The following is a 288,358-nucleotide window of genomic DNA, read 5'->3' as shown; positions in this document are numbered from 1 at the left end:
CACCCCTAAAGTGTCGCTGCCAGTGACCACGGTTTTGCACCCTTTCTCCCGGTTAACAGCTGACAGGAGAGCAGAGGCAGTATGCCAGATGAAGTTTCTCCTGCCAGGTCCCAGGTCTGGAAGGCACCTTCACCACCCCCACCCCAACGAGCAAGGGGAGGGAAGAATCTGGCAGCACCCGGGGTACTTCTTCACCGCTGGCAGGGATGCTGGGCACCCCATCCCCTGCACCATCTAAATAGAATCTGGCAGCTCTGTTGCATCTCTCGGCTGGTCTTTGCAGGGAAAACTTTGCACAGTAAAGAAAAACTTCATGAGAAATTTTTCTTTACTGTGCAAGATGTTTCCCTGCACAGAGCAGCCAAGAGAGAGAAGTGGTGGAGCTGCCAGACTCGAATAAGATGTGCGCCCCACCCCATCTTGTGCCCCACCTGTCACCCCCATGGCAGTTCCCTGGGCCGCTTCAGGAATCAGGTTCCAACCGAGGTAGCAAAGACATTAGTCAGATGAATACTGAAGGATGCTGCTGGGAAAGAGGCAGAAAGGTTTTTTTCCTGATTTCCTCCCCCAAAATTAAGGTGTGTCTTATACTCCGGTGCATCTTATACTCCAAAAAATATGGTATGTCTTCAGAAGTTGTAGATGTCAGCTTTGGCTGCCATTTGGGGAGACAACTGGGCCAGTTACCAAGACTTGTACTTAACAGATAGAGATTTCCCTCCTCCAATCTCATTCCTCCACAAGCAGTCCAGCTGAGAACTCTACAAAGCTCTTTATGGTTGACTGTTGGGAGGTTTCCACTGAGAACATTTCAGAATTGATAGCTGACTGTGAACAATCCATGATTGATTGCCAGGTGATTTTCACTCTGGGTCACAAGGTGAGGGGAGTGCACGCAGGGGTGGGGGTGGGGTTTAGCCTAATTACAAAGTAACTATAAAAGGTGGTAGAAGGCACTGGGTGTCAGTTCTGACAATTTATTCATTGCCTTAGTGCTTTGTTGGTCAGTTTGTGCCGGAGGAAGAAGATAAACTGCATTTTCAAACCATTTCCGTGTTTGGCTGTTTTCATTAACCCTTCGGAACCTGACAGTTTTGTTAGAGCTCCCACCAGAGCTTACACCAGAGCTCCCACTATGGCTGAAGGTACAATGCTTGGGTTGGAGGCTGTGGACCTGAAGGAGTCTGCTGTGGCAACTAATACAACTGTGCTGGAGGCTGTGTCAGGACCAGCAGGAGAGACATCAGATGTAAGGTCTAAGGACCACTTGGTGGCATAGAAGCCTACAGTAGAACCTCTAGAGCAGTGTTTTTCAATCACTGTGCCGCGGCACACTAGTGTGCCGTGACATAGTGTAAGGTGTGCCGTGGGAAAAACACCCGCCTATAGTCAATATAGGCACAGAGTTAAATTTTTTTAACATTTTCTAATGGTGGTGTGCCTCGTGATTTTTTTCATGAAAAAAGTGTGCCTTTGCAAAAAAAAGGCTGAAAAACACTGCTCTAGAGGCCAATGCAGGGCAGACCCATGCAGGAATGACAGGAAATTGGTGTCTGGGATCATCAGCGGCTCAGGACCACAGAGGCTTTCCACCCCATGCTCCCCCTTCTGAAACCCATTTCACCCACTGACATGAAAGGCACAGCTTAGACAACTATTGGAGTTACTCCACCGTGGTGGGCAGCCACGCCCTAGAGATGCTGCAGGAAATGTTTGGGGCAGTGGGCTTCTGAGATAATGGATGTGGCAGTGATTAGTGAGATATTGCAGCAGGATCCCTGGAACATGGACCCCGACAGGCAGGGGGATCGTTGGACAATCCAGGACAACCAGTCCAAAATGGTATGGTGCCCAAGGGGCTGCAAGAGTAGATCAGCAGCCCAGACTAGGGGTACCCCAAGCTACCCGGGACACCTGTGGGAGACGAGCGGCATGAGAGAACTATGCACCCCACCTTTTTCTTACCCATAGGGTTTCTCCAGCTGGTTATGGGCCCGGAGTGATGGGATACTGGGGCCCACTGGCAATACAGGCTACTTTTGATAGTAGCCCAGAAAGAGTGGTCCTCTTCTTATGCCAGGTGTTACATCACATAGATTGTTATGGCCATATGTATATGTCGCAGTGGGACATGGTGATGGCCATGACAGCAGTGATGGACAGAGAGGCTGCCAACTGGGTGGCTGATTTGTATGGGAATCATCACTCAGGGACATTGGTCTGTTCCTGATGGCACTGCAGGAAAGATTCGAAGATACCACCAGGATCCAATAGGAGGAAGCAGAATTGCTGGCTGTAAGACAACGAGGAAAGCCAGTAGCCGAATATATCAGAGAGTTCTGGTGTCTGGCCAGCAAAGTGAGGATGTGGCCAGAGAGATGGGTGGCGCATTACCTCAAGGCTGGTCTTGACTGAACACTACACCAGACCTGCATCTACACAGGGTTGCCAAGGAATTGGCTATAGAGTTCCATGAGGATAAGCCAGGAAGGGAGTGGGGTACACGAGGACAAAGACTGCCACAGATACATCCTATCAGAGTTGCCTCGAAAACCCCACAACCCATAACAGTCTCCATGGTGAAACCTACTTCTCCTGGACTGCTTGTGAAGAGAAATCTCTATCTGGTAAGCACAAGTCTTGACAGCTGGACTAACAAAGGCCAAAGGGGATACCTCTCCAAGTAACTATAAAAAGTGGTGGGGAGCACTGGGTGTCAGCTCTGACAATTTATTCATTGCCTTAGTGCTTTGTTGGTTAATTTGTGCTGGAGGAAGAAGAAAAACTGCATTTTCAAACTATTTCCGTGTTTGGCTGGTTTCATTAACCTTTTGGAACCTGACAGTAGGATCTTTATCACTGGAAGCTGTCGAGAAGAGACTAGACTACCATCGGTCAGAAATGGTGTAGGGCATGGTTATCAAACTCAATTTCATTGAGGGGCATATCAGGGCTGTGGCTGACTTTGGGGGGTGAGGGGGGAGATGAGGTAACCAACTGGGTGGGCATGGCCAGCTTGATGCTACTCACTGGGTGTGTGATTTGATGGGCATGGCCAGCTGAGTGTGTGTGGTCAGCTTGATGCCACTCTCAAAACCTTCTTTCCAATCAGCCTCCATGTTTCCAGTGTTTTTTTCCTGACTTGGAACTGAACCAGATGGATATTTCTTCCAACAATACAACAATTCACTTAACAACTGTGGCAAGAAAGGTTGTAAAATGGGGCCAAACACACTTAACAAATGTGTCACTTAACAACAGAAATTTTGGGCTCAATTGTGGTCATACGTTGAGGACTACCTGTAATGGAATTTTAGTATATGTCATAAATGCAAACTAATATAATTTTGGATACAAGTAAATCAGTAACAGGAAAAATACTTAGCCTGATAACCATATCCATATCCATATTTAACCTGTCTCCTATCTTTTCATTCCTAGCTCCCAAGGAAAAAAAAAGGCTTTAAATTTTGTAAAGATTTTAGATCCTTTTGACTCTTTCCACAGGCGCCTCCACAGGAATCTGTTACTATAACTACCATTTTCTATACATTCCTATTCCATTTGAATTAACAAAAATATAAATTGGGATCTGAAATGTTCAGTTTATTAAGTGTACTCTACTTCATGTTGCATATGTTATAACAACATTAACATTAATTTAAATATAAGCAATCTTAGGGTAATGGATTGAAAGTCAGACAGCCTCCCCTTTAAAAAATCACAGGAGAATAAACAATGTACTTGTCACATAGTACATGTCAATTTGTGGATCCACTCTTTATTTGTATTCCTCATACCTGTGCATAGTTCAAATTAAATATTTTGCTATGTTCTCTGCCCTATGGGGATAAATGCAGGTTCCCCCCCCCGTAAACACTTTTCCTGTATATACACCTGTAATTTACTCTAATCTTCTTTTCAATACTAAACTAAATACTTATTGGTGACTATATGTAGTTTATATTTTCAAAAAGCCAGTGATGTATTTCAAATATTTAAGGCAAAAAGCGTAAGCTTGGGCCAAAAAGCCACCCAAACCTGGCTGTTTCGACAGGCCTGGGGTTGCTGATTTTTAACCCAGGTCCAACCCAACCCCCCCCCGTTAACCCAAATGTATGTTGTGTGTGTGTTTTTTTAACTGTGTATGTTTCTTTCCCCTATGTGTTATTTTATTTTATTTCGTATTTGTAAGCCGCCTGGAGTCCTCCGGGATTGGGCAGCATATAAGCTCATTAAATTGCGAAATTGCGAATTGGGGGCTTCTTTAAAAGTGGGTAATAATCAGCCGAAATCCACTATCTGGAAGGAACTTTAGTGGCCAAAGGGTTCACTAAACAATGGGCAACACATCACAATTCTCATACCTTTACCCTTACTATCTTCACTTGCACACCACAACACACTCTGCCTGCTATTACTAATACAGATGGAAGGCAGTAAACAGAAATGAAGTTTTGCTTGTAGTAGATCATAAAGCAGATATTTAATACATCAGTAAAATCTGCACAGCCCTAAATTTTCCCCAGATAAGAAACAAAAGAAGCAGGGGTGTGGAGAGAAAAAAGACACAGACACAAAATCACAATATCCAAAGTTCTCCGAGTTTTAATCCCATCAACTCACCAGTATTATTTCAGGAAAAGAAAATCCTCTCCTGAAAGATCTGGTCTCAAAACCAAGGGCACACCGTGAAGACCAATGTTTTTGGTCATTCTCGGAAGGCCAGGCTGCCTACCTCGCAAGCATGTTGTGAGGAAAAAACGAACTATTTCCCTGACTCTGATAAGGCGGACTCCCACGAGTGACAAAAATAATGAGGAAACGAGAGGGGGTGCTTCTCGCTCTACCGTATTTGTAAACTTTATTGTGAATTAAGTTCTCCTCTGACCGGCAAAAAGTGTACCGAGGATCCTTGGAGGCAAACGCATTCGCTCACACGCCCAGCACCGACATTCACCGAAGCTGCCGCTGCCCGCCTTGCTGGTAGCGCTTGGGGTCAGGGAAGAGGGGGCCGAACCTCTCGCACTCAGCGCCTTCCCGCCGCCCGCGAAGTTCGAAGCGAAACGACGAGTCACGCAAGCGAAGCGAAGGGGGCGGCGGTCCTTAAGGAGCTGCAACAACAATCCCTGCTGCTATAGCAACACAAAACATTCCGCCGCTCGCTGGCTGTTGGTCTGGCGGTCCCGGGAGCGCGCGAAGAGAAAAATGAGGAGATTAGAGAGAGGCGGCCCCAATTGCCTCCCTTCAGCCAATCAGAAGGCGGGCCGACGCCGGTGATTGCTGGCTGCTTTGGCAAAGAAGCGGCGGTGGGAGCTTTTCATCCCTGCGAGGTGAGGCACGGTTGCCCTTCCTGCCCTCAGATCAGGGCCGTTGAGTCGCCCTTCCCTTGGCTCCTTGGCGTAACCCTCATTTTCCAGCCTTTTGCTGTCCGCTGAAAGATGTTTAGCCTTGGGAGGCAAGGGAGGCATGGCTCTCAGGATCGCTGCGAAACTACACGGGACCCTTCTTGCCTTTGCGGCAAGAGAGACTGGCGGGATGCGGACCTGTGTTTGCGTGTGTAAAATAATAATAATAATGTGTTAATGTACACGTTACCCTCTCCTTTCCAGATATTATTTGCAGTTGGAAGATGTATCCATTCCCAAGCTTTCCAAGTACTGTTTTAAGTTCAATTGCAATGTTTAAAAGTAGACAATTAAAAGTGAAAATAATTAATGCAGAACTATAGTAATGTAATATCAGAAAATGACAAAGCAATAACTAAAATGGAACAATTCATGTTTAGTATATGGAGGATGAGAAACAAAGTAAATTGAATCATTTTAATCAAATAAGGATTTAAATCTTGGAACTGTTACAAATCTTACAATGATAGAAGTACAAATAATGGATTTAAATAAATTATTTCCAAAGTTATCTAAGATAACTTTTAAATGCCTCTTTAAAAGGTGGAATATACCGATCTTTGGACCAGCAAGAGTACTATACCACTCATTTTCCATCTTTTGGTTATGGTTAAGTCTTTCATCTTTATTTTTCGTCCCATTCTAGAATATTTTACTTAAATTTGATTGTAGTTTTAAAAATACCACTAAAGCGATGAAAATGAATTGCTTTGCTGTAGAGGTGGAACTAATGCTAACAGCCTTTTGAACAAATTACTTCTTAATTCATGTGTCATTCTAAGATTTTTAAAAGCCAGCTTGACTGGGCTATGGTATTGATGGGAGCAGGAGGCTCATGTTTTTAGAAACAGGAGTGCCTTTGATTAATGTGTCTATACTCCAGAGCGTCTTATACACTGAAAAATATGGTACACAGAAATTTACTAAAAACTTTAATAATCTGAAAACTCATTATAATGTTGGAAGCACAACCTTGAATATTCAATTAGTCATTAATAAGATCATGCTAAGAATATTAGAATGTTGTATGTTGTTACATAGAAATGTACAAAGTTGCTAGACATGCTTTCTAAATGCTTTATTTCTTAAATTATGCTAGCCAATGAGAACACATTCCAAATCCAATATGTTTGAACTTTATATAAAGTGACCCCCCATTTCACACCTTGTACCTGTCTTTGTAGGAGACCTGTCTTTTTTTAAGATTTATATCAAAGATTTATATCAAAGCAGAGGGCAGAATAGTCTTCAAAAACTAAAAGAAAGACCAAATGATCATTATCTTACTGAACCACAGTTCACAATATATGGACAGCTCACAATATATGGACAGCCCATAAGAGCTGAGGTGGCGCAGTGGTTAGGGTGCAGTACTGCAGGCCACTTCAGCTGACTGTTATCTGCAGTTCAGCGGTTCTAATCTCACTGGCTCAAGGTTGACTCAGCCTTCCATCCTTCTGAGGTGGGTGAAATGAGGACCCAGACTGTGGGGGCAATATGCTGACTCTGTAAACCGCTTAGAGAGGGCTGAAAGCCCTATGAAGCAGTATATAAGTCTAACTGCTATTGCTATTGCTATATACAAAATACAAAAGAATTATAAGAAGACAAAGAAAATTTACATCCCAGTGAATACCAATCCAATAAAAAATGTAGCAGAGGCTGTAATGCAGTGCCTATAATCCATTGCATTCCCATACATACAACCCAAAGTATGGATCCTATACCTAATTACATCTTTCTCATAATAAAAGGGAGGTAAACAGTTACTGAGGCATGGCAGTTTGCTGCACACGGCTTCTACCTTTATATGACCTCTATCTCTACATCTCACTCTCTTCTATTTTGTTAGACAAGGTATCATAAGAGGGGTTAATGAAAGGGTCATAATCAGGAGAGGAACATCCTTGCAGTTTCTTATACAGGGAATTTACCTGACCCTGAGGCAGTGTGGGAGGGGTTTCAGGGCAAAAAGCTGTGATGCATATATTGCAAAAGGAAAGAAGACACTGAACAAAACAGCACCCACCAATCAATAGAGCACAAATAATGACTAAATAATGTAGGACATTTCCCAATAAGCCTGTGGGCAACCAAGCCCAAAGGCTTTCCCACCAAGATCCTAAAGTATCAATTTTCAAATCAGAGGCCAAATTGTGTAAAATATTGAGCTGGTGCTGGATGGTGAGTGATTCATCTGAAAGGTTGAAACAACACATTCCTTCGAAACTTTCACAATCCAAGTGCTGGTGCAGAAGCAAATAATCAATAGCAGTGCAATTTTGTAAAATAGTCTTTCACAAAGCTTGCAACTCGTGGTTAATTGCTGAAATAACTGAAGAAGTAGTATTAATTGTTTTTGCCAAATTGCACGCAACAGCATTAATGTTAAGATGAGCGCAAGCAGCAAGTTCTGGCATACCCATTATAGATATAGCCAACGCTACATATTCCGCTTTATTAAGTAAAGTTGTCTCAGAGTCACAAGTGACTCCACGTCGAGGGTGGTTTGAGTGAATTTGCTGTTTGGAAAGCAAAATAGGAATCAACCGGCTGAGACAACACTGTGCTTTACTAATATTAGCAGGAATGTAATTAAAAGTTTCTTGACCACATGTAAAAAAAACCCATCCTTACAGGAGGCAAACATGGACAAAATTAAAGGAAGCCTTAAAAGCTGTACAGTTTAAAACAGGTGAACTAATATGAAAACAGTGGGTTTTTTACTTGAAGATGTACAATTAACTATTTTTGTGCATGTTATATTCTCAGGGACTACTACTACTGGGGTGTGCAAAGCAATTGTGTCAGGGGGTGGATCATAGGCAATCAACCCCAACTAGATATAGTCCCATGGTCAAAGTTTTCATTTAATAGAAATCTAGTCAAGACAGTGAAGTTTTGAATTACTGAAGACCGGGTACAAACAGCATGTAGAAAGCAAATTTTCCATGTCATACAATTCAGGTAAGCAAAAGACATCATTTTGTGTGATGTTAGCTAGCTGCACTCATACGTTTTGCTTCATTCGCTGCTCAAGTGAGTGTTTGGGTGAGATGACAGCTGCTGTCATAGAGGGCAGAAATTAACAAACATAAACAAATTATGGCTAAGGAATTGGCAGTTAAAACCACAAAAATGGCAGTGCATAAGTTCTCGAGGATTTACTCCACTTGTTGCTGCTGCAGCACTGCCTGCACTTTGATTATCAGGTTTTTCACATCTCCCCATGCCACTGGGCCGATGAGATCATATTGGCCACTGCGTCGTCTGTAGAGTCACTTTGGCCAATTCTGGAACTGGATTCAGGGACTGGTGCCACAACATCCTTAGCTGGATGGACGGTAATGTGCTGGAATCCACAAGGATCCTGTAGGAGCAAACGCAGCAGCATATCCTCGTTCCCAAGTAATCGGAGGGACTGGCCCTAGCCATGTTTTGTCTGGTAATGCCCGATAATATACTGGGGGGGAGGGGAGGCAAGCTTGTTTTCTGTTGAAAGTGTCTGTGATCAATGGTTGAATTTTGAATGGAGACATTCAATTGATTAAAGGTAAATAATACTTTTTTAACCTGTTGTGTTACCCATGACAAATTGGGTACCCGAGAGCCCTCCTTTTTTATTTGTTTGTGAAGACAGTCCTTAAAGGACCAATTAGCACATTCCACGATGGCTTGACCTATGGAATTGTAGGGTAGCCCATGAGTAAGAACAATATTCCAGGCTGTACAAAATTGCAAGAAGGCCAATGAAGAATAGGCCGGGCAGTTATCAGTTTTTAAAGAGGAGGGTTTGCCCAAGGCAGTAATGGTTGAAAAAGATGAGAAATAACATGATTAGCTGTTTCCCCTCATTGAGGTGTGGCCCAAAGTGCTCCTGAATAGGTATCAGTAGATAAATGAATATATTTCTAGGGAGCCCAGAGGACACTTTTTAATCAAAGCCTCTGGCAGCACCTCTCTGCTGGAATAGTAAAGAAGGGCAGTGGGAAAAAGGGACTGGCTTCACCAAACCTCACACGGCCCATCCCAGGGGTCAAGTCCTCCATGGCTCATGCTTGCTCCTCAGCTAGCCCAGATTTCCAAAAAGTTGCTAAGAAGAAAAAGAAGTAGTAGCAAAGAGCCCCAAGGAGAGCTCGCCAGGGTGGCCAGCTTTCCAAGAGAGAGAAAAGAGATACAGAGACAGAGAGACAGAGAGATATACACACACACACAGAGTGAGATACAGGCATACACACACACACATAGACATTATAAATATGTACACACATAGACAGACAAACAGACAGAGAAAGAGGGGGGAGGGGGAGTGAAGGAGAGGGAGAGAGAGAGAGAGAGAGACAAGGAGATAGAGTGGGGAGAGAGGGGGAGACAGAGAAAGAGACAGAGAGGGGGGAAGAGAGAGACATAGACACAGAGAGAGCGATGCAGAGAGAGAGATATATACAGAGTTGGTGGGAGAGAGAAATACACAAAGTGAAGGAGAGAGATTTCAAAAGTTTTTTGTGGTTCCCGGTGTTTTCGTTCTCTACCCTAATGACCGGCTGGGTAGGCATGGCTAGGGGATCATGTGACTGGGTGAGAGTGAGTGATATCAAATTGGCCACGCCCATCCAGGTTTTATGGCTCCCGGTGTTTTCTATGGTAAATTGGTCCAAATAGCTCTTTGAATGTTTAAGGTTTCAGACCCCTGGGCTAGCCAGTAGAATTAACATGAGAATAAACTCACTGCCGATTAGCACTGGTGAGATTACTCAAACATCTGCAAGAAAAAACCAAGCTCAGAAAGCACCAAGGACTGCACAATTCAACTTTAAGCTACTAATATTCTCTTCTATCGAATATCTATATCTACATGGCCACTAGGAGATGAGAATTAGAATTAGAAATTAAAAAATTAAATTGGGTCAATATTAATTGGAAATTTAAATTTTATAAAGCATTTATTTTAAAAGTGACCCAGCTCCCTTAAATATTGCTAAACATATTCTTGCTTATGTTACATGTTATAAATATGTATATTGTGTAAGTGTTTTAATGAAGGTGCTTGTTAAAATTGACATCTAAATGAAATATATTTGTATTTGATAAAAGTAATTCTGCTAAAGAAATTTTGTGACCCCTTCTACATATATAATTGTATGTTTGTCAGTAACCATCAAATTCCCTTAAGCTTACATTATTTTTACTTTGCAAGGAAACAAACTATTTATAACGTTGCTCCACAGGATTTCCTGCCACTTGAGAGAAGGAAGCAAGAGAATAAAATTATAACAATCTTTTTAGTGTAGTATTTGTTGATTCAACAATTCATTTACAAGAACTTGTTTAAAAATAATGCAAATTGGATAAAAATATTAGTGTACCATTGTAAAAATTAGAGATGGACTACATAACAGCTAGACCATTTTTTATATACTTTATGATTCTATTAAATATTTATACATGTTGCATTAACTGAAATCTTAGTACAAGCTCCAGAAAGAATCCTACATTAGAATAAATGAATTTCCAAGCAAGTTAACTCTATTCGTATACTACTGTAGAAAAGAAAGTATTTCAAAATTTAAATAATAGGCAACTCATGCTTGACATATTTTAATGTAGAACTTTGTTTTAATAATGCACATAATTGACTTTTTTTATCCTAGCTATGGATAAAAAACATGCTATGTCTAGTTTATTATGTATTAATACTGCAATTCATGTTTAATTTTCTTTTAAATCCTAATTTATATTATTCCAGGGTCAAGTATTAATCAAATCAAACTATGGATGGAAACAAAAAAACTTCAACAGGTGTTTATTCAATACAAGATTCTAATGAAGCAAGCTGTAGCAGTGTCAGCCTAGATACTGACACACAAGTATTAGAGAGGTATGCTTTATTTCCAATTTATTTTAAAACTGATGTGCTGTTAAATAGATGCGATGAAATATTCTCTCCTGTCGCAAATATGCTAAATAACTCCATAAAGAGAAAGTTCAGTGAAATTATATTTTCATCACACTTTAGTAAATAATGATTCTGAGAAGACAGAAACATACATCTGAGGAACTGTAACAGAAGAGGGGCTCAATCTATTCTCTAAAACAACTGAGTAATGGATGGAAATCTATCAAGGAGAAATCCAACCTTGAACTAAGAAGAAAATTCCTGACAGAACAATTAAGCAGCAGAATGGCTTCTCTCCAAAACTTATGGGACTCCATTACTAGAGTTTTTAAACAAGAAATAGGACAGCCATCTGTCCAGAAGCATATAAGTAGAGGGTTGGGTAGGGGGTTGGACTGGAAGACCTTCAAAGTACCTTCCAACTCCATTATTATGTATTCAATTTTCTAAATCAATTTTGAAATGAATATTGCAGTACCTGCTTTGTTCAATTTGATGAGCTGAAACGGGCTCATTCAAGAATCTACATCAATATAATTCAGTAGGTGTGTATAGATGCCGGTTGTTTTAAACAAATTAAATGGAACATCTTATATAAAGACATTCATGTTAGGAATACTTTTCTATGAAAAATGTGCAAAAGGGATTGGAAGGTCTCTTAAAATTTTGGATGAAACTTGAACCTCTGAAGAGTGATACCAATCAGTACCTTGAGAATATAGTTTTCAATGAGCTAGTGTACAGACTACCTTTGCCTAAAGCTTCATCTCTGACACCCAATAAAAAAAGAATTCAATCCAGAAACACTTCTTAAGAAATAATAAATAGTATGGTTTTGACTTACGTCTTAGTAATATGTGTTAAACCAACCATTTATATGTAACAAATATAAGTTAAAATGGAAAATGATTACATGATTATCTGTTAATTTCTGAGGACTTTAAATCCATACTGTACCTATGAAGTCCTTGCGGATTTTACTCCACTAGTCGTTGCTGAATATAGGAGGCAGTGCTCATTTCCATTTCAAGGCCATTGAGCCAATGCTGTCCGAAGACATTTACATGGTTATGTAGCCAGCATGATGTTATGGAGCACTGTTGTCTTCCCACTGAACTGAGTCAAGATTTATTTACTCACATTATAGTTGGAGCTGGAACAAGGATGAGAGCTCACCACATCGTGTGGCACTCAGGTCTCGAACCTGAGCTGCCACCTTTCCAGCCAATATGCCCAATATCTTAACTGCTGAGCCACCATGCCATCCTATTTATGGCTAGATCACATTTCTAGGATTTTAAGATTTTAATCATGAATATCTCTGTCTTGTTTATATTTAGTGTCAGTGCATTATTCATCATTCAGTGTTATGGTACGTAGATAGCCATTAAGGAAGCATGGCAATTTTATGATGAATGGTACCAGAAATATAGATTTCAATATTGTTAACATATTAATTGAATCCTAATGCAAAGTTTATAGATACACTCCTCCAGCAAATCCATGAAGATCAGACTTCCTTGAAGTGGTCAGTATTAACCTCTAAGATTCGATGCACCTATCCGTTATTATTATTCATTGCACTATTAAAGTCATATTTATTAAACTATTTGCATACAGTGTTTGGGGAAGATGACCAATCTGAAACTTCATGAAGGTTGATGTGACAATGAGTTTGAGGACTCCTGATGTAGATATTTAAGGTTGGAATGTAGTTTGCAGGCAACTCAATTTGAGAGATTGGCTAAGAATCAGAACTTACTCTACAGTATTTCAGATAATCTAAAATGCACTGTTGCTTATGGTACTGAAAGTTACTAAGATATCTAGTGATTCTACATGATATCTAGTTATTGTAGAGAAACATTAGTAATAATATTCTCTAAAATTATTTGTGATGGATTTATAGTTAACCTAGTTAACCTATAGTCTGTAGGCATGGCTATTTGAAAGATTGGCTAAGAATCCAAACCTATTCTACAGTATTTTAGATAATCCAAAAATGTACTGTTGCTTATGGTACTGAAAGTTACTAAGATATCTAATGATTCTACATGATATCTAGTTATTGTAGAGAAACATTAGTAATAAAATCCTCTAAAACAATTTGTAATGGATTTATTTAATCTGTTTTAAATGGAAGAATCTGAATTTCTTATGTATATTTTGGAAGAGTAATTTCTTTAAATCTTAAATCTTCATTGTATAGGAAAGCCCTAAATTTTTATCAGATATTACAAAAAAGAAAAGAAGTAAATATTTCATTTAAATAATATATTGCTAAGGAGGTAAGAAAATTGTTAGAGGAAAAATTCAATTTGAAGAATAAAATAATTGGGTAATTTAATCATATATATTCTGATTTCACTGTACAATAGAAGTCAGGCATGTGCAGGAATCAACCTTAAACATCTAACAATATAGACTTTCAACAAGAGGTATCTGTATATATTCATTTAGTGACATGTTATTTGATGTAATACTGGCTTTGTTACAGCTCCCACGTATAAAAGCAGTATTTTTGACAGATAGAGACTAAAGACAAGCAATAACTAACTGATCATAACACAGGTTGCAAAAAAAAAAATATTCAAGAGCTGTTTTGGTTATTTCACATAATCTTTATGTTTTTTGGTGTGCTGAATCCGAAAATGACCTCCATTTTGTCACACTTATAAAATTAAAGTTTTATTACAATATTTTCATGAAAATTCTTTTTTGAACTAAAATGAGTTCACCTACACTAAACTCTATTCTTCTTCCTTGTAAGGCTCCTCTTGGTGCATTTACGCTTGTGAGTAGCATCTGGAATGTCTCTCTGAAGCATCCAACAGTAGTCTGCCATCATTGTAATGCTCCATTTTCCCTGTTATCTCCTTTCCATCTCTTTAATGTCTTGGTGGAATCGGTCACCTTGTTCCTCACTCACAGCTCCCAAATTTTCAGGAAAGCAGTCAAGGTGGGACTGGAGGAAATGCACTTTCAAACTCATCAGGAACCTAAAGCTTGAAATGCTTTCAGCATTATTCGGATGATCTTTTTGTAGTGAGGATCTTTGTTATTGCCTAAAAAATTCTGTATGACTTCTTTAAATGCAATCCACCCTTTTTTGAGGATCCGTCATAGTATTGACAAACTCTTGATCAACTATAAGCCTTCTAATGTCTGGTCCGACTAACACACCTTCCTTCAATTTTGCCTCCAACAGGCATGGAAACTTGGTGACCAAGTATTTGAAACATTCTCCATCTCTTGGAAGTGATTTTACGAATTGCTTCATCAATCCCAATTTTATGTGGAGAGGTGGTAGAAGAACTTTATGGGAAAGTACCAAAGTTTCTCTGAGGACATTTTTTTCACCGACTGTTAGCACCCTCGGCTGCCAACTCTTCTTGGTCCAGTGATTTTGTCAGTCACAACTGTCCCATAGACACAGAAAGCAAGGGTATTTGGTATACCCAGCTTGTTGCCCGAGTAGCATGCACAAGACCTTCAAATCCCCATACACTTGGCAACCATGGTCTTCATATTTAAGTTTACGAAGAACCAATTCCAAGGTCTCGTAGGTTTCCTTCAAGTGTATGGAATGACTTACAGGTATGGAAGGGTAAAAACCATTGTGGAGTAAAACTGCTTTGAGACTTCTTTTTGAAGAATCTATAAAAAGACCCCATTGCTCTGAAACATATTGGATTTTAAATTGACCCATCAGACCTTCGACATTGATGCAATAAACCAACTTGTCTTCCTGGGAGAAGTAAGGAAGGAACTCCTTTTCACGATGTCTGAACCATGAAGATGACACTCCTGGCAACAATAAATTCCTGCTTTTCAGCCTTGATCCGAGTAACTCAGCAGCATCTTTGGAAAGATTTAAGTCTCTTACCAAATCATTCATCTCCTCCTGAGAAAACAATTTTGGTCTTGTATCATCTTCAAAGTCAGAACTTGATTCGTCATCTGGTTCAGGTATGACTTCACCTTCATCAGAGCTAGGTATTTCTTCTAAGGTAGCAGGGGGCTTGGGTATTGGTATATCTGTGCCATGGGGGACGAATTGCTGAGTGAAGATTGGGGTATGAAATGGAATGCTTTCATTTGGAATTAAACCCTTTCACATCGCATGAACAAAAGTAACAATCATCACTATGGTTGTTTTGCTCTTGCCATACCATAGGAATCCCATAATGGAAAGATTTTTTCTTACCATTGAACCAGTTTTGGAGGTCCTCAACACACCATTTGCACACTTTATGAGTCGCCCAAACTTTATCCTGATCTCCAATTTTTAGTCCAAAGTATGCAAAGTATACTTTTTTCATAAAGTCTGTAATATTCTGCTGTTGCTTCAACACTGTATATTCACCACAGATGAAACCGAAACTGTCTGACGAATTAATACACTTTCGCGGAGCCATAACATAGTGGTTGAAGAATGACAAGCTAACATGAATTGCGATGAAAAAGTGTGAACAGCCTAGAACCAAGAACCTGATGATGATTCATGCACAAGTGTGGCATGCAGGAGAGGGCAGTTCTGTTTCTGTACGCAAGACGTCACAGTGCTGGCCACGCCCCCAGCACTGCCCGGAGATGCTGCTATCTGCCCTGTGTCTCCCACTGGATTCTTCAAGAAAGATTAACCCCTTCTACCATTAGAAGCACAGACTTAAAACTTGCTTAGCTTATGTATATATTGCTGACCATCAGATTTACAGTGCTATATTTTTTTTTACCTAACTCGGACAAACTCTTTAAGGTTTTTTTGGCCTTTTATATCTTAGATGCACTTATGTGAATTAATTAATAGTAATTTGGACTTTAAATTTTAAAAAATGATAAATTTGAAGACAATTTTGCATGTTGTGGCAAATCATGACGTATAGGAGTTTTTTCAATATTTTATTTGTTTTCAGCACACCAAAATACTTGGAAATTAGATGAAAATAATCAAACAGCTTTTTAGTCGCAGACCTGTGATAATCTTTATGCAATCTTAGATGCTTCATGAGTTATTGTATGTTGTTAGCCCCCAAGTGCTAAATTAAGTAAAAAAAATTCAATCTGATTAATCTGAAAAAACTTATGCTTTTATATTCTTTTGCATTATAAAATTTTCTTCATTCCATAGTTTACGTCAAGGGCAAAAATTATCTTGCAGCTGTACAGATAGCCACCCTCTCTTCAGTCATAATCGAAAAAATGCACAATTTCCATCCCCAGCCAAAAGTAAGTTCTTATAATTTGGATCCAGCCTTTTTTTTAATTAAGATTGGATTCACTGAAACTAATGGAACTAATTTTTGGAAATTGATGAATCTACTACATTAGATTTGTGAACCCAAACAAAAGTTGAATTAACTTTGACAAAAATATTTTACTTATCAATAAAAAAGACACAAAAAAATAACAAAATTACTAAGCCAATTTAATTAATATCTGAATTTATGCCACAATTTGAAATATTCTGTAGGAAAGGTCAAGAATTACAGTACTTTTTTGTTTGCCTTCCAAAAAACTGGGCTGAGTTAACATGCTCCAGGTCTCATTCATAAGTAATATCACTTAATAAAAACTAGGAAGTACATTTCTCTGTCACAGCATTGACATATATTGGGATAATGGGAATGGCAAATCCTTTGATTGTTTTCTGTTAGTTATTTTTCTTCTGGCATTTGAATGATGTTAGTATTGTTGTTGTTTTATATGAGTACTATATTGGCCTTTACAGGGCAGAATAAAAACACATGTAATGCTTATGAAAGATACATCTAACTTCTAGAATCAGCAGTGACAGCATGTGGCGTATGATTAAGATATAGGCTACATGACTTTCACAGAGTGTTTTCATATAGCAAGTTCTGTTCAAAAAAATTATTGTGTTGAATCACTGGCAGGAAACTGCTTTTGACTGCTTCTAGATTGCCTTATTTTTTGAATTCTGCAAACAATCTAATAAAAAAACACTGCTGAGTTTTAACATATGTTAACTAAGTAGTTTGTTATGCAGTTAAAGCCATGTATGTATGTATGTATGTATGTATGTACGTACGTACGTACGTACGTACATACATATTTATTTATTTATTAGTATGCCACCAGTCTTGCCCAAAGTGACTCTAGGTGGTTCATAGGCATTGAATCAATGCAGAGTAAAAAAAACAACAATAAATAAAGGTATTTAATTGAAAGATTCAATTAAAATAAAACTAAGGATGGAGATAGAGGGAGCAAAGTGTTTATTAGGACCCCACGTTCATTGATATAACTACGTCTTCAAGGCCTTTTGGAAGATCAAAAGGGTAGGATTGGATCTGATCTCGAGGCAAGATGTTCCAAAGAGTGGGAGCCATGGCAGTTAAGACTCTTCTTCAGCTGAAATTTCTTGGCTCACAAGATCTTTAGCATGCCCCTTCTGCTGAGAGATGTGGGATGGTAATCCAATCAGTTTGAGCAATTTCTCAAATATGCTAGACCTATGCATGAAGGTTTTAAAGATGATAACCAATATGTTGAATTGTACCTGGAAACAAATGGCAGCCAGTTCAGCTGGGTTCTGCACCAAATGAACCTCTGGATTCTTTTCAAGGATGGCTCAATGTAAAATGAATTGCAGTAGTCCACGTGTAAGATGACAGGGACTTGAGTGATTGAGTGCAGATTGCACACCAGATCTCTCTGGGGTAGCACAATTTCATCCAGAACTAAAGAACTTAGACAAGCTGAATATGTGTTCTAATGTCCTTGAGCTAGTTATATGGTGCCTTAGTTATTGTATTACAATTATTTTTAATTATATTTATTTGGTTTATAGGAATTTTATCATAATGCTTTTCCATTGTGTATTGCTTGTAAGCTGTCCAGAGCTTTAAGCTGGGCATCCAAAATTTATTCCAAACAAAAAAATAAAATTATTTTTCCTTCAAAACTTGCCAGTTATTGTGATCTAGCAAAGAAGCTTCATATACTAAAAATATCTGACTAAATTCAAGAAAAAAAATAACCACGTGGAACTTTCATGGATTTTGAGGGTGTTGTGATCATATATTGTATTATTTGATTGTATCCTTCTATATATTTTTCCAGGAAGTATGTTCAGACTCATCTATAATTTGATAGTTCTAAGCCTAATAACTCCATTCTGCTTAGTGAAAAAACTCTTCTGCTTTATATCAAGGTAAACTGGATCAAGAATCTTTTTGGAGAATAAATTATGACTATCCAGTAGTTCTAATTTTTAAATTTGCATTTATTAGCAATCTTACGCTATTTTTCAAGTCATGTTTTCATCTCTACTATTGGAAATCTCCAAATCACATCAGGAGTAATTTCAGAACTAATTTGCATTTTTTTAAAATATTAATAAAAACTATCTAGAATAAATCTGAATATAATTTAAGGATATTGATTTGTATTCCATGCTATTTGATTCTTGGAAGGAAATAGTTTCTTAAAATGTCGGAAACATATAGTATCATTTTCTAAGCAAATAAGACTAAACAGTTAACATTATCACTATAGGTGACTAGTCACCATTTTTTTCTCACTTAAGGATGAATGGATGAGAATCACCTGTTAGTAAAGAAAGGTCTTTTCTTTGAATAGGAATTGTGATTTGCTTTTTTATATTAGAGGAAAGTTTCCATTAATGCTCACCATTATCCTTGTTCTTTCAAGCATGCCAAATCTCATGCTGGAATGCTACCCTAGTACATAGCAATAGCAGTTAGACTTATATACCGCTTCATAGGGCTCTCAGCCCTCTCTAAGCGGTTTACAGAGTCAGCATATCGCCCCCAACAACAATCCATTTCTAACCCAGCTGACCCACTGAACAATTTGTGAATCATGGATATTCAAAGAAAATGATTGCTGAGGCAAGAGGTTATTGTTATTGTTGATGTTATTGTTGTTGTCATCGTCATCATCATTATCATTATTATGTCCTGCACTAAGCACATTGGGCTACAAGTGTATGTCACAGTTTTCAGTCCGCAGCTACAGTTTCCGCATTCTTCCATTTAAGGTTGATGTTCTTCAGATCTTCCTGAAATACATATGTACAAGAAAGTAAGGAAGTACATATATATAAAGAAAGCATTGGGCCACTGCCGCTCACTTAAAAAAAATAGCTGTAAACATCTGTGTGGAATCCAAGGGAAAAGGATGATGGAGAGTCAGCTTTGCTTTTAGCACACCAATTTACTTTTTATGCTGCTTTAAATTATACTTTTGAATGTAAAAAATGAAGTAGGAAGATGATAGTTACAACCAAAAAGATACCATATTAGACACCCTAGTGTTAGTAATATTTTTATAGTCAATTGGATCATTTAAAATACCAGTATAGTTACATAGTTGCCCACTACAAAGAAAAGGCAATAAGCCTGATTACTCAGTATTTATTACTTCGTACAAGAACTTTGCTCTTGAACAGACCTTTGGGAGTTGAAATTCAGTTGCTACAATTGGGAAATAGTCCTGTAAAGAATTCAGGATTCCTTTTTTTAAATTAGCAAATAGCGCAAAGATCTTGTATTAGTGGCATACATCTTCATGAATACACAGAGCCAGATTTTCAAAATAAAGCTATCAGGTGCAGGTCAGAAAAAATCTAGGTAACTACTTGAAAACAGCAAATATATTTTTATACCCAGATATAGTAATCCTTATTATAAAAGTATTAAGTTTATTTCTGATTGAAACATTCAGCTAAAGTAAATTTTAACTTTGGAACAAAAACTAGAACTTGTTGGCATTGGGCAACTGCAAGTTAGCAGAGATTATTTCCAAATGTACTATGAGTCCCTTTACCAAGATTTATTCAGAGGATGGAGATGAGTTATAAAATTTCAGTAAATTTAAATTTTCTCATTTAAAATGAATATAAGACCACATACAATAGAATGGGAACTTTTGATTTTCTTTCTGATAGTTTTTCTGTGATGCAGAAAGGCAGAGAACAGATCTTTTCACAGATATCAGTTATCATTGCAGTCACCTGTTTATGTACAGGTAGTCCCTGACTTAAAACAATTTGTTTAGTGACCATTCAAAGTTACAATGACACTGAAAAAAATGACTTATGATCAAATTTCATACAACTATTGCAGCATCTCCCTGGTCATGTGATCAAAATCTGGATGCTTGAAAACTGGCTCATATTTATATTGGTTGCAGTGTCCTGTGGTCCTGTGATCACCTTTTGCGAGCTTCTGACAAACAAAGTCAATAGGTAAACAAGATTCACTGAACCACTGTGTTACTACTAACTTAAAACTGCAGTGATTCATTAACAACTATGGCAAAAACGATTGTAAAATGGGGCAAAATTTACTTAACAAATGTCTCATTTAGCAATGGAAATTTTGGAGTCAGTTTTGGTTGTAAGCTGAGGACTACCTGTAATAGTCTCCTGAATCTTTTTATTCTGGAAAGTCTATCCTACAAAACCAATTAAGTAAACAGAAGATTAAGATAGAATATCACAATGGGATTTTAAGGACATGGAACCAAATAATTGTGAGATTAATTCTTGATTTTTCTTGTTTTCTGTTGCTTTTAGCGGGAGCCATATTCAGAAAATTGTTGTTTGGGTGACCCTAATCCACTTGCTGTTTGGTAAGCTTATAATTATGTTATCTTGTATTTAGATTTATACTGTACTATATATATATATTATATCATATTATGTTATAACATTATTCTAACATCATATTATCACAATATAAAACACAAATAACAACAAGAAAATAGGGAAATAGGTGAAGCTAGGCAAAATCACATCAGATAACTGTACAATTAGCACAGGAGCCCCTCTGTGTGCTCTCTCCACTTCTCTATATATACCAACGACTGCATCTCAAAAAATCCCTCTGTTAAAAGGATCTTTAATTTACATCTGAAGTTTACAGATGATACAACAGTGATTGGTCTCATTCGAGACAACAATGAATCTGCATACAGATGGGAGGTTGAACAACTAGCCTCGTTGTGCAACTAGAACAATCTTGAACTAAATACACTCTTAACTATCTACATTGTTCAGGGTAGTAGGATAAAAATAATGAAATATAGGTTCAACTTTATATTTTTACATACTTAATATACACTATTCATTTCTACAATAACAAATTTATCTGATTAGTAAATCCCAAAATCAGATATATATTTTTTGCTTCAAGCAAAAAGTCTAGACGCAGTTTCCAAATAGAAACAAAACTGGACATATTTTTTCTTTAATTAAAGCTAACTCCATCAGTTTTTGTATCCATTCTTCCATTGTTGGGATTGTTGTTTCTTTTCATTGTTTCTGTATAAAGAATTCTCCTGCAGTCAGCATATAACAAAGTTTCACATTTGTTTGCAAATTCTTTGTATAATAGTCAATCAATCATGCTAAAGAGCTGGAAGTTAAACAAGGTTAAAAATATTGATCAAACAAACTTTTGAAGAATTAAATACTTTACCTATTTTAGATTTCTGCTGAAATAGGTATATGTGATATAAAAGTTAATTTTAACTTTGCAGAGGAAAGGTGAAATCAACTTTTTTAAATAGAAAGTTTAAAAAACATTTTTAACAGGTGCTACTTACCTGGGACTGCTTGATGGAAACTGGCTGTCTGGAGATGAGTGGAAAGACTGCTCTATTTGTGATTTCATCCAGGTGATTTCCTATCATTGATTTAATTATTCAGCAATCTCTGTTACCAGCAGATCCAAAATGTGTACAGTATTGTATGCATTATAGTTATCTATAACAGGAATTAATTGTAATTCTTACAGTGTATTTTTCTTATGCGTAAGATTGACTCCTAGCAGCTACCTGAAGATTTTGCAGATTCTTAGACAGTAATTCCTAAAAGTGGTTTGATATTGCTGTGTTCCTGGAGATGAGAGAGGGTGACTGATCCAGAGTCACCTTATTGGCTTTCATACCTAAGGCAGGACTAGAACTCAGATTTTCTTGCTTCTAGTCCAGTACCTTCACTATCAGATTGGATCACATGTGGTGGGCTTCAGCAGCTGATTTTTTTTCAGCCCTCAGAGACCTACCAATCATGTTATAACTCTGCGTACTAGAAATGCTAAAAATCACTATCGTTTCCCATTATTTTTCAGAAGGCAAACATAACAACTATTAAGATAGCCTTGATGAAAATAAACCAGGGAGACTCTACCCACATCCTAGTAAGAAAGGAGAAAATTGCTTGTATCATATGTGCCTGCACATTGTGTCATTGCTCAAACAACAAAGCCACCATTCCAAAATTGGCCATTCCTGACTTAGAGGCATTAGGCTGCATTACTTAATATTATGGTATTCAAACTTACTACTGCTACTTTTCTGATTCTGTATCTATTTAAAGGCTAGGACGTTAATGCCAGGAAAATTTTTATCAGACTTTTTTTTTAACTAGATGAGTATTAATGGGAACAAGTAGTCATATCAACCCTATTTAAAATATGAATTTTTCCCCTAGATCAATTAACATTTGGGAATTTCTTTACAGCAACTTTGAAAACATTCAGTGTGCTGGGAGAATGTTATATGTGGTCTACATTGGCATGAACCATAATTTTGGGTTGTAAAAATGTTCGAACACTTGATTAAAATTTTGAGTATCAGAAAAAAAATTCTTAGCTGATCCTGAATGTCTATAAAGATTCTCAATCATCCAGGTCATGGTTGTCCCAAATGTGCTTTTTCAAGAGACAACGGGACTTTCTGGTTTTTCTTTGAAGATGTTTCATTTCTCATTCAAGCTGAAGAAGTTTCTTGGATGAGAAGAGAAACATCTTCAAAGAAAAACCAGAAAGTCCAATTGCCTCTTGAAAAAGCACCTTTGAGATTAGCTGATCCTGGTTATTAGGAAGATCAACTCCCAAGTACTTGAAAGGATTGCTTCTAGGTCTATATGCGGAACTTGAAAGCCATAAAGTGTCCCACAAAAAGGCAATAGTGAAGCAGTTTTATGCTGTGGCCAACGTTTGATAAGGAGCTGAACTCAGCTTGAAAACTTCATCTCTTGGTAAAGGACTGAATGTATTTATTTTCACCAATTAGCACTTATGCTCTCCCACATAATTAAAATGTTAATATTATATACAAGTTGGTCCACCTTTGTCCATAATAAACTTAAACAATTATGTAGCGATAGTTGTTCCCAATTCTATTTAAATAGGATTTTGATGTAACAAGGAGTATAAGAAGCTCATCTCAATTACACTTCCTACCTGCAGTTTAAAATAAACAATATGCATATTTTAATTTGGATGTATTTTTTTCCTTGATATATAGAGTGGAACCAAAGACCTGAGATCCTTAAAGTAAGAAAACATCAAAATTATTTTATGCTTATAGTTTGCAAGTATCTTTACTTCTGCTTATGGAAGAAAAAACACTTTTACACACAAACCAAGAATGACAGTTGGTTATATTAGCCCCCTACCAATGCAGTGATTCTTAGAAAATAATTGTAACAATGGTTAAGTCATTGCTCTGGTTAAATAATTCCCCCTCCCTTTCTGCCTAATTCTTCATAACAATGCCATTGTGGTACTGCTTAATGGATGGCTTCAGTGTATCATTGGCTTGTTTCCACTGGCTGAAGTTACCTGCTCTAACCTGCCTGTTTAACTATATAACAGCTGAGTGTTTCTGGGGCTACAGTTGGATAGAAAAACAGCATTAAAAACTTGTTTGTTCCTCTGTAAATGGATTCCAAGTTATTCAATGAATAGTGTTAAATTAATATTATGTTAAGGCAAGGACAAAGATTAGTCATTCCTCATAATACAATCATATCATGCAATATACAGATGAAATATATTTTCTAAATTTTCAGAATTGTTATTATTATATTTCATAGTTTCTAAAATGAAATGATTATAGACATAGTAAAGAATATGAAGAATGGTACTATGTATAATTTCCCTTTATTTTTTTTCCTAGGAAAGCTAATTACATTTTACAATCAAAGGCACTTCAAATCCAATTTCTGAAGGAGCAGAAGCAAAACCTGCAAATACAACTTCAAGATCTAAAATTGACTATGAACAATATTGCTTATAACACAGTTGGTCAAATATTAGAAGGATATGCAAGCAAAGGCATTACAAGATGGGTAAGAGATCTCATAAGATTTTATTGATAGAAATCATATTTGTGCCAAACCAATATAACCAAATTCACCAAATCAAATCCTGGCACGCTAGTAAACTTTTTTCATGTCCTTTTACTTAGTCTTGAGTTTGAGCATACTTAACTGGCAACAGCACAATGAAGTCAGGTAGACTGAAGGCATGATGCATGGACTTTCCTATTCTTATTTGTGTGTAATTTTTTATTACCTGTGCCACTTGTGGAGTAGCAATCCATGTCATAAGTGATGTATGTGATGCAACATTTGTGGAAAGTTGCAATTAATGTTTGGGTTTATTTTTTAAAATCATTTCTGGCACCTTTTCTAAATTTTCCCAAAGTTATAGATGTAGTAATGGATGACTTTTAATTTTATCTTTTATCCATTACAGAATATTGAAAAGATTCTTAAAAAATTAGAACAAAAGTTGGATGAAGATATTGTTCAGATGCCAGATTATGCACTCCAATCTACAGGTATTTGCAACAGCTATTCTCTAAACTACATATCTAGAATTTGGAAATCTCTACTATTCATATATAATACAGCTTTATTTAGTATAAACTATAATATGTATTTCAGTTATTAAATTAAAAGAAATGTCCAAGTATTTCATGTAATCATTGTACTACTTCTTTTAATAATGCAGTTTGTTAGAATGAATATCAACTACAATATCTGAAAAGTTTTCAAAGGCATTTTTGCACATATTTTAATATGCAAGTTCTAAGATGTTTACTATGAAATTGTACAAGTGCTTATAAGTTGCAAATTGGTAGCAAGATTTCCAGCTTTCTTACTAAATGCTTATCAGAAAATATTTACATCCAGCTACTGTCTTTTTAGACTTACTCCTAAAAGAATGAGCTCTAGGAATATCCTGGAGCTTAAGACATGATAGACAAAAAGGAATTGTAGCCCATTAAATATTTGTTTTTTCTATTTTAGACAGCCATAGCATTTCACTCAGAATAAATTCAAAAGGTAGATGTATTTTAGATGCAGCTAATAATTTTATGTCATCTTGTTGCACTTAAAATGTATGGTGGCTAGTTGCATATATTTATCTCTACAATGATAAATTAAGCAACAATAATATCAAAATCACCCTAATATGGCTTTTAATGATCTGGATAAATATAAATATGCATTGCAAATGGTTTATTCCCCAGGGTACATTTTCTGTTATTCTTCATTGATGATAGCAGATGCAGTTCAATTATAGACATACTGTAAAGAAAAAAAGGGAGAATCTCCCATCCCCAATATTATGTATTGAAGGAGTTTGCTAATTGTTTGTTGTACATAAACTGTAACAGAGTTTATATTTTCTGGAGTCTCTTTGATGTCAAATGGCATTAGTCTTGTATGCCTGATTTTTTTTCATATAATATTCTTTAAAATAGATAAATGATGAGATATTAAATTGTAATGCAATGTTTCTAGGTGCCAGTATTGTTCAGGCCAGAACCACTAGAAGCTACCACTATCCTGATGGAAACTATTCCTGGATGTCATTCATTATATTCCCTTTTGTGAAATCACCAGATGTAATTCTTCAGGTATAAATAATCATAAAGTAATGGGAGGCAGTGTTAGGCTTCAGGCTTCAGTGACTGTTAGATGGAGAATAGATTCTTTGAGATTTTACTGGCAACTATGGCTAGAATCTTCAGAGGCAAAGTGATACACTATGCAAACCAAAGGCAACTGCTTGGGCTTCAGTCTTTATAGCCACATGTCTTGAATTCAGATTGGCTTTTAGTCAAGCTGCTTTCTGATTGGTTCTTTGTGCCACATTCTGCCTGCCAACTTTGGGATTCAAATTCTTGATTCTTGGTTTATGCTTGGTTCTAGTTTATTTATTTAGCATATGACATGGATTCTAGTTGATTACAGTAGTTTGAACAGCTGAGTCTTGATGATATTCTTAGAAGTTTCTGATTTGCCTGAACATTTATTAAAACTTTCTTTCTTCAGTAGAAGTATTTCAAAGTGTTCCAAGTGACATTCAAAAAATATATAACACCTCATGTAATAAATGTCATTTATTAAACAGAATCTCAAACCAAAGAAATGAAAATGAATAATTAAATCTTTTGTAATTGACTGAGTTACAACATGTAAACAGTAGAAAGCTTAAATTATTCAGAATTTTCTCTGTGTTCTCTTTAAGCCCAATTACCATCTTGGAAACTGCTGGTCTTTTCCTGGAAGTCAAGGTGAAACTGTTATCAGATTAGCTAAGGAAATTATTCCAAAAGCTGTTACAATACAACATATATCTAAGAAAATCTCCCCCACAGATGAGATCTCTAGTGCTCCCAAAGATTTTGCTATTTATGTAAGCATCATGTTCTAATTTATCTACTAAATTTAAGTAAAAATTAACTTGCAACTTGCATTCTTATGATTGTTGTTGTTTAGGTCTGAGAGATTGCTATCTAGATCAGATTGGGATCAACTATCAAGAAGATGATTGTATTTGATCATTTCATTAAATATTTTTTATATCTGAACATGCTTTTATATGTATCCCAATATATTTGATATCCCAATATCCCAATTTTATATCCCAATATGGCACACATATTTTTTACACTTTATTATGTTATTAAACTAATGAACAAACCAACAAACATTAAGTCTTATATTCCGAGATCTTGACAAGCATAGACACAATAATAGAATCATAGAGCTGGGAAATTCCAGGTTCGATCTCCCTCTAATGAGTTTCCACCATTGCTTTTCATCCTGCCCTAAGGTACTATGGAATATCAATTGATCCCCTCTTGCTGAAGTATAATTCTTTGAAAGCTTGTGTTCCTTTATCCTGTTTAACATTATATGAAATCACTCAGGAAATAATTTATAACGTTGGCATGTAGTGCACGTAGCATATTAATAACTTGGTTCGACTGCTTCCTGCCACCTAATTTTAATAAAGAAAGAGATTTCCTAAGCATCACACAAAGTTAATTATGGACTAGATGAAGGAAAACAAATTAAAATCAAATTTAATTCTATGGATTTAACTATCCACTCTAAACTGCTTTAATTCATTAATTAGAGTGAATCTTATAGTACTTTCTGACGTAAAATTGACAAAACAAATTGAAGGAGCTATCACTTTATATTGTTTGATTACAGTCAAATATCAAGCTATCTATTCTAAGAAAGCTAATATGTAAATGGCACAAAATACAATGAAAAAGTCCAATGGTCACTGAAGAGATACTTTGTATGTGTGCACATGTCTTTGCATGGATAGAAACGTAAATGCATATACTGTACTCCAGTGCATTTTGCAAATTGGTCTTTCAAAGGCACTGTATAATTGCTCAGCCTATATTGACATTTTTCGGGATAAAAGAACTATATCTGTTGCTGAAATATGTGAACCAATAATTATATTTTTGCTTCATATTTCTGAGTAGTGTTGATGATAACTGTACAGTTAAATAATTGATTCTTTAATTAGGATATCACTGGGTCATTAATAAATAGCTAGTAAACCATGAACTGTCTCATATTAGTGCCTTAAAAATTCTTGTCCACAATTTAACTACTTACTTATGTAAGATTTGATTCCAAAACAGATAAAATCTTTGTCTTTCTTCTATTATGGAATGCTCTATGATGTCATGATTGTTGGTAATAAATCCTTTCTTTCCAAAAGGGGCTAAAAGCAGAAGAAGAGGAACAAGGAACTTTCTTGGGTCAGTTTACATATGCCATGGATGGATTCTTAATTCAAACATTCCAGTTGAAAGTATGTAGAAGTTGTTGGGAAATTTCCACACAATTTTAATAAACATTGCTGTTGACCAGGGGAACAGTTATAGTAATCCATACAGTTAGCATAACTATATATCATCATGATTTTCCATAAGATAAAAAAGAAAAAGGCTAGGATCTCTGGATAGGTTAATTTCTTTTTACATTAAATCCCAATCTAGTGCTAAATGAATGAACAGTAAGATGCCTATGTGAAATGCCAGGTTTTTGCATTTCCCTCTCTTTTGCCTGGGCAGAATAAGGGATTATTAGAATTTTACTTTGGCAGATTCTTATTTATTGGCAGATGAGAACCACCATTGCCACATATCATCTGTTATGGACCCACATTGTTTATCCATTGGCTTCTGAGTTTAAAATGCTGGTTTTTACTCATAAACGCCTTTATAACTTGGTTTTTAGCTTCAGGATCATCCTTCTCATGGAATCAACTCATTTAGTACATGCCTTCATTAGTACCTCCATAGTTTAAAAAAAAAACTGCATTTGGAGTGATTGGGGGCAACGATTTGCAGACACATTATTTTGTTGCAGTCCCTGGATTACAGAACAGTTGTATCCTAAAGTCAGAACAGTAGCCACACTCACGGTCTTTTGGAAATCAATCTAAACAAAGATTTTCTAGAGAAAATTCAAGAGACGAGTGCACATTCTCTACATTTATTATTATTGTTTTGGTTCTAATGTCTTATTTTACTAATCATAAAAAAGGTAATCGCACATGATTGACTCAATCTTTGCAACCTTTTTTGCAGCAGTCGTTAAGCAAACATGGTTATTAAGCACCGTGGTTAGGTCAACCCATTGTTTGCTACAGGTGTTTTTTTGCCAGAAACTAGATGTAAACGGCAGTTTTATGTAAAAATGTAAATTGATGGCAGGAACCTGAAACAGCTATAAATGCAGAGCAGTTTCTCAGTTCCCAAAATGCTGCCATGTGACTATGGGGTGTCAGCTTCAGAACTCCAGGACTGCGCCATAAGTACCTTTTGGGGGTCCATTTTAATTTCGAATGATTGCAAAGTGACCAGTTTTAAGTTGAGGGCTACATACATAGGAGTGTATATAGATTACAAAGATATAGAAATAATTCTAATATATACATACTGTTTTAATTCAGACCATGAACTCTTAATGTAAAATTAGAATCTGTAAAATAAATAACTTAAGAAAAATCTTGGCTTTTATGTGCTGTGTGTATTTTGCTTATTCTAGTGATTTTTTAAATAGTTTATTAAATCAGCTGCATTAAACCAATATTTTAAAATAAAGTCATGATTGATATTCCTTCCAATTATACGGAAGAAGAATGAGAAGGAGAGTGCTTGAGGCAAGTTGTGAATATAGAACTATCCCTATTGTATAAACGTGCTATTTTTATGTTAGTGTTCTGTGCACACTAGACATATTGCAAGAAAAATATATTACCTGTAATTACCTTTAATCACAATAATTAAGCAATGGCAGAATTAAAAAAATCTCTCTCTTTTTCAGAATGAATCTTTTGAATTGATGAGATATATAAAGCTGAAAGTAATAAACAACTGGGGCCATCCTAAGTATACTTGCATATATCGGCTTAGAGTGCATGGAAATCCAAGTGCATCTAAGAATTCTGTAGATGATCATGCTAATAAAGGATGAAGTGATAGCAGCCCAATGATTATTGTAATTTTGCCAAGCTTCTCATTCTAAACTAAAATGAAGAAATGCATTCTAGGAAGCTGATCTATTCTTTTTAGTACATTATAGTATAGCATACACTGTATAGCATATTATGTATAGTATTTTGTAATAGTATTTCTGTTTCTATTTCTATTATGAAATATAGGTAGTCCTCAACTTACAACCACAATTGAGCCTAAATTTTCCATTGCTAAGCAAGATATTTGTTAAATGAATTTTGCCTCATTTTACAACCTTTCTTGCTACAGCTGTTAAGTAAGCTACTGCAGTTAAAGTAGTAACACGATTGTTAAGTGCATGTGGCTTCCCCATTGACTTTGCTTGTCAGAAGCTCGCAAAAGGTAATCACATGACCCCAACTCACTGCAGCCATCATAAATATGAGCTGTTGCAAAGTGCCCAAATTTTGATCATGTGACCATAGGGATGCTGCAATGATCGTGTGAAAAATTGTCATGTCATTTTTTTCAGTGCCGTTGTAAGTTCAAATAGTCACTACATGAATAGTTGTAAATCTAGAACTATTTGTAGCATAGATTAATAAACAGAATTTTAAATTATTTGTGACTATTGATTGCTTCAGGGAGAAAAATACATGAAAAAATTACCACATAGGAAGACAATAAATTATATTTCTCTGTGGCCACAGACGTTTATTTTATTTTTGAGAAAAGCAACATAGCTAAAGTTGGCAGTGATCTCCATGGCTGCCCATGTAATTATATACAGTCACAGCTCATACACATGTATTGAACAAAGGTTTTGTAATGAGGAAAGAATGTACTCTTGCTGCATGCCAGCTTCCTCATAAATATCATGATATCCTGGCCTATCAGAGATTTGGGATTGAATAGGAGGTTTGTGAAGCACAGCTGCAGATGAAGATATGATTTTTAAAATCTGGCAAATAAACCCCCTTCTTCTTTCTTGCAATTTGGTTATCAGAAGACTTAAAGCACTTAAGTTTTATGACCATCAGGAAACATGAGTAGCAGCCCAATGCTAAAAAGTCATAATACAATCTTCTGCCAGTTACTATTAAAAGGCAGAATATTAAAAGGCATTTCAGAAAGACCTGCATTAAAAAAGTGGAACAAAGTTCTATGATTTAATTATATCTCATATTAAAATAGCTCAGATAGAATGTTTGATTATTATGAAGTGATCTGATCTGAAAACACCCAGGTTTTTTTTCCTTAGCGATCATTGTTCAATGATCAAATTTACAAGGGTGTTGAACAAAAAGACTTATGACCGGCATCCATACTTAGGATTATTGCAGCACCCATGCAGTCATGTGATTGCAATTAGTTCCTTGGTAACCCATTTGCACTTATGACAATTTGTAAGCACCCTGAGATCATGTGATCAGCATTTGCAATCTTCCCTGATGGCTTCCCAGAAAGCCAACAGGGAAGCTGGTAGGGAAAGTCAGAAGCTACTTCCACTAGGCTGGTTCCCAGGGGCTGGCTGTAAAAGGTCTCTCGTGAAATCTAAGTTTGGATTTTGGATGTGGGAAGCCCTCCCACTCAAAGTATGAAATATTTTGGAAATATTTAAAAGGCAGAATATTATATTTCCCTAAAGGAGAAATGGAGAAGCATGTTTTTAGGGGCAGAAAGCATCCCCCAGCCATTTTTAATAGCTCGCAACAGATGCCAGCACTTAAGGAAATAAAGAGCTTATTGAAAGAGGAAGTCAACTATCTAGATGGCTTCATTCATAAACAAAGCAAATACTGCAGACAGAAATCCGTTCAAGACAGGATATTTCAAAACTCCTTGCAGCAAAGTTTGACAGCTAACAAAGGCAGAAGGGTAGGATTAGTACAGTAGCTCCTCACCTAAGATCCAGCACAGGACAAAAGCCATTAGCCACAATAGGAATTGCCCAACACCCTTTCAGAACACAAGTCCCTTCATTTCATAACCCCCACCCCACCTCCCCAGCAGCATTTCAGGGCCTGAATAAAAATTCGGGCACTCATCTAATTAACTGTTCAGCTGACCCAGAACTGCACAGTCTTTCTGTATGGTTCTGTTCATCATTAAACTTTCTTTCCAATCAGCCTCTATTTTATTTTATTCCCAGTTGGACCCATCCAAATGGACTTTCCTTCCAACATGAGCATTCTCAAAAACAAAAATGCTGCTTGCCAGAGAGAATATTCTCTGTGTTGGGGTGGAGTCTTTTTGACAAGCAGCACTTTTATTCAGTGTTTCAAATTTTTTACTGGTTTATCAAAATACAAAGGAAAATGAAAATAATGAGAAATTAGAGGAGGAAAAAGGGAAGAGAGACTATAGGGCAAAGGGAGAAAAAGATTTTAAAAAGTGTTTACTTTCTATTCTTTTGCACAGTAGCAGATAACAACATAACAATCTCAACTTTTTACTTTTACACAGTAATATACACTAGCCATTTGTATTACAAGAAATCTAGCTAATCAGCAAAACCAAAATCAAAGTTTCATTTTTTTTCTACCTCAAGTACAAAATCCAGAAGTGGTTTCCAAGTGGAAACAACATTAAAATGTTATTTGCTTTGAAGCAATCAATTTAACCATCTCTGCTTTTTTCCTTTATAAACACAAAACTACACTAGAGTTTTCTTTAGTTACATATATCAAACTGGTAAAAAATTATCTTGGCACCAATAAACACATTAAATTTAAGCCACTCCCTTCAGCTTATTCTCAAAAATTAAAATCTTTTTCTTCTCTAAAATGCGTATCAATCAATTATAAAAGTCTTTTTTTCTTAAGGGATTTTCAACCTTTTTATCCATGAATAAAAAGTATCAAACTTGAGAGGAGGACTGGGCCAAAGAAAAGAAAGTCAGATGTTTTGATTTATTTAAACCATCAGTTCTTAAAACACATTATGTGCTGGAGTCATTGAAAGGCTGGAGAATTTAAATGTTCATTTCATCTTAGTCTTTCTGTTGTACAGGATTGTAGTAATTCTGTAGATCACCCTATCCCTTCATGAAATTGTAAAGGAAAAGACTAAAATAATATTAAGTGCTTTGAACACTTAAAAGGGGGGGGGAGGTCATAAAAAAGATGTAACAAAAGTCCAGAATACTTTTTAAAGATATAGAGTGGAACATTTTCAGGGTAAATAAGGGTATGTTTTAATGCTATGTTAACTATGACCACAGTAGCTGGACAGAGGCAAAGCCAATTTTGATTATTTGCTGTTATCTAGAATATGTGCTTGGTTTTGCACTCCAGATGTAGTAGATGGACTTCAACTTCTCCAGGCTGGTTTAAGGACAGGCTGCGAGAATGGTTCATGCACACTCACAACTGAAATTGCTTGCTATGAGTTTTGTCTGTCTATCCGTCCATCTATCCATCATTGTTCGCTCTCTCTCTCCCTCTTTGTGTTCTGCCTTTATTATTTTTATTTATTTTTTGTCAAACATGTAAAAGATAACAAGTATTGGTATGAACATAAATTTTTGTAGGTAACTGAAGTGTTGAGGATTCATAAGACTTCTTCCTTGTTTTGTATTTTCCCCACAACAACCCCGTGAATGGGTTGGGCTGAGACACAGCCCAAAATCACGCAGCTGGCTTTCATGCCTAAGGTGGGACTAGAATTGAACACCTCCTGGTGATTGGCCCAAAGTCATCCAGCTGGCTTTTGTGCCTAAGGAAGGACTAGAGCTCATCATCTCCAGCTTTCTACTCTGCTGCCTTAACAGCAGACCAAATTGAGTATTTTTGGTGTTGTGACTTAATTTGGTAGGCCCTGAATCTGCCAAGCAGCCCTGTTCTCTCTGGTCTTGTGTGGATGAATGTAGCAGAGCCAACCTAGGTGACGCCTCCTTCCATGCAGGGTTGTGGAGCTGAATTTTGATCACCAGGATGCTGTGATGATTGTGTGAAAATTGTATAGACTTTATTGTCATTGTACATCATTTATGAGATGGATGGATGGAGTCACAAAGTAATTGTAGGCATAAGCTTAAAAGGACTCCAGAGGATGGTAGAGGACAGGCCTGGAGGAACGTTGTCCATGGGATCACGATGGGTCGGAGACAACTTCGCAACTAACAACAACATCATGTATATAATGAAAATGGCTATAAGTCCTTTATTAAAAGCATTGTAATTTTGAATGGTCACTAAACAAATGGTTGTAAGTGGAGGATTATCTATATAGCTTTTTTCTTGTCACACAACATGAGGGTAGCCACATTGCTTTCCTAACTTGACTAATGCAACCAACCTGGGCTTCCATGTCTTGTTCTTCCTACAGCTGCAGAGCCAAGCTCCCACAGTATTGGGACCCTGACCCACATAGTCTGACCTTCCCAAGGCCAGTCAGAGGTTTCTGCCTTCAAATCCTCTAAAATCCATTGGCAGTAATGGGTGGTGGGTCTGCTTGAGGTACTTAAAGAGGACAACCTATTCTCCAAAGCACCAGAGGGCAGGACAAGAGGGAAACAATGGGTGGAAACTAATCAAAGAAAGCAGTCTGGAATTAAGGAGAAACTTCGTAAAAGTTAGGACAATTAACCACTGGAACACTTTGCTTCAGATGTTGTAGGAGCTTCATCACTGGAGATTTTTAAGAAAACGCTAGACAAGTCACTTATCTGAAATAGCATTGGCTCTCCTGCTCGAGCAGGGGTTTGGACTAGAAGATCACCAAGGTCCCTTCCAACTTTATTATGATTAGGTTACGCTCTCTTCGAGCCCCTCCCCTCCCCAGTTGTTGCTGCTGTTCACCAGTCGGAAGGGCAAAAACTTTCCTGAAAACTCCTAAACCGGGAGACTGCAATAATCTTTTTTTTTCCTTTTAAAGTGTGTAACATTTCCGGACAGCTAGTAAACAAAATAAAGGAAAGTGAAACAAAATGGGGGGAGGGATTGCATCGTTGGCAGCGACCGTTTGTTCGGTTTCCAGGTTTCACCATAGATCGGGGTCCCCAAACTTGGCAACTTTAAGACTTGTGGACTTCAACTTGAAGTCCACAAGTCTTAAAAGTTGCCAAGTTTGAAGACTCTGCAGTAGATCGAAGAAAATGATAAGAAGAGTTCGTAGGATCAGAAATTGGCCTTTTGACGCTGCAACATTCCCTATTCCCACTTAATTGGGCTGGCCGTGAGAGAGACTACGAAACCGATTCCACGGGTCCAAATGGGGGAAGGAAGAAAGGAAGGAAGGAAGAAAAACCTATCGCGGGACAAGAACTCTGTGGTTATGTTTTTGCATAAACTCCCCGTGACCTGCCCCTAAGACTTTTAAGACAGGAACCGGAAGTGCCCTTTCCTCCCTTTTTTCTCTATGGTTGATTGGTAGAAGGCGAGGGGGAGCTTGGAAGCTGAAGCCGTTGCTGTCATGCGTTTTCGAGCGAAGATTGTAGACGTGGGATGTCTCAATCATTTCAGTCGTGAGTAGAGCATATGAAAATGGCTGCTGCTCAGCTGGAAAGAAAAAAAAGCATTGGAAAGAACGTACTCGGCTTTGCCTCCCCCCCGTGGTTTCTTTTGACCGACTGTCTGCCCGGTTTGCAGTTTTTAAAGAGCGGTGCTTCTTTCCTATCAAAATAGCGGGCTTCCCCTGAGAGTATAAAGGTCTTCAAGGAAAATACCAAGTCTTCTGCTGGGAATGGAAATAGAAACGTGGCTATTGATTAAATGAAATAAAAGTGTTTCATTTATTTGGCAGTCCATCTGTTTGTTCCATGCTACCGAGGAGGCTAAATGGGATGATAGATCCGTAGCTGTCAATTGAATTGGATTAAATCAGGCAGATACATATTATTTCCAGTGATTTGCTTCCCAGGGCGTGCTAAGATCGAATCAAAGAAGCCATATGAATACTCAAACAATGTGTGTAGTACAGGAAGAATTTCATGTTTTCATTCTGCAATTAGATAAAAAAATTACAGGGAAAATAAAAAGGGAGGAATTTACAGGGATACTTCAAAAGTTGCAGCCTATCTGTAATGAGTCTCTTAGTACTATGTTATCTCAAAGACTCTCCTTTTATTCCTCCATGTTTAGCAAACATTGAGTGAGATATTTAAAAATGCTTGTTAATTATGTCAATAAAACCAGTTATAAAAATTCAGTTACACTTGCACACAGGTAAATAGCTGAAAAACTATTACAGTGATTATAAATTTGGCAAAGCTTCTTTGTTAATCTTACAGAAGTGATAAGTTAATATTTTAATGATGAGATATTACTGGAGTCCAGTAATTTTTAATGCAACTTTCAAACTAATCCTTAATTATGCCTTTTTGGTAATGGTTTCACTTCTATTTTTGTTCCTATAATAGATGTTCTACTATTCAGAGATATTAAGAGAGTATGTTGTAAAATGTACTATCTTGACAGGTGTGATAAGCACAATTGCCAAATTAGCTAAAACCTGTATCCTGCGGCTTACTTTGGATAAACTTTACTTCATCCTCAGTGACAAAGTGGCAAATGGTGGTGTTAGCATGTGGTGTGAACTTAACCAGGTAAGAGTCCAGGGGTGAAAAATAGTAAAAACAGCAGACTGTGAAGTGCATTTGATTTAAATTAGAACTTTGTAACAAGCAAAGAGATGTTGTTTCATTGTGAATACTTGCTCCTAACAAAGAAGTATGCTTGTTGTAAAGGAAACAGTATTGTACACAATAATAAGCAGTTCCTCCTACATTCCTATAAAATGTCAAAAATAATTAGAAATAAATGAACAGAAAGACAGAAGACAAGCAAAAATGCAAGTTGAATTTGAGATAAAGATTCATGAGAACTGAATGATATCCAAGAAGAGTGAGAAAATCATTATCATAATTTAAGAAGGGCTATAGAAGAATAGTGTTTAGATAGCTTAGCATCTGTCTTAGCACAGAATCATCCAAATTAATAAGCAGAGGTGAATTGACTCATATTTGATATTGCTGTTTCTGTTGCAAGCTTCTCATTATGAGTGTACGGTCTGCACCCTTAAAGACTCAAAGAGCCATTTGGATCCATATCCCACAGAAAAGAAAGCACTGGGAGCCACAAAACCTGGGTGAGTGTGGCCAACTCAATATCACTACCATTCAGTCACATGACCCCTCCAGCCATGCCTACCCAATTCTGTGGAAAATCTCTCTCCCTCTCTTCTTCTCATTTCTGTTTTTCTCTCTTTCCCCCCTCTCTCCCCTCCCCCCTCTCTTTTTTCTTTCTTTCTCTTCCCTTCTCTTATTTGTTTCTCTCTCTTTTCCCTCCCTCCCTCTCATTTTCTCCCTCCAGCTTTCTCTCATTTCTCTCTCCCCCTTTTATCTCTCTCTCTCATTTGTTTCTCTCTCTTTTTCCTCTTTCTCATTCTCCCTCCATCATTTTGACCAACACCCGGTGTAGGTAAAGCAGAGAGGGGAAGATTACTGGAATTGCCTTGGCTATCAAAAGTGATTTCTGATGTATTTCCTACTACCAAATAATAAAAGTGTTGGGTGCACATAAAACAAAAACCAGCATGATTACACAAAGAACTTTTTGATAAACTGAAAGACAAAAACACTAAGTGGAAAAAAATGGAAAGAGACATAACTAAGGCAGAATACCAGCTTATAGGCCAAATCTGCAAAGATGAAATCAAGAAAGCTAAGGCTCAAAATGAAGTAAGCCTTGCAACAAATTACAAAAAAATACAATTTCTTTCAACATATTAAAAAAAAAATCAAGAAAAAAGTCAAGGAAACAATTGGTCCAATAATGAGAGAAGACAGCAAAGAAGTAATGGGCAGTGGAGAGAATCCATAGCTACTTAATTCATTCTTTGCATTTATCTTCATTCAGAAAGATAATACAGCCCAGCCTATCAAAAATATAGACTGCCCATACAAATTAAAAAAAGAAAATGTTAAGAAAACATCTGTCTGATCTAGATGAGTTCAAATTAATGGGACCTGAAGGATTACATCCCAGAGTTCTAAAGGAGTAGCAGATGTGATCTTAGAATCATTGAACCATACTTTTCAAAGATTCTGGAGAACCAGAGACTACCAGAGGACTGGAAAAGAGCTGATATGGATCTTACCTTCAAAAAGGAAAAAATAGACCCAGGAAACCAGAGGCCAATCATTCTGACATCAATATTTGCGAAGACATGCACTGTGACTAGAAGCAAGCAAAGTTTTAACCAGAAGCCAAAATGGGTTTGCGAAAAATGTCATGCTAAACAAAGGTTATTTCATTATTTGACAAATGACTAAATAGATGGACCAGTGAAATGAAGTGAACATAAGAATACTGGGATTTCAGTAAGGCATTTGACAAAATAGACCAGAACCTACTTCTCGGTAAGACAAAAAAAATGTGGGATATATAATATCATCATCTGATGGATTTATAACTGACTGACAAATCACACTACTCATGTAATCCTTAATGGAACTACAACTACATGGAGGGAAGTAAACATTGGGGTACCCCAAGTTCCATTTTAGCTCCAGTACTTTTCAACATCTTCATAAACTATTTGAATGAGAAATAGAAGGGGAACTTATCAAATCTGTAGAAGACACTAAACTGGCAGAAATAGCAAACACCCCAGAAGGTATGTTCAAGATCCAGATAAAACTTGACAGACTTTAACAAAAAAGCCAACACAATCCTAGATTGCATTAATGGAGGGATAGAATCAAGACCATATGAAGTATTAGTACTGATTTATAAAGTCTTAGTAAGATCACACTTAGAATACTGCACCCAGTTTTGATCACCATATTATAAAAAAGATGTAGAGACTCTGGGAAAAGTGCAGAGAGAGCAACAAAGATGATTAGGTGGATGGAAGCTGAAACGTGAAAACGGTTGCAGGGATTGGATATATTTAGTCTAGAGAAAATGACTAGGAGTGATATAGCAGTATTCTAATATTTGAAGGGCTGTCAGAAAGAAGAGGAGGTCAACCTGTTTTTCTAAGTACCAGAAGGCAAAACAAGAAACGGAGAGGAGCAAGCTAGAACTAAGGAGAAATTTCCTGGTAGAACAATTAATCAGTGACACGGCTTGCCTTCAAAAGTTGTGGTGCTCCTTCACTGGAGACTTTTAAGAAGAGATCATCATTTGTCTGGAATGGTATAGTCTCTTTTCTTTTAGTAACTTAACTAGAACAGTATGTCAAACTGGCGGCCTGCAGGCCAGATTCCTCACACCCATTCCAGCTCTGCGAAGGGGAAAAACGTCACAAAACGTCATGTGATGGCAATGTGACACAGTGAGTTTGACACCCGTGAACAGGAAGTTCTAGGTCTCTAAAGTCTATTCTAACTCTTACTCTTATTTGGAGATTATGTAACAAAGTACATGTGATTATGTAATGAATTCTGAATGTAGCAGTATATCATGCAAGCAATGATAGCATAATGTAGGTTTAATTTAAAGCAGCTTTCTTCTCCCACTCTTAATTGTCTCCAAATTGTAGCATTTGTTTCTTATCACTACAGATTAGTAGCATATCAGCAGAAAACTCAGAGGGAAGCTGATGATCAGTGACTTGTATTTTATACATCTCTGACCTAGAGATTTATTTAATTTATGCATCTGGCAGCAAAGTAGAGTTGAATATTTTAGTTATTTAATATATGGCATGGGGTTGAATAAAATACAGAGATTAGAATTCTTTGTTGTTCAAACTGAAGGTTTTATTTGGAAAAAAAAAGCTGTTAAACTATAGAAAGTATTATAGTCAGGATCTATAATATTTTGTTGTGAGACTATGTATGTTGGAAGATTCTAACAAATGAAAGTTAATAATTTTTCCATGTGTATTGTTTAGTTAACTGTTATATGCTGTGTGTTGTTATTATCTGGTCTATTTGTAGACATGTGTGAATTAATGCTTTTGACCATACTTGTTCGATAGTTCATACAAGTAAAGTTGCAGGATTACATTCATGACTATAACAGCTACCTTACTTATACTTACTTAATTTTGAGAGCAAAAGGAAAACTAAATACTTTTAAATGAAGCCCAATATTAATAGCACTAGTCTTATCAGCATCTCTGCTTTCTAAATTTGTTCTAGATGAACTTCTTTGATGAATTCCAGATGGAGGGTGTCTCTGCAGAAAATAATGAAATTTATTTAGAACTGGCACCTGAAAACCTTTCCAGGGCTTTTAAAAGTGCTCAGAATGCCAAGACAGTGAAAATCAAATTGACTAATAAACAGTGTCCTTGCCTTACAGTAGCCATGGAGCTGGTGAGTAGAGAATTATTCTAAATCTAGTGTTAGTCTTTCTATCAAAGGAGAATTACAATGTATTCAAGTGCTTGGTCAATAATAAAAGGTACAGTTGTGTAAATGCTCATGACACAATAACTTCTTTCAGCATAACTTTTACTCAGAGGGATCTTCATATTGTTGAACATTCTGATATGGTTATCCCTGATATTGTGACCTTTTAGCTCTATCTAGTATGAAAGTGGAAGGAAAATAATAGCTTTCAGTTCAGCTAAATTATGGTACTGAATACTTGGTTACCTCTGCATGAGGTTTAGTTTGTGGGTTTTACAGTTCACACAAACCATGTAAAAATGACAACATAGACTCAAAGGAAATCTGTTGCTAGTTATTTCTGTGTGATTTAATTTCTTAAACAACAGAGATATGCATGTTAGGATTCAGGCTATGAAGTGAATAGTGAGTTTAAAACACATTTTGTACTGTAAGCAAGATTGTCATTTAAGTTTCCAGGTAGCAGTAATTTCAAATTTGATAGCCAGGACTTTGAAAGTTGATTTGTTTGGCCTAGGCAAACATTCAGAAGGAAATGCTTAAGGGTGACCATGTTTCTTTGTAATTATCCACACATGGTTGGAGAAGAGATAACTTTATGGTACCAATATTCACAGGCTTGAAATCATAGTGTTACTTGCAGCTATGAAGGACTTGCTTTCTGGTATAAAATGGATGTTGCAGTGAAATGTGGTAATTCTTTAAATAGCCAAAATTGGTCAGATAAAGTTTGGTTATATGACCAAATTGGTCACATAAAGTTTCTTTCTTCCAGCCTTCCTTGTCAACCAGTAGCCGCATTGTGACTCATGACATTCCTGTAGGAGTTATCCCCAGAAAACTGTGGAATGACTTCAAAGAACCCATTGTGCCCAACTTCGATGTAAGTAACTTGATTTTCAGAAAATTGAAACTAGATTTTAAAGTTTTATTTTGTTTCTTCTAAAATTTCTTGTTGTGTTTAAGCTTTATTGCAGCAAATTTCTTATGTTTCTAATATTTAAAACAAATATCTTTTTTGTTCTTAGCATTTATGTTGTATAATTTGATACCAGTGAACATTTTTATCTGTGCTCTTTCCAATATTTTTTATGATTTTCACATTGATTTTTATGCATTAGGATGCATCAGATTATAGAGGTACTTTCAAATGTAAGATTGTATTCAGTCCAAGGTTTAATTCCACAAAACATTATAGATGACACTGAAAAGTAGCTTGAAATCATAAACCAAATTATAGTCAAGATCATGACAAAAGGACAAAACAAAAAAATCTCAGACATGGAAGAACTATATTTTTTACATTCAAGATTCCCTACCACAATCCAATTCTCAAACATGGGCTATAGAAACCCTTGCATTACTCAGTTGATGTTCATTAAGCCTCATCTCACTGAGTTACTAGTCTTAATATAGCTAATACTTATTAAGCCAGAACTAGAACATTCTCGAGTGGTCTTTATTGCCAAGGTGCTTAGCCTGATTCTTTTCTTCATATGTTCTAGGTGGTTCCTTGGACTATTGAGACAGGTCTTGATTCTGGCTTAAGTCCTAATCCAGGCTCAACTTAATTGATGCAGATAGCTAAGTAGAATCCTTCTCTGAGGAGTTGGCCCAAACTCAGGGCATGGTGCAATATAAATACTTACTTTGACCCAGAGCAACTTACTGCAAGAGGACTTTTTAAATTTGGTTGGCCTGTCCTTCCCTATATCTAGAATTCTCATTTGAAGAATGATATTTAGTTTAGTTTAGTTTTTGTTATCATTATATATCATACAACAAAATTAAATGTCATCTTCAGTGTACATTATAACTATAAAAATAAAACACAAAAACACATCTTTCACATTCTATATAATTGAAATTAAAAATCCGATATTGCATTAATATTGCACTATAACATAGAATTCAATATAGTTATTGCCCTGGGACATAAGCGGTTTTTCAGCTTATTTGTCCTTGTTTTTATTATCCTGTACCGTCTGCCAGATGGTAATAGTTAAAAAAAAGGGTGCCCAGGATGAGATGGATCTTTAAGAATATTTTGAACTTTCTTAAGGCAATGGGAGCTATAAAGCTCTTCCAAAGAGGGGAAAGGGCAACCAATGATCCTCTGAGCAATGATGTTAACCCTCTGGAGCACCGTTCTGTAGGCCACTGTGCAATTGGCAAACTATAGATAGGTGCAGTAAGTTAAAATATTCTCTATAGTGCAGCGGTAGAAGATCACCAGCCGTTTTTCATTCAGTTGTTGTTTCCTGAGAAGTCTCAGGTAGTATAATCTCTGCTGGGCACTTTTGACTAGTGCTGCAATGTGAGTGCCCCAGGTCAGGTCCTCTTTTATGATAACACCTAGAAACTGGCCACTGGCTCCACTCGTCTCCATTGATAAGCAAGGGCTGGATGTCTGATCTATTCCTTCATTAGTCAACTATAAGCTCCTTGGTCTTATTGGTGTTAAGGACCAAGTTATTGTCTTCACACCACAAAAGCAACCGGTCCACTTCATCTTGATAGGCAGACTCATTCCAGCCTCCCCGGAGATAGGTCCCACCACTGTTGTATCATCTGCAAATTTAGTAATAGTATTTCTAGTAGGAAGGAAAGAGATATATTTATCAGCATGACCTGGTTCATAGCTTAGGGGTTTTTTTTTAGCTAAATTTGAGTGAGTTCATCCAAAATCATATAATTCAATCGTGCTGAACTGTAGAATATCATTTGGTTCTAAATTAGCTTAATTCTCCATGGGATAATATATCATCTTGGAAGGTGTGTCACTGCTAAGATATTCCTAGGTCATCTAGAGTGCTACTGATTTTATTTTGTAGGTCAGTATTTATTTACCTGTGTTGAAGACCATGAAATGTGTTGTGGAGAGAATGAAAAATCTCAGCAATTCTGTTGTAAGTTACAATACGTTTAATTGTGAAGATGTATTTGGGAAGAGAGTTAAATATAATTGAGTTGCATTTCTACTTAATTATTGCAGAATTTTGGGACATATTATTTTAAAATGTTCTTTATATAATCAGAATAAATAGCTTTCTCAAAATGAATTACAGATAAAGCAAATTCATTCTATGTTAGAGCATGATGGGAATAGTAAGATATTATTATTATTTTTGTTTTCTTTCCTTTAAGTTATGACACAGGCTGATTTGGCACATAATACATATTAGGATTTTGTTTCCGAGCTTGTTCAGTCTTGCAAATGAGCAAAGACATCAAGTCTTGTTTGTCTGATAGTAATCTGATATGCAAACTTATATATTTGATATTGAATGCTTGCCAAGATATTACAGCTTTACAGCATTTATAATTCATTTTGAGGAAAAGGACTTCAGTGTTTTGTAGACACAAATATATCACATTCTAGCAACATCTTTAAACAAGTTGTATCTTTATCATGCTGCAGAGGGAAGCCCTACAGTTCTGGGAAAAGCTGTTACCTTAAAAGATTATACATTAGTGCCTTTTGCATACTGTGCAGCACCTTTGAATTTTAAGTGCTGCATAACATCAACGTGCAAATATATATAGAGATTCACCAGTTATGAACTGTGAAGAAAGGACAGTGAGATTTGCTATTTTTCACAAATTTTGTAACTCATATCACACCCCTGTGATAATTGCCTTATTAGATAAGATAATAGTGGTCCAAATGATTTCTGGAGAGTCAGATTTCGTATTATATTTTGACTAGCAACCAAATTGTGAAATGCTAAGAAGATGTTTTGAGTATTCCCCTTCAAAGATTGGGTGATATAATCAGTATGGTAAATTATAAAAACATTTATTGGAAGGCTCATTAGACAGTTTATTCTCACCTTTATTCTCAGTTCTTTATCTACTTTTCCAGGCAATTTGGCATCCTCTCAAAAAAACCACTTTTCAACCATGCATCATTTTTATTTTTTTAAAAACGCTATGAAGCCTGTATTGTGGAAATAAAATAAAACTAGTGACTGTTGTTTTTTTTCACCCAGTTCCACAATTTTTGGTAAATTATTCTTAATTACAAATAACAAAAAAATAAAAATGTTAATGAAAAGAATATAAATTAATTTCAAATGGTCAAAAAACCTGGGAGACATATAGAAGGATGCCAAACTATTCATAAACTTGCCTGGATAGAGGCTATAGTATAAAGTAGAATAAGGAATACAGATTATTTTAAGAGTGCATGGATTTACCATTCTTACAAGTATTCCATATACTCCTTTTTCTTTTGCATATTTATCAGACTGCCCAGACTTATATAGTCTTTTAGTTAGTAGGGAGTGAGTATAATCATGGTGCAAAAGACATCACTTGTTTTAAAATTAAACAGCATGACAATAATCTAGGCTATTAGGTTAGGAGGGGGTTCATTTAATTAGCAACCCTAGTTTTTTGTGATTATTCAGAGTACCAAACCTCATTCTTTGAAATTCAACTTCTCTATTTTTAGAACTACAGTATATGCTGATGGTAACTCCACAAATATCAAGTGTTCAGTTCACGTTTCTATGCAGTTTTTATGTTGTACAGTTGTGTTCATAAACATATGGATTGAAATTGGAAAATGTTATTAATGGATCTCAAAACTGATTTGTTTCTATGCAGGTAATAGAAGCAAATCTAAATGGAGAGATGGAATTGAAAATAGAAACTGAACTAGTGTGCATTACAACTCACTTTAGAGACCTTGGAAATCCTCCCTGGGGTAAGCATTTTACTTCTTTTGTTTTTCAGACCAGGATTGATTTCACATATCTTTACAGATGAAATAGTACAATGAGGCTAGAAGTATTTTACTGGGAATTAAGTCTCATTGAAAAGAGAGTGCTTTACATCTACATATAGTACTATGTTACATTGCTTTGAATCCTCACTTCCTATTTCTTCGTCTTTGGTTGCCCCAGCTTCATTCCAACCATAATGGCTGTTCCTCTTCTCTGTTAGTCGGGAGGGTGTCTCTGATCAAGCGAAAGAGCCACCGCTCTTCTGCAATCAATAAGGGGTCCCTCCTTTATCACCCCTCCAGGGTGACTTTAGCTCCTTAGGGCTTCCTAACTGAGAAGTATCGGCCGGGATTTGCAGAGCCCCGCTATCCAGCGACCATCCTACTGAGACGCCAAACCAGGAGTCCCTATTATAATGTTTTAAATGCTATGGAATTTAAAGCTAAGCTTGCAAGTATGGGTGTAGATAACAAAATACTTTCTGTTTTGAATTTTAGTATCTTGGGATGAGTCTCAAAACTCTACTCATGAAAGAGATCCTATGAATATGGCTGAGGCACGCATTGATATTAAGAGACTTCTCCAGTTCCTTGCAGGGCAGCAGGTTAACCCCACAAAAGCACTGTGTAGTAAGTGTTCCTTTTTCACTAATCTTTAATCAGTTTAATCATCTAGGCACATACAATCATATAAAATATTTGAAAGAAATTGTCATTCTTTTCTGTAAAATGAAAGTATCTAGTTGTTAATTTATTCAGGCTGAACCAATGGTGTTCAATGGAGGGTCAGAACTGCCATTCCATACAGTTTTGGATTATTGTTCTTAGATTATTATCTAATATTTATAGATTGCATTTAATCCTACCTTTACAGTAAATAATTAATGATTCCTTGACTATTTCTGCATGATTTATATTTTTTGCGTTCTTTGATTTAGAAATCTTGTTTTGTTATAGCAAGTACCAACTGAAATTCTGAGTTTCCTGTTCACTACTGAGACTGAAATTATTCTGATCAAGTGCCAAGGAAGATTTTATAATCTTCCAGTCAAGTAGTCCTCAACTTACAGTGGTCCTTTAACAATCATTTGAACTTGTGATGGTCATGGAATTGGTGCTTCATGGCTGATAAAGCATCCTTGGCCATTGTAAATAGTTGTACCTCGGGCCGGTCAAGTTTATGACCAGTTGTGGTGTTCCATGGTCATATAACTGCAATTTATTATTATTTTTGCTATCTTTTGGTTAAAAATGCCATTAAAATGAATGGGTTTGATTAACAACTACCATGCCCTTCTTTGCAACAACCACAGAAAAAGGTCTAGGACAACTCACCATATCCAACTCTCTCTGTCCAAGTTGTCCAAATTGCTATGGGACAACTTGTCACGTCCATCCCGCTGTGGGACAGCTCACCATGGGACAAGCCTTTCACTAATTTTGAAGAAATGGTGAAGTAGAGTAATTAAAGAAAGTATGCAAAAGGAGGGACAAAATGAAATGTAAATGACAAAAATTAAAATATTTTTAAATTATGTTAAATAATTTAGTTTAATTGTGTTGTGCTGAGCTGGCCTGTGGTGAGTTCTGGTGAGATAACAATGGCGAGTTGTCCCATTCCAGTAGAAAGGCCAGGAAAATACTTCCAACAACATGCTTGCCTTGACTTATGACTGTAATGACTTATGAGCAGATTCCTGGTTCCTATTACAGTCGTAAGTTGAGGATGTATGCAGTCTTTATTGAATAGGAAGCACTTGACAAATTTCCATGCTTCACATTGGCTTTTGTTATTCTTTAAAATATGGATTTATGTCTTGCAGATATTGTAAGTAAGAGAATTGTTCATTTCATCTTACTCCATGAGGACGTCTCTCTTCAATATTTCATTCCAGCCCTTGCATGAATTGAAAAGTCATTCCGGCTCATATCTTCAAGTTGTTGATATAGGTTAAAAAGAATGAAGGGAAAGATGCTCTCTGTCTATTAAAAATCCATCTTGTAACCAATTTACTATATCTCTCTTTCTGAGTATATGGAATATTTTAAAAAATCGTGCAGAGAATGTGGGAAGAGAATAAGCACAGAATTAAAGAAATAACACTTAAACAATTTGTTTTTACCTGTTTAGGAATGATGAACTTTTCAAAATCTCATTTTAAGTTACGAAAAAACAGGTGATTTATGAAACTACTGTCAAATAGCTATCTCTGGGAATTTGTGACTTTTAGCAGAAAGGGTGTTTCATACCCAATTTAAGAAAAAAATATTTTGGGAAAAATAATGAACTTTTGTCTAATAGATTCAATTAAGCATTGACCTAGACAGTTGGATACTGTTGGGGTTTAAGGTTTTGATGATGGTATCATACAAATGAAGCAAATAACGTCATTCATATTTTTTGCCAAACAGCAAATGTATTATGTGGAATAAATATCTGTTCCAATGTATGCAAAAGATATAAATTGCAGCAAAAATTTTATACACTGCAATCAAGTCCATTATATCAAACTTTGATTTTAAGCTTATAAACGAAATAAACACATGTAAATTTATAAACACATATCAAATAAACATAGGTAAATAATCATTTAAGATAAATCCATATGGATAGTCATTCATATTTATGCATTAAGCTTAAACATTACAAAGTGAAGCAAATAGGGAATGAAATAAACTTTACAATTGGAACTAACAGAAATTCTTGAAATTGGATTTGACAGTTGATTCCTAATTATTGTAGATGGCAGTATTGGGCAGCAGCCTTATATTGCAGCAGATAAAAACAGTTGCATGCTGTGGGAGAAAGAAGTGAAAGACAGCTAAAGTTTCAAGCAAAGCTAAGTAAAATTTAAAAAGCAAATGATGAGAAGGCAAGAAAAGGACAATGAAAGAATTGGTGCTGCACAACAGTCAGACAAAAGCAATGGCCCAGCATGATGTTTCACAAAGGGGGGAAAGGAGGAAGAAAAATGAAGTTAAAACAAAGTTAAGTAAAAGTTAAAAGAGGAAAAGGAAAAGAAACAACAGGAGGAAGAAAAGAAGATGGGGAAAAGGTAGCAGGGGTATACAACTGGTGTTGGGCTCAATCGATGCAAGTGGCATTGCAATCAATATGTACAATTGGCAGTGGTGTTGGACAATATTACTGACAGCAATTATGGGCACAACTGACATATGCAGCTAGTAGCATTGGCAATGGGTGTAAATGGTGACGTGTGCAGCAGGGAGTAATGGTGCAAAATGACATGTACAACTGACATCAGAGGTGGTAGCAGCTGCAATGAGGTGCTTAGTATGGAAAAGAAAGGAAACGCAAAGTTAAAGATGCAAAGGAAGAAGAAAGGTGGAGAGAGTAGAAGAGAGAAGGAATGGCATCAGGACTACAACAGGATATGCAGCACTATTCAACACTAGCTACAAGAGGGAATTCAACATTAGCCTCAAGAGTGAACAGAGGGTTAACTTTTAAGTATTATTTCAACATTAGCCTGTAGAAGAAGCAAAAAACCAGTTTCCAAAAGAAGGAAAGGACCCAAAGATTGTTTAAAAACCGTGCATAAAGCTGTTCTTTTTAAAAAAATAAAATTTTAATTTCTTAAAAGTGTTCTAGTTTTTGAAATTTTAGAATTTTTAAAATCTTTAAAAGAAAAAAAGGGTCCAAAGACTAAAATAATTATACCAGTTTGGTATCTTAAAATAAAAACTAACTAAAATATTCCAAAGGTGCTTTTTCAAGAGGCAACAGGACTTTCTGGTTTTCTTTGAAGATGTTTCGCTTCTCATCTGAGGAGTTTCTTCAGCTTCTTGGATGAATCTTCTTCAGTTTCAGAGCTGAAGAAGCTTCTTGGATGAGAAGCAAAAGGTCTTTAAAGAAAAACCAGAAAGTCCAGTTTCCTCTTGAAAAGGTATCTTTGGGTCAGCCATGACCTGGGTGACAGAATCTCCATAGATTTACTAAAACTTATTTTATTAAAACATATATTTTTTAAAAAAATTAAAATAAATTCCTAAAGTTAAGATTTTTAAATTTTTAAAACAAAGCAGGGACTTATAGATGACTATATGTTCTTCCCCATTCACTCACACACACACACAAAGTATAAAGTGTGGTTTTAGAAAGTTTATTAATGTTCGCAGCAATTCCTTTCACCCAGTCTCAGAACTGTCCCTAATAAATCTAGCCACAAGCAAGCCAAGGTTAGTCCACAAAGCAATGGTTAACAGTCTAAAACAATAGAAAGTTGCTCCAATACGTTCAGTCCACCAAACAGACTTAACTCCACCAAGTCAAACTGAAATACACCCACAAGAACTGACTTAGCAAGAGAAGGTCAAAATCTCCAAGGCACAAAGTCAAGCTGGAAGTACAAGGAACATGCTATAAACCAAACATTCCCAGTAACGCCTGCCTCTGCCATGATAAATAGCTTTGCGGTTCACTCCATCAAGATGGGCGGGGCCTTCTCCCAAGTAATCTAATCTCTGCTGCTCCTAATTCTCTCTGCCCTGCATGCTCTCGGATCTACCTCCTACTCTTTACTGACTGCCCCTGCAAGCTGTCCCCAACTGAAACTTTCTATAGATCTCTTTCAGCTGGCCATTCAGAGTCATTAATTAACCCAGTTCTGATATGCTAGGAATGAACTCATCCTCCTTCAAGCTGGCCTTTGAAGAATAAGCAGAGGAGTTACCCAAGGGAGACATTATATTATATTATACAAAATTAGACAATAGAAATACTGTTAAAAATCAGGACCCTGACTTACTAGGAGCAATTGAGAATTTCCTTTTTTTAATGTACCCCTTTACAACAAATGCAAACTGATATTCTTTTTCCTTTTCCTTTTTTCCTATTTTTGCTTTTCTCTGTGGATTACTTTAACTTGAAGGTGAATTGCGAAATTACAAAATATTACAAAATATATTTTGAAAGTGATCTGATTTGCCTTTAATGTGTTACATTTAAAGTTTGTTTCAATAAGAGGGAGGCCACAAGAGGCCACAAGAGGGAGCAAGCACTAACTTTTAAACATTTCAATACTAACCACAAGAGGGAGCAAAAACCAAGTTTTAAAACCAAAGGATACAGTATTGAACAATTGTTAAAAATAAATAAATGCCTGCATTTACATCAATATTTTTTTTAAAAAATAAGGGACCTGCATTGGAACTACTGAGAGCATTTGCAAGAAAAATAACAGAGAAGAGGGTCAATTTATTCTCCAAAGCGAGAGGATGCACTCTACCAGTCTTCTGCATGTACTGTATGCCTACCTAAGTGGCTGTTACAATCCTTACTCTGTATGTTGTAGATGACTTCTGTTATTCATGGATTCTTGGTATTTTCATTTACTTAAGATGCTTTGGAGGATTTTGGTTTATTTGTGTGCTGCAGTTGTAATAGTCTTTGATAGTTTCTAAGATATAATAAACCTCTTTTTTAGAGGAATTTGTCGTCTCTTTTTCCTTCTCAACACTGTACAGATCACCCTCAGTAATGCTCCCAAAATTTAGGACTCAGGCTCAATTACTGGGAATGATTTTTCCTCCTGGCTGAAGATGTGGCAGAAAATAGGATGTTTTCAAGGAAACCTAAACATATGGCAAACCTATAAAACGTAAGACTTACTTCTAAAACTTTGACAAAATAAATCTTATTCTGTCTTTGAAATGGAAAAGAATTGGCAGGAACAAACAAGGTGTAGCATTTATTCCCTTTTATGTATCAAGTACTTCAGTCCTCTATTATTCCATTCCTTAAGTCATTTGTCCTCTGACAGATGAAGTTATTTGATGGTTCTGCTAGCCTAAGGTGACCAGACGTCCCGCTTTTGGCGGGACACCCCCGCTTTTTAATGCATTTTCCCGCGTCCCGCACGCTTTTTTAAAAAGCACGCTTTTTTTGGCGCTGGCAGCTCCCGCCCATCAGCTGCTAGCTTGCTGGGCTGGCTCATCGTTCTGTTCTATCTGCTACCTACAAATTTAAGCCAGCCCAGCCTGCCGCTCACTGATTTAATTGGCCAGGACTCCAGCCAATCACTGATTGGCTGGACTCCTTAGCCTGAGGACGCCTGCGCAAGTCTCCATTTTCCTTTCGTCTTTTGGGGTTGCAGCTGCGCTTGTTGGTGAGTAATCTAATCTAATTCTAATCAGAGAATTTTCCGCTCGCCGCGGCAGGAGGGGAGGGTGGGGGCAGCGGCAGCCGCCCGCAGAGAACCTCCTCTCGCTTCCGGGGCTCCCGCCGCCCGGCGCTCTCGTTCGTGCAGAGAATTATTAGCCTCGGCTGCTGAAGGGATCGGGCCGCCACTTTAACTTTCTCCTCCTCCTCCTCCCGCCCTCAGCAAGAAAACGGCAGCCCGCCCGGGAAATGGACACTTTGGCAGCGCTTGCACAGCGCTGTGCAAGCCCTGTCAAAACGCACATTTCCCTCCTCGGCTGCTGAAGGGATCGGGCCGCCACTTTAACTTTCTCCTCCTCCTCCTCCCCTTCCGCCCTCAGCAAGTGAAACGGCAGCCCGCCCGGGAAATGGACACTTTGGCAGCGCTTGCACAGCGCTGTGCAAGCCCTGTCAAAACGCACGTTTCCCTCCTCGGCTGCTGAAGGGATCGGGTCGCCACTTTAACTTTCTCCTCCTCCTCCTCCCGCCCTCAGCAAGAAAACGGCAGCCCGCCCGGGAAATGGACACTTTGGCAGCGCTTGCACAGCGCTGTGCAAGCCCTGTCAAAATGCACGTTTCCCTCCTCGGCTGCTGAAGGGATCGGGTCGCCACTTTAACTTTCTCCTCCTCCTCCTCCCGCCCTCAGCAAGTGAAACGGCAGCCCGCCTGGGAAATGGACACTTTGGCAGCGCTTGCACAGCGCTGTGCAAGCCCTGTCAAAACGCACGTTTCCCTCCTCGGCTGCTGAAGGGATCGGGTCGCCACTTTAACTTTCTCCTCCTCCTCCTCCCGCCCTCAGCAAGTGAAACGGCAGCCCGCCTGGGAAATGGACACTTTGGCAGCGCTTGCACAGCGCTGTGCAAGCCCTGTCAAAACGCACATTTCCCTCCTCGGCTGCTGAAGGGATCGGGCCGCCACTTTAACTTTCTCCTCCTCCTCCTCCCCTTCCGCCCTCAGCAAGTGAAACGGCAGCCCGCCCGGGAAATGGACACTTTGGCAGCGCTTGCACAGCGCTGTGCAAGCCCTGTCAAAACGCACGTTTCCCTCCTCGGCTGCTGAAGGGATCGGGTCGCCACTTTAACTTTCTCCTCCTCCTCCTCCCGCCCTCAGGAAGAAAACGGCAGCCCGCCCGGGAAATGGACACTTTGGCAGCGCTTGCACAGCGCTGTGCAAGCCCTGTCAAAATGCACGTTTCCCTCCTCGGCTGCTGAAGGGATCGGGTCGCCACTTTAACTTTCTCCTCCTCCTCCTCCCGCCCTCAGCAAGTGAAACGGCAGCCCGCCTGGGAAATGGACACTTTGGCAGCGCTTGCACAGCGCTGTGCAAGCCCTGTCAAAACGCACGTTTCCCTCCTCGGCTGCTGAAGGGATCGGGTCGCCACTTTAACTTTCTCCTCCTCCTCCTCCCGCCCTCAGCAAGAAAACGGCAGCCCGCCCGGGAAATGGACACTTTGGCAGCGCTTGCACAGCGCTGTGCAAGCCCTGTCAAAATGCACGTTTCCCTCCTCGGCTGCTGAAGGGATCGGGTCGCCACTTTAACTTTCTCCTCCTCCTCCTCCCGCCCTCAGCAAGTGAAACGGCAGCCGGCCCGGGAAATGGACACTTTGGCAGCGCTTGCACAGCGCTGTGCAAGCCCTGTCAAAATGCACGTTTCCCTCCTCAGCTGCTGAAGGGATCGGGCCACCACTTTAACTTTCTCCTCCTCCTCCTCCTGCCCTCAGCAAGTGAAACGGCAGCCCGCCTGGGAAATGGACACTTTGGCAGCGCTTGCACAGCGCTGTGCAAGCCCTGTCAAAACGCACGTTTCCCTCCTCGGCTGCTGAAGGGATCGGGTCGCCACTTTAACTTTCTCCTCCTCCTCCTCCCGCCCTCAGCAAGAAAACGGCAGCCGGGCTTTTGCCACGCCCCCGCGCCGCCGCTTTTTCTTCTTCCCCGGCCTTCCCAGTTAGCTTGCTTGAAGCTCCGAGGAGGCGGGAGGAGGGTCGCAGGAGTGGAAGTGGGGGGAGGTCTCCCCGGCCGGGAACAGCTGAGAGGCTGCCGGCCCCTTTCGCAGGAAAGTTAACTTTTCTTGGCGAAATCCTGCCCCCCCCCCGCGTGGTTGAGTGGTCGGCTGTCCTCTTCCCGTAAGCCGCCCGGAGTTACCTGTGTGTGAGGTGGGCTGCCCTATGCATTTGCGTGTGTGCGCTGGAGAGAGAGTGAAAAAGAGAGGGAGAAATAATTATATTAATTAGATAGATCAGTCTTTCTCCACCTTCGAGACTTGAAAGTGTGTGGACTTCAACTCCCAGAAAGGGAGTTGGGAGAAAGGGAGAAAGGAGGAGAGAATGAAAGGATGATGGAAAGAAGAAAGAGGTAAGGAGAGGAGGATGGAAAGGAGAGAAAGAGGGGGAGAGAGGGTAGAAAGGGGAAGAGGAAGAGCAGGAGTAGGAGAAAGGTAAGGGAAGAAGGAAGGGAAAGGAGAGCAGGAAGCAAGAAAGTAGAGAAGGGAGGAAGGGAGAAAAGAAAGGGAAAATAAGGTGGTGTTATAACAGGAGGAAGGGATGGTAAACAAAGCAACCCAAACTGTATATTATAACCTATTAAATGAAATAATAAATGTATAAGAATGATAAATGTTAAAACACTTGTAACCAAATGACATGCTATATGTGATGATGGGTTTTTTTCTTTTTGTTTTGTTTTTATTGTTGTGGGTATGTGTCGTCTATGTAACAAAAAAAAATAAAAAAAGTTGATAGGCAAGAGGAAGGAGGAAGGAAGGAAAAAAGAAAAAGAGGGAGAGAGGAAAGAAGAAAAGATGGAACTAGAAAGCAAAGAAGGGAGGGAGGGAGGAAAGGGGAAGACAGGGAAAGAGTAGAAAGACAGAGAAGGTGAAGGTAGATAGGCAGAAGGAAGGAAGAAAGAAGAAATAGGAAAGGAGGGAAGAAGGAAGGAACAGAAGCGAAGAAATGGAAAGAGCAGAAAGACAGAGAAGGTAGATAGGCAAAAGAAATGAAGCTGGAAGAATGGAAGGAGGAAGGAAGAGAAAAAAAGAGGAAGGGAGTGAGTGAGGAAAGAAGAGAGGATGGAAGGAGAAAGGAAGGAAGAGAGGGAAAGAGCAGAAGACAGATAAGGTGAAGGTAGATAAGCAAGAGGAATGAAGGAAGAAGTGAGGAGTCTCGAGGAGGGGGAAAACATTTAGTGACCAAAGTTACAATGGCATTGAAAAAAGTGACTGATGACCATTTTTCACACTTAGCGACCGTTGCAACATCCTCATGGTCACGTGATCAAAATTTTGTTTGGCAACAGATTCGTATTTATCCTGGTTTCAGTGTCCTGGGGTGACCTTTTGACAAAAAAAATTTTTTTTAATCAAGCCCCCCCCCCCCCCCCCCCCGGTCAAGGGCGTCCCTCTTTTCCAATCTGAAAATCTGGTCACCTTATGCTAGCCTTGATGGTTTTGGTTCAGGAATCTGGACTAGAACTTTATTTCAGATGTCTGTACTAAACTAAACCCAAGTCTATTATATTATTTTTTTAGTATATTTTATGAATTCAGTCAACTGTAATTTCATTTTCAAATGAGACTAGATTCTAGTCTCCAAATCAGGGATGTTTGGTTCCAGTGAAGTTAGTGAGGCTTTGTGTTCTGTTCTCCTTATACTCAAATTTTGCACTTCTGCCACTACTTCTTGAGTATTACAAATCCAGTCATATTAATAAATGCAATTGATTTTAATGGATGTAAAGTTACTGCAAAAACTGACTTAAAGTTAGTCCCTAAATAGTGATTAGAAAAGAAAGTCACATGCAAGAAAATAGGTTTAAGCTTGTGAGCTACACTGTAGTTTCAAAAAGAAAGTAATCCAGTATGTGCTAATAATAGTCTATCTTCCATTATTGTAACATGTTAAAGATAGCAAAATAATTAACATATATTGAGAAGTTAATTTCCCTTGGAAGCATTAAATAAATCACAATTTCTCACAACAAAAACCTAATTTTATCCATTTTTCTTAATAGTTACTGTCAAAATCGTCCAGCAATTTACAAATATTTATTTACAATTTACAAAGGTTTAATTTTGCTGGGATCATTTACAATATATGTAGGTATAACGTATGCCATATTTTCCTTGGTAAATAGAGTTTATCAACTTTGCTATATGGATGATTCGTTATCATTTTTCTGGTCTTCCTTTTCTTAGTTTTACAAAATCATCTTGTCAGTTAGGAGTGAATCTTTTGTTCCCCTGCTGTTTCTTTTCTGCTTCTCTTGGTTCTGGAAGAGAAGCTCTTTTGGAGAATGAATTCACTTCAGTTTGAATAATGGAGCCTATTATCTAAGATTGGTGGTTTCCATTCTTCTATAAAAAAGAAAAAAACAAAGCATTTATTTTTCATATGGCAATCTGAACTGTAGCTTCTGGATGTGTGTTTAGGTTTTCATTTAGCTCAATCTATAGTTTTAGTTCTATCTGCAGTTTTTTATGCTACCTATCAAGGTATTTGGGGGGGACTCTTGTGCTAAGATGAAATACAGTAGATACATTTCTACTTGCAGCAACACTTGCAGAAAATGGTACTTTAGTCAGTCAAAGGTCCTCCCCCCCAAGTCTTATCCAAGGACTTGTCTGAGATGGCATGGAGGGATGTTATCTTTTTTTTAAAACACACAGGGGTATCTGGGGACTGGATAAACTTATGACCTTGGGAGCTAGTATATTAGCTATTAAAGATTTAATCTTTTCATCATAATAGACTGGTAGGAAAAATTTGAAAGAAAGCTAGATATGCTCTCATCCTGAATAGCATCAAAGAAATGGTAGACTGCTTAAAGGACAGGAACATTCACTTCCAAATTGGGGTAACTGAGAGCCATTTGACAGCACATAGAGCAATCTGCCCAGCTTGGCAGTGAAGAAGCTGACCTAAGGAAACCAGGATTGCTCTCCTGGTATTTCAACATCCAACGTTAAGTCTGTTCATGCAAATTCGGAGAGAGATCTGTTGTATTTCCAATGAACAGTTTAATTTGGTAGAGGATACTTTGCTGGCTTCCAAGGAATCTTTAACATTTATAGGTTGCCCTCTATGGGCTTTATCAGAATACAGAGAATTATTCTTAGAGAGCAGGGGCTTTTTGACAAGTTCTTTAGCTATTTCTTTCATTCTTTGTTCCTTATTAGTACACTTGCCAGAGTGGAAGATTTGACTATGTCTGTTACAGAGGCTTTTGTGGGAGTAGAGGGTACTTGCTTTTCAAGATATCAACTATATCTCTTTTCAACGTTTCCAATTCGGGTTTTGTGGCTATAAAGTACTCAAATATTGAGATAACAGTTTGTGCCATGAGGCGGCATAAACTCAGTTGAATTTTCCCATAGATAACCTCTCCATGTTCTTCTCTTCTTTGGGCTTCATTTCAATTTCATGGAACAGGTACCTGGTTGGTTACTTGTAGTTGTGACTGACTATCATTTTGCTCTTGTCCTAGAATTGAGGAAAGGTCTAATAGTTGTTGTTTTGTCAACTCTGTTTGGAGGTCCCGTTCTTCAAATTTGGGGAGATAATTTGTTTTACTTACAGTTCCCTTTCCGAAGGGCTCCTGAATTCTTGACTGTTTTGCAGAGTTCAAAGGAGGGAGATGTCCAGGCTAATACCATAGGATTTCTTTCCCCCACAACTATCAGTTCCAAGAAAAATCTGTTTCTGTATATTTGTCTTCAGTATCATCTCATCCAAACAAAATTAGTTAAGTAAAAATAAGTCCAGTAAAAGTACTAAAAGGGTGATTATACAATAAACTAATAAAACTGAGTAGTTCTGCTGCAAATGTGTGTTGCTGGGAAGACAGCTCAGGGCTCCTCCATATAGAAGAGTTTGAGAGATTTAAGCTGACCTATACTTTTGTATTTTCTATATTATGGAGCATTTCCAACTTTTCTGTCTTCCAAATGTGTTGACTGCACAAATTAAAAGCAAGCTCTGTGAACAATAACAACAACAATAGCTTATTTTTCCTAACACAGAGATGTTTAGTACTCATATTTTAGTGATTTCTGATCCCATCCTCTCAAATTTCCACCAAATTTTTAAAATTATTAAATACCAAGCTCTTGGTCCTTTCTTGATAGTGACAAATTTCCAAACTGCTGATGCTGCTATGCTTGTGCCCTCTTACAGAGTCCTATCATCCAAGTGCCATTATATGATTACAGAAAGCTAGAAGTGAGGTGAAATGACTAACTGTATCAATTGCTAGGAAGATGTGCCCTTTGTGATTGAACCCAACACATTCTACAGTACATTCATTGCTGAGAAATAGATCTTCTCCATTTCCAAATATAAGAACTATTTTCCTGGTCAAAGCCCATTGATAAAATCAGCTGATCCACAAAAGTTTCAGGTATTTAAGTATTGTAGATATAAACTGGCCTACCAGAGTTCATCATGTTGTTAGATACATACAGTAGCATACAGTATATCTTTGATGGATAATTACTTCAATATTATCACAGCTGTCTTATTAACTTTTATTACGTGATTTTAGATAAATTGTTGGACTAGCTCTACCAGATCAAAGGAACTCAGCTCTTGTTCTTCTTGAAAAACATCTATCTACTCACTTACACATACACACACACACACCATCTAGAGAAAGGAAATTGCTTGCAATTTGGCATTAAAAAAAAGAAAAGTGGAAAAAAGCCAAAACATGATGATGACAAGCCCCTTGTGTGATTGTTGGATCTCAGTGTAGAAGGTATTGTTTCTTTAGCGCCCCTTTTATAAAACAACTTTGGGGGGGAAATGACAAAGGTATTTTCCTGACAGCTACAGTCCTGCTGCCAGAGTCTGGCAGACCACATCCAGCCACCAGAAATGTTGAAATAACAAGTTAATAACTTGGCCTTTAAGTCTGTATGAAAGGACAAACAAAACAGCAGGCTCTGGTATGCCCAATTTCCCCAGGTCATTGGTCATATCACAGGGTGTTATAGTTACTAAAATGAAATTTGATTGGCTCTGTGAAAGAAAATTGCAGCCTCAACCCATCTCCCTTTGGCTTGGTTTCATGATTAGTATTGTCTTTGGTTTATTTCTCCCAAAGCAGCTGTCTATCTTAATGTAGGAGTTTCAATAGACTTTCACAATAATTGACAGTAATTACTCTCATGATTAATTCTCAAGTGCCCATGTCTGTTTTTCAATTTAAAAAGATAGAGGCAACATTTTTCTCTATATAATTATGGGATGCCTTAATAGTTTTGTCAACTATGGAATAGCATTTTTTATTCAGAAAAGGCAGGTGTAAGAGAAGTTACAGATGTTCTCAGATTCTGCAGAGATAAAAATCTGTACAGAATATTTTTAATTGTAGTTTTCTTGTTCATTTTACGTTCATGGTTTCTTTGCCCTACTTTCTAAACAAATGATCAGTAATAAGAATCCTTCTCTTCATTAAAATAAACATACCTAATTCTCTTAGTTGTTCATTGTATAGTTTAGCTTTCAGGCCCCTTATCATCTTTGCTGCTTTTTTTCTATTCTTTTTCTAGTGTCTAGAGTATTGTGGTGACTGGATGCAATATTCCAAGTGTGGTCTCATCAGTGCAATACAAAGCACTACTATCACTTCACGTAATCTTGAAAATATCCCTCAATTGATGCAAGGAGTACATTAGCTTTTTTGGTAACTGTGGCACAGTGCTGGCTCATGGTGGTTAATGGTGGTTTACTAAGACATCTGGATCCATCTTACACTTGCTGCTATTGAGCCATGGATTACCTATTCTATACCTGTGCATTTGATTTTTGTTGCTGAAGTGTAAGGGAAGGGAGGGAGAGACAGACAGACAGACACACACAGAGAGACAGAGAGAGACAGAAAGAGAAATAGGAAGGAAGGAAGAAAGAAAGAAAGAAAGAAAGAAGGAAAAGAAAGAAAGAAAAAAGAAAGAGAAATTTTGTTGCTAAGCAAGAGCATCGTTAAATAAATTTCACCATATTTTCCAAGTTGGCCATGCCCACCCAATCATGACCGCTGATGCACTCCCAGAAAACAGGCCACACCTACAGAATAGGTTCTAAAAAAATTTGAAACCCACCACTGCAGTTCGGCCAAATCAGCCTAAACCCGTAGGAACCAACCACTGAATTGATCCTTAAAAGATCAAAAGCAATCTTTTTTTATTACCAAAGTTCTTGACACATTTCTTTAACAATTGCAAATTATATATTGAAAAAATACAATTAGTTATTAAAATGCGATAATATTTTTTGGCTTCAATTTGATTCTTTAAAAAACACTCTATTGTATTAATTTGGAAGCACATCCTTTTTAAAATACGGATTTAAAATAAATGTATTACTGAAACCAGTTCCATTTTTCTGACTGTAGCAAATATTCTGTAGCAATCAATTTAATGAGACAGACATGTTGGCACATCTTCGGAAACCCGAATCTGAAGGCTTCCTGGGTTTCTACCCGGTTGAAAGTTCATGAACTTGTCCCCACACCCACAAGTCCATCAGATGGCCCAATCTTCCTCTGCCACACTGGCATTTCCACCCATTTAGTTCCGGTCAGATGCAGAGGTGCAGAGACAAAGAATGACCTTAATTTTTAAAAAGGATTTTTTTATTTTGAAAACAAACACATTCTACTCCTACCCCTCCCAATTCCCCACTAATTAAACAGCATAGTAAAGAAAGAGAGAGAGTATGTGGCAGGCCAAAGATCCTAAAATGAATATGACTGCAGGCCTGACATCCAAGAAATGTGGTTCCTATTTTTCTACTTGCATTTTTACATGCTTTCGAACTGCTAGTTTGGCAGAAGCTGGAACAAGTAACAGAAGTTCACTCCATTATGTGGCACTAGGGATTTAAATTGCTGATCTGCTCACCTTTCTTGCCACAGAGAAGAGGGAGTCAAACTATTCTCCAAGGCACGTGAGGGTAAAACAAGAAGCAATGGGTGGAAACGAATCAAGGAGAGAAGTTGTGAATGTTCCAACACTGGAAGTTTTTAAAAAGATGTTGGATAACCATTTGTCTGAAATGGTATAGGGTTTCCTTCCTAAGCAGGGGGTTGGACTAGAAGATCTCCAAGGTGCCTTCCAACTCTGTTATTCTATTCTAACATATACTGTTTTAAAGAAGCACAGAGGGAACAATCCTCCAGGCTTCAATTATGTTGCACTGTAAAGGGCTTCTGGTCCATTTAAGTGATCACTCTTCCTTTTCAGTTTGTCAGCTTTTAATACTTTGGTTTTATTAAATGAAGTTAGCATTCAGAAGGTGCCTTCACTATGTCCATCTGCCCTCTCCCCATCAAAATTGTGCTCTCCAGGAAATAATTTGATGGGCCTGGGAGGCTACTAGCATTTCCCATTAGAAAGCAGTAAGCCTTTTCTCAAAATTTGATCTATACAATGTAGATTGTTTTCGGCTTTGTATGATTTGATTGAGACTCTTCATCAATTGCAGATTGTAAGCAATTGTTTCTTTCATCACACCAAAGCCAAAGCAAATAATCCACATTGATGAACCATAATACATAAAACTTTTGCTTACCACCAGAGCCCCTGAGAAGGATTAATTACTGATCACTATTAATTCTAAAATGTTTATTGGAAAGTCCTGCATTCAGAAGGCATACATCTTTAGTAGAGGTCTATTGGACTCTTTCCATAATGCCTAAGAGGGGAAACCAGGAGCGGGATGCAACCACTTAATGAAATAATTCTTCTTGTAGAAAGCAAAAAATTACAAACATTTTGTATGATATCTTTTTTACAGTTTTAAGTCTATAGAATTTTGAAAGGAGGTTTTGATAAATTTCCTTATTTGCATCTGAAGAACTCTAATAGCTTAAAGATTCTCAAAATGTAGGAAAACTTAGTAGATGGAAAGTACCTAAATTCAGAAAATAAAGGTGAGGAACTTCTGTGAGGTAGAAAAAAACACATTCAGCCTCTTCTCTTGTTTTTATAGAATTTTGTAGTCACATGAACTAGAAGACCTTTTAGAGAAAGGAAGTTGTTTCATGAATCATGAATATATAATAATTACCTAGAGGGAAATTAAACATAAGTTCTTCAATATGAGATTTTGTTATAGAACAATAGGTGAACAATATAGACCAGTGACTCAGGGGTGAAATCAACCTACCTTTGCTACCGGGTCGCAAATGTGAGCCCACATGCCACCTCTACGCATGCGCAGGACCTTCTGCACATGCGCAGAGTGACAAAAATGGGATGTGATGACGCCCGGGAGGGTGGATGGAGCCCCCTGCCGCCACCACTGTGGCAAGAACTGTGGCAAGAAAGGTGGTATAATGGGTTTAGTGACCAAAGTTACAATGGCATTGCAAAAAGTGACTGATGACCATTTTTCACACTTAGCGACTGTTGCAGCATCCTCATGGTCACGTGATCAAAATTTTGATGTTTGGCAACAGATTCGTATTTATGATGGTTTCAGTGTCCTGGGGTCATGTAATCGCCTTTTGTGACCTTTTGACAAAATATAAAAATTTTAATCAAACCCCTCCCCCCGTCAATGGTGTCCCTCTTTACCAATCTGAACACCTGGTCACCTTAGATACACAGCCTTTATGTGCACTTATCTGGCACATTGTTTTGGCTTCATTTTATTGGATGTGAAAGCTCATGATCTTTATAAAAAATAAACCAAGAGAAATACGAAGAACATTGTGTTTTATTGTCACTATATTAGCATTCTTGAAAATAATTTGGCAAAGTTTCTTATATTTCTCAAACAAATTCCAACGACAATGCTAAATTAATCTGGGTCAATCTGTTCTTTTCCAGTGTCTAGACACCACCTGAAAGTTTAAAACAAAAAGTAATATAAAAACCTCTGTCAGAGCCAGCTAACTATTTCTTGATGTTGCATCAAAAATTCTCTTTTAGTTTCTTAATGGTTATAGGCATTAATCAAGACAGTGGCATTTTGCAAGTTCATAACAGCAGGCCATCTGAATAGAAAGCTATACAAAGGCATTAATAATTTTCAGCAGAGTTCATTTTTTTATTTCTAATTTTGAAAGCAACTGGACATATTTCACATTGCCTACAGTTTGGGTAGTGAATATGCTCAGATTCATCTCCATTGTGCAACAAATTGCCTCCTCACAGCCCTTTCCCATGGCCCAATCTGCCATTTTGTCCCTATTCTAATTTTTCCAGTTCTCTGGGTACTTCCTAACACTATTAGAAGATATAAAGCAGTGATTCCATCTTTCCCGCTTTATTTTTCCTTCTTTTGCTTTTTTCAGGGTTTGAATATGACAGACAATGACATCTGTTTCCTGCTAAATTCTATGAATGTGGCTGATTGATTGTGGTTTTTTTGTGGAAGAACCCCCTGCTTATTGCTGTTTTTCAGGTCATAGATTACTTTTATTTATTCCCTGTAATTATTCAGATCTGAAGGGAATGTCTTCTTGATAGCATAGCATTGGTCAGGAATCCATTTTGATGAAGCTGAGTGCTCTGGATACATGGAATTCCCCCCAATTAGAGCTGTCACTAAATATTAACAAATTTCAGTGCTAGTTTGACACTCATTTGTGCACTCAGCCTTTAAATTGTATCTGAATTGTTATTTCCCATTGTTTTTGTTTTCTTATTTTTTCCAGTGTCATGGATTATGATTATAAGGAGTTATGAGTATATAATTTCACAGTACTAATACTATTTTATAACCCCATTTGAGATTAAAATAGGTAATGAAAAGTGGAGAATAAGTTACAAATAATAAATAAGTAAATAAACAGCCCCTAATGTGATCAAGCTCTCTAGGACTCTTTTTCCCTTTCTTAACCCATTAAACAACATTGTCTAATCTCTAATGTAAACCCTCTTGAAGTTTGTAACAAGACTAAGGTGACCAGATTTTCAGATTGGTAAAGAGGGACACCATTGACCGGGGGCGGGGGTGGGCTTGATTAAAAATTTTATATTTTGTCAAAAGGTAACACAAGGTGATTACATGACCCCAGGACACTGAAACCATCATAAATACGAATCTGTTGCCAAACATCAAAATTTTGATCATGTAACCATGAGGATGCTGCAACAGTCGCTAAGTGTGAAAAATGGTCGCTAAGTGTGAAAAATTGTCACTTTTTTCAATGCCATTGTAACTTTGGTCACTAAATGAACTGTTTGAAAGCTAAAGCTAGCTTGCATTATAATGCCTTATGCTAGCTTACATTTTCAAGAGAGAGAAGCTAAACTCCTCATCAGAATTGAAATAGAAATGAGTAGAGTAGAGTAGAGTAGAGTAGAATAGAAGAGTTTATTAGCCAAGTGTGATTGGATACACAAGGAATTTGTCTTTAGTGGATATGCTCTCAGTGTACATAAAGAAAAATAAAATAGAATACATTCATCAAGAATCATAAGCTACAACACTTAGTGATAGTCTCTCTCTCTCTCTCTCTCTCTCTCTCTCTCTCACACACACACACACACACACACACACACACACCTCCTCTGGATTCACTGGGATGTGTATAAAATCCCCCCTCCTGTGCACACACTCCTTCAGCCTCTTTCTCTCTCTCTCTCTCTCCCCTCCTCTGGATTCACTGGGATGTGTATAAAATCCCCCCTCCTGTGCACACACTCCTTCAGCCTCTCTCTCTCTCTCTCCCCTCTGGATTCACTGGGATGTGTACAAAATCCACCCCCCTGTGCACACACTCCTTTAGCCTCCCCCCCTCTCTCTCCCCTCCTCTGGATTCACTGGGATGTGTATAAAATCCCCCCTCCTGTGCACACACTCCTTCAGCCTCTTTCTCTCTCTCTCTCTCTCTCTTTCTCTCTCTCCCCTCTGGATTCACTGGGAGGTGTATAAAATCCCCCCTCCTGTGCACACACTCCTTCAGTCTCTTTCTCCCCTCTTTTTGGATTTGCTCCGAAGTTTTTAAAATTACCTCTTCTGTATAGAGACCAGGTTATCAGCCACGTGAGACATATGCTGTGTTTCTATGGCACAGTAATCCCCTCCCCAAACAACATGCAATGCCAATTTAGAAGCCCTGAGCAGCCGAGGCAAAGCAGCAGTCCAGGGAGGAGGGGGAGGGGCTGAGCTTGGACAGTCTCGGAGGCAGCCCGCCAGCTCTGAGAGAGAGAGAAAGAAAGCGAGAAAGAGAGAGGGGGGAGGGAGGGGCTGCTCAAAGCAACAGAAGAAGAAAAAATCCATGAGGGAAGCCCGCGGTCTCCACATGGAGTAAAGTCTTCTCCTCCCTCAGCCATTGGCAACAGCTCCCAAGGACACGCAGGTGGGAATGCGTTCGGCTCGAAGAAGAATATACACCAGTTGCTAGGAGAGTCTCAAGGCGGCTGGAGGCTTTTTCGTAACTTAAAAAAAATCAGGACTTTTTAAAAAAAAAATCCAGGACATGGGACAAATTGTTCAAAAGAAGGACTGTCCCGCTGAAAGCAGGACGTCTGGTCACCTTAAACCAGACCACAAATGATTTAGTCAAATGCTTCCCAAACTTGACAAGATGTGGCATTCCAAATATTTCAAAACCTACCACAACCAGTCAACTTTAGCAACAGTGATAATATATAGGACTATATATTATATATTTGAAACTCGGAAAAATAAATGGGAAAAAACTACTGCTATTAGGTAAGAAAAGTGTAGTCTAAAACTTAAAAAAAAAAATATTGGTCCTCAACATTTGTTCCAGCTTATGATTGGAATACACTATTTAGAATGATACAACAGACCTAATGAAGAGGAAAAAGAGTTGCATTGTATGTAAAGAATTACTATACCTGTGTACAAATATGACATTGTTATATCTGTGTTCTACAGGATACCCAACTATGCTGTGGAAATAGAATGACTTTTTGAAACCAGTTAGCTGAGCTGTAGGTGAAACTTTGGTACAGATATTCCTCATCTGAAAATTGTAATTGAAAATCGGAATGACAGTTATAATGCATCATCATGTGACTGACTTGATTTTATGATTTTTTGCAGCAGTTGTTAAATAAAAGCCATGGTTGTTAGGATAACCTGTTGTCCCCATGGTGTTTTTTGCCAGAAACCAGAAGTACATGAAAAATGCTGAAAATTGTGGTCACATAACTTATGGAATGTTGCAATCCACAGTGGGCCAGTTACTAAGCGCCAAAATGTGATCATGTCAATGAGAGGGGAAGAACCAGAAACTTGGCCATCAGAATTTTGAATTCAGATTATAAGTACCCTTTCTTTGGTTGTTTGTTTGTAACTTTGAATGAAATTCCATCAGCTGAAAAATAAACATGGAATCATGTGGAAAATCAAAGATTCCTGACTTGCCTAACTGACAAATTTATCATTCAAAAGGTGGAGATAAGGACCAGAGGGTCAGCTAAATTGGACTTAATTAATCCTAATAATGAAATGGTTGAGGAAGTGGAACTTTGTGATAGGGTGTCAAGCCCACACTTCAACATCTTCAAAAATGATTTAGATGAGGAGATAGATGGAGAACTCATGAAATCTGCAGACAACATCAAGCTGTGGGGAATAGTTAACATGTTAGAAAATAAATTTATAATATAGAAGGATCTTGGCAAACTTGAAAACTGGACGCTATCCAACAAAATGCAATTCAGTGGTGAGAAAAGTAAGCAAAAAACCCCAAATGCACAGGTGTAGAATAGGTGGTACTTGAATCAATAGCAATAACTGTGAAAGGGATCTTGATATTCTAGTGCAGGGCTCAGCAAACTGCGGCTCTGGAGCCGCATTTGGCTCTTTCCTCCCTCTGCTGCAAGTCCATCACTGGTTGGTGCCACAATTTTGAGAGGAGCTTCCGTTGGGGGGAGGAAGAGATGCCCGGTGCGCCAGGGGAAGACTCTATGGCAAGGGGAGGGTTTTCCAGTTGTCTCCACAATTGATAGGGCTTTCGGTTATGACAGGTAGAGGAAAAAGGACGCCGTGCTAGGAGGAGACTCTATGGTGGGGGAACTGAACTTCCAGTCAGCTCCAGAATTGAACAGGGGGCTTCTGGTTAGGACCTTTGTGGCTCCTGGTGTTTTCTTTTCTGTGAGAAATGGGTCCAAATGGCTCTTTGAGTGTTTAAGTTTGCCGACCCCTGTTCTAGTGCAGCAATCCCCAATTTTTCTGGCTCTGTGGACTGGCAGCAGTGGCTGCAGGCAGCAGAGAGGATGGCAGAAGGGAGGGGATGGTTTCGCATGCACAACCTCATCCTGCAATGTGCAAATGGAACTTTGCATGTTTACCCACTGCTTTGCCACCTGGTTCCCAACAGGTTGCAGACTGTTAACGGTCCACATACTGGGGTTTGGGGATCTCTGTTCCAGTGGACAATCACTTGAATATGAGCCAACATGTGCTGCAACTAGCCAATAGTATTGCAGTGACCAGAATTACTTAGCATCCACAGAAGGATAATATCAAGATCATTTGAAGTGTTAGTATTTCTTAATACTGGTAGTATTAAGTGTGGTGGTAAGACCACACTTAGAATACTGCATCCAATTCTGATCAATATCAAATATATGATGAGACCCTAGCAAAAGTGTAAAAAAGAGCAACAAAGTTGATTAGGGACTGGAAGCTAAACTATATAATGAACATTGTGGAAAGTACCGTGTTTTCCCGAAAATACGACAGGGTCTTATTTTCTTTTGCCCCACGAAATATGGCCTTGGGCTTATTATCAGGGAGGCCGTATTGTTTTGGGGTTGCTGGGCGGCTGCTCCCTTGTGAGCAGGCTCCCGAAGAGCCGGGTACATCCTCACGGGCAAAGCAGCCATGAGGTAATTATGCTCACGAGCAGCCGCCCGGCAAATCCTCTCTCCAACCAGGCAGAGTGCCATTCACTGACCTAGGGGGTATCACTAAGGCACCAAGCCACATGGCGCTCTGCCCATCCCCCCCAGCTCCTGCCGCTTGGCACATTCGAGATACCCCTAGGTAAGTGAATGGAGCTCTGCCCGGCTGGAGAGGAGGGTTGCACGAGGGCCTGTTCCACCCCTAACCTTATGCTCACGAGCAGCCGCCCGGCAAATCCTCTCTCCAACCAGGCAGAGTGCCATTCACTGACCTAGGGGGTATCACTAAGGCACCAAGCCACATGGCGCTCTGCCCATCCCCCCCAGCTCCTGCCGCTTGGCACATTCGAGATACCCCTAGGTAAGTGAATGGAGCTCTGCCCGGCTGGAGAGGAGGGTTGCACGAGGGCCTGTTCCACCCCTAACCTCACCAAGCCCTTGCACAGCTCTCCCAGGGCACTGCTGCCGCTCGCCGCCACCACGCTCTGAGCATAACTTCCAAACTCCAAAAATTGGCTGCCGAGTCTTCCAGCATCAGCTGCTCTAGGAGTGCTCTTTATGGTGGGCTGGCTGCTGGAAGTCTCTGTCTGGAACAGACATCATAGAGGGCACTCCTCTATGCCAGAGATGAAGGACACCCCTCCATCCTGGTCCTCCTTGACCTCTCAGCGGCTTTCGATACCGTCGACCATGGTATCCTTCTGCGACGACTGCGGGAGGTGGGAGTGGGAGGCACCGTGTTACGGTGGTTCTCCTCCTACCTCTCGGACAGGTCGCAGTCGGTGTTAGTGGGGGGGCAGAGATCATCCCCTAGGCCCCTAAATTATGGGGTGCCTCAGGGGTCGGTCTTATCCCCCCTACTATTCAACATCTACATGAAACCGCTGGGAGAGATCATCCGCAGGCACGGGATCAGATACCATCAATATGCGGACGATACTCAATTGTATCTGTCCGCCCCGTGCCAACTCAATGAAGCGGTGGATGTGGTGAGCCGGGGTCTTGAGGCCGTTATGGACTGGATGAGGGTCAACAAGCTTGTGCTCAACCCGGAAAAGACCGAGTGGCTGTTGTGTTTTCCTCCCAAAGATTTGACTAATATACCATCACTCAGGCTGGGGGGTCAAATTCTATACCCCTCAGAGAGGGTTCGCAACTTGGGAGTCCTCCTGGACCCGCAGCTGTCATTTGACCACCACCTAACGGCTGTGACCAGGGGGGCATTCGCCCAGGTTCGCCTGGTGCGCCAGTTGCGACCCTTCCTGAATCGGGAGGCTCTCACAACAGTCACTCGGGCCCTAGTGATCTCTAGGCTGGAATACTGCAATGTGCTCTACATGGGGCTGCCCTTGAAGAGCATCCGGCGACTTCAGCTAGTGCAGAACGCAGCCGCGCGAGTGATTGCGGGTGCTCCTCGATTCACCCGCATAACACCTATCCTCCGCGAGCTGCGCTGGCTACCTGTCGATCTCCGGATGCGCTTCAAGGTGCTACTAATCACCCATAAAGCCCTTCATGGCAGTGGATCTGGATACTTGAGAGACCGCCTTCTGCCAATTACATCCCTGCGACCAATAAGATCTCATAGGTTAGGACTCCTCCGTATTCCATCGGCCAGCCAGTGTCGGCTGGCAACTACGAGGAGGAGGGCCTTTTCAGCAGTAGCCCCGGCCCTTTGGAACGAGCTCCCTGTAGAGATCCGCACCCTCTCCACCGTCCAAGCCTTCCGCACAGCCTTGAAGAACTGGCTCGCCCGTCAGGCCTGGGGATAAGGATAGTCCCCTCCCGAATGATGAATGTATGTTGTTTACCATTTTAGTATTTGTCTCTATTTTGTTGTCTGTATCCTCCCCCCTCCCTAGTTTATGTGAGCCGCCCTGAGTCCCCTCAGGGAAAAGGGCGGCCTACAAATTCCAATAAACTAAATAAACTAAACTAAATAAACTAAAAACTCCTAGAGCGGCCAATGCTGGAAGACTCAGCCCCGTGTTTTGGAGTTTGGAAGTTATGCTCAGAGTGTGTTGGGGGCGGGCGGCGGCGGCCAATAGCGGTGCCCTGGTAGAGCTGCACAAGGGCTTGGTGAGGCTGAAGGCAGAACAGGCACTCACACAACCCCCCTCTCCAGCCGGGCAGAGCTCCATGCACTGAGCTAGAGAGTATCCCAAATGTGCCAAATCGCAGGAGCTGGGGGGGCGGGCACAGCACCTTTAACTCTGTTGTTCTGTTATTCTTTTCATTGAAAGGAGTATTGCTACATATGTGCAAAAGCTTTTCACTATTGGCGTAAAAACAATGTCATTCAAACCTTTGTAAATTTTGAAGTCAAATATAGGATGGTTCATACTTTCCTAGGTAATTTTGAAAGTCAGGAGAGTTGCTCAAATGACTTAATGTCTGAAGGAAAATTAGAAAGAGGAAGAGTAACTGAAATATGCCATAGATACCATCGTTACGTAGTATACATATTGAAAGAGAGTGGAAGGGAGGGAGGGAGGGAGGGAATATATGATGGTTCTCTTTTTAAAATAGCAACAATAATACTACTATTTGTGAATAATCCAAAAGAATCCCCCTGCTTCCCAAATATATATATATATATGTGTGTGTGTGTGTGTGTGTGTGTGTGTAATAAAACTACTGTTTACAATCCCAGTATAAATTTTTGATAGAAAATTTCAACCAGAAACACTCTTCTGTATCCTTGGAAGTAAGAAAGTTTATTATGTTGGTGGCAGATGAACTTTTTCCTGATTGCTTTCCCGCCATATCGTTTCTGCTTTGAAAGCCAAAAGCTGATGTCAGGCTAAGTACACATGGGAGTTCGTTCAATGAAAACATCCTGCTCTTTCAGTTCCACTTGACACTGCACTTTGCAAAGCCCTTCGGGAGGTATAAAGTAAACATAGTAGGATTGGGGGTTGGTATTTTCCCCCCTCTCCTTTTAAAAGAAAAAAGGAAGGGAGGGAGATAAACACCCTCTTCTATGGAGCAGCCCTTCAAGTATTGGAAGATACATGTCTTCCCAAAATATATAGTTCCTTTAACCATTTTTCATAGGATTTAGTATCCAGTCTGTTGCTCTTCTCCATACTGCTTTAGGGCCTCAGCATCTTTTTTGTAGAGTAAATCAGAGCTGGATACAATATTCCAAATGTGCCTCAACAATGAAGCATAGAGTGGTACTATCACTTCCTAGATTGATGCAACCTAGGACTATGTTGGCTCTTTTGGCAACTGCAAGAAACTACTCACTCATACTTAAATGGTGGTCTACCAGCACACCTAGATCCCTCATAATGTAGCTACTACTGACAAGCCAGGTACTGCCTATTTTGTACCTGTGCAACTGATCTTGCTGCCTAAGTGTAGGACCTTGATTTTTCTCACCATTGAACTGCATCTTGTTGCATAGGGTCCAATGTTCAAGTCTGTCAAGATCCTTCTAAATCTTGAGCAGTGGTGGGATTCAACCAGTTCGCACCACTTCAGGAGAACCTGAACCTGTTAACTTTCTGAGCAGTTTGGTGAACTGGTTTTTGGACGAAATCATTACCACCAGATGGATTTGTAACTGGCTGACCAATCACACTCATGTAGTCCTCAATGGAACTGCATTCCCATGGAGGAAAGTATGCAGTGGGGTACACCAAGGCTCTGTTTTAGGCCCAGTACTCTTCAATATCTTCATAAATAATCTAGATGAAGGAACAGAAGGGGAACTCATCAAATTTATAGGTGACAATAAGCAGACAGGAATAACCAACATCCCAGAAGATAGGCTCAAGATCTCAACAAACCTGAACACTGTGTCCTATCTAACAAAATGAAATTCAAGTAGAGAAGGCAAGGTTTTATACTAAGGCAAAAAAACCAAATGTACTGAAAACCATGCTTAAGAAAATTTGGTCAGAAAACAGCAGGATTTAGATCCATTTACAATGGGCTAGAAATTGGAAGAGAATGATATAATCAAGAAAGGATATGTGGACTATATTGGAATTGACCAGGAAGAAAATGCTGATCCTACCGTTCTATCTTATAGATAGTATGAACAAACTCAGAGTTAAACTGACAGAAGTTATGTCATACTGAACAAAATCTACTAATTGTGTTATAGTAGTCAAAGGAATATATACTCTTAATTAAACTTAAATTATTGCCTCCATGTATTCTTTCAGGAGTTGGGATATTTTTTTTACTTCCTGGTGTATGGACATATTTGATTCAAAAATCATGTCTAAATGTGCAAACAGGCATCCATTGTCTTGGTTTTCCTTTTCTCCTTATATTGTCTGCTTTCTTCAAAGACAGGAAGATTTAGGAACAAACTCTCTTGGGTCACTTGTTTGTGCAACAAAATAGTGGAAATTACTAAAATTAGGAGTATTTTACTGTCCTTAATGACACCTGTTTGCCTCTTTCCTCAAGCATTTCATTGACACTCTGAGGAGCTATTACCAGATATACATATATGGGCTGACTTATTATATTTAATTGTTTGCATTGCATTCAATGTGTGACAGTTTTACTTTAAATTACTTTGAGTTTGAGTTAAAATAGTACATACTATAAGTAAAATATGAGGAATCCTTTAAACTGAACTGAATCCCTGGGAGGTCCATGAAAATGTCATATAATTTCCTTCCTTCCTCCCTCCCTCCCTCCCTCCCTCCTTCTAACTGTAACTTACACCTCAATATTATATATACATATTATGCATATGCTGCAAATAAGTAAAGGTACTTAGAAGAAAGAAATAACTCAAAAAAGGGGTCAAACAGCATAGTTAGAAATGTCTTCAGTTAGATAATAGCATGGAGAGGATGAATTCGTTCAAACATATTGAAGTCTTTTCTTTTTAATTATTGAAAGTCTGGACTCTTCAGCATAATGCAACCATACTAGAAACATATCCATGACACATTTATCTGTTTATCTGACACAGATTATCTGTTACCAAAAAGCCTACATAAGGACTGAACAATAACAAAATCTATTTGATATGTACCGTAAGTAAAGTTTCAAATTTTTATAGTTCATCAAAAAAATTCAGATGATTCTATTCCAAAAATATCTGGTTTACAATTTCAGACACTGTTTTCTCTCAGCAAATGGTTTCTAATGGAAAAATAAAACTTTAGTCTTAGTTCTCAAGTTGCTCTATGTACTCTAGCATCCAAATAAATAAAATAGGGTTTTATACTCTATGAATGTCTGCATGTGTCTGTGTAAACTTTGTGCAGGGAAATATCTTTGCTGAATGGTTTGCCCAGCTATGTGCTGGAAACACATCTTGACATCTGAAATGCCCTGAGAAGTTTCCTGGGTCATGGAAACAACCAATCCCTAAACAGGGAGGATTAAGAGGCTGGGGAGGGGGGCATTGACACCACTTTGTTAGCTGGCACTAAGTGAAACATTACTAATACCACACAGAATGGATTTGGATGTTTTTCTGAAAAGGTGACTATTTTCTTCATTCTGTCAAAAACTAAGCTGTGTTGCCTGAACTGGGGGATGAATACTCTTTTTCCCCAACAAAATGCGAGGTGTGAATTTTCATTGCTGTAAGAAGACCAACAATAAAAAGCAACTGGAGTGTTCACTGCTTCTGCAAAGCTTTAAGCAGGTACAGTACTTTATAGTTTATCTAGATAGAAATGATTATAACTAAGCTAGTATACTTTTCTTTTTTAAAGCAATCTTGATACGCAGCATTTATTTCTTCCAATATCCCAGTTGGATGGCTATGCATGCTTGAGAGCACGCAAGCAATTTCTCTCCTAATTTTGCAAGAATATAAAATAATCCCATTAATGTTTCAGATCTTGCATGATTTGGAAGAAAAAAAAATGGTGCCTACCTAGGCTAAATAAAAATTTTAATTCATTTTTGTCTCTTTTCAGCTAGCAGTTATAGTTTGTGAAGAGCAGGAAAGGAAGGAATCCATTTGAAAGGGAACTTAAGTGCTGTCTTTCATAATCAGTGAAAAATTAGTACTATCACTAGGCTGGAATAACATTGGGCAAAGTAGGACTTGTTTTCTTAGTTAATTATATTTATAGAACTCAACATGATAAGTGTCTTGGTTGCTGCACCAGATTCTAGCATTCCTCTATTCATTTTGCATAGAAGAATTGAAATGAAATTGCAGACAAACTTGGGTTTATATAATTTTAGTTGCAGGAATATTAACATTAACCTCTTCTAGTTAATGCCAGCTATAGCAGTTTCAAAAGCAATGAATGAAAGAACTATATTGTGAATAAAAGCAAAGTACATTAATATTTCTGAAAAAGAAACAGGTTTTGTATATGTAAATAGCGTTCTCTTGTGAATGAATATATTCAGTATATATATGCTAGATATATTGGCTTCAATCTGCAGGCTTTGAATATGTGGAGGGATTGTAAAATTATATACCGGTAATAAATATTACTTGAAACAATTTTAGATTCAGTAAAAATGTATTCAATGTTAATTGTCAAGAAAAATAATATTTTATGTGAGTTATTATTGGTGTGTGTCTGTTTGTGTGTGTATGTATGTATGTGTGTGTGTGTGTGTATATATATATGTGTGTGTGTGTGTGTGTGTGTGTTTGTGTATAGTGTCAGGCTAGACTTTGTCTGCTTTGTTGCTCTCCTTGGGCTCTTGATTGTGTGCCTTCCTGCCAGCTTACCTTCAGGTCTCAGTGTTGTGGATGGTCTTTTCTTATTTTTTTTATTCCTCAAAATTCCTAAGTATCAGTATCTTTTCATCTTCTTATTTTTTATTCCTCAAAATTATAGTCAAATTCTGCAGGCTTTGATAGATCTCTAAAAAATGTTACTACTACCCACCTAAAAACCCACTCTTCTTCAGAAATTTTTTTGTGAATCAGTCTTGCTTTATGTCTCTGAGTTAACATGATTTATCATGTTATCTATCTGCAATATGTCACCCCTTCTTTTTTTCTAATGTGACTATGTAATATGTGAAAGATATAGGTGGTCAAAATCAATATTTTGATCCAAAAAACAAATCAATTTTATTAAATAACTTAAAACAGATGGTAAACACATTTGTTATTATAACTGACTGTGAATGCTTGTCTTGTCTAGAACTAATAATATTCATAATCCTGTCTTTCTGACAGTTTCTCCAGGCTATGAAGCTTTTTTCCTTCCAAATCCCTCTGTCCTTGGTTTCTTCTTTCCTCCTGAGAGCAAATGAACTGCATGGCTATCTTCAATTAACAGTCCTATTATATCTAGATACCCTACATCAAATTAAATTTTGGAATCTTGTTTCTCTTCCAGCTTTCTAAGTTTCTGCCTCCTTTAAACAACCCAAAGTATAAACTCATGCTGGTCACTAAAACTCAAACCTCTAACCAATGGAAAGCTAATCAGAAAGCAACATTGTCTGCTTATATTTGAGAAGGTGCATGTAGATACTCTGCGGGGGAGGTGATTCCGAGGGCTTAAAAGCAGCCCCCTGCATATCTTCCTCATGAATTTGAAGGCATCTTACAAGAAGTCTCCAAGTAGTGAGAACTTCTGGCGGAGCTCGAGGTTCCTCATGGAAATAAATACCCAATTGGAGCCATAAGGAGACTTTAAGAGAGCCCTTTTCAGGGTAAATGGGACAATTCTTATAGATGTAAGCCAATAGAGAGAGGAAATGTTTTTTCGGGGGAAGGGGAAGCGGGTGACCTGCCGCTTGAGAGATTGCAACAGACAATTTGACAATATCCCGAAGCTCCTGCAAGTGTGCAGTCTGAGCCTTCGAGAAGCCCGAGCCCATACTCACGATTTAGGAGGGTGCTCCATTCGCTGACGGCCGGCCCTGGTTGCGAGACTTTGCCCAGTCGGGGGTGAGTGAAAGGCTGTCGACACAGGAAATCACGTCGGGGTCACCAAATGTAATGTTCCCATGGTTCGTCCATGAGGCCAATATGGAGAAAAGACAGGACACGACCTTTCTCGGGATGGAGCGACCCAGATTGGGGATCTGAGAGCCCCTTTTATTGAGATAGGACAAAGACAGGAGGAGCAATAGCATGTGGTTGAAAACAGCCTGTAAAAGTACAATTTCTAATCTACTGCTCAGAGAAGTTCTGTCTATATATGGTCAAATCCTGGACGTCATTGGTAGGGCACATCTCAGAATGTTATGTTATGCACTATCAGGATGTTATGGTGTTTTAGGAGTTTGTTTTCTCCTGTGTGGTTCAGCGTAGCTCTGCATGCCCTGGTATGAACTGGGCCATGGGTGACACACACCTACACAAGGAACTATATTACAACATCTCCTACTTTTTTATTTTCTTTTTGTCAGAAAGGCTTTTCCTCTTCATCTGACAGGGTTGTCAACAGTACTTTTTGTTGCTGCGTATCAAGGCTTGTTAAAGCCATGTTGATACTCTTTTTCTGCACCATGCCCTCCACTGTGGACTGGATTATACTTCGGATGACAGGGATAAAACAGGGTAGTAGTAGGAGACCTAAGAAGATGCTGCCTGCCATAAAGGTGGCTTGCTTCCAGTTCTGGAAGATGCCCTCCAAGAACCCCGCATCATCCATAACCCCTGTCCACATTTGTACGGGCACGTGTACTAATTTTGTCAAGTCAGCAGTGAGATCAGCTACCACTTTGCCAGTTTCATCAATCTGCAGGCAGCAATTTGTCAGGTTAAACTTTCCACATACCCCTCCTTCTTTTGCAAGTAGATAATCCAAAGCTAAGCGATTTTGATAAACTGCAGTGCGCAGCTTATCCTGTGCAGTGGCAATGGCGTTAAGCGCCCTATCAATACGATTATCCGCCAACTCTAGCACAGCTTGCAGCCTAATTATTCTATTAAGCATATAAATTGGGGTTTGGTAACCCCACGACCCATCTTCTGCCCATATTGTGTGGGGGTGAAGAAAGTATTCAGGGGAGTTTGGCATGTTACACATGCAAAGATATTTATGGTCGTGTTTGTAGGTTTCTCGCCAGGCGTGGGAGCCACAAGAGCGGAAGGCTATTTTGTCCATGGCCAGACAGACATCAATGTCAACAGTCTATTGTTCTGCTTTTGAGCGAATGGTGTGGTTAAGGTATGCAAGGTAGACTGCCCCTGCGTTCCCAGCAACAATGCCGAGACCGGCTCATATGGTGATGTTGTATTTGGCGAGTATTTCTGGGCTGTGGCATGTCACTGCATTGCCCTGTTTACAGACACTGTATTCAGTCTTGTTAAGAATGCACTTAGGGAGATCCTGAGTACATCCCTCGGGAGGGATATTAGAGTAGATCAGCGTGCTGATGGTTGCCGACCCTTTGGATACTCTAATGATGCATTGGCTACAATTGAAGTTGCTTGTAGGGGGGGTGTTTCTGCGGGACACACGGTGTGGAGTGGAGACGTCGGCGGTACGGTGACTTAACAGGAGCAGGAGGATGAAGACAGCAAACACGAGGATCAGAATGATGCCAAATTTAGGGGGTGAGGCTGTTGGTTTTTTGCAGCACCGGATCCAGCGGGATGGCAGGTGGTATGGAAGGAGGAAGGAAGGAGAAGAGAAGAGAGATTTAAAGAGCAGAAAGACAGAAGATAGGTAGCAAGAGGAAGGAAGGAGAAAGAATGGAAAGGGAGGAAGGCTAGAAGGAAGAAAGAGGGAGGGAGGGAAGGAAGGAAGTTAGGTGAAAGGAGGAAGGAAGGAAGGGGTACTTCCACTTGTAGGCCTGGGACTGAATGCAGGAGGAGTCTCTCCATAGGATCAGCTGCTCCTCTGATCATGGTCTATGAAAATGTTACTGCCCGCCTGATGCAAATTTAGACAGATGGTGCTTTGGGCTGCCCCTCAAATCCCCCCTTTACTCCTCCCCATGTAGAATTCAGTCTCCTGAGTTTTGCCGTTGAGGGGCATCCAAATTAAGGTGACCAGATGTCCTGCTTTTGGTGGGACAGTCCTGCTTTTGAATAATTTGTCCCGCGTCCCACGTCGTTTTAAAAAATTCCAGATTTTTTAAAAATTTTTAATCAAGAACTCCCACCTACAGTCAATGGTGTCCCTCTTTACCAATGTTAAAATCTGGTCACCTTCCTTATGATCATTTTTCACACTTACAACTGTTGCAGCATGCCCATGGTCACACAATCAGAATCTGGACCAGTGGTGGGTTGCAGGTGGTACGCCCCAGTACAGGCGTACCAGAGTCTGCCTGGAGCACCGGGTACCATTCCAGTATGGTGCTCCAGAGGGCCCACCCGCCTGGCTGAGCTCCTTACCTTTCCTTTAAAGCCTTTGGCGCTTCCACTCACACGCATGGTGCATACAGCGCCTGCGCAACTCTCTGCCGAGCAGCTGGAGCGTCACAGAGGCTTGCAGAGGAGTCACTGAAAGGTACAACGCATGCGCGCACCATGGACATTTATGTGGAGGATGCTGGGCCTTGTTGCAACCGTAACCCACCACTGATCTGGACATTTGGCAACTGGAATGTATTTATGATGGTTACTGGGTTCCGTGACCCGACAAATGCATGCCGACAAAACCGCCGCGACAAAACGGCGACGTTGAAAGCGTGCCCATTAAAGTGTGCCAACAAAACCGCGCCCACAAAAGCGTGATTAGGGTTTTTAGATTAGGATTAGGGTTAGGTTTAGGGTTAGGGTAAGGATTAGGGTAAGGGTTAGGGTTGTTAACGTTGTTACCGTTGTTTTCGATGGCACGCTTTTGTCAGCGCGCATTTGTTGATGCGCTTTAGTAGGCGCGCTTTCAACATCGGTGTTTTGTCGTGGTGGTTTTGTCAGCGTGCATTTGTCAGGCGCCCATTTGTCGATGAACCACTGGGTTCATATGATCACCTTTTGCGATCTTCATATAAAGTTAATGGGGAAGTCAGATACACTTAACAACTGTATTACTAACTTAACAACTGCAGTGATTCACTTAACAACTGTGGCAAGCAAGATCCTAAAATGGGGCAAAACTAATTTAACAGCTGTCTCACTTATCAACAGAAATTTTGGGTTCAGTTGTGGTCTGTATATGATTTCTACATAATTTTTCAACTTTATTTTTAGAAATAGCTCTATTTTCATTCTGGATATCTTCCAAGATGCTTAAGATGGTACATATAATTAAACGTGTTAAATTAGCACAATAAGGTGACTGTCACCAATGAATTTTTATTTTTTTATTTTTAATAATTTTTTATTCATTTCTTATTAAAATATTGGACACAGTGCAACCTCCTGGCATTATCTCCGCCCTACACACTAAAATATGAAACAAATAACATACAAGTAACTTTCTCTTCATACATTACTAATTATATATTATTATTCTACCTATTATACTTATTTATATTTACATATATTACATCACATTCCGTGTTCACAAATCCTAATTATTTCTTGTTCCAACTCCCACCTCTCATTTCCAATCATTGGTAAAATCTATTCCCTATATCATGATGTTTTGATTCTCCTTTGTTTTTTTAATTCTAGTATCCATTTTGTCTATTTCTGCACAAACAAAATATTTTCTTTATTATCTCCCTTTCTAGAGGCATATTTCCATTTTTCCACTGTTGAGCGTATACCATTCTCGCTGCCGTTATGATGTGTAGTATTAAATATACTGACCCTTTAGTATAGTTTTCTGTTATGATTCCTAATAAAAATAAATTCTAATTTAAATTCTTTGTCCAATCATTTCTTCTAACCACATCTATATCTGTCGCAAAAATTCTTTTGCTTTTCTGCACGTCTATCACATGTGGTAGTACGTGCCTGGTACTTGATTACATTTCCAGCACTTCGGGGATTCATTACTAAACATTTTGGCCAGTCTTGCTGGCGGAAGATGTCACCTATAAAACACTTTATATAAATTCTCTTTGTATGATGTGGACAGTGTTAATTTTCTATTTCTTTCCCACAATTTTTGCCATATTTTGCAATTCTATATTATACCCAATAATTACCTGGCAGGGGAGATACCTTGATCATGAATTTTTATTACATGTATGTAAGAGATGGAAATCTGCTGCTGTTTCTGATAATTTTATTCTTAAAATAATCCTGTAATTTAGTTATGGAGCTTGAATGGCTGTAGCTTGAAACCCATTCTGTGTCTTTTAAGATGAATTAGGGGTTTGAACTGAGATATCTCTGCTTAAAGTGCCGGTTTGGATAGTGGCTTTATTTATTTAATTTTAAAAAATTATATGATCGCTCAATATCCTAATGGCATTATGACTAAGGCATCAGGCTGGAAAGAAGGAGACTGTGAATTCTAGTCCTACCTTGGACACAAAATCATCTGAATGACCTCAAGCCAGTCAATCAATGCCAAGAAAGAGGCAATGGCAAGGCAATTCTGAAAAACCTTGCCAAGAAAACTGCAGAAACTGTTCCAAGAATTGAACATGGTAGACAGGAAGGGAAAAAAATGCCTGTGCCTTAGGTTTACACTTGTTTTGTTTTGTTTTAACTTTTACAAGAGTGGTGATTCTAGTTTTAAATTTCACATGTGGGGAAGGTAGTATAAAGCCTGGCTTGGCAGGTATGAAAAACATGACTTCTACATAGTGTTCCAGTGTTCCAGGAACATGGCTAGAAAGCTGTGCTGCTCCTAAGTAATATAAATTATGTATGTCACCTTCTATGGAGGAATCTGACACATTTCTGGTGCCTACTATGTCTGAATTTATGTTATAGAATCATAGAGCTGGAAGGAACCTTGAAGGTCTTCTAATCCAACCCCACCCACCCACCTAGGCAGGAATCCTTATTTCACCCCAGACAAATGATTATCCAATCTTTCCTTGAAAGTTGTTGGTGATGGAGCATCGACAACTCTGGGAGACAACCTGTTCTATTGATTAATTGTTCTCACTGTCAGGAAATTTCTGTTGATACAGGCTAGAACTGCACTGACCTTTTAACAGTTGCAGGTATTACTTATTCTGTATCTGTGCATAATTTTTCCTGCCTGAATCCAGGACCTCACTTTTCTCACTAGTCACTACCATATTGTTGTTTAAGGTTCAATGTTCAAATCTGTCAAGATCCTTCTGAATTTTGAGTTTATTTACCAAAATGTTTGTAATTCTCGCCATCATGGTATCATCTGCACATATGATGAGTTCCTTTTCAGACCTCACATTGAGGTCATTTATGAAGATGGCGAAGAGCACTGGTCTGAAAAAGATATACGTACCTTTAAGGAGCAGAAAAGCTTTCTACTTGAACAGGAACTCGTATCACAACTCAATGTTGTGTAACATCAAAGTTTTCTTGGAATATCTTGCACTGAACATTTCATTGCAGGCTGGCAAACTAGGAAGCATTGACTATCCAAGTATAATTGATTCAGGGCAGTGGGTTACCACAGTTTTAGCCAGAGATTTTGTATTACTAAAACTGTATCTTTTGTTTCAAAACTGTGATTTCAGGAACAGAAGATAGAGCTTTCATGTATATTCATATATACTTATTTTATTTATTCAGCTTTATACCACAGAAATCGTGGTCACTCCATCACTGGAAGTTTTAAAAAAGAGACTAGACAGTCATTTATTTGAAATGGTATAGGACCTTGATGGCAAACCTATAGCACATGTGCAATAGGGGGCATGAGAATTCCTCTCTGTGGGCATGCAAGCAGTCACTCCAGCTCAGATGTACTGTGCATGCATGTGTACCTCCCACTGGCCAGCTGATTTTTGGGTGTCTGCCGTGCATGCACGGGGGGGGGGGGGGAAAGGGTGCATGCATGGTGCATGTGGGAGATGCATGCACATGTGGGGGGGACAGGGTCTCGTTCCCACATGCACAGGAAGTGGGGGAGAGCACGGGGTGCACCCCCCACATTCCGTTTTTGGTTCCAGGCTTCAGGAAGGCCTGCTAGGCCCAAAACAGGGCCTGAGGAGGTGCAGCACATGCATGCATGAGGGAGGTTCGAGGGGAGCACATGTGCATGCACAGGGACAGGGCACATGAGGGGTGTTGCACACTCATTGCATTATGGGTGTGAGCATGTAATGACAAAAAGGTTAGCCATCACTGGTATAGGATCTCCTGCTTGAGCAGGGGGCTAGACTAGAAGACCTCCAAGATCCCTTCCAGCTCTATTCTATTCTAGATGGCTCAAATTATTTTCAATCAATAGTGTTGTATCATTTGCATATCTCAAATTACTTAGGATTCCTCCTCCAAACTTCACTCCCAAGTCTGGCACTTTCAGATCTAATGTCTACAAGATCACTTCAGCATACAAATTGAACACAAATGGTGATAAAATACATCCTTGTCTAACTCACTTAATGAAACAAACAAACAAACAAATAAATCTGACTCTTGGCTGCCCTTTAGTGACTACTGTATTTTCCAGAGTATAAGATAAGGTGACCAGACGTCCTGCTTTTGGTGGGACAGGAACGATTTTTCATCGTTTTTCCCGCGTCCCGCCCGCTTCTCAAAAAACCCCGCTTTATTTCGGCACTCGCTGGCTCCCCCGCCCATCATCAGCTGCCGCTAGCTCGCTCGTTCCGTTCCCCAATCTATTCTATCTACACTTTCATATCTAAGCCAGCCCAGCCTGCCGCTCACTGATTGGCCTGGACTCCAGCCAATCAGTGAGCTGGCTGGGATGGAAAACTTTAAGCACGCACGAGGGTGCTTAAAATTTTCCATCCCAGCCAGCTCACTGATTGGCTGGAGTCTGCTTAAGCACGCCGCGCGAGTCGTGACTCTCACGAGTCTCTATTTCATTTCGCCTTCGCTGTTTGTTTTTGCTGCACTGCCCTGGTGAGTAACTCCGGTGCCGGTGGGAATCGGGAGGCTTTGCGCTTCGGATGGGCGGCGGCGGCCTTTAGCAAGGGAAGGGAAGGCCTTCCCTTGCGAGCTACTCATGAGAGGAACTGGGGGGGAACCAGGCAACCTGAGAGAGGGGAAGAAGATCGTCCCTCCCCGCAACTCCCCGGATTTTGGAAGCCGGGTGTGTGTGGAAGGCGGGGTTTTTGAGGAAAGTGCTTGGCCGTCCCTGTTAGCCGCAGCCCCAGACAGAGGAGCGAAGCCCGAGCTTTCATTGCAGTTCCCGCCAGTCGCAGCAGGGAAGCCGGCATCGGTGACTCCGAGGTGCGCTAACTGAAATGCAGTCTTCCTTCAGTCTCTGCTTGCAGCCTCTGAGATGATCGTTGGCGGGTGGGGGAAGCGAGGGCGCAGCTGAGCCGGGGAGGCATAGATGAGAAGTGAGGGCTAAAATGCAAAGCGTGCCGAAGAGAGCAAGCGAAGGATCCCCAAAGCGAAGGACGGGCGGGAAGCGCTTGACCAGCATGTGAGAAGGCAGGCTGGAAGTGGCCGCGGAAGGGAAAAGAGGCGGCCATGTGTATCGGTTCTCCTTGCGGTAGATAAAGGAGGTTCGTAGCAAGGGTCCGCTGGCAGGTAGGCTTGGGCGGGGCGAAGGCCTCAGTCGGGGGAGCGAGAATGGGCGGGGAGGAAATGAAGCCGAGCCCGGGGAAAGCAGCGAGACTAGCCGTGAGGAAGCCACAGTGCCTGCCCTCCAGCTCAATGGATACCTGGCCGGTAAACTCATGGTACGGGTGAGGGTTGGCCGGCTGGGGGTGGGGGTGGCTGCTGCCGAGGCCTCCAGCCTTGCAATCCTGGGCAGGGAAGGCGAAGGTTAGCTCCGGAGCTGCGGAAGACCGTTGCACCGGGAGGCCTCCGCCCCGGGGATCCCCCGCTCCACACATTCGAATTAGCCCCAAACCCAAAGGAGCCTGGGCGCAGAGGTGCAGGCCAGGGAAGACGGGGTTTTGGGGGCTCGGAGGAGGAAGGGGTGATCTCCCCCTCCATTCGTCTGTCCTGCTGCAGAGCTCCTCCCGGGGGAGGGGGAGGCGGCGAGTGCGCTGATCCTCGTTTGCAAGGGAAGCGCCGCCGCGCACCAGAAGCCTCCTGATTCCCACTGCCGGAGTTACTCACTCACGTGAAGCTGCCCGCCCTTCCCTTTTTCTTTAAACAAGCTTCAGTTTCCGAGGGGGGGGAAAAGCTTTATGTGCCAGGATTATTGAGTTCCTCATCAATTGAGATCCGCCCACGATCAGGGGCAACTGAGGCACTTGCAAAGGTGTCACATCGCCACCACCCATGTTCACGAGGCACCAGGCATCGCAGGGCACAGAGGAACTCAGCAGACAGACGGGAGACCGGGGGGTGGGGTGGGGGAGGAAGAGATCCCGTCCAGGGTAGGCTCTCCGCTTTTCCCTCTTTTTACCCTGGATGGGATCTCTTCCTTCCCCCCTCCCCTGGTCTCCCATCTGTCTGCTGGGTTCCTCTGCACCCCCAACTGGCAATGATCAATTCCAGACCCTCTAACGGGTAAATAGACCTGAGGCCATAAGTGGAATTGGGGTCCATGGGGTCCGTGCAGGGAGGAGAAGAGAGATTCCTCCAGCACGAACTCCACTGACTAAAGTGCTTTCACGTGCAGGGAGGAATCTCCTGTCCTCCCAGCTCCCTTTCGCCCGCAGCAGAGATCAGGCGGGCCAGAGGAAGCACTTTATTCAGTGGATGCATGCAGGGAGGAGGGGATATATTCGTTCCTGCGCATAGCCCACTGATTAAAATACTTGCTTTTGCTCGCCCGAGCTCTGATGCTGGCAAAAGAAAAGTCCTTTCCTTCACCTGAATCCCGCCCGAGCTCTGATACAGGCACCATGGGGTCCGTGCAGGGAGGAGAAGAGAGATTCCTCCCAGCACACACTCCACTGACTAAAGCGCTTTCACGTGCAGGAAGAATAAACTGACAGTTGGTCGGAGGGAAGGTGGGGGTGGGGGTGGCAGCTGAGTGTCCAAGGAAGCCAACCCAGACGGGCATCGCAGGGCGCAGAGGAATCCAGCAGACAGACGGGAGACCGGGGGGGTGGGTGGGGGAGGAAGAGATCCCGTCCAGGGTAGGCTCTCCGCTTTTCCCTCGTTTTACCCTGGACGGGATCTCTTCCTTCCCCCCTCCCCAAGTCTCCCGTCTGTCTGCTGGCTTCCTCTGAGCCCTGCAATGCCCGGCGCCTCGTGAACATGGGTAGCGGCGATGTGACGCCTTTGCATCCATATTGAGGTTGGCATGTTTCCGGTGGTGCTCTGGGAGGAGGGGGAATGATGGAGGGGAGGATGGCGGCGCGGCGGCCAGTGCCTAGAGCGGAGCCAAAAGAGGTCCGTGACGGTGGCTCAGAGCCAAACAGGAAGAAAAGGCGCTGCAGGCCTGGGGAGTGGGGGAGCGGGAGGAGCGCTGGTGGTTTGTTTTTGGGGTGGGGGGCGTGACGGGGAAGGGGGTGACTGCGCGGAGAGGCTCAGAGGTGGACCGTGCAAGCTCCCTTTCCCAGCGCACGCCCCTCTCAGCACCGTCCCCACCGACTGCCAGGCGTATCCACCTCTGAGCCTCTCCGTTTTGTTCCGAGAACGGGCTGCTCGGTGAGAGGAAAGGGAGCTCCCTGGGAAGCGAGAGCAGCGAAGAGGTGATGCAGTCGCAGAATTCCCCGACACTCGCTTTTTTTTAACGCAGCCTACCTCGTAGGGTTGTTGTTACGGGGCTAGACTAGGAAAGGCAGCCTCTCTCCCGTTTTTGAGAAAAAGTAAGGATGTCCGTCTGGTAGAACAACCACCTGTGCAATTTGGTGGCGATCCGCGAACGTTCAAGCCATGTAATGCGTGGGAAGGCATAGAATAAAGTTAGCATACTTGAAATGAAATAGGCTTTGGTTATGTTTAGGTTGCATTAGCTAAAATGTGCCAATAACATTCTTGTTGGTAAGAATTGTTGTCATGTTAGAAGAATGACTAAGGCTGACAGCCTAATCTACTCTGTGTTAAATAAATAAAATGGATGGAAGGAAATGAAAGAATACAGAAAAGGTTGGTGAGGCATTTAGTGGCCTATGGATGAGAATGGTGGCTGTTTAGTAAGAAAATCTGTTTGGAATGTGCATATATATTCATATGTGGCCATAGCAAAATAATAAATAGAAATAAAAAAGCATGAGTGATTTTTACTGTTTTTGATGAAAGTGAGAGGATTAGTGAAGGCTTGGTGCAGCAAGGATCCCACTATCTTACTATTTTATTTTTCTTTATGTACACTGAGAGCATATTCACCAAAGACAAATTCCTTGTGTGTCCAATCAGACTTGGCTAATAAACTATTCTATTCTATTTTACTCTACTCTATTCATTTCTATTTCAATTCTAACAAGGAGTTTAGCTTCTCTCTCTTGAAAATGTAAGCTGGCATAAGGCATTATAATGCAAGTCTCAAACAGTTCATTTAGTGACCAAAGTTACAATGGCATTGAAAAAAGTGTCTGATCACCATTTTCACACTTAGCGACCATTTTCACACTTAGCGACCGTTGCAGCATCCTCATGGTCACGTGATCAAAATTTTGATGTTTGGCAACAGATTCGTATTTATGATGGTTTCAGTGTCCTGGGGTCATGTTTGACAAAATATAAAATTTTTAATCAAGTGCCCCCCCTGCCCCCCGTCAATGGTGTCCCTCTTTACCAATATGAAAATCTGGTCACCTTAGTATAAGACGCTCCAAAGCATAAGACACACCTAGCTTTTGGGGAAGAAAACAAGGGGAAAAAATCTGCCTCTGCCTTCCAGCAATTTGCCTCCTTGCAACAAACAGCAAACAGTACAGAAAATATACACTGTTTGTAGTGTATTTCTGTGCATGTGTGCCTCACACATAGAAATAGTAAAGAATTGGAGAATTGTACATTATGGCAATATATTAATGCCAGAAAGTTTTCTTAAATGTAGTCACACTAACTCCTCCCAATTATTTTAAATTATTTAAAAAAGATGACTAAGTCAGGGTCTACTTAAACAACAGGACACTGTCACATTTCAGGCTATACTTGTACAGAAGTTGTTAAAATTGATTTGTTTTAGTGTTTGTAAAACTCACTGTAACCAACCATAATTATTTATATGTAGTTTTATCTTCTTTTATATGTTTTAATTTCTATCTTCTTTTAAGAAGAATTTTGATCATTGATCATAATAAAGGGCTGGCTAAGTGATATAGTTGTCCTATATTTATCAGAAAGGCTCCTATTGTTCTTTTTTCCCCCTTTTCTATCTGTATAAGGATATTAATGCAGGTTTTTTTATTTCAAAGTATTTTGTCAATAATGCTGAAATATCTGAGTAACACACTGATTCCCCATGTCCCTTCCTCTCAACGGCAAATATAAAATAAGATTGGAGTAAGAATTACAAAAGTGTTTAAATGTAGAGCTGAAAGATTACCCCACTGAAAAGGTTCTCATTATGCTTGAAAAGAAATCTCTGACAAACTCTTTTATGTCAGTATAAACCCTGAGGGATGAATGCCTGACTCCATCCAGTCCAGTCTGGTATAAATTATCTGTTTTGCTGAAAGAGAAGTTAAAACCATTTAGCTTCTGACAAGTACTTGCACCATTGATTGTGGCTAGATCAGTAAAGCTTCCAAAGGAAAGAAAGTCCTAGGACATGGTGTCAGCCAGAAATCTTGTATGGCTCTGTTTTCAGAGTATGTTGGAAGATCTATTTTACTTCTGAGCTTAGTTTTTCCACAATCTCCACTTTAGAATGTATCTTGTCAATTGCTGAGTTGCAAAACTGGCAGCAGACCTTAAAGTTGTCAGATTAAAAAAAAATTGTGCCCTAGCTGGACTCGGTGTTAAAGTCAGAGCAGAAAATGTTTATCAGACACATAGTAAGGAGGTGGTAAGTCAGAATGCTTTCAGACCACATAAGAAATAGAGCTAAAATAAAGTCAGCTCAGTTAGGAATGATGTTGTTTAGAAGTAGGGTTTTGGTGAGTTGCTTTTGATATTTTGATTTGTTTTCATTTTGTATTAGAACTGAGCAGAGGCTGATCGAATTGTTCTGAGGGTTGGACACAATGATCAGTCCAGTTAGCTTTGATTTTTAATCCTAATTTAATACAGGAAAAATAAGCTCCTAAATTTCTAACTTTTTATTAGAATAGAGATGAAATTTGGAGGGGAATGGAATATTGTTGCTTAACAATTACAAGTGAAACTGCCCAAACTGTGGCTATTTTTTTGACAGTCACATCAGAGGTAGCCTTCAGCTAGTTTGGACTAGTTTGGGCAAACTGGTTATTAAAATTCTGCCCAGTTCAGCAAACCAGCTAATCCCCCCACTGGCTGGCCCCATTTTGGAATCCAAAATGGCCCCAAAATGACCAGAAAACGGCCTGAAAACAAGACTGAAAATGGCCAAAAAATGGTCTGAAAAACAATATAAATTCCCATATCCCATATATAATGTTGAACAAATATAATGCCTTTGGGTTGATTTAAAGCCAAGATATGAAACAAGGAAAACAAGAAAACTTCATCAAAAACTTGAATTGCCATAATGTTGTCTTCCTAAAGCCCCCTGCTTCCTTCTTTGCTCTAATTACAATTTCTGTACTCATAAACTTTACGTCAAGTTTTAGAACCAATTCTGAGAAAATAAGCTTGAAAGAAGGTCAAAAATCCTTCCACCCACTTGGACTTTTTCCTCATATCAGTACATCTCTTTGCAAAACAGGATGTGCTATAAAACCCACATCTGTCTCTAGCACATTTAGTCGGACAACAAGCAGACTCTTTGGAAAGAAATCAAGGAAAGGAGGGAGGAAACCCAAGAGACTCCCTTCAAAAGTAATCGGGTATGGTAGGGAAGGAATCTTAAGTATTAGTGTAAAAGTCATTTTTCCCCCAGTGATAACAGTTCTAGGATAAATCAGATCAATAATAATGTCTGTCTATATGTCTCTCCTGTTCAGCTTTTCCTCATCTGGATATTCCAGAATATAAAGACAGAACAGGACAGAGGAGGCATTTTCTGTTGCAGCATCTGCTCTATGGAACATCATTTCTTCCAAGATTCAGACAGCCTTAAATATCTGTCTCTTTTCCCTAAACATTGGGCCAGACAGTGGAATAAGCCAAAATAGGATGTGATACATATGTACTGCAATAGAGCTGATCCTGTGCATATGGTATATAAAGGTTAATTTTGACTCATGGAAAATTGATATGTAGTGTTAAGTCCTTGTAGTTACGACAGCGGGGCATCAGTCAGGGAAAGAAGCAACCCTATTGGTTCTGACGCGGCAGCCGCACAATGGGAGATTTGCGAGCAACTGATTGGTTATTCCTCTGACAGTTTGGATATAAAAAACTGTCAGAGGTATTGAAGTTTATTCTGGTTACTGGTTGTGTTAAATAAAGTTGATTACTGTCTCCTGTCTCCTCAGTGGCTCAGAATAAAATAAGTAGAGTGTCTCATGGCCATGGATGGATGAGGCATTGTAAAAAGAGGTTTTCCACCTCTTCTTTTTAAAATGTCACATTCCACAAATGTTTTTTGGAAGATCCACAAGAGAATGTTAATCACATTTTCTTTTTGCATGTAAAACAGAACTATTCAAAACTCTGTTTCCCCAAAAATAAGACCTCCCCATTTAATAAGCCCAATTGAGCTTTTGAGCGCATGTACTAAAATAGGCCCTCCCCAAAAACAAACCCTTTACAAAAAGATTGCAACACAGCAGCAGCCATGAAGTGATCATGTTTGCCACCTCCTGCACCTCTAAAATAATAAGACCTCCCTGAAAATGTGCTTATTTTGGGAGTCAAAAGAAAATAAAACTATGACTTATTTTCAGGGAAACATAGTATTAAAGGTAAATTTTTGCTTCATTTTCCCAATATGATCCATTGCTTTTAATATTTTCTCAGCTGCTTTTTTGTTACTATTTGCCATAGGCAGAGTAATCTTCACCAATTAGATGTTTTTCAGTATTGTTGGACTACAAATTCTATATCTTCATATTAGTGAGCATACTAACTGTCAGGTTGTGGAACTGTAGTCTGGCATATATTAAAGGCACGAAATTGGGAGGCCTAATTTGCTTTTTTACCTATCTGAATGTATATTCAGTCAAAGAAAAATATGAGTTTATTTTTTGTTATTGCTTTGCTAGAATTTAAATGGAGTTTATCTATCTGGAACAATGCCTATGTCTGCTAAGAGCTCTTGAACTTAAGTTTATTTTCCCACTTAGAAATTATTAGAATTAGCAGTTCTGCACCTGAATGTAGCATATGATTTTTTGATCTATTCTGAAGAAGATCAATGATCAGGATTTCAGCTTACATCCAAAATATTAGAGTCTGCTGCTCATCCTAGCCCCATCTGTTTGCAGAAGTAATGGATTCTCATATATCTTACTGGTACAAACCATGCTTCTTTTGCACATCTGTAAAACAGTTGAATGCAATAGGATGCTTGCTGTATTTAACTGTTTAACTGTTTATTTAATTTATAGGCCACCCAATCCCGGAGGACTCCGTAACTGAATATGTAATCACAGCCAGAAAATGATATTTGGATTGGTGGTTGATTTCCCGAGGCATATGATCCTGGGGGACTTCAATCTACCTTCCATTGGTGAGACATCCGAGTCAGCTCGGGAGTTCATGGCTTCCATGATGGCTATGGAGCTAACTCAGTTAATTCAAGACCCCACCCATAACAGGGGACACAAGCTCGACCAGATTTTTGTCTCTGGGCAGTGGATGAATGATCTAGATTTAGGGGATATTTCTATCCAACCCTGGTCATGGTCTGATCATTTCCTCATCAGGCTAAACTTCCATACTGCTACCTCTCGCCGCAGGGAGGCGGAACTGACTAGATAGTTCTGCCCCAGGTGCCTGATGGACCCTGAAAGGTTCCTCATGGAGCTTGGGACTTTTCCTGAATCCCTTGCTCACAGCTCGAACGAAGTCCTAGTGGAAGCCTGGGATAGGATGGCCACTGGGGCCTTGGATCATGTTGTCCCTTTGTGGCCTCTGACCCAGTGTCGATCCCGAGTAGCTCCCTGGTTTACCGAGGAGCTCTGGGAGATGAAACGCTGGGAAAGAAGCCTAGAGAGTGGTTGGAGGGCCAGCCGGTCCGAATCCGATCGAACACTAGTAAGAATTCATATTAAATCCTACTTAGTGGCGATAAAAGCAGCAAAGCGGCAACATTTTCCTGCTCATCGTGTCCGCAGATAACTGCCCAGCTGTCCTGTTTAGGGTGACCCACTCCTTACTTAACCAAGGAACTGGGAATGACCCCTTGCAGGATAGGACTGAAGAATTTGTTCAGTATCTGCAGGATAAAATTGCTCCAATTCGGACAGGCTTGGACTCTGACTGGGTAGAGTCGGCAAGTCGACGAAGATGAATCTTGTAGAAACTATCTGGGGTGAGTTTGACCCTGTGACCCTTGAGGGCATGGACAGGATTATGGGGAGACTCAATGCTGCCACTTGTGTGCTGGACCTGTGCCCCTCTTGGTTAGTTTCGGCTTCCTGGGAGGTGACACGAGGGTGGCCCCAGGCGATTACCAACGCTTCATTGAGAGAGGGGTTCTTTCCCACCACCTTGAAGGAGGCGGTGGTGAGGCCCCTCCTTAAGAAGCCTTCCCTGGACTCAGCTTCTTGAGCCAACTATCGTCTGGTCTCCAACCTTTGCTCCCAACCCCCTCGTCCTATTAGACATCTCGGCTGCTTTCGATACCATCGATCATAGTATCCTACTGCAATGACTCGGGGGGTTGGGAGTGGGAGGCACCGTTTTGCAGTGGTTCTCCTCCTACCTGTCAGATCAGTCACATATCGTGTTGACTGGCGGACAGGGACCAACCCCAAGGTGTGTCACTTGTGGGGTGGCCCAGGGGTCAGTTCTCTCACCCCTCCTGTTCAACATATATATGAAACCGCTGGGTGAGAACATCCGTGGTTTTGGGGTACGGTATCATCAATATGCTGATGATACCCAACTTTTCATCTTTACCCCAAACCACCCAAACGATGCTCTCGATATGATATCCCGATGCCTGGATGCTGTGTGGATCTGGATGGGGAGGAACAGGCTCAAGCTCAATCCCTCCAAGACTGAGTGGCTGTGGTTTCCATCATCCTGATTTGTGCATCTTGTTCCATCTTTGATGATAGGGGGAGAAACTTTACACCCTTCAGAGAGGGCCTGCAATCTGGGAGTCTTCCTGGATATGCGGCTTAGTTTAGAAGAACACCTGATGGCCGTGACCAGGGGGGGCTTTTACCAGGTTCACCTGATACATCAGTTGCACCCCTTTCTGGATCGGGATGCTATGTGCACAGTCACTCATGCCATCGTCCTTTCTTGCCTGGACTACTGCAATGCTCTCTGCATGGGGCTGCCCTTGAACAGCACCCAGAGGCTTCAGCTGGTCCAGAATGTGGCCGCGCAGGTTATCATGGGGTACCTAGGTGCTCCCATGTTATACCCCTTTTAGGCGGCTTGCACTGGTTGCTGGTTGTCTTCCGGGTGCGATTCATGGTACTAATTATGATCTTTAAAGCGCTCCATGGCTTAGGCCCAGGGTACCTGCGAGACCATCTACTGCCACCAGTAGCCTCCCAGCGTCCAGTGCAATCCCAGAGTTGGACTCCTCAGGGTGCTGTCGGCCAGACAGTGTTGGCTAGCGACCCTCAGGGGAAGAGCCTTCTCTGTGGGAGCGCCTTCACTCTGGAATGAGCTGCCCCCGGAGCTTCGCATAATCCCCGACCTCCGGTCCTTCTGACGCGCCCTAAAAAGTTGGCTTTTCCAGCAAACCAGCCTGGCCTGAATAGAATAAAATATAGGATTAATTTGGTTGTTAATTTTAATTTAATTTTTAAAATGTTATTGTAAATGTCAATTGGATTTTTTTGGATATGTTATTTAATGTCCCTTTTAATTTTTGTAATATGTGTTTTCTTTTATGTTGTACGCCACCCTGAGTCCTTGGGAGAAGGGTGGCATATAAATCCAATAAACCTACGTATATAAACCTACATATATATTTGAAGAATGAAGTTAAAACTCCATAATCATCAGTCTGATAAGGTAACAACAAAAAAATCTGTATAGGACTTCTTCAAAATTCCTGGAGGAGATGAAATATAGATTTATGCTGGATGGAATCCTCATTAATAAAAAGAGGTATTTGAATGATGAATAATTAAGGAAGCCAGAAAACTGTGCAATAATATGCCATGCAGGAAAAAAAACTGTGGTTTTGATTGAACGCCAGTTTCAATCAATCAATCAATCAATCAATCAATCAAATTAGAATAGAGTTTGGAGGTTTTCTAGTTCAACCCCCTATTCAAGTAGAAAAACCTATACCATTTCATACAGGTGGCTTAAAAATATCTGACTCATGTTTTCAGTGATATTAAATTAGGACTATAAGTCCATCTCACAGTTACTGTGTTCAAGCCAAGTTTCACTTAATATGTACTTGTACCTTTATTTATTTTTTTGTCTACGCATTAAACCTTGCTTTTCTCTATGTTAAATTTCATGTTGTTGGATAGGGTCCATTGTTCAAGTCTGTCAAGATCTTTTTGGATCCTGAGCAAGGGATCTTGTCTTATGGGATTTGGGCTATTCCTGAAGTAGGTTGTCTGCTGATATTCTATCTTAGTTTTGTGTCCCTCTTCCCATTTTTTTTGTACTTGCCTTTTTGTATTTCAGTTTATCACAGAGAGCTTTGTGCAACTATGCTGGTTTCTTCTTGGATTTCTTGTTTTTCTTATTCAGATACTTAGTAGTTTCTTCAAATGAATAAAAAGTTGGGTTTTTTATGCTTCAAAAATAGCAAAGTTACTGAAAAACTGTAATGTAGAGGAGCTGTCTTCCTTATTCTTAACAACATTACTCTTGGAATGTTTATATGAAAACACATTGTTTGTAGTGGGTGAAACTTCTTTCCAAATAAGAACTGCAGCTCTGAATTTGGCCAATTGCCCAGGGAATTTATTTTGGGATTAATTTAGGAGCTCACATCTTTACCATCATGGTCGCTGGCATGCCCAATGACAGTTCCTTAATGCCAGATAAATAACTTGTCATAACATGTTTACACTCTATGACTGTAGACATCCACCATACAATCATTTTATGAATTGGCAAACCTCAGCCTCACCTATTTTGCACTTTAAACATGATAAATATGCCCACCAGTCTAAAAGATAAGAGATCATAATTCCAACTGTGTACAATAAGAGTGAATAAATAAATGACAGCTCAACTACTATTGTGTGGATGAAAACTAAGAATAGAATTTTTTTTTCTTACCAGAATAAAGGTAAGAAATTCATCCATTGCTGGCAGTAGTAAAGTAAACTTTACAAAGTACACTGAAGTGTAATGTAATAGGTCTGGTTTTGGTTTAGAATATAACATCAACAATTGTGGTTTGCATATGGTTTAATGTGATATATTTATTCAGGTTTACCTAACAAGCCATACTTAAACAAATGAATTATCAGTACTTTTGGCTAAATAGACATTATATAAGCTATCTGTAACATTTGAGGCAATATGCTTCTAGATGCCAATGCTGGAAAACACAAGCAAGAATCAATGTCCCATTTTAGGGCATCTGGCTCATCACTGAAGGAAACAATTATATTGTGCTAGATGTAGTGATCCAGCAGTGGTTGCCTTATTTTATATGTAGCTTTGTTGGGATATAAACATGTGTTCTAGATTTTAATCTCATAATTTTGTCTTCATGCCTAACCTTATTTAAATCCTTCCAGGTAGTTCCTAATCAATTTCAGCAAGCTGTCTGAAGTACAGTACAAAGCAAACAAAATGTAAATGAAAAGCAGAAGCTATTAATTGAAAATCACATCAGCTCATTTCCTCTGTTCCTTTGTTTTGTTTATTCGCAAAATTATCGTTATAAGAGGGAAACATGCTGTTGGGAGGTAACAGCTGGAGAAACAGCTTTGTGGTGAACAAAACTTGCTTGGGGTTTTAATGTAAATCTGTTGGTAACTGCTCTTGTCAAGAAGCACAGGGTAAAAACATGATTGACTGAGAGAGAGAAACCAGCTGTTCTAATTGAACTGGGCACTTAGGAAATGGAGCATGGTATGATTTCCATTTGGAACTTTGTCCTGATATTCTGGAGCAAAAAGAGAAAGTGAAGCTAAGATGTGTGTCACTGGTTTGTGGCCCAGTGGTTTGTTGAGAACCTACATGGTAGGTTTGAATGAGTTTATCATTCCAATAGATTGAATGAACCCCAACAATGTGTCTTTTAACAACAAGACACATTGATATAAACCAATTGGCCTAGTGATGATAGTACTTAAAAAGGTGAGGGGAACCTTCTGGGGTACCACTATTTATACCACATTTGGAATACATCTGAGTTGTTGTTTTTCTTTGTATCTATATTGTAATCATTGTACTACAATTGGAAATGGCTATAGCTCTTTTAATCTAGAGGTTGCAAAGAATGTCAGACAAATAGTTTTTACTTTGTCTGATCTCCCTCTTTGCCTTCTCCCATCCCATTCCTGTATGTGTCTTAGTAATACAGAAGAGAGCAGTAAATGTCTGTTCAAGTCTTTCCACATGATGGTGACTAGGATGGCCAAATTATAAACTTCTATTCAGATCTCTCTATTTCTTCCTCGCCTTCCCTCTCCCTGCGTGTGTGAGAGAAAGAGAAAAAGAGAATTTAGGGGTGGGGGGGTTGGAACTATTGAAAGATCAACCTTAGAAATATATACACAACGATATTGGAAGCTTGCTGAATAATAAACTGCTGTAACTTTTTAGTGACAAGAAATTTGGGGGAAAGAAGACAGAAAATATTATATTTGTTCTGATTTCAGATTGAAATAAAATATGCAATTGAGGAATCCTTCCTATAAATATCAACCCATATCAGTAAATGGTATGAGTTGGTGAAATAATGCTAGTTAATATTTGCATTTCAAAGGAAAATGTTTTTCCCTTTTATAAGGAATAGAGTCAGAAGAACCATTCTGTTGGAAATGAATAACAGGGAACACATCAAATTGCATTTTGTTAACAAATCAAAACTGATGCCTGGAAGGGTTCAAAGTATTGGTATCTTGGATGTTTTAACATTTTTCTAATATCTTTTGTTAGAGCATATAATACTTATTTAAAAATAACATCTATTGAGTATGATGAGTTGTGGGAACACTGCCATTGAGTCATAAATCGGCAACCACATTTTAATCTGCAATGCACACACATCCTCAATATGAACAAGGCATTGTCTGATCAATTGAGAATGTGTGATACTCCCATATTCACTTTGCCCAGCCAACTGTCACCGATTTCTGAAAGTTATGCGGGGTTGGCTGTAGAAATTACTTGAAAGGAATCCCAGGGGTGAAGACTAGATAAGGAAATATTCATAACAAAATTAAAGAAGAAAGCATTAGCAACCCACTACCATCTCTCTTGTTGCCAGGCAAATTATATGGATGTAATCACTAGAAGTAGAAAATGACTTGAGGGCAAATTAATCAAAAAGGTATGAGGAATCTCTAGGAATTTAACTCAATTTGAACAAATCTTGACTATTCTGCTAGCAGTTCATTTGTGAATAGTAACGCCAATTAATATCAGAATACATTTTATATTCCTCTGCTCCATCATCATGGCCCATAGTAGAAATGCTTCCTTGGCAGATTCATATGACTAGGTGGGGTGGGTGAGCTCTGTAGAATTCCATCGGTTGAGGAATGGAAAAGCATTTCTACAATAAGAATTGGTGGCAACATAGAGCTACAATGCATGGCCAAAATAAAATCCCCCTTGCACATTTTTCAGAGAACAATTGTTCTCTGCAAGTTCCTTCATGTTGCTATGCTCCTGGGCAGGAGCAGCAGAGTAGCCTCTGGTCTCAACCCCTCCCTTCTTTTCAGCTGTCACAAGAGTCTAGAGAGGAAGAATTGGGAGAATTGTTGGCTGGGGTCCTCTTATCTCTATTGCAGTGATTCCCAAACTTGGCAACTTTAAGACTTGTGGACTTTAATTCTGCTGGCTGGAGAATTCTGGGAGTTGAAGTCCACAAGTCTTAAAGTTGCCAAGTTTGGGAACCACTGCTCTATTGGTATATCCCATGAATCACCCGTCCAAGGAGTTCAGCTGTCCTTCTGCTGGAAAGTTAACAGTTGCCTTTACCTCGGCCTTTCTTTGCAGAAACGAGATCCAACAGCTTTTCAAAGATACAGGACGAGCAGCATAGTTTCTCCGTTTTCTTTGAGAGCTCAGAAGAAAAAGGCGAACCAGCAGGCAGGAAACTAGGGGGTAGAACGCAGAAGCCAGCTGTTGCCTCGGTTCTATGAAGGGGAGCGGGGATATGAATGCCGAGGAAAGACAGAGGGAGCCACCTGCTTGCTGGATTTCCAGGCAGCGAAGGAATTTGTTCTTTGACCTGGGAGGGATGGGGGGGGGGGCGAGAGAATGAGAGAGAGAAGGAATGAGAGAGAGAGCTTTGGCAGAACTTCTGCTTTTCACTCCATTGTTGAGCCAGCTTCTTGTGTTGGAGCATCTTGAAGACAGCAAAGGCCCAAGAAGGCTTCCTTTCTTGCGTGGGCTTTGTTTCTGAAGCTTTTTCAGCCACTTTCGCGTGGGGCGCCTTTTGCTTTGCTGGCCGGTCCGGCGAATCAGCCAACGAGCGCGCTCCACTGGGGAGCTGAGGCTGAAAGGTAAAATCTCTAGTGTTTTTGCTCTCTCCCGCATATTTCGTTTTGCACAAGCAGTAGGCGAGAAGCTGGTAGTTGGATAAATGAGCTTCTGCGCACGGCTGATTCGCAATCCTGCTTTTGTTAGCGAAGTTAGTGTTCGGTTTAATCTTGTTTTGTAATTTTTGTCGTTGCTGCTTCTGATAGCAGTAGCTATAAGAAAAGAATTTTTCTATAGTTAATTTGTTTTTTTACAAATAACTTATTTCCTTTTTAAGAAAGTCATTATTCCATATACTGTTCTTGTGCTGTTCACTTTGTCATTCCTGAATTAGTCATTAAATAAGTTGATTGAGAAGTTGTGTTGCACATACAAGATGTATAAAATCTTTTGACACAATCCAGGTGGAATTAAACATACTTAAGTGCCATCCATTTTAACAGCTGGCATTTCAGTACCTTATGTGTTCTCTCTTAAATTTCTTGAGAGTAAAAATATTTATTTGGGCAGAATTATATTCCTAGTCTCTTTCTCTCTGTATGTATGAATAAATAAATAAATTTATTGGCCTCCCATCTTGCTACAGGGTAACTGAACAGTTCTCTTGCTGCCAGAAACAAGCAATCACATTGACTAGCATGCAGTGTGAATTTAGTTCTTGTAGTTAGTGTATGGTTCAGAAAGTTAAGTGAATCTAGAAATTGGTTTAATAAAGCAAACATAGGGATGTTGTGTAAATCCAACTGTTGTGTGGCCCCCACTTTTTTTAATGCAACTCTTAATTCCAGTACCATTTTGTAGTTGAAGAAAGATTTAATTTGCAGATCTCAATCCTTGTAGATCTAGTTGCTCCAAGCAGAAAATATTAAGGAAGTATGGGATATTGCTCCTTGTTCAATGGAGAGTTAATTTCGGGTGGGACGGGACGACTCCTAAAGAGTTAATATTTAGATTTTGATACTATTCCTACTCTTACTCCACAGGATTGTCTGAAAGATCAGTTTTTAATGTAATGTAAATTAACAGTGCTGGATATATTTCTGGATGTTAAAAAGGCTTATTTTCAACCTGGCAGCTCCACGTCAGTTTCTATTTTGTCCTAGAACCAAAACTGAATGAGCCTTCTCTAATGCTTTCAGGTTATACTTGATAGACACTAAATAGAATCAAGAGGATCTCTGTCTGCCAGGAACCACTGATAGCATAAACTGATGTAGTATGATGTCTCTTGGAAAACTTTTGGTCTGCTCCAAAAAAGGCAGAAAGAAAAGAGGGAAGATGAATGGCTTAGTTCTGATGAAATGTGAGAGGAATGGAGTCCTTGGCTCAGATAATTCATCTGATTAATTCTGCATTCGATGCAGTTTGTTTTCTTCTATTATAATGGTTAAGGCATCTGGCTGGAACCCAGCTGACACTTCATTCTATTCCCAGTTGGACATAAAGCCAGCTGGATAAGTTTAGGCCTATCACTTTCTCTCAACTCTAGGAAGGAAGCAGTGCCAGACTACTTCTGAAAAATCTTGTCCAAAAAACTGCAGGAACTTGTCTAGGCAGTCCCTGAAATTCGACCCCATTGAACAAAATGTTGGGTCTAGTTTATGGTAGAAGTATCCTTACTATTTTATAGCATTAACAAGGCCTGGGGACATGGGAACAATATTCTAAGCAGTGCTTTCTATTAACAGAATAGATTGTGTGATACAATCAGGGTAGACCTAGTTTTCAGATAGACACTTTATATTAAGACAGATTAGTGCTTCGACTTTGATGGCTTCCAGATGCATCAGGCTATGATGCAAGTTATGCCCAGTCACCATGGCAAAGATCTTTATTGACTGGTGACGACTAGCCTGACCCTACTTTAAAATTGGAATTATGGTTCAGTTCAACTATTTATTTACTTACATTGTAATAAATAAAACTCAGAGTTAAAAGTTGATCTTTTAATAGCTGTGTTAAGTTCTCCATTTGTAATACAATGTTGATTTTCTTTATCTTTGAAATAAGGGCTGTGTCAACACCTTCCTCCAACAAAGGCAGCATTTGCATAACTTGATTATAGTACAGGACTAGCTACATCTTACAACAACCTTTATCTAAATGCAAACTGTTGCTAGGTAAAACAACAGATTAAATAATGACGTTGTTCAACATAGTTGGAGTATTTATCTGTAAAATGTATTAGTCATCTATGCCAGTGTACCAGATATAAAAGACCATGGTTAAAATTAAAATTTGACTCTTAAAGTGCACCTAGTCAGTTTTCATATAGAAACACACAAATACACTCACACATTTTAGTTTCAGAAAATGCACTTACGTAGTACCTCACTGGATTATTATACAATATTCTGGTGTTAATGATTTCCAGACTCCTGAAAATTATATAACTTAGTGACCTTTCACCCCCAGTGCCACATTCTGTTTCACACAAGAGCTGTAATTTTGTATTAGAAACCAAGGCTGTTGTTCAGAAATGATTTAATAAGCAGGCCATATAAATTCATACAAACATTACTTCAGCAGAAAATAATTCTTGTTAGATAATAAATGAACATCTTATTTCACTAATATAGTTAGCAATTTACTTATGCTTAACTGGGTTTCACAGGCCCAAACATGGACACTGTCCTCATAGAGGGGCCAAAGTCATTTTACAATATGCCTAATTTTGGTTGAACAAGTTCTGTGAATCTAGCCATTAAGATTTAGGAATCATGGTTCATGGTTTATTATAAGTGCATTTATTGTCTTAAATCATGATTTCCTTAAATATGTTTTACTAGGTAAACCACAGTTGTAGGTAGAGCTATGCAAAATGCTTTACAAGTAAAGAGTGGTTGTTTCATTTTACAGCAAACAAATTAAATTCTAAAACTTACATAATATAACGTCTGATGTTTTCTTTTCATGTCAAAGTCATTATTTTTAGGATCTTTCATGGTATGATCAGAAATTGCAAGTTCTCTCATAATTGTCCCAATTTCTTCTTTTAATCACAATTATCACATCTGGATAACATTTAAAAATACAAGAATTATGTATAAACAAGTCTTCAGTTAAAAGATGTAAAAAACTCACACCACCTACAGGTTTTCACCATCTTTCATAGGCAGTTTTCAGTTTCATATTTTATGATGCCCCAAAGAGTTGTAATGGAAAGATAATCCCCCCTTTGGTTAAATCTTGTTGCTCCTGAATTCTGATGACCATTGTAAAGTTCAGTATGCCTTGACAAATTTATTCACAAACTATATTTACATGAGAGGATTGTTCTCTTGAAGCGTCAGGTTATACTTTGGGTAGGTTTATTAACTTGGTGAAAATTTAGCTTTTGACAACAAAGAGGATCAAGCAGGCCTCCCGGCCCGTGGGCCGGATGCGTCATGTGCTGGCCACACCCATGTCCATTTTAGCAAAGGGGAAAAAAGTCCCAATACCTTATGTGCACCACTGTGACAACGTGAGTTTGACACCCCTGGAATAAAGGATCTGGAGACTATATTTTATGATGAATGGGTGAGGCAGATAGATATGCCTATCTTATCAAAGAGAGAAGGATTAGGGCAACAGAAGAGGCAACAGACAGCAATGTCTCCACCAACCACCTGGATGACAAGCCCGAAGGCTAAGGAAATGAGAAATGTCCCCCCTCCACCAAGCTCATGTGGTGGGGGGAATCACCCAAGCACTGAACAAGGCTCAATTATTTCCATGCGCAGGTACGTTAACAAAATTTGATGCTATACTGATATTTCCCAGTGGCCAGGAAGCAGACTACCTTGTTTTGATAGATTGTTTGGAAACTGTGGTGAGTTTCGGTGGACACGGTGGCTAACATACTGAGCTTTTTGATTGAAAAGCTGGCAATTTGGCAGTTCGAATCCCTAATACAGTGTAACGGGGTGATCTCCTGTTACTTATCCCAGCTTCTGCCAACCTAGCTGTTTGAAAGCATATAAAAATGCAAGTAGAAAAATAGAAACCACCTTTGGTGGGAAGGTAACAGTGAACAGCCGCATGGTCACGGAGATGTCTTTGGACAGCACTGGCTCTTTGGCTTAGAAATGGAGATGAGCACCGCCCCCTAGAGTTGGGAATGACTAGCACATAGGTGCGTGGGGAACCTTTATCTTTATTTTTACTTTATGGAAATTGCTGACTCCATAAGTCTAGGCACAGTCCAGAAATTTAAGATCCTCACTGTTCCTCTGAAGTCTCCATTGCCAGGGATAACTATTGTTGTCCAAATTTTAAAAGCAGGTTCCATCACACAATAGTGCCTCTGCAATTGACAATAAATTGATATTCCTAAACAGTAACTCATTTTGAGGCTGACCATATTGATCTTCCATTGGTGATGGGAATTGCTTAGTTACAAAATGCTCACACTATTAATCTTGTCAATCAGATCTCCAGCATGTTGTTTACAGCTTGCTTGCTCTCGGCTGCCATGGAAATGGGAAGGAGTTTTTTGGCAATTGGGATGGGAAGGGAAAGAGAGAGGGTGTGAAGCATTCCCATGAGAATTGGAAGGGAGGTTTGCATCCATAAACTGATTCCTAGGTCTCAGCTGAAGAGCTTTCCCATAACATCATATTGGATGCTGATTGGTTTTTCTGGGGTGGACTCTTGGAGGAAGGGTTTTGGGTGACTTACAATGTGTAACTTTTGCACTGAATTTTCTCTGATCTTGCTTTGCTTTTGCTTCTATCAGTTTATTCTTAGTAAAAGTACCTCTTCTCTAAATCAATGGAGTCAGGGGTTTTCTTTCTTAGGATTGAACAGACATTAGGTAAGAATTGCTTTGTCAGCCAAGACCCTACAGTAGATTATGGAGACCGTAATCTACTGTAGGGGCTGAGCACTCAATGTCAACCCATGGAAGCAACCAAGAAGAGTCCTCAGCCCCAGGAGGAACCCCCCCAACCATGCACACTAGAGATGAATTACTGGAAGATCTGGAGCTTGATGAGCAGCTGGTCTGAGACAGTCACTGGGCATAGAATGATGGGAAGATCATGAGGAGCATCTGCCGGGGGTCACTTTTACCAGGGGCCATCAAGGATCCCGCAGAGTGGAGGTGTGTAATAGAGATTTTGGTGAGATACCCCACACAACTCTGACCACAAGGATCTCATGCATTGTATCTGCTGCAAGAGGCAATTGAAAATTGGAGAGCCAGAGAAACACTTGCCCAGATGTCCATGCAGCATTCCAGCAGAGAGACCATCCAGAAGTGGGTGGAAGTGGGTACCTTTGCAATGGATGGCTTGTCTTCACAATGACAATGCTCAACTGGAAAATTGCTACCAGTTTATGGCAGCCCTCCACTGGTGGTTTGAGGATCCTCTAGCAGAGCGCAAAGCCAGAGCCTGGATGAAGACTATCACCCAGGGGCTGCAGTCAGTGGCAGAATTCACCCAGGACTTCTGTGAGCTAGCATGTCGACTGGCCACATGGTCTGAGGAGATCCTGGTTGAATGTCCCATAGATGAGCTTAACAATGAAATCTATCACACCTGCATCTTGTGGGGGACCCTTGAGACCTCCAGTGCTGGTACGTGCTGGCAGATGAAGTGGAATAAACCTGGCCAAGATTGACACAGGGGCAGCCGTGGCTGGAGCAAGTCTTTACCCTCTGTTCAAAAAGAATTCCTGAGAGCGACCTGGTTATTTACCTATGTTATGTTTTATACTTTATTTTACTAAATGTATAGTCAAAATGAGCTTGGAATAGCTTAATCTCTGTGGTAATTGTCAGAATGAACATTCGGTCGTCTTTGCTATTCAGGAGCCTATACTCAGTGAAGCTTCAATTTCAAAATATCAGAGATTTCATCAATTAATAATTGATAATTAGATTTTGTGTTAATCAGAGGTGGTATAGCAGGTTCTGACCAGTTCTGGAGAATGGTAGGGAGAATTTTGAGTAGTTCAGAGAACTGGCAAATACCTCCTCTGACTGGTACCGCCCCCATATATTCTCTGCCTCTCCAGTCCCAGCTGATTGGGAGGAAATGGGGATTTTGTGGTAACCTTCTGGAGTGGGAAGAGAATGGAGATTTTACAGTATCCTTCTCCTGCCACACCCACAAAGTCACACCCACCAAACTATGTGATGCCCACCAAGGCACGCCCACAGAACAGTAGTAAAAATGTTGAATCCCACCACTGGTGTCAATCACATTATTCAAGAGGGGAAAAGGAAGAGGTGGAAGAATAATTCCATAAAAATGTTTGAAAAGATATTTGGTTTGGTTTTGCAAGTACAAGGCACAGAATAGCTTGTAAAACTGATTCCCATTTGGATGCATGATGCTAATAGCCAGCATATTGTATATGCTGCAATCTAAGAAAAAGGGAGAAGAAATTGTCCAATGTTTCTCTTGCTATCCTAAAAATATTATTGCATATCCTAATATTTTCACAGATTAATTATGAATCTGTCAAATAAATTATGTCACATTGGTTTCTATTTTAAGCAATTAAGGAACACAAGCAATTTATTTCTTAGTAAATATAGTTAGACTAGAATTTGAAATTAAAATAGTAGTTGGTGACATTAAAACTGCTTCTTAATTGGGAATTATTCCTATTCTGCCATTATTTCTTTGGTAAGATTAGTTTCTTTCAATCTATTTGATTTGATAGTGAATATTCTCATATGGAATAGTATAAAATAAGGTTGATATTTGATATATTAATAATCTATCACTATTGTTGTATGAGAGCTTATATACTAGACATAAATACCATCTTTGTTGGAGTATAAGATGCACTTTTTCCCCAACTAAAGGAGCATGGAAATGTTGGTGCGTCTTATACATTGAATACAGCCATTTTTGGCCTCCCAAAGCCCTACTTCTGCATCCCATTTTTGCAAAAAAAAACGGGCTGTTTTTTGCAAAAATGGAGGCATTTTTCCCTTCCTCCATCCCCCAGGAGCACTGTGCAGGTTCCACAGAACTGGGGGAAGGGACAAATGCCCCCGTTTTTGCGAAAAAATGGGTGAAAAATAGGCTATTTTCTTTGCAAAAACGGAGGTGTTTTTCCTTCCTCCAGGTCCCAGAAGCACTCTGCAGGCTTCAGCAGGGCTGGTGAAGGGGAAAATGCTTTAACATTGAAGTTTATGGAAAACCCACACACAGAGATCAATATTTACATTTTGATTCCCACCACCCACTGGAATACAAAATAGGAGCCATCAGAACCCTACACTACTGAGCTGAAGTTCTGCCTACCAACAAAGATGGGAAATAAAAAAGTTGTCTATTGAAAAAAAGCACCTTTGGGATAACCAAGATGGATGACTGAGAATCGCCATATGATCACAGGTCTTAATGATTACCATCCAATTGCATTTATGTCCATCATTATAAAATGTTTTGAGAGATTGATAAAGGACATTATTGTTTCCAGTCTCCCTCCAATGTTTGACTTCAGTTTGCTTACCGTCCAAATTGCTCTACAGAAGATGCTGTTTCTTCTGTTCTCTGTCTGAGCTTGGTGCACTGAGAGGAAAGAAATACTCATGTGTGAATGCTGTTTGTCAACTTCAGTTCGGCATTTAATACAATCATTCCTCAGCATGTAGTAGACAACTGGGCCTTTTAGGCTTTAATACTCCTTTATGCAACTGGATTCTTGATTTCCTTATTGATAGGCCCCAGTACGTGTGTGTTGGGACTAATGTTTCTAGCACCATTTTCTTGAGCACAGGTTCTCCTCAAGGCTATGTCCTAAGTTCACTGTTGTTTACCCTATTGACCCATGACTATTGTGCAAAGTTTGCCACCAACCTTATTGTGAAGTGTGCAAGTGATACAAGAATAGTGGGCCTTATTCAGGGTGGTAAGAGGGTGCTTATTGCAAGGAGCTAGAGGATTTGGTGGTGTAATAAAAACAGCCTCATCTTAAACGTAGGAAAAACTAAAGAGATCATTGTTCATTTCAGAAATGGCAGGCACAGCCACACATCACTGTGTATTAATGATTCACCTGTGGAGGTGGTTAGCCGCATTATGTTTCTGGGTATGCAGTTAATGAGTAGGCTAGCTTGGTTTCTAAACAATGAGATACTGGTAAAGTGGGCACAGCAGTGGCTGCATTTTCTGTGTCACATAAGAAAAGTACATCTTTCTTCCTCTGTCCTTACTACTTTCTATAGAAAGATGATTGAGGCCATCCTGTCATATTACATTATTGCATGGTTTGGAAGCATTACTGCTTTGGACAGGAACGCGATCCTGAGAGTGGTGAGGATGGCAGAAAAGATTATTGGTAGTTCACCTCCTTCCATCTATCCAGTATTGTCTGAGATGCTACATATCCTCTTTATCACATGTTCTCCTTGTTACCTTTAGGCTTCATGTTATCTGAAGCAGAACATCTAGATTCAGTCACAGTTTTGTTCCATATAGTATTAACCTTGTAAATTATCAAGTAGCCTCTTTCTACTATGTATTCAAAATGGACAATGATACACACACACACACACACACACACACACACACACACACGCACACACATATGTGTGCACAGTGTTTTCCCCAAAAATAAAATGGGGTCATATTATTTTTTTGCTCTACAGGATGTATTAGGTCTTATTTTGGGGGAGATATGGCACTAATCTTGCTGTTGATTTTAACGGGTTTATTTTTGGGTTAGGACTTATATTATGAGCTTTGAATAATCATGCTAGGGCTTATTTTCTGGTTGGGTTAGGGTATGTGTGTGTGTTGTGTGTATGTATGTATGTAACATACAGTATGTACTGTATGTGTATATATGTGTGTTATATATGTGTATGGGTAGATACATCCTTTTTTTTTAGAACAGGCAACAGAATTTCATTTGCAATGTGTGCCAGTGTGCTCACAGTAAAAAAAAAAAGACAATAAATATTGTCTTGTCTCATCTTGTCTTATCTTACTATCTTCCCAGCTGGATAGATTTAATTTGAGAGGAAAAGTTGTGAATTGCACATAACATTAAAAATAAAAATGTGCAGGAAATACAATAATCCTTGAGTTACAACCAGTGGTGGAAGAGGTATACTTAGCAACAAAGAGATATACTTAACTGATTCACTTAACAACCGCAGTGATTCACTTAACCATGGTAAAAAGTAATAAAATTAGGCACAACTCACTTAACTGACTTGCTTAACAATGGTAATTTTGATTCTAATTGTGATTGTAGGTTACAGACTAACTGCATTGTTATGCAGAATGAAAGTATGCTTAATAGATTGTTATAATGTATCTGGTAAATATGTATGTCTGATTTGGCTCTAGTTTACTCTTTATTCATTTTTAGATAACTTCTAGAACAGAAACTGACATAGCAATGTATTTTGCAAGGTAACATAGTGGTCAAACAGCAAAACCTCTTCCTAGAGAGCTCCAAACTTTATGGCCTATCTTCTTTATAATAATAATAGTGATTAAATTATTAATCTACAAACCATAAGTATTAGGAGTACTCAGAATTAGGATTCAAGGAATTGTAGCTAGCTCTGGGCATAGTTCTAAATGATAGTGGACCTTTCTACAATTTTTGACCTACTTTTGAAATTTTAATATGCCATTTAGATTGTTGGAGAAAAAGCAAAACAAGGCAACGAGGCAATCTGCCAATTCTTGGCAGACCTAATGTAACTCTTTATCTAGTATCTGAGCAGCATAAAAGGCACTATCAAAATAATTAAATGTGAGCTGTTAGTTATTTGCATTTTTAAGCTTGAGTGTAATATTTTTAAAAAGGTACTCTGTGGCACAAATAATTGCCACGACATTTTTTTGTGATAAAAATATGAAAAAAATGTAATCTGTTCATAAATCTTTTTGAAAAAAACTAACCTGTCGCTTTGCATATTTGTCTAAAAAGAGTAGCAAACTTAAAAAGATAGATATAGAATCTTAGGGAATATATGTTTGTCTTCTTCTCTCTTGTATTGATGTGGTGTGGTATGTTTTTGATATACGAGTTCTGCTTCAAGGGAAAAATGCACATCAAGGAAAAAACATCCCTGAAGGGCAATTAATTTTAAGGTTACTCAGATAAGGCACTTTGATTCCATCCATCTGCAAGTTTGCTTGTTTTAACCTGTTAATATATGGATAGCCAATTTCCCTTTCCCTTTTATGTTTGGAAAATAACTCGTAGCCCACAACATGTCTCTGTAATTGGGCAAGATTGTTCATTCTTGCCTGCAGGAAGGCATTTCTCTGTCTGCTAAATTGAGGTTCCAAAGGGGAGAAAAAACTGATATATCATCTTCTTTGTGGGCAAGGGAGGTGACTGATGACACACCAGATCTTTTTGGTCAGAAATTTCATTAAGCAATGCATGTGGAGTTGCAAAGTATAGAACAGAAATGTTCCTGTTTCATAATTTACTGTTTTAGCTGGCTAGGCAAATGCAGATTTCAATTATGAATTGTACATGATTTTCCTACAGCATTTATTAGATTTTATTTTCAAAACAAAAGCTTTACTTGAAATTAAATGTGTGTTTCTAGAATCGTGGAATTTTAAAGTTAAAAAGGACCAGCATTGCTAGTTAATTCTCGCATCCAAATTAATGCATTCTAAAGAATTGATATTTATTTTCTGCTTCAATGTATGCTCATAGAGGGGATCATCACCTCTCAGGCTAATTAGTTTCACTACTGAATTATAAAGAAGGATTTTTCCCCTCCTAACATTCAATTAGAATTGGCACTTCTGTAATTTAAATTCATTATCTCATGTCTTGTATTCTGCAATAAGAATAGGTCTTGGCATTCCGCATGTGACATCCTTTCAGGTATTTGAACAGTGCGATTATATTGCCCTTTGGTCATTTTTCTATACCAAAACAAATATTGGGTATAGTCAGTAAACGCAAAATATCATATGACTGATATAGATTATATAGCCGAGTGAAATTTAATAAATTTAATTCTATCTCAGAATAGAATGAGATTATGATTATAATGTTTATAATGGGTTATTTTTATTAAGTTTTTGGCTATGCATTAAGATAGAGGTTCCAAACAGATGTCCCATCCCATTTAAAAATTTTTATTTTTAATCTTGGTAACTAACTCTTTAACTGAAATATGCAATGCATGTACTGAAAATAACCTCATTCAACTTGGTATGATTCTGGCATGCTGCATGTTATATCTGAAGGGCAACATGGCAGAGCCAAAGTCTATTGATAAGCTTACTTGTTAGCAAACTATAGAGGCTACTGCAATTGGAGTGCTATCTTATCTTTAGGTTTTGAATGATTTTTCCCCTTGTGTTCTTTTTCCTTGTGTGTTTTGATAATACACGAAATGTATCACCAACTTGAGAAAGAAAAAAGCATCTTAACACTATTAGGTTCTATTTTATGTTTTTAAAGCAAATTAAGATGTTTTGCATTTTAGCTTTTAGGATACAAAAAAAAATTGTAAGCATGCTATTCTCATTTATTTTCAGAATCCCCCATGAATGACAGGATGAAAGAAAGTGATTGGTCCAAGAACATTTGGTGTATTCTGTATCTGTATATAAATCTTTTGCCCAATTTAAGGCTAATATCAATGATAACATGACATTGATATCTAACTTTTATGGGTACAAAATTAATTTAGAAGTACAGATAGTTCTTATGGAGCCTGCCCATTGCAATCAAAAGTTGTCATGGTAATAAATTGGCTTACCCATGTGACTGCCCCTATTTCACTTTTTTTTGCAACATCATTAAATGAATGTGACTGTTGTACAACAACCACCTCAGTAGTTTAGTGACCCAAGATTTCTTGAGATAGGGTTTGTTATTCAATTGCCTGTATGTATGTATGTGTGTGTGTATGTATGTGTATATATATATATATATGTATGTATGTATGTATGTATGTATGTATGTATGTATGTATGTATGCATGCATGCATGCATGCATGCAAGTGTTTTTGGTGTGGTCAGACCTGCCGTCTTTCTATAAATCTTGTTGGGGGTACATGGAGTGCTGGCTTTGTTGCTGTAAGTGGGTTGATTGGTTGTGTAGTTGCATCCTGATTGGTAGATGGAGTTGATGTTTGTAGATTGGTCGGCTGTTTCATATCATCCTGAGTGGCTGAGGTGCTGGCTGTGTGTCCATTGTTCTTTTGTGTTGTAACAGCTGGGTGATGGGTGGGGTTCGTTTGTTGACTAGGGCTGGTTTCCAGATATCTGGTAGGTGGGAGGTATCGCCACGTTTATTCATGTTGTGGGGGTGTTTCTCTATTTCGATGGCTTCCATATACACAATTATTCTCTTGTTGAAGTGTTCTGTTTTGGAGATTAATTTGGTTCCTTCAAAATCAATTTCATGTCCTGTTGCTTTAAGGTGTTGGAAAAGGGAGGAAGTTTTTTCTTTTTTTCTGACTGCATTCTTGTGTTATGCAATGTGTGCATTTATTCTCCTATTAGTTTGTCCAATGTATGTGGCAGGGCAGATTTTGCATGGTATTTTGTAGACTCCTTGGTTTTTTAGCTGGATCTTGTATTTGGGTTTTTTTAAGATGTTGGCAATTTTTTGGTCAGTGCTGAAGGCTGTCTTGATATTGTGCTTGTGGAGAATTTTGCTGATTTTATCTGTAGTGCCTTTGATGTAAGGGAGGAGGGTGATGCTGTTGTCCTGTTCTGTGTCTCGGTTCTTGGGGGGGGGAGTCTCCCTTTGGATTAGGTTGGTAATTGTTTTTCTTTGAAATCTGTTGGAGATTAATACGTTTATGAGAGTGTGTAATTCAGTTTTCAAATGGTCTTTGTCAGCTAGGCGTTTGGTTCTGGAGATGAGGGTCTTGGCTACAGAGTTGATCTGTGCAGGGTGGTGATGGGATTGTGTGTTTAAGTAGCGGTTGGTGTGTGTTTTTTTCCAGTAGATGGTGTGTCCTAGGGAGCCATTGGGTTTTTTGTAGATTAGGACGTCCATAAAGGGAAGTTGGTTGTTTGCTTCTATTTCCATAGTGAATTGTATTTTGGGTTGTAGGCTGTTGAGATGTGTGAGGAAGTAGTCCAGTTTTTGTGGCCAAATCACGAAAGTGTCATCAACATATCTAAGCCAGAGTTTGGGTTTGTGTTCAGATTTATCTAAGGTGTTAGTTTCAAAATGTTTCATGTATAAGTTTGCGATGACGGGTGAGAGGGGTGATCCCATGGGTGCTCCTTCTATCTGTTTGTATCTTTGTCCATTATGGATGCAGTATGTGTTGGTTAGGCAGTGGTTGGTCAGGTCCAGGAAGTGTTTAGGGGGGTTGTGTTTGTTCGGAAAGCTGTCAAGTCTTCTTTTATAGGCACTTGGGTAAAGAAGGATATGACATCGAAGCTCACGAGTAGGTCACTGGGTTGTAGGTTTTGTTTCTTTATTGTTTCTATGAAGTGGAGTGAGTTTTGTACATGTGAGATAATGGATTCTGTGTAGGGTTGAAGTTGTTTGGCGAAGAATTTAGCAAGATTCTGTAGAGGTGAGCCTATGGAGCTGACAATGGGTCTGAGTGGTGTTCCTTCTTTGTGTATATGTATGTATGTATGTATGTATGTATGTATGTATGTATGCATGCATGTAGGTCGGTCGGTCTTTGGTTATTCGTCTTTTCTCCCGCGTAAAATTGGAAGTGTCTTGGCGATGTTTCGACGAAGTCTCATTCGTCATCTTCAGGCTTCTTGCTTCCAGGAGCAATTAAGCAAGAAGCCTTGTTGTTCCTTGCATATTCCTGGAAGCAAGAAGCCTGAAGATGATGAATGAGACTTCGTTGAAACGTCGCCAAGACACTTCCAATTTTATGCGGGAGAAAACCCAAATAACCAAAGACCTACATACTAACACCCGCGAAAACCTCAGAATACACACACACACACACACACACACACACACACACACACAGGTGTGTGTGTGCGCGCGTGCGTGCGTATGTTTTTTATTTTTAGACAAAAAAACATAAAACATACAGACATAAACACACAAATAAAAATCCTTCTCCAATTACTTACAGTGTGTTGATTGGTTACAAAACATTTGTGTTTTCTCACAGTCTTCACTTGCAATTTACATAAAAACTCATATCATCATTCTAATATATATGTATACAATTGTTATGGTTATTAGACATTCATTTGACTATAGCTATTATTACATCCTTTTTATATAAATTATTCTAAATTTAAGATAAATTTATATTATGGCATTTGCATCATCTTGAATTCATCCAATAGTATTATATCTTTATATTCTATTCTATATAGAATTATTTATCTTTTATAACAAAGCTTTTAAGCATCCTCTCCATAGTCCTCACTTAGAATTTATATAAAATTTCATATTATCAATCTAGTGTGTGTATTTGTGTGTGTGTGTGTATGCATATGTGTGTGTGTGTGTGTGTGTGTGTGTGTGTGTATGTATGTATGTATGTATGTATGTATATAAAGTCGCAACCCCTGGTATGCCCAAATATGGGAGGAAGTTCACTGCTTCCATTCTTTGTCCATCGGCTCATCATAAGAAACCATCCAGACAGAAACCCAATATTTTTACTCTTGCCTTTGTTATTTTATTTATTTATTTTATTTATTTATCAGCACAAATACAACACACACACACACACACACACACACACACACACACACATGCATTATTATCCTTATTAATCATGTATTTAGCTATAACTATTATTACTTTATTTTATAAATTTAACTAAGTTTAACTTAATTTTTATTCTAATATTTCATTTCTTCATCCTGTATCCTTCCTGCCATTTGTGGTATTTCTATTCTAATTGTTTTCTTGATAAGTGTTATGTGGACTTTTCTTGGCACCTTGTTGTTCCTTGCATATCTTGTATAGACTCGAAACCCTCCATATGTCCTTCCATCCGCTTGCCTTTGGTTATCACTGGTGCTTCTGCCAAAATTTCTCTCATTATTTCTGCCAAATTTTCTCCCTTTTCTTCTTTCATGTTTTGGGGTTGAGATAGAGTTCCAGTTCATTAATCTCTCCTTTCAAGATTCCACTTCTGTCATTTCCAACCACGCTCAATTTATTGTCAATATCAACAATTTTCGTATCACTTTTTTCATATTTTTCAATTTTTTGAACTCTATCTTCAAATTTCATCATCGTTTGATAAATATTCTTAACTCTTCCCTCTATTTTTTGTTTTTTCTTCTATGTTCTCCATCCTCTTTTCAATGTTTTTGTACTTATTTGTACTTTTTGAATTTCAATCATAATCATTTGCAATGTTAATTCTTTTTCTTCTTCATGTTGCCCATTCTTCCAGGTTATACTGCCACTAAGACATTGAAAGCTTTTCCGTTAAGTTTCAAACAAGTTCACTATGATCTTTCAAGTCAAGATTTTCTCTTCACTCCATTCCAGCAATTGATAGTACTCCAGAAGAGCACCTGCACAAACAATCTGTACTCTTCCCACTATCTCTTTCAATAAACAAAATCAAGAGCCTTGAAGTATTAGATATGAGTCGAATGTTCAAAGGAAATAAAAAAATGATGTTTCCAAGCTTCCAGCCTCTAGATGGCAGTGTTACTTCTTTTTCCTCTGCCTCTATCCATCTCTTTAAATTCTGAATTTAAGAAAGAAAAAAAGTGCTTAAAAGCAAACAATCTAGCTGAGCATTGTAAAAAGAAAAGGAAGAAAATCATAATCCACAAATATGAAAAAGAGAAAAAATAGAAGAATGGGGGAAAAAGAAACCAGTCCAATTTAAAAATTAAGAGGCATTTGTAAAAATTCCATCCATAAAAAAAGCAAAATTAAAAAAAGATAACACACCAAGTTTAATTCAGGCTTATTTCGCTGTTTGCTCTCTTCTGTGTTCAGTTTTAATTTACTCTAAATCTTTTTGGGTGTTCTGTTCTCTAATAGTAAAAATTTGTCCCACCATTTCAACACACTCCCTCTCCTGCTTTTCTTCCATTCAGGGGCTGTCCCAACCTTCTGCAGCTTCAATCTGCTCCTCTTTCGCTGGAAAAAAGAGCTTCTCCTGGATCAATCAGGGACTTTACGATGTCTCTGAGATCAGCAGGACGTGTCCTTCTCTATCACAGTCTCTACGGGACAGTTTAGGTCCAAAAGGACCATCCAGCAGCAGAGATATCGACAGCAATCCTGGAGCTCCAAGATTGCATGTTGTGTCATAGCAACGTCAGCCCCGCCCTTCTGCCACTATATATTTTATTAGTGTATTTGCATGGAAGATTATTGTGGATTATAAAATCTCCAGAGGCCCTTCCAGTTAAATAAATTATTAACATAATTGATGTGTCTATAAAAGCAATTGGGGGGAGTGGCGGATTTAGGCTCTACATACACCAATCAGTGCAGTATTATGCAAGAATTCCAAGTGGCCCTTTGTTTGGCCTGGAACAAAAATACTTGTAGGGAAGGACTTTTACTTCCATGATGACAATGATCCTTGTCATCGAGCTAAGTCCATCCAGTAATGGATGAAGAAGCATGGTGTTCGAGTCCTGGAATGGCCAGCTCAAAATCCGGATTTGAACCCAATTGAAAACTTGTGGGCCAAGATTGGTTACAAAATAAGCAAGAAGCATCCGAATATGAAGCAGGAGCTGATTGAATCCATTATTGCAGCCTGGCATCATATTGTCACCAAAGAGCATGTGCAAAGGCTTATACAGTCTATGCCAAAGCAATGCCACCTGGTGATAAGCAATAAGGGCTGGCCAATTTCATATAAGTAACCATGTTTGGTTACCTAAACGTTCCTTTTCAGGGCCACAAACAATAAAAATGTTAATAAAAAAGTAACTTTATAACTAATCCTTGCATTTATGATATTTACAGGTCTGCAAACAAGAGAAAGCTGAAGTAAGCAGCTGCTTTGCTTAATGACCAGATTGTCAGTCCCAGTCTTAGACACAGAATGAGAACTACCCATACAGCACAAAATCTGAAGTGTCAATCTCCTATTGCCAACTGGGTAAAAAATGAATAATGGCAAGGGTTAAAGTTAGAGAGAGTTAGATAGGAGAGAAAATTGGAAGGGGGGAAGGCAATTATTTTCCTTCTTTCTTGCAGTTTTCTCAAAAGAATGTTACTTGTTATCAATAATTATTAAAGCCTAAAATAATTATTCATTACAAGGAAAAATGAGCAATAGGGACTTCCAATAAAATTTGCAGGATATAACGGGATAGGTGCTTCCTTTTAAGAAGCTATCATCACACTCCTGATTATTTTTCCACTTCTTCTGAATATACTATGCTTACTGAATGAACTCAGTCATTGAAATAATGCATGTATTCTTCATTTCTTATTTATATCTTGTAAAGACAATTTTTTGATATTTCTATAAACTTCAAGTCTTTCCTTCCATTCTGCTATTTTCTTTTATGTGAGTGAAATGTTATTGTTATTTACTGTTAAAAGCAGTTTTTTATTTATAAATATTTCTGTAGGTGATACGCTTCGATACAGTTTAAGGTACTATTTTGTATGTGTTACAATTGTTTTAATATTTGCTTCACCAGCTTTTCTAGTGTAAATATATCCTTATTAACTTCTTCTAAAACTCTTGCTTTACTTCCTTCCTTCCAGACAGAAGACTTAGCTTCAGACTCTAGTGTATTCAAGAGTAAACACTTTAAGAAAACCAAATCTTGTAGTACCTGCAATCAAATAAGGAATTCCAATGGTATTTCATGCAGAGGTAAGCCTTAGTGTCTTGCATTTATATTGTTTTTTTTAATTCTTATTTATTAATTAAATTTGTTTGTTTCCCATCTCACTGCAAGATAAACTGTGGGTGGCTAACAGCATCAAAATAAAGCATCAAAATAAACATGCTATAAAAATACAGGCTATAACTCAAAAATGGAGAGGAAGAGAGTAGAATGTAGTGTGGGGGGGAGGAAGAGGGAGCTGCTATTATTCAATCAACCACCTCCTCAGTTGTGGGTTTCAAAATTTTTTGGAACCTACTCTGTGGGTGTGGCCTCCTTTGTGGGAGTGGCTTGCTGGCCATGTGACCAGGTGGGAGTGGCTTGCTGGCTATGTGACCGGGTGGGAGTGGCTTGCCGGCATTGTGACCAAGTGGGGGTGGCTTGCCAGCATGTGACCTGGTGAGAATGCCTTGGCAGTCATGTGACTGGATGGGAGTGACCAAGATGATGTCACTGAATTCTTTGCCCCAATGGATGATCTACAAAAAGAAGATATAAAAAAGGAAATTTATTATTTTGTGCACTTACTACTTAAATAAGATTAAAATAAGGACACAAAACAATAAAAGAGCTACTTACAGAAGGTAAGTAGCTTACTACTTACTACTTGTATTTCAAAGGGAATAAATACATTATTTAATTTTACACATGTTAACAGCTGTTGGAATTGTGTTTTCACAACAGTGGAAAAAACAAAGATATGAAAATGAATAAATATTAGAATGTGCAGGAATGAATAAATTGACAATTAAAATCAAGAAGGCTTCGAATACTTTTTCACGTGGGATTTGTTTTATCAATTGTTAACTAACAGAAACAGCAATTAAAAATCTAAAAGTATGAAAGAAAACACAAATTATGTAAGGAAAGGTCACTAAAATGTATAAGAAAATATTATTAGTACTTGATCATTATTAATGTGTAAATAACTGTGGGACATTACACACCCACACACACAAGCTATGACAGTGCCAGGAAAACACCAAAAAATAACAATTTCCCCCCAAAAGACTGCAGATGAAACCAGTTTTTTTCCCCTAACCCTGAGAACAGGAAAGACAAAGCCATTGGAATAAAAACCATCAAGGCATTGTGGGAAATTATAAAAGACAGTGCCAGGAAGCTCACAGAACCAGCAACCACCTCACAATTACGTAAACAATGAACCAGGTATCACACAGAAGCACACAAAATCTGGCAAAGTTGCCTTGCACCAACTTGGCCTGCCCATAGAAAAGCAGCCACCTTGAGACACATATGCACCAACCTGTACACTTAAAAGCAACATATTGCATCACAAATAAAACATTTGCAAAAAGGAATAACATTTCTTGTAATAAACATTCTATAAACAATAAATAAATAAAAATTCCCTAAAAATTATTAAAAACCACCACGTTCAGAGAACACCAAAAACCCCACATTCTTCTCCCTCCTTATCTTTTTCCTTTTTGTCCTATCTTTCTCCTCCTCCCCCCCCCAACCCCACTCCCTTGTAGCACTGATGATATTACCTATTTTGGTAATGAAATGTCTGTAAGAAAACCACCAAGCTCAGAAAGCAGCAAGGATCCCACTATTGCCCACCTTCTCTTTCTCCCTCTCTTTCTCCTTTTTCTCCTTTTGCCTCCTTCCCCCCCAACCCCACTCCTTTCTAGGACTGATGATGTTACCTAGTTAGGGTCGTGCCAGGGAACCGTCTGCCCACGTGCCAGGGCGCCCCGGGCGCCGGCTCCTCTGATCGCAGCCCATTCCCCCTCCCAAGAAGACCGTTTTCTTTTTAAAAACGCCTCTGCAGACAATCTTGAAAACCAAGGTTGCTTTAGGAGGGGGCAGACATGCAGCATTCCCCCACCCCATCCCTGGGTGCCTGCAGCCTTGGAGCTTGCAGCAACTTGCACAGTAAAGGCAATTAAGAACTTCTCTTGCTTGTGAGAAGATTTTCTTTACTGTGCAAAGGCTTGCTTTAAGGCTGCAGGCTCTGAGGCTGCAGGCACCCAGGGAGGGGGGCAGGGGGAAATGCTGCCCATCTGTCCCCTTCCAAAGCAACCTCGCAGGTTTTCAAGATCACCCGGAGAGGCGTTTTTTAAAAAGAAAATCCTGAAAAGCCACAAGATCTGGAGAGACGGGCAACCAATCTTTTTTTTTTTGGGTGGAGGAATCCCCAGAACCAGGTTGCCCAGCCAGCACCATGAAGAGGTCCGTGCTGGCTCCAGGGGTTGCAAAGCACGTCAGGAGGGGCATAAGTTCCCGAACCCAGCAGGGAGCCTAAGCAAAGGAGGGGGCGGTGAGCTGGGCGGAGGAAGGGGGAAACTACTGCTACTGCTGGAGCTGCATTGCCCCACTGAGTTCAGGGACTTCTGCCCCTCGTTTTCGCTTTGCAGCTGCCGGAGCTTTGCATAGATCTCTTTGGGCAACCTGGCCAGGGGGGATTCCTTCTAGCACCCCAAAGAGGTCTGTGCAGGGCTCCGGTGGCTGTAAAGTGCATCACAAGGAGCAGAAGTCCCTGAACCCTTGCCCACCGAGTGGTGGCTGGGTGGGTGCCGGGTGAGACCCGCTCCCCGGCCCCATGGTGCCTGCCACTCACCTTGAAGGCAACATTGTGGAACTCGCCACTGTTGCTCCTGAGGGAGGGCTGGCTGGGTAGCGCCCCATTGACTGCCCTCTCCTGGGCTGTGCCCATGCCCCTGCCTGGCCCGGCCGCCAAGGAGGAGGCAGCTGCAGCGTGTTGCTGGGTGGCGGGCAGGGTGTTGCTGGTCAAGTCCGAGGAGGTCCTTTGCTGGTGGCCAAGCCACGCTGCATAAGCTCCCGCCCCCGCGCCCATGCTTTTTGGCAGCCTGGAATCTTGGGCAAATCCGGTGACCTTGCAAACGCCTTGCAAGGTCTATGAACTTGTCAAAGACACTGGCTGCACCACGTAAGCTCCTGCCCCGCCCTCTGCCCATGTTTTTAGGCGGCCTGGCATCTTGGGCAAGTCCGGGGACCTTGCAAAGGCCTTACAAGGTCCCCAAACTTGTTAAAGATGCTGGCCACACCGCTAAGCCCTCGCCCCCGCCCTGCCTCTGCGCCCGTGCTTTCTGGTGGCCATGCGGCCCTATGCTATAAGTGAGTCCGGGATCCTTGCAAGGCCACAAAGCCCCGTGCTTAGTTGCAACTTACTTACCTCCTTGGAGTCGGCAGGCAGCAATAGAGAGCCAAGCAGGAAAAAAGGTAAGTGGGTTTAGATAGGGTTCTTAGAGGTGGGTGGGGCGATTGGTGAGTCAGCCAATCAGTGTGCGGTAGGTGGGGCTAGGATAGTGCGGACGGGCAGAGGGAGCGAGCAATGGAGTGGCTTCCAGACGGGTGGGGCGAGCGAGTGAGTGACAGGGCTGGGGCAGGCGTTCCGGAACTTACTTCCGGGTCCGGTGACAAACTGGTTTGTGAGAACCGGTGCGGACCAGCAGCAACCCACCACTGCACCTCCTATGTGGTACTCACCCATCGGGGACCCAAACCAATTGGCAAATCCAGGTCTTCAGGTTCATGAGGAAGATGAGGATGGGAGACAATCTCATCTCAAGGGGCAAGATTTTGTAAAGGGTCAAAGCCATAACAGAAAAGACTGTTCCCTTGGATTTCATTTTTTTGGGGGGGACTGACGATAACTGCAGCATGCTTCCTCTGCTGGCACAAGTGGGGTTGGCCTGTTCCATAGGGGTAAGACAGTTCCTCAAGTAATCTGGACCCATGACATGCAGATAATAATAAACATCTTGAATTGCACTTGGGAACAAACCAGATGCCAGTGTAGCTCGCAGAACAGTGGTGTAATTTGGGGCAATCTAGGACCCCCAAAATTGTGTGTGTTGCTGCATTCTGCACAGTTTGAAGCTTCCAAATACTCTTCAAGGGTAGCACTTTCATACTCCACTTCCTGCCCACAATGGGTTCCAATAGATCTTTCCCCATTCCCACTGGGTCCTCCCAGGCCTTAGGCCTGATTCCCATCACACCAGGCCAAAGACCTTTCTCCTCATTTATCTTTTGATCAGTACCCTCACAAACTTCATAGGGCCTCTTCTTAAGCACCCCCCCCCCAACCAGCCTAGCATTGGAGAATTGCAAATCTTTAATCAATAAATCTATAGGTTGGAATTTAGGTGTTGGGATAGCCCTCTTTAGGATCCTTGAGGAATAGCTGTCACCTGAATGTTGGAGGATTCTGTTGTCTCTTCTTTTGATTAAAATTATGTTCAGTCACAGTAGAATTAGCAGCAGATAATTATAATATAATGCACCCACTGTACAAACTCTTCTGCTATAATGCAGAATTATAATGCAGATTTTTTTGCTTAATTTTTGAAGTTTTGTAAAATTGGATAAAAATAATATACATTTAAAGTCTTATATTTGCTAACACATTGTGGCATGTTGCTGAAACATTCATTTATGACTTTTAATTTCCGGTTAGTGTTCATAAAATACCGTGCAACCATCCTATTATTTTAATAATATGCCATCATTTTCAAATGTGAGGGCAATCAAAGCTTGGGAAAAGTCATGCATTAATATGTGATAGAGAGATCAAGTATAGAATTCTTAACTGTGATAACTAAATCAAACTTCAGTGTATATAGCCCCCTTTATATTATGAAATTAGCCAATTAAGAAAGTCTTCTGTTGGAGAGAAATTTATATATGTATTATTTACATGTATTATTTGAATATGGTCTGCGAAAAATCTCCCAGTAACTCCACATTTTTTTCCTTTAGTGCTCAGGAACATCATCTTCTAAATAAGAATTGCAATGAATATACTTTTAAACGGTTTGCTTAAATTCAGTTTCCTGAGTGTTGCAAAAGCAATTTCAGTTTTAGATCAAGTCACATGATTACATCACTCATGGTCACTTGAGAGTCAGTAAGAATTTATGATTCATTATGATCTGCAGGTACTTCATTGGTTTTTACTACTTCCTTGGAAATAAATCACAATTTAATTACTCTGACTACTTTCTGATATATGTGAATGCCTAATTTTTCTGAAAGTTATTTAAGGTATTAACCGCATATAGAAAAATGTACATAGAGAAATTTTGAAAGGAACTATTTATATAATTATAAGAGAAAGGGAAAAATATGGATTCCATTGGTTTCTCCTAATTCAAAAAAATGGCTGAACATCTACAGTATTCAGTGAAAGAGAATTTTTGAAATTGAATGTACAAGAATAATCTGAGGATACTTTCTGTATGTGTAGTCTTGGAGTAATTCCATTTTTTCTTTTTTTTTAGTTTACAAATATTTCTGTTACAGGAAATGTGAACCAAAGGTAAGGTTTTGTTTTTCTACATTGTTAACAGTGTTAATTCAGATTCAGAAATGTACATCCCCAAAGGTTTTATGTTTCTTTTAGCATATCAATATTTTGAGACTTAACATGAAATCATATTACAAGTTATCTGGGACAATGAATGGAATTAAAGGTAGTAAATTAATACGTACATGCCAGAAGTGGGTTCCTATTGGTTTGCACTGGTTTGGGTGAACCTGTAGTGGAAATTGGGCCTGGGTCTCCGAACAGATAGGGACGGCAGGTTAGCCATGCCCCCAAACCAGTCCTGGGCGGCTTGCCTGCCTAAGCTGCCTTCCCAGTTCCCATGTGGTGCCTGCCCTGAGCTGCCTCCTCTGCCCCCCTCCCCAGAGCTTGCTCCACCCCACCATCCCATACCTTCCCTCACCCATTCCAGGAGTCCCTCTGTGTCCCATTTTCATTTCAGGTGGCTTCAGGGAAGTCTGCTAGGCCCAAAATGGGGTGTGAGGGGCTGCAACGGAACTCCTGCACCCTGTTTTGGCTCCTAGGGTGCTTCAGGGAGGCTTGCTAGGTCCAAAATGGGGTATGGGGATGTTGATGCCCCCCATGCTCCGTTTTGGCTCCCAGGGACTTCAGGGAGGCCTGCTAGGCCCAAAACAGGGCACAGGGAGGTGCCTAGCAAGCCACCCTGCAGCCCTCTGGGAGCAAAAATGGGCTACGGGGAGGCCTTCAAGAGTGAGAAAGAAAGAAAGAAATCCTCATTGTTTGGGGATCTCCAAGTGCACTAAGCTTGAGTTGATGGTTTATTGAAAGTACTGCTATCTATCTTTGCTCAGGCTAAGCTAATCAATAATGAGGTTCTAAAAATGCCAGATGATCAATGGGCATGTTCTCTGTTTCAAAATGTCAGGCTTTTCTTCATCCTATCAAAGACCTTTCTTCACAGGAAGGGAGAAAGGGAGGGAGGGAAGGGAGAAAGAAAGAAAAGGAAGAAAAAGAGAAAGAAAGAATGAGAGAAAGAAAGAGAAATAAAAAAGAAGGGAGAATGAAAGAGGGAGGGAGGGAAGGGAGAAAGGAAGGAATGAAAGAAGGCAAAGGGAAGGAAATATGGATGGATGGATAGAGGGAGGGAGGGAGAGAAAAAGTTGTGTTTGTGTGTTTGTGTGTGTGTTTGAGAGGAGGGAGGTAGAGAGGGAGGAAGGAGGGGAAGGGAGAAGAAAAAGAATGAAGGAAACTTATAAACAAATGCTGTCGTTTTACATCGGAACTAAGCATGCCTGGCTGTGGAATTCTGGGAGTTGAAGTCCACAAGTCTAAAAGAATTGCTGCCTCATCAGCCATAAACCTCACCACATGTCACTGTGTATGTATGTATGTATGTATGTATGTATGTATGTATGTATGTATGTATGTATGTATGTATCTCAGATGAAAACCCTGCTTTCTGCATATCAACTGTCAAGTATGTAACATAACAGTAACAATTGTTACAGAGAGCATAGACTTGTAAAAGAGAAAGCTTTGTTCACTTTCAAACAAGAGACACAATTCCAAAGCAGGAATTTTATTCCAGGTTCATGATTCATTTTTCTATACTACAAATTTGATGCTGTATATATCTGCAAAAATGGAAGAATTGTATAGATTTCCAGTCTTTACCTATTATCTCATGGTGTGCATGAATATATTTTGTTTATAACCCTGAGTCTTTTGACAGTACAGTTTTTATTTATAGCAGAATAACGCCATCTTGTGGTCTGCACAGAACCTTGGATTTTCTTTTAAGTTGAAGAGTTGAAGAAGTCTTCCATAATTTCCTGCATCGCTGATAGATTGCATATTATAAAATCTTCAGTTTGATGGCAGTGAAACATTTCTCATTCAGAAAAAGCTGAGCAATGTCACTTCCTCCATGTAAAGAAATACAAGTATATATAGTACATTTTTTGAGAAATGCATGAACTTTTCTTTTTGGCATTATTATAGGAAAGATGTTTTAAAATACTGTTCGAGAAATGTACTTGTTCATATGAAACTTCATGTGAAACTGGAGACACTGAAACAATCTAACGTGTTATTTTATTGTGCCATCTATGAGATATTCATGTTTATATTCTGCCCCTTTTACATCAGTACTTGATCTGACAATACTTACATAACCTTTTTTTCAGGTTTGTAAATTTTACCTTTGTAAATTTTTTATTACTGAGATTTTAGAAAAATACAGTGCAGCAGCCATGAAAGTTGGACATTAATTAGTGTAAGATCTCCCGAAGTTGTAGCATACATTTTTAAACCAGCTATTACAATTGCTTGTACTGTATTATTCTATCTTCATTTAATGGTTGTTTTTAACTATTTTCAGTTATAGTTTCTGTCTGTGGCTTTTAACTATAATAAACATTCATTCTTATTTTTTCTTATAATTCCCTAAAAGGAATATTCAGGTGAAAAATCTTGGTTTTCTATAGCTTCAAACTTTAGGGGAAATTGGCATCCCTCAACTTATTTTAATTTCCCTCCCTTGAAGAGCTAAGAAAGAATGAAAAATGAAAAACAAGGGCCCAGGCTGACATGTGAACTTTCTGTAGAGCAAAAGTACATGCAGAAATATTGCAGATTTTACTTGCAATTAATAGAGTGATTCAGAAAGATGCTGAAATCAGTTTCTCCTGAGACTGGACATTGAAAGTTCCCTGCTATTTTTCTTTCTTTCTTTACTGATAGGGATAGAGATAGGGGTATATTAGGCACTATTATCATGTTGCCGATATATTTGAAATTGAGAAGACATTTTATTTTGATGAACTCTAGGTAAATTTGCTTATCAAAAGAATAATATTATGCTATTATTTATTTAAAATAAATTACATATAGCTGTTATACTTGAAGGTGTTTTAAAGAATAAACTTACTTTTTCTGAGTTTGGTTGAAAATTAATTTTGCTTGGTGTATTTTTTATTAAGGCTGAAATACTTTTTGTGATTTAATTAAATAAACATTACAATGTGAGTATTTAATCAAATATAGTGACAAGAAGGATAGATTGCAATTTTACAAGCCAATAACATTATTTAAAGAGTATCATAATAAAAAGGCTATTTTCATGAAATAGTTTCCATTAAATCAATTATGATGGTTCTACAAACAGTTTGTTACTGAAATGGCTTTCAGTCCATTGAAGCTGATCAATTCGGTTAGTCTGAAATAAGATTTCTGAACTATTTTAAAAAGCTACTAAATGCAGTTTCAATTGCTGTCAGACATTAACAATAAAATACTTGACTTGTTCAGAGCAATAGAAATTATATTTAAAAATTATGCAAAAAATTACATAGGATTTCTTGTGACAGAAAAATTGTTCATACTTTGCTTATTTTTATTTCCAGGGTTCCAGCAGGTTTTTAAGAAATTCATTTCTCTGTTGTGACAAAATATCTGAGTAAGTCTTTTCTGAATACTTTTCTCTTATTTATAATTCCAGAGAGAGAAAGTTAAAGTACATATTTGACAACACTTGAACATTTGTTAATGAACATTATATCTAAGCTAGCGTTCTATAATTCTAAAGCAAGAATTAAAATTTCCTATACTAAGTATAGGAATATCTGCTGTGATATGTCTTCTAAGAGCTGACAAAACTGTTTGGCAGCTATTGAACTCTGGATATAAGGGGCAGAGGATTAAATCTATTTAAAATAAATGTAATTCATGATCACTTCACATACAGATTGAATTAAAAAGCTAGTAAAACACATTTCCCTTGCTGATTCTGAACCATTCTGTGTCACCATAAAGTGTTTTCACGGTTGCCTTCTGATCAATGTAAGGTGATCTGGTAAATCTGCTCATGTGGATTGGGACACAAAGATCATGCAAAGCTGCTCAAAGTCCACTGTGTTGTTTTCTACACAGTCAGAAGCATTTCTGTAATCAGTAAAGCAACTATGAAGATCCTTTTGATATTCACATGCTTTTTTCCATAATCCATCTAATACCGGCAATGTGATTTCAAGTGCAGCGCACCTTTCTAAAGCCTGCTTGTACATCAAATAACTTGATGATAAAAGTCTGTAGTCTCTGTTTAATTATTTTTAATAGAATCTTGTTTCTATGAGAAATGAATGCAATTGTATGATAGTTGAAACAGTCTCTGGCATTGCCTTTCTTTAATAATGGGATAAAAACAGATCTGTGCCAGTCCTGAGGCCATTGACATGTTTTCCATATCTCTTGACATTGGGCAGTGATGATGTTAACTGACACTGGTTTTAGTACAGTGATGGCGAACCTTTTTTGTCTTGCGTGCCATAAGCGGGAGAGCGCAGGGGGGTTGTGTGCGGGCATGCCACACCCATAATGCAATGCGCAACACCCCCAGCATGCATGCATGTATGACAGGCGTTCCCCCCATTTTTGGGATTCTTTTTTCGCCCTTCCCAGGCTCCAGAGGCTTTATAGGAATCTGGGGAGGGTGAAAACAGTCTCTCTCACCCCAGAGGCCCTCCAGAGGCTTCAGGAGCTTCCCTGAAATCTCCGGAGCACAAAAAACAAGGCAAACTGGAAGTTCAGGAACGGATTTCTGGTTTGCTCATAGGCCCGGTTTAAGCCCTCCCGAGCCTTCAGGGGCCCAGCTCTATGAGCAAACCGGAAGTGACTTCGGTTTGCTTGTAGGGCCAGTTTTTTGCGCTCCAGAGGCTTCAGGGAAGCTCCTGAAGTCTCCAGAGGATGTCCTGGGGGGGTTGTTTTCACCCTCTCCAAGGCTCCTATAAAGCCTCTGGAGCCTGGGGAGGGCAAAAAATAGTTTAAAAAAAGGCTGAACTCAGTCGGCCAGCGGGCGCATGCACATTGGCCAGCTGACAGGGCAACGCCTCACGTGCCCTGACAAATGGCTCTACATGCCACCTGTGGCACACGTGCCATAGGTTCGCCATCCCGGTTTTAGTAATTCCGCAGGTATTCCATCAAAACTTGGGATTTTCAGGTTTGACAATTCCCCATGGCCCATTCTACAATTTCTTTCAAGATGTTTGGTTCTTTATTGATTGGGCTGTCATTGTTGTCATCTTGATAATAAGTCAAATGGCTATAGAATCCTTCTGTATATTCTTTCTATATGTTCTTGATTTTCTGCTGGTCATTTAATACACTCCCAATGCAGTCCTTAAGAGTTCCTTACCATGCTGAAAAGCTGGATTGCATCATTTTCACCATGACAAACATGACCTTAATATGTCCCGTCCTATTAGCTTCTTCCAGATATTGTCACTGCTCCTCCTACTGCCTATTTTTGTATTTTTCATGGCTTCACATTGGAAAATTGTATTCAGCTTTAAACTTCATCCTTACTATCTTTATCTTTGGCTACTTTCGCTGATCAGCTATTTTAATCAGATAGCCACTTGTTTGTTTTCTTTTTTTTGGGCATGACACATACTTTCAAGCAATTTTCATGATGTTACCTTGGCTCTTTTACCACTGTTCATTTGGGTCTTTTACTTCTAAATTCTGTGGCTAAAACCTATTCTTAACTTCTATATACATAGGTAAGATGTTGTTTACATTGAATTGGGGGGGATATTACCTTTTTTTTCTTTGCACAATTTGAGTTCAGTTTAGCCACTAATACCTGATGGTCTGAGCTATACTCAGCACCAGGAAATTGCATCTTAACAGATGCAACTGAATCTTTCTAGCATTGTTGGCATGAAATGAAATCTATCTGATTTTGATGTCCATTTGGTCCTGTCCATGTATATAAATGTTGCTTGTATTGTATAAACCAGTGGTTCCCAAACTTGGCAACTTTAAGACTTGTGGACTTCAACTCCCAGAATTCTCCAGCTAGCTCTTCTGGCTGGAAAACTCTGGGAGTTGAAGTCCACAAGTCTTAAAGTTGCCAAGTTTGGGAACCACTGGTATAAACTATCTGTTTCTTATGCTGAGATGATTTTCCTGGCAAAATTGCAGTAGGCGATCACCAGCTTTATTCCATTCACCTAGCCCAAACTTGCCTACTATTCTTGCAACTTTTCCTTGGCCTACCTTTGGATTGGAATTGCCGATAATATATAAAATATCATTTTTGGGTATTTGCTTAATAGCACATTTAAACTCGCTGTAAAAAATTCAAATTCATTTGTGTCTACAGTTGGGGTGTTGATTTGTAATATGGTGATGTTGAGGGCTTGTCTCAAATTGGATAGATATTATGTCATCATTGTATGCTCCAAATGCCCAGTTAAGAATTGAGACAGGCATATCTCAAATTCAGGTAAGAGCCTGGAACATGATGATCTTTCAGTGGCTTAAAATGCATTTCTTTCCAGAGGGACTGTCTTCAGTAGTGTTGACTGACAATTTCCTCTCCCACTGGAAACAGGCAATTGATCACAAGCTGGGCTCTTATGGGCTCTCACTGGTATTCTTAATGTTCCTAGGCTTTGATCAAGCAAAGCAAATAGTAATCAATAGAATGAAGGACATGGAGTTCCAAGAAGAAGTAAATAGGTTGCCTCTCCACAATAGGGACAGATTCAAATAGGGTGTGTGGGAATCGGCAACATATCTAAATGACTTGATCTTCCCAAAACAAAGAATAGCTTTCTTCAGAGCCAGATTTAACATTCTTCCTTCAGCACTCCTCCTGGGCAGGTATAAGAGAACACCTATAGCAGAACACGTTTGTATATGTGGTAAAGGAGAAGGAGAAGATAATTCACATGTTCTATTACACTGCGAGCTATACAGAGCTTGTAGGTCTGCACATATTCTCCCCTTATTAGAGAGATTGCCAGGGAGGGCAGACAATTTTTATCTAGGCTTTCTCTTCCAAGTATGCAGTGGCAAAGTTCTGTGCTGCTGCAATGTCCATAAAAAAAATTGGCTACAGAAGTATAGTCATCTGGTACCATATCTCTAACAATCTTTGGACCATTGTATTTACTCCTATACTTAACAGAGTTGCACCCAGGTAAACCAGGGAGTGACCCGAACAATCTGAGAACATGTATATTATTTTCCATTTTTAACATCAATATCTTTTAATTATATCTTAATGTAATTATTTTTAACATAGTGTAAAAACTAATGTGTATTGCTGGTCTTTGACCGTAATAAAGATTTATTTAGTGTATGCTCTGTGATTCTCAACACAATTATCCATCTGTTTGCTTATTCAGAATGCAACTTCATTTCCGATGATATAATTTCCAGAAAAATAAACCATAAAAGTGACTGATTTGAATTCACTACTGCTGTCCAGTATATCTCACTAATGCCAAGGATGCCTATGTTAGCTTTAATCATTTGTCTTTTTAGAATTTTGAGTTTCCCAAGGGACATGCCTCTTATCATTCCATGTTCCAATTTGATATAAGCACAGGTGATCTCTTTCTTCATGGGCACCGTCAGTTGTTGGGTTACCAAAGTCTTTCTTCCAACAACATCATAAGATCCCTAACTACTAAAAGCTAGTCCTTCTCTTCTCCAGTATCTTGCAGGCTACTATCCAACCTGGAAGGTCTACAGTTGGTATCCACATCTGAATCATATTGAGCTATTGCCATAATATAATAATAATAAAGTAGAATATTTTTTATTGGCCAAGTGTGATTGGACATAGAAGGAATTTGTCTCTGGTGCATAAGCTCTCCAGGTACATACAAACAACAAAGTGCTAATAAGATACAAATTGTAGAAGATAATAAGAAAGCTGATAAGGATAATAGTAATACAGACCTACTACATGGGCAAATTTCCTTAGACATAAGATATGGGAATTAGGTGTTCAACAGAATAATAGTATGAGGGTGAAAAACTGTCTTTGTCCTGATGGGAGGAGTTGCAATAGTTTTTGTCCAGGATGTGAGGGTGTCTGCAGATATTTTCTCAGCCCTCTTTATGACTCATGCGGTATATAGGTCCTTAATGGATGGCAGGCTGGTTGCAGTTGTTTTTTTGGCAGTTCTATTATCCTTTGAAATCTGTACTTGTCCTGCTTGGTTACTGTACAGTTCACCATTTCATTCCTTAACCCTCCTCATTTATCCAGACTTGGGACTGGCAAATGTTTGATGAATCAACCATTTGACTGGGTTAATTTTATTATTATGAATTATTACTGTTTAAAGATTATCAAAAATAGAGATGCAAGTTGTAAGATATAGAGTAACCCAAAATACATTATAAAAAGAAGCCTTCCATAACCCACTCTCTCTCTCTCTTCCTTTCATCCCTGGAATAGCCAATACCCTAGAAGAAAGGCTCAAGATCCACATGGATATTGACAGATTTGAACACTAGGCCTTATCTAACAAAATAAAAATAAAGGTAGAGAAATTAAGGTTTTACAGTTAGATAAGAAAAACAGGACAATCAGTTAAATATGAAAAAAAGACGTTGAGACCCTAGAAAGAGTTCAGAAAAGAACAACAAAAATGATTAGAGGGTTAGAGGCTAAAACATGTGAAGAATGGTTGCAGGAATAGGGTATGTCTAGTCTAATGAAAGGAAAGACTAGAGGTGACATGATAGCAGTGTTCCAATATTTGAGGGGTTTCCGTAAAGAAGAGGGAGGGTCAATCTATTCTCCAAAGCACCAGAAGACACAATGGATGGAAAATAACAAAGGAGAAATGCAACCTAGAACTAAAGAAAAATTAACAATTAACCAGTGGAATGGCTTGCTTACAGAGGTTGTGAGTGCTCCATCACTAGAGGCTTTTAAGAAGAGACTTGAGTACCACTTGTTTGAAGTGGTATAGGGTGTCCTGTTTGAACAGGGGTTGGACTAGAAGACATCCAAATGCCCTTCCAACTCTGTTATTCTGTTATTCCCCCACTACCAGTAAGAACTACTTAAATATTTATTAAAATGCTTTTGTTTAAAGTATTTGTGTCAACATTGTTTATTCATATTTAAGTCATTTTTTCAGTTCTTTTAAAAATATTTTATTTTTCTCCCTTAAAAGCCATATTCTAAGTGTCTTAGTTTACTTTCTATGCAATATTGTATGACCACTTGCAAATGTTTAAAGTGGCCTTGTTCTATCTTGTTCAACACAGAAGTACAGATTTTGACCTTATTATGGCGGAAAGTTATGAACTGGACCTGACTTACATTACTGAAAGAATCATTGCAGTATCGTTCCCAGGAAACTGCTCAGAGGAAATTTACCTAAACAACTTCCAAGATGTAATTGGCATGCTTAAATCCAGACATGGTGGCAACTACATGGTAAGAGGAGATGCAATCTCTATGATGTTGTTTGTCATCTAAACATTTGATTAAAAGATATATCTGTTGTTATCATAGTGGCAGCATTTATTTATAATAAGAAACCAAGAATAATTATACAGGTTATTTTTTATACACATTGTGAATGCAAAGCAGTTTATTAAGCTTGTTCTTTTGTTTGAGTAGATAAAAAGGCATAATCTACTATACCTTCAAAATTTGTATTTATAATTTGTTGCTTCAAATGAGAGATTAGCTGCTGTTTTATAATCCCAGGTTATCTAAATAAAGTAGATAAATAAAGTTTATATGTGTACAAAAGGACTTTAGTGAAAAAATGGACTATATGTAGTACTGAAAATAAGGTTTCTGTATATGTATTAATATTAAGTTTTCTGTGTATAAGAAAAATATATTAATGAGACATGATATTGAACACCTCCAAATTCAAAAACACTTGGAAATAAATTTCATTGATATCAAACCTGAAACCTATTTTGTTGAGCATCCAGTTTGTAATAGTCATTAGCTACGTGCTTATAGGAAGCCCAACTTTTCCCCAGCAAAAATAGCAGATGATCTAAGTTTTAGGAGTCATGACAATAGCCATTAATAGAGATACCTACCTCCATAGCCCTTGATTACTTTGATTTGAGATAAGAAATACAAAGATAAAAATGAAAATTATTACATGGAACAAAAGTGATGCTTGTGGAATGAATAATACTTTATATCAGCCTTAAAATAAAATCATAATTAACTCAAATGAAAATGAAAGTAGATTAAAATGTATTTGCTTCTTGCCATGAAATTAGTGGCCTTAAAGAATGCTTATGTGGAGCATGGTCATGCCTACATTTTTTTGGTAAAAAGAAATCTTGACAGTCAACTCTGAATTATTCCTCTTTATTTTGTCAAAATCAGAAGAAAATAACTTTGAAATAATGCAAATATTCAAGTAATATTATTACTCTTCTGTTATGACACTGGTGTCAAACCCAATCATGTCATGGGATGTCACGTGACATATCACGGTGTTTTTTGCCTTTGCGGAGCCTAAGTGGGCTTGACCTGTGTGTGGTGTATCTGGCTCGCAGGCCGCAGTTTGATACCCCTGTGTTTTGACATTTTTAGGGCCTTTAAAGAACTATCACATCTGCATAACTTCAGTATCAAATATATTAAATGCAGTGTTTAAATTATTAATGTTCATGCTAAAAATATTTTCCTCTGCAACAGGTGCTGAACCTCTCTGAAAGAAGATATGACTTTGCTAAGCTTGACCCAAAGGTATTAACATGTTCTTGTATTAAAGTGCACAGTTTCTGTTTTATTTATTTATTTATTTTTACATTGTAGGCAAATTTTTCGTTGATGTCTGGCTAGACTGTCTCCAACAAAATTGCCAACGGGGAGACTGTTAGCAAGTTTTCACAGACTGATTTTTAAGCAAAAATATCTGTTAAAATAATTTCTTCATAGCTGATTAGATTAGTGAATTATTATCAGGGGTGGGTTCCTGCCAGTTCTAACCTCTTCTATAGATGAGGTTCCACAAATCTACAGTTCCGTTTAGAACCGGTTCCAGCTCACTCCCCCCGCCCGTCCACACATCATCAAGATGAAGAGCGAGAGGAGGAGTTGAAGTCCACAAGTCTTAAAGCTATCAGGTTTGAACACCCCTGGGGTTTTTTTCTCAAGGTTAGGGGTGCAAGGGTCTTGTAACTTGACAGCTTTAAGACTTGCGTGCTTCAAATGCCAGAGTTTCTGAGCCAACATTTTGGTTGCTAAGCAAGAGCGTTGTTAAATGAGTTTCAGCACATTTTACAAGTTGGCCACACCCACCCAGTCACATGGCTGGCAAGCCACTACCACCTGGTCACATGGTTGGCAAGCCACTCCCACAAAGCAGTCCACACCTACAGAAGATGTTCTAAAAAAAATTGAAACCCACCACTGTTTATTATGTAAAGAAGTTATACGGTCCAACTACTGATTCCACAATGATTTTGAAATATGTATATGAAATGAACCACACCATTTTTGCTGGGAATCTGAATTATCTCTCAGATTACATTTTTTTCTCAATATTCAAAAACTGTTCTTATTTGTATTAATACAAATTAATTAATTTGTATTTAATTAATTAATTACCAAGATAGAGTTGCTGAATAGTTTAGAAAAATGCTGAATTGCTGAATAGTTTAGAAAAATGTTCCTGAAAATCTCATCTGGTAATCAGATGATTAGTGTATATAGCAAGGCTTCTATTTGTATTGTTTCTATGGTTTTCTTATGGAATTTTGAATAACTTTTAAAAAGTGATTCTAATGAATACTTGAAGCACAGCATTTATAAATTTTGTTTGTAGGGAACAAATAAGGTACGAAAGAAAGTTATGAAATTAAAAATATAAAAAATGTATTTATTCTATTTATTAATTGTGTACATTGATTAAAAAGTTTGCCTTTATACATTTCTAACACTTTTTAATTATTCCAGATTATGGAAGTGGGATGGCCTGACCTCCATGCTCCATCCCTTAATAAGATATGCAACATCTGCAAGGCTATGGAATCCTGGTTGAACAGTCACTCTCAACACGTTGTGGTGATCCATTGCCGAGTAAATTGCAGTTAGAAATCTTTTAGTTAACTTACTGAGTTATAATATAATAACTATGTCTCTTGTGAACTTTGATCCATATGTTATGGAATACATATAAAATTTCCAGATGCATTAATTGTCTGAAGAAATACATAGGTATACTTGTGGAAGCTTTTACCTTTTTTTAGTAGGCTGAGAAACTATAAAAATGTTATAGGGCAGTGTCAGGTATAAATAGTATTGTTGCAGGTGTGAGAAGCCCATAAACTGGAATATTTGCCACAAATACAAATCTATTCCTTTGACTATAATTTCTTTTTCTCATTTTATATTTTTGACATGCAAAATATCTTTCCTTCCTTCCTTCCTTCCTTCCTTCCTTCCTTCCTTCCTTCCTTCCTTCCTTCCTTCCTTCCTTCCTTCCTTCCTTCCTCCCTCCCTCCCTCCCTCCCTCCCTCCCTCCCTCCCTCCCTCCCTCCTTCAACTTTCGCTGCCTTTATATCAATCTGCCAATGTACATTCCTTCCTTCTGTCCTCCTCGATATGTTTTATCCCACTCTAAGAATTCTCTCTCTAGATCACTTCCTCCTGTCCCCCCAAACCCTTTCCATCTTATGATTCTATAAACCCTTCAATGCTTCCCATACCTTTCCCAAATTGTTTCTGTATTTTCTCCATCTGCCACACTTATTGAATAAAAGATTCCCCTTCTTCTTTTCACTCTTTCCCCCAGTAGTTTTTTTGGTGGGTAACTAACTTAGGATAGGTATCATATATTTTATGATTTTTGCAGATACATACAAAATATCCCCATGTCTGAGGATTCCATATAAGAATGAAGCTGGCCCAATTATATCTCCTGGTGATCACTGTAACCTCAATCACAAAGTGATTCTAAGTGGCTTATACAATGAGATGAAAACATTAGTAAAAATAATACAGCAAATTCACACACACACACACACCATCAGGAAAAGTAACTAACACAACAGTAACTATCAGGGACCTGTATGATAAGTATGCTATACTTATCATACAGGCCCTATTGAAATAGCTAGGAACTTAAGGTTTTATAGAAGCCCCAATGAATGAGTATAATACATAAAAAGTGAATAGAATAGAATAGAATAGAATAGAATAGAATAGAATAGAATAACAGAGTTGGAAGGAACCTTGGAGGTCTTCTAGTACAACCCCTGCCTAGGCAGGAAACTCTACACCACTTCAGACAAATGGTTATCCAACATTTTCTTAAAAACTTCCAGTGTTGGAGCATTCACAACTTCTGGAGGCAAGTTGTTCCACTAATTAATTGTTCTGTCAGGAAATTTCTCCTTAGTTCTAAGTTGCTTCATTCCTTGTTTAGTTTCCACTAATCAATAAATAAATAAATAAATAAATAAATAATGTAAATCAATACATCATTCTTATTTTTAAAACAAGTTGGAGAAGACACATTAGGAGCGGGGAATTCCAGAGCACAGGAGTGACAACTAAGAACTTCTCCCGTTTAGTAATATTTGGGCTGTCATTCATCACAATTGCATATTAATAGCCATTATTGGCAAATAATAGATCCCAAGATACAATGTATGAAGACATTAATTCCTTTAAGAGGAAGGGCTCTGCATATATAAGAATTCATGTGTAATTTTATTAATGAATTACATTGATATGTGATATGTAATACCAAGCACTATGAATTTAACTTGAAAGTTGGGAGTCAAATAGTTTGGAAATGAGAGGTATTATGCAGTCTATTTTGTAACCTTTATCCAAAATACCAGAAGATTAAAGTCATGAACACTGGATTCTAGCTCTGCTGCTTCTATTGATTTTTAAAAAAAAACCCTAATATAATGCAAAATAGGTTTTATTAATAATCAGACAGTAGCTTTTAAATGTTATAATTTCCTTTATTCCCTATACAAATAGCAGCAATGCTATTTTACTGATTTATAATCAGCCATAAATTAGCTATCATATTCTTCTCTGAGTAATTTTGAAACAAGTTAAGACTAGTAGAATTGCTGTTAGTAATTTGTACTGAATGCATGCAGTATGCTTAGTAAGATTTCACAACATTGTGAAAGTAGTCATTAAATGCAATCTTGGCTATAAATCATAAGTATCACAAGAAATGTTATGTGTTTATTATGTGCTGGGAAACATACATTTTTCAAAAGCTTTCAGAGCACACTCCAGGAAATTGCAGAGATGCCTAGACTTGTCTTAGAATAGCTAATAGAATATTGTTAACATTATATTTAGATTTTTTTCTGTAATTTATAGTTTTGTTATGATCCTAAAATGTCATATAAAATGAAAACAGTGCCTGCAGTTATTAAAAATAGAATAAAAATAAAATATATCCAGTTTAAGAACATAGAAAATATTTATGTTTTATGTTGTACAGGGTGGAAAAGGAAGAATAGGGGTAGTGATCTCATCATACATGCACTTCACAAATGTATCTGCAAGGTAGGATAACAAAACATTTAATGATTATTTGGCTATTTCCTAACTGTTTTCTACCAGAATATTAAAAAACCCTAAAGATAATTAGTTGAAGGATTCTAGTTTTTACCTATCTATAGGGTAACAATGAATAAAATCCAGAGCTAGTCTATGAGACAAATGAGACTTTCATATCGTCTTCCTGAATACCTTTCTTTCAATACCACTCTGAAAATATTATATATATATATATATAGGTGAGCAAAAAAAACATTGGGAGAAGGATATCCTCTGATTTCCTGGCAGCTTCCCCACTGAGTTTCCTTGTACAAAACTGTTAGGGCGCATCAGAAATATTCCTTCCTTCTTCCCTTCACTCCTAGTCATTCTTTCATTTCCTCTCTCCCATTCCTGCTGGCTTCTCCATTTATGTTGCTTGTGGGAAGCTTGAAAAATGGTGAAGCCAGTCAATAGAAAGTTGCAAATCGAAGACCAGCATGAAGATAAATGGCTGCTGCTAGGTGTGGGAGGGAAGGAGTAGTTTATGGAAGTGTGTGGTTCAAAAATAGTACATAGGTGTGTGAGGAGCTGTGGAGGTTGGAAGGTATGCCGGGTATGCACCAAAGATGTTGCATGGATTAGGGAGTGCATAGATAGAGTATAGGTCTGGGAAGGATCCTAGGTCTGGGAAGGATCCTAGGTCTGTCTGCAGATCCTAGGTCTGCAGTTGAGTATGGTTTATGGGGAGGGAAGCAGCAAGAATAAAAAAGGGAGGGGCAGCAAGAATCTATGGTGTGGGTCTGTGGTGCTGTACAGGTAAGTAGGGAACTTGGGAACAGCAAAGAATGTGAGAGCATAGCATGGATCAGGAAGGATGTTTGTGGAGTGCCATAAGGAGTCAATTAAAGCCTTCAAGGAGAAGTGCGGGTTGCATAGAGTGCACAAGAGGTGCTGCACAGATTATGCAGGAGGTGGCAAAGGGTGGGTACATAGCAGTGTGCAAGAAGTGCTGGGTAAGTCAGAGAAGGCTCATGGGAGGGAGTTGCAGGTCAAAACAAGTATGTGCGGGATCCTTCCTCACAGTCCCTTCTTTTTTTTTCTTATCCTGTCCTGTCTCTTCCCAGTTAGTTGCTGCTTCTGGATGGATAAAGGAATAAGGGATTGTAAAACCGAATGGCCATGACCAATTCACTGCAGCCAACTCGCCATAGTCAACTGACTGTGGACAACTCACCATAGGACAATTCAGCAAATACAAAAGTTAATTTAATTTAAATGGAATTGTGATGCGGGTCAGCCATTCTCAGATGCTATCTTAACAGCTCTGAGGTCCTTGGTTAGGACTTGAACTGTTATGTTTTTATCACTACCAGACTATGAATCAAATGGAAGATTAAATTTTATATAACAACAACAACAACAATATATGTAATACCATCAAACATTCAAACATTCACATCTCCCTATGCAGCCGCACGAGCGATTGTGGGTGCACCTCGGTACACCCACGTTACACCTATCCTCCGCGAGCTGTACTGGCTTCCCATTGGTCTCCAGACACGCTTCAAGGTGCTAGTCGTTACTTTTAAAGCCCTACATGGTATCGGACCTGGTTACCTGAGAGACCGTCTCCTGCCAGTAACCTCCCAAAGACCTATTAGATCCCACAGACTAGGCCTCCTCCGGATTCCATCTGCCGGCCAATGTTGGCTGGCGACTCCCCAGGGGAGGGCCTTCTCTGTGGCTGCTCCGGCCCCATGGAACGATCTCCCTGTTGAGATCCGGACCCTTACTACCCTTCCGGCCTTCCGCAAAGCAACTAAGACCTGGCTGTTCCGGCAGGCCTGGGGCTGTTGAATTATCCAGCCCCATCCGATGTTATGACTGTTGCTGAATTTTTAATTGTTGTTTTTATTTTTGTACCCCCTTCCCTTCTTATTGTTAGCCGCCCTGAGTCTCCCGGGAGTAGGGCGGCATACAAGCTAAATAAACCTAACCTAACCTAACCTATCCCAGATGCTTGGCAAGACTCAATAGGTGAACAAAAATGCCAAACCCAGGCTGAACATCTGGTTGACTACAATGATCAATAATAGTAATAATACCCAGTAAAGCATTACCTTGATGTGGTTGTAGTGCTTGTTTGCTCAGAAGAAGGTGAGAGCTATGTCAGGTTCGACCATACTGGACTGTTCTCATCATAGAAGTCAGATGAAGATATCTCTCCCATAAAAAATATGACATCAAGAAAAAGATTAGCGGTGAATACATCAAGAGAGTGAAGACGATTTTAAAGTCCAAACTCAATTGAGAAAGGCAATCAACATCTGGGCAAATCCAGTCATTAAATATACAGCTGGAATAGTGGACTGAATTCAAGCAAACTAAAATCAATGGATAGGAAGACAAAAAAAAAATAATGACAATGAATCATGCCCTTCATTCTTGCAGCAACATTGACAGACTTTAACTACCAAGGCAAATAGGTAGACTTGGAATGCTGCAAATACATATAATGGTTGAAGAAGAAAAAAAGAACTTTTGAAGAATATTTGAAGGACAATGAAGAGATGCACTGAAGTTAGTATGCTAGAAGGCTTATTGACTACTAGAGAGACCAAACTGGCTTACAAGAAAGACCAAATGAAGAAGAAAATAGAGGCATGCGAAGAGAAAGCATTACATGGCCAGTACATTAAAAAAAACTAGCAGGGAAGGCAGATAATAACAAGACCTGTCAGTGACTAGGAGCAGGAACGTTGAAGACGGAAGGACTAAATCTGGCTGCATAAGACCAAGCCTTAAGGCAAATGCATACAAAGCCAGAATTGAAAAGACAGCAACAGACAGTATGTGCTGCCTATGCAAAGAAGCCGAAGAAACAGTGGACCACCTGGTAAATTGCTGCAAGATTGCAGAGACTGACTACAAGCAATGGCATGATAAAGTAGCAACAATGGTGCATTGGAAGATCTGGAAAAAAAAAACCATTTGCCTGCAAGCAAGACCTGGTGGGACCATAAAATAGAACCAGTAAGAATAGAAGTAAGTATAGAACAAAATGAAGAAGTTAAATTGTTCTGGACTTTAGAATCCAAACAGACAGGCATCTGATACATAACACCACAGACTTAACAATTGTTAATAAGAAAGACAAAAGTCTGGATAACAGATGTAGCAGTGCCTGCAGAATATGAGAGAAAGAATTGGAAAAGATAACAAAATACAAAATCCTACAAATAGAAATAGAACAACTGTGGCAAAGCAAGCAAGGATAGTACCTAACTTAGGTGTCTTGGGTGTGATCCCAAAACAACTGGATCTACTTGAATACCATTGGCATTGACAAATTTGCCAACAATCAATTGCAAAAGGTGGATTTACTCTGAACAGCTTTATCCTGCGATCATATCTGTAACACCATCAAACATCCAGAACTGCTGTCCCAGGTCCTTGGTAAGGATTCGATAAGTGGACAAAAATGCTGAACCCAATCTGGCTGACTGTATGATGATAAATAATAATAATATAAAGAAAGTCAATCCAGAAATACAAGAGTTACATTAATTTTAAAGAAACTGAATAATAAAAGTAGCTGAATGAAACAACAAATACAGCATTGAGTTGTCCCATAGCAAGTTATCCTGTGACAAGTTGGCCACAATAAGTTGTTTGTGGGAAGTTGGCTGTAGTTAGTTATAAGATTGGTTGGGAATTTGTCATAGAATTTTGCAAATGAAGATCATGTGACCACAGCAGCAGTATAACAATGCAGCAGCAGATAGTAATGAAGCAGCCAGAACTTCCCCAAATTTAATTACCTCAAAAGTCCTGGGTCCCAGATTTTGGACACATTCTGAAAGATTCGCCCAATTGAGGTACCTTGCTTCAAAAATTGTTGCCCTATTATATACCATTTTGCCCAGCTAAAAGTCATGACAGTGAGATAATTCATTTTATAGGTTAGGATAAGTTTCACAATTATGGAAGGCAAAGATACAGAACACTAATCAAATTTGGTTTAGCCAGTGCCTTGCATTCATATCTCTTACTGTTCAAAGGGGGAATTGCTAAGCTAATTCCCAATTAAACAGTTGTTGGCAACGACTCTGTCATCTGAACACAGAAATTATAATTCAGTTGTTAAATAAATATGATTTATTTAATAAATATGATTCTTCGATTTTCAAAAATTCCAGCTAATGAAACTAGGAAGGATTTATATCAAATACATTCTGTATTTGCAAGGCTAATACATACATATTAAATATATATTAAATAACATGGGCATAGGTCTATGTTTGGTGTGTCCCAGGAGACATGCCTGATAATGTGACTAGGCTTGGGACACATGGAATCTGAAATCTATTTAGATGGGAGCATTATTGAAGGGCCATTTAATTTTTTTCCAATGATGGGCTGTATTTCTATTTTTTAGGATTTTTAAAAAAATATTTTTTATTTTGTTCAAAAACCTAAAATACAAATTCCAGAAAAATCCAGACAAAATTTACAAACAAAAAAGTAAACACAAATAGAAAAAATAGTTTTTTAAAATGTGTATAAAAAACAACAAAAGACAAAAACAGATATGCATATATTATCCTCTCCCCCCCCCCCCGGGTTCATTACTGATGAATATATTACAATGTTAGGTTTTTTTCCCTTGCAAAACAGGACCACAGTTTTATACTTTTTCATCTATTCTCAACCAACTTTGCCTGTCCTCCATCTGCTAAAGTAGTTAGCAGGTAACTCAACAGCAAACTTCAAATAATGGGGTTTTCCCATAGCAAGTTATTGTATTTAACTCGCTGCCGCTACTACTGGTTAGTCTGATCTGGGCCGAACCAGGAGCAACCCAGCTCTGATCTAATTTTAAGTCTGGCTTGGCTGCAGTGGTTTGCATTAAGTTGATTTAAAACCCTGATAATTTTATCAAGCTTTTTACCAAAGTTTAAAATTTGAACTTGTAGATTAAAAAGCATTTTTGAAGGCTTCCCACAAGGCTTCTTCAAGTTGGTGCATTTTCTGTATTTTTGATACACTCCAAAGCAGAGGTGGGTTGCTACCAGTTTGCATCAGTTCGGGCAAACCAGTGGTGGAAATTGTGACTGGGTCGCTGAACTGGTAGAGACGGCAGGCTCACCACACCCCCGAACTGGTTCCCTGGGCCCCGTGGCATATTTTTTTTGACATTTTTAATGTTCTTCGCATGGACAGACCTATTTACAGGCAACTACGTGCGTGCATGTGCAGAAGCGTTGCACGTGCACCGAGCTGGCAGTAACGCCGGTAGAAACCAACCTTTGCTCCAAAGTCTCCTGTTCAGAGCTGAACTTACAAAACTAAAAAATAATAATTCCCTCTCCAAAGAGAGAGAAATTAAAGATATTGTAACAAAATGGCTACAGAGAACATTGAAATAAAATTTCTCACAATGAAGGAATAGAAAAAAAAGAAAAATAAAAAAATATCATTTTTTAAAAAAAAAAATCCAGATGAAAGGTTTTTAGAGTTAAACCATGTAGTGAAAATCCAATATAGGGTGGATCCATACTGAAAGTGAAAGTAGATCATAGCTGGGGGGAAAAACAGTGAAGAAACAAAAGAAAGTTGAAAGTTAAAATTCAGCAAGAGGTTAAAATAAATCAGCCTTCAACCAGTCAACTAAGTTTTAAAAATAAGAATCAAATTAAAACAAATAGCTTTAAAACATGCAATTAAAAGCCAAGCATACTTAAAGAAACCAAATAACTGAGAGGAAAGATGAACATCAGACTCTCCAACCCCTCCTATCAGAAATTGCATCCTTCAGGATTCCACTTCCCAGGATTGTCCCTGGTCATCTAAAAGTCATCTTGGGTCATTCCTAGCTGCTCCCATTTGATTTAGGAAGTCAGCTGCCAAAGAACTGCCTTGGCAGCAAAATCAACTGTTTGTTGATAAGAGAAGCAAATCCCTCTGTCACTCAGAACTCCAACTTGAAGGATGATCTTGGAAAAAGATCAGTCTGTTTTTTTAGACAATTTATTATTATGGTCTTTTATATTTATATTTACTTTTTATACTTTTGCTTTTTATCTATTTTGATCTATTGTGCATTGTCCTTAGTAGAATAGTTGGATAGATGGTTAGATAGCTATATAACTAGGTAGCTAGAACAATTGATTGATCGATCGATAGATGATGGACGGACGGATGAACGGACAGATAAATTTTATTTGCTGGTGGTGTTTTATTCCACTGTTGATCAAAATATATTTTATTTAATTATTTTTAATAAATGGGATACAGACAATCCTGAATTTTCTGGCCATGTTAATGGAGCTCTGACATCAATGAAAATGTGCCTGTTACAGTCATATTTAGACTTTTAGGAGACTTAATTTCATTCTCTTTTAGTGATTTTGACACTGGTTTTGTTTTTTTTTATTTGCAAATATTACAAGTGAAAATAGGTTTATGCCTTATGCTTCGAATGCTAGACCTAGAATGGTATAAATTATGTAGGATGTTAGAAATGATTTGAATGATAAGACCAGATGCAGAGCATAAGGCAATGAATATATTTAAAGCTTGCTTATGAAGATGTCTAATTGGATTCATGCTCACCTAGTTTTAATGGTAGCAACTGCAATTAATTCACTGACCTATAATTTTTGTTTTCCCACCAGAATCTCTCAGAAATTGTTTTTCTTGTTTTGTTGTTGTTTTGGGTAACATATACAGTGACAAGAATTAAAGCTGAAATTGTTAATGATTCAGGATTTGGAGGGGAAAATGCTTAAATATTTTTCTTTCACTCTTCCATTCCTCTTTATTTAAAATATAAGAGAGATTTATTTAGAGTTAGTATTTGGCAAACCAATGAAGACTGGGCAGTATTTCTTTACTATTTTTAATGTTGTTGAACAAAGGTCAAGTGGAGACTGTTTTTCAAAGTATAATGTTCTTGGATTCAGATCTCACTGGAATCAAAGAAATTTCAGGTATAAATGCTGTAATTGGAGTAAAATCAATAATTTTAAATACTTTTCAAACATCATATGGATGTTTGAATATGGATATCTTTAGTTTCAAAGATATTATTTTGAGAACAATAATTATATACCAGATTGTAGAAAACTACAAATTGCTTCCATATAAAAACTAATTTATTCAGAAGGAATGGGAAAAGAAGCATTAATGTTTTAATTAGCATATACATTAGTTCTTCTTTCAGCTGAGAATTTTCTCAGAACTACTATAATTAGTTTTCATTATATCTGAGGGTAAATGCATTTGCCAAATAGAACACAACATACTGCAATGCTTTGGCATGATTTACTTTATAGCAACCTTTGTTTCCAAGATTGCTCCCCTGAAGGATTTACATTTTTTTCTCTTTCTTTCACAATAGTGCAGATCAAGCCCTGGACAGATTTGCAATGAAGAAATTCTTTGATGATAATGTTTCTGCTTTAATGCAACCATCCCAGAAAAGGTATTTCAGTTTCTCTTTTAGAAACATCTTTTCTCTCAGAAACATCTTCCTGTTTCAGTAAATACCATTCTTAGCTCCCCCTGTCCATAGGGGGACCTTTCTTAAATTTACCCCTTCTTTCAGCCCTTTTCTCTTCTTGTGAAGTGTATATATCTTGTTTCAGGTGTCAGTCATGTTTCAAATAGGATATTACAGCAACTAATCCAAAATTAGGGAGGTTGTAAGAGAAATAAAAACTTTTTATGCTTGCTAATTTTTTAAAAAAAAAGGAAGGAAAGGAGGTGAGAAGGAATCAGTGATGGATGACTCTGTCCACAACTCACAATAATTTTTGCATTTTGGCTATCCCAGTTGTAGCCTTTTGAACCTATGATGACCTATGTATTGATCAGGTATTGATGAGCAGAGCAGGAGGCTTATAAGAATCAGAGAAAGATATAGTGTCCAAATAAACTGAAAAAGTTATTCCAAATGGTAAAAATGATAGTAAAAAAACATTTTAAGATATCTATGATGTTGTATCAGTATGATCTGCCTGGATCATTACCACTACTGTAAGTAACAGCTCCTGAAAGTGCATCAACATATAGCTTTGGAGATGAGAATGTCAGCCCCTCCTGCTATTCTTCTACCAAGAGTGAAAATGTTTCACCTTTCTCTAGAGTCCTATAGAGCATGTCCTATATGATCAGGTGGTTGAGCTAGCTTGTATAATGTTATGTTTTGTGTCGTTTGATCAAAAGTTCCCTAGAGGAATTTCAGATTTCAGAAATAGCAGAAAAATTGAGTGTTGTTGCATTCTAGTGGATAGGTCCTAATAATATTCATGAATAGAGAAAAGAGACAAAGACCTAAAATTAAAGATGGCGGAGGGAAAGTACAAATATTGCACAGCAACCACTTACTTTCTGAAATCAAGCTTCAGTACCATTAATAAATAAGTGAGGAATACTCCTCAATGAAGTTGGGTCTTTATGTCTAGTTCTTGTGGGTTGGATGGTTCTAGGACAACTTGCCGCAGCCATCTCATTATAACCAACTTGCTGTGGGAATCTTGTCATGGCAACCTGGCATGGCCATGTTACCATGGTGGTCTTGCTGTGGCCATCTCACCACAAGATAACTTGCTGCAGGACAATCCATGCAGGACAGGGGTGGGATACGACTGGTACGCCCTGGTATGGGCATACTGGTGCCTGCTGGGAGCACCAGGTACCATTCTGGTATGGTGCTTCAGAAGGCCCACCCGCCTACCCTCCCTCCTTACCTGTATTTGAGCTGATGGGGGCTTCCGGGCACGGAGCATAAAGCGCCTGCGCGATGCTCTGCTGAGCAGCTGGAGCGTTGCAGGCGTTAAATATGCCTGCGTGCGCTGCGCACGTGCTGCACACGTGTATGTGGTGGGCCTCCGCCCCCATTGCACCATACTGGTTGCACCGGGATCCAGAGCCCAACATTGATGCAGGATAATGTAATACAATAAATGTTATCTTCCATGTTATCTGTTTCTTGTACCTTATCTTCATTTTTTCCAATGGAAATAATGTAGAAGAAACAGTGGTGGATAACAATTACTATACTGAGCTATCCCTCATAGAAGTGTCCTGTGGTCTAATGACTGTGGTAAGACGGCCGTGGCAAGATAGCTGTGGTGAAGTAACTGCAGTGAGTTATCCCATTCTTGGGTTGGGTAGTTTCTGCACAAAATAATTAACATAGATACATATTTTAATTTATTTTGCATAACTTTCTTTTTCAGTCAATATATTTCTGTAAAATAGTCATTCCAAGATTTATACTTGGGGTATTGGGATAATATTTATTTTGAGATGCTGTTCATGCTAACAATATTAGACCTAATATAAAAATCCCAATTTGTTTATTGTATTTTTTCTTCAAAAAAAAAAAAGATGAATTCATGTGACATACAAGCATTGATTATAAATTTCATCTGATCATGCCAGGTGATTCTTTTCTGTTATCCTCTATCTAAATGTGAAGCAAGAAATATAGACCACACAGAAACTGTTATGGTGGATTTTAAGAGAAAGGTGCCTTGGAACAGGTGGAAATTGGTAGTACAGATTCAGATAAATTGACATTTGAGACCAGAATGGAAGAGAAATGTGATTGGATAATTATTATTTGTAGTTTAATATCATATTGCTTGATAGGAAAAGTAGAGGGGGATGGTGAAATACTGTAGTTGATAGTATTATTTGGTAGCCATAGTTACTATCCCTTTTTCATAAGGCATTCAATAAGAATTTGTTTAAAGAGTGGAAGCCTTAGTAGTGATTGAAAAAACAATGTTGGAAAAAAAACCAGATCTGGCAATGCATCTGTTTGTCTTTCACTACATAAAAACTTTCCCAAGGAGCCACTATTTTTTCCCTGGAGACCTACACTGCTGCTATTGACATGAAAAAAGAAACATACATCCCCTTGAAACCTTACACTGTAATAAATATTTATCCTGAAAAGCTTTTCTCACTCAGATCTGTTTCTACAAATAAATGCATTATTTGGAAAGTTTGGTGTGCTTGTAAACATTATCCAGAAAAGCATAGATGAGTAACAGCGTGGGAGCAAAAGGAATAATGTTTTTTCAATATGGACTCTGAGATTTACAGCATTCTGATTTTTAATATAGTTTTTCTTTTAACAAATACTATTCACAAGAACTGAAATCTTTGACTAGTCAATAGAAGAGAATATTTGTAATTCAATGTTGAACTGGGATTTTTTTGCAGACATTTCATTACCAATCTAGGTAACATCATCAGCGCAGGAATGGAATGGGATTTGCTCTTATTTTCATATAGTAGTAGTAGTGCCCTGCCAGTGTTGGTGGCAATGTTCTTGGTGGTTCTTTGATTAGGCTGTTATTTACTGTTTGCTTGTTTATCTGCACTGATAATAGTTTAATTGTTTTCTTCTTTTTTTCATTGCTTAATTTTTGACTGTTGGTCTAGTCTTAATCTTTGTGTTAATCTCCGCTCATATGGGTGTTAATTGCTGATGAGGAAGTGTTTTACATCTTTTTGTTTCCTTTGGGGTTCTTTTGAGTGGTAAGTGCTGTTTTTCTCTATGTGCCTGTTGATTACCAAATTATCTGAATGCCAGATCTCCAAGAATTCTCTTACATGTTTTGAACTTGGCTTGATCCAGAAGCATATAGTTCCCCAGTTGAAAATATGATTGGGTCTGTCTATATTTTATGAAACTAAGGAGTTTTCATCATGTTCTTCTGACTGCTAATTGGTGCTCAATGTTTCTTCTGCATGCTACTATATATTTCCCCTACTCATTCAATATAACTCTTGTCCTTTTTAGATATGTACAGTTTTTGAGCGATCTTCTCTCTGGATTGGTAAAAATGAATACAAACCCTCTATTCTTGCATTATGTTATTCTGCATGGAATCCCAAACTTTGGTATTAGTGGAGGTAAGGCTTTCTTTAAAAAATTACTTATTTTGACGTCAGTCTTCTTCATTTCTCATCATTATCTGTTACCAAAGGCAAAATCTCCCTGTGTCTCCTTGCTTATCTTGCTGTGTGAAATCACTGTTAACTGTTATGTTGGTTGTATAACTTGGCTGCAATTATTGCATCCTCACAATTTTTAATGCATCTAATGAGGAGAATAAATATTCCCTAATGAAAAGGAATTTTAAAGGTTGGCTTTCTAAAATAGCTGGGAAACCTCCAGAATATTGTTATCAGGGGATTGATTCTATGTAATTATATCCTGTTAAATTATACACAGTTTTTGCAAGTATTATTCTTTTCATTGATGTGCAAAGCTAATTTTGATAGTCTTTAACTTATGACCAGTCATTTAACCACCCTTTACAATCACTATGGCCTTGAAATGGGTGCTTTATGGCCCATGAAACATGTCTAGTTATTGTAAAATGTCATGGATTCCCCTCCCCCCCCATTCACATGACTGCATTTTGGCACTCGGCAACAGGTTCACATGTGTTACTTATAGTACATGTTCCTTTAAAAAGTCTAGATATTTGTAATTTTTCCCCTTTTAGGTTGTCAATCATTTCTGAAGTTGTATGAGGGCATGCTGCCAGTTTATACATCAGAAGTATAGTAAGTAGACATAAACAGTTTTGACGTGTGCCTTTTCTATGCACTATGTTATGTAAATCACAAAGTGATGTTTAGCAAAATGTATAACAAAACATGGTTTAGATCTAAACTTCATTTTTTCCTATGGAAAGAATGATGTTCATGATTGATTATACAGTCTCAACAGGATTGCATTTTTATTATGTAATATTGGATTTGGAGCAGTTGAAGTCTTTTTCTTTTGAAAATATTTCAAATATGTTATTTACATGATTCTCCTTTTTTTCAGTAGCACAGGGCTAGAGAATCAAAGCAGAATCTGCATTGCAATTGAACCAGCCCAGCTGTTGAAAGGAGATATAATGGTAAGTGTTCCATTAACTTTGTTTTGGATAATGGATAGAATTCTAGAGTCATTTAAAGACTACATCGCTAAATGTTTAAGTTAATGTTAGGCAGGCCATATACAATATACTATTCTTAGCAGATTTAATATTTTGAAGATGACCTCAAGCAAAAAATTTGTAAGAAAGGACTGATTCCAAAATCAACTTTTTTTTTAATCTAGTTAGTTGGTGAAATAGTTGTATGATTAATTAATGTATTACATTTATATCCCATTGCAATTGGAAAAATAAGTCAGCAATTTACAAGAAGAAATGCAACATTTCCACAATAGCTTAAAGCATCTTAAATAGCAATATCACTAAAAGGTGTTCTATCAAATAACCCCTTTTGTATGTCATTCTGAATGCAATCAGGGAACTAGCAAGTCTGATTCATATTGGCAAATTCTTCCAAAGGAAGCAGCATCTTCTACTCCCGTGATGGCGAACCTATGGCACACAGAGCTCTCTCTGTGGGCACACCAGCTGTCATGCCAGCCCAGTTCCCCCGTGCATGCGTGCATGCCTCCAGCCGGCCAACTGCTCTTTGTGTCTCTGCTGCACATAAGAGGGAAGCGAGGCCCATACGGGGTTGCATGTACACGTGTGGGGGGTGGGGTGTATGCATGGGGCGCTTGCATTGCATTTTTGGGGCTTCGCGTGGCACCCCCGTGCCCCATTTTGGCTTCCAGGTTGGTGCAGAGGCTTTCTAGGCCCATCTTGTCAAAAGAATTAATGAAAATAGTTCAGGTCAAACACAACATACCACTTTCTGAGAGAACTAGCTTCACTTATTTCCTGCTATAACTTCATTGTACATAATAGGATAACTTGGATAATATAGGGACCATAAGAACTATCAGAAATGTTTTAAAGTATTCAGAATAGTAAATAATTTTATTTTACAAGTATAGACATTTTGAATTTGTAGGGTAACTGTATAAAAGAGGAAAAAAATATAGTTTATCTGAATCTCTCACTTGTTTTCTTCTTATTGAATCCCAAAACAATGTAATATCCCCATTTTCTGGTAGAATGAATAAAGTAATTAAAAATGAATATTGAAATAACTCCTGGGAATTTTGTTTAATTAATATTTTACTGTATTAAGTGAAAATGATATATAATTCTGAAAATTTCAAATTTTGAATTCTAATTTATATGGGTCTTATTTCATATCTGGGTGGGTAGCATTGCTCCAATTACTCCATCCTTCCCTTGATTTTGCTAACAAATATCACCAGGAGGCAGTTTGGTGAGCCATCAGATAAGCTATATGGCTAGTCCTTCTTGCATCTTGGTTTCCCAAGTCTCACTCCATCTTCTATTGTCTTTGCTATGCATCTGTTAGTGGAATGAAATACTGCTGCTTATGTATATTTTATGTAATTGCCCAGACACTTTGAAGTTGCAGGAATGCATAGTTGTATGAATGTTTGTTTATCTATTTATCTATTTATTTCAGCTCAAGTGTTGCCATAAAGAGTACCAGCACGGCATTCAGAGTACCATTTTCCGACTGCAGTTTCACACTGGTGCTGTTCAAGGATATGGTCTAATATTTAACAAAGAAGAGTTGGATGATGCAAATATAGGCAAGTCACCATCTTAGAAAGAGAAATTATAAAGCAGAAATTTTCTGCATCTTTGCTATCTAGAATTTGGAGATGGTTATCTCTAAGTTGGCACTTTCAAACAAGAACTTTATAATATCCTATATGACCCATGACCATTAGAATATTCTTTCAGAGATATTTCCTTATTTAAACAGAGAATTTTTTTTTACAGTGGATGCGCAAAAATGCAGTGGGAACGGGAGCAATAGCAATAGCACAAACTTATATACTGCTTCACAGTGCTTTACAGCCCTCTCTAAGTGGTTTACAGAGTCAGCATATTACCCCTAACGATCTGAGTCCTCATTTTATCAACCTTGGAAGGTGGAACCTTGGAAGGCTGAGTCAACTTTGAGCTGGTGAGACTCAAACTGCCAAACTGCTGGGAGATGGCAGTCAGCAAAATTACCTACAATACTGCATTCTAACCACTGTGCCATCACCACTGTGTTGCCACCATGGCAATAGCAATAGCAATAGCAGTTAGACTTATATACCGCTTCATAGGGCTTTCAGCCCTCTCTAAGCGGTTTACAGAGTCAGCATATTGCCCCCACAGTCTGGATCCTCATTTTACCCACCTCGGAAGGATGGAAGGCTGAGTCAACCCTGAGCCGGTGAGATTTGAACCGCCGAACTGCAGATAACAGTCAGCTGAAGTGGCTGCAGTACAGCACTCTAACCACTGCGCCACCTTGGCTCTTCTAACTTCCTGCTGGCTTCCCCACTGACTTGTGAGAAACTGGCAGGGAGTGTCAGAAATCATAATCAGATGACCAGGGCTGACTACAGTTATTGTGCACAACTTTGTGAATACAACTGGTTTGAAGATCTTAACATTTCAATTACACCTGAGTAACAGTCCCCATTTTGAATGCTTTCTTTAAATTAGCAGATTTTAGGTACCTTGATTCAAAATATTTTGTGTTTTAATGCACCATTTTGGTTAATTGAAGATAATGGCAGGCAAATAGCAGGAGATTTGTAGCAGAATATAAATGCAATATGTATGATCAGAAAGTAGTATGATATACACAGAGTTGAATAAAATTTAGAAAGAAAAATCTAAGAATTTATAAAAGTTATATATGAAATGTCTATTATAGTTGAAAATAGTTGTTTTAACTGACCATACTAGAACCATTAGTTATTCATCCCAGAGGGAGAAAGAGACTACCTTTGTTTTTAAATAGAATGAATGTCATAGGATGAACCATAATTGTCCATTATGTTTTATTATGTTTTTTTGTTCCTTCCTGCAGTTGGCATGTTTTGCAAGCACATTTTTGTACTAAACAAAAATGGTACTAGATGAAGAATTGAATATATTCTTTATGAACAACTTATATCATTATCATATCATTGCTATTTTTTTTTTGGGGGGGGAGGGAATTTATTCTGCTCAGGCCCATCTGAAATGAACACAAGAGTGTAAACACATAGCAATGCTATTATGTATTTTTCATTTATTTCTTTATGGCTTGCAGAAGACCAGTTCAAGATGGATTCAATGTAAAGAATTTAAAGTTGTGCTGTACAAAATGTAAACAATACTAAACTAAATTTAATACCAGGCAGCTTTATTATACAGCTTGGAATTTATTTGGTTTAAGATCATTATAATGTCTTGTTCTAACCATGGTGATGCAGTTGATATAATGCAGTATTGCAGGCTACTTCTGCTGCCTGCTGGCTGCCTGCAATTTGGTAGTTCAAATCTCACCAGGCTCAAAGTTGACTCAGCCTTCCCTCCTTCTGAGGTAGGTAAAATGAGAACCCAGATTGTTGGGGGCAATATGCTGACTCTGTAAACTGCTTAGGGAGGGCTGTATAGCACTGTGAAGCAGTATATAAGTCCTGTCGCTATTGTTATTAAGCCAGCTTCTTATGTTCTATTTCTTGTTCAGGCAATAATTCCTGAAAACAATTATTTCCTTTTAAAAGGAATTTTAAAAAAAGGAAATATTGCAGATAAAATAGAGATCCAAATATTGCCAAATTAAATATATTATATAATTTAGTTTTGACTTAAGCTCTTTTCAGTGAAAATGTCATGGATTTTTTAAGTCAGAATGTAGAATTGGGATTTTATTTCATGTCTGATATTCTATTCTGTTCTGCAACTCTGTTTTGTATGTACTTCATAAGATCCCTAATCTTTCAGAACTATTTTCTGCTGTGGTTATTTTATAGATGATCATTTTCCTGAAAATGGAAGAGTTGAATTGGTGTTTTCGAGTTCCCCAGAAAAAAATCCAGGTGAGTAAAATATGATCTAAAATTTACTTCAGCTGCTCTCAATGTCTTAGTCAAAGGAGGGTCATAGAACTACAATTATAAGCTAAGATCAGATTTACTTGCGTCTACATTTTATTTTCCAAGTATAATTTCTTACATTCTGCAAGTTTATCCTATTTCCAGAATTCTGTTCATGCCAGAGATAACATTGGATTCCTGAGCTTTAAAAATATGATATTGCAATCTTGTTCAAACATAAAATTCTAAGGAAACTTTTTAGCCTGGTGAGAGTCCAATGGAAATAGTATAGGAGATGTGAACATTATTTTCTCTGCAAATCACTGTGGAGAAGAGGGGAGAGTTGCTATAACACCATTATTTTCTGTATTATATCTGCTCAGAAACATGCTTGATACTTTTCTTATTCTTGTTGAAAAAGGCAACCTATACCTATATCCAATGAGTTAAAGCGTATTATCTCTCTGTCTACTTTATCTGCTCCTGTTGAGAATTGCTGGTTAAGTCTTATCTGGAAAGATTCTGCATTGAGATAAAACATGGAAAGCCTATTTCTCTATTTTGGGAAAAATAATAGAAGCTGTAGTATAAGTTAAATCACTTTGGATTGGTATGATCTACATATTTTCATGCAACTCATGTTACTTTTCCATATGCAAAGATACAGAATTGTGAATAAATTCAAATTTGGATTGAGCAATTCTATTTCAACTTTTTTATTATACTTTGCATATGTTCACTTCCAGAGATGTGGTATAGCAGTTGGACAGGAAGAAAAGAAGCAAAAGCCCAGGGGTTAATATTCAAAGTAATTTTAGTCTGTTTCCTTGTTAAAATGTAGAATTTGTACAGTGAGAAGTTTAGTTACTATTAAAAATAATCAATTTCTAAGATGCATTCTATGCAGTTTTTCAGTAGCTGATTTGCCATTTTTGATCTGATTTTAGTGTGCAGAAATCAATACTAAGAGGTATATACTGTAACACTTTATGTTAAACAATAAATATGTTTACCGAATATATTTATTCTTTTTTCTAAAATTGTTTCCCTGTAGAAAATTAAGAATGAAGAATTAAAATATATATTTTTTTTGAAGAAGCTCTTTCACGTATAGAAGGCTTGATTTGGGAAATAACTAGAGCATCTGTTGCAGAGGTGGGTTTCTGCGGGTTTGCCCGAGATTGGGCAAATCGGTAGTAGTGGTGATGGGAGGCTCCACCCACCCGCCTGGATGCTTCTGCGCATGTGCAGAAACATCGCATGTGCGCATGAGTGAACCGGTAGTAAAATAAATTGAAACCCACCACTGATCTGTTGGAAGCCACACACACACACACACACACACACACACACACACACACACACACACACCACACACCCTTTTCTCATTCTGTAGAATCATTTTTTCTTATATAAAGACTCATGATGAGCATTAATGTCCTCAGTGAATCAATATTGTTACAATATTTCAGGATATGAATATCTATAAAATGTCCATGGAATAATAATAGACTATAACAGCTCAGATTCTTTCGTTTGCTGGGATTCTTATGCATGTTTCAATCCTGATTGTAAAGGTTAGTGTCCTGAAAGGGGAAAATCATTTTAAATGAAGTGTGACAGTCATTAGTATTAAGAACAGATAGAATCCAACTTAAAAGCAGTTAAAGTCCTGTTTCCCAGTACTAATTGCAGGTTACATGATAAATTCTACTAAAACATTTTTCTCTTTTCAGTAAACGTTTTGAAATTGGTGCATAATTTTAGAGAAGTAGGGAGAGGCTAAAATTATTTGGGGAGCTTTCCTCTGCTTTGTTTTTTTAAATATTTGAATAGTACGAATGAATCAAATATTTAATTATTTCATTGTAGTTAAACAAACAATTTTGCTTGTAGTTTAACATATTTTGTCAATTAGCTAGCTAGCATGCCTTTGCACTAAAGCAGTGTTACCCATATCTGTGAACATCTTCAAGCACTTTAGCTCAACTGTACTGTCCCCAGTAGCATTCCACATGACTGCTATTTTGATTTTATGAAGTGTTTTACTACAATATTTAAGTCTTCCTTAAGAAGGTAAAACTTTTGACAGATTTGGTCAAGATAGAGAAATTAGCATTAGATAGTAAGTATCATGGCTGGATGAATAAAATATAATGACAAATGTCTAATTTATCTCTTAATTTTTATAAGGGCATAGCCTTCTATGTGGAGTTGTTCTTGGGACTTATTTAGAAGCTTTAAACAATGCTGAATGCAATGACTGGGTTGCTTACCACATACATATTATTGCAAGGGAACTGCACTAGTTGCTGGCCTGTTAGAAAGCCAACATAAACTGCTGATGTGCAGAATTCTAAAGTATGCGGAGTTTTAAAGTGACATAAAACTCTGGGAAAGATTCTGCTTCTTCAGTTGTGATTTTCAGGATATAACTTGATGATTACATAGAAACATATTGTTTCTGCAGCATTCCAGGCCCTTGCACTTTAGAGAACTGTTAAACACCCATACAAACACACACTAATTGTTTTTAATTAAAGCAAGCATTGTTACATTCACTCTATCAATATCTATCTTGTACCTAGATTATTTTTATTCAGAAATATTACCGTATTTTTCTGAGTATAAGATGCACCGGAGTATAAGACACACCAAGATTTTGAAAAGGCAAAATAAAATAAAAAGTTTTCTGCAGACCTCCAAAAAATGGCACTTTTTTGCGAAAATGGGCCCATTTTTGTCAAAAAAAAGGCATGCATAGTCTTTAGGAGACTTGTAGAGTGCTCCTGGGGGCTGGGGGTGATGAGCAAAAAATGGCCGTTTTTTTTGTCAAAAAGGGCATGCATCGCATTTAGGAGGCTTATAGAGTGCTCCTGGGGGCTGGGGGGAGGGCAAAAGCGAGCAAAAAATGGCCTGTTTTTTGCTCATTTCTGCTCTCCCCCCAGGAGCACTCTATAAGCCTCCTAAAGGCTATGCATGGCTTCCCCTTTTGGTGAAGAGGGCGGGGTTTTGGGAGGCCAAAAATGCTGTATTCATTGTATAAGACACACTCAGATTTTTACTCTCTTTTTTGAGGGAAAAAGGTACTCAGAAAAACACGGTATTTTACAAGACATTGCATAGTATTTGAAAGAGGTAATTCGCTTGTTAGCTTGACTGAAGTATCCTTCACAAAATGTTAAAGAAGCCAATCCTTTGAAAAGCTTGTGTTTCAAAGTATGTTTGTGGATATTTGCACATACATGTGAAAACATTGACATGATATACCTGTCAACATACATAGATATATGCATGTGCAGACAGCAGGAGACATCCTTTGAAGCGAACCATCCAGGCTTTTCTGTTGCACATACTCCAGAGTTTTGAAGAAGGGTGTTTTGCTCCTGGAAGCACATTTTATAATTTACTTATTGTTCATGTTTTGTACAGCCTTATTATTATTGGTTAATCTTCAATTTGATTCAGTCTAGGATTGGTAAAAATTTAGGATTGCATACAATATTATCTGATGCAACTTTAATTGCGAATAGAGCTTTGAATATTTTCCATTGTGGCTCTTTAGTGCACTCCAAAATTTCTCCCAGGAGTGAGATGGTTAGATAGATATTGAACTCTGGAATAAGAATACATAATATATACTACTGTAATTTGGTGGTGTTTGAAAATGACAACCATGCAAAATTGGGAAAATCTTTACATTTGTCAGAAGCACGTCATTATCTAGCTCACATGTCATATGAGTAATCTTTGCCTGACTGAGGAGTAATCTTTGCTGGCTTGAGATTTTGTTGTATTATTTCCCCCACCCCCCTGCATTTTCTTTCATTTTTTTAAAATTGAATTACCAGTATGTACAATGAGAAGCTAAATTGCTGAAAAGGAGAAGTGAGTAATTCAGGCAAGCTGCTCCATAAATACATCAAAGCAGACTTTTTTAAAAGAAGGAAAGTTGAAACCTTCCAAGTTCCTTTTATCTGTATCATTGTGCATTGTTGTAGGTTAAAAGTAAGCCTAAATTATTGTATTGTAACATTGTTTGTTTATCATCACTGCAAAATAATTATGTATATGTTTCCATTTAAAAAGAGGCCCACTTTAGCATAAGCAATGGAAAAATTATATGGTTAACATTGGTGAGGTTTGAAAACACCCTGCACAGCTAGAAATTGTGGCCATGCATACTGATAACCAAGTCTTTCAAATTCCCTAAGCTTACTTGGGCATTTTAGAATACCATATAATCAACTTCTGGCCGTCAGGAATTTACACAGAACAAACTTCTTTTTGGCCATTTTTCATCACTACTTTTCTTCTTTATTTTGAACTAAAGGACATAGCTGTTGAATTTTTTTATAATACTATCATGAAGAAAAAAAATCAAAGGTGGTTATTTCAACTTCATTTCACTTGAATAAATATTTTTAAAACCATGCATATTTTCCATATGCATGGTTTTGGTAAATCTTGTTTTGAAGCATTGGCTATTTATGTTACTAAAGAAATGTGTGGTTTTAAATATTTATTTAGCTAAAATAAATAGTGTAGAAATTTAGGCAGTGTACAGTTTCTGGTCTATGTTTGGTTCTGTACATTTTGATAGGTCTTGTATGAATTTGATGTTCATGACATTAGGAATTAATTTCTAATACTAGATTTAAGTGTGGATTACATTATTAATTTGTCCGAAAATGTTAATATTTCTATATTTTAAAATAGAAATTTGTATTTAAAAACTTCACATCTGGAACATGAAGTTATTTTTTCTACTGTTAAATAGTATCAATTGTTTGCATATTTGAAGTTTTTATAAGTTGCTCATTCTAAATTATTTTAATATGATATTGTATCTGTCAATATCCATGTTAAATATTAAGTACTAAAATGAAGTACTATTGGATACAAGTAGTCTTAATGTCAACATTCAGCTTGAGTATCCAAATAAAAGTCCAGGATCATTTTCTGACCTGAAAAACTTACTGGTTTATTGAATACATAATATGGGAAGGCTGAAGTAAAACTAACTCTGAGTTTCTCAGACTCCAGTACCTAGTATTAATCAATGGTTTCCCCAGCCCAACCCTGCACTTTAGGTTTCCATGTAGATCAAATAAACAAGTTCCCATATCTTGTCCCACTTGCACACCTGCTAAACTGTCCTTAAAAGTTTCCAGTTTCTCACGAACTTCAGTGGAGCTCTAGAAGTTTTGTTTTATCTAGTTAGCCCTCTCGTAACGTATATATACCTCTATCTATCTATCTATCTATCTATCTATCTATCTATCTATCTATCTATCTATCTATCTATCTATCTATCTATCATCCATCCATCCATTCATCCATTCATCCTCCTGGTATGTATTGGGGACTAAAATTAAATAGTTAAAATATTGAGTCTACCTGACTTGCTCAGGAAATAATTTCCTTGGAGATTTTAAAGCTTCTAAGTTCTTACGATACATCCACATTTCAAATGAGATTTTATTGCCCTCTAAAAATTGCTTCCACATTAGGAGAGCCCATTAGACAGCAATAGCTTCCTTTTCCTACTTTCTCTAAATATCTGAAAGTTTCTGAGAAGTTATGCACATGGTTGTAAATCATCATCCTCATTTTTTTGTAGCCATTCTGTCCCCACTGCGACACGACTAGCATCCATTTGAATTACAAATGGCTTCTCTGGATTTGGTTTTTTTAACAATGGTTCTGTGGTAAAAAGCCTTTTTAGCTTTTTCAAAGGCTGCTTTTTCAAAGACACTTGACATTCCAGTGTCCAACCTAAGGGCTGGCTGGGCTTTGGCTTAGTGCCTTTTCCCATTTTTAATAAATCTGTTATGGACAAAGCAATCTGAACAAAATTGTGGATAAATTGTCGGTAAAAAAATTGCAAATTCCAGAAAACTTTGAAATTGCCTTTTCACTGCTCTTGAACCTGCTTATTTGCCTTTTACATGGTTTCATGACTCCCAAGTTTGAACTGATTCTTATGATTATTGTTTCTTCTGATTATGCCTACATTCTTCAAATGAATAATCTTGACAATTAGTTCAGTTTCCAAAACCAAAAATAATGCTTTCCACATCTTGTAATCAGTTTTGGAAACATTGTCATTTATATTTTTAGCAATATATTAAGAACTGTGAGACTCTGAGTCAAATCCGATGCCCTGGGGAATGGAACATTCATTATCTGCTTATTTCCCTATTCTGCATTCAAAAGTGAGAAAGGAATAATAAAGTCAGTGACGACTGTCTGAATACTTCTGATGCTAATATCCTGCAGAAAATGTTTTATATAAGGACACTTGTTTTTTAAAAATTCAACTTTGAATTCTGGATTTTATGATTCAGGCTTTAAAGTTATTGTTGTAACTTATATCAATCATCTTTATGGTGATCACAGGTATTCGCAGGTATTCAATTTGTCTGATCCATGTGGAAATATTAAGTCACATCTGAATTTTTGAAAAGCATTTTGACTTATAGTGGAATTTCAAGATCCTCACAGACAGCCCTTTTTTCTGATTCAAAATTCAAAGTCAAAAGAAATGTTCTTAGTTATAACCAGGAGGTATAATATTATGTATTTAAAAGAGATTATATTGTATGATTACAAGAATAATGGTTATAATCAGGGTGTATAATACTATGTATATTTAAAAAGGACTTGATACAGTCAGTATACTGTTGTTGCAAAACTGGAAATGTGATGCATAATAAAGGAAAATATATAATTAAAATATTTATAAAAAAGAAACTTTCTTATGCCAAAACTATCTTATTTGCAATAGTTTATATATACTTTATTATCTAAGAATATTTTCAAATTATTTATTTATAGAATTTAGAGGGAAATTTGTAGACTGCGGTGAGATTTGGGACAATTACAGCTAGAAAATATGTTTTGCTTTAGAGTTTGATGAGGCAACTTTACATAACTGAAGTTTATTCATTCTAAAGTTGTAAGGAAAAATCATATTTTTGGGAAATAATATGAAGTAAGTAGTAAAGGGTCTTTAATACAGTAGCTGATACCAAATAAATATCTGTAGCCTGTCCACAAATAGAACATAAACTAGAATGTGGACTGAATAAAAATTTGGTCATAGAATAATAGAATCGGAAGGGACCTTGGAAGTCTTCTAGTCCAGCCCCCTGCTGAAGCAGGATCCCTTATACCATTTCAGACAAATAGCCTTCTAGTCTCTTTGTAAAAGCCTGCAATGATGGAGCACCCACAATTTCTGAAGGCAACCCATTCCACTGGTTTATTGTTCTCACTGTCAAGAAATTTTTCTTTAGTTCCTTGGTTAGTTTCCATCCATTGCTTCTTGTCTTACCTCCTGGTGCTTTGGAAAATAGAAGGACCTCCTCTTCTTTGTGGTAGCCCCTCAAAGGTATGTTAGCTGATTAACAAAAAGTCATATATTTCTTCTGCTTGGTTGGGTGGCCGGTGATATACACCTATGGCAAATTACTCTTTTCCTTTCATATTTATACATATGCTGTCTAGGAATCCCAGACGCATATTTGCTTAATAGTTTTAGGGGAAATATTTTACAAAGATACATCTGTCACTTGCTTAGGCGATTCAAGGCTGAGCTCATGGTTTATCAGGTGAGTTAAACTTCAGAGTGGGCGGTTGGAGGGGAGCACTTCAATTTGTAGCTTGTTAGATTTTTCTTTAGGCTGCTTCAGGTTTTACTTGATTTTATGAAGGTTCAAATTTCATTGAACTTCATTGTACCCTCTGACTCCTCCCTTGTGTTTACATTTCTAACTGAATCCAAAGTTTTATGCTGTTCCAGAAAGAGCAGCTGCTGCAGCAGAAATTAATAAAACAAATTTTCAAGACTTATTTTTGCCCCTTTTATATTTTTTAAAAAGAATATTAAGTTAGTTTAAAATAATCTCCATTTTATTGCCTTTCAAAGTTACAGACAAGACTGCAATAATTTTTTAAAGGTAGGATACTATTTTCTTTAAAGGACGGTGAGAGTGCATGTGTGTGTGATGTTTGAGAAATGTCAGAGATTCTTTGAATTAGATTTGATAAATATTTCCTCCCCCTCTTTGGAAAACTGCCTTTGCTAACCCTATAGTGCACTTGCTTACTTGTTGGATGGCTTTCTAAGTGTACTTTCTAAAATACTTAAAACTGGAAAGGAGATAGCTGTGGAACAGAGACAGGTGGGGTTTACACAAGATCTTTTGACCCTATATTCAAATGTGTAAAAAAAAAACCTGCCTCATGATGAAGTTGAGATAGTATGTATTGTGTAGGAGGAGGAAGCCGTTGTTAATGAGATTATGAGGATATAAAATGTATAACAAACTTTTACCTTTCGGGATGGTGCCAAAATTACTTTTTTCTGATAGGAAGTAAAGGGATTGTTTTTCAATACCACTTTTTAGAGTTCAGTATTTGGGGTTTGGATAGTGTTTGTTGGAAGAAAACAGCTGGGTAATTCTACCATTTTTACAAATGGCAATTTTGTTGGTAAAATTGTACTGTACTTTACAGTTGCATTTACAATGACAGTAATTTTCACAATTTATTTCAAAGATGTTCACAAATAAATTGCTTTAGTAATATCATTTTCCTATTTTACTTTGCCAAAAAGCTTGTATTAGCAATATACACTACTTGCACAAATTTGTTTCATAATTTTAATCTGTGGCCGAATTGTAACATTTTTCATGGGGTCAGCACTTAATTTTCTGCAGCAAAATATTTGTACTCTTCTAATACAGAAGAGGGTTGGGGTGTTCAAACTCTGCCATGTTATGGGCCTCTAAATCAATAAACAAGTTTGTGTAAGGTCCCATGAATAATAGAAGTAATGATCTTGATGGGACTTGTTTCATTAAGTAATTTTGTGGGCCATGTAATAAGTGAGAAGTGATTTTTGAAGGGACAATCATACTTTTAAGTAATCTTCTATTTTATTTCTTAATCTTATCTCTATTTTTAACAAAGATATATTGTCTGCATGATTTGTTTCCAGAACAAATGAGTTGGCTGAGCTTCATAGCTATACTGAAGAGTTTTTCCAGTGATAGAAATATTTGTTAATCCAAAGGCTATGTAGCGTACATATTTTTTCTTAAGCTTACTTTAATCAAAGGTAGAGGTATGATGGCTCAGTGGCTAAAAATGCTGGAGAAGTCTCATGAAGAAGCAAACATGCTCTGGTGTTTGAATTCTAGCACCATGTGATGGGGTAAACTTCCATCACTTGCCTCAGCTTTTGCCAGCCTAATAATTTGAAAGCATGTTATATACAAGTAGATCGTGACCCGACAAAAGCGCACACGACAAAAGCGCGCCGACAAAACCGCATCGCTAAAACCGTGACGTCATCACCGCAACATCATCACCGCGGCGACAACAGCGCGGTGACAGAAGGGCGCTTTAGAACAGCGCGCTGACAGAAAGCCGATTTAAGTTAAGGTAAGGGTTAGGGTTAGGGTTATGTTTAGGGTTAGCGTTATGTTTAGGGTTATGTTTAGAATTAGGGTTAGGTTTAGGGTTAGGGTTAGCTTTTGAATGCTAGTAAAAGCATTTTGCTGAGCGCTTTGGAAGGCGCGGATTTGCCCTCCCCGGTAATGTCAGCGCGCTAGGGTCGCATTTTGCTTAGTGCTTCGGACGGCGTGGATTTGCCCTCCGCGGTTATGTCGGCGCGGAAAAGGGCTTCGTGGTTTTGTCGGTGAACCCAAGTAGATAAATAAGTACCCTTTGGTGGGAAAAATAATGGTGCTTCATGTAGAAGTACAAACCCAACTGGTGCTGGATCTCCCCAAAAGTGAAGTGACATCAATGGAGGGAAGAATGCTGTGAATGATGCTGCAGAATGCCATGAGCCATTCTAAGTGCAAAGCAATTTGTTCCCTGTGGTGTACTTCTGGATAGTACATGAGCATGAACCAATGGACTAGCAATCTTACTAGGCAGCCAAACAGCTACTTTGTATTAATACTGTAGCCTCCTGGGTAATGTACCACCTCCATAACTTATGTTAAATAACTTATCAAATGTACTAATAAATTTGGTATCTGCTGTTATTCTGTAATAAATGTCCCAGCTTCTTCCAGCCTAGCAGTTCTAAAGCATGTAAAAATGCAAGTAGAAAAAATAGGAACCACCTTAGTTGGGAAGGTAACAGTGCTCTGTGCGCCTTTGGCGTTGAGTCATGCCAGAGACCACGGAGAGTCTTTGGATAGCGCTGGCTAAGTAACAGTTCCTGCATATTTAGCTTCTGGGCAAAATCTGTTAAGAAAACTACTCATTCTTCTTGCATAAGTTGGCTATTGCCATCTTCTCTTCCCTACCCCCATCTGCTTTTTTTTTTCTTTTCCCCACTATTAGAGCAGCAATTAAAGACTTTAGACCAGTGGTCTCCAACTTGGCAACTTTAAGACTTGTGGACTTCAACTCCCAGAGTTCCTCAGCCAGCAAAGCTGGCTGAAGAACTCTGGGAATTGAAGTCCACAGGTCTTAAAGTTGCCGAGGTTGGAGACCACTGCTTTAGACTACCAATGATACTGGTAGCACTTCTGTAATTTTGGCAGTGACACTGAAATAATATTTGAAATGAAACAACCCTTTATTTAGTTATTTTGGGTCTCTGCTGCTAGATATACAAGATTTCCCAAAATGTCCAGTTTCAAATTAGCATTTTGAATGATCCAATAGAATAGCAGTAGGATGTGGCATGGATCTTTCCATGAGGAAGATCTGCATTTCAAAAAGGTGAAAAATACATAAAATAAAAATAAATAAATTATGGCATGAATTTCTCATTCCAGTCTTTTTTTATGAATGAGTGATGCTGACACAAAAGCAGAAGAGGAAGAATCAGAAAAGAAAGTGAGGACATTGGGAGAAAGAAAGATAATATTGAGATTGAACCCATTTTGCACGAATGCCAGATTTTCTGTGGATAATCCCAAAAGATGGATTATTTCAGTATATATCCATGTGGTTTTACATATATGTCATTTGATAGTATATGGCATTGTACAATAATACATGATAACAGTGATGCAGTATTATTAAATATGCCACAGGACTATTTCCTATTCTAATTATTTTAAGGTCTGTTGGATTGTTAAATAACATGGGTTGTATGTATTAAGTGAACGGTTTCAGAAAGAATAGGAGCAAATGCCTGGATGTTATTTATGCAAAGATCTGCAAAAGCCCCTTGGACATTAGAATGGAGTATATTAACCTTCTAGCTTTCATAAACCACTTTAGGATGAATTCAAAATATCTGTCCTGCGCTCTGTTTTACTAAGAAAACAAATTGAATTGTTGTTTATTTCATAATGGAAGTGGCAAATTTGGTGAGACATCTTCGCTTGCTTGCAAGGGCAGTGTATACTGCTTAGACATTGTGTTGCATGTTCAGATTTCTAGTACTTGTATTATGTGTTTGCCAGTGTTGCTGCCAGGAGCATGAAGGTCTGGTATGTGTTTGCTTACTGCACAGAAGGGGATCTGTGAACATGATTACTTCACTAAGGCAAGCAAGGACTTGACAAAACAGCTATTCATGATTCCTTATTTTGGTTTTGTATGTGCTAAAAAAAAATTCTGGCATGGATTCATTTAAAGACATTCCATTTAACCTGCCTCACAATATTATGTAAAATGAGATAAGCCATATTCAAAGCCTTTGCCTCTCTGAACAAGAAATAAATGTCAAAATTGTCCAAAGTACCCAGTGGTGGATTTCAATTTTTTTAGAACCTATTCTGTAGGTGTGGCCTGTTTTGTGGGAGTGGCAGTCATGTGACCGGGTGGGCGTGGTCAACTTGGAAAATGTGAAACTCATTTAATGATGCTCTTTCTTAGCAACCAAAATTTTGGGCTCAATTGTGGTCATAAGTTCTCTTTCTTTTTCTTTCTTTCTTTCTTTCTTTCTTTCTTTCTTTCTTTCTTTCTTTCTTTCTTTCTTTCTTTCTTTCTTTCATCCCTCTCTCCCACTTTCTTTTTCTTTCTTTTCTTCCTTTCTTTCTCTTTCTCTCTCTTTCTCTTTCTGTCTCTGTCTGTCGGTCTGTCTCTGTGGCTCTTTGTCTCTCCCTCCCTCCCTCCCTCCCTCTCTGTCTCTCTCTGTCATTCTCTCTGTGTGTCTGTCTGTGTATATCTGTCTGTCTATCTGTCTGTCTGTCTCTCTCCTCCCTCCCTCCATCTGTCACTTTGTGTGTATCTGTTTCTCACTCACTCTCTCTGTATGTGTCTCTCTATCTTTCTGTCTCGGTCTCTCTACCTCTCTATCTCTCTGTGTGTCTCTCTGTCTCTCTCCCCTCCCTTCCTCTCTCTCTGTCACTCTGTGTGTGTATGTGTGTGTGTGTGTGTGTGTGTCTGTCTGTCTGTCTCTCTCTTACTCACTCACTCAGTCACTCACTCACTCAATCACTCATTCTGTATGTCTCTCTCTCTCTCTCTCTCTCTTTGTCTGTCTGTCTGTCTCTCCCTCTCTTCCTCCCTCCCCCACTCTCTCTCTCTCTCTCTCTCTCTCTGTGTGTGTCTATCTGTCTCTTTCTGATTCCCTCCCTCCCTCTCTGTGCCACTCTCTGTCTCTGTCTCTATCTGTCTGTCTGTCTGTCTCTCTCTCACACACACAAACATACTGTGATCACCTTGTTGAGTGTTCCAATCACATTGGAAACACTCAACAAGTGGCTTGCATTTATCGTTTGCATTCTGCAGTCATAGGACCAAAATATATGGTTAAAAGTACCTGGCAGCGGCGTTTTTCCAGGGACAGGTCCTCTTCAGAAGGACGAGGTCCCGCTGGTCACTCTCACGTTCCTCATCTTCCGGCTGCAGCTCCACGCTGTGGAAAACATAGGTACATGCATGCTCCGCATAATTACAGCTGGAGCAGGACCAAAGCCCCTCTCCCAACTGGCCCTTCCTCCCTTGGAGGGCTTTGGAGGGAAGCTTCTGCAGAAGCTCAGGCGAGTGAGAACAAGTTCCCACCATTACGAAGTTTCTGAGGCTTTAATTGTACAGGCTGTGCATGCACACCTATGTTTTCCATGGCGTGGAGCCTCGGCGAGGCTCTGTGCGGCCAGCGATGACTCTGGACCCATCCAGGAAGATGAAGAATGTGAGGGGACCCCTCCTTCTGCAGATGGGCTCTGGACCAGTGGACAATGTTCTCTCTAAGCTGCATGGCTGCATGGCCACACATGTGGAAAGTAAACACTGTGCAGCAGTTTCCAACTGCCGCGCAGTGTCATTTGCCAGACATGGACTACAGTCTGCAAAGCGGCCACACAATCGCAATTGAAAACCCCTCCAGCTTAATAGGAGTCTTGAGGTGCAGCAGGGTAGCAAAGTGACTGGGTTGAGGACTTGAGGTGGCTCAGGCTTCCTGTAGCAACTATTTAGAGGAAACATTGCCCACAGCTGCCTTTGCACAAGTTTAAGAGGGCTAAATTTGCCTCATTGGGTGGGGGGAGAGATTGTCCAAAACTCGCTGAAAGAAAGTTCCGTGTCTTTCTAACCCACATGATTAATTCAGCCTCTGAGATAAACATATTGTGTGAAAGCAGCCAGCTTCCCTTCCTCTCCAGCATCCATGCCTCAATTAACACATAAAAGCCCCCATGGGGTGCGGGCTGGTCACAAACCAGGAACAAGCCAACTAAGCCGAGCGTGGGTTGCTCCACAGTTGCTCCCCAACGAGGTAGAAAGCGATGGCAGGAGGCTCATTGCCGCCGTTTCTCTCGAGGCTACCCACCTGAGGCTCGCATTGGCAAATCAAGGGCAGTGCGGCAGCGATCCTAAACTCCCACCTAGAGCGCGGGTGCCACAGAATCCAAATGCAGGAAGCAGGGTCTGCTCATTCTCTCTTTCAAAGAAAGCCTTCCTTGTTCTACCTCTCCTGGCTGCAATCTCAGCTATCTTTGAGTCTCCAGCTGGTCAAGTGACATCACGTGATATTTGATAACTCATTGGGATTATATGCAGAATTGTCTCCCAGAGTTCAGTAGTACTAGGTTACTGAAACCACCTGTATAGAGAGGAACAAATTGCCACATTTTTTTTAAACAATCAGCAAGCATTGTTGAACAGACAGGCAATAAATCCTTGAGTTTATAAATTAATGATGGAAGAAAACTGTTAGATGTGAATGAGACTTTATGCATGGGGATTTTAATCATTTTACTCATTTAAAATAGCAAATTGCATTAAAATGAAGTATATCAAGTGAAATTCATTAAAATGAAGTATATCAAACATTTACTATTTTAATATTACCAGTATTAAGTGCCATTTATATATTCATTTCAAAGCTCTTTTTTATTTAATCCAAAATGAATTTGAAAAGATAATTGTAGTGAGTTTGCTTTTGAACAAATATTTCTAAATTTATTCGTTTTCAATTTTATTAGTTTTAAAATTTTATTAGTTTGATTTGATATAACACTGATTTTGTCATTGTCTTGGGTGACATCTGTGAAAAAAAATCAGGTGCTTAGGCATAAAAATGTGCTGCTCAAACACTATACTTTTCCGCCACACTGAAAAAAAATTAGAGGGAACATTGCCAGTGGAGCCTGGTCCTTCTGAAGAGGACCTGTCCCCGAAGAGGGAAGATGTGGTGGCATCGGTCTTGGGATGTTCTGCGGAGACCCCCAGGGAGATGGCTTTAACCAGGTGGCTGTCAGAGAGAAGAGGGCAGCGCACGCCTGTGGGTTGCCCTCTTCTCTCTGACAGCCATCTTATTTCCAGTGGAGGGGGTGAGGAATGCATGCGTTTTCCTCCCTCTGCATGGATTTCCCACCCCCACAAAGGAGCAACCACCTAGCAGCTGCTGCATTCCACCTCCCTGTTGCCTCCAGTTCTGCACAACCTCCCCACCAATTCACTGACCTCAGAACACTCTACAGATGCAGCCACATCTGGGCAAGTGCTGCACTCCCAGAGTGGTCACATGACAGTGGCACGTGGGCTGCTGACCATCCCAGGGCCTTCCCAGTTTCTTCTGGAGGGGGCAGGCAGACAGGCAGCATTCCCCTCTCCCACCTCCTCGGCCACCTGCAGCCTTGGAGGTTCGACTGGGCGGGCAAAGAAAGTGGATGGGCAGGGCAAGCATGGTGTGGACGGGCGGGACAAGTGAGTGAGCGAACGGTGACCGGGTGGGCGGGGGGAGCAAGCGAGGGGGGGCAGGCAGGAGGGAGCATTCTGGTACTGGCCCACCAGACGAAGGGGTAAATTTGTACGAATTGTACGTACGGTAAATTTGATGAATCCCTTATGGCATATGGTGCGAACCCGGAGTAACCCACCCATGAAAGTACCTGAAAAAATATTTTATTTTGCAAAAGTACTGTGTTTTTTTTAAAAAAATCTTTTTAAAGTAAAGTAGTAAGGTATGTTCTCTATGGTTTTTATTGTGTTATTTCTTGTCCTGTGTTGTAGAATTTCACTCTGCCCTTCTTTTTGACCTCTTTTGGCTTGTTTTTAAAGGGGGTTTAGTTTCTTTTTGACCCTCAAGATAAGTTCTCAAAATATTTCTGTGTTCTCATTCTTTTCTGAGGTCCATGTTTGCTGCTATATGGATCACACATTCCTGTCATCATGCCACCAGGAAAACAGTTAATTGTTCTTTTCTCCAACTATCCAACTTAAATGGCATGAAATTAAACTAAAATACAATGTTTCTTTGAAAGAAAATAATTACAACATTGTTGATAGTTTATTTTTGCTATAATGGAAAATGTTTGTCTGCTCTGTTTAAGCAGTGTAATATAGACATGAAAAACTATGTTTACTGTAGTAAACAAATTCAGAAGGCAAAATTTCCATTCTTTGATCAGGAACAAAAAATAACATGTTTGAATAATATCATCAGATTGTATGTCATGTGAAGCCATGAGCAAATCAGCAATAAAATCTGCTATGTTGGATTCAACTAAGGTAAAGATGGTTATTCATTCATTTGTTTTGCCAGTGCAATATACTTTTCAAGAAAATTTGCTCAGGCTCCTCCAGCTCGTAGGAACAGGTTTTCTCTTAAAAAATAGTCTTTCTTTCTTTCTTTCTTTCTTTCTTTCTTTCTTTCTTTCTTTCTTTCTTTCTTTCTTTCTTTCTTTCTTTCTTTCTTTCTTTCTGTGCCATCCATCTCACTAATATAAGAACTATGGGCAGCTTACTATACCTTCCTTCCTTTTGCATCCTGATTTTCTTAGCACACCTTCAGGAGCCAGATGCCCTTCTTAAGGCACAGGCAGCATTAAAGGAAAGACTTTTTTCTGAGAATAAGGCTGCTGCAGTTAGCAAAGTAAAAGGCAAAACAGCAAATTCTTGCAGATAAGAATTTAATTGAACAAAGACAAACTCCAGGTCAAGCTGTCCAAGCTAAAAATTTATGATACCATATCAATGGAGAAATGAGGTCTTAGCCAATTAACATGCCATGGTTGTAAAAAACTGGTTTGCAGAAAAGAATCATACACCATGAAGCCAGATTCTCAAGTGAGCGGGGTACAGAGACCTCAGGAGGAATGGAAGGGAGAGGGGGAAAGTAAATGCCTGAAGCAGTCTGTGTTGCAGCTGAGTCTGATTCCCAAAGGCATGATACTTTCAAAAATGCAGAGGGGAAAGTGTTAAATGGGTAGGGAGAAAGTTTTGTGGTGCACTGGAAAAATAAGATTGAATAGTGTACATTCGCACACTCTTATATACACCCCTAATTCATATAGTTCCTGGTCACTAAAAGTTGATGTTTACCTGATGCAAACCCTAAATTCCAAGAAGATCTTCACAGATTCTAAATGAGTGCTGCATATAAAATAGAGGAAAGAACTTGGAATAGCCCATCTCAAATAAGTCATTGTTTGCACATGATATCTAAATCATTCTATGAACATATTTGGAACATATACTTGGTAGCCATGTTAAACTTGAGAAATATATTTAGTTTTAGAAAATGTTATGACACAAATAGGCATTTGCTTCCTTTGGTGTGGTTAATAGAAATAGATTTGATTTAATAGAAATAGATTTGATTTGTTTGTGACTGATTCCTGAGGGTTGGAACAGTGTGTCAATATATTTGGAGGATGAATATGAAATTAGTCCTTATATGTCAATGATGTTTGTGAATTTCTTTAAGAAGGCAATAATTTTGGTTAGAATACTTCATTGTTAGCCTCTGCCCTTCCCCCCAAAATCCATTTGGACCCATAGACAGGCATGAAACCTAAATATGTAACATAAGTAAGAGATATAAGGAAGCATAGCTGCTTACGCCTGTTAACTAGGGAGGACTGGAATTGGCTCCTACGTAGGTGGATTAAATATATAGGGCTGAAATTCTAAGATTTTCATATTTATATGCAAAGTTATTAAGCTATTGTAGGCCATTAGTTATTTCCCCTGTTAATTATCTTATTTAGGTACAATAGGACTAATTTATATCTTAACTATTCTTTTTGAAATTCAGCACTATCTGACAAGCCCATAATTTTATCATCAATAATATGGTTCCTTCTGATACATTGAGAATGATGTATACTTTGCATTGGGAGAGTTATACTTCTCTGTATTGTTTCCAATAAAAAATTCCATCATTGTGTCTATTGTCAATTACAGGGGAAATAAGCTAATATTCTTTAACTGTAGTATGATATCAGATTGATATTCTTTGAAAGGCTTAGTTTAAGAAGAATTTTGAAATATTGACATGGTGTGATCAAGTTTTATCTCTGTTTACTGTCTGTCATTTCAGAAGTTATATCCATATTGGTAATTCAGAAAAATGAGCAATAGTTCTGCAGAAATAAAAATACCTTACAAATAAATTGTAAGGTGACTTACAATTACAATTAAACCCAAAATTTTGGTTGCTAAGGCAAGACAGTTGATTATTTTGCCCCATTTTACAACCTTTCTTACCAAAGTTGTTAAGTTAGTAAAACAGTTGTAGAGTGAATCTGGCTTCCTATTGACTTTGCTTCAGAGGTGGCCTTCAGCTGGTTCTCTCCTGTTCAAGTGAACCGGTACAGTAGCTGTGGGGGGCTCTGCCCACCCACCCTGACTTAATGAGTGACCTTCTGCATATGTGCACAAGGCAGGGTGCATGCACAGAAGGTGGCACACGAACACTCACATTTGCGAATTGGTAGGGAAGGTAATCAGGAACGTGGTGGCTTAGTGGCTAAGACGCTGAGCTTGTTGGTCAGAAAGGTTGGCGGTTCAGTGGTTCAAATCCCTAGTGCCATGTAACGGAGTGAGCTCCCATTATGTGTCCCAGTTTCTGCCAACCTAGCTGTTTGAAAGCATGTAATAATGCAAGTAGAAAAAATAGAGACCACCTTGGTGCGAAGGTAACAGCATACCGTGCACCTTTGGCATTTAGTCATGCTGGCCACATGACCACAGAGATGTCTTTGGACAGCACTAACTCTTCTGCTTTGAAACAGAGATGAGCACCACCCCCTAGAGTCGGGAACAATTAGCACATATGTGTGGGGGGAACCTTTACCTTACCTTTAGGGAAGGTAAGTGAATCCCACCGCTGCTTTGCTTGTCAGAAGATCACAAAAGGTGATCATATGAACTTGGGATATTGCAACCATAATAACTATGAGCAGTTGCTAAGTGTCCAAATTTTAATCACATGACCATAGGGATCCTGCAACAGTTGTAAGTATGAAAAATGGTGAGAACTCACTTTTTTCAGTGAGATAATTTTGAAAAGTCGCTAAATGAAAGAATATAAGTTGAGGACTATCCGTTCCCTAAATATCATAGAATTGTATTTTCTGCTGTGATTGTTAGGCTGGTGGTGTTGTAAATGCTCCAAAAGTTTTGCATTATTCCTTTTTTTTACTCCTGTTTTATCTAATTTAAATTAGCTTATGGGTAAAAAATAAATTAACAGAAACGGGAGAAAAAAATGGAATCATGTTACCAAGTATGAAATATCAGATCCACAGGTGAAGGTCGAGTTAAACTGATTTATTGCTAGTCATGCTATGGAGAAAAATCTTGTCAACTAATGGTTAGCATCTGCTTGGGGTTAGATAAGATCAATGGGAGATGAGCCAAGGTGGCGCAGTGGTTAAATGCAGCACTGCAAGCTACTGCTAGATCAGCAGTTCAGCGGTTCAAATCCCACCGGCTCAGGGTTGACTCAGCCTTCCATCCGAGGTGGGTAAAATGAGGACCCAGATTGTTGGGGGCAATATGCTGACTCTCTGTAAACCGCTTAGAGAGGGCTGAAAGCCCTATGAAGCGGTATATAAGTCTACTGCTATTGCTATTGCTATAGATTGGAGTTATTTTGCTTGTGGCTACTAGGAATTCTGGGTTAGTCCCTCATTCAGCTCTTCCTCCAGGTTCTGCAACTCCATTTCACACAAAAGCTTTTGAATGAAATTGGACTTGGTGATTCTCTGATATTATTTACTCTGCATTACTAACAATTGTATGATTATGGAGCCAATAAATGTTTGGCTTTTTTATTGCATCTATTTGTTGAACTAATCAAAGATGGAAATTGTGTTCTGCTCAAAATGGAAGCATTAATGCAAATAAATTATAGCAATTGTAGTATTAAGGTTGATAGAATTAACAATCACATGCCCTGTTTCTATTACTATATAAATCTCTCTCCCACCACCCCATTTTTATTGTAATATATTTTCTTCATATAGTAATTATGTTTTGATTCTCATTTTTCCTTTGCAGTGCTGCACTCCCATGGTCCCATTGATGGCAGCCTTTATGCTAAAGTGAGGAAAAAAAGCTCCTCTGATGCCAGCATTCCAAGCAGAATCAAAGGTGTTGCAAGTAATAACTCTGATCATAGTGATCATACCCTATCTGTGAGTAGTGATTCAGGACATTCTACAGCTTCTGTAAGGACAGAAAAAACTGAGGAACAAACTCCAGTAGTAAAACCAATCTTGAGTCTCCGGGAGAAGGAAGAACTTGATCAATTGCTTAGTGGATTTGGTCTAGACAACTCAATCATTCTGTTTATGGATATGACTGATGCCCAAAGCAAATATAGTGGGACTCAGCATACAGTGCCAGCCCAAGTTCATGTTAATGGAGATGACAAACCCAAGGAAAGAGAGACAGATATTCTAGATGATGAGATGCCCACTTATGATCTTCACAGTGTGGATAGTATTGGAACATTGTCTTCCTCTGAAGGTCAGCAGTCTAACCAGCTTGGGAATTTGAGCTGCCATAAGAGTTGTCAGAATTCCCTCCTGTCAGATGGCTTTGGAAGTAATATTGGAGAGGAACATCATAACATTCTGACTGCAGATCTGGGAATTAATGTTGACTCTGTGTATGAAAGGCCCTTTGGAAGGACTAATACAAAAAGTTGTCAACAGCTGACAAAGAATCCTCCAGTTTCCACCCATCCATCCTATAGCGTCAGTAGCTATTCAACTCAGACATGGGTGCGCCAACAGCAAATGGCAATTGCTAATCAGTATATCAGTTCTCCAGAGAATGAAATTGGATTTGGTATTCATAACATAGTTGCAAATGTGGGAAACCTGGAAAATCAAGCCAGAGTTCCAAATACATTTCTCCAAAGTTCCAGCAGTAGGAGTGAGGTCCAAAGGAGGCTTGGGAGTATACCATCTTCTAGTAATGTGGTTGAAAAATTTGAACCAGAGGTTTATAAATTAAGATTTCTCTCTGAAAAAAGTGTAAATAATAATGAATTGAAACAGAATACAAGTAGCAGTGCTGGAGTTTTGCCATCTTCACCAACTTTGGATATTGATCAGTCAATTGAACAGCTAAACAGACTAATTTTGGACTTGGACCCAACATTTGAGCCTATTCCTACCCGCATTGGTGTTGTCAACAGAGATTCCAATCAGCTGGATGGCTTTGTCAGTCCTCAAAGAGATGAAGAAAGGCTTGGGAGGGGCTCTAGGATCCATATGAAAACTGAGGTCATTACAAAAAACTCATCCCAGCAGGGTGAGTTGTTTTAAATACTATATTAATGTGATGTGATTTCTTTTTTACAAAAAGCTCCATTTGATAGTTAATAATATGACTAACAGTTAAAATACCATCTGAGCAATGGAGTGTGTGAATGCCTTCTTTTCATAGACCCGGGGAATGTTTAGAGAAAACTGAACAGTTGTTCATTTTTTTAATTAACTGATTTTTCTCTACCTCTCATATGAAAAGAAGTTTAGTCTTACAAGACTGTCTTTGTATGCTTCATTATATTATACACTCTAATTATGGCAAGTTGAATTCTAAGCTTGGAAAAATAAATTTCCAGAATCTAGTGCATCAATCACAGCTCTTACTTAGCACCCCATTTTTAATTCTTCTTATTTTTGTTGCTAGATGCTTCCTAAGACATGGTGGCAAGAAAGGAGGGAAAAGATGAGTTGTCAGTCAAATATCAGCTTTTTAAATTTGAAAGAATTAATATCTGCAGTACCATGATTAAACTGTGAAATTATGAAACTAATATAAGACTTTTTAAGCTATCCCTCTCAAGCATTTTTTCACAACTACTTTTTGAATGGCCCATGACTTATATCATGCTGTGTTAAAACCTCCTATTCAAATCATGTTTTTGGCAGAAGCAATCCACATTTTGCAATCTGGAGGGACACTTTCGATTTTCAAGCTGTTTTTGAGCCCGGGAGGGAGATTTGGCAGCAATACATTGATGTCATACTTCAACTATCAATTAAGCAATATCAGCTTATGAATCTCATCTCTGGCTAAGTAGGGCATCTCTGTTGTAGTCCCAGTTCTCAAAAAAGCATCCCCTAGGATATTTTTATTGATTCTCCATACAAGTTTTCAAGAAGAGACTGGACAGTCAATTACCTAGATTGGTATTGGATCACCAGCTTGAGCAGAGGACTGGTTTAGAAGACTTTCAAGGTCCCTTTCAATCCTGTCAGTCTATGCTCTTTTTGCATAACAATAATCTTTCTACTGAAAAACTTTTGTTGGTTTAAATGAGCTTCCATACTGAGAATTAGTTGAAACTATGCCCCCATCTCTCTCTCTCTCTCTCTCTCTCTCTCTCTCTCTCTCCCTCTCTCTCTTTCTCTCTCTCTCTCCCTCCCTCCCTCCCTCCCTCCCTCCCTCCCTCCCTCTCTCTCCCTCCTTTCCCTCCTATAAACACCCATGTATTCATGGAACTTTGAAGTGATGAACAGAAATAAAAACTAAACTATGCGATCCAAAAGTTGCATTATAGATATCAAACTACATCTTCACTAGGACTCATCCCAGCCCAGAATTTGTGGGAAGAGTCAAATTTTTGCAACTTTTGGAAAGTCCAACAGGGACGGAACTGTCTACATATTAGGAAGCTATCTCAAAATAGGCTTCGTGATAAAGAATGCACTTCCAGATACCCACTAGGTGAAACTGCTTCACCAATGAAACCTGCTGGAGCAGATCTATTGGGATGGGCTAAACCTATTAGGCATCATTTCTATATTATCCTTTTCTTAAGAAAGACCCTGACAGACCAGTCTAGTCCACTAAGTGAGATTTTAAAAATGGATTAAATAATTATTTCTCTAATATCACGTTTTGTTGGCATAATTGTTGGTCAGACAGATGATAATAAAAAATCCATAGGTGAAAAATATCATTTTTCCATTCTCCATTTAATTATATAAACTGCATTGTGAATGCTATCCTATATCTGCCTTTTTTTGGCTAAACTAAAATTACTTCAAGATTATTATTTACAGGGAATTACAACCTCTTGATAAATTTGGTTGAATATTCTATAGCTTTTCAAACTATGATAACTATAACTACCGTATTTATTGGCGTATAACACGCAGTTTTAAAACTAAAATTGGAAGCTTAAACCCTGCCTGCGTGTTATACGCCGATACTGCGTGTTATACGCCGGGTCCACTGTTCCCTCTAAGGTGCGCGGCCGCGCGGCCGCGCACATGGCAAGAAACCCCCGCGCAGAGGTTTCTAACTCCCGCGCAGAGGTTTCTTTCAAAGCAAACGTGGGGAAGTCCTTTGCAGGCAGCTAGAACTGGCTGCCTGCAAAGGACCTCCCCAAACTTGTTTCAGCGGCAGCTCTCAGCCTGGCGGCAGCGTCACACAGACTGTGGAAGGAGGGGGAGGAGGAGGGAACCAAAGAGAGCTTTTACCGAGTCTGCGCCCCACAGCCAGGACCGTCCTGGCGCCTCCAGCCGCGTTTCTTCCCCGCAAAGCCCTTCGGGCAACCCGAGAGTTCCGCTTGACGCCAGAAGGGCTTTGCAGGAAGAAACGGGGCGTTTCTTCCTGCAAAGCCCTTCTGGCGTCAAGCGGAACTCTCGGGTTGCCCGAAGGGCTTTGCGGGGAAGAAACGCGACTGGAGGCGCAAGGACGTTCCTGGCTGTGCGGCGCAGACTCGGTAAAAGCCTCTCTTTGGTTCCCTCCTCCTCCTCCTCCTCCTCCTCCTCCTCCTCCTCCTCCTCCTCCTCCTCCTCCTCCTCCTTCTTTCTGGAGCCCCTTCCTCAAAGATTTGGTACCAAAGCAATGGCGGTGAGGAAGTTGTGTCTTTTGGATTTTGCACTGTTGTCTTTTCAATGGTTCTCAGACTGGTTGAACCTTTAGCAGCTGGGGTGATATTCTTTACTGTTAAGGTTACAATTGGATGTGTTGGACAAATCTTAAAAGATGAAACTTTTATTAAAACGTTTGACTTAACTAAAAACGTCTTCCTTTTTCTTCTTCTTCTTAAATATGATTTATTTATTTATTTTTACTTCAGAAGTTTGATGACCGTTGTACAAACTAATCCAACCTAAATGTAGAGGAGGAGAAGAAGGGGGGGGATTTAAAAAGAGCAGAGGAAAAAGAAAAGAAAGCATGAAGAAAACATAAAGAAAGGGATGGGAGGGAGGGAAGGAAGGAAGGCACTTTATGTTGAAACAGAAAATATTATATAAGGAAGAAAATGGAAATAACTTTTTGCTCAAAGAGGTGTTTTTTCATTTCATATTTGCCTTTTAAGAGGAGTTAATGTTATAATTCATGTTCTAATGTTATAAATTTTAATCCAACATTAAGTTCCGAGCTTCCAAGTCATTTATTTTTAATGAAAAAAAATTTTACTCACATTTTTGTGTTAAAATGGGGGATGCGTGTTATACGCCGGTGCGTGTTATACGCCGATAAATACGGTATATACAGGTCTACTAAGTTCGGGCCAATTTTTTAAAAAAAGACTATTGACAGAACAATAATAACAAATTCTTTTTAATTCCTTAATACTTTAGTCCAAACTGTTTCAACAGCAGCATAATGAGTCAACATTCTTATTCAATCTTACATGATACACAACTCAAAAATATTAATTCTTAAATTATTAGGCAGATTTAATTAGTATTTAAGTCAGGATTGCTTCCACCATGTATATCACTTTATAAGTATTTGATTGAATATTTGACATTTTAATCATTTCCTTTGAAAATATTCATTTTGGTTTTTTTAAATAATAATTGTATTAAATATAATTACAATAAAAATTAATGAAAACTCAAAAATTGAAGAATGAAAGAGTAGAATATTCAGAAAGGGAAAAACAGAAATAAAAAGAAAAAATATAGTAAATAAAAATGTATAAAGAAGTTCATTATAAATATCAACAATTTAGTAATTTATCATCTCTTAATATACAAGAAATGATTACATTGCAATATTATATTTCTTATCTATATACAATTCTATGTAGCATCACAATTTCTGTTCTAATATTAGCCTAATAAGTATTAGTATAAATATATTAAGGCTTACAATTTTAACTTTGGTCCAATAAACCAACTTTATATTCCTTTCTTTTATTTCTAAATATCCTAATTCTTAATTTCTTTGAATAACATTATTGATTTTCTTACTTTGTTGTTGTTGTTCCTTCTTGTAAAATTCTTCAAAATCTAAATTAAGGCCCTTTTATAAATTCAATATAGAATAACTGTCCAAATAATTCCCTTGGTTGGTTGGTTGGTTATATATCCATTTTAATTATTAAGACATCAGCCAATTTTTATATGTCCAATTTAGTATTTTCCCCCCGATGTTTTTCTTGTAGAAATCCACTTTTAATTCAATCTCTGTCTAGACTTAATTTATCTGTAATGGCAGATGCTATTAAAATTAACTATTGAATCCATTGTTCAAAAATATCCTTCAATGCTTTTTGTTTTCTTTTTTCCTTTTCCCTTATACTTTTCCCTTTCCTACTTTCCCATAATTTTCTTTATTTTTTCTATTTTATAATTTGATAAACCAATTATTTTTAAATAAGCCTACAATATGTCCAATGTTAAAATATTCTGCTTCATTTTGTAATTGAAAATCAAGTTTAAATGTTCTTATCCTTTAAATGTAACACAGTATTTAGTTGGCTCTAATTCCATCTAGTGCCCATTTTTAAAAATGTTATTATTTTTCAAAGCAAAAGCATTTTACATGGGAAAGATTCTTTATAATTAATTCCAAAATCTTCGTGGTTAGAATGCAGTATTGCAGGCTAACTCTGCTGACTACCAGATATCCAACATTACACTCATATTATCTTTTAGTTGTATTTTGGGTAGAAAACCCCATTGATCTTCATGTATGTAGTCTCGTAAAACTTTGTTTAGTCTTTCAGCTAAAATAAATGTAAAAAATTTATAATCATTATGAAAAATTAAAATTAGCTTGTAATTCTTCACAGAAGTTAAGTTCTGCCTTTTTTGGATTTTAAAGATATGTAGGTATCTTTCCATAAATCCACTGCAGATTTCCCCTGTAAAATTGAATTCATTAAGTCCTTAATCAGAAAAAGATTTTGATCTTAAGAAATTGTATAGATTCCACTTAATAAACCATCAGGTCCCAGCGCTTTATTGTCTCTTTTAATTGCTTCTGTTAGTCCAAAGATTGTTATTGGGTTGTTCAGAATTTGCTTATAGTTTTTTGATAATTTAGAAAGATTTTGAGTTGATATATAATCATCAATACTTTCTAAAGAGATTTCCCATTTCTTATATAGATTAATATAATAGTTAAAAATATTTGAATATTTTTATTATCCATTTTTATCTTTAGGTTTTCAAGATGATGGCATATTAAATGGGAAAAACAAGAAGTTAAATCCTGAATCTTATGACAATGATATTGCAACACAATCAATATGCAGAAAGTATAGATGGAAAAAATCTGATGTCCTTGATCATTCTTTAGGACAGGACTTCTTTGCCTCTGCAATAAAAGCCAAAGAGGTAGGAGGAAAATGATTAAAATAAATTGGCATACTTCTCTCAACTTATTTTTTTAAAATAGTAATATTTAAAAAGAAGCAAAAAATATTTCAATTTTTAAAATGTGATTTGTGGATGCTGTTATTCTATAAATGGCAATCAATGATAATCTATTAGCAATTAGGGGAAATATTTATAGTTCAGGGTTGAAATAAAGGGTCATTGGTGGTTTCTGAGCTTGCTTGTTTTCTTGCAGATGTTTCATTAGACAAATTAGGTTCTTGACAGAGGCTTGCCCAATCACCGTTGGTGGGAGTGGTCTTGAAGTTTCTTTGATCTGTTTGATTCTGTTTACTATTAGCTTGTTTAATAGTTCCTTCATTGGAGTATTCTTTGCTTGCTGCTTGTTGGTTTGATATTAATCTTGATGTTAATCTAAACACATTTGAATGTTGATTGCTGGTAGAAAGGTGTTTGATCTTTTTGGTCCAAAACCCTGACAGGGAAGCCATTAGAATATAAAGGAAACCCTACTCGTTACTAGTACTGATGATGTTACCTAGTTTATGTAATGAAATATCTGCAAGAAAATCACCAAACTCAGAAAGGTCCAAGGAATCCTCAGTAATCTGTTATCCTGATTCTTGACCTGCCAGAATGGGAATCAAATTAAAAGTAGAGAAGAATGAAATTTTGAAATAATGTACAAAGGTGTTCCTATGCCAAGTGATTTTTTGTGAACTACCACATGTTTGTATGCAACTTTGGACACTTTTTAAAAGGCATATAATATATATTAGTTGTTTTCTTCTGTTAATCAAATGCTTTTTGGTATGTTCTTTGACAGTCACTTAGCTCCTTGCATTACTAATTTATTTTTCAATTAGTAAAAAATAAAATGGAAATTTAGATGCTTGCAACAGTACAATCTCTTAAAAGTGTGGCAGCCTCCAAAATTATTTTTATTTCCAAGTGGACTTCTGAGTTTCAAGTGTGCCCTCACAGGCATTCTTGGAATATAAAAATGGCAAATTTATATTCTAAGAATATTTTTATATTCCAAGAATGCCTATGAGGATACACACTTTGTTTGAAAATGTACAAATCAATCAGGGGTGGGTTCCTCCCGGTTTGCACAGGTTCGCATGAACTGGTTCGTCAGTGAACCCGGAAATAATTAACTTCCGGGAACGCTGGTACTGGTCCTGGCCCGTCGCTGCAAAGCGCCCTTTTGCCAGCGCGTCGCAGCTCACTTGCTCATTCCCCTGCCCATCCGCAGCTCGCTCCCCCACCCATCCGCACTAAGCCCAGCCTGCCGCTCACTGATTGGCTGGAGTCCAGCCAATCAGTGAATGGGCTGGAGGCGAACCAAAGCTTTTTTTGTGCTTGACCACCATTTGAAAATTCCCTTCAGCCTTTGCTTGCTGCTTCCCCCTCAGGTAAGCAACAAAGCCCCAGCAGCGGGACTCGGGAGGCTTCGGGTGGGTGGCGGTGGCCCAGCTTTCGTGAGGGAAGGCCTCCAGGCCTTCGCTCCCGAAAGCTGCGGGCTTGCGTGCACTATGCGGCCGAAGCTGGGGGGCGGCGGCGGTAGCGGCAGCGGCATTAGTGGCGGCGGCAGTAGCGGTGTTAGCGCCGTTGGCGTTAGTGGCGGCATCGGCGTTAGCGGCGTTAGCGGCTGAAGTGGGGGGGTGGCCTAGCTTTCGCGAGGGAAGGCCTCCAGGCCTTCTCTTGCAAAAGCCACGGGCTTGCGTGCACTACGTGGCCGAAGGCGGCGTTAGCGGCATTAGCGGCGGTGGCGGTAGTGGCGGCGGCGGTAGTGGCGGTGGTGGTAGTGGTGGTGGCGGTGGTAGCAGCGGTGGTAGCGGCGGTAGCGGCTGAAGTGAGGGACGGCAGCCTAGCTTTCGCGAGGGAAGTCCTCCAGGCCTTCCCTTGCAAAAGCCGCGGGCTCGCGTGCACTACCCGGCTGAAGGCGGGGGGCGATAGCGGCGGCGGCGGCATTAGCAAGCCACTCCCATCTGGCCACATGGGTGGCAAGCCACACCCACAAAGGAGGCCGCGCCCTCTGAGTAGGTTCAAACAATTTTTGAAACCCACCCCTGAAATCAATCCAAACTAAAAGAAGAATAAAGATTAATTTGAAAGTGGATTGCTGAGCTGCACAGTGCATTCAAATTAGACAATTCATGAAGCATGTTGGTTAAATGAAGCATCTCCTTGCCCAAAGCATTGAAACTGACACACTCCAAAGAAAGCTTGCACTATTGCTTCAAAGATTTTCCAAGTTTCTTTGTGCACAAATGCATGCACAAATATTTTGCTGACTGATTTAGCAAAGATGTTGTCTATGTATATGTATTGTTGCAAAGACAACTAGGGCAAACCTTGAAATGTACACGCGTGCACATGCACACATGCACTCACCTCCCCTTTTGCATCTATTTTAATTCAAGTAATGTTTTATAACAGACTACACTGACAACCAGTTTGTCACAGCACTCTTAACATGCTTCGAACTTCCAAAACCCCATGATGCCTGATAAAGTCATGTCAGTTCTTTTTATTTTAGTAAAATAAAAATGAACAAAGAGCAAACATTTTAAAGTGTTAGCGTTAGGGTAGGGTTATGATAACTGTTCAAAGGATTTTAATAGATTGAATATTGGGCCTGAACAAAATGCTGTTCAATAGTGGGAATGATATAAAGATAAAATAGGTGGTACCTTGCTTTGCATTATTACTTCTGAGAAGAATCAGAAGGCTAGCATGAGATAAAATCTTCCAATATTTAAAGATATCACAAAGAAGACAGTAGTGACATTAATTAATGTCTGAACCTAGGACAAAAATTGGTTTGTGGAATCGGGTGGGATTCACTACCAACTTTACTACCGGTTTGCTGAGCGCGCGCTTTGCGCACAGTTTAGAGAAAATTGAACTTCCACATTGAAAACAAGGAAAGGAGCAAGGAAAACAGCTGAGGAGCAGCAATTCAATCTGCTGCCCCTGATCAGCTGGGCTTCAGAAGCAGAAATAAAGGTTTGTAGAATGCAGGGGCAGGCAAGTGGGCCCACTTTCACAGAAACAGAGAACTGGTTCGCTCTCAGCTTGAAGTCAGAGCTACTGGCTCAGGCGAACAGGTCTGAACCAGTACGTTTGACGTTTGACGTTTATTAGGACTTGTATGCCGCCCACTCTCGAGAGACTCAGGGCGGCTTACAGATAAAGCAGGGAGGGGGAACATATAAAAATTAAAAGTACAGACATTAAAATCACACAACATTCATAATATAAAATGGGGCTGGCTAAATCAACAGCCCAGGCCTGCTGGAAGAGCTAGGTCTTAATCGCTTTGCGGAAGGTCGGGAGAGTAGTAAGGGTCCGGATCTCCACGGGGAGGTCGTTCCATAGGGCTGGAGCAGCTACAGAGAAGGCCCTCCCCCGGGGGGGGGGGTCACCAGCCGACATTGGCTGGCAGATGGAATCCAGAGGAGGCCTAACCTGTGCGATCTTATAGGTCTCTGGGAAGTAAATGGCAGGTAGCCAGGTCCTAAACCATGAAGGGCTTTAAAAGTAACAACTAGCACCTTGAAACGTGTCCGTAGACCAATAGGAAGCCAGTGCAGCTCACGGAGGACAGGTGTAACGTGGGTGTACCTAGGCACGCCCACAATTGCTCGTGCAGCTGCATTCTGGACTAACTGGAGTCTTCGAACACTCTTCAAGGGCAGCCCCATGTAGAGCGTGTTACAGTAATCCAGTCTTGAGGTGATGAGGGCGTGAGTGACTATCCGAAGGGCCTCCCGGTCCAGATAGGGTCGCAACTGGTGCACCATGCAAACCTGGGCAAAGGCCCCCCTGGTCACAGCCGACAAGTGATGTTCTAACATCAGCTGTGGATCCAGGAGGCCCCCCAAATTGCGAACCCTCTCTCAGGGGCATATAGTTTCACCCCCCCAGGCTAAGAGATGGAATAGCTGGACAATCCTTGGGAGGGAGCATCAATAGCCACTTGGTCTTGTCGGGATTGAGTGCAAGCTTGTTCGCTCCCATCCAGACCCTGACAGCCTCCAGGCACTGGCACATCACTTCTACCGCTTCGCTGAGTTGGCATGGGGCGGACAGATACAATTGTGTATCGTCCGCGTATTGGTGGTATTTAACCCCATGCTGGCGTATGATCTCACCCAGCGGCTTCATGTAGATGTTAAATAGGAGGGGGGACAGGACTGAACCCTGCGGCACCTCATAATTGAGGGGCCGGGGGTCGATCTCTGCCCTCCAACCAACACCGACTGCGACCTGTCCGATAGGTAGGAGGAGAACCACCGTAGGATGGTGCCTCCCACTCCCACCTCTCGTAACCGTCGCAGAAGGATAACATGGTTGATGGTATTGAAGGCCGCTGAGAGGTCAAGAAGCACAAGGATAGAGGAGTGACCCCCATCCCTGGCTCGCTAGAGATCATCGATCAGCGCGACCAAAGCAGTTTCCGTGCTGTAACCAGGCCTGAAACCCGACTGAAAGGGATCCAGATAATCCGTTTCCTCCAAGGTCTGTCGGAGTTGAAAGGTCACCACCTTCTCAACAACCTTCCCTACGAAAGGGAGGTTGGAGACTGGACGATAGTTGTTCAAGATGGCTGAGTCCAGAGAAGGTTTCTTCAGGAGGGGTCTCACCAACGCATCCTTTAGGAGGTGCGGGAAGGATCCCTCCCAAAGAGAGGTGTTAACAATAGTCTGGAGCCAGGCACGTGTCACCTCACTGCTGGTTGAGACCAGCCAAGAGGGGCAGGGGTCCAGTATACAGGTGGAGGCACTCACCGCTCCCATGGCCTTGTCCACTTCCTCAGGAGCGACAAGTTGAAACTCGCTCCATAAAATCCGCTCAAGACCTTCCTCCGGTACCTCGGCTGGTACCGTGCAATTGGAGTCCAGGTCCGTCCGAATCCGAGCAACTTTATCCATCAGAAACTGGACAAATTCCTCAGCTCTACCCTGTAAAGGGTCGTCCACATCCCTCCCTTTCAAGAGGGAGTGAGCTATTCTAAACAAGGCGGCTGGGTGCAATTCTGCGGATGAAATAAGAGCGGAAAAATGCGCACATTTTGCCGCCTGTATCGCCATGAGATAGGTCCTGATATAGGTTCTCATCAGTGCTCGGTCAGATTCAGAGTTACTAGCCCTCCAGTGGCGCTCTAGGCGTCTCTTTTGGAGTTTCATCTCCCGGAGTTCCTCGGTGAACCAAGGAGCCCTCCTGGATCCACCACCTCGGAGAGGCCGTAAAGGCACAATCCGGTTTAGAGCCCCCGCCGCCGCCGTATTCCAGGCAGTGACTAAGGACTCTGCCGGACTGTGGACGAGAGCGTCAGGTATTTCACCAAGCGCCGTCTGAAATCCCATAGGGTCCATCAGGCGCCTGGGGCGGAACCACCTAATCGGTTTCCCCTCCCTACAGTGGGGGATTGGTTTCCGAAAGTCAAGCCTCAGTAAGAAATGATCAGACCATGACAAGGGCAAGGTCTTAATGCCTTTCAAATCTAGATCACGTCTCCACTGCTCCGAGAGGAATACGAGGTCAAGCGTGTGACCTGCTGAATGAGTCGGGCCCCGAATTACTTGGGTCAAGTCCATGGCTGTCATGGAAGCCATGACCTCCTGTGCCCTATCATAGCATTCGCCGAGCGAAGGCAGGTTGAAATCCCCCAGCAGCATAAGCCTGGGGAACTCTACCGCCAGTTCGGCTACTGACTCGAGGAGCACAGGGAGGGTTGTTGCAACGCTGTTGGGAGGTAGATATGTTAACAACAGGCCCAATTGACCCTCAAGGTCCAACTTCACCAGCAAGGATTCTCACCCGACAAGCTCCGGAGCAGGGATCCTATGAGGAACTAATGACCTTCAGATGATGACAGCCACTCCCCCACCCTTTACCTGCAGTCGCAGCTAATGTAGCTCCTGAAACCCTTCTGGACACATTTCAGTGAGGGGGACTCCTCCCTCCTGGCCCAGCCAGGTTTCAGTAATACATGCCAGGTCTGCCCCCTCATCTAATATTAGGTCCCGGACGAGGGGAGCTTTGTGAACCGCAGACCTGGCATTTAGCAACAACAGCCTGAGGCCAGGGCACTGACAACTCTTGCCATTTGGTCCTGGAGTGGAACTAATAGGGCTGGAAGGAGGGATCGCTGCGATGTAGCGGACCCTCCTTCCCCGGTAATGGCCAGCCCTGAATTTCCCGTTGTACCTGCCCCTCCCTGGAATGACCGTAATTCTCCAGCCCACCCCCGCACCCGTAAACCCCATTTCCCCCCCGTAGCCTCCGCGCTCTCCAGCAGGCCATTTATATCATCCATTCTAGGACGGGAGGTAGGCCTGGGCCCCCTACCACTTCTGCAATAGCACTCAGAGGAGGAGGCACCCGGCTGTACTCTCAGTCCTCATACATCCACAGCCACTCACCCATACAGTCCCCACATGAATCAATTAAAAATACAATAAATAAAATACAAAATACAATAATAAAAAGTGGGCTCACACACACTCCTCATAAAAAAACAGTTCCGCAGATCTTAGATCTTAGATAGTGTGCAATTTGAGTCTAAAAGTCCGGAAATAGGCAGAACAGTTGAGGGCCAGCACTGGCAATGATAGTAAGTAGGGGAAAAAACTAACTTCTCTTCTCCTATAAGCCAGGCCCAGAGGTCCAAAGGTACCAAGTAGTAGGGACGGATCAAGATGGAAAGGGTAAAAAGGGGAGGGTTTGAATGTCCTTAACAAGTGTGTAAGCCTTCTCACGCACCGTAAACACCTCCAAGCGACCCCAGTCCGTAGCGTCATAATAAGGAGACTTAGATGGAATAAGAAGGCGCTATCCCAGTTGGCAGTCCAGGGGTCGTAGTGGGGGGTAATAAAGATGGCTATGCTGGTAATCCACGGGCCGTGGAAGATAGTGATGGTGGCAATAATCAGGGCTAAGAAACCAAGTCCAAAAGCCCTAAACGTATAGTTGAGGACAGTCTGATGGTCAGAGTCCAGGAAGGCAGGAGACCAATGTTGATATAGAAGGCAGCGTTGGGGGAGAAGGCAGCGTTGGTAAGAAAACCAGTGCTGATGGAGGGGACTATATTTTTGGAGAGAGCAAGGTTGGTAGAAAAGGCAGCGTTGGTAAAGAAAACAGTGTTGGTAGAGGAGACAGCGCTGTTGGAAAAGGTAACATCGATGGAAAAACTGAGCCAAGTATGGAGGGGGGGGGCATCCGGAAAAGGCTACGGACACGACGCACTCAGCCAGCCACCTGATTCGCCTGTTCCTAGCAAAAGCCCTGTTCAAACTCCCCCGTTCTAAAGGATGGCAATGCTCGACCAACACAGTCACTGCAGGCTCACCAGATTGTAAAAGTTTTGTGAGAAGAGTCAGAAAACCCCCCAGCTGCTTGAGCCGCCGCAAAATGCTCTCGATCACCTCCGTTGCCGCTGTAGGGCTGCCATTCCCGCCGCCAAGGACGCCAAGCCGCGCTGGAGTTTCCGGAGTCCTAGGCTGGAGGGAGGCATCAGCCCCCCTCAATGCTCGGTCCGCACACGTCCCCTGAATTTCTGTCATCCCAGGGGACCTCAAGACGGGTGATAAAAAGCCGGTTTCAGGGGCTCCCAGCGTTCTTTCGCCGGATCGTCTTAAGACGGAAAAGCCCTGGTGGCAGTAGAATGCCACCTCTGTGTGGAATCTTTAGAAAGCAAGATCAAAACTTGAAACAAGGTGGAATTTCCTGAATATGAGCTCTATTAAATAGTGGAACAGTCTGCCTCCTGAAGTTATGAGTGTTCCATCTCTGAAAGTTTTCAAGTAAACATTGGACAATCATTTGTCTGGGATGTTCTAAGATTTCTGCATTACAAAACAGCACGATCTCTAAGATCCCTTATTTATGGTTTTATTATTAACCTTTACCACATTATACATATGGCATGGTTATATGTATTGATAGATTTCATAAATCTCTTCATTTAAAAAAAAATGTGCAGACCTTGATGCTTTCTGAGCTTGCTTGCTTGCAGATATTTCATTAACTGCATTGGGTGATAAAACATCTTCAAGCAAACAACCAAGCTCAGAGAATACTAAGGTCTATACAATTCAACCTTATGCTACAGATATTATCTTCTATTCAATTTGAAAAACTGTGCGATAGTTTATTGTCTTGGAAATATTTGATGTTGGCAGGTGTTTTGAAACTCAATTTCGTTTAGAAGTGGAAAGAGTTAAAAAATGATTCTTTCTAAAGTATTGCCTTATTTTGAAAAGGCAATATTTATACAAATTCTTGCAAGTTGGAAACCACTCTATTATTGGTCTTTAGAAAATTATAAAGTTGGCATTTGAACTAATTCTTGTTTGTCTATGTTAATATTAACCACGTTTCATAAATATATTTTTGAATTAAAACTGGCAAAATCAAGTAGAATAAATAGAGCTATCAAAAAAGTTTTTAGCATATGGTTATGAGAAATGGTTTTCCATATTGTAATCCTGTTTTACATTTCAGATGAGTGGTATAAGTTACCTGGAAAACCCAAATGAAGGAGATGGAAGCATTTTCTCACCCAGCAAAAACGCAACAGTTCTACTAACTCCAGCATTTCCTGTATCTCCAGAGACTCCCTATGGTATGTGGACATGACTATTTTGGAATGATGGCTTCCTTATTTCTTTAATGAAAATTTATAACTCACAATTATCACTTAAGGTGATAGTGAGATAGGCAGTGCCTAAATTTGATTTAAAAATTAATAATAGAAGGCTTGTTTTATTATTTGCATGATATAGTGCAAATATAGCATTGCATACCAGGAACTGAATCCAACTGATGATGAGAGCTATGATCCATTAGAGAATTGCAGAATTGATTTTGCTAAGAGAGTCAATTGAACTTTTCAATAAGTTAATTTGAAGTCTGTATAAGTACATTTACAAATTTAATTTTTATTATTAGTATCTTCTGAAGGTATTGCAAATTTTACATGGGTAGGGTGAATTCTCATCTTGATTGACTAGGTCTTTCATAAAAAGTTGCTGCAGTTTCTTAAATTGTTTGATTTGCATTGAAATAGTAGGTAAAACTAGGCTAATAATTTGTAGCCTGTAAAAGGCAAGGCAATGTTGCACAGTGGGCAGGATTATAACAGAAAGTGCCCCAATGACTCAGGATTTTCTGGATAAACTATTTTTAAATCTAAACTACAGTTGTGGTTTTTTTTTTCCTTGCTTCAAAATGTCTTCAAACAATGCCATCAATTTTCACAAATTTTGTTAAAAGAACTCTGAATGTACAAAAACAAACTGGATGTGTATGTGTGTGGGGGAAGATATTTACAGCCATGAGGCCCTTAGGTCATATTTGCTCTAACTGTCTGACACTTTTCAAGTTTATTGCAGTCCAATGAAGGTTTTGAAGACTATAAGAATCCTTGTTTAAATCAGAAGTTGTTATTTTGTCATTAACTCGGCTAAAAATATTTTCTGTACATACTTTGCTCTACAATTTGTGTCCGTGTGTGTGCATGCATGTGTGTCTTTTTTGAGTCCCAACATCATACGTTAAAATACAAACCAACATAAAAAAGAGAAAGTGAGAAAAATAAGGAATTTATGCTGCAATCCATAAAATCTTGTCGTTCAAATATTTTGAATGACTATGTTGGTATTGAGAACTGAAACCCAAAAAGTTGGAGTAAAGTGCTCTTCCTTATCCCAATCTTTTGGTTGATATTGTCAAGTTGGCCTTCAATGAAAGGCAATTCAAACTGTTCCTTGGTTTAACAGGCAGGCAGTAAGAAGAATTTCCAGGACTACATAATTGGGCATGTTGGTAATTATTTGATTGTTTCTGTTGATATTTTTCCTTTTTCCTTATTAACAGAACATGTTTGTCATTGCTCTTCTGTACATGTTCATTCAAGCCAGAAGCTTTATATTTCACATACCAAGATAAGCTATCGCATAATAAAGAGGAATACACAAAATAATGCAATCAGAATATTTCTTTAAGGCATATTTCACCGACTCTTATATATTTTTAATCAGCACACAATCCTAATTTTAGATTAATCTGTTATTGTTCAGTATGAAAATGTAAAAATTAAAATTTTCCACCTATATTGCCACCTTTTATACAGCTCTTATTTGATATGCTTACTAGACAACCCATGCCCTATTGTGTCATTGTTTTGGGAATATTTTTTTATCTAAACAGAGAACCTGAATGACCACAGGTGGACAAAAAGGAGTGGGCAGGAGTGACTTCCAACTTCCTTCTGAGTTCCTGACTGAATTTGCTTGAAGGAAACTGGCAGGAAACATCAGAAATCTTCCTTCTTCTTTCCCTCCTTCCCTGACTCTCTCCCACCCTTCCTTCCTTTCTTATTTTCATTTATTTATTTACATATTTATTTATTCAATTTATTTTCCATCCATCTTGTTTTGAAGTGATTTTGGGTGGCATTAAAAGCATTAAAACCATAATGTAAATATTTCTAAAACAATAAAAAATGAGTTATTATCAAAGGTAAAATTATAGTTAAAAATGAGATGGGGAGGTGGGATTAAATCTTAATTCATCAACCAACTCCAGTATGATACTGCACCATTGGGGCCACAAGCCATCTGACAGAGCCTGATAGCCTTATGGGATGTGAGAGAGATGGAACCAATCTCATCTAAGGGGTAAGATATTTCAAAGGGCAAGAGCCACAACACAAAAGGCCCTTGTCCTGCACACTGACAGCTGAAATTCCTTGACTGACAGGATCTGTGGCATACCTCCTGCTGGCACAGATGGGGCAGGCCAGTCCCATTGGGGTATGATGGTACCTTAAATAACTTTTATGCCATGCCATGCAGAGATTTAACAATAATAACCTTAAATTGCACTCAGAAGCAAAACAGCACAGTCAGTTCACAGAGCGTGAACCTCCCATATTTCCACATTCTGCACCAATTGAAACTTCCAAATGAGCCTCACCTTTCTTGCTTCTTCCTTCTTCCCCGTGTTCAACTCTTTATTTCATCTTCCCACTTTTCTCTGTCTCCCTTCATTTTTTCCTTTCTCTCTTTCACTCCCTGAAATTCTTCATTATCTCTCCCCCTTCCCTACTCTCTGTTCTTCCCTCCCTGTCATTCTGTCATTACCTTTCCTCTCTAGAATTTCTTTTGGCTTCCCCATTTACTTTGCTCATAGGAAACTTTCAATGAGAAAGTCACTGGGGAAACCAGCAGGAAGTTCAGATTGAAGGCTAGCAGGCAAGTCAGGCCTGGGGATAAGTTTCTAATTCACCCCGCCCGAGTGTTGAGTGTTGAATGAAAGTTGTGTTTTACTGTTTATTTTATTCATATATTGTTTATGTTTTTATATTGCACCCCCCCTTTCCCTATGAATGTAAGCCGCCCTGAGTCCCCTCAGGGAAAAGGGCGGCCTATAAATCCCAATAAACTAAACTAAACTAAACTAAATGGTTACTGCCAGGAATGGAGGGAACAAGGGCGTAGATGAGAATACATGAAAGATGCTGTGCAGGTTGGGAAGTGTGTGTTCATGCCCAAGATATCCTGTATTAGTTGGGGAGCATCCACAAGAGAGCAACATTGGTCATGGGATTATAGGAATGTGCAAAAAGTGCCACCTGTGGGATTGGAACAGGTGGCGAAATGCATATCAATACACAAGTGGTGCCATGTGGCTCAGAAAGGACACACAGAGTGATACGCATGAGGAGTTATACAAGAAGGGCTGTTCAGTTGGATACCAAAGGCCCAACCATTTACCAAGACAGGTAAATGGTTGTTGGGGTAGGGGAGCAAAGGGTTGCAAGAGTGGCTGGGAAACTTCCATGGAATGTTAAAAATGAAGATCATGTGTTTGCAAAAGCAATTGACAGCAGTAGCAGCTGAGCATGAAGTAGTCAGACCTTCCCCAAATTTAATTCCTTTGGGAGTCATGGTTCCCAGATTTCAGACACATTCTGTAAATTAATCTATTTGAGATACTTTGATTCAAACATTGTTTCCTTTTGATGCACTGTAAAAGATTATAAAAATGAGAGTTTTAGTTATATATAGATAGATTAAAATGTTTACATCCTGTTTTATAATGACAACATGAAGCACTCAGGAACCCTGCTATTCTACATGTATATTCCATCTTTTTAGTGTCATATGACAAATGTTCATTGTTAGAGGGTAGAATTTGCTACCAAGTTGCTGTCCTTTCTCCCCTTCTTCCTGTTCATAAATGTTTGAATGAATAAAGAAAATGAGTCCCAACATGGTGAGCTAATACCATATGGAATGCATGCTGCAGGAAATTCGTAATTCATTTCTCAGTCACAAACATACTGGATGGATTTATGCCAGTTTTGTTTTTATGACCAATACAGAAATAATGCTACTGCTTAAGAATGATTTAAATGCTTGAGTCTGTTCTCGGCACTTGTTGTACTACATAGTTCTGAATGTGCTACTCAAAGTTCCAACTATCCCAGAATTTCCACAGTCACATGATTGCAGTATGCATGCTTGCTTGCATTTAAGATGGTTGCAGTATCTCACAGTCACAGGGCCACCATTTGCTTGCTGGTTTTCCACAAACAGAGTCAACAGGAAATTTGACAGGCAAGATAACAAGTTATTCCACTTAGTTGCTTGCACTTCTTCTGCCCAGCAGCTGTCACCCCTAATCTAGTCCTGCATATTTCAAGGCTTCATTGACCACTCACGTGCCTTCTCCCACTCAGCAACCACTACCCCCGGCTCCACCTCACGTGGCATTACCTGGCTTGCTTGCACGTGAGTGGTCAATGAAGCCTTGAAATATGCAGGGCTAGATTAGGAATGCTTGGAGTGCCATTGCTAAGCAATGTGGTCACATAATATTGCACTTTATAGCTGCATCATCCAGTCCCAATTACCATGAACTGAGGATAATTTGTACTTAAGTCAGAGATGTACAACTCCTTTTAGGATAAGAACTATATTTCTTTAAATAAAGGCAGGGCAAAGAACTATTTTTGAGGGCCACTTTTGAGTGGTGTTAGGAATAAATTTTTGAATCGTTTCCCTAAGGAATGAATTTTGTTTTGTGGAGGATAGAGAATTTTATTCTTTCTGAGGGGGACTATATTCCAACTGAGACAATTTAAAATGTGATATCTAAAATAACTGAGTAATTCAGTTGATATATCCTACCCAGAAATTGAGATTAGTAGGTGGAATTCCATCAAATATAAGCTAAATAAATAAATATCACAGATCTAACAAAATCCTATGCAGATTTATTGAGAGATAAATAAGTAGATGGGAGGGGGCATAATAGTTCAGCAGTTAAAGATATGGAACTTGTCATTTTGAAAGCTGACAGCACAAGTTTGAGATCTGAGCACTGTACAATGTGGGAAGGTCGCATTACTATCCTGCAAATCTAGCAGTTCTAAAGAATGTAAATGCAAGCAGATAAATAGGTACCATTTTGGTGGGAAGATAACAGTGTTCCATGTGCTTCGGCCTATAGTCATACTGGCTACATGACTATGGAATCGCTGACTCGAGTAAGAAATGGAGATGAACACCATTCCTTAGAGTTGGAAATGACCAGATAGGAGAAACTTTTCCTTTAAACAAGTAGATAATCTGAAAAACACTTTTATCTGAACCTCCATTAAAAATTTAGCTTATGGAACTATTGTAGATTCCACTTCTATTTATGTATGAGTATTGAGAAGCTAACTCTCTAGAGCATGGAATTTAGAGAAATTATTATTTTAGCTATGAGGGTAGCTTCTTTTATAGTGCAACTCCACATTTGAGTTCTTGTGTAGTCCATCTGATCTTAGTAGAATCACTTATTGGAAAGCTAAAATTGTTTTACTTGACTATGCTTTCATTTTCCATGTACTTTGTTATTCAGATGTTTTGATGTTCCTGTTCTCAAAGGGCTGAAAGAGGGTAAATAAAATGGATCAGATTGTTCAACCAATCTTAGATGAGATAAAATAGTTCTTTGTCTTAGGGGTAGCCAGAGAGAGATTGGATCATAGAAAACTAATATATCATCAGAATAGACTTCTGTATATGTAAGTTCTTGTTTGGTTGGGATTTGCATTAATTTAATCATCAATTGATTTTCCTGGGCCCTAGGTTTTTGTTATTGTTGGTGTATATGTTGTCTGATTTCGTAAGCAGTTTACAGTAACAGGTATTATAATTTGAGTATTTTTTAATGTTAATTTTAAAGTTTTATCCCTTTTTAATGTCATTCATATTGTTCTTATGTATTTTGTATTACTTATAGCTCTTTTGGGAACTTTACTTCTTCAGTATCTTCCTGACTAAATTATTGGAAGTGATGCCAGTAGTGACACTGGAGCACTTCAAGTATTAAAGGATATGGGTATCCAAACTGAGATTTCTTTAACTGCTACATATTTTTAGAAAGTAAGGACTTTGACAATTAAATGCCATAAGAATAATATTTAAAATCATAAATCTGAAAAAAGATTATTGCACTGGATGTTTATAATATCATATTCGCATATTACATGCATATGGACAGTGCATATGCTGTCTTGTTGTCTGCTGTCAACAAGATAGAATATAGAATAATAGAGTTGGAAGGAACCTTGGAAGTCTAACCCCCTGCTCAAGCAGGAGACTCTATACCATTTCAGATCAATGGTTGTTCAGTTTCTTTTTGAAAACCTCCAATGAGGGAGCACCCACAACTTCTAAAGGCAAGCTATTCCATTGGTTGATTATTCTCACCATTAGAAATTTTCTCTTTAGTTCTAGGTTGCTTCTCTCCTTGGCTAGTTTTCATCCATTGTTTGTTGTTTTGCCTTTTGGTTTTGGGAAATAGTTTGACCCCCTTGTCTTTTTAGGAGTCCCTTCAAATATTGGAACACTGGTATCATGTCTCCTTTTCATAAGACTAGACATACCCAATTCCTGTAATTGTATGTTTTAACCACCAGCCCCATAATCATTCTTGTTGCTCTTCTCTGCACTCTTTCCAGAGTATCAACATCTTTTTTTATATTGTGGTGACCAGAACTGGATGCAGATTTCCAAGTGTGATCTTACTAAGGCTTTGTAAAGCGGTACTAGAACAGTACTAGAAGATACTTTGCAATATTTAATGTATATGCTATGAACAGGTATAAAAGGTATAAAACAATTAATTTCATTTTGTGAAGCAGTTAGTCTTGACAAATATTGGCTATCATACATCAGATGATGTCAGTGAGTGATTTCAGAAATACAGTATAGTGGAAACTAATAATTGGAACTATGACAGTAACTATTTCACTGGAGGATTTTGTGTAATTCTGAAAGAACTAGTGTGCTGTGTTTAAGCTCTCTCCAGGATGTATAAAGACCCAGTTGTCTTGAGCCTCAACCAGCAGATTGAGATCTGAACCATTTTATATGTTAAACATTCTGTACCAAGTGAGTTGCCAGAGATTTTAATTATCTCACACAACTATGCTCTGACATTCCCTACCCATTATCATTGAGTTTAGAGACAACTTTTAGAGGTCAGATACTATATTTCCTGTGACAAAGTAAAGATTCATTAAACCAAAACTGTGGACAAAGAGAGATCTATTCATATTAGCTTTAAAACTACAACAAATGAGATTCTTTATGCTTACATAAATATTAAAAAAAACACATTTTCTTGGCTACAGATTCATATCACTATGCTACTGAAGGGTTATTTAGTCTCTCAGGTCAGCTTTTTCTACCTATGAAAGAACAAAACTTTGTATTTTAATATTTATTTCCGAACTTATTGAAGTATTACCAGAGTGCAAGAGGACACAGGCAGGCACCATTTGCACCATCTACTGCTATATTTTCACACAAACCATAAAACAACTTCTTTTCTTCTCCTGGCCTATTTCATTTTCAAATAGCAAAAGAGCATTCCCACAGCAATATGGTGCTGTTATCTCCATTCTTTGACCTCACATGGGATTGAGGGAACTCTACTTATCCACATTAGTACAGTAAGTACAGGCACAAGGTCACAAACAACCCAATACACTAGTTGTATTCTTGGTGGGCCCATAGAAAACATACTGTAGAAATTGTTTTGGAAAATGATGAAGACATTAGTAATAATTTCCAGGACATTCAGTTCCAAAAGGGCCACAACTAGTGTATCAGATTATAATCTCATAGCCAATTCTAATGAATATTTAAAGTCTTGGAGAATTTTATAATTTTAAGTTTCAACTACCGTATTTGTATTTCTATATGTGTATACAAAATATGCTTTGTACACTTGTCAAGCGTATATTTTGAAAATAATTTGTAAGACATGTGCTGCCTTTATCATTCATTAAAGGAAGGGCTGCAAAAACTTACTATTTATTTAAGACTCATCGTAATTAAAGTTATTAACGGATCCGTAAAACAACTATTTTAGTTTGAGGTTCAAACAGAAGTCCGGAAAAAAGCCCCCCTTTAATGAATAACAGAGAGGTCCTGTGCTTATGTGAGATCCCTAGCACTTCCATATAGTTTTTAAAGTGTGCCAGCATTTTCATATTTATAAATAATGTCTATATATTTAAAATATCAAGCAGGCCCATTGTTTGGAACAATGCAATTAATCACATTTTTTATAATCGCCAACAGAACCCAAATATTATCTTTATAAAAAAGTATCCATGTTTTTCAGATGTTATAGCAATGTTAGTATTAGAAAACAGAGAGAATGAAATGCTGGATATATAAGATAAAATGGAATTCTTTAGTTCAATATTTACAATTCAAAAAAGCTGAGATTAACTGGGTATGAATCTCTCTGTCTCTCTCTCTCTCTCTATGTGTGTGTGTGTGTCTGGGTAAAAGAAAGAGAGAGAGAAGGACATTCTAAGTTATTAAAAAAGACAGTTACTGATTCCTTAATATTCAATTAATATTAAAAAGAAATAGCTTTCTCTGTTTCTATCTGCATTCACTGTAGTAAAGAAAATAATCAAAGTAATAAAATAATTTCACATTGAAGATCACTGCATCATCCCCATGATCATATGATCAAAATTAAGATACTTGGCAACTGACTCATATTTATGATGGTTGCTGTGTTCTGGGATCATGTGATCGCCTTATGTAAATTTCTGATGGAAAAAGTCAATGGGGAAGACAGATTCACTTAAAAACTATGTTACTAACTTAACAACTGCAATGATTCACTTAATAACTGGCAAAAAGGTCATAAAATAGGCAAAACTCATAGGTCTGACTTTGCAACAGAAGTTTTGGGCTGAATTGTGGTCATAAATCAAGGACTACTCGTATTACCAAATTATTTTGTACCCTTTTGTTAGCAGTTACGTTTTCCCAAAAATACGATCTGCCCTGAAACTAATGCCTTGCCACATTTTTGCGTGGGCAAAAATATAAGCCGACCCCAAAAATAAGTCCCCTGGACAACCCCCCCTCTGGCCAGGCAGAGCATCGCTCACCGACCTACCGGTATTCCAAAGGCGCCAAGCCACAGGAGCTGAGGGGGAAAGGCGTTCACGTTGCTTGGCGCCTTTGTGATACTGCTAGGTTGGGGAGTGGCGTTCTGCCTGGATGGAGGGAGGAGTTGTCAGGCGGCTGCTCCCTTGCGAGTGGGCACAGCCTCAGGGGCGAAGAAGCCATGAGGTGACCATGCTCATGAGCAGCCACCCAGAAAGCCCCCTCTCCAGCCAGCCAGAGCACCATTCACTGACCTACGGGGTGTCCCTAGGGCACCAAGCCACGTGGTGCTCTGCCCACCCCCAGCTCCCGCGGCTTGGCACATTCGGGATACCCCCTAGGTCAGTGCATGGAGCTCTGCCCGGCTGGAGAGGGGGGTTGCATGAGCGCCTCTCCCTGCAGGGCCAGGGTGCCACCACTGCGGCATTTCAAGCGTAACTTCTTCTCCAGCTTCCAAACTCCAAAACTTGGATGCCGAGTCTTCCAGCAGCGGCAGCTCTAGGACTGCGCTCTATGGTTGTGGGCTGGCTGCTGGAAGACTCTGTCCATAAGACTCTGTCTGGCAGCTAGCCCACAACCATACAGTGCACTCCTAGAGCGGCCGCTGCTGGAAGACTCGGCAGCCGAGTTTTGGAGTTTGGAAGCCGGAGAAGAAGTTATGCTTGGGCACAGTGGCGGCTGCAGGGAGAGCTGGGACAGGGCATGGTGAAGTTGGGAGGCATGCTTGCTGGGGGAAGAACAGGCACTCGTGCAACCTCCCTCTCCAGTCAGGCAGAGCTCCATGCACTGACTTAGGAGGTATCCCTAATGTGCCAAGCTGCGGGAGCTGGGGAGTGGGCAGAGTGCCACGTGACTTGGTGCCTTAGGGATACCCCCTAGGTCAGTGAATGGCACTCTGCCTGGCTGGAGAGGGGGTTTGGCCAGGTGGTTGCTTGTGAGCATGGTCACCTCATGGCTGCTTCGCCCAAGGCTGTTCCTGGCTCTTTGGGAGCTAGTTTGCAAGGGAGCAGCTGCCCAGCAACCCCAAAACAATAAGCCCTCCACCTATAATAAGCCCAAGGCCATATTTCGTGGGGCAAAAGAAAATAAGACCCTGTCTTATTTTGGGGAAAGCACAGTATTTTCCTCCTAGGAAAGCAGTCTTTTGTGAAAAAGTTGAGGATGAGCACTTTTTCCTGAACTCTAACTTCCAACTCAAAGCCATTTAAAACAGAAATCTGTCAGCAAGTTGTAATATTTCCTTAAGATATATGTGCACCTAGCATCTATGTACCTCTTGCATATTGCTAAATACTAGAGTTGTTTCATTGCAGAATTAAGAAAGGGCATAAAGTTACAGTAATTTTCTGTCAATCAAACTAGCAACTTGTTTTCTACAGTTTTTTTCCCTGGCAGATAAGGTTTGATTTTATCTTCACATCTTTAGCTCTACAGAGCTTCCTATAGTATATAGAATTTCCCATGGTGCCTTCTTGTCTGAGTAATACCCAAAGGCTTCTTTTCAGGAATTCTCCCAACTCAGTTTTACCAGCCCATTGGGATTTTATCAAAATTAACACATAACTTCAACATCCAGTTGCTGTCCAAGTCCATTGTCATTTTTTTAAAGCTATCATTCATTTTGAGGTTTCTCCTTGGCCTTCTTTTTTAGGGGGTTTCTATAGTGGTATTTAAAACTCTACCCCTAATTCAATGGACTTTAAATATTAATATCAATTCATAATTTCATCAATAGTTCACCCTTCTAGAAAGCCCAATAGAATTTAAGCTATCATCTACTTTCAACCTTCTCCAGTACAGAATTTCATGTCTTCATGGCTTCTACGTATACAGGAAAAGCCAGCAAAGTTCAACCAAACTTAATTCAGACAATCTAAAAAGTTAGCTATGACCCCTGCATAGCCCCTTGGGAGTTTGACAACCAATATAATACATTTCTTGCACAGGAACAGGAAGCTCAGGTGATTTTGCAATGTAGTGAGCCCTGCTACTAGATGGGTAGGGAGCTAATCCTACTATATGCCCTGAGGGTCATGTCTTTATCCCATGACCCTGGAGCTGAAGTTCTAATTGTCTTGTAGATAGGCTGGTCCAATCTTAATGTACACGAAATATCTGCTGGGGACAAGGAGCTGCTTTGTCTTTAAAAACATGTTTCTCCTTTTCTTATCCAAGAATTTTTTTTTAACATATGGCACATGTTAGCCAGAGATCACCGAAGTGGCTGGCTACCTCTGTGAAAGGAATGTTTTCTGGTGGTGTTATCTTACCCGTGGGATGCTGAATGCCAGTAGGCAATCGGGGGAGGCTCTTTTTCTGTCCCTACGCTGTTTATTCGCTCATGGGAATCTAGCCACCAAGATGTCGACCTCAGCAGAGCGCGGGCTCAGCATCTTACCATGTGAGCTACCGATGCCCCATATCCAGGGAAATATTCTGCCTTTTTAATATTTCCTAGAATATTTCATTCTTCTAGGAGTGGGGTGGGTGCTAAGTTTCTACAGTATGTATGTCCTCAATATTGATATATTTCAGATTTTTAAATATATCTATTTATGTTATTCTTTCTCAGCCATTGGCCTTAGTATCAGTTTTCAAATGTTGTGACTCTTAAACATTGTCTATTTTTAAGGATTTGTTTAAACAAGAAGCAGTATTTTAAAATTGTAAAAATAATCAAGTGAAATACAAAAATGCAACAAAAGACACATTGATACCAGTATAATACAGTTTAATAGGTTAAACATTTGTTTGATTCATTTACAAATTCATCCATACCAACTGAATTGCCTTTTGTCTGTCCTTAAGGTAGTGCTTTTTACATAGTTGTACTATGAAGATTTGCAACCATTATATAGCAATAAATCATTTTGGGGGGAAGGGAAATGTAGAACAGGTAGAAGAGAAAGAATGTTAGGTAGATTTTTTAAAAAGTATTTAAATATATTGGTCTTGACAAAATATGATCAGTAATGATACTGTGATAATATGTATATATCGCAAGCCCCATAGCAAACATGGACTTAATCTTCGTAAATGTCAACGTCCATAAGGCAGTGACCGTTGCATTGTGAAGGCCAGGGGCAGGACGTCACAGATTACAGCACGCCATTGATTCCGATTTAGGGTGGCTTGTTGGGCATCGGTTATTGAAAAATGGAGTGGTTGAAGATCGTGAGCCACTTGGGATATCCACGTTTTCTTTGGGGAATTTCGTGCGATTTTCCACCCATCCGGTCGCAGCGGTCCCCCCCCCCCATGGCAAAAAAGCAAACATCCATACTATATCTAAATGCATCGTTGACATGCTACAAAATTATTAGTTAGCAAAGAAATTAACCATAGGAATTTTTTTTAGACTATATATTTTGCAAATTCATTAATGGCTTATTCTACCAATAAATATTGATCCAATTGCACAGATTTCTTGGAGTATTTACACTTTCCCTCCTTCTCTCCCAACAACTGCAAATCAAAAATAGTTTTAAAACATGTGAAGGTATGTATTTAAGATAAATTAAATAACACTAAAACTCTAAAGGAAACATTTTTATAATGGGGCGCTATACTTGTGGAGCTTTTATTCAGGGTTCAGGTCTCTGATCACTGCCTGTTGATCTCCTAATGAGCAAAAAAAAAAAAAAAAAACAACACTTAGCCCTCAACCTACTACTTATGGTCATTAAACAAATCCAATTTCCCCCATTGACTTTGCTTCTTGGGAGCTAGCAGGGTAAAAGATGATGATATGATTCCTGGATGTTGCAATTATCTTCCCAAGTGCCCAAATTTTGATCACATGACCATTAGGATTCTACAATAGTTGTAAGTGCAAGGATCTGTCATAAGTCACTTTTTTCAGTGATGTTATAACTTCAAACAGTCACTAAACAAATGATTGTAAATTGAGGATTAGCTGTGTTGTTGTCCTTTTTTGTTTTGCTTTGTTTTTTGGTAGAGTCAGTGATAACTCCTGGCCACTGCCTTGACTAGTCCTACAGTTTTCTTGGCAAGATTTTTCAAAAAATAGTTTGCCATTGCTTTCTTCCCAGAGACAATTGAAAATGATTGGCCAAAATCACCTACCTGGCTTTGTATTTCAAGGGGGACTAGAACTCATAGGTTTCTGGTTTCTAATCTGATGCTTTAACTTCTACACCAAACTGGTTCTCTGTTGACTTGCCATCTGTGAAATGTTCTTAAGGTGGCACTTTCTCTGGTCATCATTCTATAAACTCCTCTAAGACACAGCAAAATAATTCTTAGGAAGAAGTTTCCACCTATCTTGTTGGCTTATGGATCTGAAAACAAATACCCACACATTAAAAAAAATCAAATCAAATCAATGACTTCACTGTTCACCTCCATTCCAACAACTGAAGCTGTCACAGTAGTGAAAAATGTTTGCTACAAGACAGCACATTATGCAACAGAACTAACCTCAGCCCAGACCATATATGTGTCATGTCGGACCTCTGCCAGAAAACTATCTATTTAAAATACAATTAAAGTTTCCACAGACAAAGACACAGTTGCGCTATGGGCTCAACTGGGTCCCCACTGTGGCCAATCTCTACATGGAAGATATTGGAAGAGGTAGAAACTAAAGCCCTAAACTCCTTCACAGGTTTTCCACCTCACTGATATATGCATGTGGATGATACTTGGGTCAAAATTAAAACACAGGAGGTAGAAACCTTCACCAAACACATCAACTCCATGAACAGATACATATGTTCACACAGGAAGATGGTAGAGGAAACAGTCTGGGTGTCCTGGACTGTGCAATGCACATTAAGGAAGATAGAAGCTTTAACATTGAAGTTTTCAGAAACAATCCCCCCCCCCCCAATCAATACTTATTTTTTGATTCTTACCACTCACTGCGTCACAAAATGGGAGTGATCAGAAACCTGCCCCATCGGCTGAAAGTTTGTCTATCAGTATAGAGGGGCGAAAAAAGTACTAAAACATATCTGAAAGCTCAGGAGGATTTTCAGCCAACACAACATACACGTACACTTTAACCCAAGAGTACACTAAGGCAGAAGCTTGTCCACCCAAGGATGAAACACCCAGACATAAACTGAGCAATGTGATATACGCAATACAATGTGCAAATCTGTACATTGGAGAAACAAAACAATCATTTAACAAATGTATAATACAACATAGAAGAACAAATCCATCAGGACAAGATTCAGTGGTCCATCTGCATTTGAAAGATAACGGTTACTCTTTTGAAAACAGCAACGTCCACATTTTGGATAGAAAAGATCATTGGTTTGAAAGAGGGATTTAAAAAAACCCATCTATGTTAGAATTGAACAGAGAGAGAATAATAGGACATCTTTGACCTTTGAGAAGAAACTGTGTTACTTAATTAATTTACTTAATTACTTAATTAATAATTAATAAAAAAAACTTGTCAGAAAGTTGATGGCATGGGAGATCTAATGTAAAAAATGTCAACAATTCTTTAGTTGTGTGTTTTTTCATACTGAAGGAATTGCTATATTATGTAATCTGTGGAAGTGTGATCAGAAGTTGAATCCATGCCGAGGCACTACAAATAATACTTTGCTTAATGACCAGTTACTGCTCAAAGTTATAAGGGTACTGAATAAGTGAGACTTATGACAAACCCTCAAAGTTCTTGCCATTGCAGTGTCCCTATGGTTGTGTAATTGGGAGTCAAGTGCTTTGGCACCAGCACACAATTACAATGCTTGCAGCATCCCTGTCATGTGATTATTTGTGACCATCAGTCATTTGTGACCCAGACTTGCTAGATTCTGACAAGCAAAGTCAATGGGGAAACAGGCAGAAAAGGCCACATATGAGGTTTTGCTTAATGAGACATAGGATTGAAATAACTATGGCAACTTGAACTGCCAAAATTTCTGGTGTAAATTATCACTGTCACATAATCATCACTGTCACTGCATCGTTTAGCGATGAAGTCGCTCATCCCAATCACTGTTTTTAAACAAGAACTATCTATAGTATGTTTTTTTTAAGGAAAAAAAACAGATGGCACATTTACAGCTGTGTGAAAAAGTCCTGCACACTTTCAGTTTTAAGCTGTATTTACATATTTAATCAACTTTTCACTCATAGAAACCACACAAAATTAGTACTTTGATGAAAAGTTCTGTAGTTGGATTGATACACATAATTTTTATTAATATAACCAAAGTCTTTTTAAGGTTTTGAGTGAGTTCATGTATTAAAACAAACACAACTTGAATTTTCGAGAATGTTACAATCAAAACTAGCCAATCAGCAGCGAGCTTTGGCTGACCAATCAAAATGCACAGAGACTAAATCTATGAGCCAATCAATGTTGTCATACTCTCTGACTATAAATAGGCATGAAAAGCATCGAGAAATTTAATTTCGCTCTGGCTGCGGGCAAAGATGATGCTTTGATTTCACCAGTACTGAGCAGTGGCGTCGCATCATTGTACTTCATGAAGAGGGTTACTCCTATACAGAAATAGCCAAGAGAGTGAAATGCTATCGCACCACAGTGAGCAGAGTGATTGAAAAATACCAAATAACTTGTTCAGTTGATGACAAGCTCCGCTCTGGAAGACCAAGAAAGTCGACAAAACGGCAAGATTGGACTCTGCAATGCATTTCGATGGCTGACAGGAAGCTTACCTCACCTCAGGTTATAAGAATTTGGGATGAAACATGCAATGTAAAAGTATGCACAAGCACAGTATGTCGCAGACTGCTTGCCAGAGGACTTAAAGACTGCAGAGCTCGAAGAAAAACCTTTGCTCAGACACTCACTGCTCTTGTCAACGTGGGCCAAGAAGTATGCCAAATGGACCAACGAACAGTGGGCCAAGGTCATCTTCAGTGATGAGAGCAGTGATGTGTAGTGAGGTTTATGGCTGATGGGGCACTGACACAGTGGTGGATTTCAAAAAATTTTTAGACTTGTGGACTTCAACTCCCAGAATTCCATAGCCAGGCGTGCTCAGTTTCGATTTAAAGCGACATTTGTTTTTCTCCTTTGCGAAAAAGTTTCCTTCATTCTTTTTCTTCTCCCTCCCCCTCCTTCCTTCCTCTCTCCCTCCCTCCCCCCCTCTTTCAGACAGACACACAGACACAGAGAAGTTGGATTGAACTATCTCTCTTACCCCCTTCCCTCTCTCACTCTCTCTCTCTCAAACAAACACAAACACAGAAGTTGGCTTGGATATATTTTCCAATGGCTTGAAAGTAGCTCCTCTGCCATACCCCCCCCCACAATTCCCCTGCTGCCTTCCCCAAACACCAACACCATTGCAAATGCAGCCTGCTGTCTGGGTGGGAAATGCCTGAAATGCAATAAAGCCCACCCATCCATTCACCTCCTGCTTGCAGGTTGGGGTGAGAGAAGAGGCAGAGAAGCTGGAGGGGAGCTGATCTGAGCCTTTGATTGCAGGTGGAGCCACGCTGCCTTTTCAAACTTGTAATCAGTGAAGCTGGGCTTATATAGTTTTATCCAGCTGTGTGTGTGTGTGTGTGTGTGTTTGTGTGTGTTTGAAAAGGCAACGTGGTTCTGCCTGCAATCAAACTACACTTGGGGAGGGATCTACACTTGAGGATGAAGTTTGAATTCCTCCCCCTCCCTCCGACCCACACGTACCTTTTCCAGCTGTTTCAGAGAGGATTTCAACTTTGCCCTTGCCTGTCATGAAAAGAAAAAAAATGTAAAAGGAAAAAGGCAAGAGCTGAGATCAGGCTGAACTAGATGCTGCCAGAGTCACTGTGGATCACTCTGCTTAACTGTTTAAAAAAGCTTCTAAAAAGTGCCCTCTACAGGAGGAGGCAAGAGAACGATGTGCCTCACCTACATCAGGAATTTTTAGGCTTTTAACCCTTGCTTAACTCTGCTCGAGTGATCATAAAACGCCTGAAGTCAGAGTAGATGAGGTACGTCGTTCTCCTGCCTCCTCCTGTAGAGGGCGCTTTTTAGAGGCTTTTTAAAACAGTGAAGCAGAGTCATCCACGGTGACTCTGGCAGCAAGTAGCTCAGCCTGACCTCAGCTCTTGCCTTTTTCCTTTTACAATTTTTTCTTTTCATGATGACAGTGGTGAGGCTCTGCCTCCCCTGACTGCATGTCCCTGGATGAGAGCAATTTCTACTTGACTGGGAATCAGAGCAATACGTATGTCAGAAGATTCCCAGCTGAAGAATTCAGGCCGTACAGCCTAAATCTATCTATGAAGCATCCATTACATGTGACTGGTGCTGTATCGCTACTTCTAGTATTGGTCGGGTACAAATTGTGTAGGGAATCATGAATTTGAAGCAGTATTTTGAAGTCCTGGAAAAGACCATGCTTCCTTCAGCTCAGCAACTTTTAGGGAAGGACTTTTACTTCCAGGATGACAATGCTCATTGTCATAGAGTCAAGTCCATCCAGCAGTGGATGAAGAAGCATGGTGTTCGACTCCTGGATTGGCCAGCTCAGAGCCTGGATTTGAACCCAATTGAGAACTTGTGGGCCAAGATTGGTTATGAAATAAGCAAGAAGCATCCAAAGACCAAGCAGGAGCTGATTGAATCCATTATTGCAGCCTGGCACCATATTGTCACCAGAGCACATGCAAAGGCTTATACAGTCTATACTGAAGCGATGTCACCTGCTGATAAGCAATAAGGGCTGGCCAATTTCATATTAGTAATCATGTTTGGTTACCTAAACAGTCCTTTTCAGGGCCACAAACAATAAAAATGTTAACAAAACACTAGCATCGGCCTTATTAATTGCAACATGTATGCCACTGGGTATGCATCAGTTAATCTGTTTTCATAGTCATTGTAAGCATGCATTGTAAACATGCAAGAAAATTCACAATCGTCATCCAAATAGCACCAAATTGCAAAAAGCTGGTGCTTTTCACTTAAAAACCACCAGTATTTATTTAAATATAACAATATTTGCACAGCAGTTAGCATAAGATGTGATAAAATCAATGGCCTATCCATTGCGAGCGGGCGCCTTTCCCTGTGTCTCCAAGGTTGCGCCCGTCCTGTGTGCGAGAAAGGCGCCCACTCGCCAACCCTGCCGCGCTGCTTCCTTCGCGCCCTGCGGAGTTTTCCCTGTGTCTGCCAGGTCGTGCCCGTCCCGTGTGCGAGAAACTCCGCAGGGCGCGAAGGAAGGCGCTGGGGAGGTGCTGCCCCCAAAGCCCAAGGGTGGGCGGGCGGACTGGCGAGCGGGCGCCTTTGTCTCCCAGGTTGCGCCCATCCTGTGTGCGAGAAAGGCGCCCGCTCGCCAGCCCGTGCCAGCCCGCTCACCCTTGGGCTCCGGGGGCAGCACCTTCCCAGCTCTGCCGCTGCCACGCTGGTTCCTTCACGCCCTGCGGAGTTTTCCCTGTGTCTGCCAGATCGCGCCCGTCCTGTGTGCGAGAAACTCCGCAGGGCGCGAAGGAAGGCGTTGCTCTTCTCCGCCCTCCGCGTGGTGTTGGGCCTTTTTTTCGCCGTCAGCGGAGGATCGCTGGAGACGCCCACTGGCAGATGGTGAGCGGGGCGCCTCCGAGGCAGGAGGGGAAACTAGTCTGGGCGCAGAAGTAGGGAAGGGAGGGAGCGCAGCGCTAATGGAGGATGCTCTTTCTCCATCGCGATCTCCTCTTTTTATCTGTGACCATGAGCCGTTTCTTGTATGCTGCAAGGAAAGGCAGAAGCCAAGAAGAGCCGGGCCTGTCTTCTCGCTACCCTCGCTCCGACCCGGTCACCGGGGATGGGGACAGCTCTCCGCTAAACTCGCTGCCAAACTGGACGGGGAAAGGAGAAAGCTGTTCCCACCAGCCGAAGTCAGAATCATGCTGTGACCAAAGTTTGGAGAAAAATGGTTTTGTGTGTGTGTGTGTGTGTGTGTGTTTGATTGAGTGAGGGATCCGGTAAGGGAACTGCGCCTATTTAGAAAAGGTAAATTATTGCAAACATGACCAGTCGAAGATAAGTATGGGGACAGGTTCGGTGGTAGAGAGAAAGTGATAAAAGAGTGGGAGAGAGGAAGAAAAAAGAGGGGAGAGAGACAGAAAGAGACAGAGAAGGAGAGAGAAAGTGACAGAAAAGTGGGAAAGAAGGAGAGAGAATGAAATAAAAAGAGAAAGAGGGTAAGAGAGAGAGAGAATGAGACAAAGAGGAGAGAGAAGGGAGAAGGAGAGAGAAAGTGATAGAAGAATGGAAAAGGAGGAGAAAGAGAAGAGAGACAAAGAGATATTTATTATATTTCACATTTTCTTTTTGTGTTTTGTCTTGCACTCCCTTCCTACAAATTGTAAGCCGCCCTGAGTCCCCTCAGAGAAAAGGGCGGCCTATAAATGTCAAATAAATGAAATGAAAATGAAATGAAAGAAAGAGGGTGAGAGAGAGAGACAAAGGAGAGAGAAGGGAGAAGGAGAGAGAAACTGACAGAAGAATGGAAAAGAAGGAGAGAGAAAGAGAAGAGAGACAAAGAGAAAGAGGATGAGAGACAGAAAGAGACAAAGAAGAGAGAGAAGGGAGAAAGAAAGAATAAGTGAAGGAAGAATGGAAAAGAAGGAGAAAGAGAAGAGAGACAAAGAGAAAGAGGATGATTATAAGTCAATGGTTGCGACCATTTTTCACACTTAGCGACCATTGCAGCATCCTCATGGTCACGTGATCACAATTTTGTTTGGCAACAGATTCGTATTTATGCTGGTTTCAGTGTCCTGGGGTGACCTTTTGACAAAATGTAAAATTTTTAATCAAGCCCCCCCCCCCCCCCCCCCCCCCCCCGGGTCAATGGTGTCCCTTTTTACCAATCTGAAAATCTAGTCACCTTAGGGATAATAGGATGTGAATTTACCTTGAAGAAAGTAAAAGGAAATTTCAGGCTCCTGATCACCCTAAAACGGTGCTTGCATCATTTGAATACAACATACAATTGCTAATACAGTATTGGCAAATCTCTTCTGTAGGCAGATACAAGGTTAGCATTCAAGACTTGTGAATTTCAAACATTGGCATTCAAATGCACATTATCAAAGAGTAAAGTTATCCAGGCTATATCAGCTTTAAAAGTCCAAGTGGATTTATATTTCTGTAGAAAGGGAGGATGCGATTGGTTTCCTTTTGTAGGTTCTTTCAACTTTCCTACCGTGGCAAAGCAGTTTTAATGTACCCGTCAGGCGTAATGTTCTGTTGATAAGGCGTCTCTGATGTGGGGTGTGGGACACGACTTTCTGACCTAAATTTAATAAAGTTAAATCAAGGAGTCAAGCTATCCACAGAAGCAATTGGCTCCTGCACTGCCACTTTGTGAGCGGAAGAAGTAGATTATTAGGAGACGCGAATAACACCGAGTTGGGGGCGGGGAGCCCAATTCAAATCAGCGCTTGTTGCTGTGGTCTGAATTGCGCAGGATAAGAGCCTGCCGACCCGCACCAACGAAGTTGTGCTTCCAGGCGAGAGGAACAATCGAAGATTTTATCTTCCCCTCTTTTGGCCTCGCCGTCTCGGCGTGGAGAATCTACTTGCCCGCGTGGGTAGATGCTTGTGTTTAGAGCAGAAGCCAGCATCTAGGCTGGTACAGGGACAGGACGCTTATTCTACTAAGGATAAGGAAGAGAGGATAGGGGCAGCGGCCCTCAAAAGGTTTTAGGGCGCGAAAGCGTTTTTTCTACCTTGAACGGACACAGCATTCGCAACAGCAACAGCAACTTCAGGAAAAGTCTCGGCCATGATGACGTCCATTGGTAAGAGTTCTTTCTTTTCATATAAACATATAAAACTTAAGCAGCTTTTGCTATTCTTGTGTGGCACATCAGAATAGAGAAACTGTATCTCTGTTAATTTAAATTGGGCGGAGATAATCAAGAAACCTATGTACTGTAAGCCATTTACTCTGGCATTGCGGGGGTGGGTGGATGGGAAGTTGGGAACGTACCATTCCCTTGTGGGAGTTGAGAGAGCGGTGGGAAGATAAATGCAGTAGGCTGTGCATGGTGGCACGCCAGTGCAGCAGGAGGAGAAGTTCCTCCTTAAGCGTCTCTGCCAAGGAAATGTACTTCATATGATGATTTTGGAAAGACTGGCATGTCCGTCCTTGGAAAAAAAGAGGCCTTGAAATAAATTAATTGTAAGATAGTTGATGAATACTTACATGTACAACAAACTCTAGAAATATATTTCTCAAATTTCAGTGATGCCTTTTTTCTCTTTTGGAATGTTGGTTGATATATTTTTTCCAGAGCAAGCATGATTATCTCTAGGGCAATTTTAAAAATATATGTTGAATTAATTGTTAAATAATTGATTTCTAGTTTGTACAGGGAGAAAAAAAATTACAAGGTCCTTAGCTATCTTGAAACAGAAAAATATTCAAATAAGAAATTGAGTTATAATGTAGCAGAATAACTATAAGCTGCAATTCCACATTGAACAGCGAATTCCTTTTAAAACTAGAGTTTTAAGATATAGCATGCTGTTAAATTTTTAAAAAGATGCTGAGTGATATGAGTTCAAGAAAATGCAGTAAACTACTAAATTTAATTTGGATTTTTTCCTGAATGATCCATATTAGCCTGTTTTCCACTTTCCAAATAACCTTTAGAAACAAAACATTTTGATAATATTTAGATTCACATTTCAGAAATCAAGCCATTATTTTGCAGTGGAAAATGATAAGTCCTATATATGTATCAATTAATGGTAAAATAAATTCATGTTTAATTAACATATTACTTTTGGAATTGCTAAATTTGTTTAATTTTGATTAAATTTTGTCCAGCTTTACATGATGTTTTATACCAGCCAAGTAATAAGAAAAATCCATTTTGACTCAAACTCAGACAGATATATCTCCCACCCTATTACTGTTCTGCATTTTTCTGACTCAAACATATTATATACATATATTTTTATCCTTGTGGAAAAGATGTCTACCTTTCATTTGTAAACCAAAGCACAAGATTATTATATAGTAAGATGAGGACCAAAGCAGCACAGGATCAGATCATGCTGGATAATAAGTTTATTATTAAAAATATAGTGTGATTTGATAAATCTCTGGATTTGCATATGACTATAATTTATTGTTTAAAAAAATCAATATCATAATACTGCCTGACCACATAAATAGATTATTTTATGATATTTTAAAAGAGCCTTTGACAGTTATGCCAAAATAGATTTTCAATTCAATGGATGACCCTCATTTTATATTCTATCTAGGGATTCAGACTCTCAGTGCCTTCTTTTGAAATTAGAAAATATAGCAGATATTTTCTTATATTCTTGATATTCAAAATTATCTTGAACGTTCAAGAGCACCATATCTCATGATTCTTAGCTGTTTTCAGATACTTCAGCATGTCAGAAATCTTTAAAGCTTTAAAAAGATTAAAATAATCTTTTTTATCTTCTGATTTTTAATTGTTTAATGAGACAAGCAACAATCCTTATTGAGAGAAAGAATTGCTGCTTGTCTCATTTTAAACTCTGCTTGAGTTCAAAAGTTCTCATGTCTTTTGTTCAAAAATTTCAGTTCTCATGAATAAAAACCTGAAATGTAAATGGTCCTGCTGATGTCCCATTATGCTCAAGTGTGCTGGAACTGCATTCCACCAGCACTGGGGCCTCTCTGAAACTAGCAGTGAAACAGTTTTCATACATGCTGAGACTTGCATATATGATTGTTTATGCTTATTTTCTATAGAGTTTTCATAAAAGCAAAAAGAAGAAAAAAATAAAGGAAATGAATATTTCATTTAAGTCCACTCAGATGAAATCTAATGTTATTTATGCTTTAATAATGAACTTGATTTGAACATTTACCAGTTAAGCTGTATTAAACACCTTTGCAATAAAACTTTCTCCAAATATTTATGGTACTTTTGCTGTAGACAAGTGCATTATATTAGTTATTACAGGATGGCATCTGCTTTGAAATATCAGCTATTCAGCAGTTCATTTATACAAATGGGAGTATTTGGATTTGGATGTAGCTACTCCCAAGAAATGTTTCTTTACATAGTTGCCTCAGCATTAAGAAATGACACTGAATAGATGAATTCCAATCACAGATCTACCCTAAAGGAAGAAAATTGATTAAACTATATATTTTAGTTAGTATATTTATTAAAATGATTATAATTTATTAATGTTTATAATAATTTTAAAATAAGATTTTATTGTTGTGAAAAAGCCTGGGAATGGACATTGTATCTGGGAAATTGTTGGATATGCTAATATGATAAGAGGTTTTTTCTGAAAATTAAAATAAAACAAAGGTGAGTAGGTTCATCAGAAGAAAATGAATTGATACAATTTAGTCTTGTAACTTTATTATAAATCTTTTCATCAATTGCTATTGTGGTGCATCAAAATTTCCATGGCACCTGCCTTTGTACTGGTGGTTCACCTGATTTTTATTTCATTTGAAATGGAATTGGCAGCCATTTTATGATGGGAATATACCCCATCCAACCACAGAATTTCAAATGTACCTGCCCGTCTCCACAAGCTGTCTGACATCCTACTTGAAACTTTATGTTGGGGATGTCTAATTTAGATACTAGTTATACCTTCAAGACACTTCCATTATCTATTAAACATCAGTACCATTCCCATCTGTTCTTACTAAAATTGTTAACATAATGGTCCAACATGATGTCCAGTTTGTTGCTAGAGTATAGGCGTAATACACCTGGATATGAATAAATATTATACATTCTTTTGTTTTGTTCCTGACTTCAGATGAGCAGAGAAGCAAACCAGGAAGTTGCTGTTATACATGGACTGGACTGCTTAAGTCTATATGGTCACCAAATTAGTTTCTTCTATATATTTTTTCCTGACAACAGATGAATTAATATTTGAAGGTTGTTTGGAACCTTTAATCTTTGTTATGTCATGGTTGTAATGGAAAGTTCCTAATTTCTATTTATTCATACTAAGAGAAACAAAACAACTGGAGTTTAATTTGTTTCCATCCTGGCTTTTATTTACAGTATATTTCATTTCCTGTCACTGACATACCTAAAAATGGTTTTCAACAAGATGCTATCCAGTTCATTGTTATATTCATTTTTAAATTATTTATATAGATCATTTTTTATTGTTATGAACAGCTTCTTTTTAATTGAATTCTCATAAACTCACTTTCACTCCTTTTCTTTAATCTGACTGATGGTGCTGATGCTAAAAGCAAGTTGTTAATCAGTCCTTTTCTTCCTCATGATCGAATGTAATTTTTGGGGAGGGTGGGGGGTGGGGAGAGAATCAGATACTGGACCAGTACATGCACTCAGCTTACAGCCGGTCATGATTTGATCTAGAGTTTGACATGAGACTTTGCATTCACACTGAGGGGAGAATACTATACTTCATTTACACACAGTCTTGCACGATTCCACGTGAGATGCAAATCTTATTCAGGATTGTCCATTCCTGATGTGGTAGTTCAGAACCTGGCATCTTTTTTGTGGGGTCATCCTATGTTTAGTAATTCAGCAACCCATTTGGCTTTCCATTGGGAATCAGTGTTAAAGTTGGTGGGCGAACTTTCCTGGATTTGAGTCCAATAACTGATAATGAAGAAGTTTGGCTGCACTGCTAGGGGTGAGTTGTTCTCTCTCACTAGTGTATCTTGCATTTATAAAGCTGGCAGTGCTAGCTGAGTCAGAATAGGAAGCCAACTAGTTGGATAATACATCTGTTTATAATCCTCATGGTGTCATTGAATCTAACATCTAATTTACTAGTAAGCCATACAGGGCACATTATTCTGCTGTGGAATAGACCAACTTTAGTGCTAATAATTTAAGAGTGGCAGCTGAAGCTCCCCATTTAGTTTTACATAGTTTCTGGAGTATGTTGTTCCTAGTATTGATTTTTGCTGCTGTAATCTAGTGTTGCAGAGAGTCTTGTCCAATGTTACTCCAAGATACTTTGGAGATTATAGGGGAGTAAGCTGTTGTTTCAGTAGACTTTGGGGCTTTATATGCCAGTTTGTGGAATCACATAGTTACTAAAAGTTGTCTGAAGGTTGAATCATTGCAACTGGACTATTTGTTGTTGTTGTTAATTTGGGAGATGTTTCAGTGCCCAGCCAGATAGTTTCATCAATCAGAGCAAGCCAGTTAGACAGAGAGTTGTTGGAATGTACCAACACATGCCACTCCAACATCTCTTCAAAGTGCTTTGCAATGTGTCAATGAAGACTCATAATCATCCAGGTGGAGTTGTCTGAAATTTTCTAAAGGTTAAATAATTGCAACTGGATTATTTTTTGTAGTTGTTAGCTTGAGAGACATTTCATATAGTTACTTTTTTGTCTTCAGTCAGTGAAGAATTTTTCCAAGATTTTAAGATTTTTGGAAAGATGATTGTCAGCCACCTCCATGCGTTTTCTTGTACTGCAATCATCAAATTAGTGTCCCTGGTGTATCTGTTATTTATAGATTGAATAGTGTAGGTGCCATTACAGACCCGTGTGAAATGCTGTTGTTTAATCATCTTATCTTATTTATGTTGTCCCCCATTATTATCTGAAAGAATCCATCACTCTATCAACATTCAGCTTATGTATCCAAATAAAAGTTCAGGATCATGTTTTTGCCAAAGTTTCACTCTTGACACACTCAACCTGTTATTAATTAATCGATAGAGATGTTTGCACAAATAATATAGCAATCCCTCCAAACTGTGCTGCATGCCATAGATCTATGAACATGGCTGTAGTTTTGAGGCTTCCTTAGAATCTTGCTACATTATAGCCTGTTATGTTTAGCACCTGGGCTTCACAGCTCTGGTCTTGTCAGAAGCAGCCTTGTTCCTTGGGCAGATAGATATTCATCTATTATGGTACCTATCCTGTTTATAATTAATTTTTCCAGAAGTTTATAGCAGGAACTCAAAAGGGCGAATGGGCAGTAGCTTTCAACTCTGGCTTGTGGTTTTAGAAGTGATATTTTAGCTTTTTTTGAATTCTGGTGGGAGGCAGCCTTTGGAAACTATGTCTGAGAGGAATTTATTTTGGCTTTCCTTTTGTAATATAAATAATGATACGGTATAATATATCATGTGTTGTTTTTCATCTGTATTTACCTACTTTTAAGAACTTCTAAGGCCAGATTATTTTTACTATGTCCTGATACATAGAATTCAAGGAGGGTGTACTTTCTTTTCACATAACTCTAAATGGGTAGGAGAGAAGGAATTTAGTAACTCTCAACACCTGGAGGAGTGCTTATATTTCCTTATACCTCTAATTTCAGTTGGGAGAGAGCTGGAGGTCTCGTAGTATGTATGTGTGTATTTTACATTGCCTCTCATCATCACCCAAAAGTGATTCTAGGTGTGCACAACGAACTGATAAAGCTGCATACAAAAACAACAAATATAAAAAATATAAAATATATATATAGAATTGGTAAATATTATAGATTTAATCTATAATTTATCTCTGAAGAAGCTGAACAGTTTAGGGCCGGGATGGCGACCCTGTGGCACGCAGAGCCTTTTGTCAGGGCATGCAAGGCGTTGCCCTGTCAGCTGGCTAGGCTGTATGCGCGTGCTGGCCAGCTGAGTTCAGCCTTTTTTAAAGCCATTTTTCATCCTTCCCAGGCACCAGAGGCTTTATAGGAGCCTGGGGAGGGCAAAAACAGCCTCCCCTGCGCACGCCGGAGGCTCTCTGGAGGCTTCAGGAGCTTCCTTGAAGCCTCCGGAGTGCAAAAAACTGGCCCTACAGGCAAACCAGAAATTCAGGAGTGAATTCAGGAAAACTCCGGAAGGCTTCTGGAGGCTCCGAAGGCTTAAACTGGCTCTACAAGCAAACAGGAAGTCCATTCCCACTTCCAGTTGGCCTGTAGGGCTGTCTTTTTTGTGTTCTGGGGTCTTCAGGGAAGCTCCTGAAGCCTCTGGAAGGCCTCCTGGGGGGCGGGGAGGCTGTTTTTGCCCTCCCCAGGCTCCTCTAAAGTCTCTGGAGCCTGGGGTGGGCAAAAAAGCATGCAAAAAATGGGGGGAGCACCTGTCATGTGTGCTGGGGGGGTTGCGCATTGCATTATGGATGTAGCACGCCCGCACACTCCCCCCTGCACTCCCCCCTCGCTTATGGCACACGAGCCAAAAAAGGTTCACCATCGCTGGTTTAGGGAAACGTGTTGAGTTGGCTGGTATTTGCTATCATTTTCACTAGATTTGAGGTCTGTTCCTCCAGAATGCCAAGGGATTTCCCCTCCAGAGAAATTGCTTCTTATATTGTGTCCATATGGCTGCCAGTTTTCAAGCTTCATTCAGAGCAACTTGACTTGAAGGAAATAACAGTTCAGTTTTCCAGAGTGGTTTTGCAGGATGGTCCATTGATGGTATAATCACGTCCAATTGGCCTTGAGACTGGATTGAAGCTGAAGCCATGCCTCTTAGCTCTTCTTTTCAGCTCCAGTTTCAATTCAGTCCGGCCTGTGATGAGACTAAAAAAATTGGACTTCTGATTTAATCTTCCCCATCCTGGACCCTCCTTGACCCATCTCTGCTTCCTGAAGTTTGAAGTCCTTCCTCCACCTCGTGTAAGTCCCCGGCGGTGGCTGCGGCTTTTCCATCTGCCTGGGGGTTGGAAATAAAGGGCTCAGAGGCTTGGGCGGCGTTCCGGCGGCCATTGTTAAGCCGGAAACCACATGGAGCTTTTAAACTGCAATTCCAATCCAGCAACCTTGGAGGCTTGTGAATTGCAGAGCAGCGGCTTTGGGGGCTAATGGGCCATGGGTTTCTAGCCCGTCATGCCTGCAGATGCAGTGGAAGCTGAGAGAGAGAGACCAGGGAAGCGCGGAGAAGAGTGTGAAGCTTCTCTGAGCCCCGTGGAGCCATGGAAGCAGCTGGGAGAGCTGTGCAGCCATTTTTAGCCTCCCAGGCTTAGCAGAAGCCCCAAGGCGCGCCCATCGTGGCATTTCACATCAGGGTGTGCTGCAGAAGGGAGCGAAGACATCTTCCTGATTGCTGGCTGTGATGGAGGTGCGGGGCGATTGTCGGAAGCACGAGGAGGGCAGTGAGTAACTTCTCCCAAACATTGCAGATGCCCTCTGTGGACCCACTTGTGGTGGCCTTGGTTTCTCCCTCCTCCCTGGTACCCAAGGATGTGGCAGACAACTTGAAGGCTGAAGTTAGGAAGGCAGAGATGTTCCTCAGGAGGACCTTCCAGTTGGCGTCTTGGGCCATAAAGGCAGCGGCTTCTGCTTCATTTTTCAACCACACAGCTATCCTATGGATGGAACAGATCCAGGTGCATATCCCACCGAAGGGCGTTCGTCACCATCCGGATCTGAAGAAGTTAGTAGCAGTTGCTCAATTCTCAGTTGACGCAACCCTAAACACTATGAAGTTTGCCTCCAGGGCCATGGCGTCGTCCGTCACGTCTCATCATCTCCTATGGCTCCTAGCTGGCAAGCGGACAACAAGGCGTAGTGGTAGCTGCCCTTGATCCAATCCTGGTTGAGGACAAGAACAAGAACAAGGTCCTGCCTACCCTTTTACTGCAGGTCTGTATATTGACCACAGGAACAGGAGATGCACCAGAGCCGGGGCAAATAGGTCACCCCCGACTCCACCCATTGGTGGTTGCCTGGCTCTGTTCCCAGATGCCTGGGCAGAGATTTCCACTGATGCATGGGTACTTAGTACAGTGATGCACGGCCTTCATCTGGAATTTATCTCCCTCCCTCTGAATACCTTTCGCACATTCCCCCTGCCAAGTGCATTGAGAAGCACTGGCAGATGTGGCAGGCCATCCAACACCTGCTGGATATTGCAGCGGTAGAGCCAGTCCCTGGGGATCAGGCAGGAAGGGGGTTCTATTGTAACCTCTTCCTAGTGCCTAAGTCTTCAGGGGAATGGAGAGCTATTTTGGATTTAAAGCTTCTGAACCAATTCCTGGTCTACAGGCCTCCCTCAAGTCCATCTTGGCAGGGATTTGGGATGGGGACTACATGGCCTCCATTGATCTCACGGAGGCCTACCTGCATATCCCCATTTTCACTTAGCATAGGCATTTCCTTCATTTCTCATACCTGGGGGTACACTATCAATACAGGGCCTTGCCATTTGGGTTAGCCCCAGGACTTTCACCAAGGTGCTTGCGATAGTGGCCGCCCACCTGAGGGAGGTGCCCATGAGGCTGAATTGCTACCTGGATGACATCCTCGTCCAGGGGCCATCACCCTTCCAGACAAGAGCGGATCTCCAACAGGTCATCAATACGCTTTTGGGGTTTGGGGTTCTCTGTTAACTTCGAAAAGAATACCCTTATCCCAGCCACTAGGATTCTTCATCTAGGAGCTGTGATTCCCATTTGGGTAGAGATTTTCTTTCCCCGGATCACAGATCCAGTTTGTTGAAGTTAGTTAAGCAGATTCAGAAGGATTGTTGAGTTCCCATAGCTCTCCTCTCCAGCTTGCTGGGGAAGTTCATCTCCTGTATCGAGGTGGTGCCATGGGTGAGGTTACACGCCAGGACACTTCAATGGAGACTCCTCCCGTACCAGAGGTCCGATTCTAGTAACTTGACACTCAAGGTACCAGTTATGGTACAGGTACTATTGTTTCTCAAATGGTGGATGTCCTCAGCCCTTCTCAGGGGTTGCGAATTCAGGGACCAGGAGCACCTCTCCCTGACAATGGACGCCAGTCTGTTCTGCTGGGGCAGGGGGCAACCCTGGACTCCCAGCTAGCACAGGGCAAATGGTCATGGACCGACATGCAGCACAATATAAACTGGCTAGAACTCTGGGTGATCCACCTCGCCCTACAATGGTTTCAGTCCACGGTCGAGGGCCACCACATCCTGGTCTTAACCGACAATGTGGCAGCAAAGACACACATAAATCGACAGGCACACGGTCCAGGGCACTGCATGTCGAGGCAAAATCCCTGGGTCTCTGAGCAGAGAAACACCTACGCTCCATCCGTGCGGAGCACATCTCCAGCATCAACAACCACCAAGCAGACTGGCTGAGTCGGGAGACAGTAGACAACGGAGAGTGGAGCCTTTCCAGAGATCTGTTCCAGAGGATCTGCCAGAGGTTTGGAAGACCGGTGATAGGTACTTAGTACAGTGATGCACGGCCTTCATCTGGAATTTTGCCCCTCTGTCCAACATGCAGGTTCTGCGGTTCTTCTCTCAGTTCCCAACTGGGGAATGGAGGGGGTCGCCGCCCTTCGCATAAGTTGGCCAGTCGGGCTGCTGTACATTTTTCCTCCCCTCCCTCCTTCCCAGGGTCATCCAGAAAGTGGTCAGAGAGCAGGTAGAGGTCATCCTAGTGGGTCCCCATTGGCCCAGGAGGGCCTGCTCGCAGATCTCATGAGCCTGTTGGTAGAGAGACTATGGAAGATCCCCTGGGAGGAAGTGGTGTTGCATCAGGGGAAGCTGCATCACCCAGATCCACAGTGGCTTCAACTAGCTGTGTGGAGATTGAGCAGGAACACCTGAGCGGTGTCCACATGTCCCAGAGGGTAATCAGCACCATTGAGGCCTCCCACAGATAGTCAACCAATAGGATATATGACTTCACCTGGGCGACCTTCGTAACTTGGTGTCGGTCTGCTCGCATTGAACCATCCAAGGCCTCGGTCCTCAGGTCCTGGACTTCATCCAAGATGGCTTGGATAAGGGCTTGTCCCTTGTCACGGCCAAGAGGCAGTTGGCAGCACTAGCCAACTGTCATTTCTTTTGCCAGTTGATTTTTTTTTTAATTAAACACAAATAATACAAACAGTACATATACAACTGAATAGAAAAAAAGAAAGACAAAAGAAAAAAGGAAAACCCCCCACATATTACAGTGCACCCCCCACCTCCTGGAGATTTTTCTCCACCCTTATATTTCTTAGATATACAATATATTCCAATTGTGCCCTTATACCCTCCAAAACAACATATATTCTTGAGTAGGTTTATTCCCTTTGCCTTCCACCAACACCTATTTTATAAAATCCCCCCATATTTCATTATAGTTATTTACTTTAATCATCCCTTTTTAAAGTTTAATTTCTGTTGTTTATTTGCCATTTGTTGCCATACTCCAAATTTCATTATACTACTCGTTTCTTTGAATATCCCAACTTTGTCCCCAATATTTAGCCATCACTAATCTAGCTGCCATGATCAAATTTACAATCAATTCCTTTTTTGTTTCATTTGAATCCCGTTTTTCCATCAGGAACAATAATGCAATCCTTGGTGACATATCTAGATTTATATTCAACAGTGCTCTAATTTCTCTAAACATCATGTCCCATATTTTTTGTGCACTATCACAATATATGTTTATATGTTCCAACCTCTTTCTTGCACCTCCAACAAATATTTGTATATTTACCATCTATTTGATTTAATTTACCTGGTATTAGGTACCACCTCCATATCACTTTATATCCATTTTCCTTAACTCTAACTGGCATATTCTTATATACTCTTCTTTTCCAAATATTTTTCCAATCATTATCATTTATTTCTCCCAAATCTGATTCCCAAATTAATTTTAAATCTTTTGTTTGCTCTTCTAATTCAGTTAATATTTTATATATTTTCCATTTCTTCCTTTCCCTACATATTCTGTGTTCATCTCACATTCTTTTATAATCATTTCAAATTTTGTTAACTGTCTTTCTCCTTGAATCTTTCTTCCACTTTTATCCATTTCTCTAATTGTATTAAATGCAACCTATTTAATTTAATATCTGTTAAAGCATTTTTTAGTTATGTTATATTCTTCATCTTGTTTTTCCAGTCTTCCCATTTATATATCTGATTTTCTTTTAGTTTACTAATTCATTCTTTCAATTCAATTTTAGGAAATTTCTCTATTTCCACCACTGGTGTTAAAGGAGAGATTCCTGGCATTAGCTGGTATAATCATTTATTCCATAATTCCATCTTTTTTTAAAAAAACCTTGTATCCTCCTAACAATTTTTTAAATATCCTTTTTAAACTAATATATTTTTATAGGATCACCTATTTCCTTTAGCTGTTTCAACTCTATATCCCTCCATATTAAATCTCTAATTAGTTCTATAATATCTGAGAGCACACTTAATTGATTAGCTACCCAATAATTTCTAATATTTGGAATACCTAGCCATTTGATGTTTAACCACTTTTATTATGGATAATTTTCTACCAATCTGTTTCTATGGTTGATATAAAGATTTAAAATTTGAATTTCAGATGTCTTTATTTGAAAATAAAACATCTTGAAGTGATATGCCAAATGTCTTTTTAAAAAAATAGTAGTCTTCCATTGCAAAATATTATTACTTAAGAAATGACAAATTATCTTCTACACATGCATGTTATGTGGGCACAATTTAATGACATTCAACATGTATGAATTTGTTCCTTGTGGAGTACGATAAAAAATTGTAAAAAAATAAAACAAGAATTGTTGGCTTTGTAGAACAGCGCTTGCTCACTCACTCTTCAACTGATAGAATGCTCATGTTATATTTCTTTTGCTAAAAAACCCAGATATGATTGCTAAAATATCAATCCTTAGCTTCTCCACTCTATTAGGATTTAAGCATATATCCTGTTTCATTGTTGTATTCCATTGACATGCTTCCTTTTGTAGTAAAAATAGAGCATTTGATATTATCAAAGCTATGTTAAGAATCTGAAGACTCTTGAGTCATACTATTGTTAGGTTAATTTATTGCTTCAAGCAATATCTTTTAAGGTGTTCTTTTAACTGAAAAATATACTGAAATTTATGTGCCCTCATTTAGTTTGGCAAATTTATTATAAAATAGCTAAAAACAGGGACCTTGTGTGGGAAGAAATGTCCATATGGGTTCAGTTCCAAGTGGAAAGAAAGACACTAAAAACATGGAGTGTGTTTGGAAAGATTGTTTAATGGTGGATAGGACCACATGGGTTTTTTAGGGTCTTAGGTAAATGAGCACATGGGAGAGAAAGATTTATACCTTCTTCTTGGGCTTTGAATTTCAACTACCTGTTCCTGTGTATGTATTCTGATTGTATTCTGGCATGTATTCTGATTGGAAAGTCCCAGGGGGCTATGCAGGAACACCTATGTAGGCTGTCTCAGGCTTGGTTGAACCTTGGTGGGTGATGCAATCTTCCCAGGTGCCATGTGCTGAGATGGGTAGAGGGTTAATCCTATTAAATCCTGAGGGTGCAGGTCTTTTGTTTTGTGAATAAGCTGGCCCAGCCTTTTGTCTTGTAGATAGGTTAGCAACAAAATATCTGCTGGGGGGCAGGTAGTTGAGTTTGAGTTTATGTCTTTAGAAACATGTTTCTCCTTTAGGGATAATACAATATTCTGCCTTATTAATATTTCCTAGAATATTTCATTCTTCTAGGACAGTGATGGCTAACTTTTTCCAGACCAAGTGCCCAAAGCATAGGCATGCATGAATGCACATGTGTGTGTGTGAACCCCCAAAATGCAATGTGCTCCCCTGTGCATGCACGCGCACCCCCACTCATGCATGTATGCTCCCTGCACAAGGAGGCACACTCTCGCCCCTACACATAGCCTGCCCCACATGCCGCCCCCCCCGTGCATGTATGGCAGAGATCTGTATGTAAGGTGGGAGGTGTGCCTGCATGCTTGGCGGAGCTGAACTGGGACGATGGCTCGTGTGCCCACAGAGAAACCTGTGGCACGCATGCCATAGGTTGGCCATCACGGTTCTAGGAGATGGGTGGATGCTAATTTTCTACACTTGTAAATCAGAACAGAGTGACATTTCAATATGAAGATAAAAGGGAATAAACTTGTTGCATCAAGATTATTGTTTTTGAATCTGTCATATTTGTTAAAAGTTTTGAGAACATGAGTGAAAATGTTAAGCTTTTAAAAGGTAATCAAATGTAAGAACATTGATGTTGGTTATTTTTATATCTGTTATAAAAACCTGTGGTATAGTGGTTCTCTTTAAATAGTCCTCCAATAACAAGAAGCAGCAAGCCTTGAGTTGTCCTAAGGCTTCAATTTCCAATGTATATGGATATATCTAGACTAGTGAAAAGAAGGACTAGGGAATATATAGTTCCAATATTTGAGGGCTGCCGTAAAGATGAGGGAAGCAAAGTATTTTCCAAAGCATCAGAAGGCAAGACAAGAAACAATGGATGAAAACTAATCAAAGAGAGAAACAACCTAGAAGTAAGGAGAAATTTCCTAAAGAGAACAATAATCCGGTGGATTAGTTTGCCTTCAGAAGTTGTGGGTGCCACATCACTGGAGGCTTTCAAAAAGAGACTGGGCAGTCATTTGTCTGAAATGGTATAAACTCTCTTGCCCAGCCAGGGGGTTGAACTAGAATACCTTCAATGTCCCTTCTAACACAGTTATACAAGATCTATGTACGATTATGCCTCTATATTCATGGGGAAAAAGAATGAAATATTTCCATTTCAGTAAGAACTAATGTTCTGCATTAGTGCTATTTGGAAACACTCTTTTAGGAAAAATAGGCATTTAGAAAACATTATAGTAAAATATATGTGATGTTGCTAGGTTATTTCAGTTTTCTGGTCAGCTAAAGATATGACTGCAATTCTCCAGATGTCATGAAATTCAATATTTCATTGGACAATGTAGGTGACTAACTTACCACATGCGGTTTACTAGGCAGCTAGGAATAGACATTTTTAGCATTTATGGTATGTGTTTGTGGTGCTTAATATAGCAGAAAACTATGGGTAAGTTTGTTAAAAATGTGCAACGATTTGTCTTGGTTCACTTGAGATGTTTTAACCAAGTTAACTGTAGACATAATGGCTGATATGCACAGCATATTTAGCTTGGCTACTTTTTTCTAACAATAATATTGAGGTTTTCTAATAGCAATAGCAGTAGACTTATATACCGCTTCATAGGCCTTTCAGGCCTCTCTAAGCGGTTTACAGAGAGTCAGCATATTGCCCCCAACAATCTGGGTCCTCATTTTACCCACCTCGGAAGGATGGAAGGCTGAGTCAACCCTGAGCCGGTGAGATTTGAACCGCTGACCTGCTGATCTAGCAGTAGCCTGCAGTGCTGCATTTAACCACTGCGCCACCTTGGCTCTATATGTTTTTAATACATATAGTAAAAAATACAAACACAAACTGAAAGATTAAAGAAAAGTAAGAAGTTTAAAAAGTGCAAGGCAAAGAATAAAGAAAAAAACAAAGACAATGATACAGAAGTGGGTTCCAACCTTAGTCATATTGAGCACAAGTTAATATAATAACTCTTCACCTCCTTTTAAAATTACAAACAGAAACCTCTTCTTCCCATAACTCATCTCTTTGCAATTCAGAAATTTTCACTTTTTAGTCCTGTTTCAACAAAATATTCATTACAGTCCACAAAAAATATCAATTATATAATTCATCCCTGATCAGCCAAATTTATTCTCATTCATTGTTTTTACTTCACAGTCTTGACCTTTCATTCCAGTGATATCACAGAACTTGATCTTTAATCAACCTTCAACATTTCAAAAGATTTTTCAGATATTTTTCCAGTTACTTTTGTAAATTCCATAGGGACACCATCAAGGATTTCTTGTCCAAGTTCTTTTCTTTTTTTAAATATTTTTTATTTTATTTTTTATTTTCAAAACAAACAAAAAACATCCTTCTTTACATACTATAGAAAGTGTATCAGTTGGTTACAAAAAGGCTTTCGTGCATCTCTTCCACAGTCAACAAACATAATTCATATTAACTCAAGTATTTTAACTCAGATATTTATACATGTTACCATCATCATACTTCCATTTTCATTTGACTATAATTGTTTAAACGTCCTTCATCATAAAATATACCAAGATTTAATGCATAACCACATACTGGCATTTCATTTACTATTTCTAAAATCCTCCAATAACACTGAATCTTTATGTCCTAATGTAGCTAAACATCCATAATATTTAGTAACAAAATTTTCTAATCCTTTCCAAATCACTGTTTACAATTTACATCCAGTTTCTTATGTTGTACCCATACCTATATATACATTGTTATCATTATCCTTCCTTTATTTAACTATATCCTGTATCATAACATTTTCCCCCTAATAATCAAGACTTAACTGTATCTCTTAGTTCTTTTTTATTAACCTTCATATATATAATCCAAAAGGATTTCTAATCTTTCATGGGTACCATTCAATATTCATATCCAATTATTACTTATCATAACATTACACATTGTATACATTATTATCATTATTTATTTATTTAACTATATCTATTGTCACTAAATTTCATTAAGTTTAACTAGTTTTAAATTATACTCTTCCATCTATCAACCTGTATCTTTCCAGTAGCAAAACAGTCTCATATCTTCTGCCTTTTGTGGTGTCAGTCCTCTAATCATCTCCTTAATCAACTTTGTATGGACTCCTCTTAGCAACTCCTTGCTTATAAAATCTCTTATGTAATTTTGATGCCTTTCTTCTGTTTCCTTAATCAGCTTATCTTTGATTGTCGGTAGTGTTAACAATGATATTGCTAATAAAATTTCTCTCTTTAAATCCATAAATTCTTTTGTTTTTTCTTCTTCTGTATCTTGCCATCTGGGGTAGATTTCCCCTCCATTTAATTCCTCTTTCAGTATTCCACTCTTTCCATTTTTAGAGACAAACCAATCACCATAAATATCAACAAATTTAATTTCTTTATATTTATTTTCCTCTTTAATTTTTAGGATTTTAACTACCATTTTTTCCACTTGATAAACATCCTCAACTTTTTTTTATCATATTTTACTGTTAGATGCTCTAAGTCTTCCAGCTTCTTCTCTGTCCTCTCATATGTGTTTGATAATTTCTGTATTTTTGAGAATATCTTTTGCAGACTTAAAGTTTCTTTCTGCTGTTGAAATTGTGCCATTATCGCCACATAACAAACACTGCTGCTCTAGCTTGGAAGGTTTTAACAAAATTAAGCATAGATTCACAATAACGTTTTATTTTCACTTTTCTCTGGTTAATAGCAGCAATAGCAGTAGACTTATATACCGCTTCATAGGCCTTTCAGGCCTCTCTAAGCGGTTTACAGAGAGTCAGCATATTGCCCCCAACAATCTGGGTCCTCATTTTACCCACCTCGGAAGGATGGAAGGCTGAGTCAACCCTGAGCCGGTGAGATTTGAACCGCTGACCTGCTGATCTAGCAGTAGCCTGCAGTGCTGCTTTTAACCACTGCGCCACCTTCAAAGGGATATCACTATGCTTTTTTTCTTATCACTCTCTATAAACAAGCAGCGAGACCTTGGAGTGCCAAGCCAGGATTATCAGTGAGAAAAGTAAGAGTGTTTCATTTCCAATACACAAACCTCCAGCCTCTGAGTAGCAGTGTTATAGTTGCAATTTTCTTTGTTTCTTTTTGTATCTTTTTTGTATTACAAGTTAAAAAAAGTTTGATTCTTGAATGAGTTAGAAGAACACCCACAGTAATGAAAGAGGAGAATTTTAGTCCATAGGTTACAAAGAATAACAAAAGAAAAAAATAGAAGACTTAATCCATTCGTTTTAAAAGGCTTGCATAAATTCCATCCATGAAGATAGCATTTAAAAAGTAAGATAACCCTCTGCCCAAAACCATTCCAAACTTAATTCCGCCACTTATTTCTTCTGTTCTCCAATTGAACTTAATTTTATAGTTTTTTATAAGTTTTTAAAATGGTAAAAATTCCTCACCAGCTGGAAACACTTTCTCTTTCTGTATCCTTCCGTTTTGGAGCCACCCCGACTTCATCAGCCTAATGGCTGGATTTTTTGTCACCGGCTTGAAGAACTTTTCTTGGATCGATCAGGGACTTTGTGCATTCTTCCTGTTCACTGTCTCTGCGGGATGGTTTAGGTCCGTTTGGATCACCCAACAGCAAAAGTATCGATGACAATCTCAGAGCATTGAGATTGCACATTGTTTCGGCGGGACATTGGCTCCTCCTCACCTTCCAAGTTTTCTTGATTTGGCTTTTGCCATATCGTTTTTAGTGGATAAAAACTGATAATATTTTTAAAAATAATTTTAAAAAATATTTGTTTTTAAATTTAAATTGGATTTTTAAAAAAATTCAATCAGATTTTTTTGACTTTATCAAATTTATTTTAATAAAATGCTTTTGGAGTAAAAAAATCTATCTAAAGATAATTTTCTATTTAAGATACATTAATAATTTAGTTTATTCAGCATGAAATGGAACTTATTTAGGTAGCAGGAGGCTATATGTTGTTCAATATTAGGACTGTCTTTGTGTCAACAAGCAGGTCAGAAGAGGAGCCGTTGCGGGACAGAGATGACAGTTACTCTTTAAAAAATATGATTTAAATTGAGTTGATTTAAATCAAGCCTTTTTACTAGGGATTTAAATCGTGATTTAAATCAAATCCTCTCTGTTTTTAGCTGATTAGCAAACTGAAGTAACCTAGCAAAATCACATATAGTTTAATATATTTACAATGTAGTAATATTTTTTAGTTTATTATATTTCCTATAATCTTATAAATATATTAACCCATAACATAAATAATAAATATAATACACAAGTTTGATTACATTTATGTCAGATATACTTGTTAGAATCTCCCTGAAACCCCCATCCAGGGTTTAATAATTGGAACATTGTATTGGATGCTTTCAGATATATTAAGATTAACATCTCAGTTCCTGATTATACTAGGCTGTGCCAATTAAAAACTTTGATTTAAATATTGATAGAGGTCAGATACTTGCATGTCTGTCTATAGAGGCAGGTGTGAATTGTTAAAAATTGTGGGTACTTGGTGCTCTCAGCTTGGTTGTTTTCTTGCAAATATTCCATTACCAAATTAGGTAACATCATCATGCTGGCAGGGAGTAGGGTTGCTCTCATTTTATATATTAATGGTTTGCTATATCAGTGTTGGTAGGAGTGGGTGGTTCCTTGATTCTGCTGTTGTTGGCTGTTAACTTGTTTGCCTTCAGCTGGTAGTTTTTTGATTGGTGTATTGTTTACATCTTTGTTTTATTAAGAAAGAAAATCTTTTGTATAAAGAGCCTTTGTGAGTTATACGTTTATGTTTCTGTATAAATAGTATCATAAATGAGTGGAACTGAGCGTGAACTTCCAGTATGCCTCTTCATAGTACATTCATTGCTAGTATTTGTTACTATTGCAGGCTTACGGATCTTAACAAAAATATTTTCTTCATTTTTGCAGAACCCCGAGGTTACATAGAAGATCTTAATCACTCCACTGTGATATCTGACAGTTCAAGAACTCCAAATCCATCCTTGTTGCAGGCTGGCATAGAATCAGTTCCTTCCCATCACCAGCCTTTTGCGGCTACATGTTCAGTTTCAAATGATACCACTGTTCCAAGAAAAGAGAGGTAGTTAAAATCTAGTTCTTCCTTAAATTTCCAACATAATATTTTTAAGGTGGATAAGAAAACCAAATGATTTTCCAAGGAAAATCCCTTAAAATTTGAGGATTATGGGATTGTCAAGACAGGTATTCTAAAGTGAGACAAATGTTTTAGATGGTAGATGCTGAGAATTGAAGACAAATGTGAATAGATAGATGCCAGATTTGAGTATACCATGTCTTTCCTATGGCAGCAAGATGGCCTTTGTTATAATATCTAATCTGAGTTTCAGAACTAAAATAATATCTTAAGTGTTTTCAGTTACCATATTTTTCGGAGTATAAGACGCACCGGAGTATAAGACGCACCGTTTTGAAGAGGCAAATTAAAAAAATAATTATGTAGGTAGATAGAGGAATAGAGAGGGAGAGAAAGAGAGAAAAATACAGTACGTAGGTAGGGAGAGAGGGTAGGTAGGTAGGTAGATAAAGGGATAGAGAGACGGAGAGAGAAATAGAGATAGATAGAGAAATACAGTAGGTAGGGAGAGAGAGAGTGTAGGTAGGTAGAGGGATAGAGAGAAATAGAGGGAGAGAAATACAGTAGATAGATAGATAGATAGATAGATAGATAGATAGATAGATAGATAGATAGATAGATAGAGAGTAGGTAGGTTGGTAGGTAGAGCGATAGAGAGAGAAATAGAGAGAGAGAGAAATACAGTAGGGAGAGAGAGGTTAGGTAGGTACGTAGGTAGATAGCGGGGGAGGGAGAGAGAAATACAGTAGATAGGGAGAGCGAGAGAGTAGGTAGGTAAGTAGATAGATAGAGGGGGAAGAGAGAGAGTAGGTAGGTAGGTAGGTGTTTCCAGGTGTATTTATCTATGTGCTGGAGAAGGAAATCTCTGACAATCTGCAGCATCTAAGACTTTGTTTCTGCTGGCACAGCATTTGTTCAATGTACCGTATTTATCGGCGTATAACACGCAGTTTTAAAACTAAAATTGGAAGCTTAAACCCTGCCTGCGTGTTATACGCCGATCTCAGCCTGGCGGCAGCGTCACACAGACTGTGGAAGGAGGGGGAGGAGGAGGGAACCAAAGAGAGCTTTTACCGAGTCTGCGCCCCACAGCCAGGACCGTCCTGGCGCCTCCAGCCGCGTTTCTTCCTGCAAAGCCATTCGGGCAACCCGAGAGTTCCGCTTGACGCCAGAAGGGCTTTGCAGGAAGAAACGCCGCGTTTCTTGTGTGTGTGTGTGTGTGTGTGTGTGTGTGTGTGTGTGTGTGTCTGTCTGTCTGTCTCCGCCATCCCCAACCTCTACACCTTGCAGGACTGCTGCGCCTTTGAGAAGCCGGGGTGGGGGGGAGAGGGGGACGGGAACGACGCCTAACCCCCACCCACACAACCCGGTCCCCGGGAATGCCGCTCCCGCCGTTCAGAAACCGAGGGGGAGAAAAGTTCAAAAGCCGCCGGAGCCAGCTGGAAAAGGAGCGACTTTCCCCATTAGCCGGCGCCCTCCGCCAATCCGCAACGGCCTCGCAAATTAAAAACCGAAGGAAGGCGGCGAGCTCAGCCAACCGCGGCCAGGCAGCCAGCGGCGCGCACCGGCTTCCCCGCGCAGGGAACTTCTCCGGCGGCTGGGGGGAGGCCGTCAAGCGGAACTCTCGGGTTGCCGAGAGTTCCGCTTGACGCCAGAAGGGCTTTGCAGGAAGAAACGCCGCGTTTCTTCCTGCAAAGCCCTTCGGGCAACCCGAGAGTTCCGCTTGACGGCCTCCCCCCAGCCGCCGGAGAAGTTCCCTGCGCGGGGAAGCCGGTGGGCGCCGCTGGCTGCCTGGCCGCGCTTGGCTGAGCTCGCCGCCTTCCTTCGGTTTTTAATTTGCGAGGCCGTTGCGGATTGGCGGAGGGCGCCGGCTAATGGGGAAAGTCGCTCCTTTTCCAGCTGGCTCCGGCGGCTTTTGAACTTTTCTCCCCCTCGGTTTCTGAACGGCGGGAGCGGCATTCCCGGGGACCGGGTTGTGTGGGTGGGGGTTAGGCGTCGTTCCCGTCCCCCTCTCCCCCCACCCCGGCTTCTCAAAGGCGCAGCAGTCCTGCAAGGTGTAGAGGTTGGGGATGGCGGAGACAGACAGACACACACACACACACACACACACACACACACAAGAAACGCGGCGTTTCTTCCTGCAAAGCCCTTCTGGCGTCAAGCGGAACTCTCGGGTTGCCCGAAGGGCTTTGCGGGGAAGAAACGCGGCTGGAGGCGCAAGGACGGTCCTGGCTGTGGGGCGCAGACTCGGTAAAAGCCTCTCTTTGGTTCCCTCCTCCTCCTCCTCCTCCTCCTCCTCCTCCTCCTCCTTCTTTCTGGAGCCCCTTCCTCAAAGATTTGGTACCAAAGCAATGGCGGTGAGGAAGTTGTGTCTTTTGGATTTTGCACTGTTGTCTTTTCAATGGTTCTCAGACTGGTTGAACCTTTAGCAGCTGGGGTGATATTCTTTACTGTTAAGGTTACAATTGGATGTGTTGGACAAATCTTAAAAGATGAAACTTTTATTAAAACGTTTGACTTAACTAAAAACGTCTTCCTTTTTCTTCTTCTTCTTAAATATGATTTATTTATTTATTTTTACTTCAGAAGTTTGATGACCGTTGTACAAACTAATCCAACCTAAATGTAGAGGAGGAGAAGAAGGGGGGGGGGGATTTAAAAAGAGCAGAGGAAAAAGAAAAGAAAGCATGAAGAAAACATAAAGAAAGGGATGGGAGGGAGGGAAGGAAGGAAGGCACTTTATGTTGAAACAGAAAATATTATATAAGGAAGAAAATGGAAATAACTTTTTGCTCAAAGAGGTGTTTTTTCATTTCATATTTGCCTTTTAAGAGGAGTTAATGTTATAATTCATGTTCTAATGTTATAAATTTTAATCCAACATTAAGTTCCGAGCTTCCAAGTCATTTATTTTTAATGAAAAAAATTTTTACTCAAATTTTTGTGTTAAAATGGGGGATGCGTGTTATACGCCGGTGCGTGTTATACGCCGATAAATACGGTAATTCTCATCAGTCAAAGAGCTTTCCAAAAGAGAAAAAAAAACTTTTTGCACTTTGCAAACCTCCCCAAAACGGGCTTGTTTTTTTCAAACAAAAGGCAGGAATAGCCTGGGGGGGGGGCTTGCAGAGTGCTCTGGGGGGTGGGCAAAAACAAGCAAAAAATGGCCTGTTTTTCACGAAAACGGGTCCGCTTTTTGTCAAAAAAATTGCATGCATATCCTTATGGAGGCTTATAGAGTGCTGCTGGGGAATGGGGGGGGGGAGGGCAATAAACGGTCTGTTTTTTGCTCATTTCTTCCCTTCCCAGCTCCCAAGAGCTCTCTGAAAGCCTCCATAATTCTATGCATGGCCATTTTGGTGAAGGGGGTGAGACTTCAGGAAGCAAAAAATGCTGTATTCGATGTATGACGCACCCAGATTTTCAGCCTCTTTTTTTGAGGAAAAAAGGTGTGTCTTATACTCCAAAAAATGTGGTAAATAGGAAGCAGCTGCATTTTGTCCTATACTTCACAAACAAAATAATTGTTCATTAGAATTAATACCTGGAAAACAATGTATTACTCTTCAGTTTTCCTTCAGTGATATCAAAATAGCATATATTTCCAAAGTATTGGATATATCAAATGAAAATAGGATTGGCCTTATTCTGAATGATAGTTATATGAATAAGTAATTTTAGAGTAGAGAAGAAAACCAGAAGCTGTTTTGAGAATTCTTCCAGGGGGGTGGGGGGAATAACTACCATCTTCTTTGATTAACAAATGCATATGAGGGTTTCCAGGGCAAATCTTTGCTAATTTTGCATACCATTTTATTCTACCTGATTATGATTAAACATAGAACTTTATAATGGAAAGTTTGGATTTACACTGCATTTTTCAACATACAGTGGGGCAAAATAGGAATTTAGTCAGCCAACAATTGTGCAAGTTCTCCCACTTAAAAAGATGAGAGTGGCCTGTAATTGACATCATAGGTAGACCTCAACTATGAGAGATAAAATGAGAAAACAAATCCAGACAATCACATTGTCTGATTTGGAAAGAATGTTTTTGCAAATTATGGTGGAAAATAAGTATTTGGTCACCAACAAACAAGCAAGATTTCTGGTTCTCACAGAAACTTCTTCTTTAACTTCTTTAAGAGGCTCCTCTGTCCTCCACTCATTACCTGTATTAATGGCACCTGTTTGAACTTGTTAGCAGTATAAAAGACACCTGTCCACAACCTCAAACAGTCACACTCCAAACTCCACTATGGTGAAGATCAAAGAACTGTCGAAGGACACCAGAAACAAAATTGTTAGACCTGCACCAGGCTGGGAAGACTGAATCTTCAATAGGCAAGCAGCTTGGTGTGAAGAAATCAACTGTGGGAGCAATAATTAGAAAATGGAAGACATTCAAGACCACTGATAATATCCCTTGATCTGGGGCTCCATGCAAGATCTCACCCTGTGGGGTCAAAATGATCACAAGAACGGTGAGCGAGAACGGTGAGCAAAAATCCCAGAACCACATGGGGGGACCTAGTGAATGACCTGCAGAGAGCTGAGACCAATGTAACAAAGGCTACCATCAGTAACACACTACGCCGCCAAGGACTCAGATCCAGCAGTGCCAGATGTGTCCCCCTGCTTAAGCCAGTACATGTCCGGGGCCATCTGAAGTTTGCTAGAGAGCATTTGGATGATCCAGAAGAGGATTGGGAGAATGTCATATGGTCAGATGAAACCAAAGTAGAACTGTTTGGTAGAAACACAACTTGTCGTGTTTGGAGGAAAGAGAATGCTGAGTTGCATCCAAAGAACACCATACCTACTGTGAAGCATGGGGGTGGCAACATCATGCTTTGGGGCTGTTTTTCTGCAAAGGGACCAGGATGACTGATCCGTGTACAGGAAAGAATGAATGGGGCCACGTATCGTGAGATTTTGAATGCAAACCTCATTCCATCAGCAAGGGCATTGAAGATGAAACTTGACTGGATCTCTCAGCATGACAATGATCCCAAACACACCGCCAGGGCAACTAAGGAGTGGCTTCGTAAGAAGCATTTCAAGGTCCTGGAGTGGCGTAGCCAGTCTCCAGATCTCAACCCCATAGAAAACATTTGGAGGGAGTTGAAAGTCCGTGTTGCCCAGTGACAGCCCCAAAACATCACTGCTGTAGAGGAGATCTGCATGGAGGAATGGGCCAACATACCAGTAACAGTGTGTGCCAACCTTGTGAAGACTTACAGAAAATGTGTGACTGTCATTGCCAACAAAGGATATATAACAAAGTATTGAGATGAACTTTTGATATTGACCAAATACTTATTTTCCACCATAATTTGCAAAATACTCTTTCCAAATCAGACAATGTAATTGTCTGGATTTGTTTTCTCATTTTGTCTCTCATAGTTGAGGTCTACCTATGATGTCAATTACAGGCCTCTCTCATCTTTTTAAGTGGAAGAATTTGCACAATTGGTGGCTGATTAAATACTTTTTTGCCCCACTGTATACCCTGTTTTCCTGAAAGTAAGCCCTCCCCAGATAATAAGTCCAATGGGGCTTTTGAGCGTATGCATGAAAATAAGCCAAAATATTGCAACACAGCAGCAGCCCGTGACCCGTCAAAACCGCGTTCCACAAAAGCGCGGTCGACGAAAGCGCGTATGTGACGTCATCACAGCGCGACGAAAAAGATCGAAAAATTGAAATAAAAATTAAATTACAGCAAGCCGATTCACATAAAGGTAAGGGTTAGGGTTAGGGTTAGGGTTAGGGGTAGGGTTAGGTTAAGGGTTAGGGTTAGGTTTAGAGCGTTAGCGTTACGTTTAGCGTTAGGTTAAGGGTTAGCGTTAGGTTTTTCGTTAGGTTAAGGGTTAGGTTAAGGGTTAGGTTTAGGGTTAGGTTAAGGGTTAGGTTTAGGGTTAGGTTTGGGGGGGTTAGGGTAAGGTTTTAGCTTTATTTTTACATTTTTCGATCTTTTTCGTCGCGCTGTGATGACGTCACATACGCGCTTTCGTCTATCGCGGTTTTGTCTACCGCGCTTTTGTGGTACTACCGCAGCAGCCATGAGGTGGCCATGCTCGCTGCCTCCTGCACCTCAGAAATAATAAGACCTCCCCAAAAATAAGGCCAAGTGCTTATTTCTGGGGTCAAAAGAAAATAATATTATTTTTGGGAAAACATGGTAGCTAAACTTATTAAATATGCTGCAAATTGCATTTTACAGAGGGATGCATTATGTGCATATACTAAGCGAATGGATTTAGATTGAAATTCTCTGTCATCTGAATTAATGCAGGACTACATATTGATTTTTAAAAACTTATTTATTGTGAATTATATCTGAAGTAAAAGACAAAACTACAGAAAAAAGAAGTAAAATGAAAGATTAAAAGAAAGAAAACTAAAGTTATAAAATATGACTTCTCACCTCTTCTACAGATAATTATAATAGTATAATCCAATGATAGCAACCCTTTTTGTAAAGATGTGCCAAAATTGCATGTGCGATAGTGCGTGCTGCGTGCCCACACCCACAATGCAATGTGTCCTGTCTACCTGTGCATGTGCACATGACCCCCCCCCCCCCCGCATGTGTGCATATGGAAAACCTCCGGAGCCTGGGGAGGGTGAAAAACAGGCCCAATGGGCCAACTGTAAGTTCAGAAATGATCAGTTTTCCTATCTCAGGAAATTTTAACCATTTCACAGTCCGTTCCTCCATTAGGGATTTCATTATTTTTTAATTGGTGAGCAAAAGCCCTAATAAAAAGTATTCTGGTTTCTTCATAATATTTATCTTCAAATCCTTTTGTATCTCGTATCAATTTTTATCCATACTTTCTTAGTTTTCCCACAAATCTACAATGCATGATAAAATATAGCTTCATGGTTTTCATATTTTGAACACTGGTTTGAAATAATTCTGCACATATGTGATAATTTGTCCAGTGTCATATATCACCATTACATTATTTTATAAAAGCTTTTCTTGGGTTATGACACAGTGCCAGTTTAAAACTAGTTACCTATATTATCTTACTAGTGTCCAGCTGTACATTATATCCAAAACTAGTAGCCTGTTTGCCATTCAATATTTAATTTGTTCTCCTGTTTCAAACTTAAATGTTATACATTTTGTTATTATATTTTCCTCATTTGTACATAATTTAGTTCCAATTATCTTTTTATCCGTATTAAACTTTCCTGTTAATTGAGTACATGAAAACCATTGAAATCTGTGTATTTCTGTAGTTGATTGTTATCTTGACTTCATCTTAAATTCTGCTGAAATATTTATAATAGACAGGATGTAACCTTTTTTTTCCTTTTCTATACAGTTCAACAGATGAACATATTTGGCATCCAAACAATTTTCAGCCTTCCTTGATGTCTCAATTTCCAGAAATGAGTAACATCAATGTAGGAAGTTACCTCATGTCTCCAGATCTTTCTGTTCCTGAGCAAAATGATTTATACTTCCAGACAAAAGGACTTCAGCCTCGGACATTTAACAATCTAACAAATATAACAGCTGTGCCACAACAGGACCTTACAGCTTGTGATAGCATCCAAACTCTTCAGAATTATGATGAGACCGTTGCTAACAGTAACCAGTTAGTGGAAGAAAAAAACCTTTCTTTTATGGCAAATGCTGATAGGTCTCCCAAAATAATGAAATCTATGGTGGACAGTAGTTTTTTGCCACAAACCTGCCTTGTATCATCTTCTGGATATACTAATCAGCAAATCCAGGGATTGCAAATGTATCCACAAACTCCTATTCCTGAGAAGAAAATGATTTCTGAGGCAGAACATTCTTTTGGCTATGCCTCGCCTTCTTCAAGTGGTTTCTCCAGTCCACATAGTGGAAGCACTATCAGCATTCCATTTCCAAATGTTCTTCCAGATTTCTCTAAAGTTGGAAACACACCACCAGTGATCGGTATGCATTCCAGAAGGGAAACAGCTCTTCTCACTATTTAGTATAATCGTTTCTTGATGTACAAATCAACTAATGCAAAATGCATAGTTTTCATAATCCTTCATACTTAAATTGAATGTGTAACTATTCATGTAGGGTGTCTTTCTAGTGTACTTCAAATGTTTCCTGACACACTTGCATTATGAAATAGGAATGAGGTGCTACAAAGAATGGTAATAGTGATTATTAACATACTTCTGAATGGTGTTATCTTATAAAAATTGTCAACTTTATGCTGTGATAGTATGGTATGCTTTTTAAAATCATATTTATTTTTCTTTTTATCTCACAGAAAATATGGGTGATCAACATGTAACTGTAAACTTTGTCCAAGATACTTCCAAATTTTGGTATAAACCAGAGATTTCCAGAGAACAAGGTATGTTCTTTAAATATCTTGCACAGCATAAAGGTAGCTTCTTTGGATTTGGTGATGAATATTTATCACTCGCTGTTCCCTTTAAGCTTTACTCTAATTTGTGTTTATGTTTTGCTAGATATTACTCTCCTTTCCAAAACCCCAACATCTTAAATTTAAGCTGTTTATTAAAAGGGGATCTATGTCAGTTACTTGTATTTGCAGTCATTCCCAATTAACTTTAAAAAAAGGACGTGTTGATATTTAGGCATTATGTAACTATTCTGCTAAAGCAGTCTCTCTTACCGATCACAATCTGGTATTTTAGAATCCATTGAATTAGAGTCTATTTATTTACAGTGTCTCTCACAGCTTTAATTATAGCCAAACATAAGCAGTTTCTAGTAATAATGTTAAATATATTTTTAATAAACTTAGTTGGAACTATACATTAGATAGATGATAGACAGAAAGGAGCTTAAAGTAATCCCCATTGCACTTTTAGACCCAATTTTTCCCTCACAACAACTCTGAAATGAGCTGTGCTAAGAGAAAATAACCAACTCAGTTACCCATGTTTAATTGAAATCTGCTTCCTTTCAGTTTTCACTGGGCAATAATCTTGTTCTTTTCTGCATACCAAACGTATCCACTTACTTTAAACAATACTTATAGGACATAATTTCCAGAACTTCCAATTCCAAGTGGTGCTCAGATGTTTTGAAATTGAACCCAGGGCTTCTATTACTATTGGTGTAATCTATTTTTTAATCCAAGTTTTTTTAAAAAAAATTAAAGTCCTCTTCTAATCTCTTTCTTTTTGTCATGCAGCTATTGCTGTCCTCAAGGACAAGGAAGCTGGGTCATTCATTGTTCGTGACAGTCATTCCTTCAAAGGTGCCTATGGTTTGGCCATGAAGGTTGCTATACCTCCTCCTTCAATATTACAGTTAAACAAAAAAGGTAACTCCTGTCATCAAAGAGATTGGACAAATTTATCCTTAAATTTTTAAAACTGTATGGATAATAAATCAGATCCTAGTTCGTATTAATGCAGAACCATTGAAAATTCTAAATGGATTACAAACTTTTAAGAATCATTATATATAAGAGTGTGTGTTTGTGTGTGTGCATGGGTGCATGAATAAGGCCCTAGCTTCTTTGGTTCCACATAAAAACACAACATTTTTATAGATATGCATATATATATATATATATATATATATATATCTTCATGTCAGTTTTTGACTCCAAATCTGGACAAGTTCAGACTGGAAAAGTCCCAGTTTTCTTGGCAAGTTTTTTTTTCAGAAGTTATATGCCATTTCCTCTTTTCTAGGACTGAGAGAATGCGTGCCCAAAGTTACTCTGCTGGGTTCATGTCTAAGGCAAAACTAGAATTCACCATCTACCAATTTCTAGCCTTATGCATTAATCACTACGCTAAAGGAGCTCTCTTAATACTTATGGGTTTGGCATTAAAGCAGAAGGGTTATTATGCAATATGGATGTCAAAACAATTTAGTTAAAAAATAGCAAAAACTCTTAGTTGATCATACTGTATGAAGGTCAGTTTCTTACTTTTTTTGGAAAATGTGTATGTAAATTTGGAAAATGTGCAAAGAAAGTGTACTTTCCAGTTATGTAGCTGAAGTATCCAGGGTACTTAAAACCTGCAACCAGACCAAACATACTGCATTTGGATCCAGTTACAGAGTTCATTGGATGAGGTATCGGAGATAAAGAACTTCTAATGAGAATATTAAGAAGAAAAAAGATTTTTGGATTGATTATGTTACAAACAGATCAAGGAAGATTTCTCCCTTGGAAAGTAGGATTTGGTGCTAGAATAAAATAGTTGTATTAAAGAATCTTAGGTAAAGTTGTGAGATATTGAGAGAACTTGGGATAATTTGGATTTTGGAGTGCTCCCCCCCCAAAGAGCAAAAAACGGCCCATTTTTCTCCAAAAAAATTGCATGCATAGCCTTTAGGAGGGTTATAGATAGAGTACTCCTGGGGGCTGGGGGGGGGCAAAATTGAGCAAAAAAAAGGGGGGCATTTTTCACTCATTTCTGCCTTCCCCAGCCCCCTGGAGCTCTCAGAAAGCCTTCTACAGGCTCTACATGGCCATTTTGGTGAAGGGGGAAGGGTTTTGGGAGACAAAAATGCTGTATTCAGTGTACAAGACACACCCAGATTTTCAGTCTCTTTCTTGAGGGAAAAAGAGTCTTATACTCTGAAAAATACGGTAAGTCTAACTGCTATTGCTATTGCTGGTGGACCTAAGGCTAGAAATAGTGAAGAGGTAAAAAAAAATCCTGCTTGTTTTTCTTTAAATCTCTAGACTTACTACACAGCAAAACAAAACAAGATTTTTTTTCTCCTCGTAATGTGAACATTATTGAGAGACTGTTAATACATTTCAATTAGATTATTTTTCATCCTGAGATTGTGGATTGACTGATCCAAAGTTTTCTCGTTCTTGTTTGGGTGGTAAAACAGTGGTTCTTAACAAAATTACGCATTGCTTATATAATGGGATCAGCAGAATGTCTCTGTAATTTGGTTATTTACAGAGGTATGCCAACAATGTTAATCATAACTTTTCTTCCCAGCATTTCCATCAGCCTTGCCCTTCTGGGTTACCTTATATTCCCCCCCCCCTAAAAAGGGGGGGGGGGCTCGGAGACAAGCTTTGATATATTTTTTTCAAACAATTTTTAGATATCAAAATAAATAAGCAGTCAATATTTCCAAATGTTACATTTTATTTCTGTTGGGTGTACTTAAATTGAACTGCAAATATCTGAGCAATCACTAGATAGTAAGAAAGTCAGAAAATTATAGCTCTTAGCTGCCTTTTATATATTTTTTACATACAGGCCTAACTTTAACATTATGAATTCAGCCATTTTAAGCTATCATGAGTCATGATACAAATCTTTAGAAATTGTAGTTATAATGCATTTTATTCTATCCCTTGTGTAACATGAGTATGAAATCAACAATACATTTGAATTGTAATGCTTGTATGTCATAAGTATACATTTGCTCTCCTCCTTTCATTTACCATCATTGTATGCTACAGTTGGAGATATTTCCAGTGAACTTGTGAGACATTTTCTGATTGAGTGTACCCACAAAGGAGTAAGATTGAAAGGATGTCCTAATGAGCCCTATTTTGGTAAGTAATCCTTATAAAACATGGCAAGTACTTTTCCATAAAATGAACAACACAACTATTCCCTATAACAAGAACTATTGGCAATCTTTGTCGGCGGAGCTTACATATAATGTAAAATTTTGTTACTTTTATATTATATTAAGTTTTAATTTACCTTTTAATTTCTGGGACATACAGGTAATTTTATTTGCACCATGTATTAAACAAATTTATATCATTTCATAATAAATGAATTATGACTTTTGGATACTTTGAAGGTTAAGATTTTGTTTTATTCTTTATAGCTTTTTATACATTATCTCTTTAATCTCTTTTATACTCTGTTCTTTTTCTGATATTTTGTCTTTTGTTCATATTATGTGTTCACTTCCCATAATTGTTCCAGGGAAGTTCCTATAGCCTAAAAGTAAAGTCCTACTGGAAGAAAAGAAAACACTTCCTAAAAAGGGAGTGAAATGTTATGATTTTTATATGGTTTTTGTTTTGTTTTGTTTAATTTGCTTCCTTTTTAAAAAAAACAAACAAAGTATACAATATTAAATTTGTTCTATTCTTAATGTTTCAAAATATAGATATATAATTAAAAGTGTTCTGCTTTTAACAAATTAGATTTTTTTTCTTTTGGCGTGGAGAAAGTAGCACATACTTTGTCTGATGAAGGGATGATTTCAAATTTATTAGATATGCTGTATTACCTCCAATACTACAATTGCAGAATTATTTGGAATACTACATTATGTTTTTTCTGTTTGTTCTGTTAACATGTCCTATGTTATAGAGATAGAGGCACCATTTAATTACTTCTATTTATTCAATTGAATAAATTGAATGTGGCTAGAAGAGTCTTCGTGGCCATGTATATGATTCCTTATAAAACAAAAAGTCCATACAAATCACATGAGGCTAAATTACTGAAAATATTAAAGTACTGATGGACACCATAAATTTTGGTGAGGATATTCTATAACTTGAGTGTTTATTATTAATTTTTTCTACCCATCTCGCTATGGCTTACTGTGTGTGTGTGAGAGAGAATAAAAATGCAGGTTAAAACAAAAAGATGGGAAGGGAGGGAGCAGAATGTACAGGGAAGGTAGGTTGAATCTGCTATTAGTCCGTTAAACATCTCCAGTATGATACTCCCCAATTGGGCTCCAAGCCAACTAGCAGAGCCAGGTCTTCAGGATAGTCAGAAGTGTGGTAACCAATCTTGTCTCACATGGTAAGATGTTTCAGAGGGACGAAGCCACAGCAGAGGAGCCCCACCAGTCAGAATTCCCTTAATGACAAAGTCCACATTATACTTGCTCTGCTAGGACAGGTGAAGCAGGCCCGCCCCATTGGGTGAAACTTTCTCAGGAAACCTGGACCCATGCCATGTAGGGCTTTAAAGATAATAACCTTGAATTGCACCGAAAGGGAAATCGGCAGCCAGTGCAGCTCGTAAAACAGTAGAGTAATGTGGGCTATTTTAGAGTCCCCAGAAACTGCCCCTAGAGCTGGCACATACTGCAGCATTTGTAGCTTTGGAATGCTTTTCAATGTACGCCCCCCTCCCCAATGTAGAGTGCATTGCAGTAATTCAGACATGAGATGACTAGGTTTGAATGATTGAATACAGGGACTGCTGATCTGGAGAATGCCACAACTAATACACAACTTAAAGTTGTGCAAAGATTTGCCTAGCTGCAACTTCCCCCCTGCTCTTTGAGCAGAAATCCTAAGTCCAGGAGAATTCCCCAAATTGTGAAGCTTGTCTGTCTGGGATACTGCAGAACAATACAATAGATGGTATGAGTTTTTATCTCTTGACTGAACATTTCTGTAGCCAACATCTAATGATGGGTAACTCTACAAATATACAAGTCTTATACAAACATAAACCTATATTAAGTTATAATATAATGTAATATAATGTAACATAATGTAATAATATAATATATATTAAGTTATTTCATATAGAAAGAAATATGAGAACAAAGAAATGTGAAGCAGAATCAGCTGGATATGATAATTGACCAGTATTATTGGATAAAAGATGATCTAGAATAATTTTAACTCCTTCTCAGTGAAAGATACTTTATGCAACAGAAAAATATTGTACCCGTAGTACAATAGAAAAAAAATGAGCTGCCTCATTCAGTAACTAGTTCTTGGCATAGGGAGAGTACTAAATAATATAATTTCTCCCAATATTATAAATGGGAAGGTACACTTTGAACTGGTGCTCTTACAACTGTTGCTCTGTGGTTTGGCCTACCTTTTCATAGACTGAGTATCTGAAAACATTGTGATTGTATAACTAAAAATATAAAAGTTAAAAATGTATACATGACTTACAAAAATTGCATGTAATATTTTACCCACTTTATGGGTTTTTCTTTTCTTTTGTAATTACAGGAAGTTTGACAGCTTTAGTGTATCAACATTCCATTACCCCTCTGGCATTGCCTTGCAAGCTACTCATCCCAGACCAAGGTATTGCTGCTACACATTGTTGTTGTTGTTGTTATGATCTTCAATTCTGTTCACAGACTTGGACTGGTAAAAACGTAACAGTTGAAGTCCTAACCAAGGACCTAAGAGCTGTAAAGGTATTAAGGTAATGTCTGAGTATATAGGTTCGTGATGGCAAACCTATGACATGCGTGCCAGAGGTGGCATGCAGAGCCCTCTCTGTGGTCATGTGTGTCATTGGCAGCTACTCTTCTGGTTTCCAGCATGCACATGGGCACTGGCCAGTTGGTCTTCACGGCACGAGAGTGCTGGAAAATGGCCTGAAAAACAGCCTGATAGTGGCCCCCCAAAAGGCATGCACATGCTGGCAAGTTCGTCTTTGGGTTTCTGGCACATGCACACACGTTTTGGTTTGGGCACTCGGTGCTGAAAAGGTTCGCCATCACTGATATAGGTAGTTCCAAGTAGGATGTTTTTTTTTTACAAAGTCAAGATATTCAGGCATTATTATTATTGTTATTGGTGTTGATGTTAATTTGCTGCCTATCTCACAGTGAAGCTACTCAAGGCAGCTTACAATAACAAAAAGGAAGAAAAAAAATCAAAGGTATGTAAACGTTACAGAAGTAAAATAATAGAAGAATAAAATAAACAGTGACAAAGAAACAAGAATAAATACATCAATATGATAGTTATATTTATATAATTTAAACATATAAATTATATGCACCACCTGACAACCCTAGCACAGGACCGAAAACAGTGGCGTCAAATTTCCATGGAAGTCGCCTATACCCATGATGGGTGAAGAGGCGTCAAGTACAAGTACAAGTAAACATATAATTTAAAATGTAAACATAAGATAATTGTTAGTTAATGTGAATCAGCAATGGTTGTATTTAATAAAAGTATGAAATTCAACATAAAGATGTTTTGTAACAATGTAATTTCTCATTCCACATCTCATTATCAATTAAATAGTTTGGATAACAAGATCATTTTAGCACATGGTCATTATTATTATTTATTTTATTTAGGTGCTTTTTTTCACCTTGTTCCTCCAATAATGTAAAGCACAATAAAATTATAGCATCACTATAACTATAAAAAGCATTCAATAAATTAAACAAACTAACAGCCAAAAGCTGTTACACAGAAAGCAGGAAGATAGCAATTGATGTAGACAGCAATAGCTGTTAGACTTACATATTGCTTCATAATGCTTTACAGCTCTCTAAGCAGTTTACAGTCGGCATATTGCCCCCAACAATCTGAGTCATCATTTTATCAACCATGGAAGACTTGATCCAGTGAGAATTGAACTCTGTCAGCACATGACAGGAAACATACTGTTTAATTAGAAAATAATTTTCATTGATACCAAGTATAACAAGTTATGAGCGAAGCGTATAGAAATAATTGGTGTTTTAAACCTTTCTCATTACACCATGTTCAGAACTCCCTCAGTACTGTTATATATAGCTTAAGGAATATATGATCTTAAAAGCTTATGGCAAATTATTGACAACTGTATTTGGATTGTACAGTTTGTACAATTTGTGCATACAAATTGAATAAACATTCCAACATTGTCTTTCAATCCGAGTCATTTTGAAAACATCTGTAATTTCTGTTTGTAGATCCTCTGGAAGAGATTATTGAAACCTACACACAAACGGCTGCAAATTCAGCTGCAGAGCTTTTGAAACAAGGGGCAGGTTCGTAAGTAGGTTCTAATCTTTTAATACTGTCATCAGAAGAATTTTTCATGTGCATAAGACTTCAATTGACAACATGCACCACATAGAAAGTCCTGAAAGAAAGAGACTAAGTCTGGAGAGTATGACCATACTTTTGCCCTTCTGCGATGGCCAATAAGTCACTAATGGTCACTTGAGAACAGCATAGTGTGTCAGAATTTGCATTCCTTGAACTGTTGTGGATTGCTGGCAGATTAGGTAGGAAAACATTTATTTTAACATTAAAACTGAAAAATATGAATACTTCGTTGTGAACGAATTGGTGACATTAACAGGGTAAAAGCAGAAAAAGACAATATTTAGGTATATTCATCTGATTATGCAAATAGAGATATAGCCTAAATCTATATATCATATCATTATGCTAATTACTTCCTTCTGTCTTTAACTTAATTTTCTTCCAATTTTATAATTTTTTCTTTTTTTTCTTTTTCTTTTTAAAAATCTTTTTTGGGTGCCTTGGTATTGTAAGTATTGACGCCTAGTGAATTTTCTTCCCAAGATTTTGGAAGTGATTTACCATTGCCTTATTCCTAAGGCTGAAAGTTACAATTTCTGAGATTCATTAAAATTATACAGCTTACAATTCCTTTTGTAGTATATATTTTAAAATGAATTCTATTTATAAATGCAGTTATTGTCTAACTTGATTTTAATTGCCCAAATTTTATTTTAATATTTAATAAATATATAAATATAGATTGAGTGACTAACCACACATACAGTGTTTGTGTGTGTGTGTGTGTGTGTGTTTTCGCTAAACAGCAAAGTGAACTTATATTAAAGAAAGATGATATAGAAATGAATATTACATGAATTGCACTCTTTTTCAAAATGGTTTTTTAACAACTGAAAAGAAATCATTCCCTTCACTCCCTCTCTGCATTACCACTTCAGTATTTTCAGAAATTAAATGTATAAATCAGGATCAAATTACTCTATTTGTAGCTTTATTCATTATTTGCTTTTGCTTTGTTTTATAGCCTGCAACGTTTGCTACCTGAATTCTGTTGAGATGGAATCTCTAACAGGTCATCAAGCTGTGCAGAAAGCTTTGACCTTAACTTTAGCTCAAGAGCCTCCTCCCACCTCCACTGTGGTGCATTTTAAAGTGTCTGCACAAGGTATCACATTGACAGACAATCAGAGAAAGTAAGTGCAGGAAGCAATATTCTGTCCAGCACTATTATTAGTGCTATTTGTTTTCTGCATTGTTGTACTGTTTACTTAATAAAATTAGTAAATTTCTTCCTTTTCAGGCTGTTTCGTTGTATAATTACAATAATTTGTACTTGATGATATTTATACACAAATTCAGAGGGATACTGTGAAGTTTTTCATTTAGAAAAGTTTGAACTGTTTGAAAGTGCTGTTGCATGCGTATATATGCATCACTTCAGAATGATCCCTAATGGTGTTGCTTCTGCTATGAAGCTTCTTGCTCAGTTGTGTTCCTTCACCAATACTAGAATAAGTGGACATTTTAGGAATACAGGGTAGTTTTGGTGCCTCTGCCTCCTCTACTCTAACCCAGAAGTGAATCCTCAGAATATTTTTTTTTACTTCCACTATTACTGCTCTATTGTTGATGGTAAGAGTACTAATTTTTCAATGGGTATCCTGCTTTCTTGCAATACTGCTTCTCAACAGCATAGTTTTCTGAACACAAAGGTGCCATTCAAGTTCAGGCTGTATAAGAGACGGTCCAGTGCTGGTATCAGAGTGATTTGTTCAACACAGGACAACAGCCCTTAAACAGGCAAAAATGGGGGACAAAACAGAAACAAACTCACTCATGGTCTTAACAGGAACAAAAACATATATTGTACTCTTTTGTACCTTTGTACAAAAGAGAAACATTGTGAATTTTACATTGCTTATAAATTTAACCAAACTTCTCAGAAGCTTTTTTACTATTTCTTATTTTGGGACCTGCTGAATGGTCGGAAGGCACGCCGGCACTTTAAAGTGCATGCTGCCTCGCCCTGCCATAGAGCGAAACATGTCCTGCTTTATGGCTGGGAGGCACGCTGGAACTTTAAAGTGCATGCCGCTGCCCCCGCCATACAGCAGGACCTGCTGAATTGCCAGAAGCCAGCATGTCCCTCTCTACGCAGCGGCACAGCTATAAAAAATAAAAAAAGTGCCAACTCGTGTGCCAGCAGAGGTGGGTAAAACACACACACACACACACACATTACTTATAATAAAACAAATTACAATTATTTACAAATAATTTTGAATTCCTGCTCCCTCCCTCCGACCCACATACTGTGTCAGAGGATTTCAACTCTCCTCTTGTCCGCCACGATGAAAATGTAAAAAGAAAAAGGCAAGAGCCACTCTAGGCTAGCCAGGCTGGGATAGTTGCTGCTAGAGTCACCACATGGATGACTCTGCTTAGCTGTTTAAAAAAAGCCTCTAAACAAAGTGCCCTCTGCAGGAGGAGGCGAGAGAATCACGTGCCTCCTTTGCATAAGAAATGTTTCGCCTTTTTACCCTTGCTTAACTCTGCTCATGTAATCATAAAGCTAGAATAAAGGAGGCCCGTGATTCTCTTGGCTTCCCCTGCAGTTAAGCACTAACCAGAGTCAACCACTGTGACTCTGGCAGCAACTGCCTCTGCCTTTTTCCTTTTAATTTTTTTTTCCTTTTCATCATGACAGTGGTGAGGCCCTGCCTCCCCTGACTGCACGTCACTGCTTGTGAGATAGGAACAATAAATAAAAGAAGTAACAGAGTTCATTATGAAAGATGGCTGGATAAAAGAACTAATTGTTTCCATGCTGATAAGTATCCCTTTTCTTATACTCCCACCAATGCAGTCTAGTAAGGTTACAATTCATGAGATTATTTACGTTTATTTATTATATATAAGTAACATATTTATTTATGCCATCTATCTCACTATTATGATTTTGGGTGGCTTCCAGTATCATAAATAACAGTATAGACAATTAAAAATTAAAAAATATTAAAACAGTAAGCATTAAAATTAAAACATTAACATTAACAATGAACTAGATAAAAGAACCATTGCATAAACTGGGTGACGGTGGAATCTTGATCTAATCTATTAGCCATCTCCCGAATGGGACACCCCATCAGGGCCAGAAGCCAGTTGGAAGAGCTAGATTTTCAGACCCTTTCAGAAGATCACAATGGATCTCATCCTGAGGGGCATGATATTCCAGAGGGCAGGAGCCATGGGGGGAAAAGGCTCTTCTCCTACACCCCCCACCAGCCACAAATCTTTGGCTGATGGGATCTGTAGCATGTCTCTTCTGCCAGAGTGATTACCTGTATTTGGCACTGAACAGCACTGTTTTTGTTATCTCTTCCCATGTTAGGTTAATAGCTACACTGGGAAATGTTCATCTTACTTACTTTCATATTGCTGTGTAGCTGTCGCTTTAGACACAATTTCCACTGTTAGTTGCTTTTTTTTAAGAATAATATTGTGGCAAAAGATAAATGTTTATATTTCCTTTTCCCAGTGCCACATAAAGAATCTACAATACAGTCTCCAGTCATAAATTTATTTTCTTTTCTTTTCAGGCTTTTTTTCAGAAGGCATTATCCAGTCAATAGTGTTATTTTTTGTGCTTTGGATCCACAAGACAGAAAGTAAGGATGATTAATGTTTCTCAAGTCACTGTTTGTATACTGTTATGTAAAGCTACAAAAAAAACAAAACCCAACCCTGTATAACAAAAATACTTTTTTAAAATTTCTTTTCCCTTTTTTTGTTTTTTTATAACAAGATGGATTAAAGATGGCCTGTCAGCAAAGTAAGTAGCTATGAATACTTAGCATCTTACAGATAATATCCATGTTTTCCTTCAACTTCCCTTCAATAAGCAATAAGGCAATGCTTATGTTAAAACCAAACAAAATTGCAGAAAAGAGAATGCAGACGTTCATGCTTATCTTTGACAGCTGTCAACATTTGTTTGTGTTATATGTCCATATTAATGTGTGGAATGCATGGAATCTAGTAATCTTTTGATAACTCTGGCTATGAGAGCTTCAGGAACCTTCTAAAGGAATTATAAATATGTATAAGGTTTGGAGAGCATAACAAGTCCTGTGGAGTGTTCCCAGATAACCTATGTGATACTTGAAGCTACACTCTGCAAAATGTTATTTTATCTAATCTAATAGGTCAATGGAATCAGTATGCCTCAGCATTAGACTCTGTCCTCATTCCATTTAGTTTAGAATTCAGATATTAAGCAATTTATTCACAATTAAACAGCAATGGATAATGGTGTAGAAAAGAGTGAAAAGAAAAATATTCATGTAAGGAAACAAGTTCAGAAATCCTTTGATGTAAAGCTGTCAGGACAAGGGCACACAACACTTTTTTCTTCTTATCTTGGTCTTAAGTAATGGACCAGGAAGTGTTCTCATAACTCTGCAATATTTGCATTAATACTCAGCTTAATGCATGTATTTTGAATACTTTTTTACATAATATGAGGCCTCAATTTTGTTTTGTTTGAATTGAAAGTCCATTTTAACAGCATATTCATGTAGACAGTGCAGGTTAGGGAACGATTAGTAGTGCTGAGCAAGCTGCTTCTCAGAAAAGCTGGTTCCTCATTATTTTTCTTGTTGAAACCCTGTTAAATTCTAAGAAACTCTTAAAATATAGTGGGGGGAAAATATCCAGCAGAAATTTTTGAACGTGTTTAATAAGTACAGTATTTTTTGCCTCACCTTTCGTGTTTGTTCTTTCATTTTCCAGAGTATTTGGCTTTGTTGCAAGGAAACAAGGTAGTGCAACTGATAACGTTTGCCACCTGTTTGCAGAGCATGATCCAGAACAGCCTGCCAGTGCTATTGTAAACTTTGTATCAAAGGTCATGATTGGTTCCCCGAAAAACTGAAGGCCTCCTGTTTTACTGATCTGTTGGACTTGTAAGCAGAAAGCATATTTTCAGATGAAAGCTGTGTGGCCCTCAGCAGTTCTTCTAGTGGACATTCCATCTGTAAAATAAGATAAAAGGATTCATTTTATATTTCAGTAATATCACCTGACCGTTTAAACTTCTGACATCAAACTAGGATTAAGCAAATAAGGGAATAGGAAGTTTGTAAGATCCTGAGTACCCAATTCTGACCAATTTTTTTTTTAAAAAAATCTAAAGCATTACAAAGTTGAGAAAATTGAAATGAGCTTTTCTGGTTTTTAACTTGGGATGGGGTGGGATGAGGGAGAGTGGGCATTCCCCTCTTTGGGCATGTTGTTTTTATGTGGAATTTTTGCTGGAATTTTGTAAAGTTATGAGAGCAGAAATTTGTATGAGAAAAATCTCAAAGATCTCTCAGTTGTAATGAAGGAATAGGATTAGGGACTGGAAGTGGAAGATATAAAGACTTGCAAGTTTATTATTATCTTTCCTTAATTCTTCCTTGCAAATTCCCAGTTTGGGACACTTTTAAAAAGTTTTTGTTCCCTTGAGTAGGTTCAGAAGTCACATGCTACTGTTCTGGGCACATTTGTAGTGAACAGTGGGTTCTTAAGTGATTATATAAAATTGTTCTTTTCTTTTGTTCTGAGATCCTTTGTTGCAAGTGCCCACTTTCAGTAAACATTTGCTTTTGCATAGATTTTTGCTTTGGTCCTAGCAAATTCCTAGATTTCTTCTCTTCATATTAATATTAGAGTGATGAACATCAAAATTATAATGGAAAAGTGTATGTAGGAAATTGGGGCAAGTTTATTTTGGATGGTGTAAAGAAAGAGAAAAAGGAGGCTTGTCTAGTACATATATTGTAAGAAAAATTGTATATTTGTTGAATGATAAATGGATAATTAGGGGGATGTTTAAAAAAGGATAAAGTGATTCAGAAATTTTATGAGGAATTTTAAGAAAAGCCTTTAATGATAGCGTATAAAAATGAAGGCTTCATTACCTTATGTGGAATCTTCCATCTGGAGTTGGGAGGGACTAGTCCATACAATATACAGATTTCCTGTGCACAATGCTAGCTATTTGATTGATTGTGTATGCTGTTTCTGCTGTACCTTACCCCTGCTGTTATATGTTGGCCTATTTCTGGGCTGTCTGTAAATTATCAGAACCTGTTTAGTGTGGGCGATCCCTGCTAAGCTACCTCTCTGGTGCTTAGTGAATGCTATGATCCGTGCTTCAGTGCTATCTTAGTCCTTTCCAGCCACTGGTAGAATTTCTCGATGTCTGCCACATCAGTGTCTGTCCTATGCAGAGTTTTGCCTTTCTGTAGCATTTTGTCTGGTTGATCTTCCTCCTATGTTTGCCTCAGGCCTTCTGTCAACAGCTCATTTTTGGATATCATATTACTGATGTACTCCTAGGTATTCTGGACAGTTTTGATATTGCCGAGACATGTTTTGCCTTCTGGGTGTTGGACTTTGGATGGAAACCTCCATACCTTGTGAGGAGTTTCTGGGTCATCACATTGGCAGCAGTCTGCTTTGGCCAGCTCACGATATCAGCAATATTACATATATTATTAGCTTGTGACAAATTATTTATAGTGTAAAACAGATTTGGGTCTGTTGAATAAATGTTTTATTTCTATATACTTAAATGGGGTTTGTCAAATAAACACACAAACACTATTTTTTAAAATAGGATATTTCTGCCAGACCACTTTACACAAAATCATTATGTAATTTTATCAATACACAGAATATTTTGTTCATGTCTGAGGGGAGGAAGCAGTGTTTCATATTCTGGCTTTAAGAATAACCACACATCTTTTTAGAGAACAAACCGTGCATATTTTTTATGTTTCAAGAAACAATAAAAAACTTCATCATTATATTCTGAAAATGAATTTTTACTAATATTTAAAAAAAATTAAAAAAAATCTTGAGTAAATTTTAAAATGGGAAAAGGAAGGAAATCTTATTTTGGGTCCACTTATCATATTTTGATAAATGACATACTCTGATTTGACAATCTAACATACATATCATGTGACCAAATATCACAAAACAGAATATTACTATATTTTTGTATGCATTGTGGTGATTGTTATAGTCTGCTTATAGAGTATATACTTGTACATAGCCCAATGATACCAGAAATTATTTGTAATGATTGTGTTCCCATATGGGAATGTGTATTTGCACAATTACTGATGGTATGCATGTTTTCCATTTCTTTGCACCATAGTGGTACAATCTAGCCATACAAGAAGGGGGGTGGGGTGGGGGTTGAAATAAGAAATTTAAACATCAGTATTTCCAGTGGCTCTAAGGAAACTGGATGCAAATAGTGGACATAAGATGTCAGAATTACAGTTGTAAGAAGGAAAGAAAAGTATCTTTTGTCTGTTCTCTGTCTGTTCTCTCTCCCCCTCCCCTCCTCACACTGTTGAGAATAGGTGTAGAATTTTTCTTCTGGGCAGATAAATTATCCAGTACTCATTTAACGGGGTAATGAAGTCTTATAGAAAAATTGGGTGCAATTTCATAGGCAGCATATGGTATTCTTGCATTATTTCCCAAGTATCAGAGAGGTTTGAATGATTTGAGTAATGTGTTCACCCATTTTCTCATTAATTTTCAGTCTTTCTAATTTCTTATGTTTCCATTAAATTCCAAGGATATTTTAGTAGTTGCTATTGCCGCTTCTAATCAGGAATCATTGCTTTACAGAGATAGTTGGAAAATTTCTTCTTCATTTGGAAAAGTAGTTGTCATATATCCACAATTTTAATGGAAAATGTTTATGCCCCATATTACTATATGTCTCATACCGAGAGATACATAAGCGATTACATTCACATATGAATATTTGTTTAAAGTGCTGATTAACTGCAGTGACTAATCAGACTGCAATAAAATGTGTTTTGGATTCTACAGATGTTAAATCTGTTTTCTATAATTTGCTGCATAAATAATAGAATCTGAGAAACTACAGATTCAAGGTCAACTAATTGTAATCTACAGATTGTCCTTGAATAATTGATGGGCATTAACAGAAACAGGAATTTTTGAATGAAACTTAATATTTTAATAAGCATCATACACATCAAAACCATCTTCCAATAAATGAACAAATAATTATATGAGGTTCTCTCTGTTTGCCACACCTACACATTTTCTTTAAAACAACTGATGGAAAATTGATAGTTTTTAAAAAAATATTTCATATGGATAGGTTAAGAGGTAACAAAAATGAACTTGTAACAAAATACAACAATGGTCCAAAATTTTGATAATTGTTCAAATTTCACAAATACTGTATGTTTTTACTTTATGGACTATGTTAAATATTAAAATATTTATGTCACCAAACAACTGATAATATCAGGTGTTTAAAATCATGACAGGAAAAAACAGTGGAGAATAAGGAAATAGTTCAGGATTTGAAAGAAATGTATTTGATCTATATTTTACTCAAGGTCTTTTCTACTTATAAATTGCACATTGCATATTACTGAAAGCATAACAAAAAATGTTGAAATACATTTTCACACAAGTGGCATTATCGAAATTAATCTCAAGAGTATTATTATCAAGGTGCCACATTTTTAACCATAATCAAGTCTATAAATGCAAGTCTTGTGTCTGTAAACACAATTCCACCTCCTCAATCTTTTTACAAAACCAAACAGCTCCAGAGATACAATGCTGTTCCCTCTCTGCCAGAAAACTCTATGTAAAACATGCTCCAATCCGATCCCTTAGGAAGAAAAACCTTCCACTTCATTTGGTTAATGCAAAGGGTTCTTTTACTGAGAATGTTGGTTGCAGTAAAGCCAAGCTAGCTCTGAAAGTAGCTCATTCACTGGATGCAAAAATAAGGTGTAGGTTTGCCCCCAGTGTCTCCCTCCCCCCACGACGAGTCTGTTTTCAGCCAACCAGAGCTTGCCAAGCTGTTTTGAGACTTGGAGGTGTTGGAATAATCTGTATATTTCAGCGATGCAGTCAATGGGGTGCTCTTCAGAGATAGCTACAAAGTCTTGTCCTGTGACCACTTTAAATGGAGTGAACCCTTTGCTATTGTGCTCTGAGATATTGTAGGTGGAGTAGATGGAGTAGGTCCATCCAGTTGTACTATTGGTAATTAATATAGCATCTGAGGCAATTTTGGTGAACCTTTTTGGCATCGAGTGCTGAAATGGGAGTACGTCTGCATGCCGGAAACTGGAAGAGCAGCTGCCTGGTGCACATGTTCACGCCGGGAAGATCATCTTCCTGGCACATAGATGCACATCGAGTGGCTGCTCTTCCAGTTTCTGGCACTCCCACAGGTAAGACCAGCTGGCCAGTGTGCCGGAACCTGGAAGAACAACGGGTGATGGCTTGGGTGCCCAGAGAGATGGCTCTGCAATAGGTTTAACCATCATGGATCTGAGGTATTGCTCCTGAGTGCCATTGGTTCTCTTGTAGCCTCTTAGTAGCTGGATGATGTGGTAATTTCAGAGCCGGCTTAATGTCAAACCTGCCCAAATCTAAATACATTAGGCTGGAAAAAATTAACCAATCTGTCAGCAGACTTAAAATTATTTGCAGACTAGAAGCCATTAGTTCTTGTCATAATTGCTGCACAACTTCCTACTATCTTGTTGGAAGATTGTTGTGATGACAGTTGGCAAACTTTGTCTTTCAGATTGCATATCCAAGGATGCAATGGCATACAATGGTTCCTGGTTATTCAATAGTATCAAAAATGTTTTTGACCCTTAAATGGTGTTCCTTTTTCTCTCAAAATTTGTATAAACATATTCAATATGTAAAGAACATTATATAATAATCATTTCTGTTTTTTGAAGTATCAGCTGTAATCAGATTTTAATAAAATTGCTGAATTTTATACATGTGTTTCTACTAACTAAACACTTATGACGTTTTTAGTATTACGTTAAAATGGGAAGGGTGCAGAAAGGAGTTGTTTATATAATGGCAGTAGATAGTGCAGTGAAAATAATTTGATGGAGAACCCTGATGACAGTATTACTTCTGTTTTTGTTACCACGTGATTCTTTGAAATCACTGATAAAAGAGAATACTTTGCCCAAGTATGAATATAATGTGAAATCTAGTTCTTGTTTACGTTTGAGGAGAAATACAACTACTGTGTTTTCCCAAAAATAAGATAGGGTCTTATTTTCTTTTGACCCACGAAATATGGCCTTGGCCTTATTATCGGGGGTCTTATTATTTTGGGGATGCAGGAGGGTGGCAAGCATGGGACTGCATATCCTGTCGCCTCCACCGCCTCCCTTCCCTGTTCTTTGTACCGGTCGAGCGGCTGGCCGGCACTGCCCTGACTGTTCCATCACCACCCTGCGTCGGGTTGGGCTTTCTTTGGGAGGGGAACATCTGGGGAGCGAGAGATTAGGGAATCCTGGGCTGGCACGTAGCAGTTTTTCCAGTGAAGCATCTGATTCATCCCTAGGGGTGAGCGTTTTGCCACATCTCTGCCCCGGCTTGGAAGCTGCAGAGGAAGCCTGCCATGCCCAGCGAGGCGGGGAGAAGAGACGGCAAGAGGAGCCATGTGTTGCTCCATGACTCTCACTTCTCCCCCACCCCATCTGCCATCCGTTTTACTAAAGAGACAATGGGGAAGGGAAGCAGCCTGGATTCTGTTAGCATTGGGGCGAGGTGGGAGGAATTGGGCTGCGAGACATGTGTCCTACCTGAGATTTGCAGCTCTGTTGTGTTCCTCACTGTTTTGTCCAGAGAAGCACCTTGTAAAAAAAAATCTTGCGAGTTCAACTTCCCTGTAGAGGCTTTCTCTACAGCTTCCAAGCCGGGGCATAGAGGCGGCGAAGGGCAAAATGTTCACCCCTGGGGGACGCTTCACTGGAGAAACAGCCCCATGCCAGCCCAGGCTTCCAAATCTCTCACTCCCCAGATTGTCCGCTTCACAAAGAAAGCCCAAACTGACACAAACACCGCCTCCAGCCACCTCTTCATCCTGGTGAAATGACGCTTTGAAAGGATGATCTGCAGGTGGGGGGAGATTTCTTGCACATTGGCAGTGGCGTCTCCTCACAGGTCTTCTCCCAATGTCCCAAGCGCGAAGCAACATCCCGTAAAGGAAGGCATGGAAATCCATACAACTGGAATGTCGGAAAAAGCCTTGTGAGAAGTCGCTGCTGCCAATGTGCAGGAAATCAGATAGTCTTGTGGGCCGTCGGAGAGGGATCGTTTTCAATGAACTTCACTCTGTCTGTGTCTCTGCAGGCGGCAGCATCGGCAGCATCTCCTTGCAGGACTTCTTCCTCCTCTCTGGTCTGATTCTCAAATATTTTCAAGCAAAACACTGCCGAGAGAGGGAGTATCTCTTCCCCCTCTCTCACCAAACTTTCCAGAGTATTTGGCTTTGTTGTAGGCATAACATTTCACAAAGCTGCTGGCTTAATCTGCGGCTGCTGGCTCCTTCACTTTGTGTTTTTTATATACATACCGACATACCAGGGGTGGGTTTCAAAAATTGTTCAAACCTACTCTGTGGGCGTGGCCTCCTTTGTGGGAGTGGCTTGCTGCCCATGTGACCGGATGGGAGTGGCTTGCCACCCATGTGACCGGGTGGGAGTGGCCAAGACGATGTTATTACTAGATATTACTAATTACTAGATATTATTAATATTACTAGATCATTATTAATGCATAGATAACTGTGGGACATTACACACCCACCCACACCCACAAACTATGACAGTGCTAGGAAAACACCCAAAAAATAAAAATCCCCCCCCCCAAAAAGACTGCCAATGAAACCAGGTTTTTTTCCCTAAGCCTAAGAACAGGAAAGACAAAGTCACTGGAATAAAAACCATCAAGGTAATGTGGAAAATTATAAAGGACAGGCACTCACAGAACCATCAACCACCTCAGAATTACCTAAACGAGGGTGAAACACACTGCCTTGCAACAAACCTGGCCTGCCCATAGAAAAGCAGCCACTTTGAGACACATAAACCTGGTCTAAACACTTAAAAGCAACATATTGCATCACAAATAAAACATTTGCAAAAAGGAATAACATTTCTTGTAATAAACATTCTATAAACAATAAATAAATAAAAATTCCCTAAACTAATTGAAAACCACCACGTTCAGAGAACACCAAAGGACCCCACAGTCCTCTCCCTCCTTATCTTTTTCTTTTTTGTCCTAACTTTCTCCTCCTCCCCCCCCAACCCCACTCCCTTCTAGCACTGATGATGTTACCAAAGAGGAGCTCTCACAGGGCAAAGAGCTTCCCGCTACAGGCACAATCTATCTGCAGCAATAAATGACTGCAAGCAGCAGCTTCAGTCACCTGCTCGCATCTGACAGTTGCGTTTGGGAGCGGAGGTGGTGGCAGCAGAAGTGAGCACAGATGGGATGTCCCCGCTTGCTGAGTAGAACGAGGCGGCGGGGATGCGTTGTTTCAGGGTGCCCCAAGCGCCGGCTCCTCTGAGTGTAGCCCATTCCCCCTCCCAAGAAGACCCTTTTCTTTTTAAAAACTCCTCTGCAGACGATCTTGAAAACCTGCGAGGGATTCCCCCCCCCCATTCCTGATTGCCTGTAGCCTTGGAAGCTTCCGAAACTTAACAGTAAAAGCAATTAAGAACTTCTCTCGCGCGTGAGATTTTCTTTATTGTGCAAACGCTTGCTTTAAGGCTGCAGGCACCCAGGGAGGGGGGCAGGGGGAATCTGCCTATCTGTCCCCTTCCAAAGCAACCTTGCAGGATTTCAAGATCATCCGGAGAGGCTTTTTTTAAAAAGAAAATCCTGAAAAGCCACAAGATTTGGAGAGATGGGAAGCTGGTCTTTTGGGGGGGGAATACCAGAACCAGGAGCGCAGCCCATTCCCCCTCCCAAGAAGACCCTTTTCTTTTTAAAAACGCCTCTGCAGACGATCTTGAAAACCTGCGAGGGATTCCCCCCCCCCCATTCCTGATTGCCTGTAGCCTTGGAAACTTCCGAAACTTAACAGTAAAAGCAATTAAGAACTTCTCTCGCGCGTGAGATTTTCTTTATTGTGCAAACGCTTGCTTTAAGGCTGCAGGCACCCAGGGAGGGGGGCAGGGGGAATCTGCCTATCTGTCCCCTTCCAAAGCAACCTTGCAGGATTTCAAGATCATCCAGAGAGGCGTTTTTTAAAAAGAAAAACCCCGCAGGCACCCAGCGACAGGGGCTAGGAGCTAGGAACCCGGAAGTTAATTACTTCCGGGTTCACTGACGAACAGGTTCGCAAGAACCGGTGCGAACCGGGAGGAACCCACCCCTGCGACATACCCACCCTACCTGAGGATGCCATTTCCCATTCCCAAGATTCCGTTTCCAAGGAAGAGCGCTGGGACAACACTGGACTCTCCCCCTGCCCTGGCTCCTGTCAGCCTCAACTTTGCTCCTGTCACTTTTCTGCTTGAGCTCAGCCAAAGTGGGGACTTGAGGGCAAGGATGAGATGAAGCTGATTGCTTCCCCTTTGCCTCCTCTCCCAAAAGCGCTCCTCGGGTGCAGCCACTTGTGCAGCAGGAGACTCAAGCCGCGCTTCTGAAGGGTATTGTAGTAGCAGCTATCCACAATTTTTTTACCCTTATTTTGTCCCGATCCACTTGGCTCACTTGGCCTCCTCCTGCTTTTGTGGCTGCAATCGATGGCAAAAGCAGCATCACTTGCTGGAGGCCGCGGCCTGAGCAGCCCCCCAAATCAGCTGTTTTGTGAATGGCAGCAGGATTGGCTCAACTGATCCAATTAAGGAGCCGAGCAGCGCTGAGGTGACCGGGAAAGGGAAGGGTTTCCTCCTGTGCTGGCCACGGCACCCTTTCACTAGAGCTTATTTTCAGGGGAGGGCATATATTTACACCCACTTCAAAAGTCAGGCTTGGCCTTATTATCAGGACATGTCATATTTTCAAAGAAAAGGAAATCTTTTGCCCTCAGGCTGCATATACGATACCTGCTAATATTTTGGTTTACACAAAAACACTTTTTCAACCATCTTCATCTTTTCACTCTTTCACTTTTCAAGATAAAACCTACCTACAATATAATTAAACATTGATTGAAGTTTGTTGTGTTTTATCCCTTCATAATAAGCTTTCTTGTCATTTTAACATTTAAGGTAATATCCACTTAGATTTTTATCATATTAGACGTTGGAAGGCATAGTTTTTATTTTCAAAACAGGCTCCAAACCTTGCTTGGAATGCCCTGGAAAGGATTTAAACATTTATGGAGCTTAAGGCAGGTCACAATGCAGTCTATACAGATATCTAGAAGTCATCTAAAATAAGATCGATCTCCATGGTTATCTGCATATCAACATGTCTCAAAACATTTTGCCAACAGTGTTTTATTAACCTGTTAAATAGGAATAATTACTGCAGAAATAATTTGATGCGATACATTACTTGTTTTCAAGAAATTTCACTAACATACATTTTCATAATTATGATTATTCTTAACTGCAGTTAAGGAAAATAAGCCAGCTACAATCTATACTTTATTTCTTAAATTATTGGTAACCTCTACAAATACATTGAGAAATGATGATTACATTAAAATAAAAAGCAACTTTTTGAGTCTCGCATGTATTTACAGTGGGGTTAGTTGGGATGACCCAGGACACACAGGCTTGCTCTCATGTCACTAAGCTAGTTTATCATAAGTTTAAATCAAACAACACAGAAATAAAATTAGTCTCTGTTAAGCAATTCTTAACAAGGCCTTTCACATTGCCTTGAAGCCTCTTCTAGCATTCCAGTAGGCAAAGAACTTTCTGTGTATTTGCTGTTCATACAAAGAAGCCTCTGATAAGCAGGTTGGAATTTTTTTTGAAGTTTCTTCGTTTTTGCCTCAAAAGAACAACAAACTGAAGCAAGACTGCTGCTTTGTTTTCAGGAGGAAGAGTTGTGCCTTACTCCTTAAAATAGCTTTGCAGAGGTGCTTCACTAATGAAGTCCTTCAGAACCCTACCAATGAAACTACAGCACTGTGAATGTCCTTATACAAGCATTGGGTGGTGATATATGTAAAATGAGGCCATTGAAGGTGGGGCGCTCTACAAAAACATGATTGAATGAGCTGCTAGGTATATAAATAATTTAGGCTAAGTTAGAAATTCTAAGCACCAACATTGTGAAATGAGCAGAATGATTTTCCTTCAAAACAGGTTGCTAGCTAAATTGTTATTCTTTAGAGGAAAGGACATAAAGTGATTTTTTTGCCTTCTCTGCTCTGATAAGTTATATATTCCAATAGCCTGAGTGTGCCACAGATACACTTAAATACCTATAAGTTGAAGCAATGAATTCTGTTAAATTGCAGGATTGCTTGAATTAACAAAACCTGACACTTAAAATTTATGAAGCTGACAGGTATCTAAAGCAGCAATTTTGAACCAACCCATTACAGGTTTGTCTCCATGTCCATCCAGGGTTGACATCTCCATGTCTTAGCATTAAAAGCAAGACTGCCACACACTGGTACCAGTCCATGGACTGTTAGGAACTGAGCCGCACAAGAAACAGGTAAGGAGCGAAGCTTCCTCTATGCAAGATGAAGATCTAGGTTGTGCATGAAACCATCACCACCTTAGTCCATAGAAGACAACCCCCCCCCCAAAAAACCCCTGATTTCTGGTGTCAGAAAGGTTGGGGACCGCTAATCCAAATGACCTGTGTTTGATCCAGTAGGCTAAACGAAGAGGGAGATGGGTTATAGGAAGAAGTACTATTCATGGGTGACATCAATATATTCTTTTTCTCTTATTGTTCAGGAACTAACAACAGACTTTCACAAGAAGTCACAGATTTTGACTCCCATAGTTCTGATTCTGGTACCACCCCCTACTATTGCTGGCAAATTTATGTCTTCTTAATCAGTTGTACTCGTTCCACATTGGATCCAAGAAATATCTGAAGTAGAAAATCAAGCAAATATTTTGCTCTTATTAAAGTGGTATAAATGTAGAAGGAAGCACACCATTAACACAACCTATCATAAGGTTCATGCATCTTTGTTCCCATTTGCAAATATCCAACACCACTATGAATGAATGGTTGCCAGCACTGATAAAACATAACAGAAAATAGCTGGCAGGTTTTCAAAAAAAGATTGGACATCTATTTGTCTGAAATGATATAGGACTCCTGCCTTGCACAGAAGCTTGGAATAGAACTACAAGGTCTCTTCAAGCCCTATGATTCTATGATTTTATATATTTATCAACAACATCTTTCTTCCTATAAATTATAAATAAAACAACATCCTTTGTTTTTCAATAGCTCTTCAGATGTTTCTGACTATTCTGAAGAACTACATACTTAATCTTCTATAATATGTGAATGAGAAACCAAACACTTCTACTTGGATAGGCCAAGCTTTGTACAGCATACTGCACAGATTTTGGGTGACTGTGTTCAGAGGTGGTCCAGTCAGATTGTCCCAGGCCATTCACAATTCTTGTGCTTCTAAATCTTTTAAAGATTGCTTATAACATTTTTTTTCTATTCACGTTTATGTCAGAGAAAGTACAGAATACAGAATGATAGAGTCAGAAGGGACATTGGAGATCTAGTTCAACACCTTGCTAGGGTTGGATCTAGTTCAACACCTTGCCAGGGTTGGGTTTTAGCTGGCATTCCTGCTACTTCGCTCATGCTTTGTACAGTTCAATGAAAATTGTTCTATGCATGTGCAAAACAAAAAAAAAGATGCCGACAGTGGTGACCAGGGAACCAGTTTGGGGGAGTCACTAGCCTGGGTCGCGGTTGGTTCTGTGACTCAGGTCGGCATACCACAACCACTTCAGCTGAACCAGGCTGAACTGGTAGGAACTCACCTGCCCATTCAGGAGACCCTATACCAGGGGTCTGCAACCTTCAACATTCAACCTTCCTACAGAAAAAGAAAACACTGGGAGCCACAACTGGTGTGACTGGGTGGGCATGGCTAACCTGATGTCACTCACTCCCACCCAGTCACATGAAACCTCCCTGAGCCACACCTACTAAGCCAGTCATTAGGGCAAAGAACCTGTACGTTAAATTACCCCCGCCCTGCCTCACTCGTCCCTCACCCTTTTTGCCATAGCCAGCCCCAGGTGTGTTGTTCACCTCTCTCTTTTTCTTTGTCTTTCTTTTTTCTTTCTTTCTTTGTCTCTCTCTTTCTTTCTATCTCTTCTTGCTTTTTCTTTTTCTTTCTCTCCCTCTTTCTTTCTCTTTCACTCTCTTCTCTTTCTCTCCTCCTTCCTCCCCTTCTTTATTTCTTTCTCCCTTCTCTCTCTCTCTCTCTCTCTCTCTCTCTCTCTCTCTCTCTCTCTCTCTCTCTCTCTCTCTCTCTCTCTCGTAAAATACAAGTACTTCTAGAATTGAATTGCTCCTACATTTATTCTTTTTAGACGAGAGAAATGATTTGCTACTGCCTTTGTCCAGAATTTTTTTTAAAAACCCTACTCAATCCAATGTACACTCTAGGACTTTTCTGATAACATGCCATCAAACATCAGCTCTGCCTAACTCTTTTGAAAGTAGCAAAGTTAGTTAGTTGTCACTTTTCCCCCAAACCTACTATATATAATTATGTTAATATTCACTTTCTTATCACCCTTATATTTGTTTGTAAGAATGAAATCTGGATTTACTGGTTTTTCTTGATTTCAAAGTAGGACAAGGGTGTCCATTCTCATAATTAATCTCCCTCCTTTCTATCAAATGAACTGGTATAAGACTATCTCTCCAGGATTTTGATTAAACAAGTTAATAAATAATTGCCTATCTCTATCCTGAAGGTTTAGATCAAATTGGCTGAGAAGACTTCTAATTATTTGCCATCTTGGAATTGAGATAAAGTGATCATGGAAGAGAATATACAAAACATGAAAAAGCTACACTGCCCTCTTATGGTAAAATAATATTAGCATTAGCACTTAGTCTTACATATTTCTCAGTGCTTTACAGCCCTTTCTAACTGGTTTACAAGGTTGCCCCCAACAATCTGGGTCTTCGCTAGCTAAACATATTGTATACATAAGGCACTGAAAACTGGCATTGTGAATCTGATACCAATTAAAAACTTTGCTGTATTCAAATCTACCATTACAGGCATATATGAAGGAATAAGGGTAATTTTTGAAAAAAAAACCTTAATACAGTTTGTGACTTTCTTAACAAAATTAAGTGTCGCTGTTTGTTAAATACATGAGAAATCCTACTGCTGTCTAGCATTGGGCATCAGAGGTGTGTTCCTACCAGTTCGCACCTATTCGGTAGAACCGGTTCGTCAAATCTACCGAACCGGTTAGAAGAGGTTCCATCAGTGGACCCGGAAAGCAGGCCACACCTACAGAAGAGGTTCCAAAAATTTTTGAAACCCACCACTGGTCCTTGGATATGATTATTCTACACTATCATGCTCATATTTATAAAACTCGGTGCCTCTGTGAAAGGTAAGGATGACTACTGCGTTTGTGGTGCAATCAGAACTTTCGTGTGTTAAAGTTGTTTTAACGCAAACCAAAGAAGCCTTTTAAAAAACAAGTTTATATCATATTCTTATGCATGCCAGTGCTGTGTGTGAGGTAATTTAAAGTGGTTCTGACAAGTGTCGTTGGCATCTTCATATCTGGTCACATGGGCGGCAAGCCACTCCCATCTGGTCACATGGGCAGCAAGCCATTCCCACAAAGGAGGCCACACCCACAGAGAAGGTTCGAACAATTTTTGAAACTCACCACTGATTGGACATCCTTCCACCAGCACTCAGCTGAAAACACTGATAAAATACTCCAGTTCCTGGCTCATCATCAAGCCACATTTTCAAGTTTCAAGAATTCTGAGAAACACCATTTCCTTAATAACTAGTCTTGAAAGCTTAACCCGGAAGAACTCAGAATGACATTCCTATCCTCTATTCCTTGTCTTCTGCATCCCAAAGACCTAAGCAGCCCTGCAAAATTGCTCTGGAGAAAATAAGTCTCTCATCCAAGTATCCATCAGATGCTGTCATACATTTACTAGCATCTTAATGGACGTACATCTCAAAGAAGAATATTAAACACCTAGTTCAGCTTAGGGTCTTATTTATGTCTATGTAATGTAGAATAATGGGTAGGGATAATGTGCTCCTCTAAATAAATATGTAAGTTTGGTCAAAGAGGGAAGAATTTATATTATTGCCAAACTGACAATTGGCTAATACTTCACAGTAATAAGATGCTGCAGCTTTAGATTGTAATGTATCATCTTGATCGGTGTCTTTTTGCTTAGCCCTCAACTCTGACACCAATTGGCTGGTATCTCCCTAGTTATACGATATAGATATTTAAATAGAAAGACAGTCTGATGGTTGTTTCTGTCTCTAGGAGTAACTGATATTATAAGTTGAACTGGATGCTTGCTTTTGATTTTTTTTAAAAAGCTGAAAAAATATCTACTTCCTCATAAAGGACCAGTGGTTAGAGATGGTAAATAGTTCTCTTAATGAAACAGGATTTTTATTAAATCTGTAAGGTTTAAAACATTCTGTCTGATGAATAAGTACATATAGTGGGCATTTTATAGTAAGATGGTGATGATGATAACGATGATGACATTTTTATCTTGCCTTTTAAAAATTTAGTCAACTCAAGATGGTGAACATAATATTCCTGCCTCCTATTTTGCATTGGGCTGAAAATACATTGCTGAGAGAGAATTACAAATTATCTGCCTAAATTTCTGAATGGTGCTGCATTCAGAAACCATATTTTCAGAAAATATTTCTATTTAAGTCTTCCAAATATACTGTAATAAAAACAAATAAACAGCATTATTATTTGCTAATGCCATAATAAAAATTATTTTTACTCTTTAAGCTCTACTGTTGAAAATCATTTCATGCAAAACAGTACACAGAAATTCCTCTTTGAGGAATCTCAAAAAGAATAGCAACTGTTAGCCAAACTGCATGTCATATAGATTGTGTAAATATTGTATGCCCTGAACATAATCTTTAAAACTATTTTGGCTTCACTGTTAATGTCACCCACAACATCATGGGTTTATATCGTTTCTTCTCTACCCTCCTATGTGCCATATTCAACCATGATCAGTGGCGGGATTCAGCCGGTTCTCACCAGGTGAGAGAACTGGGGTTGTTAAATTCCCCCGCCCCCACTATCAAAGTGGATCCTGGCCACTGCGCCGCAATGGAGAAACAGGCAACAGAGCAGCCAGCACGAGGGAAGGAGAAGGCCACTTTCCATATTTCTTCTCCATGCTCCTCCTCTTTCACTTGTGCTGGCTGCTCCATTGTCCATTTCTCCATTGCAGTGAGCACAGCACCCAGGATCCACTTTGATAGCAGTAGGGATGTAATAATTTGCCTGGCCAAACTAACCCTGCAGTCTCCCCTACATTTGACCTAGCTTCAATCATGCATGCCAACTTAATTTCTCACCCCTTCACTTTTGCCCGTAGACTGACCAATACCACCTGCAAGCAGTTCCATGGGAGGTGGGGGTGGGTGGGAAATTCCTCACTTCACTTCACCCCAATTCTTTACCTTCCCGCATAAGTTCTTGGGAGCATCAACTCGTTGTCTCTATGGTAACCCACGTTCCTCGGAAACCTCGCCTCTTAATGGAGCCCCGTCCAGAAGGCAGAAACAGCTGCAAGACCAACAAGCACCCTCAGAAACAGCATTTTGACAAAAGGTGGAAATTTAACAACTGGTTCACCCAGGATCAGGTTGGCTGTCGTGGGAAGCTTGTCGTGCATTTACAGTGGAGCTAGAGGACGGGGATGGGCCATGCCTCCCACGACAGCCAACCTGACCCTAGGCGAACTGGTTGTTAAATCATTTTAACAAAATATGACATTAGAAAAGTCTTTATTCCAGTTCTCAATTAGATTGCAGAACAGATATTCCTGAGCACAAACGTCATAAACAAGAGACCTTATTTTTCTATTAATAATTATATTTTAGAATTTTGCCATTCTTCATTTACTATTAAAGAATCAAAACAAAGTAACAGCCATGTAGTTCCATATTTTTTTACTTATTTCTAGATATATTTATTCAGTATTTAGCTTCTTATTTAACTTTTTTATTAATAATATTGCAATGGCAATGAAGTCACTAAGTTTTTTCTCCTGCTCACTTAATGGGCAGAAAATTTCAATGTTCATGTATTTGATAATATTATTTTTATATCCTCTAGAGAGATTGACTTTAGAAGATTATTGGCCAGATTAGCTGCTTACTGTGAATGGAATAAGACTGAAGATAAATTATAATCATAGAAAAATAGGCAAATAGAAGGACAATTAATGCCCAACAAAGAGAGTAATGTCCCTCTTTTAAATATCTAGTGTTCACATTTCACGAGTTCCTTCATTTAACTATTCTTTTAATAATTACTCACCATAGCGTGGGCACTACTCTGAATTTTTTCTATTCTAAGGAATCGCAGTTGATAATCCCTCCAGTGAAACTATTTTAAAGCAGGGTGATAGATGTTTCATAGAGCTGAGATGAAAAGATTATTACTCAATTCAAGGTAGTCCAAAACAACTTCTTTAGGAGACTCCAAGGGTATCCTCTGCTACCTATTTTAGGATGGAGATAGGCTATCTTCCATCACTCTTAGAACACACCTTGCATTGTTGGGGTATTTATAAGAAACTAGAAAGTCTTCAAGAATCTTATCTTGCCAAAATTTGTTTTCTTTATTACACAGTTGGGAATCAATGGACCAGGGGTTGGCTGCTGGGGGTTTGCATGGGTTCGAGTGATCCTCTAGCTAGGATTCTGCCCAATTCGGCAAATCCCCCAAATGCTACCTCTGGCTATCCATGCCCACCCTACCCCTCCTTAAGCCCATCTTCCAAATTATTGTATTTTTGAATTTACTCATTTATTTTAAAATTTATGACATCAATCTTGCCACAATATTTGAAGAGCTGTCACAGGAAAGAACTAGCTGATTTATTCTCCGAAACACACAAGCAGCAATAGGTGGAAGCTAGTTCAGAGGAACATCAAACCCAGAACTAAGTAGAAATTTCCTGGCAGTGAGAACATTAGTCAGTGGAAGACTTGCCCCCTGAAGTTGTGGTTGCTCCATTGCTGGAGGCTTTCAAGAAAAGATTGGGCCACCATTTGTCTGAGATGGAATAAGGACTTCTTCCTCGGGCAGGGTGTTGGACTTGAAGACCTCCAAAGTTTTTTCTAACCAGATAATTCTATGAAGGATGTCACTACAGTAAAACCATCTAAATGTTCATCATGGTTACATCATTATATAAAATCTTTTAGGTAAAATAAAAGATATCATTATAAGAAACATAAAAGCCTTTCTTCAAGTACCTGGTTAATATAACCAAGGCTTCATTGAGAAAGGCTATAAGATGCCTTCATCTGCAAACTATGCCCTCTGTATAACTGAAAAGGGATATTTTGTTTTACTGTTATTTGTTAGTATTTTAAGACCACATTATATGTTATAACCTGAGATTATAAAAACATTTGTTTACTTATATAATTGTTAACAACTGAGAAGCATGGTTCACCGACAAAATCGCGAAGCCCTTATCCGCGCTGACATAAGCGCGGAGGGCAAATCCGCGTCGTCCGAAGCACTAAGGAAAAAGGCGACCCTAACGTGACGACATAACCGTGCCTTCCGAAGCACTCAGCACCCTAACCCTAATCCTAACCCTAACCCAAACCTAACCCTAACCTAACCCTAAACCTAACCCTAAACCTAAACCTAACCCTAAACCAAACCCCTAAACCTAATCCTAACCCTTACCTTAATTTAAATCAGCTTTCTGCCGCCGCGCTGTTTTAAAGCGCCCTTCTGTCGCCACACTGTTGTCGCCACAGTGATGACGTCACGTTGATGACGTCACAGCTTTAGCGACACGGTTTTGTCGCCGCTATTTTGATGAGCGCGGTTTTGTGGGGCCACGGAGAAGCATAAGCTAAGAAAAATGATATGACAGCTGACAACACTCACTCAATCCTATACTAATAGCTAATGAACACCCTCCAGCAACCACCACATTTCTTTTCATTGTAACCAGATTATGACCCTTCCTTCTAAAGTAGGATTAATAATTAAGCTTTTCTGTGATGGAAAATGTTTCTGGGCTCTAGAACTGAGCTGGAGATGGAGCCCAGTTCAGAAGGGTGTGCAAAAACAAAACACTAGCATAACGAATAATTAGCACACTAGCACAAGAATAATTGCATTCTTAGCCTATCTTTCTGTTAAATAAAATCATTTAATCATTAGAGTCGTGAAACTAGGTCAGAGATGAAGCTTTCCACTATATAAGGCAATGAGGTGACGGAATGAATTGTAATACAATATTCTTCCCTTCTCCTGACATAACTATTCTCTTGTGGTGCTGATGGGTCATCTTGGGTTGCAGAATCATTTCTCTCTCTGTCTCTTTCTGTCTCCTCTCTCTCTCTCTTTCTTTTTCTGTCTCTCTCACAAACACTTTTACCTGAGAATTTGAGGGTCCTGCCCAGTGTCTTAACTGTTCCTAACACTGCACTCTTCTGAACAGAGAGCTCTGAAGTAGTTCCTGGCATCTATTGGGGCCACTTGCCCAGCTTAGGAGTCACAGCTCCAAGTGCTTCCATCACCACTGGACCACTTTAGACTTTACTTTCTACATCCTGTCCAGTTCCTCCATCAGGAACATCCCATGCAGGATCCTGTCTTGCCATGGCATCTCTTCTACTTTATCTTCTTCCCATATCTGCTACTGCTTCAGGCATTCTCAGCAGCTCTTTTTGGGTACCACCTTACTGAGATACTCCTGGATGCTTCAGTTTTGTCAGTCAGTGGCCTTGATACTTACCACACCCTACTTGCCCTGTTTTCAACAATTTCTCTGGGGGTTGGATTTGGAGTTAAAAACCTCCATACATTGTAAGAAGCTTCCAGGTCTTTATATTGGCAACTTGTATGTCATTCTCTGGCCAACTGTTATAAAATTCAGTTCAAGCTACTCAAAATAGAGTTTCCAATAGTTCTTTTATTCTTGTGTTATTTGGACAGGCTTAATTAATTCCTTTATAGTTGTACATATACTTGTCTAATTTCAAAGTTATCTTACTACAATAAGCTGTGCCCAACAAGGCTATTCAAATAATTATGCCCAACAAGGCTATTCAGATTACTATGCCCAACAAGGCCACTCAAGTTGCTATAAACATTGTTGCCCAACTTGGCTACACATTCACACAATACTCACATACACTCTCAACACAGGTGATCAGACTACATTACAGTGGGCTGGAAGTAGATTCAGGGTGTCCCCTGCTTCAACAAGAGTTGTCTCAAACTTCAGGGGTCTGGGTTCATTTTATACCCATCTTGTTTACTCTGAATCCATGTATATATTATATATTGCCCTGGTCTTGTCAAGAACTTCACATTTGTACTCCCTGTTTCATAACTCAATGAAAAGTGCAATCCACTACATTCCTTATGCCCACTAATGTTCTACCTGGTATCACCAACAATAAATCATTCATGCATGCACTCAGAATTTTTCCTTATTGGTAATAAATACATTCCAGCAATGTGAGTTTTCCAGTGAATTCATGAAAAGGCTAACTGTATTACAGGCTGTCTATATTCATAACTTATATTTGTGATATATTCATAACATGTAACATAAAATATAAAACATCTCATTATATTGGTAGCTTATCTGATGACCACATGGCACAAGTTGATGGCATGTTCTTCTAATTGAAATGGTTCTTCAGTATTGGATGATTCAGATAGTCCTTGACTACAATAGTTCATTTACTGACCATTCAAAGTTACAATGGCACTGAAAAAAGTGACTTCTTGTGACTTACTGACTGTTGCAATATCCCCTTGGTCATCCCAAAGGTGCTTTTTCAAGAGCCTACTTAACTTCCTTGTTTTTCTTTGAAGACATTTTGCTTCTAATCTTCTTCAGCTCTGACCTGATGGTGGGAAATGGAAGGATTTGTATTCCTTGCAGACAGCTGGTCATCTGCATTTTTTAAGATAGTTGTTGAGTCCATTTGGAGATTTATCTGTGTCTTTAGGGCCATCTGGATGACTGAGAATCTACATAGACATCCCCTAGGTGATGTGATCAAAATCCAGATGCTTGGCTACTGGATATGCTGGCTCATATTTATGACAATTTGCAGTGTCCCAGTGATCCCCTTTTGCAACCTTCTGACAAGCAAAATCAATGGGGAAGCCAAATACTCACTTAATAACTGTGTTACTAACTTAACAATTGCAGTGATTCACTTAACAACATATTTCAAGCAACCTGATTGATAAAGTTTTGTCTCACAATGCATTATTTCACCCAGTTGAAGGTGACAAGAATCAGACTTTTAGTAGTGTATAAATTGTGTGGAAAAGAGATCTATATTTGTAGAACAACAGAGTTTGAAGGGACCTTGGAGGTCTTCTGGTCCAACCCCCTGCTTAGGCAGGAAACCCTATACCAGGAGCGTCAAACTCAATTTCATTGAGGGCCACTTCAGAGTTGTGTCTGAACTCAGGGGGGAATAGTGAGGTGGGAGCATGGCCAGTGGGCATGGTCAGCTCAACATGGTATTCTTCTGCGACGACTGCGGGAGGTGGGGGTGGGAGGCACTGTTTTACGGTGGTTCTCCTCTTACCTCTTGGACAGGTCACAGTCGGTGTTAGTCGGAGGGCAGAGATCGACCCCTAGGCCCCTAACGTATGGGGTGCCGCAGGGTTTGGTCCTGTCCCCCCTCCTCTTTAATATCTACATGAAACCGCTGGGTGAGATCATTCGACGGCACGGGATAAAATACCACAAGTATGCGGACGATACACAGCTGTATCTGTCTGCCCCGTGCCAACTCAATGAAGCGATGGACGTGATGAGCCAGGGCCTTGAGGCTGTTAGGGACTGGATGGGGGTTAACAAGCTTGTACTCAATCCAGATAAGACTGAGTGGCTGTTGTGCTTCCCTCCTACTAATTGGCCAAGTGTTCCATCTCTCAGGCTGGGGGGTCAAATAGTACGCCCCTCAGATAGGGTTCGCAACTTGGGAGTCCTCCTGGATCCACAGCTGACTTTTGAACACCATTTGTCAGCTGTGACCAGGGGGGCATTTGCCCAGGTTCGCCTGGTGCACCAGTTGCGTCCCTACCTGAACCGGGAGGCTCTCACAACAGTCACTCGTGCCCCTGTGACCTCTAGGCTGGAGTACTGCAATGTGCTCTACATGGGGCTGCCCTTGAAGAGTATTCGGCGACTTCAGCTTGTCCAGAATGCAGCCACGCGAGCGATTGTGGGTGCGCCTCGGTTCACCCACATAACACCTATCCTCCGTGAGCTGCACTGGCTGCCTGTTGGTCTCCGGGTGCGCTTCAAGGTGCTAGTTGTCACCTACAAAGCCCTTCATGGTATTGGATCTGGGTACTTGAGAGACCGCCTACTGCCAATTACCTCCACTAGACCAATAAGATCCCATAGACTAGGCGTCCTCCGAATTCCATCAGCCAGCCAGTGTTGACTGGCGACTACCCGGAGGAGGGCCTTCTCTGTGGCTGCTCCGACCCTCTGGAACGAACTCCCCGTGGAGATTCGTACCCTCACCACCCTCCAGGCCTTCCGCATAGCCCTTAAAACCTGGCTGTTCCGACAGGCCTGGGGCTAAAGACTTGTAGCCCCACTCGAATGGTATGATTGTTGTGCTTTTTTAATTGTGTATGGTCTTCATGTTTTGTAACTTGTCTGTTTTTCCCCTCCCTTGAATTGTGAGCCGCCCTGAGTCCCTTTCAGGGAAAAGGGCGGCATACAAATAAAGTAAATGAAATGAAAATGAAACATTGCTCATGTTGGGGGTACCTGTGGTAGTTAAGTGCTATGTCCCTCTACTTATAATCTCCTTCCTTCCTTTTCTTCTTTTTGCTTCCCTCTTCATTCTCTTTCTTCCTTCCCCTCTTTCCTTATTTTTCCTTCCTTGCTCTCTCTCCATCTTTCCCTTTTCTTTGTCTTTCCTCTTTCTTTTTCTCATTTTCTGTCCCTTCATGGATGCTCAAATGCAAAAGGAGAAACATTTCTCCTTTTATTTTGTTTTGCTTTTTGTTTGTTTTGCTAGTCCTCTGCCAGTGAAAATGGAATTCAAGCTCTGTTTTTGCTGGTGGAGCCACCATGGGCCAGTCCTTTCCTATTTCCTATTTCCCACAGGCCAGATCTAAGCACCACATGGACTGAATCTGGCCTGTGGCCCTTGAATTTGACCCCTACCCTATGCCATTTCAGAAAAATGCTTATCCAATCTCTTCTTAAAAACCTCCAGTGATGGAGCATTCACAACTTCTTAAGTTTTTCCACTGATTAATTGTTCCAACTGTCAGGAAATTTTTCCTTAGTTCTAGGTTGCTTCTCTCTTTGATTAGTTTTCATCCATTACTACTTATTCTGCCCTCAGGTGCTTTGTAAAATAGCTTGATTCCTCTTCTTTGTGGCAGCCCCTGAGATATTGGAACACTGCTATCATGTCACCCTTAGTCCTTCTAGACATACCTAATTCCTGCAGCCGTTCTTCATATGTTTTAACCTCCAGTCCCCTAATCATCTTTGTTGCCTTTCTCTGAACTCTTTCCAGAGTCTCAGCATCTTTTTTTTAAATATTGTGATGACCAAAACTGGATTTAGTATTCCAAGTGTGAGCTTAAGAAGGCACTATAAACAGGGACTGGAATGCAAAGTGTAGTTGGTCTATCTCAATGTGTGAGAACAACTTCCTCTTTATTATGTTGAAGTTTTGGTTTTTTTTGTTAGTGTAGATGCAAGTTTTCTGTCCCCTCATATATTTCATATATTCATTCTAATTAAGTCTGCTGTTGTAGTAGCATTCCATCAATTCAAGATTCTCTTGTCTTATTCATGTATGGTTTGATACACATGTTTTCACAAGAATAAGAAGAACTAATACAAACTAAAAGAAAGAAAAGCAAAAAAAGGCTGAAAGTGCAAAAATAATGAAGTTTAAGAAAAAAAGAAAAAAGCTATAAAAAGATATAAATGGTTTCCAATCATCTCCAAAGCAATTATAAATCCAATTATATTTTAACCTGTCTTTCTAAAGTTACATCATAACTTTCTTTTTTCTATTATCTACCCTGTCTAATAATCAAAATCACAAGTCATTATTTTTTCTGTTTTACGCAGAAAGTCTATAAGAGGTTTTCAGTTATTAATAAATTTAGGTATGTGTCTTTTCTCTAACCAAATAAGTCAATTTTGCTATTTCGGCAAACATCCTTCATCATAAAATGTACCAATATTTAGAACCTGACCACATACTGGCATTTAATTTGTTATTTCTAATAGCCTCCAATAACACTATATTCTTATGGCCTATTGTGACTAAACATCAATAATATTTAGTAACAAAAATTTCTATTCCTCCTTTCCAAATCATTGTTTACAATTTACATCCAATTTCCTTATGTTGTATCCATACATACATGGTTATCATTATCCCTCCTTCATTTAACTCTATCCATTATCATAGCATTCCCCCCTAATAATCAAAACTTAGCTAAATTCAACTTAGTTCTTTTTTATTAACCTTTATATATAACCAAATAATTTCTAATCTTCCTTTCAGAGGTACCATTCAATATTCATATCCAATTATTATGTCATACCAATACATATGTATACATTATTATCATTGTCGGTTGATTATTTAACTGTATCTATTATCACTAAATTTCACTAAAATTAACTAATTTTAGATTATACACTTTCATCTATCAACCTGTATCTTTCCAGTAGCAAAACAATCTCATGTCTTCTGCCATTTGTGGTATCAGTCCTCTAATCATCTCCTTAATCAAATTTGTATGGACTCCTCTTTGCAACTCATTGCTTATTGAGTCTCTCATGTAATTTCAATGCCCTTCTTCTGTTTCCTTGATCAGCTTATCTTTAATTGTCAGTGGTGTTATCAATGATGTTACTAATAAAATTTCTCCCTTTAAATCCATAAATTCTTTTGTTTTTTCTTCTTCTGTATCTTGCCATCTGGGGTAGAGTTCCCCTCCATTAATTCCTCTTTCCGTATTCCACTCTTTCCATTTCCAGACACAAACCAATCACCATAGATATCAGCGGATTTGATTTCTTTGTGGTCATTTTTCTCTTCAGTTTTTAGGACTCTAACTTCCACTTTTTCCACTTGATAAACATCTCCAACTTCTTCATCATATTTTACTGTTAGATGCTCTAGATTTTCCAACTTCTTCTCCATCCTCTCAAATGTGTTTGATAATTTCTGAATTTCAAACATTATCTTTTGCAAACTTGAAGCTTTGAACTTTGAATTTTAATAAGATTTGTATGCCGCCCACTCCCTTGGGACTCTGGGTGGCTCACAACAAAATAAAAAACTTTTAAAATATTAAAAAAAATGCAATGTTAAAAATTAATACAACATCCATTCCATCAGGTGGGGCTGGAAATTAATCAACAGCCCCAGGCCTGCCGGAACAGCCAGGTCTTAGTCGCTTTACGGAAGGCCGGGAGAGTGGTGAGGGTCCAGATCTCTGCTCGTTCCACAAGGCCGGTGCAGCTACAGAGAAGGACCTCCCTTGGGGAGCCGCCAGCTGGCATTGTCCGGTCAACGGCACCCGGAGGAGGCCCAACCTGTGTGATCTTATTGGTGGTTGGGAGGTAAAGGGCAGGAGGCCGTCTCTCAGGTAGCTTACTTCTGCTGTTGAAGTTGTGCCATAATTTCCAGCTGACAGATACTGCTGCTCTGCCTTGACGGATTTTTACAAGGTTAAACATAAATTCACAGTAAAATCTTCTTTTCATTTTCTCTTGTTAGAGATATAGTTCAAAAGGACACCTGTGTAAACAATTTGTCCTTTGGTTCTTATCACTCTCTATAAACAAACTGTGAGACTTTGAATTGCCAAGCCAGACTGTTCAGTGAGGAAAGTGAAAGTGCTTTGTTGCCAATACACAAGCCTCCAGCCTCTGAGCAGCAGCACTAACTTTCCCTCTGTTGTTAGAATTCTCTTTGTTTCCTTCTTTTTTTATATATTCCAAGTTAAAAAAATAAAAATCAAATTCTTGAGTAAAATAGAGGAGAAAAAGAGGAAGGCACATGTAGTAATTTTAGTCCATAGGTTGCAAAAGTAATAAAAAATAAAAGAAGAAAACTTAATCCATTCATTTTAAAAGGCTTGCATAAATTCCATCCATAAAGATAGTGTTTAAGAGCAAGATAACACACTGACCAAAACCATTCAAAGCTTAATTCTGCTGCTTATTTCTTCTGTTCTCAGATTTAAATTAATTTTAAGTTTTTTTATAGGCAGTCTCTTTTAAAACAGTAAAAATTCCTCACCAGCTGTAAACACTTTCTCTTTCTGTTTCTTTCCGTTTGGAGCAGTCCCAACTCATCAGCCTAGGGGCTGTGCTTTTATCGCCAGCTAGAATAACTTCTCCTGGGTCGATCAGGGACTTTGAGGTATCCCTGAAATCAGCAGGACATATTCTTCCCATTCACCATCTCTATGGGACAGATTAGGTCTGATTGGACCACCCAGCGATAAAAGTTTCAGCAGCTATCTCAGAGCATTGAGATCACATGTCCATCTCGTAGTGACGTTGGCTCCTCCTCTCGGGACTACTATTTCTAAAACAATTTTCTTGACCACAGATTTTCCTCAGGGCTACATCCTAAGTCCACTATTGTTCATCCTGTTTATCCATGACTCTTGTTCAAGGTTTGCCACCAACCATATCGTGAAGTATGCTGATTAAACAACAATAGTGAGCCTTATTCAAGATGATGAAGAGGGTGCCTACTGCAAGGAAGTAAAGGGTTTAGTGAACTGGTATAACAAAAACAGCCTTATTTTAAATGTAGGAAAAATGAATGAGATCATTGTCAATTTCAGAAAAAGCAGGCACAGCCATACCCCTTTGTCTATTAATGATTCACCTGTGAAGGTATTTAGCAGCATCAAGTTTCTGGGTGTGCAGCTAACAAGTAGGCTAGCTTAGTTGCTTAACAGTGAGATACTGGTGAATGAGGTACAGCAGTGCCTGCATTACCGCTTTCTATAGAGGGGAGGGACAATTGAGAGCACCCTGTCATATTGCATTGCTGTCTAGTTTGGAAGCTATACTGCTTCAGACAGGTAGACAGTGCAGAGAATGGTGAGGATGGCAGAAAAGTTCATTGGAAGTTCACTCCCTTCTATCCAGAACATAGCATATGAGCACTGCTTGAGCAGGGTCCGCAGTATTGCCAGGGATGCTACACAGCCTCTTCACTACCTGTTTTCCTTGTTACCTTCTGGTAACAAGGGGGCTTCAGGGTATCCGAAGCAGAACATCCAGGTTCAGCCACAGCTTTGTTCCATACAGTACACCCCCCCCCCAACACACACATATGGGTGCAGATATATATTTATGTATGTATATAGCATGTGTATAGGAGTGTTATGTATGTGTTTGGATAGTTTTGTACTTTTTCTTGAGAGCAAGCAACAGAATTTCATTTTTAATATGGGCTCACAGTAAAAAAAAAAAAATTAAAACAAAATTCCATGCTCCTTTTCTATTTATCATCAGACATGAGAAGAATTTTTTTTTGTTTCAGTTGAATGTTAATGTTTAAAATCCTTGGAATTGCTGAATTTATTTGAGCCCAAAATGTTTTAGTGTTTACACATCCACCAAGCATGACAAAATTGAGTTGCAGAATCCTGACATTAAAAACAGAATACAAATCAAACAAATACACTTTTTATCCAGTAGATGGCAGAATCATACTAGTACAGTTTACAAATGTTACAATAAAAATCCTTAAATATTTGTAAATAATACAGTATAGCATATAATAAATTAAAAGAATAATACTTAACTCTTAAAGAATTATATCAGTCTATTCTTCACTTCTTAGCTAAGAAAGGATACCACTGGATCATCAAACAAGTCAACCCAGATTTATAACATATAAACGACTAGATCCATACTTGGGAGAACATTTTGCAAAGGCTTAGCTCTCTGGAAAACTCTATAATTCACACTGGTAAAATGATATCAAGCAAAACAAGTCATATATGTGAGATGGGCATTACTAATTTATTTCGTAAATCTAAATAAATTGATGTAAAAGCTCAGTCATTATTAGTTTGATTTCATTCTACTTTGGAGGATCTCTTGCCCCTTGCTAATAATGAATGCCTTTCTCATCCATGACCCATTTTAAAGGGAAAAAATACTTAGCTTATTGGGAACAGAACAAAACTCAACCTTGCCATTTCCTAATGAGTTGTGTTTTATAGAAATCTATATATGTGTGTGACTGGTATGTGGCTGGTCAGATTTAAAATCAGAATTTATATAATTCTTGCCTTGGTATAGTTATATTAGTTTGTTCTATATCTTTAGGAGTATACTTTAAACCTAAGATTGGAAATCTGTTTGTTTTTAAAGATTGTCAAACTTTATTGCTAGTGACTTTCTTTATTGCTTTGGAAATTTCTCTGTATCTTGGTTTCTGATTCTGGGTTAGACAAATGTTCTGAAATTTGTGGTTCAGTGGCATATATTTGTCAATGAATTCAGGAAGTCAAATCATTTCAACAGAACTTGCTGAATTGCATTAAAGGCAACTCTGAAGTTGTAGCAGTACTAAAAAAAAATACTTTTATTTATACCTTAAATTGATATCTGTACTTTGAGGAACTTCTTCAATTCTTTCTCCTTTGTTGCATTCTATTTTGATTTTTTCTTTATAACTAATTTTAAATCTTTACAAAGTTATGAATGAAAAGGTACCATTAGATTTTATACCCGAATAATGATCTTCCTTTATTCAGTTGGAGTAACTTCTGAATTGACATATATAGAGCTGTGCTTTATAAGATTTGCTGCCGTTTTAGCAAATTTGAATGTGAAGGGATAGTTAGGAAGAGAGGCTTTGTTGTTAGAGGAAAAATAGATACCCTTGACTGAGGAAAAATCACTCAAAACCTTCTGCAGCTCCTCTTCCAAAAGTTCCATAGATTCCCAATTTGCTTTCAAAGTATTATCTAACCATGACAGATCTTTCCACTATAGGACAACCTTCTTATTGATTTGTAAAGAACATAGAATCATAGGGTTGGAAAGAATCTTGGAAGTCTTCTAGTCTTCCTGTTCAAGTAGGAGACTTTATACCATTCTGGAAAAACGACTGTGCAATCTCTTTTGAAAGCTTTCATCAATGGAGCACCCATAATTTCTGGAGGTAAATTGTTCCACTGATTATTTTTTCTTGCTGTCACAACAAAATGACCAGGCTTGAAATTTTAGGCCTGGATAACCTTGAACTACATCCTCTATGTTCTGACCTGAGCTTAGTGCACAAGATAATCTGCCATGACGTCCTACCTGTTAATGACTACTTTTACTTCAACTGCAACAACACAAGGGCTATCAATAGATACAAACTAAATGTAATACGTTCTAATCTTGATTGCAGGAAAAACGATTTCAGCAACAGAGTAAATGTGTGGAACACCCTACCCGATCCTGTTGTTAGTTCCTCTAAACCCCCATACCTTTTACCTTAAGCTGTCTACTGTGGACCTTATGAATTTCTTAAGAGATCCATAAGAGGGTGTGCATAAGCGCACCAGCGTACCTACCGTCCCTGTCCTATTGTCCATTTATATGTACTCTTTTTATATCTTTACGGCTATATTTTGCTTATTTATATCCATTTATTTGTGCCATTTTTTCATGTATTTTCATACTTGTTTCCTTGTACTTGTTGAGAAATAAAAAAATAAAAAAATATCTACAATGTTATGGTCTTTGGGATAACATTTCACAGAACAGTAACCTAAACTTTAAGGTGACAATTCCATTTAGTAATAGGTTGCGGTTAAGAAATGTACAGTAAAGTATAAAATACCCCTTCGGGGTTTATTTAAAACATTTCTTATAGTAATAGTAATTATTTTCAGTGGTAATGCTTACATTATAAAATAATTTCTCATTAGAAATCAGGTTGGCCACCACATTAGTAGTTTTCTGAAAGCAATTAAAGACAACAGTATTCTGGAGGGCTTTTGGTAAATGATGAGACATTCATGGTTAATTAATGTTCTGTATTATAGCTTTATGGCATTTTTGTTTTGTTTTATTCAGAATATAAAGAAGCAGTTATAATTGCTTCTGATCAATTATGGTTGGTATAGATTTCATAGATGAATAGATGGAAAGAGATATAAGGAGGAACTAAATGTAGGTATTATAGCATTTAACTTACATGCACAAGATCCAAGGTTGAATATATTCTATTTCCATATAGCATAACTGTGGAACTGATTTGGGGAAAAAATACAGTGGGTCAGAAATTGCTCATCTAACAGCTTGCCAATCACAATCTTCCCTATATCCTATTATATACTGTACTTTTAATTAAATAAATCAAATTTAATCCTTATTTCTAATTTTGGATTTATTCACATAGATCAGCACTTGAAATCTCTATATAAATCTGTTTTTTTCTTTTGGGAAGTTATTCTTTGGAGGGGGGCTGTATATAAATATCTAGAATTGACTGATGGAGAGCTGTTTAGCTTTATTTGTTTTGTGATTCACTAGAATGAATCTGGTTGGTGGTTGGAAATAAGATACTGAACAATATGTTGCAACAAAACTAACTTTAGAGACAAGTTAGAGTTAAAAGAGCCATGGTGGCGCAGTGGTTAGAGTGCAGTACTGCAGTCTACTTCTGCAGACTGCCAGCAATTTGGCAGTTCAAATCTCACCAGGCTCAAGGTTGATTCAGCCTTTCATTCTTCCAAAGTAGGTAAAATGAGGACCCAGATTGCTGGGGGCAATATGCTAACTCTATAAAACACTTAGAGAGCACTGTATAGTGGTATATAAGTTTAAATGCTATTGCTATTGCTAGAAGTTAGAAACATGACACAAAATGTTAATTAACGTTGACTGTAACTTTCAGAAGAAGCTGCTTGTTTGTCAAGTGCTCTAAGTTTACGAAAGGCATTGTTGCATCAGTCAGGAAAATAGTTCTGGTTAGCTGGCAGATGGATGTCATTCTGCCTACATAGACTTCGTGGATTCTAAATGAATCTTTCTTCCTGACATTTCCTCATCCCTGAAATTGCACAAGAAAACACCCTTGCCTTTTATTGGTTTTGCAGTGGTATTGTATTCTTTTTTTTACTCCAGTATTGTTCTTCTAATACATTTGTCATATATAGAGACTTTAAACAGAACAGATTGTTACAGTAATAGAAGATCCCAACATTCCCTGTCTTTGTAAAATAAAAATAATAAGTATAGAAAAGACTAATATCAACAAGTAAAAACTAATATAAAATGTATAAAATGTTACAAATTATTAAAACCCCGACAAGGCAGACCAGTAAGAAAATTCTGGAAAATATTTTTTTCACTAGACACCAATCTATCTTTTTTAGTTGTGTGGCATAAAAAAGTTTTCTGGGAATGATGTAAACATTAAAAAAAGTATCAGGAAGTTGAAAACCTTTCACACTACCTGGATGCCAATAATTTTAAGGTTTTGAGGAAACAATCAGCATTCTGAATTGTGCATGAAAACAAGCTACAGAATAAATCAGTGTAATGTCTCAAGACCAGTTTAATGTATTTTGTGCTACTAGCAAAAGTCTGATTGCTGCTGATGAACTATTTTTAAACTATATTCAATAAAAGCTTGGGATTCAACCGGATATTCTCCAGCTGAATAGATGTGGGGGGAGGGTGAGCTCTGAAGAGCCTCACATAAACCCAGTTTCACAAACCAATTCTGAGATCCCTTTTGGATCAGAACCCCCCTGGAGGGGGGCGAAGAAGGGGCAGCATCTCATCAGACCCAGAGAGAGGCAACTGGTCCCTTGCAGGTCAGAGATTTGCCCTCTGAATCAGATTACGTGCGGAAGCATGGCAACATGGATTCACAAGAAACTGGCTTCCAGCCAAAGCAACTGAATAGGAGCATAAAGAACGGGATGAAAGACCGGTAAGAAGATCAAATTAACCCACAGTCATAAATTAAACTTGGAAAAAGCAAGAATCTTGAGAGCATAAATAATATTAATGGACAGATCTGGATTTTGGCAAAAAGAAAGAAAGAAAGGGAAAAAGGGGGGTTGAATCACCAGCTCCCCCCAAAAGCCATTTGCTTGAAATAATTTGGACTGAAAAGGAGAAAGTAGAGAAGTGACAAACCCATTCAAATACAAACTCTAAATTTGGTTTTGGATTTGAAATAGAAACCAAACATATCAGTTTTGCTTCATCTGAATTTCTTCTAACTAATATATCTTAAGCAACTCCAATTAATGAGAGGTGGAATGAAACAAAGAAAAAAAAATCAAGAAAAAAGCACTATTTTCTCACTGTTAACTGATAACCTAATCTTGCCTGTGCAGGAAGATTTAATTAACTAACTGCCATAAATCAGAATTTGGAAAAGCAGGAGGCAAAGAGAAACATACCTGAGTTTGGCCGTATGCAAGTTTGTTCCAATTAATATATTTTGAGCAACTATAACCAACAAGAGGTGGAAGGTAACAAGGGAAAAAAATAAAATCAAGAATTGGGAAATGAAGTTTTTTTCTCTTCAAAAGACCAAGATGGCTCCTGCTTCTCTTCCATTTCACTTTAACTGAATTAGTTAAATTTAAGGTGGACCAGAACTCTGAAATAAGAACTGTATAAATAACTGCAATTTTGGAACTGGGCATTAAGAAAGAACAAAAGACTAAAATGGCTCCCGATGCTCGTCTTCTCCACATCAGCTGAGCTAGCAAAATTTAAGGTGGACCAGAACTCTGAAATAAGAACTGTATAACTAACTGTAGCTTTGGAACTGGACATTATGAAAAGGTGGGAATTTGAAGAACCATGTGACATTATAAAAAATATGCATAAATCATTAAAATTACGTCTAAATAGAATTATGAACTCAGAAAAGCAGGAACTGAAGGAAGAAGTGAAGGAAGAAGAGGGGAGGGATAATGAAGGGGTAGAGACAGTGGGAAATAAAAAGCAGACAAAAAAATTCATTGGGTTTGACAGTGGTATAGGAAAAATTGAAAAGGGGCGATGTGTTCCAAAAAAAGGAAATAAAAAGCAGACAAAAGACCTTACTGAGGTTGACAGTGACATAGGGAAAGCTGAAGAAGGAGGTTACCCCCCCCCCAACAAAGGGAAATATAAAATATTTCTTTGGGTTTGACAGTGGCTTGAAGAGGGTGGACATGTCAAAACAAAGAAAAGGGAGAAGACAGGAATAGAGAAGACTTACTAGGAAAAAATCAGACAATTAGAAATTGTTACATGGGGAAATATAAAGCTGAGATATGTGGTTTACTCCTAAGTATGACAATAAAATAGAGTAGCTAACTCTTTGAATATGATAATGGAAAGTTAATTAAATAAAAGTTAAATTATATGGAATATGGACAAATATGAAATTGTCATGGGGAGATTGTAAAGCAGAGGTCTGTGGCTCACTTTTATACATGATAATTAAACTGAGTTGCTAATTGATTGAATATGATAATGGAAGGACAACTAAACATGGGTTAAAATATACAATACATGGACATATATAGAATGTCTAAGGTGATGAACAAAGTGAGATGTGTACTACTTGTTATTCTATATAGTAGATTAAGGGAATTGTAATGAACATTAAACAGTGAGGATTATTATTTAAAGACAATTAAGGGTAAGCCAAGTCAAGATATGGAAAAATGGAGAGGGGATATGAAATATACTTACAATGGGAAATTACTGGGATTTAAAGACATAATCACAAATTTGGGGTGTGTAAGGATGCATAATTATATAAATATAATGATGAGAATAGCTGGGAATTGTAATCAGCTCTACATCTTGGCCAAAAATAGGCTGGGTAGGTGGGTTTAAAAACACAATTACTATATATGTATACTTTTCCCCCTCTCTTTAAAAAAAGGAGGAAGATAAATGTTAAAATTAAATATGTATGTTGAAAAGGAATTATAAATACCACCAACATAAAATGGAGCTCACTCAGAAGCTGGAATACACCAAGTAAATGAGATGAAGAGTGTGAAGTAAAGGAGAGAGGTAAGGGAAGAAGAGAGGGATAGGAGAGAGGATGGGGGGAAGAGGAGGAGAGAAAGAAAGAGTGGAAAGGGGAGAGAGGAAAAGGAGAGAGGAAGGGGAAGTAGAGAAGGACAGAAATGAGGTAGGGAGGAGGAGTAGAGATGGAGAAGAAAGTGATGGATAAGATACAATTATGGTGTATGGAGAGCAGAAGAGACAATAATTGTTTAATTGTTTTTGGGAATTGATGGTAAGATGAATTGATGTAAACATTTAATAATATAATATGATGTTGGCTATGTAATAGTATACATGTGGTTATATGTTATAAAAAAAACTTTATAAAAAAGAATAGCTTTTTTCAATCTAAATGTATTATTGAAGTATAAATTATCATGCCTAAATCCTCCTTCCCTTAGAAGGGATGGAACACTCCAATTCATATAATCATAGGGCTGGAAGTCACCTGGGAGCTCTTCTAGTCCAGCCTCAAGGCAGGAGCCTTATACCATCCCAGTCAAATGGTTGTCAAGTCTATTTTTGAAAATCTCTAGGGATGGAGCACTCACAACCCAGGAGGCAAACTATTTTATTGATCCTTCTCTTTGAGAGGCTAGACATGGCTAGGTCCCCCAATTGTTCATCATACAATTTAGGCTTCAGACATTATCATCTTTTTTGCTTTTCTCTTCACAATTTCTTGAGTCTTAATATTTTTTTTAATTGTGATGATTAGAACTGAACATAGTATACCACGTATGGTCTCACCAGTGTGCTGTAAAGTGGTACAAACATTTCTCATTGTCTTGATGCTATCTCCCTTGAATGCATCCTTGAGCTGCATTGGCTTTTTTGGCAGCTGCAGCACATTGTTGTTTATACTTAGTGATGGCCTACAAGACCATCCAGATTCTTCTCACAGTTACTACTGTTGAGCTTATTTTGGACTTTTCTCCAAAATGTAGTTTCTCTGAACTACATCTTATTGGATAGGGCTCAATTCTTGAGTCTGTCAAATTCTTCTGAATCTTGAGTCTATCTTTTAAAGTATGAACTATTCCCCAGCTTAGTATTTTTATCTATATTCAGGCAATAATTCGGATTTCACTCACCTCCAAGTCATTACATGAAAGAAAGAAATAGAACTATGTTTTATCATCTGGGTGAAGTGTAACTCCTAAACTCTAAATGATTTCTCTAGCAAAAAAATTCTCATGGAACCAAGTAAAACTTTGAGGTGAAATTTAAGAATCTGGGCAATTTTGTCTTGAAAGCAGCCAAATAAAATGAGAAGTGGCATCAAACAGAGCTGAAAGCTTTATGCAAGATGCTGATAACTTGCTCTCTTCTTCTGCGATGTGTGCAATTTCCCCACACTCTCATCTTGACCTAGTTACATGGTGAACTGGATTGCCTCCAAGCCAAGACAAAATTTGTTTCAACAGATGTTTATTTGATGTCTTTAATTAAAGAAATGTGGATCTTAAATGTTATAAATAGATTTTCCTCAAATTGTCAAATGCCATGAAGCAAACCATGTTCATGAATAAGAGTGAAAAAATGTTCTACCATTTCCTGTGGCTTGAAAATAAGAATTGAAACTTTAATGATTTGTTGTTTTATAGGAAAGATGTAAAGGAATGCATACTAATAGTTGTGGAATGATTGTTAAAGGAAATGGAAAAACAAACAAAGGAAATGAAAAAACAAACATACCCTGGAGAGAAATTTGCAGTCCTGTAACTTAATAAAATGGGAAATGAACAAAATTTGGAATATAAAATACTGAAGTGCTGAGAAAAAAATCTTTTATCAACTTGACCAGGGCAGTATACAAAAACAATGTAAATTCTGTCAATTGAACAAATTTAAATATGTATGTATCATTTTCACTTGCTTCTCTTGTTTTAGCTGCTCAACAAAAAGTAAGGTTTAAACATGCAAGAAATACACATTCTCATTGGACTTATTTATTGTTTTGAGATGGGGATAATTGCTACCTTAAAAATTATGAAATTAGACTATAAATTGGATTTGCTGAAGTGTAAATCACAAGCCAAAACCAGGTTCTGACTTGTGCTCTGGGCTTTTGTGATCTGGCTGAAAAACCGTATTCAAGGAGTAGTCCTTTATGGCAGTGGTCCCCAACCTTTTTATCGCCGTGGACCAGTCAGCCTTTGATAATTTTACCGTGGCCCGCTGAGGGCGCGCAGGGGTGGGGGGGTGTTGTTCGCGCACGCTCAGCGGGCCACCAGCCAGTGCTGAGCGAGGCGTTTTCTGTAGAGCCGCAGGGAGACTGGGGAGACGTCTGCAGGGTCGCAGGTACACGTCAGCTTTGGGCCACACGTGCGTACCTGCGCGGGGCTCTCTTCCCTGGAGCCTTTGCGCACGGCCCAGGAGCTTTTGCGCTGCAGCGATCATGGCCCCCGGCCGCTGCAGTGATCATGGCCCCCGTAACTTACAACTTTAGTTCTGAGAGCAATCCTCTTAATGTTTTCAGCAAAATTTACATTAAAACTGTGTTCATAATTTCAATTTCCTACTGATTTCACCAGATTTCTTTTAAATCGTTTGAATTTTTTTCCTATTATTGCAAAAATATTCCTACAATGTCCAACCTAATAAATATAAAGAATACCAGGAAAAATGTCAATGTAAAATTTTATTGAATATTAACTAGGTTGCTTCTTTTAAGCTATTTTAATGTTTTAAAAAGTAAAATCTGATTTGACAAAATTCTCAAGAGTAGTACATGAAAATTTGGCATAAACCTGTGTTATTCTTAGGTGAACATTCTGAGTAAGTTCTAAATAGCCGAATTTCTCTATTTCTTTTTGAGCCTGTATCCGCAAGACTCCATGCAACACATTCAAGGAACTCATATCCCTCCATGAAGTATGGAGCATTCCCAGAATTTACAGAATACGCATCTTGACACCATATTTGACTCTTCACAAGGAGTAGAATACACAGCTATAAAACGGGAAGAAGCAGACTCGGTCGGGGGGCGGCAACGGGCGCTTCACCAGGCGGGTTGAAGGAGCCGCAGTCGGCTTGGCATTCGGGGCTGGGCGGGGGGCCTGGCACACCGAAGCCTTCGCCTCTCGGAAGGGTCAGCGAACCGCCTGGCGACACGGGAGGTCGGCCGCCTGCCCCCTCCCCTCCATGGGAAGCACGAGGCTCTGCGTCCTTTCAGCCCGAGGGGCCGCCAGGCCAAGTGCGCGCCTTCGCTTCGGCGACAAAATGGCAGCCCTGGAGAGCTACTGTGGTGCCAGGCTGGGCGAAGGGAGCTGCCGGCGGCGGGCGGGCGCCCTCCCCTCCCTCCCGCAGCGGAGCCTCCCTCGGCCTCTCGGAACGGCGGAGCTCCCCAAGTTCCCCCGAAACGGCCGCGCTGCGCCCCTCCCCCCGCAACCTTAGTTTCTCCTTGGGAGGAAAATGCAGCGCCGCCGCCCCCTCCTGCCCCCCCGTCATTCCACGGGGCAGGCGGGCCGGGTGAGTCCGCGGACAAAGTTTCGCCTCCCAGGCAGCCTCCGCCAGCAGCATCCCAAGTTCGGGCCGAGGCCGCCGCCGCCGCCCCCTCCCTCCCGGGGCGAGCAGAGCAAGAGGGCGGGGGGGAGATCGAGCCCCGCACATCTGGGGCGGCGGGGGGAGCAGAGAAAGGGCGCGTTCATGAGGACTACAAAGTTGCAAATATGGCCCCCGGCCGCTGCAGCTATCATGGCCCCCGGCCGCTGCGTGGCCCGGTGCCAGGTACTCCACGGCCCGGCACCGGTCCGCGGACCGGGGGTTGGGGACCACTGCTTTATGGTACTACATCTACATGGAGAAATGACTAGTTAAAAGCCAAAAGTGACACGTGAATGAGAGACAAAGGCTTGCTAAATATAAGCAAGGAAGTATACTAGATATTTCGACAGTGACAAATGAAGTAATTATCTTTTATGATGAAAATGGACAGATGAACTGATGAAGAAGATGAAGAGGAATCTGATGGAAATTAGGAAGATGCTTTAGACCAAACACACATGCCCTCTACTTCAAAAGACAAGACAGAATACAATAGATTAGAAATAACAAATGTTGTTATGCAGAGCATAAGATAAGGTGTTGATCTATGTGCCACTGCTGCCATTACCACAGCTGTCTTCATAGATGCTGGCTTGATCCCCAAAGTAGGTGACAACAATAAAGTACATGATCACAATAAAGTAAAGAGAGCCCAGGAAAAATATATGAAGCCCCTAGATCAAGAATTTGAGAGCTCTGTAAGAAGGACCAAATAGAATTCTTCATCTTTGACAGCCATACAGATGTAACTAAAGTTAGGCTGAAAGAAAACAGTTCAGACCAGCAATTCCCCAGTACAATCAAAGAGGAACATTATTCTATGAGCTGGGTGGAGGATATCTTTATCATTTCATTCCAGAGAAAGGCTCAAAAACAGGAAAACTAGCTCAAGTGATTGCAGATAATCTGGTATATTTCATGAAGAAGAAAGCATTGACAAAAGCTTGAAGGCCATTGGAAGAGATTCTATAACTGGTTCTAAAGATGGTGCCATGCATTGAGTAGAGGTTAACTAGAGGTTGATCTGGTTGATGCATGCACTCCACATGAATGAATTACTCCTACAACACTTAATCACAAAAATGGATGGGAAGACTTTGTCTAATGGGCAGGTTACTAAACACTGCAACAGAACTTCACATATTTTCAATTGGTGAGCTTTTCATTTCACTGAGCGACAATGTGGTAAAGGATCTCTCTATTGACCAAGCATGTGAATTTAGGATCATACAGGCAATAAGGACAGGAGAACTTCCTACAGACCTAGCTCTTTTGGAAATTAGCACTGTAAGCCATTCATGCTGGTTGACAACTGCAAATAGGCTTTGTCAAATATGGGCTTCAAAATATGGTTTTAAAGGCAAAACTCTCCAAAAGGTAAGAGTGATAGTGGAATACATTATTGGTATGTACTACTCTTGCTGGTTCAACATCAAAGTAAAACATTCCTCTATTTAAGCCCCACGTCATGTGTTGTTCCAGCTACAACAAGTCAGACTGCAAAATAAGGCTGTAGTAGATTCTGTTTTACCAACCATTCCACATGGTACTTTTTTTAGTGAAATGATAATCCAGACACTCTTGTGTTCCGATGACATTCAAGAGAGGAGGTATGCAAAAGATCATTGACTTGAGAGGTGTAGACAGTGACGAGTTTGGAAATTTTTCTGTACATGCAAAAAACCCCATCTTTAATCAATGCCAGAGCACCCACACTGCTGGAGCTGATTGATTAGTCTGAAGATATATTTGAGCTACCTTTGACATGCAAACTGACTACAGCAGAAATAAAGAAGTTCATTGATAAACCAATGCAAGTATCACAGTGGCCCTGTCATGCCCAATCAATAAAGAGATGTGTGAAACAAGGCACAGAGGGAGTAAACAGAGTGTATAACATGAGAACCTTGAAGGTTATATCAAAGGCCAAGAAGCAAATTGGGGGCTGATGTCAAAGAACGAATCAAAACAAGACTTGAGAAAACTTGCTTAAATATTTTTGTTTAATGTTCACCCAATTAATTGACATGCCATGTTACATGTGGATAATGCAACAGTGAAAAAAGATCCTAATACCTGATTTTGAAGCTCAGTTCCCTTCACTTTTTAAGTGTCTTTAGAGGTGAGATAAACTATAGAAAAGTTTCTTGTGAATAAGAAAACATATTTGCCCAACCCCTTTGAACTTGACATTGTCATACACTTTTATCTGTTCAGGAGTTCTAGCCTAATGATGGAAAATGTAAGGTATTTAGCTTTTGGCATTCTTTTCCAAAAAGTATTTTATATGGTAAACTTTGGAATGCAGCTTGCTAGTTGCTATTTTTGACTCCTCTTTGACTTGCTAATAAATATTTCTGGATGAGTATATAATTTTCAAATGTAATTCTAATCTTGCACTAAGATTACCAGACAAATGTCAAATTAAGAGCACATTCAGAAAGGCATGGGAAGAGAAATTTTGCGTGGACCAAGAAAAAACATAGTCACCATATCAATCTAAGTAAATGCTGTTAGCTATCAGTATTTTAGGTGAATATTTAAAAATCTTTTAAAAGTGGAAGTGAAATAGGAAGTCTTCTCCTTTGTATTAACAATATTCTAAAAAAAATCTGATACAATACTGAAAAGAACTTTTCCATTTCAAAATGCATAATAATCTTCTTTACTTATATGCAAGGTCATCAGAGGTAGATTAGCATTACCTAAATATTTTTACAAAAAATATTATGGATTTAATGGAAATTGTTGTCTTTCACAACTTTAATTAATAGTATAGTTTCATATTTTTTTCTTTTTTAAAAATGACCACTTTTATATGGCTTTCTCAGAACTATTTTAGTTGTTCCAAGTATGTTTCTTATTATTTTAATAGAAATTTCTATTAACATATTTTCCAGTCCTGTTGTAAATAAAAGATCTAAGAAGCATATGAATGTAATAGGGAAAAGGACAGTATAACATATTTCAAATGTATAAAGGAATCACAAGAGAAAAACATTACATGGAATCAATGTAACAGGTTGAAGATTACTAATAGGGGTTTATGTTGGCTTAAATGGATTTCAGCCTGAGCTGGACTGTCAAATAGAATTTATGAAGCAATAATATAAAAACATATAAAGTGTTATGATTGCTGTCTACTTTATTGTGTTTTTATCATGCAGAATAATCTAAAATGCCTGAATTTGTCATTCTGTCTTCCAATTTTTGAATTTTGTTTTGGTTGCCACTGAAGTGAATGCAACATCCTCTGATTTAATCAAAATTGAAATCTCCTCTCCTCTCCTCACCTCATCTCTCCTCACCTCTTTTTTTTTTTGTATGAAGACAGTGTTGACTTCTGGCACTTCCCTGGACAAATCCCTGTAATTGTCTTGGAAAGATTTCAGAAGTGGTTTACAATTCCCTCCTTTCTAGGACTGAGAGATTGTGACTGGCCCAAGGTCACCCAATTTGCTGTTTCTTTAGTTTATTTACTGAATCTGCTTGGACCATCTCTGCATATATAATTACCCTTTTTCCTATAGTTATCTTCAACATGGAAAACATTTGAAGGATAAATTAGTGATAAAATTGAGCTTATTATATTCCTTTTGGAATTCTATACTTTTATCAATATTTGTCTGTTAGTATATGCTTTTGAATTATTATCCTATTTTGTGTCTCTGCATAATTATCAGTGAAGTTCCTTCCAATATTGATATTCTGTAATTCAAGAATTTTATCCATTATTTTATCCGACAAGCAACTTGATTTTTGATGCAATTTAAAATTTGAGAGCAAGACTACTTCTGTCTTTTGAATTTGTAATTTTGAATATAATTAGATCTCTTCCCATTCCATGTAAATTTACTGATGCTTTCGTAACATCTTTGTTTTTCTCTGAAATTATACCTGTTAATTTATCTTTCATAATTCATTTTAATGATTGCAATATATCCTGCTGAATATGATTTTAAATTCCTCCTTTCAAGATCTCTTGATTTTTTGAATAATTTAGCACAATTATTTTAATATATTTCTTGATGTCAAATGCAGACCATTTTTCAAAGTACCAAGTGGTCCATGCATATCTACTTAATATAGATTTTGATTTGATAATAATAAAAAGTTTTGCAATACTGCACAGTACAGTTATCTACAGATAAAGATGGCTTTTAATCCTATTTATGGATAAGTGGAATTTTACTCAGCAACCTAATCAAATTTTAATAAAATTCTCAAATGAAACAATAAATTGACATGTCAAATGAAACAATAAAGGAAAAAAAACTGCTGCAACATACATGAAATCACATAAAATCTTGTTGAATAACAAAGTTTTTGCCAAATTAGTATGGAATGCCAATAGGCAAAGAGATCAGTTATTGAGTAATGATTGTTGGGCCTAACCATTTAGAAAAATGACTAAGGGCCGTAATTTGTCACTACATTCCCACTACTTCTACTTTTACAGAGATACCATTTAGAATGAAAGCATTGCTAACAAAATTGAGAATTGTATTCTTGAGAATTGCTTTTAACTCCAGCAATGTTTAACCAAAACTAGTCAGATAGCAAAATACACAAGAAGTTACTGTTTTCAGTTAACTTATGAAGTATAGTCACAAGATGCATCCACAATAGAAAGTATGTGATCATTCTTCTTTATTTTTTTTTATTTATTTTATTTTTTTATATATATTTTTTTATTATGTTTTCATTCTATACAATCACATATTCACTGTGCTTAATCAGGGCATATAACATAATGCCCTCTACAATACAAACCCAGTATACCACCTTGGCCCGCCATACACCCTCTTTCAACCCCCTCCAACTTTCATTCTTCCTTCTCACACACCCCTCTACGCCTACTTCCCCTCCCCTTCTTTCTAACCTTAACCTTATCACTCCCTCTCCATTCCCTCCCTCCCTTCTCCTCCTCCTCTCTCTCACCCTCTCCACCCTCCTTCTTCTTTCACTCGACTCTTTCCTTCGGTATCTATTACCTTCCAGTATATTCGGTTTGTTCTATTTTCGCACTAACATTGAAAAGCCACAGTATACAAATACAATCATGGAATTTAACACATATTGTATTTCCCCCCTCCCCCCTCCCCCTAAATCCCCACCTCCCTTCCCTCCCCCCGACTTCCCAAAGACCATACGTGGTATAACTTTTGAACAATCACAGTCTAAAATATCTCTACATTGAACTCAGCTTCTTACTGTTACCCAAATTTTAAACAATTTAAATTATTACTGATACTAAGCATAAGCTATCTGGAGTTTCTTAGTCCCATATTTACTTTTATGTAATCAATCCATTTTTTCCAGTCTCGTTTATATCTCTCGTTTGAATGTTCTTTGAGATATGCTGAGATTTTGGCCATTTCGGCTAAGTTCATAACTTTCAAAGTCCATTCTTGAATTGTAGGTAAATCTTTCTTCTTCCAATACTGCGCTACCAAGAGTCTTGCTGCCGTTATTAAATACAGAACCAAATTAGTCTCTGCTGCTGTAAAATCAATACATATACCCAGTAAAAACAACTGGGGGGTAAATTTTATCCTTCTTTTAAAGATGTTTTGCAGGATCCACCATATTTTTATCCAAAATGCCTTGACATTATGACATGTCCACCATATATGAAAATATGTAGCATCACAAGAACCACATCTCCAACATTTAGGTTGAACATTTGGATACATAGAGGCAAGCTTTTTAGGATCTAGGTGCCATCTATAAAACATCTTATAAAAATTTTCTCTCAAGTTTTGTGCTTGTGTAAATTTCACATTTCTTACCCAGATTCTTTCCCATGTTTCAAGCATTATTGGTTCCTCGATATTCTGAGCCCATTTTATCATACAATCCTTAATCAGTTCCGTTTCAGAATCCATCTGTACTAATACATTATATATCCTCTTTATATGCATTGAGCTTTGATCTCTTATTTGTTTAAACAAATTATCCTCAACTTTTACAAAGCCAATTTTTTGATCTGTTTTCCACCTAGCCTGTAGTTGACCATACTGAAACCACGTTTGAACTACCTTCTCTTCTTTAAGTACCTCTAAAGATTTTAGTTCCATCACCCCTCTTTCTGAGATAAGAAGTTGTCTATAGGTGGTTCTATCGTGTTTTTGTTCTACATTCATATTTTAAATTGCATGTCTAGGAATTGCCCACATGGGCACTTTATCATTTAATTTATGTTGATATTTTTTCCAAACCCGCAATAAAGCATTTCTTAAGATGTGATTTTTAAATTTCTTATCCGTTTTTTTGTTAAATAACAAGTAAGCATGCCAACCATATAACAAGTCATATCCCTCGATATTCAAAATTCTGTCATTAGTTAGATGAATCCAATCACTAATTGCAGATAATGCCACTGCGTCATAGTATAATTTTAAGTTAGGTAATTTCAATCCTCCTCTTTCACGTGCATCTTGCATTATTTTCATCTTTACCCTCGGCTTCTTTCCTGCCCACACAAATTTGTTGATACCCTTCTGCCATTCTAAAAGATTCGCATCTCTTTTAAGTATTGGTAACATTTGAAAAAGAAATAAAAATTTTGGTAAAATGTTCATTTTTACTGCCGCTATTCTACCCAGCAAGGACAAATGCAGTTTTTCCCACCTTTTCAACTCCAACTGTGTACTATGCCAAAGTGATTCATAATTATACTTGTATAATTTCCCATTTGAGATTAAAATAGTAACTCCAAGATATTTAACTTTTTTAACTACCTCACATCTTAGCATCGCCCCCAGTTCTTCCTTCTGTTTGATAGTCATATTTATAGCTATTATTTTGGTTTTTCCTAGATTTATTTTAAATCCCGAGACTTGACCATATTGATTGATCGTATTCAATAATACCCTACTAGTTTCCTGCGGTTGTTCCAATATTATAACCAGATCATCCGCAAATGCACGGACTCTATATTCTTGCTGTCTAATTTTAATCCCTTTTAGACCGCCTAGGCCCCGTATCTTATTCAACAGTATTTCCAAAGTTATAATAAACAATAATGGGGACAGAGGACAGCCCTGTCTTGTACCTTTTTCAATTTGAAAGGAGTCTGTCAAACTTCCGTTGACAATGATCTGGGCTGTTTGCTGCTGATATATTGCACCAATTGACCGTAAAAAGCCATCTCCTATCTGCATTTTTTGCAATGTCTTC

At 38.9% G+C, this 288,358-nt stretch overlaps 3 protein-coding genes across 6 annotated transcripts; all 3 read left to right on the top strand.

The window, feature by feature from the left end:
* Positions 1-4,860: 4,860 nt before the first annotated feature.
* On the top strand, positions 4,861-29,903 carry SUN3 (Sad1 and UNC84 domain containing 3). The gene is made up of 13 exons (XM_087711858.1): positions 4,861-5,333; positions 11,155-11,286; positions 16,436-16,533; positions 18,391-18,481; positions 20,870-20,925; positions 21,890-21,972; positions 23,608-23,636; positions 24,262-24,433; positions 24,843-24,927; positions 25,898-26,013; positions 26,628-26,795; positions 28,131-28,223; positions 29,744-29,903. Exons 2-13 carry the CDS (start codon positions 11,180-11,182, stop codon positions 29,891-29,893), a joined length of 1,248 nt encoding a protein of 415 aa, XP_087567984.1. The 5' UTR covers positions 4,861-5,333; positions 11,155-11,179; the 3' UTR covers positions 29,894-29,903.
* A 5,321-nt stretch (positions 29,904-35,224) lies between these two features.
* Positions 35,225-46,922, top strand: HUS1 (HUS1 checkpoint clamp component). Of its 2 annotated transcripts, XM_014065304.2 has the most exons (8): positions 35,225-35,341; positions 36,294-36,421; positions 39,968-40,144; positions 40,956-41,063; positions 43,015-43,089; positions 44,792-44,891; positions 45,408-45,539; positions 46,733-46,922. In XM_014065304.2, the coding sequence occupies exons 1-8, from the start codon at positions 35,290-35,292 to the stop codon at positions 46,813-46,815; spliced, it is 855 nt and encodes a 284-aa protein (XP_013920779.1). In that variant the 5' UTR covers positions 35,225-35,289; the 3' UTR covers positions 46,816-46,922. The 2 variants fall into 2 exon arrangements, with proteins under 2 accessions (XP_013920779.1, XP_013920780.1); XM_014065305.2 differs by lacking the exon at positions 43,015-43,089.
* A 49,339-nt stretch (positions 46,923-96,261) lies between these two features.
* Positions 96,262-246,087, top strand: TNS3 (tensin 3). 3 transcript variants are annotated; one of them, XM_087713157.1, is made up of 29 exons: positions 96,262-96,513; positions 114,090-114,201; positions 119,488-119,525; positions 122,897-122,949; positions 127,753-127,799; positions 128,575-128,745; positions 129,985-130,035; positions 131,248-131,370; positions 133,769-133,833; positions 141,212-141,295; positions 144,632-144,744; positions 145,344-145,404; positions 145,673-145,748; positions 147,235-147,364; positions 149,579-149,644; positions 169,358-170,620; positions 175,730-175,902; positions 184,420-184,540; positions 223,583-223,754; positions 231,110-231,714; positions 232,046-232,132; positions 232,943-233,074; positions 235,202-235,297; positions 237,698-237,775; positions 239,395-239,472; positions 240,498-240,666; positions 243,073-243,141; positions 243,279-243,305; positions 244,265-246,087. In XM_087713157.1, the coding sequence occupies exons 5-29, from the start codon at positions 127,785-127,787 to the stop codon at positions 244,404-244,406; spliced, it is 4,167 nt and encodes a 1,388-aa protein (XP_087569283.1). In that variant the 5' UTR covers positions 96,262-96,513; positions 114,090-114,201; positions 119,488-119,525; positions 122,897-122,949; positions 127,753-127,784; the 3' UTR covers positions 244,407-246,087. The 3 variants fall into 3 exon arrangements, with proteins under 3 accessions (XP_087569283.1, XP_013920774.2, XP_013920775.2); XM_014065299.2 differs by lacking the exon at positions 127,753-127,799 and having other exon boundaries at positions 128,574-128,745; XM_014065300.2 differs by lacking the exons at positions 96,262-96,513; positions 114,090-114,201; positions 119,488-119,525; ... (3 more) ...; positions 129,985-130,035; positions 133,769-133,833 and having other exon boundaries at positions 131,254-131,370.
* The last annotated feature ends 42,271 nt before the right edge of the window (positions 246,088-288,358 follow it).

The sequence above is a fragment of the Thamnophis sirtalis genome, unplaced genomic scaffold (assembly GCF_051295495.1).
Source record: "Thamnophis sirtalis isolate CommonGarterSnake01/CBP01778 unplaced genomic scaffold, rThaSir2_p1.2 scaffold_4, whole genome shotgun sequence".
NCBI classification, from domain to species: Eukaryota; Metazoa; Chordata; class Lepidosauria; order Squamata; family Natricidae; genus Thamnophis; species Thamnophis sirtalis.
The sequence above is the reverse complement of the archived record's forward strand: the minus strand, read 5'-3'. Positions and strand labels throughout refer to the sequence as shown.

Bases quoted from the DNA above. Each gene is read 5' to 3' on its own strand.
- SUN3 (XM_087711858.1), top strand. From the start codon at position 11,180: ATGGATGGAAACAAAAAAACTTCAACAGGTGTTTATTCAATACAAGAT. The intron at 24,434-24,842 runs GTAAGAGATCTC...TATCCATTACAG, and splicing joins GCAAAGGCATTACAAGATGG to AATATTGAAAAGATTCTTAA. The intron at 28,224-29,743 runs GTATGTAGAAGT...TCTCTTTTTCAG, and splicing joins TTCAAACATTCCAGTTGAAA to AATGAATCTTTTGAATTGAT.
- HUS1 (XM_014065304.2), top strand. From the start codon at position 35,290: ATGCGTTTTCGAGCGAAGATTGTAGACGTGGGATGTCTCAATCATTTC. The intron at 40,145-40,955 runs GTGAGTAGAGAA...TCTTTCTTCCAG, and splicing joins TTACAGTAGCCATGGAGCTG to CCTTCCTTGTCAACCAGTAG. The intron at 45,540-46,732 runs GTAAGTGTTCCT...TATGTCTTGCAG, and splicing joins CCCCACAAAAGCACTGTGTA to ATATTGTAAGTAAGAGAATT.
- TNS3 (XM_087713157.1), top strand. The intron at 145,405-145,672 runs GTAAGTAGACAT...CCTTTTTTTCAG, and splicing joins GTTTATACATCAGAAGTATA to TAGCACAGGGCTAGAGAATC. The intron at 231,715-232,045 runs GTATGCATTCCA...TTTATCTCACAG, and splicing joins AAACACACCACCAGTGATCG to AAAATATGGGTGATCAACAT.